General features: G+C 41.6%; 10 protein-coding genes across 14 annotated transcripts; 9 read left to right on the forward strand and 1 right to left on the reverse strand.

The window, feature by feature from the left end:
- Window positions 1-9,667: 9,667 nt before the first annotated feature.
- On the forward strand, window positions 9,668-56,502 carry smpd3 (sphingomyelin phosphodiesterase 3; the record flags this gene model as incomplete). Its single annotated transcript, XM_079163342.1, has 9 exons — window positions 9,668-9,969; window positions 11,771-12,022; window positions 12,152-13,097; window positions 38,467-38,542; window positions 46,629-46,790; window positions 50,259-50,348; window positions 52,730-52,793; window positions 54,513-54,681; window positions 56,401-56,502. 9 exons carry the CDS (start codon window positions 9,668-9,670, stop codon window positions 56,500-56,502), a joined length of 2,163 nt encoding a protein of 720 aa, XP_079019468.1.
- Window positions 56,503-67,919: 11,417 nt separating this feature from the next.
- Window positions 67,920-70,169, forward strand: LOC306698133 (monocyte chemotactic protein 1B-like). The gene is made up of 3 exons (XM_079162314.1): window positions 67,920-68,036; window positions 69,282-69,399; window positions 69,491-70,169. The coding sequence occupies exons 1-3, from the start codon at window positions 67,970-67,972 to the stop codon at window positions 69,603-69,605; spliced, it is 300 nt and encodes a 99-aa protein (XP_079018440.1). The 5' UTR covers window positions 67,920-67,969; the 3' UTR covers window positions 69,606-70,169.
- Window positions 70,170-73,601: 3,432 nt separating this feature from the next.
- LOC306699219 (septin-7-like) lies at window positions 73,602-145,735 on the forward strand. Its single transcript, XM_079163762.1, has 13 exons — window positions 73,602-73,819; window positions 86,819-86,918; window positions 108,963-109,069; window positions 120,016-120,116; window positions 120,224-120,358; window positions 125,714-125,831; window positions 126,397-126,489; window positions 128,318-128,414; window positions 135,854-135,905; window positions 136,743-136,868; window positions 137,009-137,144; window positions 139,892-140,037; window positions 142,934-145,735. Exons 1-13 carry the CDS (start codon window positions 73,781-73,783, stop codon window positions 142,971-142,973), a joined length of 1,290 nt encoding a protein of 429 aa, XP_079019888.1. The 5' UTR covers window positions 73,602-73,780; the 3' UTR covers window positions 142,974-145,735.
- An 8,597-nt stretch (window positions 145,736-154,332) lies between these two features.
- Window positions 154,333-172,465, forward strand: anln2 (anillin, actin binding protein 2). 3 transcript variants are annotated; one of them, XM_079162281.1, is made up of 24 exons: window positions 154,333-154,508; window positions 155,156-155,255; window positions 155,422-155,589; window positions 155,889-155,984; window positions 158,518-158,702; window positions 158,869-158,961; window positions 159,426-159,518; window positions 160,285-160,372; window positions 163,430-163,764; window positions 163,874-163,968; window positions 164,495-164,624; window positions 165,168-165,303; window positions 165,730-165,906; window positions 166,047-166,173; window positions 166,420-166,468; window positions 166,856-166,909; window positions 166,993-167,025; window positions 167,103-167,124; window positions 167,346-167,455; window positions 168,041-168,094; window positions 168,789-168,875; window positions 169,979-170,086; window positions 170,165-170,298; window positions 170,674-172,465. In XM_079162281.1, exons 2-24 carry the CDS (start codon window positions 155,162-155,164, stop codon window positions 170,837-170,839), a joined length of 2,634 nt encoding a protein of 877 aa, XP_079018407.1. In that variant the 5' UTR covers window positions 154,333-154,508; window positions 155,156-155,161; the 3' UTR covers window positions 170,840-172,465. The 3 variants fall into 3 exon arrangements, with proteins under 3 accessions (XP_079018407.1, XP_079018406.1, XP_079018408.1); XM_079162280.1 differs by having other exon boundaries at window positions 159,429-159,518; window positions 168,041-168,157; XM_079162282.1 differs by lacking the exon at window positions 168,041-168,094.
- Window positions 172,466-175,916: 3,451 nt separating this feature from the next.
- exoc3l1 (exocyst complex component 3-like 1) lies at window positions 175,917-197,167 on the forward strand (the record flags this gene model as incomplete). Its single annotated transcript, XM_079163388.1, has 15 exons — window positions 175,917-175,959; window positions 181,197-181,372; window positions 181,519-181,738; window positions 182,579-182,791; window positions 184,536-184,735; window positions 184,821-185,039; window positions 185,302-185,372; window positions 189,909-190,026; window positions 190,240-190,365; window positions 190,962-191,062; window positions 192,381-192,497; window positions 194,231-194,501; window positions 195,225-195,380; window positions 196,427-196,560; window positions 196,739-197,167. 15 exons carry the CDS (start codon window positions 175,917-175,919, stop codon window positions 196,923-196,925), a joined length of 2,352 nt encoding a protein of 783 aa, XP_079019514.1. The 3' UTR covers window positions 196,926-197,167.
- Window positions 197,168-212,610: 15,443 nt separating this feature from the next.
- prmt7 (protein arginine methyltransferase 7) lies at window positions 212,611-224,107 on the forward strand. 2 transcript variants are annotated; one of them, XM_079163068.1, is made up of 17 exons: window positions 212,611-212,876; window positions 213,874-213,910; window positions 215,244-215,393; window positions 216,680-216,788; window positions 218,443-218,555; window positions 218,987-219,216; window positions 219,308-219,488; window positions 220,246-220,373; window positions 220,507-220,645; window positions 220,726-220,809; window positions 220,900-220,947; window positions 221,046-221,135; window positions 221,457-221,618; window positions 221,745-221,819; window positions 222,665-222,825; window positions 223,732-223,828; window positions 223,946-224,107. In XM_079163068.1, exons 1-17 carry the CDS (start codon window positions 212,782-212,784, stop codon window positions 224,096-224,098), a joined length of 2,052 nt encoding a protein of 683 aa, XP_079019194.1. In that variant the 5' UTR covers window positions 212,611-212,781; the 3' UTR covers window positions 224,099-224,107. The 2 variants fall into 2 exon arrangements, with proteins under 2 accessions (XP_079019194.1, XP_079019195.1); XM_079163069.1 differs by lacking the exons at window positions 223,732-223,828; window positions 223,946-224,107 and having other exon boundaries at window positions 222,667-222,814.
- A 27-nt stretch (window positions 224,108-224,134) lies between these two features.
- On the reverse strand, window positions 224,135-228,790 carry ciapin1 (cytokine induced apoptosis inhibitor 1; the record flags this gene model as incomplete). 2 transcript variants are annotated; one of them, XM_079163072.1, is made up of 8 exons in its annotated part: window positions 224,135-224,963; window positions 225,068-225,146; window positions 225,440-225,558; window positions 226,700-226,773; window positions 227,644-227,803; window positions 227,975-228,054; window positions 228,358-228,501; window positions 228,634-228,790. In XM_079163072.1, the coding sequence occupies 8 exons, from the start codon at window positions 228,788-228,790 to the stop codon at window positions 224,853-224,855; spliced, it is 924 nt and encodes a 307-aa protein (XP_079019198.1). In that variant the 3' UTR covers window positions 224,135-224,852. The 2 variants fall into 2 exon arrangements, with proteins under 2 accessions (XP_079019198.1, XP_079019197.1); XM_079163071.1 differs by having other exon boundaries at window positions 226,700-226,776.
- On the forward strand, window positions 228,712-238,290 carry coq9 (coenzyme Q9 homolog). The gene is made up of 10 exons (XM_079163070.1): window positions 228,712-228,850; window positions 229,468-229,587; window positions 230,628-230,862; window positions 232,174-232,309; window positions 233,321-233,463; window positions 233,575-233,659; window positions 234,068-234,172; window positions 235,218-235,373; window positions 237,707-237,760; window positions 238,010-238,290. The coding sequence occupies exons 1-10, from the start codon at window positions 228,808-228,810 to the stop codon at window positions 238,043-238,045; spliced, it is 1,113 nt and encodes a 370-aa protein (XP_079019196.1). The 5' UTR covers window positions 228,712-228,807; the 3' UTR covers window positions 238,046-238,290.
- A 788-nt stretch (window positions 238,291-239,078) lies between these two features.
- Window positions 239,079-243,201, forward strand: polr2c (RNA polymerase II subunit C). The gene is made up of 9 exons (XM_079163400.1): window positions 239,079-239,236; window positions 239,697-239,746; window positions 239,980-240,048; window positions 240,166-240,218; window positions 241,446-241,574; window positions 241,661-241,712; window positions 242,210-242,378; window positions 242,482-242,556; window positions 242,680-243,201. Exons 1-9 carry the CDS (start codon window positions 239,151-239,153, stop codon window positions 242,822-242,824), a joined length of 828 nt encoding a protein of 275 aa, XP_079019526.1. The 5' UTR covers window positions 239,079-239,150; the 3' UTR covers window positions 242,825-243,201.
- A 1,294-nt stretch (window positions 243,202-244,495) lies between these two features.
- Window positions 244,496-255,898, forward strand: LOC306698369 (diacylglycerol O-acyltransferase 1-like; the record flags this gene model as incomplete). The annotated part of the gene is made up of 17 exons (XM_079162644.1): window positions 244,496-244,589; window positions 245,590-245,745; window positions 246,267-246,354; window positions 246,464-246,504; window positions 247,637-247,712; window positions 247,853-247,958; window positions 248,804-248,908; window positions 249,002-249,061; window positions 249,153-249,256; window positions 252,049-252,087; window positions 253,516-253,559; window positions 253,644-253,686; window positions 254,501-254,610; window positions 254,691-254,756; window positions 254,854-254,941; window positions 255,434-255,496; window positions 255,686-255,898. Exons 1-17 carry the CDS (start codon window positions 244,582-244,584, stop codon window positions 255,896-255,898), a joined length of 1,410 nt encoding a protein of 469 aa, XP_079018770.1. The 5' UTR covers window positions 244,496-244,581.
- Window positions 255,899-259,539: the final 3,641 nt, after the last annotated feature.

The following is a 259,539-nucleotide window of genomic DNA, read 5'->3' on the forward strand; positions in this document are numbered from 1 at the left end:
ACTTTTCTCCCCTAATGTTAATTTTATAGTTGTTTGAAATGCAAGAAGCTAAAGTTTTGGTCCAGCAGAGTCAAATAATTCCATTCTCTTTTTTCTCATTACTCATCACCAGTTTACCAAAACCCCAGTTAATTTGTTGCCATGAGAGCAGCAATGTTGCTCAAACGCAGGTGGCAGCAGGTCCTGATCAAATTATCGCACTGATTACATTGTGTCTCATAGTGATGGTATTGTATGCTCCCACTAACCATGTTACACAACCATAATTACACTGGTGAAGGAGACAGAGAGACGGAGACAGAGGATGACAGTGAGAACCCTTGATCAGCTCAAGATACTCATGGATATTTAAGGTGTAGGTGATACTGTGAATTAATTTCATAAACAGAGAGAGAGTTTGAATATTAAATCTCAGCCATTCAGATCCCGGCCGTGCATTTACTGAAAATTAGTGCAATTGGCTGCTCAAGGGTGTGACAAATTGATTTTTGCAATATTACTAACCAGAGGCACTCATGTAATCCTGACAAAGCACAGTGCAAACTAGAAAAGAAATGTATTATTAATGGTGGGAATAAAGTATGAGCAGGTGGAGTCCAGGCTTTGTCTCAAATCACAGGAGCTAACCTTATCCTCCTTAAACACAGCAAAAAGTTCAAATACAGTTCAAAACACATAGTTTCCAGGAGCTGATAAAGTCCACTATATTATTTAGTTATTTTAATGATATCTGTGCAATTACATTACATTCCTTAATGTGTTTCTACTGTCTCTTTTCTATATTTTTGGAAATGTCGGTTAGTCCAGCACTTTGGTTTCTCAACAGCTGTGACAATTTATACAGACATTCATGGTTCCCAGAGGATGAATCCAAGTGAATTTGGTGACCCCCTGGCCTTTTCCACAGAAGCAAGCAACGGGTTGATATTTGTGGTTCGTGGTTAAATATTTTGACAATTAATGACATGAAATATGACAAAGTAGTATTTTTTTTTGCCTAAACCTAACCCAGTACTTTTGTTGCCTCAATCAAACCAAGTACGTTTGTTGCCTCAATCTAACCAGGTAGTTGTGTTGCCTAAATGTAAGCTTGTAATTTTCTTGCCTAAACCTCACCAAGTAGTATTGTTGTCTAAACCTAACCCAGTACTTTTGTTTCCTAAACCTAACAGCGACATTTTGTTGCCTAAAACTAATCCGGTACTTGCTGAAACCTAACAAAGAAAGTTTGTTGTCTAACCCTAACCAAGTACTTGTGTTGCCTAAATCTAACCAAGTACTTTTGCTGCCTAAACATAACCAAATAGTTAATTAATAAAAGGGTGAATGATCAGCATAAGATTGTGTTGTGCCTGATGAAAATTATTGTATCTGCATTTTTGTGCAACTTTTCTGGCTGTGGAGTTGCATTGTGTGTGTATGCACAATGACTAATCAAGAAAAGAGGTGGACACAACCAGAAAACACACATACAGAACATACAGCAAGATGTAGCAACACGTGTAGCCTACACATACACACACACACAAACAGACTTTTACAACTGTAATCCATTGTATTTGCTGGGGGTTTCCAGTCCAACCACACATAAACAAATACTGTATAATAATACTGTATATGCATAGCACACAAACACACACATATAGAAAACCTCCTGAGACAAGCTCTAATATGACTGTGAAATATTGAGGGTAATTAGCTGCAGGCTCTCCTCCGGCTGATGATGAATAATTTGACAATTTAGCCAGTGCAGTTGAGAAGCCAGAGCGCTTATGGGAGTTGCTGTTCCGCCCCACTGTTCCCCTAGGTCTGATTTCAGCCCAAATGACTTTGTTGTTGATGGAAATGTGTAGTAGTAGACATAGCCACAATTCGTAATTGATTGGAAAATATCCATCCAGCGGAAAACATGTGACATATGGGTATAACTAAACGCCTGACATGCTTCATTGTAGCAGCATACATGCATTGCTTGTGAGTGTCGCAACACATTGTATAGATGCCCTGCAAACACATCAGTGTGTATATGAGAGCCATAGCTGTGTCTGTGTGTTCTCTGTACACTGACAGGCGGCCAGACTAGTACAGTTCCAGAGTGCATGTGACTAGGTCGCCATGACAACAGAACTCCCTGGAGCATGCTGAGAGCAGAGTGACGTCACTGATCTTTGCCTATTGTTTGTGTGGCCTGTTCAGACTTGATTTTAATGTTCGGGATAGAATTTGAATTGGGTTAGGGTCGGGTGTGTGTATGTGTGTTTGTGTCTGTTTGAGCATGTTGTGGGGACTGTTTACACTCGCCTTTGTTGCACGTCCCCATAACGTAAATCATTACATCTTATGGTGGAGACTTGTTTTAGGGTTAGGTTTAGATTTATGTTTAGGCTTAGGTTAAGGTTAGGGTAAGGGTTAGGATGAGGCAAGTAGCGGTTATGGTTAGGGTTTGGGTTTAGTCTCCAGAAAATGAATGTTTTTAATGTAATGTCCTCCAAAGTGATGAAAACATGGCTGTGTGTGTGTCGCTCAATGCTCTCTTCTCTCTCCTACATAACAAAATGAGGGCATCGGTTCCTGTTATGCGCCACTCAGCCACATTCAGTTGCTACAGTGTACTGCCAAACACACACACACAATGGTTTACGTGCACGCACACGGACGTCATATATACTCAAGGCTTACAGAGTAAACACACATGCTAGTGATGGGCTCGCACAAGAGCAGGTGAATACGACCCATCCGCCTTTCCACACACACACGTACTCACTCTAAGTTTTTTCTCCTGTTTAACCAGACAGACAGTATTGATGGGCGCTGAGGAGGAAACTATCTGAAGCAGATCTGTGGGGGAAACTTCAACAAACCACATTTCCCAAGCTGACATAGTCATTTATCACTCCCCCGTACAGTGAGGGGTGCATCCTATTAGGCGATGTGTCGAGGTGTCTGATTAGAGATGTGAAAGTGTTCTTGTTAGTCCATGTGCTTCAATGCTATGTTGCTGTTTGCCTCCCTATAGACTGTTATTGTGTCATAAAGTGCAAGCCCACATAATAGATACGTATTGATTGTGATCAATTTCAATAATAGAATTGAAGCAAAACAAAGCCACGAAGAAAATGTGGGCTCTGTTGTTTCTACAAGCAGCTTCTATCCCCCTTTGTGTCATTTTGTTTCATTCTAGTCACATTAGTCATTATGTATGTAAATGAGGGAAAGGTTATTTTGAAGTGTGATTGTTTTTGGCTAATGGGGAGACAAACTCCCACACTGCTCTTCGATTAAAGCACCACTCATCATATTGTATCCATATTGGACACTAGCTGCGAGTTTTCATCTCTCTGTAATGTAAAACAGGTCACTCTCTTGGGATTCATTAAAAGCAGTGCCCACATAGCTATCAAAATATGAACTGTTTTAAAAAGCCATTTTCGGAAAAAAAGTTCTCAGTGACTTAGTTTGTCCTGTGACAGCTCTGAGAACAGCTGTTGATTTATGACATTTTGATACATCAAATTAATATTTGGTAGTGTTTCTATTGGTCAAAAGTTACTAAGAATGGCAAAGTGTTCAGATTTTTTCAGCCTGAGGCCGATCAAGCATTATTAGCCATACCGGCACACAAATTAATTATTTTACCGCTCTCCATCCTTAAAGGTGCCGTAATCAATATTTCATATAAACTTTGGATTAAATGACTGTGGGTAACTTGAAAGTGTTTGCTCATAGTAACCATCTACAGAGAATTATCACCTAACTCTGCAGTTCCTCTCAGTTTTGCAGTTCTTTTTCAGCCTCTTTCAGCTTAGTGTTTTGGTTTTCCGACCCGCCAACTCAGCTCTGTCTCTCTCTTAGCAGCAGCATGCAGCTGTTTTTAGTGAAAAAATTCTGATAAACTGTTGCATACCTGCCCTGTACTGAATGGCAGACAAAATTGTGAGCAACTTCCTGTTGAAGGTCAAAAAGCATTTAGCAGCTAAAGAGATGTTTTCCTGATTGGTGGAGACTAGGGCTGCAACTAACGATTATTTTAATAATCGATTAATCTGTCGATTATTTCTTCGATTAATCGATGAATCGAAAAAAAAAACAAAGCATTAATTTCCAACCGAAAAACTTGCGTGACGCTGTGGCGCGATAGCCTATCAGCGTTGAGATGTTTCTCCTGTCATCACTAACGTCCTGCCGTCGTTGAATCAGGAAATTAATACTGTAGCCGTCTGTGTTCACCCAGAGCTCTACGATCCCTCATATCAATAGAGACCGGACCAAACTATGTGTATAAATGTGTGTGTGTGTGTAAACCATATAGTGCAAACAATGAATAGATGCTGCCGTATTTACGTCTAGATGACGTTATTGTGAGTGTTGATGGAGCTGCTACAATGTTAGCATAGCCTAGCACCGATCGATCCGAGCTCCATTGAGAAAACAAGTACAAATCGGCATCATTACGTAGTTATTACATTATTACATTATCATTAGTTATTTCGGAGTCCCTTTTTGTCGGTTTATTGCCGTTAAATCACAGCCAAATCAGTTTATTTTGTGTTCATACAGCTGTAGTAAACAGCCGACGTGTGGCTCGCTAGACAGTGAGCTCGATGAAATCCACGGAGCTCCTCTGGACTATGTTATGAACCAGACATGACGGCGTTTAGTTTCCCGTGATATCTGGGACTTCCACAACACGTACTAGGCAGAAATAGAGGTGATTTTTTCCACGGTTGATGGCGGACAGTTGACCGGCTTTCAGGCCCCCTCTCCGGCGCATCCACGAATGAACACAAATAGTTCCCGGCGAGACCGGCGGCGCGAATGAAGCGATTCGCGCCGTGTTCATCGTGTTTGGTGTGAACACGGCATTATTGAGTGGCGTAATAATCGCGCGACACAACGAATGGATAATGAAATTCGTTGCCAACTCTTTTAATAAGCGATTATCATCGATTTTATCGATTCGTTGTTGCAGCCCTAGTGGAGACCAAAACAGTCCTTCGTCTGGAGACTGGTAATCGATACAAACAGATTCTGCATATGGATGCAGCGTCCAAGTAGTATTGCCCTACCGCGTGTGGAAAGCAAAAGAGGCTAAAATGCAATCTGGGAACCAACCGGCTAGTGTACGATGATAATTTAGCTTTTAATTGGTTTCAAATTAGCTTGTGAAAAATCACGGTCATACATGTCGTCTCTCAACTTCCAACAGCAGTCTCACATCTCAAGTTGCTAATCGTTCTGCAAACCAATAATCACTGGCTACACCGGAATCCCAGAAATATAGCCACTTGCCCCCAGAGGTTTATCTGTTGTCAGAATGATAGACGATGAGTTCCAAGATTGGGTGACGAGAGACATGAGTGCAAACATCTGGTTCTGAGAAGTGAAGCCAATGTCTAAGTGCCTGAAACTTGTATTCTCTCTAATGTCCAACAAGGGGCAACTCCTCTTATTGTATAGAATTCTTTGAGGAAATGACCATACTTCTCACTTGATTTATTACTTAGTTTATGGTCTCAATCTCTAGTTTCAAGTCTTCTTCAATACAGCATGATGTTCATTTAGTAAATTATGGTCCCATTTAGAGTAAAATATACCACAAAGCAGGGTACGCTTTAGGGCGGGGCTACCTTGTGATTGACAGGTCGTTACCACAGGGTTGTCTGGCCTGGGAGTTGTCTGTGTTTTCATTTTTGTCTGGCTAATTAACAGACTACAGCTCAGCATAGTGCAGACCAACAAAGGATTTATCTGTGGCACAAAACTGACTCACTGTAAACATGTATATGACTAAGTCTGCATGTCTTTGGACTGTTACATGATTTGTGTGTCTGTGCCTGAATGTGTGTTTTTGCCACTAAAGTGTCTGCTGGCATTCTCTCTGATCTTTTTCCTCCACAGTGTATTTCTGTCTCTTCCTATAAGCCTGTGTGTTTGGGTATGAATTATGCACTGCTCCGTTTCCCCTGATAACACTAACTATGACAGTTTGTGCTCGCTGATGTATCAGCTGTGACTGATGGGTGTTTTTCTGGGTTTGGTTGTTGATGACGTCTGCAATTCCAAAGAGGAAATTCTTCACGGAGTCTGCCGTAAAACGGTCTTGTTGAAAGGTTGATGCCATTAGATATTGCAGGTCATGGGGTTTAACGCAGCACGATAAAAGAAGCATAGAATGAACAAAGCCTTTAGTGCAATGAAAGGTTCTCTCAGTTTGCTGCTTTCCACTTGTCAATCATCTCGTGAGCTGTCTGCCTCATAATGGCAACGAGGAAGACGGGGAAATGCCGCAGCGCTGATATTTTAATTAACTAAACTGTTTTCTCTTTCTCCATCGTGGTTCTTTCCACTGTCACGCTGTTTCTCCAAGATTTACTGTGATAGTTACAACCTGCTCACTGCTAGATATATGACACTAATAAATATATCTAGAGAAAATATCTTCAGTGTGAGAGTTAATTCATTGGAGATAATAGTTCTTAAAGGAATATAAGAATATATAATTAAAGGAATATAGCGTGACAAATTCAGATGTTTTGCTTTCTTGCCAATAGTTAGATGAGAAGATCTATTGGGTAAATGTAAACCTAGAGCCAGTAGTTAATTAGATTAGATTAGTCTATTTTAGCGTAACAACAGAAAGCAGAGGTAACAATAACAGTCTCTTAAAAGGAATGTTCCTATACAAGGAAACTTCTTTGTTAATTATGTTGTGAGTATAACGTATTTTGTTCTGCACTACATTTGTTTTTTACATATCACAAATACGTGTAAAACCAAGAGCCAACTTTGACTTATTTCAATTTAACTCCCGAAAGTGAAAACGTACTTATTTTAAGCCAAACCATGATGGTTTACTATATACCTAACCAACAGTTTTTGATGCGTTGTTTTGTTTCAATTTGCAACGTTGATCACGTTTTTAAAATGCATTTCCCGCTAAACCTAATTGCAGTTTGGTTGTATGGTAACATTATTTTGTAGTAGACAGGGCTGCCAAATCAACTTAGCAAGTAAGTCATTATTAAGTAACAATTGTTTTTTACAACTATAATAATTATACAAAAAACTAAATTTAAAAACCAAGAGTTGCGATTGAACAGGGAACTATTTTTGTAAACTGCAGTGACTTCCTTTTTCAACTGCTATATGTCTATATGTGAGCAAACGTCAGCTAATGAAGACCATGAGACGTAATCCTCAACTCTTGTTTTTCAGAAACAAAAAGAATGTATCTAGATTTTTTGTGATGATTTCGAATAAACAAACATTGGATAAAATGTATTTAACGCAAGCATGTACTTTTTTGAGAGACTGATCTGCAGTATAACTCAGAGTAACTCTTTCTGGTGTTTTCTCTGTTTCTTTTTTGCGCTGTAGCCTACTCGCCGTCTGATGACTTTTACTTCATACTGTGGTGGACATTGTAAGAAGAAAAAAGATTTCAACATTAAAAACTAAAATTACTAAAAATAAATGTAATTTAAATAGATCATTTGAAATGTTTTTTATTATCTATGTATTTTTGGTGAAAGCTAAAACAGTGAGCCATAAATAGCTCTTTTTAATGAGGGAAGGCTGCAAATGGCATCTTTAATTTCAGGCAGCAGTGCAAAAAGTGAATTTGTCTGGATTAGAATTAAGAGTGTCAGGAGGTTAGCCTTCTATTTGCTCGCTTTCATTGGGTCATGCTAAATAAACACTAGCGTTTAATTGATAAGTAGCTTGAACAGTGCTTTAACCAATTACCATCACAGTCATATTCACTATCTTAAATAAACAGCAACCATGGATTTATAACCTAAGCACTAAGTCCGAAGCACAGCGTCACAGACTGCCGGGTGGTTGAATTTGAAAGTGCTGTCTGTCGTCCTGCTAATCTGCCAGACAATCACACGTCAAGCCAGTAAGCCGCCCAGACAGTTAAACAGTCAGTCAGTCAGCTGGAAGCGCTGCGATCATGTCAGTTCGACCTACCGTTGAGTCAGCAGGACATTTCTTCAACTCAACTTTCTTCAGCCGCCCCGGTCAACCAGTAACCAGCATAAAGAGGAAGTCAATCAGTAACAGGCGGCAAGTCAGTCATCTTACAAAATGGGGAACACCGTTCACACAAGAACATGAATCAATGTTGTGCACAAAGGTTTTGACTGCGCAGAAGATTACTAGGATGGAGGTGACAGTGATTACTGTTGTGCTATTCAGAGGATGAGCCTGTCAAACAAAAGATTTTCATTTTGGAAGAAAATAGTAGGGTTGTTTTGACAAATGGCTCACAAAGTGGTGTTTTGTTGAGAAGTGTTCCAATTTGAAAAGATAATAAAAAGAACAGATGCGAAATGAATATAGGACAGACAATGTGGCATACTTTTTCAAGTTTGTTAAAATTAATTAAGTGGGACAGCAATACTTTCTTTTACGTTTTTGAAGATGTATTACAATAATGTTATTTGACAGGTGTAAAGTGAGTACAGTTGCTTGACGGTGTAATTGGTGACATCACCTTCACCCACTATGTGTTTTAATATGGGCTGTGCATGTAACGTGTGTGTACAGCATACGGTGAGTTTCAGTGTGGTTTGATAGATTCTGGAGTCATTTTGCTCGTGCTGTAGATGTGACACTGCCTTGTTGCTCCGGTGATCCCTGTCGGGTATATGAGGTTGCCCTGATGTCAACACTATCTTAGTGTTTTCCTAAATCCCTAGCTGTTGTCAGGAATTCATTAATCTATTCATTATCTATTCATGCTGGTGGAATTGATTCTTCCCATTGTTGCTTGTGTTGGAATTATAGTCGGTTTAAAAGCATTCGCTGACAGTCATTTCTGGTTAAATCCGCTGTGGGCAGAAAGATAATTTAAGCAGTAGTGGTTAATATCATATTGATTATCATTCTGGACCATTTATGACCTGTTCTTCTTGGACATATTAGCACAGCCCATTTCCTATTAAGAGAGGGACCTTCATTTTTTTAATGTGGCTGAAGCACATTTTCAGTTGCTGCTGTAGTGGACTTAAAAGCAGCTGTGGGAACTATGTCCATCACGCATGCAAAAACATTAGGAGATAAACAAGGTTCATTTTTCACAGCAAGTCCATCACTGATCTCCTGTTTCTTGTTCCTCCCCACCTTTCTCTCTCTCTCTCTCTCTCTCTCTCTCTCCCTCCCCCTCCCCCTCCCTATTTATTTGCTCTATTGTTCTATCGATCAGTTCACTTTTTCCAGGTCCTAAGGAAACGGTGATGTTTAACGGCCGGGTGACGTTTAATGGCCGCCCCATCTTGAGCTAGCTGGAGTCCTCGCAATCGTAGATCTTTCATCAACGGAAACACTCTTGTCATGGAAACCCCCTACCTTCAGACTGCGTTCCTCGACCCCCCTTGTACAAGGTGTAATTGCTGAGGGAGGGGAGGTAATGCTGAGACAAGCTTGTCTGTGAAGATCCCAAAAAATATCACCCTAAACCATGTAGTGTACCTCTCTCCAAGGAGGGGGGAGGGTCTACATTTGAGTCTGGTTTCTTTTTTTATTTATTCATGTTCATTTTATCTCTGGAATAGATTTGCGTTCGCTTGTTCAAAGAGTGCATGTGGGTGTGGACATAGAGTGCGAGGTGAGGAGAAAGCGACAGAGAAAGGAAGAAAGAGGGAGAAAGGAAAGAAAAGAGATGGTCCTCCACACCACCCCTTACTCCGGGGCCTGTCTGCACTTCCTGGATGGCTTGTCGTGGAGCCTGGTGTTCCCTTGTTATTGGCTCCTGGACCAGCTCCTGGCCTCCTGTGTGGCCACATCGCTGGAGAAGCGTCGACGCTCCCAAGACCCCTGCTCCTTCCTCACCGTGTGCTTGCTGATCTCTGCGCCACTTTACCTGCTCCTCCTCTTCGCCTCCCTGCCCTTCGCCCTGCTGGGCTTCGTCATCTGGGCTCCCCTGCAGGCCGTCCGCCAGCCATATTTGTACACCTACCGCAGGTTAGTGTCGCCTTTAGTGGCACGTTGTTTTTTTACTACCTCTTGTTTTCAAATCAAACCTCTTATCCCTTGCCTGTGGTGTTGCTAGTGCTAGTTTTCTCAAAATGTAAACCACAAAGCCATTATAGCCAAAGTGGACAGGAATAACATTGAAATAGTCAATTTTTTATCTGCTCCTTTCACGTCCTCTGAAGGTCCTCAGAAGGTCCTCTGAAAGTCCTGCTTTAGTTGCTGCACGCTCATATTGTAGGAAACAAACGAAGTGCATTGACAGTCAAAGTTTTTGCTGATAAGTTCTGTAGGTTGACTTAATCAATGGCAGGAGACTTTCCAGGCTTGAATGGGCGTGAAACTCTCAACTGTATCTTTAGTACAAAACATAAGCAACTATATTAGAAGAAATCTGCTCCTTTGATTAAAAAGATAAAAGAAACTTAAAGCTAAGTCAGTGTTCATAAAGACACAAGGACAGATCATTAACTGTATACTTTTTTGGTACAAAACATCCACTTACAAGTTCAACATTCTGCCGTGTGCACCAGTAAGTGTCTCCAGCACCACATTTTGACACACAAGCATTGTTGTCGTGTAAAGGCTGGGCGATAATTCAATATAATCATTTTTCGTCTTTCAATGGAATCATGTCATGATGAATTGATTTATAGACGTCGTCTGAATTGATAATAATGAGGCATCAGGTACGTACTAACTTCATTTACTCAAAAAATCTGATGTGAAATATTTTGAGTCATTTTGAAGATTTGTTTTTACATCTTTACGTTACCCCTCAGTTCAATATGTTTAACACGTGTGTATGTATGGATTTGTAGTTTTTGCTTTATAATTATATTTGAAGCTGTTATGCTCATTTTAGATTGAATAATTACCAACCCTAGCATAGCAGCTGATGTTATACCATCGCAAGATGATCTCTGAAAACAGACAGATCCTTGACGATTTTCTCCAAACCTATTCATCAAATGGGTTTCTGAATCTATCTGAGATAAAAAAAATAGGCCATTCACTTGCGAAATCATGCTTCATTTTATATCTACAGTGCCAGTTGTTGAGTTTGGAAATTTCAAGAGGCAGAAAATGGAGTCATTATCTACTGTAAAGAGTTTGCTCATTGGTCTGGCCTACAGCTGCCAGGCTCAATCAGTTCTCAGCAAGTGTTTGGTTATCCAAACACACAGCAAAGTGGCTACCCATCATAATCTCACAATGTTAGACATTCCCTTTGTTATCTGTATTTGTTTCCAGTAATTATACTGCTACCTCAAAATGAATGTGGTAATGGTTAAGTGAAGTGGTTCCAGGTTTTTCCATAATATAGGATCAAAGAGCAGCGATGGAGTAAGTAGAAAAGGATAGATTGATAGATTTGGGAAGAAAAACATAATGAAATGAAAATAAAATTGTGGTTGTATGGAAAGCATACAACAACAGAAAAGGATATAAAGATAAGAAAGAAACAAAGTGGAAAAATAATGACTTCTATCAAGGTAATTGCAGTAAGTTAATGCGGAAAATATCCCATGGTACAAGCTAGATATGCATAAAGTTTCTACAAATGAGGCTGCATTTTAGTTATGAAAATGTGTCTTCCCCTCGACATAACCATACAATGAGCCAGGTAGCGGTTTCTCCCTGCTTCCAGGCTTTATGCTAGGCTAGCTAATAAGATAACCGTATTTCCTAAACTCAGATTATTCTTTTCATACATTATGGAGGGTTATTTGTGTGCTCCACAGCCTCTGTTTGATTTGATTTAGTGTTTCCGTTGCTTACCCTTGTGCAGGCCAGACAAACACCAGGCCGAGCAGGGCCAGGCCGGGCCAGGGGGGGTTGGCCTTGGGGAATGGAGGCCACAGGGCAGAAGCTTCTGTTTCTGCAGTGCCAACGTGTGCCTGCTGCCCGACTCTCTGGCCAGGTTCAACAACCTGTCGGACACACACAGGAGAGCCCGGGAGGTGGGGAAGAGGATCCGCAATGGTGCCAGTCGGCCTCAGATTAAGATCTACATCGACTCACCTACCAACACTTCCATCAGGTGAGGCGAGCTTGCTCATGGGCTCCTTCTGCTTACGTCTTAGCAGCAGTGAAAGCATTCACTCTTGTCATACATATAAATGTAATAAATACATTTTGAATAGTTCTTTATTTCTGTTCGGTTCATCAGTGCGGCATCCTTCAGCAGCCTTGCCACAGGTTTCCGCCGCACCTCCTCTCTGGACCAGCGTCCAGACCAAACACACACCACCAACGGCCCAGCCGACACCGAAACCGAGTGCCCAATTCACCCCTCAGGTGCCGCCAACTGCCCCGTACACCCGTCTGCAGGAGACCAAGGTACCTCTGAATGCCCTCTTCACCCAGAGGGAGGAGACACGACAGAAGACTGTTCCCTCCACCCTGCAGGGACTAACAGCAGCTCAGAGTGTCCCGTTCACATCTCAGGGGAGGCTTCAGACTGCCCCTTGCATTCCACAGGGGCTCAAATTGGTCAAGGCCATCATGACTGTCCCGGGCATGGGGAAGGGATCCAGACAAAAGCGTCCTCAGACTGCCCTCTTCACGCATCAGCGGTTCAAATCAGCATCAGCGCCCCAGAGCCAGACCCACAGGAGGAGGAGGTTGAAACAGGGAACCATCGGACTGGGGATCAGGTGGCGGGAGACACGGGCAGTATGACTGCCTCCAGGGAATCCCTCGCTCGTTATCATGGTGGTGACGGTGGCGTTGGCATGTCCTCCAACAATACTCTTTCCCATGTCCCTCGCACGTCAATCTTCAAGCGCCCCGGTAGAAAACGCCGCCATGGAGATGAAACATTCGACCACGAGATCTCTGCCTTTTTCCCTGCCAACTTGGATTTTCTGGCTCTACAGGAAGTGTTTGACCACGGGTCGACGACCAGACTGCGGTGTCAGCTGCATCGTTACTTCCCTTACGTGCTGAGCGACGTTGGTCGGTACGGCTGGAAAGGATGCTGCTCAAGCTTCAAATTCCTGAACAGTGGGCTGATGCTGGCAAGCCGCTACCCAATCCTGGATGCAAGGTTTGAGTGCTACACCAACGGGAGAGGGGAGGACGCACTGGCAGCCAAGGGCGCGCTGTTTGCCAAGGTCAGAATTTTGCTTTATTTTTTCTTCCTCATATTCTTTTTTTTTCAGTCATACTTAATAGTTTGATATTTTAGGATATTGCTTGTTTGCTTTCTTGCAAAGAGTTGGTCGGAATATTGATTCCTATCTTATATTTCTCCCATCACTATGGAATTAGAGCAAGAATCTTAGCTTAGCATAAAAACTGGAAACGGACAAACAGCAACCCTGGATCTGTCCCGTACAACTTGTTGAGACCACTTCACGGTGACGACAAAACTCCAGGAAGTGACTATACCCAGCCAAGGAATAGACTGGCTCATAACACTTAGCACTAAAGGACTTGTCAATTTGTCAATATTTACCTTTTTTTGTACAGATTAAACAAACCAGATATGATGAGTTCATGAGTGATTCTTTTTTACCTTTGGACACAGCCAGGTTAGCAGTTTCCCCTTGCTTCCTGTGTCTGTCTTTATGCTAAGCTAAGCTAACCATCTCTGGATCCACTCTTGCAAGAAAGCGAATTGTACATTTCCCAAAAAGAATGACCACCACGCAATCAGGAAGCCAATATAATCCTTATTTTTCATAGAGCACTTTTCATAGTTCTCAAAGACACTTTACGAATGTTGAAATCATCATATAAAACAACACACTGAAAATATACAACACACAACATCACTACACACGTGTCCTAAAGCTCTGTAACATTTTTAGTCAAATTCTACCTCCATAAAAAACGTATTTTTACAGTTTTGAGACAGACAAGCCCTTTTGTCATTTTGCCATGGTTTCACAAAGTAGTTTCAGAGTCGCTGTCGCTGAAAGGTCAGCGCAGAGACCACTTTGAGAAATGTCATAAGTAATATCCCGGTCTATATTTAGACCGGGGCTGCTTTTTGTAGGCTTTGACAAGATCACAGAAGTAGTCAAAAGAATTAGACAACTTGGATTGTGTATGTTTAAGTGCTCATTATATTTCAAAATGAGCTGAATTAGAACTAAATGTCACAGTGGACCTAATTTTTAGCTTTCCCCGCAGCAGAAATGTGTCTGAGCTCTGATCGCTGCTTGGTGCTGTTTCAGCCAAAAGCTAATCTTGTCATCTCTGATGCCCGCTATCCGTACCGTTGGCGAGGCAGTAATTGAATCTGCCCATTAAGTCTATTTATACTAAATTAACTCATCGTACATTTGTGAAAGACAAAAAGTGAGTGTGAAAGACAGACGGAGAGTCAGCCTGCCAGCTGTCATTAGCTGCATTAATTACCGTAGATCTCCGTAGTATGGAAAAGACATTATCAGAGCCTGCTTCAAGAACTTTGGTGCACCGGTATCTATCTGCTCTACTTCCTATCCCGTTTGATGCCCTTGTGTAGATAATGTCACTCGGTACATGTTTGATGCACTATTGCCACAATGTTGCAGTGACGGAGAATCCGCCCATTGCAGACAGTACTCGGTAAATACACTTATTTACACCCACATCCATTCACACATTACCCGTCTGTCATTGTGGAGAGTAAATGCACCACAGTAATTAACAAACACTCAAAGCTTTCCACATCTCCCACTGCTACGTGGAGAGAAAAAAGCATAAAACAAAAAAATTTCGTCATTTTCAAGGTCTAATGCGTTTGTGAAGAAATTAGCACAATTCCACATCTGTGTTTATACATGTTATTGAAAACACATTGATGATAAACAATAAAATGGCTTGTAGGATAATATGCAAATCCTTAAGATTCCAGTCCTGACCAGATTTTGAATCTCAATATAAATGAAAACTAAGGGAGTGCTTTCCAAGTTTAGCAGTTTGGAGACTTTAGCTGCTACCAGAATTCAATACTGACATCAGAATTGTGTCAATAGACAATAACAGTGATACAGCATTTCTTTCAATTGCCATTGTGTTACCTCCTTCCGCAAAACATAGTGACTTAACAGACATATTTAAATACAAATCTTTTAGATTGCCCCTTTGACTGTTTATAATTATCGAAACATAATTAGGGCCCGAGCACTGACAACGTCGGGTCCGCGAGGTCCCTATTGTATCTGTAGGAATTATTAGGGCCCGAGCACCGACAACGTCGGGTCCGCGAGGTCCCTATTGTATCTGTAGGAATTATTAGGGCCCGAGCACCGACAACGTCGGGTCCGCGAGGTCCCTATTGTATCTGTAGGAATTATTATTAGGGCCCGAGCACCGACAACGTCGGGTCCGCGAGGTCCCTATTGTATCTGTAGGAATTCTTATTCTTATTCTTCCCTATGATGAAAATGCGTTTAAGGGTATCTGACATGTCCCCAACCTCCCCATATTTGGCGAGCATATCAGGACTGCGGGAAATTTTGATATTTTATGGGTCCAATGCTCGAGCATGACAAAATGACTCGCTAGCGCCCCCTAGAAGTTGGAAAGGCAAGCCCCGACAGCCCGTATGTCCAAATTACTTAAGATTTTACAGACATGAGCAACTGAATGAGTTCTACAAAAAATCCTCTTGGGACCCTAAGCTCCGCCTACCAAAATCTTCCGCCATTTTGAATTTTGTAAAAAAAAAAAAAAAATCACTTCTCCTAGACCCCGTGTCTGATTGGTACCAAACTTGCTGTGAATCATTATTGGATATCTATCATCAACAGTTATGAAAAGTTTGTTGATATCTTATTGCATTAAGAATATATGGACCAATGAATTTCATGAGGAATTGGCCTTCTACAGCAATATATATAACTTCAAAACCATGTGGCTTATCACCACGAAATCTGTAGCATATGTTCACATTGTGTCCTGTAACATACCCTCAAATTTTTATTCCATACAACCTCTAGGGGGCGATGCAGTAATACTCCCATTTTGAGGCATTTTGAGGCATTTTTCATTGTTTTCAGGCATTGTACTTTAACGAACTCCTCCCACAGAATTTATACAATCAACTTCAAATTTGGTCAAGATGATCTAAAGACATTCATGATGAAAAGTTACTGAAATGGTGTACTGACATTGAACGACCTTTGTTTTATGTGGCGCCCATGTCAGGCACATTTCGTGCCGTTCGCCATGAAAGAGGAAGTTGTTGTAACTACAAGGTACTTTATTCAATCTGCCCCAAACTTGTTTTGCATGATGCTGGTCCAAGCCTGAACACATTTCCATGCCAACATTTTTACAAAGTCATAGCGCCACCTACTGGCACAAGAAAATGACAAGTTTTATACTTTGATGTACTTCGACTAGGAAGTTGCCCAAACCGCTCTCAAATATGGTAAGGTAATTTGTAAGACAATGATGATGCTTCATCATGAATATTGTGTGTTGTCGTTAAACGCTGTTGCCGTGGCAACATGTCATTTGCCATGAAAAATGAAGCTTATTTTTCTGTGGCTTAGGATGCTCAACAAGCCTTGGAACTTTGCACAGGTGTCATAGGTGATGGAAATAAATATTTCATATGGCTTTTTGGCTTGACCCTTTCAAATTGCCTCGATAGCGCCCCCTACAAATATTCAAAAATGCAGCCCCAGCGCTACGTTTGACCTACATGTATGCAATTTGGTAGCCACGTGTATCATATGAAGACTTAAAAAAAAGTGTCTTGGGACCATGCTCTAAAATTAACGGAAAGTCGGCCATTTTGATTTTTGTGTGAATTTCCCCATGCTTTCTAGTCGCTATACTTTAACAAACTCCTCCTAGGGACTTTGTCAGATCCACTTCAAATTTGGTCAGTATAATCTAAAGACTGTTGCAATTAAAAGTTACTAAAATTTTTACGTTTGCTGGAATGGCGTAGCCGTGGCATGGCGGCCATTTTAAGTGATTCGCCGTTAAACAAGCTGATGTAACTCCACTGGAATTGCTCAAATCTGTCCCAAACTTGCCATACTTGATAATAGTCATGGCCTGAGGATGTCTATGAGCCAATTTCCACTTAAAGTCATAGTGCCACCTACTGACAACAGGAAGACAGCGTTATGTGACACTGAATTGGATATACATGATGTGGTCTATATTTGATATAGAGCAACATAATGCATGTTTGCGCATGTTCTCTAGCGCCACATAGTGGATACAGGAACTGGTGAAATATTTGCACTCCATAATTTCCAGTGTCACACAGTCCAATCATTAAAAATACGTCTAACTTGTGGGCTCGCTGTCTGATGGTCGCAGATGTTTATGGCCGCTTCTGCCGGCATTCTGCCAGTACCTCCGACGTGCGGGAGGATGCGAGGGCCCGTACATCGCTGCTTGCAGCTTTAATTAGGGCCCGAGCACCGACAACGTCGGGTCCGCGAGGTCCCTATTGTATCTGTAGGAATTATTATTATTATTCTTCCCTATGATGAAAATGCGTTTAAGGGTATCTGACATGTCCCCAACCTCCCCATATTTGGCGAGCATATCAGGACTGCGGGAAATTTTGATATTTTATGGGTCCAATGCTCGAGCATGACAAAATGACTCGCTAGCGCCCCCTAGAAGTTGGAAAGGCAAGCCCCGACAGCCCGTATGTCCAAATTACTTACGATTTTACAGACATGAGCAACTGAATGAGTTCTACAAAAAATCCTCTTGGGACCCTAAGCTCCGCCTACCAAAATCTTCCGCCATTTTGAATTTTGTAAAAAAAAAAAAAAAATCACTTCTCCTAGACCCCGTGTCTGATTGGTACCAAATTTGCTGTAAATCATTATTGGATATCTATCATCAACAGTTATGAAAAGTTTGTTGATATCTTATTGCATTAAGAATATATGGACCAATGAATTTCATGAGGAATTGGCCTTCTACAGCAATATATATAACTTCAAAACCATGTGGCTTTTCATCACGAAATCTTTAGCATATGTTCACATTGTGTCCTGTAACATACCCTCAAATTCTTATTCCATACAACCTCTAGGGGGCGATGCAGTAATACTCCCATTTCTTTGCATTTTGAGGCATTTTTCATTGTTTTCAGGCATTGTACTTTAACGAACTCCTCCCACAGAATTTATACAATCAACTTCAAATTTGGTCAAGATGATCTAAAGACATTCATGATGAAAAGTTACTGAAATGGTGTACTGACATTGAACGACCTTCGTTTTATGTGGCGCCCATGTCAGGCACATTTCGTGCCGTTCGCCATGAAAGAGGAAGTTGTTGTAACTACAAGGTGCTTTATTCAATCTGCCTCAAACTTGTTTTGCATGATGCTGGTCCAGGCCTGAACACATCTCCATGCCAACATTTTCACAAAGTCATAGCGCCACCTACTGGCACAAGGAAATGACAAGTTTTACACTTTGATGTACTTCGACTAGGAAGTTGCCCAGATCACTCTCAAATATGGTAAGGTAATTTGTAAGACAATGATGATGCTTCATCATGAATATTGTGAGTTGTCGTTAAACGCTGTTGCCGTGGCAACGCGTCATTCGCCATGAAAAATGAAGCTTATTTTTCTGTGGCTTAGGATGCTCAACAAGCCTTGGAACTTTGCAGAGGTGTCATAGGTGATGGAAATAAATATTTCATATGGCTTTTTGGCTTGACACTTTCAAATTGCCTCGATAGCGCCCCCTACAAATATTCAAAAACCCAGCCCCAGCGCTACGTTTGACCTACATGTATGCAATTTGGTAGCCACGTGTATCATATGAAGACTTAAAAAAAAGTGTCTTGGGACCATGCTCTAAAATTAACGGAAAGGCGGCCATTTTGATTTTTGTGTGAATTTTCCCATGCTTTCAAGTCGCTATACTTTAACAAACTCCTCCTAGGGACTTTGTCAGATCCACTTCAAATTTGGTCAGTATAATCTAAAGACTGTTGCAATTAAAAGTTACTAAAAGTTTTACGTTTAATGGAATGGCGTAGCCGTGGCATGGCGGCCATTTTAAGTGATTCGCCGTTAAACAAGCTGATGTAACTCCACTGGACTTGCTCAAATCTGTCCCAAACTTGCCATACTTGATAATAGTCATGGCCTGAGGATGTCTATGAGCCAATTTCCACTTAAAGTCATAGTGCCACCTACTGGCAACAGGGAGACAGCGTTATGTGACACACTGAATTGGATTTACACAATGTGGCCTATACTTGATATCGAGCAAAATAATGCATGTTTGCGCGTGTTCTCTAGCGCCACATAGTGGATACAGGAACTGGTGAAATATTTGCGTTACATAATTTCCAGTGTCACACAGTCAAAGCATTAAAAATACGTCTACCTTGTGGGCTCGCTGTCTGATGGTCGCAGATATTTATGGCCGCTTCTGCCGTCATCCCGCCAGTACCCCCGACGTGCGGGAGGATGCGAGGGCCCGTACATCGCTGCTTGCAGCTTTAATTATTCTTATTCCCTCCAATGAAAATGCGTTTAAGGGTATGTGTCATGTCCCCAACCTCCCCATATTTGGCGAGCATATCAAGACTGCGGAAATTTTTTATATTTTATGGGTCCAATGCTCGAGCATACAAAATTACTCGCTAGCGCCCCCTAGACTTTGGAAAGGTAAGACCCGACAGCCCGTATGTCCAAATTACTTAAGATTTTACAGACATGAGCAACTGAATGAGTTCTATAAAAAATCATGTTGGGACCCTAAGCTCCGCCTACCAAAATCTTCCGCCATTTTGAATTTTGTAAAAAAAAAAAAAAAAATTACTTCTCCTAAACCCTGGGTCTGATTGGTACCAAACTTGCTGTGAATCATTATTGGATATCTATCATCAACAGTTATGAAAAGTTTGTTGATATCTTATTGCATTAAGAATATATGGACCAATGAATTTCATGAGGAATTGGCCTTCTACAGCAATATATATAACTTCAAAACCATGTGGCTTATCATCATGAAATCTGTAGCATATGTTCACATTGTGTCCTGTAACATACCCTCAAATTATTATTCCATACAACCTCTAGGGGGCGATGCAGTAATACTCCCATTTCTTTGCATTTTGAGGCATTTTTCATTGTTTTCAGGCATTGTACTTTAACAAACTCCTCCCACAGAATTTATACAATCAACTTCAAATTTGGTCAAGATGATCTAAAGACATTAATGATGAAAAGTTACTGAAATGGTGTACTGACATTGAACGACCTTCGTTTTATGTGGCGCCCATGTCAGGCACATTTCGTGCCGTTCGCCATGAAAGAGGAAGTTGTTGTAACTACAAGGTACTTTATTCAATCTGCCCCAAACTTGTTTTGCATGATGCTGGTCCAGGCCTGAACACATCTCCATGCCAACATTTTCACAAAGTCATAGCGCCACCTACTGGCACAAGGAAATGACAAGTTTTATACTTTGATGTACTTCGACTAGGAAGTTTCCCAGATCAGTCTAAAATTTGGTAGGGTATGCCGTAAGACATGATGATGCGTCATCATGAATATTGTGAGTTGTCGTTAAACGCTGTTGCCGTGGCAACGCGTCATTCGCCATGAAAAATGAAGCTTATTTTTCTGTGGCTTAGGATGCTCAACGAGCCTTGGAACTTTGCACAGGTGTCATAGGTGATGGAAAGAAATATTTCATATGGCCTTTTGGCTTGACACTTTCAAATTGTCTCGATAGCGCCCCCTACAAATATTCAAAAACGCAGCCCCAGCGCTGTTTGACCTACATGTATGCAATTTGGTAGGCACGTGTATCATATGAAGACTTAAAAAAAATATCTTGCGACCATGCTCTAAAATTAACGGAAAGTCGGCCATTTTTATTTTTGTGTGAATTTTCCCATGTTTTCTAGTCGCTATACTTTAACGAACTACTCCTAGGGACTTTGTCAGATCCACTTCAAATTTTGTCCGTATTATCTAAATACTGTTGCAATTAAAACTTACTAAAAGTTTTACGTTTGCTGGAATGGCGTAGCCGTGGCATGGCGGCTATTTTAAGTGATTCGCCGTTAAATAAGCTGATGTAACTCCACTGGACTTGCTCAAATCTGTCCCAAACTTGCCATACTTAATAATAGTCATGGCCTGAGGATGTCTATGAGCCAATTTCCACTTAAAGTCATAGTGCCACCTACTGGCAACAGGAAGACAGCGTTATGTGACACACTGAATTGGATTTACACGATGTGGTCTATACTTGATATAGAGCAACATAATGCATGTTTGCGCGTGTTCTCTAGCGCCACATAGTGGATACAGGAACTGGTGAAATATTTGCGTTACATAATTTCCAGTGTCACACAGTCCAAGCATTAAAAATACGTCTACCTTGTGGGCTCGCTGTCTGATGGTCGCAGATATTTATGGCCGCTTCTGCCGGCATCCCGCCAATACCCCCGACATGCGGGAGGATGCGAGGGCCCGTACATCGCTGCTTGCAGCTTTAATTATATATATTTTTTAAACTGTGCCAGTTGGATACAGTACAGCTACCAACAGACTGTTGGGGATGGACAAGACTTGTACAAGTCTATATTCCCATTAACTGGCCCCAGATTCTCCATTCTCTTCATTAGGTATACCAACAAAAAGTAATGTGCCGTAAATTGTAGGTATTCCTGAAATCAATACATATGTTGTGCACGTAAGCATGAACAAGGTATAAGACCCCAAAAGCCCACATAGGGCCAGAGGAGATGGGTGAGTCCAACTGTTCCTTCCCTGTGTGAAAAGAGAAGTCAACCTTGTTGTAATTGTCACCCAACTTGGGTACTTCTGTTACGGCACCTCCATAGATATTTAACCAAATTACGATATTTTCCTAAACCTAACCAAGCAATTTGTATGCCGAAAGGCAACTGAGTTGTTTCCTGTGGAGAAGGGATTTTACTTTGAAAGGACCATGTGCAGGTATTGCAGGCTTTCGAAGGAAAACTCTTCGTAAGATACGTTGTATACCAGAGCCGTATACAGTGTCACTACATCACTCCTCCACATTCCAAATATGGTAACTTCCATTCATTGGTTGCGACGGCGAACTTGCCGAACTCGAGGCTTCAAAACAGCAGTCTACAAACCAATGGGTGTTTGATGTCATGATGACTAGCTCCACTTCTTATATTACAGTCAATGCTCCCAACAGTAACCGAGGGACATCCTGTTGTGTTCCCCATTGCCTACCACTGCATAACTTATACAGTATGGAGTCCATTAGGCACTTTCAGCAGGATGACAGATCCCATGTACTGTAAATATGCCAAGACGGGATGTAGTCTTAATGCATAATGGAGGTATGTCCATGCTGGTTATACTGTGTAAGCCTAAGAAGCAGGACGGGATTGTGACATGGTTACCAGTGCACTAATGTGGGCTATGCAGAGTGATGGGCTTTGTATTTCTTCTTTGATTCATCTTTCTTTTGAAAAAGTAGCCTTTTTTCATAATAAGATAACATGCATAATTTTCCTTGGAGAGAAAAAGCAGTAGTGCCCCGAGTAAAGCTCACAAACACAACGTGCGGTGAATCAGTGATGACGGGAGAAGCGTTTATGAGTGTGTATGTCCAGTTGTTTGTGTGTATGTGTGTGTGCCCCGTGGTGAGTGTGGACAGTCTGTGAGTTCATTAATCAGCAGTGTACCGTGGCTGTCGGAAATGCGAGTCTGGATTGTATCCAGTTCCCGCTGGGACGGATCCACTCTGCAATGACGTGCACCTGTATGTGTGTGTGCAAATCTATCTGTTTGTGTCCATACATGCCCTCGCGTTATACAGTACTAGATCTAATAAAAACACACTCCATCATCACAGTTTGCACGCTGACAGTCTCCCTGTCTGCCCTGCTGCCCACTGACTGTCACTGCAGATTACGAGCCGGCGTCACAACCCCGTTTCACCACACCCTTGTCTATGAGGTCATCCCGGGTCCCCCTGACAAGATGGCTGTCAGCCAGCTGGCAGGTACGCGTTTCAATGCAAGCTGCTGACACTGCCAATTGACAGAGAAGGGAAGCAAACAATGTTAAACAAAATGATTCTCCTTACTGCCAGGAAATGCTTATTGAGAGAACCACAAGTCTCCCAATCCGCCGTGATTGGCCATGGTGAATGCTACTTTTGTGATTAAATACGTTTGTCCGTATATCTGTCTTAACGCGTCCTGCCTGATCGGATGGTGATCGGATATTTCGTGGTCAAAGAAGCGGCTGTAGAGAAAATTCTCTATAAATCCCACGTTATTTTCGCTGTGATGATTAACACATTTTCCCTATATCCCCACTATTTTTTATGCTTACTCTTCCTCCCTTCAGTATTAATAGACCTGTCTTTTATTGAAGCTAATTAGCGTAATTTCGGGAGCAGGACCACACCTCTAACACGCCTCTTCCGGTGTTCCTACAAATACCTCCCTAACCCACTCTTCCTGTCCCGTTTACGCATTCCAAACCAGGACCGAAAGCAGGTAACACAAGCTCTAACAGTCAGAACGTAAGTACTCTAACGATCACTTTACCTACCTAGCTCCCACCATGGATGCCATCGCGCTTTCCCCTTCCGACGACGAGTACGATTTCTTCAGAAGTGACCAGCAGGAACCACTCCGAAGTCCCCAGGATTCCACAAGATCGGACAACTCCAACGGCGTCTCCATGATCCAAACACCGCCTTCCTCACCAGAGAAGCAACCGAGTCCGGGAAGCACTAACAAAGTTCCTTCCAAAGTCTTCATCCAGCCCGGTTCGTCCCTTCATAACCTGCAGAACTACCACAGTTCATCTGACAATTCGTCAAAGTATTCCAGTTCACTTCCCTCATCAGCAAAAAAAAAGGGGACGAGTCCTTTCAAAATCCGAAAAACGCCACCGCAGTTCCCCGACTCCATCACCCACGAGAAGGATGTCAGCCTCCCGACCTCGTCCTAACTATTCCGGGCTCGCCACACGCAGCCAGACGCTCCGTCACCTCGCTCCGGCGAATTCACCAGAAATCCAGCCTTCACCAATCTCCAACTGGACCGTGGTAACCCTACAAAAAGCATTAAAGGAAAACGGAATCCATTTCCACCGATCGGACAAAAAGCTAAACTCTTCGATTTACTTATGTTCCAACCGCCGTGCTAGCCGCCCGGTAAACACCGGTTCACTTCCGGATGACGTCATCGCGCAAAAACAAACACATCGAGACGCCACCAATCTGGTTAAAGATACAGTACACCCAACTAACGCAACACAAAGACAGAAGAAAGATCACCTGCAAAACAAACGACAACGTTCAGACAGAGCTACAATAATCCAAATTGCATATCCTCCCAACAGGTCTCCCAACACCGGCAACAGCAGCATGCGGCATCCAGGGAATTCGATACCGGGACATCAGCACACCATGCCGTCCACCACCAGCTGCCTCTCCAGATAGCCTCAGCAGGAGCACCTTGCACCTTTAGGGCCCCTCGCTGCCAATTCACAACCACCGCAGCAGCTAGTTCTAACCAGGTTTTACGGCACCGGGATGCCAGCAGCTCTAACCGGGGTTTACGGCACCGCGATGCCAGCAGCTCTAACCGGGGTTTACAGCACCGCGATGCCAGCAGCCCTAACTGGGGCTAACGGCACCGGGATGCCAGCAGCTCTAACCGGGGTTTATGGCACCGGGATGCCAGCACCCTCCACCACCCTCTCCCAGCCACCCCAACAGCACGTCGTTAGCAGCATGTAAACGCACTATTTTCAGATTTGCCTCAATCTGTCCTCGCTCGTTACACCAGTCCCATCATCGCATTACATTACGTAACACTACTGTAGGTGACTAACAGTAACTTTCAGATAGTCACCGAGAGGCTAAGTAGGGGAGATTTAAACTTGCGGACGCGCTGGCTGTAAATGATTTTCTGATCCAGTAGTTGAGCTTTGCGTGTTTATTGTAAACAACAAACGTTGACTCTGGGATACATTGATTTGGTTAAACAATGACAATAGTGCATAACATTTGTGAGGTAGCGGTCAACAAAAAATAAGGCTCCCTCTCTCACCCCCTCTCCTTCCAATCCTGCAACTAAACCCCTGAACAGCTGATATGGCTTCCCCAACACCACGTGACTTAATTACCGGAAGTGACCAAAAAAGGTATAAATGACGTGGGCCACACCTGGCTCCTACAACTACCAACACACTCTTCCTCGCAGCACGTCGTTAGCAGATTACAACTTTAATCTCATAATTTTACCGGAGTCAAAACGACACAAACGGGATCATCCGCAAAGCACGTAAATGTACTATTCACCTGCTATGCCATCTGCCTCGACTCAAGTTCATCTCAATCCTTCCTCGCTCATTAAATCGGTGCCATCGCCGCACTAGGTAACCCCATCGATGCACCATGCTAATGCTCCAAGCATAATATACGACACTTCCTCGTAGCACATTGTTAGTGGCTTGCAACTTTAATCTCATAAATTTCAAGAAGTCAAAAATGACTCGTCTCGACTCACGTTCGATTTAATTCGTCCTCGCTCGTTCATTAAGTGCCATCACAGTAAGTAATACCATCAAGCATAGTTGAAATTCTCCGCACAATGATATAAAACAGGTCGTCGCAGCCATTTCGACTCGAAGCTCATGAACTCGCCAAAGTCAAAACACCATCCAAACATCTCTCGAGTCGACTTCGATTCGATAGGTCCCCACTCGTGTAACTCATGCCGTGGCTGCACCATGTTGCACTATAAAGTGTCATAAACTCACCAAAAATCAAAACGACATCCAAACTGAAATGGAACCGTTAATCTACCGTGCCGTTGGTCTCGAATCAAATCATTCCTCGCTCATTCAATTCGTGCCGTTGCTGCTACATAACGTATACACGTATAAATACAACCGCAGTGTGGCTACATAAACCGACACAACGTTACAGAAACGTACGCCGTCCGCAGCAATTCGTGGTCATCCCCGGACAAATTGAGAACAGTCCATTCAGTCATGCTTAAAGAGCATAGCTAAAAAGCTGTCTACAACACTCGTCGTAGATTACAAGTTTTAAACTCTTAAACACTCATTTAAGAGAACTGTTCCTGCTCATTCGTCGGTCATACAGCTTCCCATGTTCCTAGCGACTGCTCCACGGTAGCAGCGAGTGGGACGGGAACCCGGCACCGGGATGCCCGTGACCCCAGTTCTCCATTCCAAGCAGTCACATCAGCCAGACCTGGCAGGAGAACCTTAACGTTGCTAGGCTTCTGGCACTGGAACGCCAGTGCCCCAAGCTATCCACCTCCAGCAATCACATCAACCAGCCTTAGCAGGAGAATCCGTGGTCGGGCACCCGGCACAGAGATGCCAGTGCCCCCTGGCACCGAGATGCCAGGGCATCCGGCACCGAGATGCCAGTGCCCCCCGCCACTTACTTCACGCGACTACAGCAAGTCGCCCTAGCCGAGGCACCTGGCACCGGGATGCCAGTGCCCCCGGCACCGAGATGCCAGTGCCCCCCCACCACTTACTTCAAACGACCACAGCAAGTGACCCTAGCCGAGGCACCAGGACGCCAGGGGCCCCCCGGCACCGAGATGCCAGTGCCCCCCGTCTCCGACTTCCAGCAACCACAACAAGTCGCCTTAGCCGGGACACCCAGCAGTGACGCCAGTACACCCCCCGCCGCCTTGGCCAACAATGGGACCATCCACGTCCATTGAATTTCTCGGAATCACTCTCAACACCAAGTCGTTCGAGGCTTCACTACCAATCGAAAAACTCAACCGCATTAGCCTTCTAATCTCAAACTTCCTCATTACCACACGCTGCTCCAAATGCCAACTTCTTTCCCTCTTGGGTCACCTTAACTTCGCCCTAAGCATCGTCCCCCAAGGGAGATCATTCGTTTTCCACCTCCTAGCAATAGCCGCATCCGTTCCATCTCTCTTGAACTCCATTTCACTGGACCGTTCAAGCCGTTCCAAACTCCGTCTCTGGCTGAACCTTCTCTCCAATTGGAACGGGATTACTTTTTTCTACAATGACAAAGTAACACACGCACACGAATTACATTTGTACACGGACGCCGCTCCTTATGTTGGTTTTGGGTGTTTCTACAACGGAAGGTGGTTCGCAGCAAAATGGCCCCCTGAGCTTGTGAGAGATTGCCTAGCAACTTCCTCCACACTCTTCGAGATCTACCCCATCATAGCTGCGGCCATTCTGTGGGGCCACGAGTGGTCTCGCAAGTCCATCCTCATTCACTCCGACAACCTCCCAGTAGTTGACACAATCAACAAAGGACACTCCAACACGCCTTCCGTCATGCCATTCATTCGGCGTCTAACCTGGCATTCATTCACGCACAATTACCTTCTCCGTGCCGCTCATATTCCCAGGCATTCTAACACTATCGCTGACTCCCTTTCTCGTTTTGCATTTCAGAGGTTCAGAAGCTTGGCCCCTCACGCAGACATGTCCGACGCCTGTTCCTCCATATTCGGCTCTGACATTGAACTTGTAAACCTCGCCCTTCTACCACTGATCACCAGCTCACGAAACTCCATACTCAATAGCCTATCAGCATCCACCCTCTCGTCTTACTGGACAGCTTGGAAGAGCTTCCACAACTTCCACAACCAATACAACGTAACCTTCCCGTCGTTCGATCTGGTCTCCTTGACATGTTACGTCACCTTCGCGCATTCCATGATGGCTATCAAAACGCTTACTATCAAAGTTTACCTTAGTGGCATAAACTTCTTCTGCAAACTCTTAACCGGAAACCCATGCTCGGCCTCAAATCATTCCCAATTAGCCTCGCTCCTCAAAGGTCTATCAAAGAAAGAGCCCACACAAAGTCCTCGTCGCCTCCCCCTCACCTTTGACCTACTGTCCGCATGCATCATCACCATCCGTTCCAGATACAGCAATCCGCACGTTGCCTTAACCTTGGGAGCCATGTTCCCTCTGGCCTTCTTTGGTTTCCTCAGATGCTCAGAGTTTACTGCTTCAAACCTCACTTTCGATCCACGCCGCCATGCTTGCATATCTGGCTTATCTTATCTTCAGAAGACACCATGACATTCTACTTAAAGCAAACGAAAACCAACCATTCAGGCCGACCTACGCCCGTCTTTTATTTCAAGATAGTCACCACTGAGTCCATTCGAGACCCTTTCCACATACTTGCAGTTTCGAAAATGCCAGAGCCTATCACCAACGGATCCACTCTTCATCTCAGAATCCGGCGAAGTAGCTACCAGATTCTGGTTCCACCAGCACTTCCGCCACATTCTCTCCTCGCCCGGCATTTCTCCCACCTTGTACTCCGGACACTCCTTTAGAATCGGAGCCGCTACCTCAGCCTTCATCCAAATCATGGGCCGCTGGTCCTCGCAAGCATACCACCGCTATATCCGGTCAGATCTCAAAGATCTTCAAGCTGCTCAATCACATCTCAAATAATCAGGGTTTTTGGGGGTTCGTCGTGCCCGGGCGCCACGGCGGATCCTCCGACGTAGCTCCCCACAACCCATCCGACCGACGGAATCAACAAAGATGCCTCTTTCTTTCATGTATCGCAAATAAAATCGTTAAATGCATTCAGTTGATGGTGTGGTCCTTGCTAGTGAATTGAAGGATAGCAGCTAATAAAGCTACAATAATTCAATGCAAAACACATTTTCCTTTAAATTCTTCTCAGTAAAAGTCCCCAATTATTTTTGATGCTTACTTTTCCTCCCTGTAGAATTTGTCGACTTGTTTATATTGAAGGATAGCAGTAAACAGAGCTAATTTCTTTGAAGCAGCAAACACAGTGTTTATTGGTTTTCATTTAGTGATGACAATGCTCAATTCTCATGGCACTGGTATGTAGCATATCCAAGTAAACATTACATAATGACAAGCATAATCACAAGTGCACTATGCATCCCTAAAATTAGATATATGTATATTTATTATATAAAAAAAAAACATTTTTCCCAGCCAGTTGCAGGCTTTGATGTTCACTGCTTGCCCCTGGCCATCCACCAGACGTCTTGGCAGCCTTCCAAGGCGGCATCTTGTTGTGAACCCTCTCTCCCCCTCCGCGACCCTTTGGTCATTCTCGCTCATTACTACTCAGCACTCCGGCTCGCTTCGCCGCCAGCTGGGACGCATCTCATTAGATGCACTTCATTTGATGTACCTGATGTTCACGCTGTGTTCCTCTTCACAGCCACCAGATACTGTGTGTGTTCTTTCACATCAAACATAAACAAGGATGCTCAGTCGGAAGTCTTTGTTAAAGTGATGATCCCTGAAATTCTCAAATTTTCAATTTATTTTGTTGTGTGCACTCATCACTGTGGTGCTTTTGAACTTTCCTAGACATCACCTGTCAGACACAATATTGTGGGTGGCATTGTAATCATCTTCCATGGATTTCCTGTTGTCTTTATTGTTCTATTTTTCTTTGTCTGTTCAGCAATTCTAGCTAACCATGTTTATGAGAACTACGGTACTCAGTTCTTCTGTTTACTACAAAGACACTAATTATAAAACTTCCTGTGGCACAGTAAAAGGCTAGTAGACACCAGGAGACAGATAACATGCAAACAGTTGATTAAGGTGTGTGTATATAACTAAGATCATACACAGAGATGGGCAAAAATACATCAAAATGTATTTTGATACAAAATACAAAATACCCCCAAATAAATGATTACAACAAAATACAAAATACTGGTGCCAGAAAATGTAACAAAATACATGTATTTTGTATTTAAAATATAGGAAATACTTTTTTCTGGATTTTCCGTTTTCTCACAATGTGGTATAGCAGAGCATTCAGGTTTATATAATGTACATAAAGCTCTGGTGAACCCCACAAACAGGAAGAACAGTCACAGAATGTCAGTGTAACTTAGCAAAGCTATTGAAAGACAACTTGATTATGTATATATATATTTGTATTAATGGGACTTAACAGCCCATAAACTTTGGCTTTGTATCAACAAGAACATATTCATCACATATGACATACAAGCTCCCAATCTCCCTCTTCCTATAGCTAGCTACTCGACTGATAAGCTAACTTGCTAAACACTGGCTATGCACTAGCCTAGACAGCATGCTAGCGTCATTAGCATGTTAGCATCGATGGCTAGCTTGATATTATAACCATCACCATGTTTATACAATAGGCTATGTAGCCAGACCCAGACATAAATTATACATCAAGCTAGTTGACATCTGTCACACTCAGATACAATATTTACCTTGGCAGACAATCCGTTGAACTTGAAGATCTGAAGACTGAACTCAGTGAACTGTTTTTTGATTCGTGGAGAAAGTATTTTGAGTATTTTAAATACAAAATTACTCCACTCTGAAGTATTTTGTTACAAATTACATTCGACTTTTAATCGGCCCTATCAAATACAAATTACAAAATACTCAAAAGTATTTGAAATACGTATTTCAAATACAAGTAATAGAAATACTGCCCATCTCTGATCATACACACGAGTACACTTTTAGAAATAATAGCATTTATGGAGCAGAACATTGCATGCACGGCTTTATAACATGTCTTGAACCTACACATTAGTTTTATACCTCTTGCTGCAATTGTAAAAATGTAACTAATATCAGTTTTAAGGCTCTTGTGGCTCAAAATTCACATTGTTACGTAGAAATCTCACCTGGATTACTAAATCAAGACTTTTAAATGGTTAAGAATTGTCTTGGAACCAAAGACTGTGTTGACTTGTCTAGGTGTTACAAAATGTCTGTTTCACTGAATGAAACATTTAGTCCAACTTAATTTTTCAATATAGATTGTCTTCTGATTCTGTCATACATGTAGTGTTAGGAAATGGAAATTATTTTGACCCAAGATATCAACCATTCATTATTATTAAAACATCGGTCTAAGCAGCCTAGTATCCCCAGGAACTACCTCCATATTGGGTCCGATGCCATCGTTCAGTGCCAACTGAATAATCATAATCATACAGTATATAAGAGGGCATTTATGTGGACATTAAAATGCTTTTCATTACATTATTGAACATTTTTCGGGGCTGTGCAAAATCAGTTAATGTTTATGTTTTAGTCTGGCAGTAGGGTTGAGTAGGGTAATGTTCTAATTTCTCTGGCAATGTACGACATTGTCAGGGTCACTTTATTTATCTTTATCACTTTATTTCAGTTTGGGTTACTTTGGGGTAAAGTATCTAGTAGCACCATGATGTAAGTTTATTACAATAATGAAATTAATTTAGTACATAATAAACCCATTTTGTCAAAATTTCCCCGCAACCATCATCTGCTAATTCTACCTGTCCGGTTTATTTAGATTATGAGAAATTCAAATGCTGTTTTTCTGAAGTCAGTCTTTAGTAAATCTAACTCGGGACACAAAGACACACACACACATTCTCATTATTTCCTCGTGGATGCATTTACCTGGAGAGCAGTAGCAGGTCAGCGACATAAATCTGATTTGTCTCTTGTGGGGAAGTGACGTACTCAAAAGAGAGAGATGGGGAGAGAGAGGCAGAGATAGAATATTAATTTAAAAATGTTTCCCTAAAGGGAGAGTAAGCGCTGTCTCTGTAATTAAAGCTTTTCAGTCTCAACATTTATCCCCTCTTATAATTATGTCAAACGTGCATGGTTAAAGAGTGTGTGTGTGTGTGTGTGTGTGTGTGTGTGTGTGTGTGTACAGTTTGAATGCATTACTACGGATTAGGCTTCAAAACAGGGACACACTCAAATGTAGATTGGATAGAATTGAAATCAAGGGGTCAATAACCAAAATCCACCCCTGGCCTTTAATTACCAAAAAAAACACTATTCACTTAATTTAATTTAATTTAATTTATTTATTTAAGAGGGACCATGTATAGTTAAAACATAAATGTCACCATTCGATGCACTGTACCAGATTGTAGCTTAAGCTAATTTGCATCTGCAGTCCCTTGGCAGACTTTTGGGGGTCAACTCAATTTATTGACAGAAATTGCCTTCCTATTCAGGGCCAAAGGGATTTCAGCCTGACTCCCAATGCAAAACTTAATCAAACACTGGGCAGTACAGTACTTACAGTACACAACACATGTATCATGTTCCCTTTTCGCATGTGGCTCACTTCTGTCAGACCATCTGTTCTTCTTTCATATATACTGTTTTGGATGATAAAGTCAACTCATATTTAGTGGTGCTCATAGTTTGTTTGTGGTTTTCATGCTAAAGGGTACGATTTCTGCTCACCTCTTTAACACAAATAACGAGATTCCAGAGCTATGGATTTACTGGTCACTGGAATTAAAAACAGCGATCAGGGACCTGAAAGGCTTGCAACTTGTAAGTCTTTCAGTTTAATTTGTTAGTCCCAATGGCTTTACCCTTGACTTGGACTTACTCTCAAGGACTTATGACTTGGCTTGGATTCCTGTTGATTGGCTCAAGAATTGAACTTTGACTTCTTTTAATTGGCTTGAGAGACTCCACTTGAACTTGTTCTTGAATTTAATTGACTTGAGACTTGATATGAATATGTCTCTGTTTACTCAAACCTTGACCTGGACTTGCCTCAACTGACTCAAGAGTTGACTTGAACTTCTCGCGATTGGCTCAGAACTCTCAAATAACTTAAGATTTGACTTGAGCCTGTCTTGATTGATTAAAGACATGAACTTGTATAAACTGGTCCAAGAAATTAAATGAACATATCTCGACTGACCTGGCTTGAGCCTGTCTCAAATCTGGTCTTGATTGACTTGAGACCTGACTTGGACTATTCTCAAGTGACTCAAAAGTTTAATGGAACTTGTCTCAATTGACTCAAGACCTGACTTGAACTTTCTTGTTTGACTTGACATGGATATCTCTCAATTTACTCAAGCTTTAACTTGGACTTGTCTCAACTGACTTAAGAGTTGACTTGGACTTTCTTGTTTGAGACTTGACGTGGATATATCTCATTTTTACTCAAGCCTTGACTTGGACTTCTATCAACTGATCCAAGACTTGTATTAAATCATCTTGATTGACCTGTAACTTGTCTTGAGCTGTGATTTGAGACATGACAAAAAGATGTCTTGATTGACTCAAGACTTGACTTCAACTTGTCTTGAATGACTGAAGTCTTGATTTAAACTTGTCTCAGTTGACTTCCGACATAAGATTTACAGCAGCAAATATTGAAAAGACTGGAAAACTGTCACCCTGCTGCTTTCTGCTACCCGTCTGTCATCACAACAATTTCATTGCTTGGTTTTCAAGTGAAGCGATCAAACCCATGCAAATAATGCGTGGTGAAATCTCAGCTCACTCCTCATCTGATGGTCAGGTTAAGGTAATTAGTTACAGCAGCCTTCGAGGTTTCATAATCAGGCTTTCATAACTCGGCCGGTTTGGTTGGCTTCCAGTGTGAAATCGCCTCGCAGCTCATTTCAGTTCCGCTCAGTTCTATCTCAATGCCCTGTAATCAGAGGAAGTCTTTGGAAGATTCAGCATCTCATATCCTGCATTCTGACTCATTTGCTGTTTTATTTCCAAAGAAATGCAATTCATTTCATTTCATATTATTTGTACTCATACAGGGCAGAAGAGTAAAAAAATCCTCAATCCTTAATTTCGGAATAAATAGTTTCAGGTCAAGCTCTCCTCCGTCACTACACAGAACTCCAGTTAGCGTTCATCTAAACTTCATCGTCTGCACAGACCACAGACAATGTAAACACATTGAAAGTCCACTCGTTTTTTGTATGCGTGAGTGCGTACACACACACATATACAGTATATACACACATAAGAATCCCCTCAGGTCTCTCTTGTCAGTTTCAGGGTGCACACATTTATTGAAGCATAGATAAGCCCCTGAAATATTAATAGAGAGAGTGGAACAGAGGAGAAGGAGGGAGAGAGGAAGCAACGGAAAGGGAAAGAATTAGGACAGAGGTAAAGAGACCGGGGGGAGATAAATATTATATATTTATATGTATATATAAAAATGTCAAATCATTCCATTAAATATGGATTACTAAAGCTGCAATCGCCATTATGTATGGAAATATGGAACATAATGTATACACTACAGGTTTTTGGTGTCTGCCTGGGTCAGCTGTTCTCTGCAAACCAACACAGCCTCACACATTTTCATTGACTCACATCATACGCAACATTATTAGAAACGGTAATGTACCATCTGATGAGTGCATTTAACCAAATGGGACGAGTCCTTTTCTACTATTTTAGCCCACCCATTGTCCCTAAACATTCATTCCATTAGGAGAAATTGAATTAGTGCCCCAATCTTTGCTTTAACGTGTATTTACTCTATTTCTGTCCACAATATGAGCATTGTGTTTTGTATCATAGTCAAGCTAATTAGGCGAATGCTTTATAGCAGCTTTTAGGATTTTCACAGACCCCAAGCCAAAACAGCCATCCCATTATTGGGCATCAGTCTCCATATGTCTAAATGAAAGTCCTCTCCTCGATGGGGTAGCTTGGCTAATTCACCAGAGAGATAAATGCTGACTTCTCTCTTCATTGCAGAAGACATTAACTGATCGTAAATTACTCAAATCGATTTGACTAAATGCGAGAGTCGCACAGCAAAGGTGTTTTCCAAGTCCCTGTGAAAGAAGTCAGTTGAGGTAACACATGGGTGGATTGTGAGACAATGGGCCCCTGGGCACATATATGCAAAGGCCCCACCACCAAAACACTTAAAACTTTTTCTGTTGTGGTTTTTTGTCTCTTTGCTGCTATTTTGCATCTGTTTGTAATTTGTTTGATCTCTTTGTAGTCCTTTTGTGTCTCTTTGTAGTCCTTTTGTGTCTCTTTGTAGTCCTTTTGTGTCTCTTTGCAGTCCTTTCATGTTTCTCTGTGTCCATTTTGAGTCTCTTCCTGGTTGGTACGTGTCTCTTTGAGTGACATTTTCCCGGTGAAGGCCAGGGGTCCCCTGACACAAGAAGGAATATCAACAGTGATCACAGTGGAGCAATTAGCTAATTTTGATAACTGGAGGTCCGCAGAGCCTTTTTTAGTCAACCTTAGTGTCTGTGATTCAGATCAGAAACTAATAAATAACGAATAACATCATTATGATCTCATAGGCATACCAACCAATCAAGTACACTAAGCTTTGTCTGAGAGGAGGCCCACAGTCTCAGACATTGAAAACCCCATTTTGCTACTTTGCAGTTCACTTTTTGACCTATTGAATCGTGCATACAATTACATACCATATTTAAAATAAAATATGTGAATACAATGGACATTTGGGGCTCTTTCGCTTTGCTTTCCCTTTAAATAGGTTGTTTGGGTCAGCAACTTGGTTAAGCTTTCATTAACTGGATAAACACCAAATTACTATTGTGCTGCAACTGGCTTAGTCTTTTTTATAGAAACTTTTTGCAGTGTGGATTGGTAATAAATCATGCTTATTCTATTCTATGAATTGTGAGAACAGTTTACCTCGTCCAACACTCCTGTCCAACAGGGTGTATTGTGTCTTGTTATAGATCTGCTCCACCCAAACGCCTTCAAACTAACAACCCCCACGATCACCGTCTCTCTTTCTTTGCCACCCTTTATTCCTCCTCCTCGTCCTCTGTCTGCGTCCACCCACCGGCCCTTCAGAGCTGCCAGCCTCCACCGTCCTCCATGCCTCGTTTCTGTGTAGCTGAGGGACCTCACTCAACACCGATGCGCTAAAGGTGTCTGATTAAAAGTCGAGTGGCGTTCAATTCATCGCAGCTTTGCTCACTCTCTGCAGCTGAGGGAACGGAGAAATTGAGGTTGTGAGGAAGTACTGAAAAATACATAAAGCTTACAAGGACATGGAGGGGTAAAATCTTCAGCTCTGTGTTTAGCTCACGCACATCATTTCAGAATGTACACTCCAAAATAAATGGCATGCATTTTTAGCTACTCTCGCTTCACTTTTGTTAACAGGACTACTTTTCCCTGCCAGTGTAAACTCATTTCAATACATCTTCATTTCTTTCTTTAAATGCAGCATCGTTTGAAAAAGCTGGCAATGATGGATGAATACCAGACGTTGTTGCAGATGGCTTGAGACTTGTATCTCCATTTTGCCTTTTGTTTACAGTGATCAATAGGTGACATTTTTTTCCTCCCTGGCGGAGCATTCATACTGCAGCATGAAATATCAACACTGCAAATGTCACAGGGGGACCTAACTATCTTTTCTGCTTTCAAATAGTAGTCAACATCATTTTATGTCGGAAATACAATAGAGATGTACCATTCTTTCCTTCCCAACACGGATTCTGAAACCTGAACTTGTGTATTGGCTGATACGGAGTACTGATCAGTGCATTAAAAACAAAAAAGTTTGAAAGGTCATAATTCTCATATCTATTTCAGTCGCTGTGACAACATATCCTTCAAACAACTTGATTTGTTTTATTATATAAGTTTCACGCCAACACTACATTTGACAAGTTTTCATGAGAACACATCATGATACGTCATGATTTACCTTTGTCCAATGCTACTTTTTACTCAATAGAACATAAACGCATCATAATGCAACTCAATACAACCTCCGTTAATGTTAGCTGTTAGGTCCGTTATTTAGTCAAGCAGGACTGATCTGCCATCGGCTGCTAACAGCTAATGCTAGCAAACTTTGTTGTTCACAATGTAGCGTCGGGTAGCGAGTGACACATGTTCCTTTGTAGAGTAAATGAGCAAATTATAATTATAATAATATAATTACAACACAACAATATAATTATAATGGTATGATAACGTGAAATCAGATCGGTGCATAGACTCGTGGACTCGCTGATACCTAATCATTTTTTGCTGTATCAGAGGTATTTCTGACTCTGGTGTCGAAACAACTCTAAAATACAATGCTACTTTTTTCTGAACTGCTGACAGGATGTTGGATGCTGATCAGTTGAGACAACAGGGCTTACTCAAGACAGTGGGTTTCCAGCAATGCTCGCCGTGTCTTGCCTTTTTTTAGATGTCAGTCAACTGCAGTGAAATACATGCTAATGTCCCAACTGCAGCCTGCAATCAGCGATCAGAGCACAATCAGTGCAGAGGAAAAGGAGAATTTCTTTTTTAAATTCCATACATTTTAAATATGTACACGGGGACACAAGATTTTTTTTCAAAAGGCTACATTCCAAAAAATTTAGATCAAATTTTTGTTCTTAGTCATGTTTACATATTGTTAAAATATTGTATGGTTTTGTTTTGTTTTCCTGGACTTTTTACATGATCCACTTGTTGTTTTCTCCGTATTCTCATATTCTATCTAATATGTTTTTTTCAGATATGATACTGTGTAGTCTTCGCGGAAGCACACTGGAGCCAGCAAAAAAAAGAACTAATTGGAGACAATATTTCAATGTCTCAATTATCACAAAAGCTCCCATAATTTCAAGATTCCTATCTCGGAATTTGTAGGAGATCTCATAATTCAAAGAAAAGGATCTGATATTTGGATCTCGTAATCCCAAGCAAACTATTTCATAGTTATGAAAAAAGAATCTTGTAATAATGGGACCCTTATCTCATAATTATTAAGTAACTATCACAGTATGTGTATCTTACCATTGAGTAATAGATCTTATAATTATGGGATATGACTTGCGCAATTCCAAAATTCTTGTCACGCAATCATGAAATTACCACTAAATTTCATAATTATGAGCTCTTTTTCATATGATATCTCATAATCTTTACAATTATCTAATAAATATGAGACACAAACGACACCCACATGTCACTCAAAGTGGCCACTCCCTCAATTATGCCTAACTTTAATTATAATCTAAAAGGGTTAATTATATACAAACCAGAGAACAGGAAACAGGATTACCAGGAGGGCAATCCAAATATTTGAACAAATAACAACGAAGAAGGAAATATTAAAACGCCTTTATTATAGTGGCTAAATAATAATAAAAAAGACAAAATAATACCACTCTATTTCTTCATCAAGGCATTTAACAAAAACAATTCAAATTAATTATTTGTTAAAATATAGAACTTGAGGAAACGTGCTTAGGTACTTTCCACCACTGTTTATGAGGTAACGTAATATTACATGATTATTACAGTGTAGAGATGCCATCATCGCGATGGACCTGGTTAATATTAGATAATTGTCTTGTAATAATAAGCTGTTATGATACAGACGTCATAATTGTATTACATAATTACTTCTCTGCATGCAATTTGTTTCTATGTATTCTCATATGCTGCATAATTTTCATTCATGTTCTTCCCCTACTGCAGCTGTTATGTAACGCACCCCAACAGCTGCAGTTTAACGACTGCTGTAATGACTGTAATCTCCCCAGGGGGATCAATAAAGTTCCACCTTGGTCTTGTGTTATCTAATTGGTGGCGTTGCTACCTGCCGGGCTTAACGCATGCAGACACTTGCTCAGAGGGCTTTTGATGTTGCCTGTTTGAACTCGGCGGAGTAACACGTGTCACGTTTGCCTCTGGTTTCCCTACAGGTTCACGTAGGCACCTCCCATCAGGAGCAGAGGGTTGTGGGATACCTCACTTGTACGCACCTCCATGCCATAGAAGGTACAGTTGCATGTTGTCCAAACTATCTCTCTTTCTGTCTCATTCTGTCTCATTCTGTCCCCCAGACACACACGCACATGAATATATTTATACACATGAATATATTTATATGATTTCCAGAGCATTGCCTTTCTCTTTTCAAGGCTGCTTTGCACTCGGAGAACATCTTAGCTCTGTGTGTGTCTTTGTGATTGTCTCTCTCTAGATAATACAACCATCCAACTTCACACACAGCCCTGTATATGTGTGTGTGTTCGTATGTCCAGATAGCTAGATAAATGGGTGCATCAAAACCTCTGCGTGTCTCCTCCTGCTGTTCCCATGGCGACCGACTCAAGCTGTTTACAGCGTCACAGTCCTTTTTAGAGCTTCCGGTCGATGCCTCCCTCATTTTTAACCAAAGACACATCCCCCCGCCCCCCCCCCCCCTTTGGCCTACTATTCTGGGCTCCTTCTACGCCTAGGCCTAAATATAGCAGCGCCAGGGCTGTTTCTAAAGATACATCAAACATAGAGCCTTGGGGGTTGGGGGGGTAAAGAGGGAAAACTGGGAGGAAAAAACGGGGGAGGAGAACAGAGACCTGATTCTTTTCTGAGAGGAAAGAGATGTGTATATTCGTAATCTTTCCAGCTTGAAGGCCAAGATGCACGATGCAGTGTGATCGACTAGATACACAGAACAAATACTGAGCTTAATACTACACTGACTGTGGTAAACCTCTTTTGTTTGATTTGCAATAGCAGTGTGTCAGACCTTTCTATATATATATATATATATATTTGTGTGCTGTTCTTCTCCCACGCGCCTGTTATGATGACAGCTTCTCAGTTGTGTAAAATCTCTCTACGCTGAGTACGCTAGTAGAGTCAGCATTTGCAGTAGTGAGGTTTTTCATCGACATGCGTTCTACTCTGGTTTTTCCTTTTTTCCTCACGTTAAAGGTTTTTTTGGGGGGGAGTTCTTCCTGTTCTGATGTGAGGGTCGTTGGACAGAGGATGTCGTATTCTGTACAGATTGTAAAGCACTCTGAGGCAAATTTGTGATTTAGAGCTATACAAATACATTTTATTTTTATACTATTAAAAATAAAAAAATGTCATTCAGGGTGTGTCTATGGATATGAATTGTATAGAAGCCTATGAGAAAATAACTCTACTTCTCTCTTGATTTATTACCTCAGTAAACATTGTAAACATGAGTTTATGGTCTCAATCTCTAGTTTCAAGTCTTCTTCAATACAGCATGATGTTCATTTAGTAAATGATGGTCCATTTAGAGTCAAACAGACCATAAACCAGAGTATGCTTTAGGCGTGGCTAACTTGTGATTGCCAGGAAACTAACGGCGTCACTCCTCCTCAGTCCAAATATGGTCACTTCCGCTCACTGGCAAAAAAAACAAGATGGCGATGGCCAAAATGCCAAATTCAAGGCTTCAAAACCACAATCCACAAACCAATGAGTGACATCACGGAAATTACTTCCACTTATATACTTATATAAAACCTATGGCTTAACAGGTTTTTTGTATTAGAATTTGTCTTGCACCCGAGAGCTCCCCAATTGGGGGGCTAGGGGTGGGGGCGAAGACAACACACATGTAGTACAAATCACTTCTGACAATGAATGAAATGATGTTTTAAAATATTTCAAAAACCTACATGACGAAGAAATTCTGATAAAATGGACCATGTAACCTATTTTAATCACTCAAAAACATATATATAGACAAAGTACTTCAAGATACTACAAGTACTACCACAATTTCACCTATTTTTTGCCAGGAGAAGGCGAGCAATGTTCACCGTTATCCAGTGGCGGGCCGTGCATTTCATACCTGGACCTTCACTGCTGAAATACCACCTTATAACCACATGATGGCGCCACAGCTCCGGTTATTATTCCTTTCTTGGGCTGTAACTATATAACGTTACGTATTTGTATTAAATCGTTCGGTACGAGGCTTACAAACCGAACAATACGTTTGAATAATACTAGTGCATTTGGAAAATGCAGAAGCTTAAATTGTAGGAAATGTAATGTTTCCTGCGCTCACTAGGAGACAGCGGTCTGTGTGACCTCTGAACCGGAAACAAAAAGAACCACAACAAAAAACAGCCGAGTCTCCGCAAGTGTTCCGGGAGCCTAGGCTAACTAGCTTAACGGAAAAACAACAGCAGCAACACGTATTCTGCTACACACTCAAGGGCCATTCAGATATTAGATGTAAAAAAACAACCAGTTACTTACCAAATGCTGATCACATCCTCTTTTTTTTTTTTGTCAAAGAGTTTAATCCCACGGTTAAATCCCAACTCACAAATCCGTTTCTCCACCTTCAGCCATTGAGTGTTAAAAAACAAAGCTAGGTAAAAAAAAATTAAAATCTACACCAAGCAAAATGCTAAAAATATCATAATTTCATCCATATCTTTCAATTTGAACTCTCACTACTCGACTAAGCCTCTGCTGTAAGTTTCGTTTCACAATAGTCACGTGCTCGCCCACTGACCAATCACAGCACAGAATCTCACTGCAGCGCTGCTGCTAATGCTGACGTAGCTGTACGCCTGCAGGCCGCTCTGGCTAAGAATGTCAAACTAAAGATCTGATTGGTTGAACACTATGCCAATCAACAATATCGTCCCCATTCACTTAACCTGCACTTGGAGGCACTGGTGAGTCTGCAGGCCTGGGGCCTCTCTTCTTACCTAGAGACTAGAGGTGAAATCTGATTTATAAAAAGCGGATAAAAGCTCTACTTAAAACAAGCTGCACTGAAGCAGAGCAACTGAGGAAGACAGTAGCTGTGCAATGAGAACATAAGATAATGGGGAAAATATTTTTATAAATTATGATACATGTAGTGTATTTAACAAAAATTATTAAATTATAAAATAGCTATAACTTTGTGATTCTGTTTAGGCCAGCAGAGAAGGCTTTGCAGGCCCTGAGGGCCCACCACTGCCGTTATCACCGTTACCGATCCCAGGCACGACCTACGGCACTTTCACACACACACCGCATATCCAAGAGCAAGAGGGCAAGACACTGAATCGAACCATATCTTCCGAATTCTTCTACTTCAAACCATTACAAAGTTATAATTATTCTTCCGCAGATCAACACAGAGCCCATCATCATGAAAATTGAAACGCTCCTTACCTTTTAGATGTTTTCTGGAAGAAAATCGCCCCCAAAAAAATGTAATCCTTTTCCTCATATGCAGCTGCTTTCTGTCCTCCGTTCTTTGAAAAAACTGAGTCTCTACGAGCTTCTATGACGAATGAGTAATAATTTCAGTTTTGGCCAATGGGTTTGACCCATGGGGGTGGACCACGGTTTTAGATTATTTTATTGGCTTAAAATTCTGTCAAACAACTCAAAGAACGTATCACTACATTCCCCAGACTCACAGGCTTTGGTAAGGTTCAATTGCATTCAGTAAAACTGAAATTCAGACGAAAATGAGCCATGTTTACATGGCCCAGGCTCTCAAAATGATGCCAAACTGCTGTATTAGATAGATTGAACACTATTAGTGATAAAAGAAGTGAAATATATAGTTATATAGTATATAAAAGTACAATAAAACAGTTATATGTGCGCCTTCCAAAATCAGAATTGACGTTGGCTGACCTCAGCTGACCTGTACACCGGCCTTGATTTCTCAGGCATAATTCATTTATCAAAGCCAATTTTTTTTTAAAAGGACTGCTGACGTGTTGTGATATGATTTTGGAGAGGCCATTTAGGCCTTCATTTGCATCATTTCAAATCAATAAAAGTGCTTCTTAGGCGGAAAAAAAAGGCGAACCTGAACATTTTCAATTTGAGCTGTGTGTAACATTCGTTTCAGCATTTACCAGTAACATATACAATGATATGTACACATCTTAACAAAGCTCACATTTATTTGTGTTATTATGCCATTTAAATTATTCAAATAGACCTTGTAGTTAGAGATTTACACTCTCTTGAGTATGGGTATGACATTTTCGAGCAGAGGTCTCAAAATAGGCCTAGGGTTTAAGAGGGATTTCACAAAAGCAAGCAAAATAAATAAACAATATAACATTTTAAAGACCAAACAGGGGCAGACTGAAAAATGTTGCACCTACCTTTTTACAATACATAGCAATACAATGTTCATGAACAATTTTATTTTTGTTCATTCAATTATTTTCAACATATTTTTGTATGTGTTTCACACAACTGAATTAAATTCTTTAGAGGCCTCAGACTGCATTGCCATTTCATTTCACCTCATTATTCATCTTTATTATTCAGGCACCACCAGAAGACAAACATGATTTGTTTCTATACTAGTTATGATCTTCATTTAGCTTGACAGGTGTTCCACATGGGTCTTAAAAGTGAGTCTGGTATCCAGCCAGAGTCCCAAGTATTTATAATATTCAATAGTGTCAATTTCACAATGCCAGATTAACAGAAGAGCCGGTGGCATATAAAACAGTATCATCTGCATAAAACTGTACATTGCAATTTGGAGTGGCAGAGATGATATTGTTCATACTGTGAATAAAAGAGGACCAAGAATTATGGAGTGAAATTGATCTCAAAGTGGTCACAAATGTGCATTGATGAACTACAAATGAAAAGTAAGATTCACAAATATGGACAATGGTTTGTGCATAGTTGGGGTTATCGCAAATAATAACACATGTAAAACAGTTATACAAATCACAACCTGAATAATTATTAGTATTTTACGAACAGATATTGAAATACATCTTCACAGATCTGATAATTGTTCGACTTCAAAAGAAGCTTCCAGTCTATACTAAATATATATGAAATATTCTTTTGTATTTATTAACAGTTGTATTTATTGTTAAAAGCATGCATACGGAACGCCTAATGCGCATGAATCAGGTTACATTTGTGTGCGGATCCCCAACTGCATGCTGTGTTTATTTGCTAGTGGAAAACTGGGACATCAGGGCTTTCGGTGAAACTGTGTGTAATTTCAAAGTGTGAAACATTTTTTCTAGATAGACAGCATAGCTCGTCATACCCTGATTAGAACACATACATTTACCAACTATATACTCAATTATATTATACAGTTCCAGCTAGTGTTGAAGTGAAACATCACAATTTGATTGAACTTGGCCAAGTTCCCCACCGGTATTTAACACTTTGTCCGCCACTTCCTGATTGTAAACCCAGAAAATCACTAAATGTATGACTTTAAAAAGATTGTATTGATGTAACATGTAACACGTTTTATAGTTCTGAGAGCAACGACAGGTAACATCCTCCAAAGTCCGACAAAAGAAGGCAACATTGCTTGTTTGAATTCGGAGAAGAAGACTGTTATGCCATATTTGATGGTTGGTGACTGAATAACAAATCATGCTTATCAATTTTGTTCTCTATTAGAATAGGATTTTTGTTGAGTTACAAATATATAATTTAATACATTATTCACCTCTAAATAAACCTCATGTGTGAGGAAAACTTGCCTGGTAAACTTGGATAAGTTTTCACTAAAACAAACACACACATACACAGGCGAATGTACAGCAAACATGCCCCCGCAACCCCCAGCTCCATCTATCTCTAAGTGATCCAGGAATACAAAAAAGAAAAAGACACATTTCATTTCACATGAACTCGAGCCGGAGCTGAGAGTAATCAAAGCCAGAGCCACCTACTCACCCAGCAATATCTTGACACCTCTTTGTTTCTTACACTCTCCTCTATTCAGCTGTTATTTCTCTCTCACACGCTCTCACCAACCTCCTCCCTTCTCTCTCCAACTCTCCAATTTATCAGATTTACTGGCAGGGCTGGACCGAAGAGGACACTGCCAAAGCAAAATAGCACCATGAGCAACTTGATATTATGCCACTAATATTAGTAACATAAAAGATGAGCCTAATGGCTTAGTAAAGAGCTGTCACTAAGTGAAGAAACAAAAATTGTCAGTAAAGTCAGGAACGATCTTGTGCAGTTTGTACTTATAGCATGTGACAGTACACCACTTATACATGCAAATTATGCGCAGTAAACAATGATAGCCAACATATTATGAAACTTAGCAATTAGTTCTTGGTGAAAAAGACATCATAAACCAATATATCTCAACTGATAAATTAACACCTCATCTTTATTTCACAGAATATCCCCATTCCTATAAGTGATGTCACTGTAATGCATAGTAAATCTACATTAATTGTTTGGTTTTTTTGCCACTTGAGGACAACACGCTGGAAACACGGCGTAAACATTATCTCTTTATAAAGTTGTTATTTACTCCTCAAGACTTAAGTCTTTGCGGAGATTGTGCGTTCGCTCGTGTGTGTATGTGTCTGTCCACGGCTAATCTTGCATACTGCTGGGCCCATCAGCCTCATGTTTTTTGTGTTCATTTATGACTGTACGCTTAAGGACCTCTTGTGGTTGAGGTTGTTCACACTTTTTAAAAAGCATATTTATGGCTTGTTTTTCACCATCATTGACTGCTGCCTCCTCATTCCGCTTAACTAGCCAGTACAGGCTGCAAGTGATCCACAACTGCAGCGCAAAAAGCATTTTTCAACAATCTGCCAGACTAAAAAGCAAGTCTTAACTAGTCTGTTATAGGACACATGTTGGCCTTTGTTGAAGCTCAAAAACTGGCATCCATTGACAAGGTTGGTCTAATTTTGAACCGGAGCATCTGCAGATCAATTCCAAACCCAATATGTTATTATCCACTAAAGTCAGGCTCAATTCGAGATGAATAAATCCCTGTTTTTGTTATCCTTGCCACCATCTTGACAATAATGGGACAGGGAGGGACAATTAGGTGAGAATCAACTATTTTTTGTTTGGGAGAGGAGCGGGGGGGGACACAAGGTGGATATCTGCACGCTACTGAGTGCACTTTTCTAGTTTATTATTATCAGCCCTCCCTCCTAAAAGTAAAATTCTCATACAACAAAACTGCGTTGTGAATTGGGTCTCGAGGGAAAGAAATGTTTTTGAGAATTACGTTTGCTTTTGACGTATCACAAATAAGTTTCAAATGAGTCCTAAGACGTTACCGAAGGGAGGAAGTTGGGGTGTTGGATGGGTTTAGAAATTCAGGTCTTTCACATTGGAGACTGCAGTTTGTGTCCATTGTGAACCAAGTAGTTAAGTTGCATTTTTGTTTTGTTTTGTTTCAGTTTCATAGTCACTTTAAGCCAAATCATGATGTTTTTATTAAACCTAACCAAGTAGTTTTCTTCTCCAAACCTAACAAAGTAGTTTTGTAGTTTGTTTTAATTTGTTTTGACTTTTCAACTTGAACCACGTGTTTGAAACTGTTAAAAGCTGCCAACATAATCCGGGATAAAATATGTTTCCCTTGAAACATAATTGAGAGTGCGGTTTTGTTGTATGGGAATGTAATTTTGTAGGGGACAGGGTTGTTTGTTATATTATGTTATATGTTAGCAAACTTTTCACATTCAGAACACACAAAGCAACATTAGAATTGATTTGGAGTCATGTTTCTAGCCATCTGGCGAATACAAGTCTGATATTCACTCTCATTTTAGCTCTTCTTTGGTCTCCACCAACTTCTAGGGGGGAATATCTTACTCCAAAGTTGCTAAAAGCTCCACTATGTTCACCATGAAAACTTTTTCACAGAACAAGACTGATGAGCGGCGTGTTAATGAACCAAAGCTGTAAAGTTGTGGGCCATAAATCCAGAGCAGCTCTGCAGTTAGTGATATTTGTCTGTGGGTTTGTTACAACTAGCGACCCCTCTCAAATTACATCTATGTATGACAGTTACTCAGAGTATCATCATCATCCATTGTATTAATATATCATATATCCTGACCCATTGTGTTGTTAGTTTTGCCTTATCCAGATCAGCGGTTCAGCGTTAAGGGATTGTGTATGTTGTACAAATTGTAAAGCTCTCAGAGACAAATCTTAGCTTCGTTGCTTTCTGTCCCCTCTCACTCCCTCAGACTTTCATTCTGACACCATTGGGTGACTTCGGGGAAACATTTTGATTTCATCCATTTGCTTCCTCCCTCCCTCTACTACACACACACATACACACTGCTCCGTCTACCAGGGGATGCATCCGTACGCTGTGAGCAGCTGGACCTGTTGCTCCAGTGGGGGGCCGAGTTTCGCCAATCCTCGTCCCAACCACCTGAAGGAGAGAAAGTGCTGGAAGACCTGGTGGCCTTTGATGTCGTCCTGGGAGACCTCAACTTCGATAACTGCTCTTCAGGTATGAATATCTCCAGGCTACTTCAATATATTCTGAACTTTGGAGTCCATAATGTAAGACCTCTTATAGCTCTGATACAGGATAGTTGCATGGTGCCAGGGCTTTAACAATAGAAACTAATACAATATTAATATCTGTACCATTAATGATAAAAGCTTGAAGGTGAACTACAATGTCGAAACTCATGACTCATCAGTAATACATTAAAGGGAAACTTCGGTATTTTTCACGCTGGACCATATTTTCCAATGTTTTGTTTGTCTAAATTACTTATTCTCAAAATGTTGTCCAGTATTGAAGAAGAAGTCTACAATACAAGCTGTGATGTAATCTTTTAGCGCCCATTAAAAATGCTTATTTTTGTCAGGTGGCAACCGGTTCTGAAAAGTGAATTCCAAACCAAAGTGTTTCAAAGTGTCTTAAAGCTGCATTCTCTCTACTGACCAGCAGGGGCCGACTCCTTTGATTGTATAGAAGTCTATGAGAAAATGACTCTACTTCTCTCTTGATTTATTACCTCAGTAAACATTGTAAACATGAGTTTATGGTCTCAATCTCTAGTTTCAAGTCTTCTTCAATACAGCATGATGTTCATTTAGTAAATGATGGTCCATTTAGAGTCAAAGAGAACCTATAGCAGAGTATACTTTAGGGCGTGGCTAACTTGTGATTGTCAGGAAACTAAGGCGTCACTCCGCCTCAGTCCAAATATGGTTACTTCGGCTCACTGGCAAAAAAACAAGATGGCGACGCCCAAAATGCCAAATTCAAGGCTTCAAAACCTCAATCCACAAACCAATAGGTGACATCACGAAAACTACTTCCACTTATAATTATGATTATGATGTTCATTTTGTAAATGTATGGTCCATTTAGAGTCAAATAAACCATAAAGCCTTGTAAGCTTTAGGGCGGGGCTACCTTGTGACTGCAAAGATCCAAAATGGCGAAGCCCGTAATCTAAGATGGCGACGGCAGAAACGCCGAACTCTGGGCTCGCGCTCTGTTTTTTATTGTGTCATGTGACTTCCTACCAGAAGATAACGGTGAAGAAATATCAGTGTTTTCAGAGTTTGTCATGTTGTAGAGCAGTGGTCACCAACCTTTTTAAGCCCAAGATCCCTGACCTCTGCCTTGGTGACCGGCAAGATCTACTTATTGAGGCGTTGAGAGAAAAAGACTGTCCAGACTGTACTTACAACTTGAGGCTTTTTATTTGGCCTAATTGTAATTGAATGAAATCAAACACTTTGGTCCAGCTTTCAAATTGATGTGACCAAGAACACACTAAATGACTTAATTTCAGTGCAACATAAAAAGGAAATTATTTGTTAACCGCACACAATATGAACAAGAAAAAACACATTTGCAATGAGCAGGCTGGATGAACGACCAATATTAACTGTTGTATTTATCAACTTACGTTACAACACAACACTGACACAATTCTCAGTCAGTGCAACTAATGTAAGTGCAGTTCAGCTCTGTGTCCCATCACAATGCCATCAGAAGTCATGTGACTCAAGTCAGTGTGATGCTGTGACTGAACACCGTCTGTGAGTGCCTTGTAGTTCAGCTCATAAGCACAGACAGCCAGTCTGAGGCAGTCTGTGAGGTGTCTGTCTCCTTACCTCCTTATCCCTCACTCCCTACCCTGGTGTTCTCATGTTTCCTTACCTCCTCGTCCCTCACTCCCTACATTGCTGTTCTCATGTTTCCTTACCTCCTCATCCCTCACTCACTAACTGTCCGTGCTGGATCTGTCCCCGTTGTTTTAAAAAGCTAAATAAGTTGTTAGCATGACATTCACAAACATATTGCTGGAGATCTAAAAGCCACATCTCATATATATTGTGGGGATTACGATTGTATAAGTGAGCACTACATCACAGCCACGTATAAAGAAATACATTGAAGAAAATATATTTATGGAAAGATCGCATCAACCTGGATTCGAACCTGTCGAGCAAAATAGTAATAGATTCAAAAACGGCCGCGCTACGCGATCCGCCACTTGCATCTTACATGGTGACGTGCATTTTCGTGTAAGTCATTGATCATTTGCAGACCTCCACCCTCAGTAAATTATCAATGGATAAATCCTAAAGAAGAAAAGTCACGGAGGAAAATAGAGTTTAATTCTGCGTGGACGTATTAATTTGCTTTCACTGCCAACGATGCTGGCTTACCTGAATGCTTGATATGTGGCGAGAAATTTGACATCAAACAGCTTTTGCGGCTCCAGACACATTTTATTTGGTGGAAAATAGGGCAAAATGGCTCTTTGGATAGTAAAGGTTGCCGACCCCTGAGCTAGCCAAACCTGTCTGGTGCAGCTAGTAGAGAAGCTTCATGTACTGCTTCCCTTTCCCGCTAGTCTGCTGTCTGATTGTGAGGTCAGGCTGATCTGGGATCAGCTCTTTAACTGCAGAATCTCCGCGAAACTTCTCCTCTCAAACGGGTCTTGGAGGAGCAGTGCTCGCCTGGCGCTCGCGCTCGTCTGTAGAGACTTCTCCTGACGAGAACGCGCAGCTTGGGGCCAGATCGTTTTGGCCCCACTCTGAATCTATTTGAGGACGCTGATTGGCTAAATTGTATGTCACTCATTTATATCTTTAATCAGCAATTGGCTAAACTGCTTCATAGACCCGCCTCGGTAGGGCCCACTCGCTGCGCGTTTTGAGACGTGCAAACAAGCGGAGATGATGAGCAGACAGGCTGCAGACAAAATCCCCTTCAAAATAAAAGCACAGGATTTTCTTTTTCTTCTTTTTTTATTTTTTATTTTGGAGATCGACAGGGAAAGTCTCCGAGATCGACCTGTCGATCGCGATCGACGGGTTGGCGACCACTGTTGTAGAGTATAGAGCTTTGCTTAGTGTAATCTAATAGATTTTCAATGTCACGGCTCAATATTTAGTTGCTTTTAACAATGTGGATGCGATGTAATATTTCAGAACGAGACTTCCCCTTGAACAAGACTTTTTACACAATAAATATTTACAATTCTATAATGTTGTCAAACACAATCTGAGCCTATCCTCATCAGTCCCTTAGACACAGAAACAGGCGGAAATAGGGTCCCGGTTGAAAAATACCCTTCAAGGTAATTATTGCTTTTCCCAAAATAAGATCAATTAATTTTTGTTTCAGTTACATATTGACATGACAGTTGTAGAGTGTATTTCCAATACAATCTAAAAGATAATTCTTAATAACGGATTGACATAAAATCCCACATTCAGGTCAAATAAGCATGAGCACATCATTGGGGGAAAAAATGTAGCAGTGGCTTTCTGTTGAGGACTGACTCGTTTTTGCTTGCTTACTTACTTATTACTCCCTGTTCCCAGGCAGTAATTGCTGAGAAAGAAGACTCGGGGATGTGTAACTCCTTTCTATTATTTAGCCTTAAACTGTGAATGTGAGTAAAAGTGTGTGCTCTTGTTTTGTTTTTTGTTTTTATAGAGGACAAGCTGGAGCAGCAGCATGCACTTTTTACTCAATACAAGGACCCATGTCGCCTGGGGCCAGGGGAGGACAAACCATGGGCTCTCGGTAATAGCACACACACACACACACACACACACACACACACACACAGTCACATGTTCCTCTATAGGGACACCATGGAACATCACATATACAGATATATACATCAACACCTTCAACTAATCCTCCAAGAAGTGATATCACAATACATTATGAAAGGCAGATGTTGCTATACACACATAACCTGAGTGGCTAAGGAAATCTGGTGATCCATCCATAATACAGAGCAGAGCAGACTCTAATCTGTCTCTGTCCGGCTGAATCAGGATGTGTGAATTAAAATGTGCCCAGTACAGCATGCTGACACATGGGCTTTAGTGACGTAAAGACTGGAGGGTTTTGGTCTGGAAGTGAAGCGTTATTTAGGCCAGCGGTATTTCAGGGACAGTGTGGGCAGGACAGAGTAAAAGGGCTCGTTTAGAGAAGGGCTTATTTATTTGGACAGGGAGGTTTGCGCGGCGAGGCCAGGGGAACAGATCTGTGCCTTCAGTTTCGGTCACTGTTAGACAGGAGGAAAGGAAATAGACAAGAAAAAGAAGAATGAATCGATAAATGGAGAGGGGAATAAGCTGATCCCGTTTCACAAAGCTCATCCTAAGAAGATTAGACCTGAATACAATGGGGAGCTAGGCTGCCAGCTGACGGTGTGGCCATAGATTTCATGAAATCTGCTGAACTCTTCTAATGCTGTCCCACCCAGTCAGCCAAACGCACAGACAACCTGCAGGGCTTGTGCTGCATTCAGATCACGTGAGAATTCTGGCCAGCCTGGGACCACTTGATAGTTAAAAAAGCAGCGACATGGAAGTAAAAATTCACACTGAAGCTGTGAAAATGAAAGGCTTTGACAAAAATCATCTTCACTCATAACTGACACAGCTCTTTTGGTGAGTTGATGTTTGATGGCTGATTAAACACGTCAAAAACAAACCAAAAACCCAACAAGTACAGCAACTGTGGCTTCCTATGTATTTTAGGAGTCAAAATATGTATTTTCTCACCACATTTGTACATGGATGGATTACTGAACAACCTGCTGGGTACAGGCCCAGGGAACCAAATTGTCAGGGGCCCCCCTGTCCTTCACTTGCAAAATGTCACTCAAAGAGACTTGACCAACCACGAAGGGATGCAAAATGACCACAAAGAAACACTGAACAACCACAAATAGACACAAAATGATTACAAAGCCACACAAAACACCTCAAAGACACAGACTAACCTCAGAGACACAAAACAACTACAAAGAGACAAGAATGACTACAAAGAGACACAAATGACCCCAAAGATACACAAACAACCCCAAAGAGACACAAATGAGTTCAAATAGATACATAATCCCCACAAAGAGACAAAGAGTCTACAAAGAGAAACAAAATGACGACAAAGAGAAACAAATAAACAAAAAGAGACACAAAATCACAAAAAGATGCGCGCCTACAAAGAGACGCAAAACACCAGAAAGGGTTAACAGCATCTGTTTGTCTTTTTCCCATGTAGTAGAGGTGTTGGAGCCTTTTGCACGTCTGTGCCCAGGGGCCCGTTGTCTCATAATCCGCCAATGCACGTATACTACAGCTTGTTGGTGATGCCGAATGTTATGGGGACAGAGAAACTGAGGTCACGTTGACCATCTGAAAGAGGGAACCTCGTGTATATCTAGACTTTCCCAGAGGAGCTGAAAGTAGCACAACAGCCAGCCTGTTGAGTCTGTCGTCAGACGCCTACTTTTCAACACATTGAAGTAACTCCGGTCAATTCACGAGTGCTGCTCTCCTCATATGGGGCATTTTAAACACATTATCCAGCCCCACATCCTCTTTGTCAAAAGGATCTCTGAGTGCTCCGTCTCCCTCTGGCTGTTATATTCCACCAGTTAAAGACAGCGGACTGTGGTCTGAGGGCAATAAAGACTGAGATGTTTAATGCTCTTAGAACAAAGTCTGCTGACGCCTCCGTTGCCACAATGCAAAAAAGCCAAGTTGTTCTTTTAGATCCTCTGTTCTCGAACGAAGAAACTGCTCGTTGTAGTGAGGGGTGAAGACTGCAAAGCATAAGCTAGATCAATACACATCAATGGTGGCCATATTTCCAGGTCTGCTGCTGCAAATGAAAAACGTAGCATATATGAATTGTCAGCTTATCTATCTGAATATTTCTTAGAAGTACAAAAATGTGGCGACCCAGACCCCCCCACCCACCACTTTCACACTGTCAAAACAGCACTTCTGTCTTCAGGGCGTCCTTTATTGGACTCAATGAATTCCTCACTAGACACTAATGGGATAGAAGTGCTACTTCGTCTACACTGAATTAGAAAAATAGTCAATAAAGATCAGAAACGTGAGTCTGCCTGCACAGTGATGCATTTTAATGTCTTTCTACAGGTACTTTGCTGGACCCCAGTGGCCTTTATGACGACGAGGTCAGTTCACCTGAAAGTTTACAGAAGTAAGTCACACACACTAACTGGTTTTCTTCACTTAAGATGACATTGCATTGACTTACCCAAACCTTTACCGCAACCACCACATGCTTCAGACCAACCTGTAAATTCATCAAACGTTGGTGTAGGTTCCATAGTCATTCCTTAACCCCCAAGCAATTTCATTTTTTTTTCTCCTGTTACATTTTTCTCTCTGTGGTCTTGCTTCTTACTGCAATATATAAATCCTGCACCACTATAGAAACAATACAACCATGGCTATAAGTAAACATACCTAAAACATGTTTGCAGTTAAGACAGTAAAAGACAGTTACAATGCCATAAACCACAACAATATGAAAATAATAGAATCTATATATCCAACATTATGTGTCAACAAGTGTTACCAATGTTGAAAAAGATGGAGGCTCCACGTGCTATATATATATTAAGCTTTTTACATTCATACAAGCTCTACTTCTCCTCTCTGCTTTGTGTTCAGCAGCCTGCAGTTCCATAGAAGAATCACTGAATTATTGTCACGTGACTGTTGGTGTCAGCCGAGTCAATCTTGGCTTCCTAGTTGCACTAAAAAGTGCTTTTGTAGTGCTTTTTGAAAAATGTTTTTTTCAGGATCTGTTTAACGCAAACGCTTAACTTCGGACGAGATTTTAAATGAGACGTGAAGAATAAAATGTATTTTGGCGAAATATTACAATTTGATGTTTCGTTTTGGCTGCTTATTCTAATGGAAGCGTTTGTCACACATTATGTGTTCAAGCACTGTCGGAAAAATGAAAATCTGACGATAATGATGTTTTTTACAGCTTCTGGCTAGGATATACTGTGTAGTTTTGGCAATTCTTTAAAAAAACATGCTTTTCAATCCCGCCAGCGTGTTAAGGGTTTCAGAGGCTTGCTGCAGTTGGTATTTTTAATAAAAATGATTTTTTGACATATTTGCTCAAAGTGTTATAGTACTATATCCTGACAGTAGTATATGAAACAGAAAATCTGTGAAAACGGTTTCTCTGCCTCCCTTTCGTACTAATGGCATTTCTGTAAAATTCCACCCGACTGAAAGAAAGCTACCAATCAGAACCGAGGAGTGTCTTAACTCAGCTGTCAATCACTGCACATGAAGCTTATGATCTTAGATCAAACCAAGAAAATAGCCAGTGTTGATTGAATATGAATCAAGATTCTGTTACTGCGTTGCCCATTTCTCATCTCTAATGTTTACAGAAATATATTTAATATGTATGCATATTTTCGTGAACCGTTTAGCTGTAAAATGAGGAAGATTTTGGAAAACAGTCGAGCCAAAACCAAGAATGTCCCAGCGGCTGGAGCAAATTTTCAAATTTTCCAGCTAAAATGCTTTGTGTCTGGTGTGAACACACAACAGTGCACCCTAACCGAGTAACAGGCAGTTGTAGAATCACTAGTTGCTTCATAGTAGACTTCATAGTCACAAACGGCACCAGAAAAACGTTTATTACACTGGTATTATCTTGGAACTCAAAAGCTGATCTTTGACCTAAGCACTACACTCAGTACTCCAGTGCACTCTTTCTTGATTTTACCAGAGATGGCAACATCATATCTATAATTCCCTTTTGAATTCATGCTGTTTTATAACTTTTTTTCTTCCTGTGTTTGGACTGCAATGCAACTCCAGGCCTGCATCCTTGGTCTAAACATCAGTCTTCTGATCCTTTCCCATCCCTGTGTGTCTCTGTCAGAGTGATGGAGAACGAGGAAGGGAGGAAAGAGTACCTGGTGTTTCCTCCCAGTAAGAGCCAGTGTCCCGCCAGCAGTCAGAAGGGGAGGAAGATCCCACTGAAGGGCAACGGACGGCGGATTGACTACATGCTCTACAGCGACGAAGGCCTGCAGCAGGACTGGAAACTGGTACGGTTTAGTAGGGGATTACAGTCTCCAATTAAGTGTTACCTTGAATTTGTGAAGAAAACTTTTTATCTGTGTAAACTGAGAATCCAAAAGAACACATGGCATCTTTGCAAAAACGTTACCATATAAAACACTTATATGGACGAGTCGCGCTCCTGCGGAATATCAACCTTTCGTCTGCCATTGTCTGTTCCTACCACATCTACATCAAAACAGTAAGTCAGCGGTAAAGTAGTGAAGCCCACCTATCGCTCGATTTGATTGGCTGCCTGTGCCAAGTGTGACATTGAGAATAAATGCCGATTGTAAACGCCGTAAACGCCAGATGTTTAGCATGTGTTCTTGTCCAGTGGCAAAGGGGTTAAACAGACTTTGCAAATGCGCCGCACAAAACACAGGCGGGGGGGGATTTCTATTTCACATGAGGCCCCCACGGTGATACTAGTCCCAATCAAATAGTGCATTTAAAAAACAATAAATCTGCTAATAGAGTGAAATTATTGTTTCCCTAGTACACAAGCTCTGTTGAAAATGTTTGCCATTTTCTTCAGGGAGGTGATGTGCCGTATTCTGCCCTCATTAAATCATTCAAAAATTAAACCAACAGGGCACCCGTCAATGCTCATTTTCCTGAGCCGTGTGAAACATAACTGGAGGCTGGTGATCTCATATCTCATAAGAGAAAGACTGACTGGTCAAAGGGATAAAAAAAAGAGGATAATGAAAACACGGCAGCACAAACTGGAAAGGAAAGGAATGAGGGCAACGCTGTCATGGCTGCCCGTCTGTGGGAGGGATTGGGGAGGATTGGGAAACCAAATCACATCATTCACATCTCTCTCCCTTAAACCACAGCTGCCTGATGCCACCTTGTGTCTGAATGTAGTAACTGTAACATCGTTTTACTTGACACTGACTGCAAAGTGAAGCTCATCCAATATGTAGTTGTTGTGCTTCCTCATAAACAAACCTCAAACCTGTTATTTCATCGTGGCTGGTCTGTTTATTGCCTTATGGAGAACAGCAACGGGCTAACTAACTGCTAGCTTGTTAGCATCCTCATATCTCTGCAACAAAACACAGTTTTTCACATTCAATGAATGGTTTCTAACACACTATAATGTAGTGATTAACAGTTATAAAGACATTTTAAGTGTTTATTTAAGTACAGTATTTGCCAAAAATTATAAAGGCTTCTATGAAGACATATTTTATATTATTACAACAGACATTAATGAACTGGTAGAAGAAAAGATGCCAGACATCTAATACATGTAAAAGTACCGTGGCTCAGAAAAGGTTGAAAAACACTGGAGTAGAGGTTTAGTTAAAGCCTCAGTACATTACCTGCCCAGCATCAAACAGCAGAACACAGTTAGCAACTAGCTGGTGAATAAAGTGGAGCATTTAGCAGCTAAAGAGCGTGGTATTTTCCCCAGGAGTTGGTGGAGACCAAAACCAGAGCAAGAAGAGCAACAATAGCATTGTTTTGAGTTTAATGTTCACTCTCCTGAGTCTGCTGGATGAGTTAATAGGTGACTGTTTTGCTAACACTTTTGCTAACGTTATATGGTGATATGCGAGATGTTTTCAGCTAGTTGCGCTGCCCCTCCAGTGCCCAAAGTAACCCTGCAATTAAGACACCTTTAAAGTCCCTCAGAATAAAAGGTGCGATCACAAAGACCTGATGACAGTTCTCTTCTTCTCCTCTTCCTGCAGGAAATCGAGGAGTTCAGCTTTGTCACCCAGTTGGCTGGCCTCACCGACCACCTATCTGTGGCCATGCGACTGGCTGTTTCCACCGGGGAAGAGGAGCCTTAGATTGACCACGAGAGTTTAAAAAATTAAATAAAAAATACTGCCATGGAGGAGTGACAGATGACCAGAAAGAGAAGAAGAGATGACAAGTTTACAGATCTGCTTGAGAGAGAGAGAGAGAGAGACAGACAGACAGACAAAATTCTGCGAGAGGATTGAAAGGAGAGCGAAATAGACGGATGAAACAGTGGGGGAGCGCTTAGCGGATGGATGGATATATAGAGGAGGGCGGCAGCAGAGGAGTCTGGAGGGGAGAGAAAAACAGGGGCATTCAGTTTAGAAAGCCAGAAAGATATTTATCTTCCTGGGTAAACCACCCACACAAACAAACACACTAACGACATTACCTAACACACAAACACAATCGATCGACATTTTGACTGTTGAATATCGCCTGGCTTCTCCACCCTTCTCCTCTGACACTCCCTGCTGAACTGAATCCACGGGGGGTTTATTTACAGCGATTCGTTTTTATGTAGCCAATTTACACACACTGCTTTTATTTTAGCCCAAATGTAAATATGATTATTTTTCTTTTTTTATTATTCTACCTTCAGGGACAGTTGTATAAAAGGCAAACACATCATTGAAGTGACAAAAGTGAGGCGTACGGCTACTGACTGGCTTTTACACTGACCGCTTGTGTCCTTGTGTTGTGCTCCTTCCTGAATGGCTATTGGTCGTTCACCTTACTACTCCCATGTCAGTCCCAGGAACCTCAACAAGTGTCTTTTTTTCTAAAAAAACAAAACAAAACGAATCTTTCTAAAAAAGAGAAAAATAATATGATACAATTTCTAATGTCGCCACATCACTTTTTATAGAAAGACTAAATGCCTGTTTAATACTATATGGTTTCTAAAAAAAAATGTTATTGTATAAAGGGACGTGAAATTTGAAAAGAAGTTGTTTGTTCGATGCATTGCGATGCTTATAGCATGTGTTTCAGCCATGACTGGTGGAAATCAGACATTTTGTTGTGTAATAACGGGAGCTGAGGCTTTGCGGATGCATGATGGGAAACGGTATCAGTTTACAACATTAATATAGCGTCTTGATACACTTGCTTGCTTGTGTCTGGCTGCCTGACGAGTCAAGAGGTGCACACTTACTGTATGCCGGTGTGACATTTGTGCATGTGAGACTCCACCCTGCTGGTGACACTGAACACACATAAAGGTGTGCACAGAAACATACTGAAGACTTGCGCAAAGCAGCCATACGCATCATGTGCGGGGGGATTTCAGGTGATGTTACACGCCCGCTGGCGGCCATATTGGAGTTCCTCAAATGACAACATGTGGCCATCTTTGAGGGAGTAGATGTTGTCAGCTTGTTAGCTAACAAACCAATGTAGCTATGTGTTTAGCAAGCCATCGTTGTCTTTGTCATGTGCACTAGCTAACACAGCCCAGTTTTTGGTTTGAGCTCAGCCAGTTGTCCAACGGATCAGCCTGATGACAGCCATATTATGAAGCAACTGCAAAACCTCATAATACAGAAACATTTTGACGACCGCACACACCCTGTACAATATGCCAAGTTTGCGCAAACATGTTTTATAATCATCTAATTGGTCCCAAAGAGGCAGCATGTGTTCGAAATGTCATGCTAACGTACTGCATACTAATGCATATGAATGAAAGTAACATAATACAAAAGTAATGTAATACAAAAGTAAAGTAATACACAAGTAACGTGATACGAAAGTAACGTGATACGAAAGTAACGTGATACGAAAGTAATGTGGGACGGAAGTAACGATTTGAAAGTAACGTGATACGAAAGTAACGTGGGACGGAAGAAACGATTTGAAAGTAACGTGATACGAAAGTAACGTGATACGAAAGTAACGTGATACGAAAGTAACGTGGGACGGAAGTAACGATTTGAAAGTAACGTGATATGAAAGTAACGTGATACGAAAGTAACGTGATACGAAAGTAACGTGATACGAAAGTAACGTGGGACGGAAGTAACGATTTGAAAGTAACGTGATATGAAAGTAACGCACCATACAAGTCTGATATGCCGAACTACATGAGCATGTGCAGTAGTCCTCACCAGGACCGTGAAAAATCACGTGGACGTCATACTGTCACAGTGGTTTACCCGGAAAGCTGTTTTGGATCACAAAAAGTAAATTTACTAAAGCAGCCATTTTTCTTTAATGACAAATTGTTTGTATATTGTTTAATGTGTCGTAGTCATGATCATTTGACAGATTATTTAGTACTTCAAGACATCCTGAAGTTTGCCATGTCAAAATGTTTCAGTATTTCAGAGAATAATAATCAAAGTATATACCGTTGTGTTATTTTTTACCCACTCTTGTTTTACTTTCATCCCGACAAACGAGTTCACAAGTAATGACTCTTAACATCCGTTCAAAGTGAAATTACACTGAAGCCTTTAACACAAAATAACACCTGATAGAACACACGTGCGTATCTGATTCTTTCGTACAAGCTCTCCCTTATTCAATGAACAATTAAGTATGATTTTACCAACAGACTGTTCACACTGAAGTATGCCTAAGCGTTGGCCGGGCCAGTGTCAAGGCGCCCCACCAGCATCTCCGTTAAATCTTCAAAAACATCACAGCATATTTACAAACAGGCATTGGGAATCTAAATGGTTACTTTCTTGCATGAAAACCGGTTCAAACATAATAGAGAAACATAGCTTTTAGCCTGGCTTAAAATCTCACATGATTGACGGTCGGTCTCAAGGCACCCAGACGCAATGCATTGTGGGCAGTTGAGTGTGTCCAGTAAGCTCAGGTCTCACACTCAAAATACATCCAGGCATTTCTCTCGTACACAAAATCCACACACTCTGAAGTGTGAACGCACTGCATACTCAATGTGACATCACACTCAGTAGGAATAGTAAGAATAGTGTGTTATTATGCGAACACAGCCCACCCACTAATATACAGAATTCAGTAGTGCAAACACTATTGAATAAGACATACAGCATAAAGTAGTGTAATACTACAATGCAACACAACTTAGTGTGTGTTCAGACTGAAAGCAAAACAAACTTTAAAGGCGTAAATGGAAAAATACTGGGGTTAAAGATTTGAGATAAGTAATTTCTTGTAGCTACGTATGTTGCTAGCTAAGCCAGCTACCGCAAACGTCTGTACAGCCAATAAACAAATTTAACTTGCTTTGCATTCAGTCTAAACACACCTTCAGAATTCTGTCCCCCCCCCACCTGTCTATATATTACATTATTGACTCACTGCTTCTGCTGCTGGTTGGACAACAATATGCTTTACACCAATGCTAATGTAGCATAGCATTCACAATGGCATTCAACTCCCTAATCTGTAACAGACCATGGTGTCAAACAGGAGCTGGAACTTTTGTAAAGAACCATGGTGCTGATAGAGATGGGCCAAGTTACCATTACATCAAACCTAAATCAGCATTCATCTTACGTAAGTAAAGTCCTTTAACAGCAAGACTTAAAGTGGCAGAGAGAATACTTTGATAAAAAATAACTTTATGTCATATTTAAGTTACTGTGAGGAACTTTTAACAGGTTATTAAACAGTCTTAAGACAGATGCCTCTATGTGACAAAGTAAACAAGACCAGATCAGACAAAAATCAGATGAAATCATGCAGGTTCACCAGAAACTCAAACTTCAGTGGGGCCTCCAGCAGGAACCAGCCCACTGCGGACATATCCAGATGTGGCTTCACTGCAGCCTTCGACCTGCAGTCAGAGCTGAGGCCAGAGGAGGAGAGCTGATCGCCCGGCAGCAGCGTCTCCTCCAGAGCTTCGCCTCTGCTCCACCGGTCCCCGCTGGGAGCCAACACAAACAATGCACTGCTGGAGGCCCAGGCCATATTGCTGGGCCCGCTAGATGAATGAATCGGAACCAGAACTGAGTGGATAGTTCTGGCAAACCCTGCTGCAGTAAAATGAGGTTTTCTAAAGGGACTCTGGTGCTCGGAAACACTACCACTTTCGTCCACAGGGACCAACCAAAATCAACTAAAATATGTTTCTTAAAACATTTGAGGCAAGAAATAGACAATTCTTTGACAGAATCTTGATTCCTATTTGAGCAGCGCAGTTCGGCCGGATTTCATGAGCTTCACAATCGGTGATTGACAGCTGAGTTAGAGATTTCTCCTCGGCTCTGATTGGTTGTTTTCCTTCGGGCATGGTGGAATATTGCAAATGCCACTACGAGCACTAAAAGCAGGCAGTGGAACCGGATTTCTTTTCAGAGATCATCTGTCTTGTGTACTCCTGTCAGGATATAGTGACAGTTTCAGCAAATATGATAAAAAGCTATTTCCATGAAAGTTACCAAACTGCAGCTTTAACGTAAGCTTGCTAACATTAGCCACAACAAGCTACTGGTCATACCAGACCAAAGAACGCTGCAAAAACCTCGAAGTGAATTGAATTGGGTTTGTTTGATTACTTAGGAATTCTGCTTATAATTTGTATTAGGAAGGATGTTTTATTTCTTCTTTCAAAATGTATACATTTTTGTTTTACAAGATTAATTTGTTTCAGTAGTAAAGGTGGCCTCCCTATCACTCAACACTATGTATGCTAACGTGCTAGCATGAACCTCCAGATGAATGATGTCCCACCCTGAGAACACATGGATCATGTTTGTGTCCCTTCAGTCAACATGGGACAACTTCAGACTCATGCTGTACATATTTCTTTTGGAGATGTGTGTGGAAAATCACTTATGTAGAAATGCCATGTTTCTCTGAATAAAACATGCATTAAAGTTACACTTTAGGTTTCCAGATACTGTTTGATTTCCATGGTCTGCACAGTGAACAATGTTTACAGCAGCACTGGAGAAGAGCTTCAATGGAAATGTGTATGTTCGGGCAGCTCATCATGTTATATGTTGTTTTTTTTCAATAAAAATGTTCTAATCTGTGTTGGTCTGAACACACTGTGCTGAATGGTAACACAGCATGGAGAGTACAGTGTGAGTTTACAGATGTGCTGTGTGTCAGAATCAGAACCGTTTATTTGCCTTGGTATGTTGCACATACAAGGAATTTGACATGGTGGATGGTGCATAACATTAAACAATCAACACAATGCAGTGTGTGTGTGTGTGTGTGTGTGGGTGGAAACATTGGTTCTGTTATGTATGTCCTACTGCCATTTTTACATGCAGTGTGAGTCAACAGATCACCTGGCTGCTGTGACTCGTCTTTATGACTCATTATAATTATTGTGGCTAATATATCCTTCATATTACAAAGATTTGTATCTGTGCTTTTTTTTTCAATCCAAGCTTCTGCTTTTTTTAGGTTGAGTCCTTATGATGAGATCAAATCCTGGTTATTGACTGGGTAAATAATCATGTAAATATACTATAGGTCAGGATTTTATAGTGAGAGACAAAAAGGTGCCATAGTTTCCTTGAGAATCTGCTCCTGAAGGCATTTACACACCAGGGGCATTTAGTGATTCGCACATCAATATATTTTTGTTATTTATGTTTTTTGTCATGAGCACTTTTCACACAAAATCATTAACTAATCACTATATTGCTCAACAACACGAAGGCTCTATAGCAGGAATGAAGATGGCAAACTTTATTACCTCTTTCAACCTCGACAAAGGCTGCACAGAACAGATCCACTCCTTCCATTCTTACCTTTCACAATTAAAGCACTATACAAATAATATTCACAGGTGAGTATTTTGTATCACGGCCACAGTGGGGCCGTTTCTTTGTTAATTAATTTGCACGTCAGTACTTTATTTTTTATTCTTGTTATTTTCATTCGTACTTTCACAAAGAACGGAAATATTACAAAGCTTAAAAGAAACAATGTTTTATTTGCAAACTATGTTGATTTTTCTGACCTTTCGCACTGCCAGTAAAGGCATCAGCCAATCACTTTGTACAGAACGGGCTGAGTTGTGCCTAGATTTATGAAATATCAACATGGAGGCTCAGCATCCTGAGCCAAAACGGACAACTTTATTCCTCATTTCAACTTGACAAAAGCAGCGCAGACCAGATCCACTTTGTGTTGTTTATTTGTCACGCCCCCGTTGCGTAAAGGCCTTTAGGGTAAATAAGTAAGGGTTGCGTTCGAGCAGTGGTAGCCGGTGTAAAGACCTGAACAAACAAACTCATTCATCATTAGGCGTGGAGAGATCCAAAGCATCCAAAGCAGTGTCACTACTGCTGTGCTACCGCTTCATGATAATACTACACTATTGTGTTGTTTTTAAAAGAGGTAATTCATTTTATGATTTGGAGTCTTTGGAGCTGATTGGTTAATTATAGGCGAAGGTGTAAAGGCAAAGTTGAGGTTTCTGTTGGTGTTGTGTGTTTATGGTGAACCCTTTAGCTAATACACAAAGGCTACGTGGTGGGACCCTGACATTTCAGTCACCTAGCCGCTCATTCAATGAGAGGAAATAGGAACGATTTCTAAGGTGAAACCAATATATGTTAGTGAGATTCTCCTATTACAGCTGCACTGGCCGGTCTAAGAAAAATATTGGACTTGAGCTGCTAAATGCTTCACTACGTTCACTAGCTAGTCGCTAACTTTGTCTACCTGTTGTCTGGTGCTGGGCAGGTAGTAAACAGTTGCTTTGTCAGAATCTTATTTTCACTGGAAACTGGATGAGTACAGTGAGACTAAACCAAAGCGGTACGTTTGTACAGAGCGGAGGGGGAATATTTTAACCAACGCCTGAGTGACTGAAATGTGCAGGTTCTATCTGTCTTGTAGCCGTTTTGGACCATGATGACGGTCCTGGATCAGGACTCTCCTAGGTTCATGGTAATTGGGGGGAGCATCGCAGTGTTTGCGGAAATCTTCTCTGCCTTGGGATACTGCTGCTAATGACAATGACTATTTCTGACACACTCACGCTGCACAGACGCTATGCACTACGATTGTCTGGTGGTCATCTGACCTGATGTGGACAGAGTTATTCTACAGTTGGCTGGAGCACAGCGAATCCCAGCTCGACGCTGATAGCTGATTATTCTGTAATGATGCGTCAGGCTTGTAGAAGCCTCACGTTGCTGTCCCTTTCCCATAATTTGTCTCAATTCATGTTTTTAATAGATTTCTGTCTTTGGATGGGGGTGTTTCTCTCTGTAATGTAGCTAGGGGATCGGTGGGTTGTCTCTTTCTCGTTTTTTTGGGGGGGGGGTGCTCTGAGAATTCGGGGGTCATCTAAAGCTTGAATGGACATAACTAAGGCTGTTAACATGCGGCGTTCGCAACCATACCTATGAAAAGTAATACACTGTCATTCGTATATCTCACCAAAATGAATCTATATTTAATCCTCGTAATCATGATCCAGGAAGTATAAAGACCGCAAAAAGCCTCATTGTGAAGATGGGAGGGGAGGTGGATGGGTCAAACAAAAAAAACTCTTTCAATGAGGAGACCGCTGCAGTCAATGTTGATTCATTTGTCACGTAACTTCCATACTAAATGTCACTTCAGTAGTTATTTTAACCCAAACCATGCTCTATTACAAAACGTAACCAAGTATTTCACAATCTTTTCCCTAAATTAACCAAATATTTCACAATCGTTTCCTAAACCTAACTAGGTTCGTTGCAAGACTTTTGAGGGAAAACGCACCAAAAAATGAGGGATAGCTTTATCATTGTATGAGGAAACACTGCATTACTAATCAATGTAACAGCCAATAGTGATGTTGATATTTGTACCACTGGCTTGTGTTCAGCGGAAGCACTGGTTGACCTCAAGCAAAAGGACACCATATCGGACTGATCAATCATATTCGGACTGATCAATCATATTCCCAATATGTACTAATATATGCATGTTTAAAAAAAGGACACATTTAAAAAAAGAAAAAAAGAAACCTGTTTGTCTCGCTTAAAGGACAAAGCATGAAGAAGTGAAAGAGGCTTTTAAGTACTCCTTCTGCTTTTCATGAACAGGGAGATATGTTGCACAAAAAATTTACATAGTGTACTCTGTCAAGTGTGGAAAACTCCCTTTACACTGAAACTAAAGTCAGATCAGACATATGACAAACACAAGGCAGTAAGACTGAACACATGTCAAAGGGCTTTGTTTGATGTCCAATTCATTCTCAGCTCTGAGGTATTTCTTGATTCTCTACCAGTGTGTTCAGTTAAAAAGCATTTAGCAGCTGAAGAGACAGATATTTTTCTCAAACGCTGGTAGTTACATCTGAAATGATATATAAATGTGCAAATGAGGCATTATCTTATTAAATATTCAAAATTCTTGTTTCATTTTGTTAACATATTGGAGTCAAACGTTTTTATAGAGGGAATGTTGGGTATCTCTTTGTATTACTTAATAAGTCAGAAAATAAAAAGATATCAACTTTTTTTTTTTTTAATCTCCACATTTCTAGTACTAAAATGTTCTATAAATCAGGCTATGAATGATGTATGAACAAACCCCTCTTCACAAACCTTCAGAATATAGATAGGAGTGAAACTGAAAATGTTGGTGTATGTAAGTACTGAATTGGAGATTTTAAAAAAAATCTCTAACTTAATCAGTGCATGAAAAATGAAGTTGTTGCCCGGTGTGTCTCACAGTGTATCTTCATTATTCGGATCTGCTTCAAAATTGAATGGTTTCTTCCTTGCCCTATGCTACATACTTGTTTTTCTGGCCCCATGTGGCCAGAAAAAAAGACAATTAAAGCTGCACTAATCAATACTTTGATATAAGCAATTGTTTAAAAGACCACTTGTGATGAACCAATAGAGAATCCTCATCCAACCCTGCAGTTGGCCCTTAGCTCTATAGAGCGTTTTTCCGCTCATTGTTTAGGTTTTACGACCTGCAACTCTACTGTTGTCATTTAGTTTCATTCAGGCGGCAACCTCCGGTTCTGAGAAGAAAAGCAAATGCGGAAGCACCTTCAACATGAATTCTCTCTAATGACATTAGACTCCTCTGGTTGTATAGAAGTCTATGAGAAAATGACTCTACTTCTCTCTTGATTTATTACCTCAGTAAACATTGTAAACATGAGTTTATGGTCTCAATCTCTAGTTTCAAGTCTTCGTCAATACAGCATGATGTTCATTTAGTAAATCAAATAGACCATAAAGCAGGGGATGCTTTAGGGCGGGGCTACACTGTGATTGACAGGTCTCTACCAGAGACGTATACGGCGTCTCTACGTGACTCCTCCACAGTCCAATTATGGTCACAGGTTGCAAAAAAACAAGATGGTGATGACGAAATCGCCAAACTGGAGGCTTCAAAACCGTAGTCCACAAGTCAATGGGTGACATCACAGTGACTACGTCCACTTCTTCTATACAGTCTTAAGTGACCCAAAAACCCATTGCTATGAATTGTACATTTTCTAAATCAAATCAAAATTCAAGAATGTTATTTATTTTCTTTACTAATTTTTAACACGTATTCATCCATCTCAACATGTCTTTTATTTTAGTGCCTTTACAGTCTTAAACCATAACAAGAACTGAAGTCAGATAATTGGTCTTGTCCCTGAACTCTAATGTAAATCATCATTACTGAATTGAGCATGAATATCTTGACCTTGGATAAGTATTTTGGACAAAATAATCCACCAACTGGCTTTTTTTTTTAGCTTTCAACCGCATGGTCTTCATCCATCTCCAGTGCTAGTAATGTAAACGATCTTCATATTCTTTTGTCATACAACTCTAATGGAGAATTACTGTACTCTGATAGAGTAAACGGCTTGAGATTCCTTTTAATACAAGGCACAACAAAATGTCTGTCTCTTTGTACATGAAACTCATCTCATCACATCCAGCTGCTGCGAGGTGTCTTCATATATGTCGGCTTCAGACTTGGTAAAAGGATTATTATGACTATTTATGATTATTATGAGTCAGACATACAGATCTCACACGAAGCTCACCTGTTATGATACAGAATCAGAATCAGAACCGTTTATTTTGCCAGAGTATGTTGCACATATAAGGAATTTTACTTGGTGGATGGTGCATAACATTAAACAGTCAACACAGTGCAAAAAGTACAATGTGTACTTGAATGATAGATACTCCTGCAGCTTCTTTTTGGAAGCCCACCTTGACCCTGCTAAAAGATTATTTAGTTTACATACAATTTGTGCCGGTACAAACCCGGTGTGATTGTGAATCTACTTCACAGGTTATTGCCTCAGTGTGGACATGAGCAGGTCGCCCCAAAATATATTTTTATGTTGAACATATCACGTGTTTTACAAGACAAAAAAGATTTGACAAAAGCTGTAAAAAAGAAAAGTATAATTTTGTCAAATGGAATTCTCCGGGTTTGGAACCACTCATTCAGTCCAAACCGTCAAAATGAAGTCTTCCTTCTCGTGTTGATGACATCATTGTTGTGCAGTGATCCTAGTGAAAACCCATGATCATCCCCAAACTGGGAAGTTTAACTTCCTTGTAATGAAAAGATGTATTGCATGCCACTCAATCACCCATTAATCTCTCTTGATAGAGTTGTTCCGATACAATCTAGTATCCATGGCATTTTGCGAAATACTCACGAATTAGTATTGTTGTGGTTCTGTTACCTAAACTTAAAGTTTGTGACGGTATTCATAAACCTAACTACATGGTTTTGTCGCCAAAACCTAACTGTACAAAGTTATTTCAAGCCCAACCATGATGTTTTTCCTCATCCTAACCTCAAGCCACGAAACAAATTTCCTATTCATGTCCCTGTACACGAAACCAATTGGTTGCACTTTGTGACTATTTCACAAACTGCCCTGAGACTGTGTTATCCGACAACAGTATCGAAAATGCCTCCAAATCTATGTTAAAATCGGCAGAAGGAGAGCTAATTAGCATTAGCTGTTAGCAGCCGGTGGGCAGCACAGTCCTCGGGAAAGGAAGAAATGGTATGGGAACATGTTGTTACAAGAATGTTGTCAGGCAAAATGTTCTGTATTGCAGATATATGGACATTTATGAGTCAAGCAAAATGGCTTTCTCATTCTGTGTGTAGGGGGAGACGGCTGGCTTCTGCCTCTTTGTATATTAATGATATTGGTTCTATGTAGCTGCTCTCAAAGAACTGTTGTAGCTGTGACGTGTAGGTGGCGAACAGAAAGTACAGTTGGTCACAATTAATGTGTAATTCACAGGGAAACCACGCTCGAAAACAAAAAAAGTACTTCTTTATTTAACACGTTGAGCGCAGGGTTCAGTGAATCAGTGAATGTCAGCGTGTTTAGGGAAGTGAAATGGACTTCCCACCAACACACGTGGCCCATATATGAAACTCCCGGTAATTCCCCACCGATCAAGGGGAGAGATACTGACACGTCATAGTGAAGTCCCAGTAAAGGAGCTTTGGGACCCCCCGGCTGCTCCTGAACTGTATAAAGGTGGGAGTTCAAGTTCACAGAGCAGAAGAGAAGAACAGGCTGATAACACTCACCTACTACACAGTGAAGGGAACATGGCTGCTGCTCGTCTTGCTCTGTCCGTGCTGGTGCTGATGCTGGCTGCCGTCACTCTGACTGAAGGTAGGAAGAGGCTGGTCAATAGCACATTCAATCAATCGTTTAAATCTTGATGGTGACACTAGTACATTTGATATAATGGATGTAATTCAATCTGATCAGCTCAAACAAACATAACATTTTAACAACTTTATAAGGTGGTAATATGTAGTATTATTCTACTAAATAAGATCTATCAATGCAGCTTTAAAGGTTGTGAAACCCTGATTTGATCCGGTGCCATGTACACTAGTTGTATGAAAGGACTTTGACATTGTTCTAGTCTTACTCTTAAAGAGAAATTCACCCTAAAATATCATTCAGATGTTTGTTTGCAGCTTACTTTCCATACAAGATTAAAAAAAAAATTATATTTATTTCTTAACATCCACAAGATACATTTAGGTGTTTATTTCAACACTTTGTCGATTTGTGTCTGTAGATTTATCCTAAATTCAACAAAAGTTAGCATTAGATAATGCCTAATTTGCATAATTAAACATAACATTTCAGAAAACTTCCAATACAAAAAATGATAGTCTTAATGTAAACTGGTGATATTTTATGTAGATATCTATTCGTTCATTGTTTTACCCTATTCACCTGTAGTATCTTCAAAATGTCTGTAATTGTACAAAACATTTATTTAAAATGAGTACTTTCTCAGACTTTGATCCAGAAATCTTCAGTAGCTCATACACCAAACGTTACACTTCCATTCCTCTCTATATTCTGAAGGTTGTTACAGAGGAGTTTGTTCATACATCAATCATAGCCTAATTTCATGAATAAAAACATGGGGAAAATTGAGTTTTTTTTAGTCATACATACCTAATATCCCTCTATAAAAACCTTTGACTCTAATATGTCAACAAAATGAAACAAGAATTTTGAACCTGACTTTAATGTTCAGATTTCTGTTCTGGAAATGTATGAAAAATAGCACATATTTAATAAGATAATGCAGTATTCACATATTTAAACATACATTTTCTGTAAACTTGTAATACAAAATATAATGTTCTCAAGTTTCATGGTGATACCCATTAGTTACATTTTTGTACCATGTACCTGTGACTCCCTTTTAATTGAATCGATGTATACAGTATCTTTAACAGTAACAAGCATCTATACGTTTTCTTTGTCAGTATGACAATGGAACAACCCATTCGACAACAGTATCAGATAGCGGCTTCAGAGGAAATCAAATGGAAACACAAAAGCGAGTGAGTGTGTGTAAGTTGTTCATTGGTGTGTGTTTGTTTTCAGGTTTGCGTGGCGCCGGCCCCAAGAGATGCTGCTTCCGTTTCAATGAGATCGAGGTGCCCAGCAACAGAGTGGTCGGCTACATCAGGACCAGCCAGCGGTGCTCCAAGCCCGCCGTCCTGTAAGTACCCGTCCTCGGACACACGCGTCCTCGCCGCCGTTGTCTCCGCGCGTGGACTCGCTGACATGTCCTGCTTGGTGTGTGTGTTCAGGTTGAAGACCGTGGCGGGGCGTCACCTGTGTGCCAGACCCTCAGCCGCTTGGGTGAAGGAGCTTATCGGCCACCTGGACGCCAAATCTGTCCCAGGAGAGACGTCCAACCTGTAACCATGGCGACGCCACGTCCCCCCCCCCTATCAGAGCCTCTGGTGGACAACATCTGGCCAGTTATTGTTTCTTGATGCTGCAAATTCAAACTGTCAAAGATGCGTTACCATAAGGTCTGCAGGAGGGCATGCTTCCATCTATATGCAAAATATTTACTAAAACACAAATTATTGTTTTGTTTTGTGACACTCATGGAGACACATTCCGTTTATACATTTCTGACTTTAAAAAAAGTTTAATTTGAGTATGGAACAATATGTATAGTTTTTGCTTCCACTCTGACCGTCAACACTGTGAAATACTGTTGCTTTGTGATTTGAATTGACTGAACAGGAAAAAAAAGAGCAATAAAAAGAGCAATGCCTCCCAACTTCACCTATCAGTAGAGTATAAGCTACGGGTCAATGCCACTATTTATACAACCAACCTCTGTGAGCTCTTCTTCTTGTTTTTTTGTATAAACTTAACATAAAGTGATGGTGGATTTCTTTTTTCGATAGTACTTGTCCAGAGAAGTACTAAATATATTTCTGTATGCTTGATTTTATGCTTGATTCTGTTGAATTAAAGCAAGATAATATTTCATTGTGGTCTCTGTTGTTCTCCCTCACACTTCCCGTGTGTTAATTCCCTTTTTGATATGACATAAACTAGTGTATGCTGAAGAGGTGGAGCCATACTAAGAAATACCAGGAGTCGCCTGCAAATTAGCTGGAATCACAAGTTTTATCTCAACTTTAATGTCAAATTCCATTTTTTTAAATCTTTTCATCTTCCCTTTCAAAGCCAGGGTTTTGTTATTTACTGTTGAGCAGCTTTCTCACAAAACTGTAAGCTTTAGATGTGCAGGACTCTGAATCCGACTGATAACAGTGGAGACCTCAGTGGGCTGAAGTAATGAGTTTTTGCCTTCTGGGCCAAAAACTCAATTTCTTGAAGCCAGTCACTTTCGGAAGAAGAAATACTAAAGATTTCCGCTTTAAACTCTTTAGCAACTAGAAAGAGTTTAATCCCAATTGTCCCTCCAGGCATCCTTACAGTCAAGATGGCATCAGATATATATTTTAAAAAAGGATTTACTATCTTGTATCGTGCCTAACTTGAGTGGATCATATCATATTGGGTATGAATTACTCTGCAGATGCTCTGTTTCAAAATGAGACCAAACTTTTCTATGGATGCCAGTTTTTGAGCCATGAAAAAAAAAGCCACAATGTGGTCTGCAACATTGGGGGGTTGATGCTTGGTGCCCCCTCTTTTGGCTTAGTAGCTACTTGGCTAAATCCAGGGAGCATTTTAAGAGCGGAGCCACCAGCGCCAAGTTTAACTGTGTTTCCATTTGTTTCAATAAATGGTTACAAATCTATGACGAGACTGTTCCTGACTGAATTGAACGTAAAGTAAAATAGGTTAATCACCGCAACTACGAGAGGTCCTTGAGCATAGTGTCACGGTTGGGCCTTGTTGTGTGTGTGTGTGTGTCTCTCTCTCTCTCCTGATCATACTCATCATCTCCACCTGTGCTCAATCACCAGTCCCTGGTTTTTCCCTCTGCCAACCCCACTCATTTCTACTCACCTGCCGGCAATCCGCTCATCCCCCCTCACCTACTTATACTCCCCTGCTTGCCCTGTTCCAGTTGCTGGATTATCATTTGTTCCTTTTTTCTCCCTGTGGACTCGTCTCGTCTCCAGTGGTTTTCTCTTGTGTTGACCCTCTGACTCCCACGGTTTGTGTCTTAGCCTTTTTGTGACCAAGCCTTTTTGTGACTTTGCCTTTTTATTTCCAGTTTGGATTTTTCACGCTCCCTGTTGGAGTTGTTTTTGGTTTCTGTTTTTGTCTGCTGAACGCCAGTAAAGAGCCTTGCATTCACCTCATCTTGTGTCCTGTGTTTAAGTCTGCACCTGTCTCTGCTCCACTCCTAAACTCACATGGTGAACTGTCACACAGTCATAAACAAGCTAAAATATTAGGCTGATTCGTAGGCTATAGAGATTAGCCCTGGACAGACAGACAGATACACACAACCGAATGCATGATCTCCCCACAGACTTAACACCAGGGCGAGATAATAAAACACATCCTTGATCAATGCAATACACTCCGAGGTTTTGTCCCTAAAGCGTTATTTGGTCCGCTGACCAGAAGCTTATGGAGGCCAATGTTGGCTGCTGTTTGCTAACTTTAGATACATATTGCTGTTGGCTCATTCTGTAATTCCCACTTATCCATAGTTCACAAAATGCTAGTCTTTAATGTTCACTTCAAAATAAGTTTTATATATAAAAGTTTAATTTGTTACATGTGAATATATTGAACTATATGTGTAGTGGACTACAGCATTAATAAGTTCAACTCTATAAATATTTGATAAGTATCTCCTCTAAAATATGTATTGTCCCAACAAAAATGCTCGGATGTTTGGACTCTGGTGGCAGTTGCTCTCTGAGCCACTAGAAGGCGCCAATGGACTTTATATCCAAGGCACATTCAAGCCCAGGGGTCTCATTTCTGAAACAGAGCGTAGGATCCACACTAAATGTTTGCGTACGTTCAAAGGAGGAAATGCACGTACGCCAAAAAATACTCAGATTTATAAAACCTTGCGTACCCCTGCCAGTGAGCCATCTCCTTTTATAAATCCCAAATCACCCTGTAAATGTGTGCAGCTGGTTCAGCCACACATCCAACCATAAACGGTCAATGCAAAGCCCTTATGAATAGAACTAGTTGCTGATCAGTGGGACTTTCGCAACAAAGCTACAAGCACACATAACACTGCGGGTTTGATGGTGTATGATAAAGATAATATATAAGTGCAAAGTAACGTGTGATATGAAGTGAAATTAAATGTGTGAGAGGCATCATTATACCTGTATTGATGCCTCTCACATTTCATTTCTACAGTCTGGCTTGAATTCACCACCTCACCTTCCCGTGACTCCAACATTTGTGTATGAGTTTCCGTACAGGTGCACCCATTCTGCCGCCAAATTAGTTTTTATAGATCACAATGCTGGTCCTAAATGCTCCCCGAATATATTTTTGCATAGGTTATACTTGCAATGATTGCCTACAGTTTAACTCCTATATTTAGCGGCTTTTAAAGCAATTACATCACATAGTCTCACTTGGCCAAATGAATGTCAAGCCGCATTTACCGCGTTGTTGGTAATTGTTCAGTGACGCTATTCACAACAGTCCTTGAAGGCAGCAATGTTTCGCCTCCAGCACACGAATGTCTCAGGCGCACACGATCAAAGGGCTATCACTATCGCGTTTGACCAATTGGAAGATGGATCCGGGTGAATCAAGCTGGCCAGGCACAGCTATAGACCGGAACATAAGCGAGTTTTCTTTTAAAATAAGAGCCCAAATCCCGCCCTCCGATTGTCGCGTCTGACTGTGCTTTGCTACGAGGTAGTTGCTCTTTCTGAAATAGGATACTGGAGTTTCTTGTTCACATTTGAAGCAGAACTGATATTACTGTGTAGCTGTTTTAGAAAACAACTATTATTGTAGCATTACAGCTCGAACTTCCATGAGTTTAGTCGTTAAATAATAGCAAAATAAACAATAACATTACATTTCGAATGTCCTGAGCGATATTACCAATTTAACTTGATGATATGGGCAGAACCCCCAATCAGATGCTCTAGGTTTTGAGAAATACAAAAATGGGAACAGTTGTCTGGTCAGTGCTAGTGGAAAAGCTAGCTTGAAAGGGGGGGGGGGAACTTCGACCCTTGAAATTAAAACAGTTGTTATATACCCAAAAAAACATTATACCAGAATTGTTATTTACTTCTTTATATATGCATTTGAAACTTTTTTTTCGACGTATGCATTTGTTGCGATACATTTCACAACTCTTATTCTGAAATTCCCCACCGGACGTATTATCCACCTACACACCTACAATTGGTCTGCCTCGTGAGGAAAGACAGTTGTTAGAGCATTTTCTTCAATGTGCTGCATCTGGTAGTAGTAGCCGTCAGCGGCCATATGTAATAGAACCTCATTCATTCGACTACAGACGCACTTTGCTTTTTTTATTGACACCAAACAACGGGTTTAGGGGTGCAAAGTAGCTCATTACCCTCCGCTCCGTCGTTCTTCTGGACGTTAATCAGTGTATGCCTCGGTGACAGGCTGGGTTGTGACAGCACGGTACAATGATCGAGCGACCAGAGACTGCTGTTCCCAGCATCGCCGTAAGTCTACTTGTCTTTCAAACAGACCAATGTGCAAGTGTTCTCATTACTGTTCTTTTCAATAGGCGGTGATTTAAACCCCCTTTGAACACCCTATTTAACCGACCCGTGTGTTTTGGTTCGACCTCTTTTATATGGAGAAACCCGAACATCTAGCTCCTTTAACAATCTGCTCGTTTTATGGTATTTCGCATACAGACATATACTTGAAAGAGACATCACACCTTGAGACAAATTAATATACTCTACTGATAACTCTCATAATGTGGTTGACCAAACGATATGCATTTCTGTAAATGCCATCCTTTTAAACAAGAATCACGTCTGTGTAGCCTTATTCTGGTGAAGCGAGCTTATGTGTGGCGCAACTACAACATCATTAGCATTTGTGTTGCAATAGATCATGTGTGGTGGATACAGTGTGTTTCAAATGAACCGTTTTGGACCCGGTTGACGAAGAGATGCCACTATAATGTTGTCTTTAAAATGGCAGTTATTTAAACGGAGGCTGGTTTGATGGTTGCACGTTTTTACTGACCAGCACGTACGTACGTACGTGGTCTTGTTTGGACGTGAATACTACAATATTACTAGTATGACTCTGAATACAATCCAGACGATAGTCCTAGCCAGCTACGGTGGTTCAGAGCCCAGATGAGATTGGCTCTTCTCTTCTCGTAGTTTATACTGGGAGCAATGTATATTAAAACAATTTGAATTTAATGAAGTAAAACATTGCTTTTCTGGACTGCATTGAATAGATAACAATAGTGGCCGAACCTCTCATTACTAGATATTAATAACCTGTTCCCCAAATTAATGTATGTACCATTTCCAGATAGCAAGTCTTTATTAAAATGTGTAATTGTTGAATGCAGTTTAGTGGGACTGTCCACCCACCCTGTTGGTTGACCACATCTAGTTTGCTTTGTTAAGGGCTTTGTGCACCGGCACTTACGTTTAGCAATGAGTGGTTATTCATACACTTAAAACACAGCACCCTTAGTGTTTGTACTGTACACGTTTGTGATACGCTCTGAGGGGGGGCTGGCAGTGACTTTCCTCAGCATGGCACCATGGGGGTGGGGGGGTGGGCACAATAGAGAGATAGTGAAGGATGGGTGCTAAAAATAACGAAAGCACAGAGGCTCCATTTTCAACCGATTGTCCGACTGATGTTATTATAGTATCGGGAGATATATTCCTTAGCACACTATTTAAATGTTCTCTGTGATGCTATATTTAATACATGATTCATATTCAATGTGTGTTAGCTGGAAGTTAAAACAGCTGATGGAAACAGTGAGAGGGCCTCATCATCAGCTGCCTTATACATGAGGTGGAGGGGATGATGTCAGTGAACCAGGCAGTTACTATCACCACGGGGTGGACGGGGGAGGGGTTAACAGTAATGGACTGACTAGCCTTCCTCTCTCTCTCAGCCACCATTACTTCCCCTATTTCAAGTCCCCTGCCTTTTTTTCTTTCTGGTCACTTTTCTTATTAAAGAACCACATTAGTCATAATACATTTCAGTGGCAAGTGCCATTGCAGCATTGTGAATATTGATGGCGACAATATGATGAAGACAGTCGTCATTAAGCTGGAAATGTGGGTTGTGTGTTTCTTTGTATAAACGTCATTGTGTGCTTTATGCACACATAACCATGTATACTGTATGTTGGTGCACACACAGTGCAGCTGGGGCGGGGGGGGGGTCTACAGACCACCAGAGGTGGCACCTTATGTAACACGGAACTTGTATATGTGGGTGGATCAAACAAGGAAATGGTGGAAAAGTGCTTTAGGCTTGCTCAGAGTAGTTCCGCCTACTGAGTATTGATGAGGTGAAAGGATTGTTTCCATCTCTTTTCCCACATTCAGTGTGTCCATAGCATCCGCTGGTGTTGTTGATGTGTAGCCTACAGTTTTGTGGATGTCACACTCAACAGTGGGAAATGAGGAATTACATTTATTACTACTAAAAAAAGTAGAGGGTCGAGTTAGGCTAGTAATGGCCATTATCCTGCTAATACCATGGTCACTTGCCAAAGAAAATTAAGTCCATTCATTGATATTGTCATGCGTGTTGCAACCAAAATCTTACATTTTGAACAAGCCATAACTCTGTTTCCAACACCTGAGGGTTTGCAAATACCTGGAACGATCATAACATCCCATAAGCTTCTTATGTTTGATATTTCTAGTCCACTCAGCTCACAGAACCCTTTGGCTTAGCTACGAGCCAGAAAGCTAACGTTGTGCTAGCAGGATTCAAAGTCAATAACATTGCGTACTGTTGACAAACAGTAAATAAAATGTGTATATAGTATGTTTAACAATAAGACTAGCTAGATATCAGCCATGTTAATGTCTCCTAATCAATATCTATATTTTTACAAAATGCTAACAGAAGGCTAACGAAAGAAAAAAAATATTTATATTTGTTAGTTGCTTACTATTTTCTACCTATGGTAGTTCCCCATTGATTGGAGCTACAGCAACAAAGTCCTAACATAAAATCTTATTGTCTTCCAAAACTTTTCTTTAATTGTCCAATGGCTGGCAAATATAATGTAGGCAGTCCTCCTACCACGACACAGATGTGGTGGCTCAACCTGGAGGCCACAGAATGCTGGTAACAATGTAGTACGCATACCCAAAACATTAGTGTCCACTGGGCCTTGAAAAACCTATAGGCCATTTCATTTTGTGTTGCTAGGAAACGGCGTCCAGGCTGTTTGGAGTTGTGAAAGACATTGGTCAAACCCTGGTTATGAATGAGTCAACGCTGATACAGACTTGCAAAAGACATACGGCATGGCCAAAAGAAGGCAGACACCTACATTTTACAGCCCAGCCACATGTGACTGTTGAATATCTCACAGCTCCCACTCTTGTGAGAAGATGTGGGAAAGTTATTGTGAGGTCCAATACTAATGTTGGGCGATACGGTTCCAGTTCATCCCAACGGTATTGGATGGGGTTGTGGTCAGGGCTTTATAGAGGCCAGTCAAGTTCTTCCACTTCAAAGCATTTCTTTATGGACCTGGCTTTTTATACATTAATTGGTATATGACTAATAACTGTCCATGTAAAACAGCCCTATAGACCAAAGGCTCACAGTGGTATTTAAACAACTGTTCTCATACTTTAGTGTGCTGTCTTCTGTCATCTATGTGCATGGTCTTAGTAAGTTCATGAACCACTGGAGAACAAGGCAGAGTGCTTCAATAATATCAAGAAAAGTAATTTTCTGATGAAATTTCTTAAGTGAAGTCAACTCACGTTTGAAGTTGTCAGTTCACCAGAAGCTCCACATGTTTCCACTTCTTTATAAGATAATCACGATTGAGGAGTTTAAGACTTTTAAGTGCTAAATTGGTGCCTGATGTTTTGTATGGATTGGGACTGGAGATGGGTCAAAGGCATGTTCCTGAGGATAAAAGTATGTTTGTTTATGCGAGTCTGGTTAAAGAGCCCCACTGTTGAAGCTGTTTTAGAGCCCTGCGGTTGTAAAGCTTTCAGAATATAACTTCCTCTTATTTAATGACTTCACATTCTAGTCAATACAAGGCGTCAAACTGTTATTGTCTGTATGTACATATTCTTTAGGGATGTCCCGATCAAGGTTTTTATTTGCCCCTGGTCCCTATTTGAGTCCTTAAAGATTGGGTATCTGCCGATACTAAGACCAATATTGTATTTGCTTGACTGTGTTGATTTTATATATATATATATATAGATATATATATATCTATATATATATATACACACACTACCGTTCAAAAGTTTGGGGTCACTTAGAAATGTCCTTATTTCTCAAAGAAAAGCACTGTTTCTTTCAATGAAGATAACATTAAATTAATCAGAAATACACTCTATACATTGTTAATGTGGTTAATGACTATTCTAGGTGGAAACGTCTGGTTTTTAATGAAATATCTACATCGGTGTATCTGGAGCATCACATTTGTGGGTTGGATTATACTCTCAACATGGCCAGAAAAAGAGAACTTTCATGTGAAACTCGCCAGTCTATTCTTGTTCTTAGAAATGAAGCTATTCCATGAGAGAAATTGCGAAGAAACTGAAAATTGACAGGAAATTGTCTGAGTGACCCCAAATTTTTAATTTTTGAACGGTTGTGTGTGTATACACACACACACACACACACACACACACACACACACACACACACACACACACACACACACACACACACACACACACACACACACACAGAGAGAGGTGCTGGTCATATAATTAGAATATCATCAAAAAGTTGATTTATTTCACTAATTCCATTCAAAAAGTGAAACTTGTCTATTATATTCATTCATTACACACAGACTGATATATTTCAAATGTTTATTTCTTTTAATTTTGATGATTATAACTGACAACTAAGGAAAATCCCAAATTCACTATCTCAGAAAATTAGAATATTACTTAAGACCAATACAAGGAAAGGATTTTTAGAAATCTTGGCCAACTGAAAAGTATGAACATGAAAAGTATGAGCATGTACAGCACTCAATACTTAGTTGGGGCTCCTTTTGCCTGAATTACTGCAGCAATGCGGCGTGGCATGGAGTCGATCAGTCTGTGGCACTGCTCAGGTGTTATGAGAGCCCAGGTTGCTCTGATAGTGGCCTTCAGCTCTTCTGCATTGTTGGGTCTGGCATTTCACATCATCCTCTTCACAATACCCCATAGATTTTCTATTGGGTTAAGGTCAGGCGAGTTTGCTGGCCAATTAAGAACAGGGATACCATGGTCCTTAAACCAGGTACTGGTTGCTTTGGCACTGTGTGCAGGTGCCAAGTCCTGTTGGAAAATGAAATCTGCATCTCCATAAAGTTGGTCAGCAGCAGGAAGCATGAAGTGCTCTAAAACGTCCTGGTATACGGCTGCGTTGACCTTGGACCTCAGAAAACACAGTGGACCAACACCAGCAGATGACATGGCTCCCAAACCATCACTGACTGTGGAAACTTTACATTGGACCTCAAGCAACGTGGATTGTGTGTCTCTCCTCTCTTCCTCCAGACTCTGGGACCCTGATTTCCAAAGGAAATGCAAAATGTACTTTCATCAGAGAACATAACTTTGGACCACTCAGCAGCAGTCTAGTCCTTTTTGTCTTTAGCCCAGACGAGACGCTTCTGACGCTGTTTGTTGTTCAAGAGTGGCTTGACACAAGGAATGAGACAGCTGAAACCCATGTCTTCATACGTCTGTGCGTAGTGGTTCTTGAAGCACTGACTCCAGCTGCAGTCCACTCTTTCTGAATCTCCCCCACATTTTTGAATCGGTTTTGTTTCACAATCCTCTCCAGGGTGCGGTTATACCTATTGCTTGTACACTTTTTCCTACCACATCTTTTCCTTCCCTTCGCCTCTCTATTAATGTGCTTGGACACAGAGCTCTGTGAACAGCCAGCCTCTTTTGTAATGACCTTTTGTGTCTTGCCCTCCTTGTGCAAAGTGTCAAACGAAAGTGTCGTCTTTTGGACAACTGTCAAGTCAGCAGTCTTCCCCATGATTGTGTAGCCTACAGAACTAGACTGAGAGACCATTTAAAGGCCTTTGCAGGTGTTTTGAGTTAATTAGCTGAATAGAGAGTGGCACCAGGAGTCTTCAATATTGAACCTTTTCACAATATTCTAATTTTCTGAGATACTGAATTTGGGATTTTCCTTAGTTGTCAGTTATAATCATCAAAATTAAAAGAAATAAACATTTGAAATATATCAGTCTGTGTGTAATGAATGAATATAATAGACAAGTTTCACTTTTTGAATGGAATTAGTGAAATAAATCGTGTGTGTGACAGACAGACAGACAGACAGACAGACCAGCAGAATACTGACCCAAATACCAAAGATCCCAGTTCAAAACTATTAAGTTGATCAGCTTCAATATTGATACGAATGAATGAAAGACTAACTTGGAAAATAAGACTCCTGAAACAAGTAGTGTAACGGATTGCGATATGAAATATAAGTATTTACATAACAGATACTAATCCCAGTCTTTTCAGGGGCTTGGCTTGGTGTTTTGGTTTGTTTTACTGAGAGTTGGATGGGAGGTTGATGTTGGAGAGGAGACGCTGGTCCAGGACCCGGTGTGTTCGTTTGGCACAGGGGCTGGCAGCCAAACCAAGAGCAATACATCTAACTAGGGATAGCTGCTAAGCTATCTGTTCATGGTAAGTAAATGCCTCCAAACAGTAATCTGGTTTGCTTGATAAACCTCAATGACTACATGCACCAAATATCCCGTTTTGCCCTTATTCTGAAAAAGACAATATTCCTACTAAGCTGTTAACATGGCTAATGGAAATGAATATTCCACTGACGCACACGAACACATCCTCCCTCTTTCATTCCTTGAACTACCTTCTTGAAAAGGCCGGTGCAGTGTAAGTGTTAGCTGGTTGGTTTGTGCATAATTACCGCACAACACACAGAGCTGAACGCAAACAGGGAAGAAAAAAACCTCTCCTTGAGACGCATATTCCCAATGCACTGTATCAGTGGCGGGCCGTGCATTTTATACCTGGGCCATCACTGCTGTCCTGCAGCTGAAACACAGCTACGGTTATTATTTGTTTTGTGTAAAAATGAAGCAAACGCCTATAAATACACTAACTGCAGAGAATACGCTGAGAGTGTGTCTCCTCTCTGCTCTGACTGAGCTGGGACTGCTGCGTGAGGCTGCTGTGAGAGTAGCCGCCTGTGAGTGTTTTGGGGCGCCTCACGGCAGCACCCGCTGCTCGTTCACGGCAGTAACTGTAGAACGGTACGTGCTTTCACGTCAGAGTCAAAACACCAGAAAAGTCTCCAACAACACCAGAAAAAGTCGCTAGATTTGTCGCTCATATCTTTTGACAAAAAAAGTCACCAAGAGGGTTCGGAAAGTTGCCAGATTTAGCGAGAAAGTTGGCAACACTGGCACCAACTAAATATGTCCCCAGCGCAACATTGGACGTAACGATAGCTCCTATCACATATAAAACCAAACAAAAATCCATCTTTTTCAGTACACATTTTCAGTACAATCAAATAATATACATTATTTTATGTTTTGGCACCTCAAACCCTGAAAATGTCAGGCGCTGCACCTGTCCTAGCAGATGAAAATACTATTAAAAAAGGTATTTAAATGATAATAAATTCAAAATAAAATACTATGGCATGCTTTCGATGTTGAAACGATTCAAATAAACCAAATTTGTACAAATACCAATAGTTGTAAGCTGTTGCAATCATTTAAAAACTTTTGTCCAGCAATTTGAATGTTCTCAAATGTCAGGGTGGCACAACTGTAAATATGAGACTTTTATTATGAAATTAAAGTGCTAAACAGGATATTGCATCATCAAGAGGACCTCAACTGACCTTTATAGCAGAGTGAAAATGTTTTTATATCTCTTTTGAATATTGATAAAAACACTACTTTCAACTTATAGGTAGAGCGGTTCACTTTCCACGTCAGGTGGTTCAACCAATGTAAAACTAGAAACATGTTATTATATCATAAATGTCTTTATTCTATTAAAAATGTATATGTATGAAGTTGTTAGCAAGAGCTAATGCTAGTGTTCTAGTAGATGCCTGTTTAATTTGAAATAAGTTGCAAACGTCAGGTGGAGCAACCAGTAAATCAGGTGGTGCAACTGCAAAGAATGTCACTTTATGATATATTTAAAGCTCTAACATTATATTCAAAAAAATTCAAAAGTTTAACAGTGTTAAGTTAACGATATTATACACTTTCAAACTATTTTCATGATATTAATGAATATTCTTTAACTATGGACGCCACTGTCAAGTAAAGCAGAATGATCAGGACCCAGGGAGCAGACAGCAGGTCCTGTGTGGAGCGTGTGTGTGTGGAGCGTGTGTGTGTGGAGCGTGTGTGTGTGGAGCGTGTGCAGAACGCTGCTACGATGAGGTAGAAGCTGCAACAGCCCGGGAGGAAGAGACTGTGACTCTATTCCAGTTATGTGCTAAACATGATTACTATGAAATATTTACTACTTTTACTTAAAAAGAGACTGTTGACTAAAAGTGTTGTTGTATTTGAAATAAAAATGCAAATTTTCTGATATTTCCTGTGATTACTGATATTGTCAGGTGGCACAACTGATACATGTCACGGTGGTGCGACCAGTTAAAATATTCATTTAAAGCAATAAATAATAGGTTAAAGTAAAATTTCTTTTGCTTAATATGATGTGAAGAACTATTGTATTGAATGTATTCATTTGTATTATTATGTTTAAATGTAAAATCAAATAATTAAATATACTAAATAGCTGGCCAAGAGAACGCAATTATGATAAATTATTGTATATATACACTACCATTCAAAAGTTTGGGGTCACTCAGACAATTTCGTGTCAATTTTCAGTTTCTTCGCAATTTCTCGCATGGAATAGCTTCATTTCTAAGAACAAGAATAGACGGAGAGTTTCACATGAAAGTTCTCTTTTTCTGGCCATGTTGAGAGTATAATCCAACCCACAAATGTGATGCTCCAGATACTCCTATGTAGATATTTCATTAAAAACCAGACGTTTCCACCTAGAATAGTCATTAACCACATTAACAATGTATAGAGTGTATTTCTGATTAATTTAATGTTATCTTCATTGAAAGAAACAGTGCTTTTCTTTGAGAAATAAGGACATTTCTAAGTGACTCCAAACTTTTGAACAGTAGTGTATGTGTGTATATATATATACAGGACTGTCTCAGAAAATTAGAATATTGTGATAATCCCCATACGTGTGATTTAGTTTACTGAACCAAGCTGAGTGTTTTTCAAGGCTCAGGAAACCCTTGCAGGTGTTTCGAGTTAATTAGACGATTCAAGTGATTAGTTGAATACCCTACTAGTATACTTTTTCATGATATTCTAATATTTAGAGATAGGATATTTGAGTTTTCTTAAGCTGTAAGCCATAATCAGCAATATTAAAAGAATAAAAGGCTTGCAATATTTCAGTTGATTTGTAATGAATCCAGAATGCATGACATTTTAGTTTTTTTAATTGCATTACACAAAATAAAGAACTTTATCACAATATTCTAATTTTCTGAGACAGTCCTGTGTGTGTGTGTGTGTGTGTATATATATATATATATATATATATATATGTATATATATATATATATATATATAAATAAAACACAACCACAAAATACGATATGTTAGACACAGTAGACACTTTAAGGGATACTTGTCAAAAATTTCAGTTTGAATAAATATTAGGAAAATATATATATTTTTTTATAAATATGTGGTTGCACCACCTGACATTTTTTAGCCTGTGAAGTTAAAAAAATACTTAAACTATTTAAAACACTATGAAAAGTTGGTTCACAACTTGTTCTGGACACAAAAATATGCATTACATCCATTTTGAAGATAATTTTTAAAATGAGCTTTTTAGAAGCCTTATTTGTCAGTGACCCATATTCAAACCCCGCAGACCCATATCAAATTCTAAATATTGTCATATTCAAGATCATAGTGGAATATGAGTGTGTATGTACAGTGGAGAAAAAAAGTATTTAGTCAGCCACCAATTGTGCAAGTTCTCCCACTTAAAAAGATGAGAGAGGCCTGTAATTTTCATCATAGGTATACCTCAACTATGAGAGACAGAATGAGAAAAAAAATCCAGAAAATCACATTGTCTGATTTTTAAAGAATTTATTTGCAAATTATGGTGGAAAATAAGTATTTGGTCAATGACAAAAGTTCATCTCAATACTTTGTTATATACCGTTTGTTGGCAATGACAGAGGTCAAACGTTTTCTGTAAGTCTTCACAAGGTTTTCACACACTGTTGCTGGTATTTTGGCCCATTCCTCCATGCAGATCTCCTCTAGAGCAGTGATGTTTTGGGGCTGTCGCTGGGCAATACGGACTTTCAACTCCCTCCAAAGATTTTCTATGGGGTTGAGATCTGGAGACTGGCTAGGCCACTCCAGGACCTTGAAATGCTTCTTACGAAGCCGCTCCTTCGTTGCCCGGGCGGTGTGTTTGGGATCATTGTCGTGCTGAAAGACCCAGCCACGTTTCATCTTCAATGCCCTTGCTGATGGAAGGAGGTTTTCACTCAAAATCTCACGATACATGGCCCCGTTCATTCTTTCCTTTACACGGATCAGTCGTCCTGGTCCCTTTGCAGAAAAACAGCCCCAAAGCATGATGTTTCCACCCCCATGCTTCACAGTAGGTATGGTGTTCTTTGGATGCAACTCAGCATTCTTTCTCCTACAAACACGACTAGTTGAGTTTCTACCAAAAAGTTCTATTTTGGTTTCATCTGACATTCTCCCAATCCTCTTCTGGATCATCCAAATGCTCTCTAGCAAACTTCAGACGGGCCTGGACCTGTACTGGCTTGAGCAGGGGGACACGTCTGGCACTGCAGGATTTGAGTCCCTGGCGGCGTAGTGTGTTACTGATGGTAGCCTTTGTTGCTTTGGTCCCAGCTCTCTGCAGGTCATTCACTAGGTCCCCCCGTGTGGTTCTGGGATTTTTGCTCACCGTTCTTGTGATCATTTTGACCCCACGGGGTGAGATCTTGCGTGGAGCCCCAGATCGAGGGACATTATCAGTGGTCTTGTATGTCTTCCATTTTCTAATAATTGCTCCCACAGTTGATTTCTTCACACCAAGCTGCTTACCTATTGCAGATTCAGTCTTCCCAGCCTGGTGCAGGTCTACAATTTTGTTTCTGGTGTCCTTTGACAGCTCTTTGGTCTTGGCCATAGTGGAGTTTGGAGTGTGACTGTTTGAGGTTGTGGACAGGTGTCTTTTATACTGATAACGAGTTCAAATAGGTGCCATTAATACAGGTAACGAGTGGAGGACAGAGGAGCCTCTTAAAGAAGAAGTTACAGGTCTGTGAAAGCCAGAAATCTTGTTTGTATATAGGTGACCAAATACTTATTTTCCACCATAATTTGCAAATAAATTCTTTAAAAATCAGACTGTGATTTTCTGGATTTTTTTTTCTCATTCTGTCTCTCATAGTTGAGGTATACCTATGATGAAAATTACAGGCCTCTCATCTTTTTAAGTGGGAGAACTTGCACAATTGGTGGCTGACTAAATACTTTTTTCCCCCACTGTAAATGTAGTCAATGTCTTATTTTCTATTTCTATTCGTGTTTAATACACAATATATAATGCGTCATTGTGGAGGCTTTGGAGTTGTTGGAAGCTTTTGATGGATTCATCGATTACATTTTTCCAGTAACTTGCCTCACTGATCTGTTCCTAGCAGGAAAGGCAATGATGGCGGTCTCATGGTTTTGTGTGGTTTTCTTCTGAAAAATGCTAATGTCGATTCTGATGTGGCAGATGGTCAATTCAAACTCAGCAGTTATGATTAAGAAGAGACACTACAGGCCAAAACGTTTTTCATGCACTGGTCGATATAGAGATTTTGGTCTTCTTTCAGACTAGTGGAAAGAATCTAAAAATACACATTTAGGTGTTTACTTTTTTACTTTGTTCATTTGGGTCTGTAGATTTCTCCTCAATTCATTCAAATTCAAGTTACCATTAGACCATTCCTCATTTGCATATTTAAACATTTCAGAAAACTTGTAATACAAAGAATAATTGTCTTAATGTAAGCAATCAACTGGTGAAGTTTCATGGTGATATCTACTAGTTATGTTTATGACCCTATTCACCTGTAGTGTCTTCAAAATGTCTATAATTTAACTAAACATCTCTTTAAAAGCGGTTTTCTCTAAATGAGTTTGTTCTCAGACTCTGATCCAGAAATCTCCACTTTAGCAGCTCTTACATACACCAAACTTTACACTTTCATTCCTCTCTATGTTCTGAAGGTTGTTACAGAGGGGTTTGTTCACATATCATTCAGAGCTTGATTTATAAAACATTTAATACTAAAAACATGGAGAAAATGGATTTTTTTTTATGACTGTTGACAGTATTTTCTGAATTATGGAATGATACAGCAAGATACCCAAAATTCCTTCTGTAAACACCTTTTACTCCAATATGTCGACAAAATAGAAGAATTTTGAACATGGCTTTATCCAATGTTCAGATTGGAAATGTATGCAAATTAGCACATTATTTTATAAGATAATGTCTCGTTTCAACATTATCAGAAAAGTTGTAATACAGAAAATAACCGTTTTAATGTCAGTAATCAGTTGGGGAAGTTGTATGGTGATATTTGTTAGTTTTTACCCTATTCACCTCTAGTTACTCCCCTAAATGCAACATAAGCAAGCAACGACACAGGATTCTCTGGCCTATCGGAGCAGAGCTGCCGGCTCAAGAGGCCCCTCACTGGCCAGCGATCGATTGTGTTTGCCTCACGTAGCATGCAGCACAGCGGGGCGGGGGGTGGAGGGTAGAGAGAGCCATGGGGAAGGGAGAAAAGGGATAAAGAGATGAGGCAATACCTCGGCGGTAGAAAAAGGGAGCAGCTGGAGATGTAGGTCCCCGTCCTACATGATTGAACTCTTGGTGAGACTGCAGTTGGTCGTTCCCCGTAGCTTTACGTTTCTGCTTTGAGGAACGGATTGGCTTCAGTTATTGCTTCATATTACTCTTCTGTTTTAGTTTACTTATTTGATGGACTTTGGCAGGGTTGACTCCACTTCCTCTGTCCTTCCTCTTCAGATCCCAGCTGCCCTTCACTTCAAAGGGGCTCTGTTGCTGCAGGACTCATAAATACTAATTACAGGTTTAAAAAAAAAAAAAAAAGGATTTTTTCATCACTCCGTGCTCAAATAATGACAGTGTGCAGCTCCGAATCTTTTACGTATTTGTCATCATAGTAACAGAGATTATGTGTGTGTTGTGTGCTGTTACTTTATTCTAGGTTAAAGATACAAATGTCATTGAGAGCATGGGTTTTTATTATTCATTTATTGTGTGATTCCTGCATTAACAGTGTGTGTGTGTGTGTGTTTCTCCCTTCAGCAGCGGAACCTGGAGGGCTATGTGGGCTTCGCGAATCTCCCCAACCAGGTGTATCGGAAGTCGGTCAAAAGAGGGTTTGAGTTTACGTTGATGGTTGTAGGTAAGTTGGAAACATCTGCCTCGTGACTGAGGATGTGAGAGTGTTTTTGTGCGCCCCTGCACGCACACCTGCCCATCTACCTAAGTGTGTTTTCATTTTTGTGCTAATGTGGGTCATCAGCGCACAGGTTGAAAGGAGGTAAAGCACGCTTGGCATGCGGCGCACTTGGCTGCTCGGAATGACAAGCTGACCGTTTAAAGAGCGGTTTCTGCAGAGCGCTGGTTCCCCTGTGTGGCCCGGCTGTTAGAGCGGCTACAGTGTCGCTCGGTAACGGAGAGAAAAGCTTTGATTCCCACAGTTTCCCAGGACGCACAATAACACATCTGTGTGCTCTGGATGATTTGATTTGGATCATGGGCTGCAGGATGTTGGCTCAAGTCTGAATGAATCTGGTTGCAAAATGTGGCTCACAGCAAGGAAGCAGACAGAGGAGCGGTGAAGCCATGCGTTTAGCTGTCTATATGGACACACACCAAAGCTATAAAGAAGCTCAAAAGATCAGGCCCAACCCCACATGAACCCACATATGCAAATCCGGAGAGCAAAGGTTTTTTTGACCGCAGTGAAAGTTTTTTTTTTCTTCTTTTTGAAAGGTTCAACAAAGCAGAATATTTCCTTAGATAAAACCAGGTTGTGAATTTTTTGTGTTGTGAATCTTTTGTCAATAAATTTGACTTTCTAGTTGAAACCTCTGCTGTATAAAAACGTCAACAGCGTTTGCTCCTCTCTGGCCTGCTATTATTAGACATGAAGAAACAAGCCGCAACGCCTCGACTCACCCATGGACTCGCCTCTGTTGTCGAACCGTGACATTTAGCCTGGGAAGATCTCGGGCTAATGGAAAATGGCGTTCATTAAATTCCCGCTAAAAAAGATACCACCACCCTTATCTAAACAAATGGAGGGCACCACTTGACGTGATGTTTAGAAACGCTCAGGTCCAGGGCTAGATTTTCAGTTCTTGGTTACAAGCGTCAATCAGAGATTTTGAATGAGCTCCTTTTCTGGAACAGAAACAGGAAGTTCCAGTTTCTCCAGTGCTCTGTTTGAACGAGGCTTGTGATGAGTAATGAACTGATATGGATTGTGTAAAGAAAGTGTGCATAGTGCAGCTGGCATTGGGGGGGCGGGGCACTCTGCCACAGACTGGCATATAGGGCTCCGGTAGCCTATACAGTAAGCCCGCCCTAAAGCATACTCTGCTTTATGGTCTGTTTGACTCTAAATGGACCATCATTTACTAAATGAACATCATGCTGTATTGAAGAAGACTTGAAACTAGAGATTGAGACCATAAACTCATGTTTACTGAGGGAATAAATCAGTCATTTTCTCATAGACTTCTATACAACAGAGGAGTCGCCCCCTGATGGGCATTAGAATGAATGCATGTTTATGACACTTTAGCACTGGCACTCGTCAGTACCGGAGCTTGCCGCCTGCGAATATCACCAGACGTGTGAAAATGACTGAAATCTGTGAGTGTGATTTAGGAGGAATCATTGCATTGTCACATTGTCCCTTGACAAACAGCAGTTTATCCATTAGCCGAGTGCTTCTGTTCCGTTGTCGTAATAATGCAGGCAACCAAGACGTTTTCAAGATGCTGATTGCCGATGTCGGCAGGAAATAGTTCTACTACATAATTCCCCACTAAAACCACAAATTGTTGTTTAACAGTTCTGTATTCCTACATATGGGTTAAATACACAAAGTACAATGTGTTAATGTTTAAAGGTGTTGGTCGGTGTATTTTTTTACTTTGTACTGAGAAAGTTTATGCTAAGCTAAGCCAGTAATGTAACCATCCCTAAACCCTAACTAAACCGAGTGCTTGTAAACTCAAAAAGAAAGAAATAATTCGCATCCTGTGAACTATACTCAGATGGACCGTTAAAAATTATATTTTCTTTTGTGCTTCTCTTTTATTTCTGCTCCTTCAGAAATATTCTGTATTTGGCTGTTGTTTGGCAGTTTTCTTTTTACATTTGCCTTAGACTCTGTTCCGGCTAGCATGCAAATATTTTAAAAGGTCATAAATCTAACTGAATGTATCTTGTGGTGACCCCGTCCAGTTCAGTGGAAGGAGAAAGACATTAACACAAAGAGGTGTCCAACCTTTTATTATTTCAGCCTGGGGCTTTGGCTTCCTGTTTAGTAAACAGCTACTGTGGACGAGTAGCAGGAGGGACACAAAGACAGCGGAGTGTCTGCTTGGGTGAGAACCAGAGAGGGATCCACCATCAATTAGTTGCTGTTTCAGGCCCTCTCACATACGGGCCCCTCTGTCTCTCTTCCCAGATATCTTGGCTCCTGGCCCCGCATACCCCAGCTGATCCAAATTTCACACATAATAAATGTAAGGAGCAGAGCAGTGTGCTCACCACCCAGCAGACATTTAAAGAGAAAGGAGGTTGGTCAGCTAGCGCTTGTTTGTCCCATTTCTAAATGTGTTCTGAAAGCTATGATGAAGGAAAGCTGTGACCAAATATATTGGTCACGGTCTATTTTTTCCATGACACAGACGAGATGAAACTAAAACTATGACTTAATCTCCACATAATACCGTTGACAAAGAAGAGTTTACTAAAGATTTTGGGATTAAAACCTTTTTACAAAAGTTGCTGTATAGTTTTGTGTTGATGACTATAGAGGAGACGAGTATTAAACAAATTTATTGATGTTTCTTGTAGTGACTAAGGGTTTTGTCCTCTAAAACAGGACTAAAATGTTCACGATTTTCATTGACGTAGCGGAAAACATGCTAGCCTGCAGGAAACAAGCTAGCGCTACTTAGCCACAAGCTTTTCAAACTTTTTGTTTTCAAGAGTTACTGAACTCCAACAGAGTGTGAACGCATTTCTATTCACACCGACAGTGTGAGAAAAATGTGTCATGAACAAGAAAGCATTTAAGAGTTACTGAACTCCAACAGAGGAGGCTTACATAAAAGAGTATGTTGCAACAAGAGATGGATGAGTGAGCTGCTTTCAGAAAGATTATGTTTGAAGAAAAAGCTGTATGAATGAAGTTCTAGTGTTTATATCCATAGTCTGTATAGAAGAAGTGGATGTAGTAATCGTGATATTGGTTTGTGGACTGATGTTATGAAGCCTTGAGTTCGGCGATTTCGCCATCTTGGATTATGGCTGTTGCCATGTTGTTGTTTTTTCGCAACCTATGAACAGAAGTTACCATATTTGGAATGCAGAGGAGTGACGCAGAGGCGCCGTATACGTCTCTGGTAGCACCAGCGACCACAGTAAGCCCGCCCTAAAGCATACTCTGCTTTATGGTCTATTTGACTCTAGGTGGACCATCATTTACTAAATGAACATCATGCTGTATTGTAGAAGACTTGAAACTAGAGATTGAGACCATAAACTCATGTTTACTGAGGGAATAAATCAGTCATTTTCTCATAGACTTCTATACAACAGAGGAGTCGCCCCCTGATGGGCATTAGAATGAATGCATGTTTATGACACTTTAGCACTGGCACTCGTCAGTACCGGAGCTTGCCGCCTGCGAATATCACCAGACGTGTCAAGAGATCAAGAGAGAAGTAGAGTCATTTTCTCATAGACTTCTATACAACGAGACTTTTTTTTGCAACCAGAGGAGTCGCTCCCTGCTGGTCAGTAGAGAAAATGCAAGTTTTAAGACACTTCCGCATCGACTTAACTTGGCAGAACCGGAGTTTGCCACCTGATCTATATGCACAACGGGAAATGACCAGTTATAACTTGAGCATAATCCAGCCTGTCCCTGAAGCAGCAGTATATGTGTTTGTCCAGCCAGAAAATTCAGTTTGAAGTTTAATAAGTCCAATAAAATATGTAAAGCAACTTGGGTTATTAGGCAATGTTAGGCATTTACCATATACTCCTACACTGTGTAACTTTGACAAATGGTGCAATAAACTCCTCATCATGAAATATAGAATCAACCAAAAATACATTCTAAAGAAATATTACCATAATTTCAAACCAAAGTAATTGAGACGTGACCGAAATTTTTTGGGAAAAACTAGTGTTAGACAGAAACAGAAGAGCTGATTTATTTATTTATTATTTTAAAAGAAGCCAGCTGGACCGACAGCATAAGCCCGGCTGTGAAAGCAAAGACTGAGGGCTGGCCTCAGCGCTGCTGTACTTGGCATTGTGGTGAAGTGTGAAAGCTCGGCTCCACTCGGAGGCTCAGCATTGTTTTCCGTCGTAGTTTGGGAACGGGCAGATGGTGGAGTATGAGATGACTGGGCCGCTGCCTGCCCTGCAGGTAACCGGATCAAATTCCGACAAGCAGGGGAGGGGGGCAATTCATTCGCATACAAACTGCTAAAAGAATGTGGCCCGAGCGATCGGATCGCAATGCGTCTCTGGGTGCATCCACACCTGCACTTAGAGCTGTCCAGAGCAAATAGTGCTGTCGTTACTCAGTCCTGTGTCCAACTGATTGTGATAAAGTACAACTGTCTTTGTGTAATGCAACAGCATTCCTGCCTTACGCACTACTCTGTGTGTGCGTGCGTGAGATAACAAAGGTCAGACTGGCTGGAATATGAGCTCTAATACGTCTCATGGCGACGTTTCCGTTTCACATTAACACATGGTAATGGCATCCAGCTGTACTGTGTTTTTCACTGCAGTAGGCTGTGTGTGAGTGACTGTTAATATAACCAAATTACTGCTAGATACGGATAACTATTTTTATAATCCAGTGCTCTGTGTGACCTACAAGCTAAACATAGGCATGCATTTGGGATTGGAATAATCAAAAGATGTTAGATGCAACACTGGTATTTTGGGTAATACTTGCTGCCATCTTACACAGTGGCAAACGGGAATCAGTGTAACCCTCTGAACCCTAAAACCTGCTGGCGGGATGGAAAAGCATGTTTTCTTTAAACAATGGCCAAAGCTGCACCGTTTATCCTAGCAAGAAGCTTTTTTCGTCTTTCCAACGATCCTTGAACACTTCATGTGTGATGCTTCCATCAGAAAACACAACCGAAACTAAGCTTAAAATTGTGATATTTCATCAAAAACATTTTATTCTAAATGTCTCATTTAAATAAACCGTTTTCTTTCACCAGATTCTGTAAAACAACATTACATTCTGACCTCAGTGCAACTAGGAAGTCACGATTGCCTCGGCTGAGACCAACAGTCGCGGGACAAATATTCAGTGAAACTTCGACTGACCTGTAGGCTGCTGAACACAGAGTGGAGAGGAGAGGCTGTAAGTGGAGGTTTAAGAAATGTGAACAGTTTAATATAAATAGCAGGTGGAGCCTCCCATTTTTCCCAACATTGGTAACAGTTCTGGCAACTTAGAAAAATGTTGGATCTATAGATTCCATTGTTTGCCAATTTTTGTAAAATAAATTATCAAAGAAATTCAACTTGTGTTTTTTTTTTTTTTTTATGATTTATGGCATGGGAACTGTGTCATACTGCATGAAAGACATGTTTGAGTCCTCTCTACTTTAGCCATGGTTGTTCCATAGAGGTACAGGACTTTTATATTGGAATGAAAATCAAGGCCACAGAGAGAAATTGAGACAGGAGCGAAGAACACCCCGAAACTGCTTGGGGTTCAGAGGGTTAAAGAAACATTCCATGATTTTTTTTTAAACTGGGTCTCATTGTCATTGTTGGGGCCGTTCAGACTTTTCCACCGTCATGCTTACTTTGTGTTCACCACCTCAGTTTTGGAGATAGCAAATGCTGAATCAGGGAAAATAGGGAGAGCCTCCTAAAGCTTTCTAATTATACTTCAACATAACATAAATCAAACTAAACGCTTATACGAGTCTGGCCAAAAGTTACCACAAAAATGTCTATAAGATAAGATCACCGATAAATTCCTGCTTCTTCTGATGAACAGACACTACACTACTGGCTGTGGTGGACCGAGTGGCTCTGTGACATTGCTTGTTCTGATACCAAACCAATTGTTGGTATAAGATAAGAGAGATATGGAAGTCAGAATGATGGTTTTGTGTGTTTGTATAGGTGCTTTTCATGCCCATGTAGAGCCGTGGGCTCACCAGGATGCAGCACTAGTTGTTCTGCTCTCAGTTGGTCATTATGAAGGAACGCCACCAGAAACCACTCTTCTGGTGGCTTTTGTTGTCTTCAGCCTCTATTTTCTTCCTCCCCTCTATCCAACTCCCTGTCTCTTCCCAATCCGCCTCGCCCTGAGTGGGAAATAGCAGCTTCCTGCCCCTTTTGTCCAGCTGGCAGATCGAAGAGAAACTCCTGGAAAGATCAACAAGCTCCAGCGCCAGCGTAGAGCGCTGAACAGAGCCGAGAGTCAGATCCCAACTGAAGGGAACCGGGAGAAGACGGGAAGCGATGCCGGCTTCGTGCTGCTTCTGATGCTTAACAAGGCCAATACTAACAGCCCCCAAAGCTACTCAGGAGGAGAGCAGATCAGAAGCTCACACTGCAAGCTGAGCTTTGAGTTGCATGCAGGACATTGCCTTAGAGTTGATGTTTTATGTTAGAAAAATTCACTCAAGGCCGATTGAAAATCATTAATCTGTTAACATTTATTCTTTGCAAAGAAGGAGACAGGGTCGAACACATACATCAACGTGCCAAGACTGCTCAGAGATCTGGCTCTGAGACACTGGTACATATACTTGTTTCACAGGAGGTGACACCTACACAATACACATACATGTGGCCTCAAAAGAACAAAGGGTCTGCAACTTCACTAGAGCATTTGGTCTTCAATGAAGGTCCACAGTTCCTTGCTATCCCCCTACCTCAGAATATGCTGCCGAGAGGTCTCTCTCAGCAGGCCCCGACACTTAAGAAGAATAGACAGTGTCTCCCCGTGTGACAAAAGGATGCTAAGTCTAGCAGGACGCCATATCAAGGGTCACTCATTAGATCAACTCCGTCTGCAACTTTATTTACCATTACAATCAGTGCTGAGTGTTCTTTCGGCTAGACCAAACAACTGTGGTGCTTAATGTCAGAGGAAGTCACACAACAAAGACACATAAGGACCCCAAGCTTTAGATTTCATTTAGATTTTCCCCAACAGTTGAACCATTCTTTTAAAGTTTCTCTGGCTTTTGAATCCCCAGGTTTCCCCAGGAATTCAATTCTTATCAGAGTGGCTTATCCACTACACAACACTTGGATCAACCACCACCCCGACCACCCCTGAAGTGACACGAACGCTGGTTCCCTGAGTGAAAGTCCTGTGTTTGTTTGTCGCATATAGAGACCACACAATAACAGATGGGTCTATTCACTTGGCAAAATATCAGCATGCAGATGCAACTCCCTCGTTTGTTACAAAAACACAGTTTGAGTCTCTGAAATGTACCGATCAACTACTAGCAACATTAGCATTGGAGTATCGGAGGGGTAAATACTGCTCTGATCAATGCAGAAAACACAGCGGAAGACCCTTGTTTTTGGAAATATGCCTTTAGTCGAAGCATGATAATCTTCACAAATGGACACCACTTTTATGATTTTTTAACTGTGAATGCATTCAGCAGAAGTAAAAGGCTCACGTGGTAAACTAGTGGTGTAACGGACCGTTGTCGATCTGTGATCCGTACTGATCCCCCCCCCACCCCCTGCGGTTCGGCACACATGTGAACCGCAGATTAATTACAGAGTTTAACTTTAACCATCACAGTGTAAAATACAATTTTACTGACGATCATTATCCGCCAATATTTAGTAAATTATGTGATTTATGCTTTTATAGTCGCTGATCTCTGATAATGTTACATTGTAAACAACCAATCCGTGTTTAAATTGACAGGAAAAGAGCTAGTAACTTTAGCAGCACCGCTAATGGCTAACAAACAGAGGTTCCTTTCAGTTACATTATGATGCGTTCAGGCTCTGTTCAGTAAACATGAGTACTGGGCACATGTAATCACATGTAATCTCGTAAAATGTAGTGTTGGGGAGAAACTGGAATAAATCCATCACACAACAAAGAGATCTGTATCTGTTCATATGGATCAATTGTTAATTAGTATCGGGCCAAAATAATGTGCTCAGGGATCTCTAAAAGTTATATTTGCTCTCTTTTTTCTTTTGTGCTGATCCAATCCGTGACTCTGATCCGTGATACGATCTGGATCGTGAGTTTAATGACCCAGTGCACCCCTGGTATTCACCACAGACATGCAAAAAAAACACGTTGACTTGAAGACGAGAAAACCGTGCAAAAAAAAAAATATACGGACTCATTTTTGTGTTAGGACTCATTCCTGCAGCACTCTATAGTTTTCTTTTGCATATTGCACTTAAACAGACTCACAACTCAATAATGTCAGAGTAGGTTTTTTGCAACAGCCTTCAAAGGCAGTGTGGCTTGTCCATTAGCACAACATGCTTAAAATCTCTAACTGTTATTGTTATTAGATCTCTTGTCTCGTTGGGGCTTATAAGCACAGCAGGGCCTTCATACACTAATTGAGGCCTGTGAATGGAGAAACCAGTAAAGTGATGACACTTCAGTCAGTCTAGTAGTAGTCAGTATCTGTTTATCTGCTTGCATGTCCGTCCTACTGTCTATACCGTCGTTATGGTTATACGTATCTAAGCTTTTGAGCCGTGTGTGTGTGTAAGACGGTCTGACAGGTTTAGGATTGACCGCCTTACCTACTGACCTTGCAGAAGGGAGTGAGTGAGTAAGTGAAGGAAGGCTTTGGTCCAGTTAATCTGCCGACTTCACCAGATGCGTTAATACGCACCGATTACACACACATTCACTCACGCTGACACACCTCTTCATATGTGTTGAGCCACGTATATGAAAAGTACCTCACTCCCTTTTACTTCCATCTACTTAATCACTCTTAAGTTCTGTACACACCTTGGCCGGTTTTCTCATGGTTTTCATTTGCACCTCAATATATTTTTTCCAACTCTTTGTGAAAAAGCAACATATTTTTGAAAATGGTGTTAATTCTTTATTATCTTTGGCATTGTGAATAAAGGCATCAAAAAATAATGTTGGGCATATATGTATGAAACAACAACGGAGGCTCTTTACCAGTGGTGTATAGTAACGAAGTAGAAATACTTCGTTACTGTACTTTTTTTTGGATATCTGTACTTTACTTTACTATTTATATTTCTGTTGACTTTTACTTTTACTTCACTACATTTTGCAAAGAAAACTGATACTTTGACTGCGATACATTTCCCCTGAAACCTTCGTTACTCGCTACAAAATAAAATCTATCTTTAGAAAAAAAATGAATCATGAGACCAACGTCGGGGACTGTGGTGGAACACAGACTGCAAGCAAGCAGGTTTGGTGAATCAGTGGACCTAGCTTGCAAGTTAAATCATTGGTTAATCACGTTATTACGCAACTGCAAACAAGTGCTCTCAAAGCCGCGGTTTTTTGATTCCCAGTGATGCCCAGGATGCTAGCTAGCGAGCGACTACATGAGTAGAATTCCACTCTACGATGACTGATTTCATGATGGAAGCAGAAATGGAAGCACCTGCTGCTCCCGCAACAAACGACGGTGGTGACGAAGACCAACACCGTCGCCATATTTGCGAGAAATGTTTTCTTATGTTTGAGTGAAAGATTCTTCGTACTGGATGAAGTGCCTCTTATGCTTACCCGAAGCTACTGAAATATTGGAATTCAAAAACTCCCCATCCAACCACAGGAAACACATTGGGGTAAATTAAGATGAATCCCATGAGCCGCAATGTTAATGTTTAGTTATCATAATGATCATAAACCTGTTCAGATATCTAGCAGTGTTCCCCACAGAGTATATCTTGGGGGGGGGGGGACAGGTGTCTGATCTTCTAATTTAGCTATACATGGTGTATGTTAAGCTAATGTTCGCTAGCTATCGTAAATCAAATGAGACAATTAGTGTAGTAGACAGATCGCTAGCGAGTTAGTGAGCTGAGGAAGTGTTGACAGTTGTGAGATGTTGTTGATTTGAGTCATCATAGCTATAATCACTGCAGCACTAGTTAGCTAACGAGAGCGCCGCATTACGTTTTGTAATACTTTAGTATTGATCATGTTTTGATATTTGAGTCATTTCGTGGATGATCAGATCGAGTTATGATGGTAGCAGTCGACCAATTGCAGGTTCAGCTTGAGCAAAACCTTTGCCTGTTGTGTTCAAATCAGGCACATAGTTCATAGTAGATGCAAAAGTATACTTATGTACAATATATGATGTTGAACATTGTTGCTCCTGGATGGATCACAGCCAACCCAATTATTTTCAATACAACTCCTTGTCCTTGGTCATGGTGGCCACAGCACTTAAAAGAATAAACTTCATAATCCTCAAAATTCTGACCCTTTGCTTTTTTATTAACAGCATGTACTTTTACTTTTACTTTCAATACTTAAGTACATTTAATATCAGAAAACTACTTTTGATACTTAAGTACAGTAAAAATCAGATACTTTAAGACTTTTACTCAAGTAGTATTTTAATAGGTGACTTTCACTTTTACTGGAGTCGTTTTCCAGTAAGGTATCTTTACTTTTACTCAAGTATGGCTTTTGGGTACTTTATACACCACTGCTCTTTACAACGAACCAAGACTGCTAACTTTATTACTCCTTTCAACCTTAATGAAGTCAGAGCGGACCGGATCCACTCCATCCTTTCTTACCTTTCACAATAAAAGCCCTACAAATAATAGTTGCAGGTGACACATTTTTGCAATTTATCTGCACGCCAGTTGTTGTTGTTTGTTTTTATTAACTATTGTTTTTCACATGGGTACTTTCACAGAGAACTGAAATATGCGGCGAAGAAAAGCAATGTCATTTTTTATTTTTTTCGGAATGAGGCAGATTTTTCTGACCTTTCGCGCCGCAAGTGAAGGCATCAACCAATCACGTTGTGCAGAATTTCTGAAATAACAACATGGAAGCTTCACAGACTGAACTTTATTCCTCCTTTCAACTTTGACAAAGCCAGCTCAAACCAGATCCACTTTTTCCATTCTTACCTTTCACACTAATACTTGACATATAATATTTTAGTTTTTAGCATTTTTGTGCTGTTTATTTGTCACGCCCCCGGCGTGTCCTTTATTCACAAGTCTCACTTAATCATAAAGGGTCAGAATGAAGGATTTCAACATCACCCAGCTACTGACACCATTTCACAATTCAGAGTGAGTTCTAACAGAGAAAAGAACAAACTGTGGTCGTTAACGTGACAGAGAAGCTGGGGGAAATCTCAAACACGCCACCCACAGTCGGAACTCATTGGCATGTTGTAAATTTCAGTTCTCTCAGCACCAGTTTCTGGCTCTGTTGCTAAACAGTGCCCCACTTGTGGACACTTGCCGTCCGATGGTTAAAGTTCAAGGATTGTGGTTTGCAAGTACATGCAGAAATATGTGATTTTGGGAAAGCAAGTTTTTTTTACTGTAACACCAGCTGTTCCTTAAAAAAGATGTCATAATCTTGCTCTCAAGACCCCGTAGAACAGGAGTAACTGCTTTAAAATTATGCAGCAGATTATGTAAATCACTTTTTCACACATTTTATCTCAGCAGTCCAGTTGCAGTCGGCACAGTCTTAAAGTGGTGCAGCTTTAAGAGATGATTACTGTCCTCAAATATTCTTGAGAGCTGGCCTCCTATTGGCTTTTCCCACAAAATTATCGTTCAAGTCAAATCAGTTCATGGTGTGTTAACATGTTTTAGTGTACTGACTGTAGAGTTGTTCCAATATCAGTATCATAAGCCAGCATTGTAGGCTCCGATACAGCCTACAATGCTGGATCGAGTATTATGCACCAATCAGATGTCACATTATCGTATCATTTATCAGCTCATTAAAACTACACAGGAGCAGCAACACGTGTTGCTCACTACCCGATCCGTACATCCTGCCTCATCACTACTGCACATGAACAAACTAGGACTACCAACCATGGTTGAACACTTTTGTGCACTCTATTTTTTAACCTGATAATGCTACATTGTGAGCAACAAATCGGCAGGTGGAGAGCTAGTTAGCATTAGCCGTTAGCAGCCGTTGGGCTGCACGGTGCTCCTTTGCTAAATATCGGATCTAACGGCTAACGTTAACGGAGGCTGCATTGAGTTACATTATGGTGCGTTCAAGCTCCATTCAGTAAAAATGATTATTGGGCAAAGGTACATGTTAACGCTGTCATGATGTGTTCAAATGTAATCTTGTAAACTGTAGGTTTTGGAGCGAAACTATCCAGTAGTTTGAAGGAGATGTTTTCACCGCAATATAAAATAGATATATAGAATTCTGACCTGTTTAACTTCACTAGCTCTAAGCAGCTCATAATACATAATTAAAAGTGCTAGGTTTTAATCACAGCAATTATTTAAATATAATACAATAATTTCCTATTCATTGTATTGTGTTTATACAAACAGCCCCTAAAGATGACAATAGGATAACTTTTAGAATTTCATATTTTATATACATACAAACTTTAAAATAAACTTCTTTCTCCATCGTCCTGGAACTGTCCTGAACAATCATTTCAACCGTATTCAATATCGGCAAATACGCAAGATTGGTAATTGGTTTTAGGAATGAAAAATCCGAACATCTCATCGTCAAGTGACAGCTAAAACAACGATCAGGGTTCTTCAGCTTTTACATTTTTTTAAACATTTGTATCTGCTGAGGTTATTTTAACATTCAAATGTAGCAAGTATGTAATATAAAATGATAATGCTATAAAGATAACCACAGTGAGGTAAAACGGTTCCAGACTTCTACACTCTGAAGGACCCTAAATGGGTTTTGGTCTGTTCACCTCCACCACACATGTCCAATCAAATCGGCCACCGTTTTACTCAATGAACTAAAAATGTTGTTATTCGATTTAAGTTGGCACATCATGAGACATGTGACACCCCTCCCTATGATCCTCTCCTCGCACATGCAATAGCTATTTTTTTGTCTCCCAAAGAACGCACTACGCTGTCTTACAGAGTTTATTCTTTATAACATTTGGAGAAGGACAACTTTCAAGGCCAATATTGGCTCTACATCTGGCACAGAGGAGCATTTTGAATTTGTCGTTGCAGGAAAGACACAGGTGCAATTGATGAGATTAATACTGGCTGTCGGTTCCAGTGCTGTGATATTGTGTAGCATGGTTTACTGGGACGGTTCAGTGAAATAGAGCCACCGTTAATGTTCCCCGTCCCTGGAGGTGTTCTGGCAAGTCCGATGGGGGGGTGCACCTGGGGCAAACCCAGATCCCGGTAGATGGAGTATATGTCCCCTCTGGCCTGTAAATGTCCCAGGATCTCCCTGGAGGAGTTGGAGGAAGTGGCTACAAAGAGGGACACATGGGCTACTTTGCTTTGTCACCACGACTTGGACCGGATACACAGTAGAAACTGGATGGATACATGGTCGGATGAATGGGCTATTATACTGTGTTCCACAGGTGATGCTTTTATTATGTCCACGCCCTAGGTAATGCATCATGGGCTACACACAGCTGTGCTTCATGGCCATAAAGTACATCATTGGTTTGTTATGCTTGCAGGCTGTGCACAGTTTTTCAACTGCCACACTCTAAGAAATTCAAATCCAAGAATGACAAGTTGGAACTTGTGTCCTTTTTGCAGAAAGATGTTGCCATGTTACCTTGAAAACAACAGAATTCTCAAACACTTACAACTTAATTCCATAATTTCAGACATACAGCTGCACAATTCTTCCCTTTTGCCCTTCTTGAACATGATAAAACATTGGGTATTGTATAAAAATAATCAATACCAGTACCCTTAAGGTAATGTTGATACCAATAGAGTACTACCCATTATGTTAACGGGAGCTGAGTGTGTGTCCCACTGGTTAGCACCATACCACTGATAACGCGAGCAAAACCATACGAGAGCAAAACCATACAAATAATGTTTCGGGCACAAAAGTGATGGATTGCAATATTGTTTGACTGGAAAAGTTTTGATACTACTCAGTACTTTGTTGTCTCGGTTGATGCCCTCAAGGTACCGATACTCATCCCTAACTTGGGGTCTTCTTTATAGTCCTTGATAAGCAAGAAACATATTTGATCATTGTCAGTTCTTCAGCAGTTCGATATTCATTATAGAGGACACAGGAACATTACCAAAAGAAGTCTTGAAGTTGAGTCCATGAATACATCATGCCACCCAGAAACCCCAAATTTCTCGTCGCTAAGCAGTAGAGATGCACCGATCGGTGGGCCACCGTTGGAAGCTGGCTGGTTTTTCAGCTGTGTTCTAATGCAACTAAACACCTTAGGTGACTATAACAAAAGGATGTCGTTTAGATTTTTTAAAGGTTTACTTCGAGATAGTTTGAATTGAAGAAAGAAAGAAATTGCAAACAGTGCACCTCTACTAAGCAGGCCAGGTGAAAGTTACAGAATGAGGTCGAAGTCTCTAGTTCAGAATTTTCCAGTCTGATCTCTGCCTTCGATCTGTGGTCAGTTTAGTATTAAACCGTCCATGTTGTAGCTGGACAGCAGCTTGCTTACAAGCCTGCTTCGTGATGACTCCTTGTTGGCTCTGGGCACAACACTCTAGTATGTGTTGATGGGGTCGTGCACATGTGCATGTTCATGCATGCTCAGTCAAATCACCACAGGCCAGTCTTTCCCTCTCCTTTCTACATTTTTTTTATTCTTTTCTCCGCTCTGCTCTGGTTCACGCTGTCTCTATTTTGAGATGCACATGTCTGCTGTGACCCAGCACGTGCCCATTCTGTCAGATTTAGTCTCAAGCTTGGTGGATCGCAGCGGAACGCTCACTCACACCTCCAAAAATGGAAATCGGGTCCCTCATATGCTCCTGTAACCAACGAGGGCGACCGCCGTCAGACGGAGTGCTGACACAGGTCAGGTCGGATTCTAACTCTGGCATAGACATTGCTGGACTTGCAGATCCTTATCTTTGCCAAAACACTGACCTTTGCCCTCCGTTCCAGCCAGTCCCATTTAGCCCTCAACAATGGAGAATTATCTTTTCCAACAGTCTGGCATTCGGCAAACACAACTCTTCTAACATCCACCTCCTTTATGCCTGTGGGTTCCCCAGATGTCTCACACTTCACACTTTCTGGCTCAGGCCTCACACGTGTGTGTGTGTGTGTGCGTGCGTGCGTGCGTGCGTGCGTGCGTGCGTGCGTGCGTGCGTGCGTGCGTTCGTTCGTGCGTGCGTTCGTGCGCGTGTGCTAGTTAGTAGGTCTGTCAGGATGTGAGGGGGCCAGCTGCTGCCTCGGAGCTGAGAGAGAGGAATGTCAAGAATCCCATGGGAAAGCCCTCTTATTTGTTTGTTTTTCTGTCTCTCACAGTCCGTCTTGCTTCTGCTCTTTCAACACTTCTATATTTAATATGCATTGGTTCTCAATATGTGCGGAAATGTGCACAACACTGAGTTAGCATCGATAAAGCTGTCGGTTTCCCGGTGCTCCAGCTGCGCTGTCCATTTGAGTTCATTTCTGCGTTCGCTGGTTGCTAATAACTTAAACACAATAGCATAACAAAGTATTGCACTAATAGTTGAGCTAGTTATCCAATCGGGAAGTCTCGTTTTAGGGTTTCGTTTATTGTTATTCTACAACAGTGTTTGCCCAACTTTTTTTGGGTGGGGGGGGAAACCATCACAATGCAATTCACAACTGGCCTTATGTAATATATTCTCTGATAGATAAACCAGCTATTTCAGTTGCTATGTTTGATAAATCACAATTGTGTTCGTGCATGTGTTATTGAAAACATATACACAAGTTAAATACTGACTAAATAAATGCATTTAGGAGTTAACAGGCTATATCATTTGCTCTCAGTAAAACAAAATGAATGTACACTAGCCTTTCATATCCGATACAATTATCAGAATACCAACATTCAGGCTCCCTCATTTGGCTCCGCAGATTTACATACTTCTCAAGAAAAGACTATGGAAGAAATTCTGCAAATGTATTTGTTGACCATTATTAAATCTCTTGTGACCCACTCTTTGGGAATTGTAGTCCCTGTATGCTACATAAGAAAAACAAAAGGAGAAGCTGCTCTGTAGTCTGGTGATACGGTAGCCAGGTGAACAAGCTGTTGCTGGGTGGGTATTGTCAACTCACCGATATCTCTGATTCTTGGTGTGTTCTGGGCAGTTACGATCACCCGCTGCCTGCCTGCTTGTAATGTTTCCTGTCAGTTCATTTGAGGTTGATAATAAGGATTGTCTATGCAGTGGACATAGACATATACATACAGGTACATAAATTAAATCTGACCTCTTGCATTTAACCCCTTCCTTTAAAGAGTGGGCTGCTGTGGTTCTACAGTCTGACAGTAGGTAGTAGAGAGAGAGAGAGATCCATCCATCCATCCATCCATCCATCGCTGACGTTCAGGTCATTAGTCTATGTATGGAGGGCTGGCACTGCGCTTCCTCTTGTCATGTGGAACCAATATTTAATTAAAGCTGAACTAAGGAGGCTAATTGGGACGGGCCTGCCCTCGGGGAGGGGAGGGGGGGGGGGGACTCACTGTCAGAGAAACCAACCTGTCATTTTTAGCTACAAATCCTCCTCTTAAGCTGTACAGCCAATAACAACCAATCATTCAATGTTTACCTGTTATTGTCACAGATCAAAATGCTGCGTAGTTTCTAGATTACAGTGTAGTACAGCCAACATGATGTTTGTTTCTCGGTGTTTGGACAGGGGGAGTGTTGAGGTGAGGTATTGGATCAGGACCCAGGACCTGTGGCTGAGGAAGGGCTGCACCACTATGGCTACAATCACAACTATTTTGATGAATTTTAACATTACTGGGGCTGTCCTTTGACTAGAATTGACTGACACAAAAGAGCACACAAAAGCACCACTTTAAATCTTGTGTTAACCAGGGATGTTCCTTTGGAATAAGTCACCCAGAATGAAAACAGCATGAAAAAACAACAACTAACAACTAATCGACAAAAGAAATCATTACAATACATTATTGCTAATGTGCCACTCTTTGCCTTCAAATAAGACGGGACCTTAGTCACAGAGCATCTCCTAGAAGCAAAATAAAATTGCACCAAAACATTTTACCCCAAATTTTATAAACGGAGCACTACTTTCACATTATGCTACGTTACCAAATCTTTTCATCCAAATAAGACTTTCAATAAGGTTCTTCTTCACCGCAATTCAGTTCATTTTTGTTTTGCCCTTACACATATATTGACGAATAAAAACACAAACTTCTAGGATCTAATGATTTAAATAAGGGTTTTTCAAGCGTTCGTACAGGGAAGTTGATTCAGCTAAAAAAAAAGATCCGCTTTCCAATGTATGTCCATGGGGAAAAGTCTTTTTGAGCCCATGGCATCACTTGACGGACCAGGAAATTGTAATTCCACCGTTTTGGCCACTATGTGAAATTTGCTTCACAGCACGGTGCTCATGGGGGATTGGACAGCTCCCCAAAAGTGAAGCCAAAACATCTGGATCGCCCCCTGATGGCGGGCTGTTAGATAATGCTCATTTAATTGTGGGAAGACAAAATCGGGATTAATATTTGATTAATTGTGCAGCCCGAGGCTGAGGGTGTCCAGGTGGTTGTAGGCGTCCATCTGGACGTTTGGGACGACAGATCTCGGTAGCTCTACAGACGAGGCTGGTTCATCAAGACCACAGATGGTAAATGGACTGTACTTGTATAGACTTTTCTAGTCTTCCGACCACTCAAAGCTCTTTAACGCTACATGATGACGGGCTACCACGCAAGGTGCCACCTGCCCATCAGGACTCTAACTAACATTCATACAACATTAATAAACCCTGGGGGAGCAATTTGTAGTTAAGTGTCTTGCTCAAGGACACATCGACATGTACTAGAGGAGCCGGGGATCGAACCACCAATCCTCTGATTGAAGGATGACCCTGCTCTGCTACTGAGCCACAGTCGCCCAGATAGAGCCTGTGAGGAACAAAAAATGAAACCTTTGACCTGAGATGGCTCTGGGACCCTTCATTCCCACAGGTTTATTAATCTGGTGACCTTTTAATACTGTTTTAACTTCTGTAGTGTTTTCATATACACTCGTCTCTCTAAAGTAGAATAGCTCATGATGCATCTGCGTCCCATCTGTGACAGTGGCAGCCATTACTGCCACTGTCACAGATGTCTCTGTCAGTATTGGCTACACTTATAAGTAGAAGGTCATACAACTCGAATGAAAGACAAATAGCTTTAAAAGATTTTTAAATAAATTAATGAGTAATAATGTGTTTCTCTACTCCAAAATGCTCTAAAAAGCATAATTATTTTCATATTAACAATCGATCAAATTCGGTGTCCGGTGTGAGAGGTGTCGCTTGAGTGACAAACCCACAGACCTTCTGATAACTCTCTGGCCAATCAGAGAGAGCCCTTTAATTGCGGATCCCGATAAAAACACTCTCAATAAGTTGATGGTGGTGAATATCCATTATCGTGATAATCGCGAACATCTTCACACAAAAAGAATTGAAAAGTCGAGTCTGATTTTAAAAATAGAGTAATTATCATGTAAGAATGAACAGACTCGCACCATTTTTTTGTTTCTATTTCTCCTTTATTTATGCAAAGATACCTTATAATTTATGATTATCTTTATTACAACACAGGGATGCACAACGAAATGCAGTTGTAATCCATTTACAACTCAAGAAAAACATGTCAAACAAAAGAAAAATAGTCGTACATTCCTGTAGTGCTTTCTTTTTCAAATTGCATCATAAGGAATGTAAACAGTAACAACAAAAACAATTCTATATAACATGGCTGACATCCATTATGAACTCAACTTTGACTGTGTTTGAGCACCAAGTATCATGATGTAAGCACAGAGGTCACCTCCTTCAATAAGCATATTTTTATGATTATCAGGAAAATATTGTGAATCGCAATTATTTTAGGAATAATAGTGACATGAAAGATTGATATCGTCGCATGCCTACACCTAGAAAATAGTGGAGCATTTAGCAGCTAAAGAGACGGATCATTGTCTCATCGATGGTGGAGAGCCAAACCAAGCCAACAGGAGAGTGAATATTGGACTTATATTTATTGGCTGGACAGAAACACGACTACAAATCATCTGTGAAATATTAGTTTAAGTGGCCGACCCGGCTGCAGCCTCCGTGTGATTTTGGCTATTGTTAGCTTCGACTTCTCACTTCATTTCCTGTTGTTTTCCTCGTTGGTGACACCTACCTAACAGAGCAATGCTAACAGGAGATCAGTATTGAAGGACACACTCTCACTTCACCTCCTTCCCCTCCACGTTTAGTTATCTTCCCCTCCTTTGCAAGGCATGAAGCAATTTACGCAGCACATCTGTGCTATCTGGTCATGAAATGGCCTTTGTGTGCACATGTGCGCGTGCGTGACCTCCAACTCCAAACAGTCCGTCAAGCGGGTGAGTCGGCCGTCGTATGCTCGTAGAGGCCATAGGCGACACTGAGACAAAGTGTGTTCATAAGTCTCACTGGGACAGAATAGCATCCAATACTGAGAAGAAACACACACACACACACATAGGGTAGGCTGATGGAATACACAGGTGTCCTAAGGAAAGTATGAATGAAATGGGTGTTCCCCAGGAGGTGGCTCATTTGAGGAACACAAAAAAAGAATCAGTATTTGTCTCCATAGAATGAAAAACGAAGCAGTTTCACTGGTGGTTGACTTTGTTCTGGGCTGGCAGAATGTGCCAACGAATGTGTTCCCTGTCCTTCCTCATGAGTAAAGATCAGCCCACAAAACTTTCAGGATCAGCTTTCCATTTTTAACCCGCCTTCCCCGGTTATAATGAAAAACATCCGCCCCCAAAAAATGTGATCAGGACTTCCCTAGCTTTCAGGAAAGTATATAGAAAAACCGAGCTGACTGGCCAGTACTCATAGGGGCTGTGAAATTCATTCAATTTCAATTACAATTTTGTCTTCCAACTATTATGAAGAACAAGATAATCAACATAAAATGATTAACATGCATCATTCTGTTTTGCACTGACGCTCTAGTTTTGCCTTGTGTCTTAAATCCAGTATACCTCCTTAAGTTTAAAGCACAGTGCTTTCGGTGGGTCAGGTTCGGCCACTTGGTGTGGGAACCCCGGTGCTGGCTGGACCATGGTGGTGCGCCGCAACCAGCTCTAGGTTTGGCTTTAAATGGTCTGGGTTGAAGGTGACGCTTAACGGCACCTCTTCACAGATGTAGCCTCTTCCTTTTGCTCTCAAAGTGCACCAGATTAATGCATTTACCTTTTGAAAGTGAAGGCTACAAAATCTTCATTCTAAATGAATGATGTTTCCAAAGTCGATGAGTAATCGTGACTTCAATATTGACTGAAAAAGTACTCTCACTGCATTTAGTGTTCTAACATCTGCTTAATAATGTTGTAGCCTTGCCGCACGTGTTTTTTTTAATTATTTTACTTCATGCTAACATCACAGCCTGTCAGCTGTTGGATCTCTAATACCAATTACATTAACATCTGGTCATCATTTTGAGATTTGACATTTTTCTTTGAGTCCAGCAATTGTCTCCGGTGGATTGCATATATTAATTAAAAGTCAAAAAATATATTCTTCTTCTTACCATATTAACCGTCACTTCAAAGCCAACGTCTGTTTTTGTAAAAGAGAGAGCAGAAGAGATGTGTGTTCCATACCCTGGTAATATCAAAAGTCTGAGCCAAAGCGATCTGTTCATCTATTTTGATAATCAAGTTATTGTTTTCATCATTTATGAAGCGGAAATGCAAAACATTCCAGCGTGTCAAACGTGAGGGTTCAAAACGTGTGTAGGTGTTGGACTGTGGATTTGGATTGTCCTTGCAGAATGGTCGGCTTTCATTGTTGTGCGAGTGGAGGATTTGTAGTTTAAAAAAGCCCCTGGTTTGATGGTTGCTTCTCTCCATCACTGCAGTGGTCTAAAACCCCCCTGAGGGCAGGTCCATACCAATCAGCCTCCCTCGTTCAGTGTTAATTATTTGGATTGGATTGAACTCTTGATTAATGTGGCTTTTTACTACAAAATAGTTTGATGAATCCCCCAAAAAAAGAATCAATCAGGATAAATCAATAAAGGCGTGGTGGGTCAAAAAATCCACAGTTCATTATGTACCGAGATTTTGGGATCCCACTTCGGTACGTTTTCAATACGGCAAGGGAAACGAAGGACAACATTTTTCTTTTATTTAGAAAAATTAAAGCATTAAATGGGAGCTCATTGGCCATAATTCCTACTATTAAAATGAAGCAATGAACCCTGGTTGGTGTTTTTGGTCACACATTTTCTGAGTAATGGTGGCTGAAAAGCAGGGTGACGGTGTACTGGAAGTCAGTCAGAGGTCTTGCTAGGACAAGCATGCCGTCCTCCCCTCCAACCAAACACCCCCTCCGATGCCTTGTCATGAGACACGAGTCAGATGCTCAGCCATCCATCACGGCGTTGTGTGTGTGTGTGTGTGTGAGAGGGCGTATGCAGTGTGTACGTTCTGGAGTGGCTGCGCTCTTCGTCAAGTAAACGTCCACTCTGTTTGTGCGACTTCTGCGTCCCTGACGGAGAACGGAAAGTTGGCCCAGAAAGAAGAGAAGTAGGGAGATTTATACGTAAGGGAAGCTCAGTGAAAGGGACGGAGGAGGAGGGGTGAGGGAGGGAGGGAGTAAACAGGAGGTTGGGAGGAAATGTTTTATTCCCTCTTTGAAAGCTTTTCTTGCTGGCAGACGAGCTCCTGACCTTTTTCCCCTCACAGACAATGAATCTACTTTATTGTCTCTGCAGCTCTGTCCCTCCCGGCCCTGTGTGTGCATGCGTGTGTTTGTGTGCAGGCTATGCACATGCTTTTGTGCATTGCTTTTAATGCACATGCTTGTAGTTAAGCATGCATGCATGTGAATAACATGTGGCAAGCAGGCCGCATTTTTATCACTGTGCCGTAAAATGGAGACAGCGTTAAATTCATCATGTTTGTTTATATATTTAAAAGTATTACATTTTTTAATGTCCGTCCTCAGGTGAATCTGGTCTGGGGAAGTCGACTCTCATCAACTCTCTGTTCCTGACTGACCTGTACTCCAAGGACTACCCCGGGCCCTCCCAGCGCATCAAGAAGACAGTGCAGGTGAGGTTACTCGAAGACAGACTCATTCAGCATCACACCTGAGATTCAACTTTAGTTCACGTGTCACGATAAAGGTCAGGCTGTAAGTAAGTCATATACATTCATTATTTTTTTTTTTTATCATTTAATCTTTTATTTAGCCAGAATAATCCCTTTGAGATTTTTTTCATCTCATTTACAAAGGGTGCCTGGCCTAGATAGCAGCGTAGGAGTTTCACACAAGCACCACATGAAAACACCAACTTTAACACTTAAAACATGCAAATTGCATCAACCAAAGAAATATACATATACATTTATATACATAAATATACCAGACAAATTATTCAATAACAAAAATAGAGCCACAAATGAGACCTTGCCTTTATGTGTTACTTCATCTATAGACAGCCTGTATTGAAACTGCTAGAACACAGGAGCCTTTATGTTAAAAATACATTCAAATGTAAACCTTGAATAAACAAGAAACCAAATATAGGAATATACGAATATACATATAACACAATTTGATGACACATAATTTACAATTTTTTAATTTTTAATTTGCTATGCTATCAGGCTGAAAAACATTCTTTAAAGGTGCTATATACAAGATTGGGAGCATTTCTATTGCGTCCAAACGGCTCTCAACATGGCAACAGCTGAGCCGACAGCTTGCAACTAACAGCAGTAAAAGTGCAAACAACGGCAACAGTGCTGAGCTAACGGCGTTAACCTGAAGGGCGCGATCAGCTGTAGCTGCCGAATGCGCACACGTAGACATTACTGCACTATATCTTTACACAGCTAATAGTTGTTTGCTGCTTTATTAATACTCAAAATATTGTATGTTGCACCTTTTATTAAATTATGAAAACTGCACACACACACACTTAAAACATATTTTTCTAATTACTTTGCAGCAGGATTTGGCTCCCTCCCACTTACTCTATATACTCTTGCACATTAACACAAACAAGCATCACCCACACATTAAAAGCACACACAACTGCCTTCTCCCAGAAGCCGTATTCCCTAAGAAAGTGTATTCAGTAAGGTCCATAGATTATGCAGGGTTACCCAGACACCGTTTCTTGAAAGAGATGTTACTGTAGATTTATTTTAATGCAATTCTTTTTTTTTAGCTGTGAGCACAGGGGCTGGGTTTCTTTCCAAAAAAAAAATGAAGATGCCAGTACCAATACTAGCACCCTTAAAGTGCTACCGATACCAATAGGGTACTTCATTTGATACCCATTGTGTGAATGGAAGCTGCTAGTGTGTTCCACTAGCGCTCATACAGCGTTTACTGCCGATAACGCCGTCCCCAACCCACTGTGGTTACTACTGATAGCTCTGTTAGCGCTGTTGCAGCTGTTTGCACCGTTAGCTTCTAGCCACCGGCTCGGACATCCCCCATGTTCAGAGCTAGCTGTATAGGTTGTAGCTGCTGCGGTAGTCGTCCAATCGCACGTCACATTAAATTGAAAATGTTGTAGATCTGGGCACAAAAATGATGGATAACAGGTATCATTTGACTGGAGAAGTTTTGATACTACTGGGTACTGGGTTATTTTAGTCGATACCTTAAGGGCATTGAGTACCAATACCCAGCCCTATGAGCCCACCACAAACTAAATTCCATTAATCTCCAGTGTATTGAGGCTGAGGCAGCAATCTCAACCCTGGATATTATAAACTATCAACATGGTTAATAAATACCAGTAGAAATATTTTTCGATACTAAAGGTACAACATCATTTTAAAAGGCAGAACTGTGTAATTGGTTCATTTCAAGGGAATCACCACAACCAATGGAACTTTTAAGAACTTTGGCAAATTAGCACCGTTGACCAATAGCAAGCTGTCTAAACAGTGTTGACCAGTGGAGGGTCCAAGATAGTGGAATCTCTTATAGCTTAATTGCTGTTTGTCACAATCCACTTTGATTTAAAGATCCTTTTGTCGTAGTACAAACTGTTCCACAAATCGGGAATGGTTTGCTGAAGGGTGGTTTAAGATAGTTTGAGATTTATTATATGGTGTGAACTTCTTTTTCCTACTCCAATAACTCTACTGAATAAAAAGATTCCTAAAATACCATCCCAGCAAGAACATTCAAGGATGGCTCGCGTGTTAGCATGCTAGCACATCTGAATGCTAGTTGTCATCACCTGACCGAAATATGGAATGCCTGTAAACTGAACCAACTCCATGAGCAATGAAATGAGCCAAATGTATTTGTTTATGAACGGCATGAGATGCGGAAAAACAGTCCAGAGAAAGTTTGTGGATCTGGAGTTGTTTATTTTGTCAAACTACCATTCCCGGGGTCAGGAATATACTTTAATGCTTAGTTACTGATTTAAAAAAAAGTTCACATTTGACAACTTTGTCTTCTGTTGTTGGATAAAAAAAAAACAGTTTTGTGGAAACAAATTCAAAGTAACAAATCCAAAAAATTGTTTTGGTATCCGTCCTGAAGTCATAACCAGCTCTACAGCCTTTCCCGGTACAGGAAATCTTGTAATAATTCAATAAAGAATTCCCCAAAGTAGTTTGTCACGAAAATCCCTCAAAAGACTTTTACTAATTTAATTAATTTGGTCATTGACCGCACCAACTCATAAATGCTTGTGTTGCGCTAAATAATGGAGTGTAGAGACAAATCAAGTGATGTCGCCATATCTTTTGCATCACATGACAACCACTCTGTTTGGTTTCAGTCTCAGCTCGGTGCTAAATTTACTCCGTTTTGGCAAGACTGAAAATATTTTTTGCTCGCTCCCAACTCCCTCTTTGGGTCCGTCACTCACACCGAACCTCGCGTGAACCCCGCCAGCATGGCATGGGTGCGCATGCTCTCCTGCAAGTAGCAGTTAGTATGTTTGCCATTGGGTGCTGTGGTCTGAGGCTGAGGGGGAGAGACTGGGTCAGAGTATTTCTATTCCAGAACAATCTCTCATGCTTTGTCGCTCTCTCGCTTCCCCCCCACCAGATCAGATTTCTTTTTAAATGATGGTGTTGCAACTAACGGCATTTTTGAGGTTTTCTCCCGATGTGTTTGTCTTCGGTGGAAATAGCAGATTTTCGTTTCGAGACGGCTAACATGTCATGCACAACACCCGCTGGATTTATAATTAAGCCAAGATATGTCAAATGACTGCGGTGCGGGATGTATATGTGCTCGGCCGTAAAGTCAGGACAGATTATCTGAAGGTTGGTGGAAGCTGAAGAATGTTTGTGTTTGAGCGAGAGGGCTGTAGTTTGAGTTAAAGGGGCGATCCTAAAATAACTAGATGGCCTTGTGAAAGTATGCGGCGGCGATGTGAGGGAACAGCAGACGAGCTGCAGGAAATGATGGATGTGTGGGACTGACTGTGAGCACATGTGACCCAGGTGTGAGATGGAGTGGTTCTATTTGTCCGCTTTTTCTGTTTTGCATTAAAGCCACTCACAGAGATCGACAGTTCTTGGATATTGAATTACTTTAGCACTCTGTGCCTTATTTGGCATACTGAGGCACTACAGAGCAGTTTAACGTTTTTATATTACGTCAAAATACTGTGTAGGTTTCAGTAACATTTGCATTTTAGGTTAGCCGTAGTCTGTCATGACTATTTAGAGTTCCTCTCCTTTTATGTGGGCAGATTCTTGTCCAATGACCTTCTTTTCCACATATGTAGCATGTATCTTTACTTGCGGGTCTTTCACACCCCCCTTGCTGAAGTCCTCTTCCACTGTACTGTGGAGGTGGTCGGTTGTACACCACTGTAGGGGGCGGGACTGCTGGATATGGGGTCGGGGGTGCTGCTAGATGTTGAGGCCGTTGAGAGGCCTGAGCCTTTCTTTGCCTGTTTCCTTTGATTTGCTTCTCTATCGGCCTCCGCTATTTTAATTTTCAGCCGCCGCTGCATGAGTTTAGTCAGATCTTCCTCTCCGTTACTCCATCTTTTCCCCTCTTCTTTACTCTCTCTATGTCTTTCCTCTATCTGCAGTCGTAGATTTTTTCTGGCGCGTTCTTGTTTTCTTAATTCTTCTCCCTCTTTCTGTCTATTCCTTTCATACTCTCTCTCTTCCTACTCCACTATACTCAGCACGTCCGATAATGTCATTGTTTGTCTGTAGACACCATTGTTGTGCCTTGTGGTCTCTCTTTCTTCTTTTCTCTCTTTGCTCTGTCTATACACCTCCTTTTTCTCTCTCAGCACTTCCTGTCTTTGTCTTTCCAACACCCCTGCGGCCGAAGTTGATGTAAACATTATGCAGCCTAGGAGCGTTCCCTTACCTCTCAACTATCTCTATCCTATGGATCTCCTATTCTGACTGTAGCCCTGACTGAGTGAAAAATCAAGTTTTTTCTAAAAATTAAAAAATTATGAAAATTAAAATTCTGAATTAAAATATAAAATAAAAAATTACAACTGCTGGAATCAAAGTCTAAATCAACTATGCAAGTTGAAATATTGAATCAAAGTTAACAATTGTAGGATAAAATTTAATTAAAACTGAAAGTTAAACTATTGGTTTAAAACTAAACGTACCATCTGAAGTTAAATTATTGAATTGAAACTAATTACCAATCGTACAAGTACATGTAAAATTATCTACGGTAGTCTAAAATGCTGTGTTGATACTAAGCAACAATTGAAGTCACTATGCAAGTTAAAAGATTATAGAGTCAAAAACAATGAATATTATAAGTTTGTCATCAAAAACTTACTTTTGTAATTGATCTACCAATCTACTGGGTGGTGTATTTTATTTAACTATTTTGCAGTTCTAAACAGATTTCATCTCTAGGTTTTCTGGGTAATGGAGTTTTCTGTAACCATCATGCAATTACTCATCCAAACCGCTAGTTGTGCAGAGTTCTCTTCTTCTATGGTTTTTCAACCGGATGTTACCGGAAACAGCTTGTAGCTAATGCTAGCAGCTACCTCGCTTCGTCTTCTAACGAAACAAGCTAAGCTAACTGGCGAAAACGTTACACAAAGCACCATAGTTTGAACTCAATAACGTGCCGAATTCACACACATATTTCTGCTAGACCGTGCTTTGACTTCTCCATATGCACCAGTTATTTTATAATCTCCTCGTTTATCTAAATATCTATAGTAAGCACCGGAGCAGGCCTTTAGCTCCCGGCTTCAAACAATTCATTCACACCGTACGTTACCCTTTCTTACAACACAACTTTCAACAACACTACAACATTTATCACAAAATACAGCCGTTACAAAACAATATTATGTACAATTCGCCCCATTCATTACCTATTACCAACCCCAAGATCAGATTCCCCAGAACTCAGTCATTATAGCGCTTTCAAGCGGCTAGCCTCCGTCCAGAGTGCTAGCCCTCTGGCGAACTGTTCGTTTCGGCTTCTTAAGCTCGTATTCAATTTGTACCCTCCGGTTAGAGTCGTCGTTTCACCGAAGTTCACTCGACACTCAGAGCCGCTTAAGCCACTCTATTAGCCCGTAGCTATATTAGCTTCTTCAAAGCTTGCGTTCTCTTGACGCTCCGTTCTCTTGACGGACCGTACTCTTGACGGACCTCACCGGTAGGATTTCGCAACAATATTTAGAGCCCGAAGCTCATAGCGTTAACAACACTAGTTAAATAAGTATTTCAGATTGCAAATGCACCTCATACAGTATTACAGTCACTCTAAATTTCTACTTTACCGGCTTGCGTTCCTCCTCGTGTCCAGCATTCAGGAGACATCAATCGCGGGACACTTTCGCCTAAGTTTCCTAGTCTACCTATGCAGATTTTTATTAAAACGGCTCTGCGTACCTTTAGTTCGTGCGCACTTCGAAAGTGTCCACCGATCCACGTCTCTTCAGCCTTCTCAGAGTCCTAAATATCACGTCGGGGTCACCAAATTGTTGAGGCTGAAGCTTCTGGAGGAATCGCAAGGCCGTTGCTGAGTTTACTTCTTTCTGCGCAGGCGCATCATAAAGTAACTCGATCCGGTCCAAATTCAAAACAGTATTTAATTAAACAATGACGACTGTAAACTGATGATGACAATTACAATCTATAATACACTATCGATAGTATGCATCTCGAGAGCAGAGACCACGTGCAACTCCCCTCACAGGCCCGACCAAGTCGGGTCCTGCAAAGCGAACTACCATGGCCTGGCGCACGTCCTCGCAAACAGTCCTTTTATGTCCTTCGATGGTCGGAAAGTGTCCGAAATCTGTCGTAAAACACAAAGGCCGTCTTCTGGGGTCAGTGATTGGCTTCCAATCGCTCTGACGCCTCCTTCATCGATCCACTGCTCATCTCAATGGCTGGACCCCTTGTGACATCACCTCTGACATCACCTCTGACCTGCCCTCTGTCCTGCGGCCGCATGGTGTTACCCAGGAGTCCTCTCTGTTGTTTTATGGCCGTCTGCTTCCCTTCAGTTGTCTCCGGTTCTCCTCCTCCTTTGTTGGTCATTTGTCCAGCACCTCTGTGTCCCCTTTGATGTCCCCTTTGATGTCTCTGGTCCTCGACCTATTCCCTTATATGGTCGTGAAGAGCCTGTCCTCTGCATTCCTCACTGACCCTATCTCCCCTGATCTCTCTGCCTCATGGCTCAGAACCCCCTAACCTATGTGACTGTACTTTGGTTCAATACTTCCACTGATTATGATTAAGACTCCTACAAGTAAACTTATTGCAAACATATAATATCTTCTATAAGTAAACATCCTATAAACCTATATTACATTCCATAAGTAAATATATTGTGACTCTTACCATAATTTACATTCTCTTCATTGTGACAATTTTATTCACCACTAGGGGTGCTATAAATTCTACTAAATAATGCTTCTTAATACTGTAATTCTCCACAACACCAAGCAATGAGGAAGATCTTGGTTGGATAGTATTGAGAATAAATATGAAACAAAATTTAAATCATACCTTCGAAACTACAAACAAATCTGGTTTGAATTTCAATCAGGCACTGTTACTAAGTTTTGAAGAACACATTTGCACCAATGACCAATAGCAAGCTATCTTACAATGTTGACTATTTTCTATGTTTTTTGAGAATATTTCAGGCATTTTTCTTGGCAGACATTTCTTGTCATAACTTTCAGTAAAGTATACAAATCAACCATATTTCAGCTCGAATACACCCGTCTCACACAGACACACAACCCCAGTCTGCCCTGTAAAACAGTACCAGTTCTCTTAAAAGGATACCGACACCATTATACCTCACCGATCATGTGAATGGAAGCTGTGTGTGTGTGTGTCCCACTGGCTAGCTAATCGCCACTCATTCATATAGAAAGAAACAGAGCATATGGAGACAAACATTACACGGTAAAGTGACAGTAGTGTGGTTATTAGCAGCAGAGTTAGCAAGTCTATGTGGCCTACAGTCTGGTTCATGGGAGAAACACCAGGGGCGGACTGCCTGGGGAGCCCCAACTAAAATGGCCCCAAATAGCTATAGATTTGTTATGATGTTTAGATATGAAAAATATTGAATTATGTTACTATTTTAACTCACTGTACTTTGAAATAACTTACAAAAGACCCCAAGGCACTTAACAAATATGTTACTTAACCTCTTGAACCCTAGGCCTATTTTTAGCCCTCTGCTTGAAAATTTCATACCCACACTCAAAGGGGCTTATCTTGCGAACTACAAGGTCTATTTGAATAATTTCAATGGAATTATAACACAAACACTTGTGATAGTTTAATATGTGTACATATCAGTGTATATGTTACTGGTAAATGCTGGATGAATGTTACATACAGCTCAAATTGAAAATCTTCAGGTTCACCTGAAAAAAAAAGCACTTTTATTGATTTGAAATGATGCACACGAAGGCCTATACTCTCCCAAATCATATCACAACACGTCAGCAGTCCTTTTAAAAAAAGATATTGGCTTTGATAGAGTGAAGTATGCCTGAGAAATCAATGCCGGTGTACAGGTCAGCTGAGGTCAGCCAACGTCAATTCTGATTTTGGAGGGAGCACATATAGCTGTCTTATTGTCTTTTAAATACTATATATCTATATATTTCACTTCTTTTATCACTAATAGTGTTCAATCTATCTAATACAGCAGTTTGGCATCATTTTGAGAGCCTGGGCCATATAAAAACCTGTAAAACATGGCTCATTTTCATCTGACTTTCAGTTTTACGGGATGCAATTGAACCTCACACAACCTGTGATTGGCCGATTTGCGCATTTCTCACAGATCTGAACCCGGAAGCGTATGGGCAGTGTAGTGATACGTTCTTTGAGTTGTTTGACAGAATTTTAAGCCAATAAAATAATTGAAAACTGTGATCCGCCCCCATGGGTCAAACCCATTGGCCAAAACTGAAATTATTACTCATTCGTCATAGAAGCTCGTAGAGACTCCGTTTTTTTCACAGAACGAGGAGAGAGACTGCTGCGAAATGGCGGCACGGATTAATTATTATTTTTTTGCCGATTTTCATCCAGGATACGTCTAAAAGGTACGAAGCGTTTCAATTTTTATGATGATGGGCTGAGTTGATATCTGTGGCAGATCAATAGTAACTTTCTAATGGTCTAAAATAGAAGAATTCGGAAGCTATGTTTCGATTCAGTGTGTTGTGCTAGTGCTCCTGGATATGCAGTGTGTGAGTGAAAGAGCCGTAGATCGCGGCTGGGATCGATAACGGTGAACATTGCTCGCCTTCTCCTGGCGAGAAATAGGTGAAATTGTGGTAGTACTTGTAGTACCTTGAAGTACTTTGTCTAAATATATGTTTTTGAGTGATTTAAAATAGGTTACATGGTCCATTTTATCAGAATTTCTTCGTCATGTACACTACCGTTCAAAAGTTTGGGGTCACTTAGAAATGTCCTTATTTCTCAAAGAAAAGCACTGTTTCTTTCAATGAAGATAACATTAAATTAATCAGAAATACACTCTATACATTGTTAATGTGGTTAATGACTATTCTAGGTGGAAACATCTGGTTTTTAATGAAATATCTACATAGGTGTATAGAGGCCCATTTCCAGCAACTATCACTCCAGTGTTCTAATCGCCTTAGAAGACTAATTGATGATTAGAAAACCCTTGTGCAAATATGTTAGCACAGCTGAAAACAGTTCTGCTGGTGAGAGAAGCTATAAAACTGGCCTTCCTTTGAGCTAGTTGAGTATCTGGAGCATCACATTTGTGGGTTGGATTATACTCTCAACATGGCTAGAAAAAGAGAACTTTCATGTGAAACTCGCCAGTCTATTCTTGTTCTTAGAAATGAAGCTATTCCATGCGAGAAATTGCGAAGAAACTGAAAATTGACACGAAATTGTCTGGATGACCCCAAACTTTTGAACGGTAGTGTGTGTTTTTTAAATATTTTAAAATATCATTTCATTCATTCTCAGAAGTGATTTGTACTACATGTGTGTACTCTTCGCCCCCTCCTAAGGGGGCTCTCGTAGGTAGGAGGTTACTGGATATTAATTACTGTGTACTTCTACTTCAGAGAAATTATTAGTTTTACTATTAATAGTTTTATTATTAATGGTAAACAGTTTTACTTCATAAAAAGAAGTTTTGAGTAGCCTTCTTCTTCTACCTATACCAATATCAACATTCCCAGTAAGAGAAAGGGTGAAAAGTAAAGCAAGATGGCATTCGTCTGGAGCCGACCAATCACAAAATCTAGTTTTGGATCAGAAACAACAGTGAAATACACTTCATAAGGGTATTAATTCCCAAATAAGCATATAAGTCACTTGGTTTGACATAACCAGCGTGGTTATAAAGTAGACTGTGGATTTAATGAGTGGTGGTGCTTTGCAGGAAGGAAAGGTCATAAGTTGATATGGTAAAAACACAATTTCAATTGCGATGGCAGAGTGGCGCGCTGTTCCTGTAGGTTATCCACCCGTGCTCGTCGACTCCAGCAAAGTGAAGAAACGTTGGGTTCTATCGTATTAGTGTAGTGTTAGCAGGCTACATCCAGCATCCAGCAGCAAAAGGGAACTGCGGTCAATGAGCCGCTGCGGAGCGCTGAAGCCCCACCCCCGCTGCTGCAAAGTGCGCCTGCAGCTTGTTTAGTCAGAGTTAATTAATAGTGAACGTGACTACATTGGACCAAATTCGAAACGGCACTCCATTGGGACCCCAGCAAAACACCCACTAAACATGAAGTCGATGGGATGAGCGGTTCTTGAGTTATGTGAAGGACACACAGATGTATAGTTGGATATGGAATATGATGCAAAAATCTGACCATGTAGCATAATCTTGTTAAATATGATGTATGGAATATGAGTGAAGTACAAGGTGAAAGATAATAATATAAAGTAACATAATATAAAGTATACTACAGCAATATAACGGTATCAAATACTATATAATAGAATAGTATGATAGTATGGGTATAATATAGATCAAATTTGTAGAAAAGACACAAAATTGGTTCATACAAATTCAAATGAAGTGTCTGATGGTCAAAATGCCCCCCCTCCCACACACACACACACACTTAATACGTTAAGCGTCCTTACCCATGCAAGCAGCAGATATTGGTATCTCTGAATCTCCCAGCAGGCTGTGTGGGTGCACTTAACAGCGCCACGATGTATCCTCAGTGCCCTGAGTGGGAGAGGATAGTGTCTCTTAATGAAACATGGAGGCCAGCGTGTGTGGGCACGTCGCCATTATTGTTAATTCAATAACTCCAGTGACAACTGTACATGTTTAAGACTTTACTTAAAACAACAATGGCTATACGTCTTCCGTTCCTCTAGAACTAAAAGTGTTACACACATGCGCACTGGTTAACTCAGTACTTAACAGTTATTGCACTGTATTCTGAGTTGTATTCACAAAAATGTTGAATCCGCAAAAATGCAGAAAGAAACTCAGATTCCAATGTAAGGAATAGGTTGTGATTCAGATCGGTAGTGTACCAAACGGTGTGAATGTTGGTTTGTTTCAGGTGGAGCAGTCCAAAGTGCTGGTAAAGGAAGGAGGAGTCCAGCTGACACTCACCATCGTCGATACTCCGGGTTTTGGAGATGCAGTGGATAACAGTAACTGGTAAGCCGCGCTGGCATATTGAGGGTGTTTTCCAAATTACCAATAGATCATACGTTCTTTGATTTTTTTTGTTTCTCAGCCTGATATCTTTTTCTCCATCTTTCCAGTTGGCAGCCAGTCATAAACTACATTGACAGCAAGTGCGAGGACTTCCTGAACGCCGAGTCAAGAGTGAACCGCAGGTCCATGCCGGACAACCGAGTCCATTGCTGCCTGTACTTCATAGCGCCCTCTGGACACGGGTAGGTCTGCATGAGACGAAGGTGTGATAACATGAGATGGATTTCACATAAAGTAAGATCAGACAGCATAAGGCAATGAGATAAGATACTGTAAACAGGACACAGTGTTCATATCATTGCGTTACCCTCCATGCCACATGTTTGAAAAATAGAAGCCATGTTGGGGCTATAAGAAATATATTGACCATATTTGGACCATTTCAGACGTAAAGTTTTCAGTTTGTCTGTGTAAAATATTTAGCTTATAATATTGGCTATAATTTACTCTGTGAATAGTAGGTTTTAACGGTTTAAAAAAATAGCCTTTTGGCTAACACATTTACAGTGAACATTTTAAATAATGCATCCGGCAAACAGAGCAATATTAGCATTTGTTTAAAGTCATGTTTCTGACCACCTGATGAATCTCAGTCCGATATTCACTCTCCTTTTTGCTCTGTTTTGGCCTCCTCCAACTCCCGAGAATCAGCAAGTCGTTCACTTTGACTTGGAAACTATACTGATAAGAAGCAGTGAGCGTGAATCAAAACGGTAACGTAAGGGGCAGTAAAATAACCAAAACGATGGTGATTCGACAGACGCCTAATCGCTGAGGTCAACAATAGAGTCGGGTGATAATTCTCTGCGGTGGACCAAGTTATGACGTCAACCGTTGCTTTGCTGACTGCGGTTTTTGAAGCCTTGAGTTCGGCATTTTGGCCGTCGCCATCTTTGTTTTTGTCCAACCAATGAACGGACGTGACCATATTTGGACTGAGTGATGTAGAGACGCCGTATACGGCTCTGATAGCGACCTGTCAATCACAAGGTAGCCCCACCCTCTATTTGACTCTAAATGAACATCATGCTGTATTGAAGAAGACTTGAAACTAGAGATTGAGACCATAAACTCATGTTTACAATGTTTACTGAGGTAATAAATCAAGAGAGAAGTAGTCATTTTCTCATAGACTTCTATACAAACAGAGGAGTCGCCCCCTGATGGACGTTAGAGAGAATGCAGATTTAATGCACTTCAGCACTCGATTCACTTACCAGAAATGGAGAATGCTGCCTGGTCACTACAAGCCCTTTCACAGTTAAAACAGTTGATCCCTTGTTAAAGTGAATTATTGATTGAAGCACCTTGAAGTGTCATAGGTGTGTCCGTGAGGTGCAGTGTTAAAATGTGATGAAAACCTTCACACCCTTTGTCTTGGAGACCCCTAAGTTGAGGGAAAGTCTACCTTTTAAATCCAGTTTCCAATCCTCTGCCAGCAACGCAAGCTGAGGCTGAAGCAAACGTGTGTGTGTGTGTGTGTGTGTGTGTGTGTGTGTGTGTGTGTGTGTGTGTGTGTGTGTGTGTGTGTGTGTGTGTGTGTGTGTGTGTGTGTGTGTGTGTGTGTGTGTGTGTGCGTGCGTGCGTGCGTGCGTGCGTGCGTGCGTGCGTGCGTGCGTGCGTGCGTGCGTGTGTGCGCGCGCGCGCGTGTGTGTGTGCGCGCGCATGTGTGCATGCCATAGACGAGGAGGCTGCCAGCCAGCGTATGTGACCCACAAAGGTTATATAACGCCCCGCTCTCATCACTGAAATCACCCAATCAGAGCAGAGGCTCGGAGCGGCTCACAGAGGCAGCCCTCTCATCTCAGACAAACACACTCTGTCTTCTCTCATCTCAGTGTGTGTGTTCACTTGGCATCTCTAAAACATTCCCTGTTTGTCAGTATAGCTGCAGCACCAGCTAAGTTTGATCTACATAGATTCAAATGTTCCCTGGATCATTTATAAATCAGTAATGAGTCGCATGCGAGATGTCTGAAACTACATTCATTTAATAGCAGCAGCTGGATCATGTGTGAATGTGTTGCTTTTAGTTACTGTGAGGAACGTTTAACTGGTTATGAAACAGTCTCAATGTAGTACTGATGTCTCTATATGACCTACATAGGTTAGTCTTAGTGCTCATTAGTGGTGCCACCAGGACACATGCAGGTTCACCAGAACCGCTGTTAGCATGCTGATGTTAGCATTTAGCTCAAAGCAGCCTCTAAGAATCAGAAACGGTTTATTGCCAATTGATTGGCGCATAACAATAAACAGAGTGCAATAGTATGAGATAATAAATGATGATAAATAGAAAATATGAAAATGTACAATGAAATACGATAAACAAATAAGAGTGTGTTAAAACAAGTATTTTATTAAAGCGTCAAGTGTATGTTAGAGGCTAGCTGACATGGCTTTAGATGCAGCGAAAGGGGAGAAATTATTTTTATGGCCTTAATATAACATGACATACGAGTATGATCTAACGACTTAGAGTCGTCTGATTCACAGTGTCCATCCATCCATTATCTTTAATCACTTATCAGGGTCGTGGGGGGGCTGGATCTGATCCCAACTCCAGGTTCACCCTGGACAGGTCGCCAGACTATCACAGGGCTGACACAAAGAGACAGACAACCATTCACACCTAAGGGCAATTTAGAGTCATCAGTTAACCTAAGCTGCATGTCTTTGGACTGTGTGGGGAAGCCAGAGAACCCGGAGAGAACCCACGCTGACACAGGGAGAACATGCAAACTCCACACAGATGGGCTGTGTAGCCTGGGAATCTAACCCGGGACCCTCTTGCTGTGAAGTGACAGTGCTAGCCACTAGAAGACAAAACTATAAGGTACGACATGCCTTGAATTTCTCTGCTAAACCATGCGCTGCTCCAGCCTTTACTCGACCTGGTCACGTTGCTGTTGTGACTTTTCCATAAAAGTATTTTTTTTGCGTGTTCCAAAAGTCACCCGACATGTGGCTGTAAAACTTGAAATCCCATAAATTCCAGCGTTAGAATTAAAATGCATGCTTGTATTTCCAGGCTTAGCCCGTCTGTGATATGTTATACCCCGAGATGACACAGGAAAAAAGTTCCAACCAGCAGTGAGTGTTGCCAGTTTGACACATCGCTGTCGGTGTGTAGAGACGACTTCTGGTTGAACACCCTTTGTCGGTATATCTCCTGCAGTCTTTAAGTCTCCCTAGACCAGACGGTCTGACTCCTGTTTCTATCTGGGACCGCATTCACTCCAGGACTCATCTGATGCAGGATCATACTCCAACCTGACCCCGTTCTCAGCAGCTCGTTCATTCACACACACTCTCTCTGTTTCGCTCTGTGTACTAGTGCACCAGTGAACAGCTGTTCTGTTGCCCTCTTTGTATTTCTGCATTCCTGGGATGAGTACCTCAACATCCCCTTGACCCACAGACACTCACACATACACGACTATGTCCAGGCATGCATCACTTGAGTGTACAGGAATGAAGATTATTGCATTCATATAGGCAAGAGTGGATGCAAGTATTTAACAATGTACAGTTATAATTTTGTCATTCAGACAGAGATGTATTACAAAGACAATCCCTCATCAGCCCCTCAAGACAAAACCATCAGTTCTCACCACAGAAGAAGAACACATCAAAAATGCCAGTCTTTCTCAGCTGGCATCATGGTGTCTTTGCAGTGGACTCCATGTTTAGTCAGCCCTCTGCTGGAGACCCGCTGAACCGCATTCACTTTGGAAAGTCATGCACTTTCCCTTAGATTCATTCTCATGAATAAACTCTCCTTTCATAGAAAGTGTCCCACTGCCCGACATGGCTGCCGATCCACGAAGCGGTTCCACTGTTATCCACCACAAGCCCATTTTTAGATTTTCAGTCGTCATCGTTTTTCTATGAGAGCTTGTCCTGTTCAGAGATGAGGAGGGCAGAGATTAACCTGGTCCTCCTCGGCCCAATCCCAATGTCCCCCCTAAAACCTTAAACCCTGAACCCTCAGTGACTTAACTAACGTTACCTGTTAAATGCATGAGTGTGAGAGGCTGCCAGGGCTTGAAATAATACGAATGGCACAGCAATTTGCTGCAACATATCACGTTTTTCTCCCTGATTTGAACATCTTCCAGGCTTTTGCCTCACGAGATGAGCTTCAATAACAAAATTAAATGTTTGATGAATACATCTGTGTAATATAATCTCTGCTTGCATTCCTCTGATTTCATGTGTTTTAATGTTCCATCTTTAACCCTTAATGTTTCTGAGTAACTTTAACATCGCAGGCTGAACACCCATGTGCCATCTTCATTGCTTACCTTTTTTTTTTTATGTCTCCGGCTTCCACTGGCAACCCGTGTTTAACGTCACATTGCTATGAATTGTGGGTAATTCTCTCAGACGAAGCCTGCAGAAATGTGGACTTTCGGAAAGTGTTCATAAAATGTCTGATAGAGAGCCCTTTGACAGTGGGACAGCCTTAAACCCTCATGAGTCTGTGAGGGAGGAGATTGGGATTGGGCCAGTGACTGCTCTGGTTGATGTATTTCTGTAGGCCAACCAGGAAGTTAGCATTATGCCGGTTCCCTCAACAAAAAGCCAACGGGATTTCTCCATTATTGCAGAAAATAAGCTCTGTGGCAAACAAACGTTTATGATACTTACACAATTTATTCAACAAGATAATCTAAAATACAATTGCTAGAAGTAAAAAGCTAATGGAACTACACCGCGGTCACATAAGCGCTAGTATAAACATAACGAGGCTGTTAAGGCGGACTAGTCGGCTTGATGACTTTTTGTAGTCTCTTTAAGGCAATTGTTAGTAACTGCTTTTTTAAAGACACATAAAAGCTTCAAAATTCATGAGTGGTGTATTCTGTGACGTGTTTTATACTGGGGGAGTCAGATTACTAGGCTTTGGGTATTGGCAGAAACCGAGTACTGCGCCGATCCGATACCAGTGTTTGATTAATAAGTAGCATGCCTCACTGTGTGGAAGAGACTGGGATCACTATTTTATGTGTGAGGCAACTTAGTAAAACATGGATGTGCATTTATTAACGTATTTACTATTCAAATAATAAATCGTTTACCAGAAACTAGGTAAAAGAATTCTTCTAATTTCCAGTATATATACATATGTATATATATATACGTGTGTGTGTGTTTGTGTATATATATATACAGTATATATGTATGTATGTATGTGTATATATATATATATATATATATATACATACATACATACATACATACATACATATACAGTATATGCTATTTGAGTCAGCATCGGCCTAGATTGAAGATATTTCAGGCATCTAACCAAAAACCTACTCAAGTGGAAACGTTGGCTTAAAGACAAGGACTCCAGAAGTGCAAAAATGGGACAGGTCACCAGCTGCCAAATACATTCACATTTATTAGCAAAAATGAAATTATCAGTGGAAAACGGTTGCTGAGCATACCACACTTGCCAGGTGTATTACATATGAATGGCCTGTTGACTTCAGTCGCTTGTTAAGTTTTTCTTTCTGTCTGTCCTTCAGTCTGAAGCCGCTGGACATCGAGTTCATGAAGAGACTCCATGACAAAGTCAACGTCATCCCTCTTATTGCAAAAGCTGACACTCTGACCCCAGAGGAGTGCCAGCTTTTTAAAAAACAGGTATTTGTGTGTGTGCATGTGTCACATTAGTAGGATTAGAACTGCTGCTGCTACAGGCCAACTAATGTACACAGATACATAACAATGTTGCATATTTGTATCTTATTTAGTTACTGCAAGCAGCATACAAGTAAAGCACCAGTAGACATTTTGGGAAATGCGCTTACTCCTGAGAGTAAGATGAGAAATCTAGGAGGCAATTAGCCTAGCCCTAGCTTAAACATTTCCATTTCCATCTCATAACTCCTTCTCAATCACAATGGGTTGATTTATTGTTTCTGTTTGAGTACAGATTAAACAAGTGCGATAGAACATGTTAATTAGAGTTTTTTGCAGGCATATTTTTTAACTTTGGACAGAGCTAGGCTTATGCTAAGCTAGGCTAATCACCTCCTGGCTGTATGCATCATTCTTCATGCATAGACATGACAATGCTATGAATCTAACTCCCAGAAAAACATTAAAGATTGTAAAACTTCAGGAAAAATTCAAATCCCTTCTGATCTGTATGCAGGCCTGTATTCTGTACGTGTTGCCTTTATTCTGATTTCTCTCCTTTCGTCAGATAATGAAAGAGATACAGGAGCACAAAATCAAAATTTATGAATTCCCAGACACAGAGGACGACGAGGACAACAAGCTCATCCGAAAAATTAAGGTAATGGACACAATTTTGTTCATACATCCTTTGTAGAGGAGCTCATTGAGAACTTTTACTAGTGATTGTCCTCCATGTAACTCTGCCCCAGCAACAGCTGCCTCTAGTAAGAGCAAGCATAGTGCTACATGTTGGAACATTCTTTAGCTGCATCATGTCTGTCAACATGATTGAAGGTCCTGTCACAGCAGCATTTAAAGGACCAGTGTTCAGGATTAAGTTGAATCTATTAGCAGAAATATAATATAATATGAACAACTATGTTTTCATTAGTGTATAAGAATTGTTTTGGTTTTGTTAGCATAGGAGGTCCTCTTCACGGAGTCCGCCATGTTGCACCACCTTGTTTCTACAGTAGCTCAGAACGGTCAAACCAAACACCAGCTCTGGAGAGAACCTTTAGCAATTTTTCATTACCTGACGGCCACCTGTCTGTCTATACGCGCTTAGAAAGGGAGGGGTGAGCAGTGGGGTATTTAGTTAGTTGCAATCTGCAACTTGCCACTAGATGGCACTATTGTCTACACACTGCTCCTTTTAAAACAGGGAGACAATACATCAGTGGTCCCCAAACTACGGCCCGCGGGCCGGATGCGGCCCGCCTCCACATTTGGTCCGGCCCCCTGAACAATACCAGAGACGCATTATGATTTTTTTTCAGTCTGCACAATTTATCGAATTTTAATCGCGATCACGATTTTGGCTGCCACGAGTAAATGAGCATGATCGTCTGCGATATTAACGTTTAAAATACGTGCTCTGCTACATATCAAATCAAACGCTTCCTGAATCAGCCAACCACCAGGGGGCGAACGAGATGAGAGCTGTCATGCGCGCACCCTGTAGAAGAGTAGAAGAAGTAGAAGAGCCGAGAGACGAGAGCTTGAAGGACGAGTACTTGTGCTTAATTTATTTACACGCCGGCATGTCATGTCTGTCACTACATGGTCGCGCGTTTTCAATTCCCCTGCTCTCTGTATCGCGCACGGCGGTGTTCCGCCCCGATCCGCGCGCACGATGCAACAGTCCCCCCCCCCCCCCCATAATCGGGCCCTAGGTCAAACGATATGTTCAGTGATGTGGCCCTCACAGGAAAAAGTTTGGGGACCCCTGCGATACATTGTAGTCAGTAATCAGTTTTGACGGAACAAAACGAAGTCCAAAATTCAACGCTGTTGACGCAAAACTACATTGCACCATCCCGTTCTTTTAAAACCGTGCTCTATAGGAGTACAAACCGCTCCTCAATTTTTCATTAGCAACAGAGCGAAGAGCGAACTATCGTGCTAACTTTTTTTTGTGCTAACAGTTAACAAGCTAGCTAGCTTCGAGTACTTTTTTCCCCACGTCAATGACTATTGAATGAAGTGATAAACAACCCTGAGAACAAATTGCTAATTGCTAGCATGTTTCTGGCTTGCTCGTGTGTTAGCGGTTAGCATGCCAGCTAAAGTAATTAATTTATAACTTTGTATGTAATCCCTACATTACCAAGCATCTAGCACCAACTTTTACGACAGGACACATGGATACACTTTGCTCTGCCACTTTTTGGCATGTTAAAAATATTAAAATCTCTTTAAATCAGTTCTCTCACCCTAAATACTGTCAGTCCACTGCACTTGGACTAGATGGGAATTTGAATGTATGATTACTAATAAACATGTCAGCAGACATAAGTATCCCAACCTAAAGATTTGTGAAATCAACCCAAACTAAGTCAGTGGTCAGTTGCCACAGAAGGGGACCAATCAAACAAAGAACAAAGGAGTCTCTCAAACAGCTGGTTTGTCACAGTAAAATAAAGTTGTTCATCTCTCCACTCCAGGAGAAGATGCCACTGGCAGTGGTCGGCAGCAATGTGGTGATCGAGGTGAATGGCAAGAAGGTCAGGGGTCGCCAGTACCCGTGGGGCGTGGCGGAAGGTAGGTTCACTCGGGTCCACTGCCAGAAAAGAAGGACACAGCTTCCAATTTGTAGCCGAAACCAGAAAAGAAGTAGGCACACTTTGAAAGTTCACATGTGTTTTTTGGCAGTTTTCAAGAAAGACGTTTGATTCACAGTTTTTCATTGCAGACAATGACAGATTGTGAGAGACGGGCTGATGCATATAGGCGTTTGAAGGTTGACATGTTTGAAAATGTCCAGCAGTCATAGTGTCCTCTCTATCATGATGAATGACGCATGGTATTCCTGAGAGTATGGGATACAAGGCATGTTTTCCACAGTGACCCCCTCGTATACACTGAATGTATTAACTACCAGGTAATACGACTACTTGTCAAAATGTACTCTTGACTGGAAATGAGTCCATGAACAAATACAACCTCCTGAAGTAGAAAATAAGTTCCACATAGCACATTGTAAAACACCCGCTGGAGCTTTATCGGATTAGTCTAGAAATAGATATTGATTTTTGTATGATTTTTGTAATTTCATTATTGTTGGATTTGAAAGTAAAAACAAAAGTTGATAGACACATTTAAACCATCACATTAATAAGGTAACGCCAGGCCAGTTAAGTCTCAGTTAGGGCACATTTTATCCCTCGCAAAATGAATAGGAACGCAATATGAGAGAACTTAATGTCTGTCCCACTCTTGTGTCATCTCGGTAACGCCTTGGGAAAATGTCTTCAAATTTGGCTCAAATGTCTATTTGAACTCAGGGATGTGAACTCATGTCTGACTAATTATCGTGGATGTGATATGTCAGGAACACCTTGACGGAATTTCTTCAAATTCAAAATTGTCAGGCTTTTGAGTCTCAGTGGGCGGCACCAGAATGTGTTTTTGAGGATCCTGGTGGCTTGTCATTTCCCAAGTTCTTGAGTCGGTATGGGTGAATAGAGGGTTAGCAGTGACGGCGACTCTTGGACATTGGGATTAGCTAAATAATTGAATTTTGCATTTAGAATATTTGATTACATAGAGTAGACCAGGTCAAGAAAGAACTTCCACATTTAATGAGAGGGTTTACTACTTTTTCAGTGTCGATTGGGAAATACATGAGCGCAACATGTTCCTAAAGAAATTGTTACATTCTGACAAGTTAGAAATTACCTGGCAGGATGCTGATAAATTGTTACCTTATACACCCACCCCTCAACACAAACAAACTCATGTGCACACAGTCCTTTTGGTAGCGTTGCTGTTGACTCTGATAGGGACTCTGGGGAAAAAAAGGAGGATAGGCATAGTGTATTATGGGATATGTTATTTCACTATGGCAGTAAGCACTGACCAGTATCACCACAAGTCACATTGAACTGCTGTTGCTCCTACTGGTGTGTTAGTTTTCCTTTGTTGTAAAGTCCTCTGAAAGATGATTATACTGTACATATCTTTGTAAAGTATTATTTATTTTGTTTATTATGTGGTTGACCGTTTATCGTCTTTCACTTTTTTCATTCCTTCTTTTCTCTCTTTTTTTCTTTTTTCTTTTTTCTTTGTCTGTTCTTTTCCATGACTGACAGAGGGCATTTTTGGTAAACCAAACCATCTTTCACTTTAGTTCATCCTCATTTTCTCCCCTCCTCCTCCTCTTCCTCAAGAGTGTCCCCCAAACTCTCCATCCTTCCTTTCCCTCCACTTTTCTGTTGCTGTGCTGTCTCATCATTAGGCTGATGGTCAAACCAATGCTCTGATCAGACTTGGGCTGAATACTTCTCGGAAGTGCTGAAATACGCCATATTTTGGCAAACATTTGAAAACAAAGAAGAAAATGGACATGTTAAAATGTGAACATATTATATCTTGAAAATACAAAAGAACATAGACACAGAAATCATTCATGTGTTCTCAGTAAAATGTTTCTCATTGCTCTTTGCTGACACTTTACACCATGCTAAATGAGCCTCTACAGAGACTTCCCTTTTATAAAAAGGCTATAGGGGCAATTATTAATATGGTATATCATTTAGATATTTTGAATATTGAATTTGGTAACTCTGTAGCTGATTTTATGGGGTTTATTCTGGAATAGGATACCACATGTGAGTCTGGTTTGGTATCGTCCCAATGGCCTGGGACACTACCATACCACACCAACAAATATTTTAACAAATATTTCAAGGAAGCAAACAGAAGTCCATTCACACAACAGCAGTGCACATCTCTTATGCTACAGCCTACGTTATCAAAAATGTTGCATATTTCGTGTTGGCAACGGAAATGCCATTTTCCCCCAGCCATCCAGACGAGTTAGCGAGCTTTAAACATTGAGTTTCAAACTGTTACCATCATCAGAAGGTTTTCGGTTGTCAGAATCAATATTCCAACAGCAAACTCAAGTTCTACAGCATCGCGACGTTTCAGAACAACAGGTGTATCAGTTTAACAGAGTGACCGTCTCAACTGGTGACGCTCGTAGTAACTCAAGTAAATGGTTGGTAGGTAATAAACATATATTTCAAATTGATTGAAGTCTTTTACAAGGACAGTCTTTGTCCTGGTGTTTGACGTTCTGTACATGAACACAGATAACAGAGTTGGATCATCTAGACTTGTAGCTCCTAATGTCTCTCTGGTGTAACGTTACATGCTAGCTTTCTCCACCAAATACATGTTTAAACCTTTCCACTAAATACTGGGCTATAGCTAATGTATTCACTTTGTTTGGGTTGCATTCACCATCTTTGCTGGTTAATGTTCGTGCAAAGATTGACAAGCTATCGCACTCCACCATACTTCCGTTGCCAAACTGCGTGTGCACACCTACGTACGTCATCATTGTTTCTAAACGGGTTTATAGCTTGGCGGTTCAATGCACTCTTTCATCCTTATACCATTTAGTGTTCATTTTAGAGCCTTACCAACATTTGAGTGTGGTTGGTATTGGTAACAGTTACATTGGTAATGGTATGGTAGCAGATAAGTAATAGAAATGTGTACATTGTGGAATGATAAAATATCTCTCAATACACATCTTGGTTGTTTATGGGATCTGTCTCAAAAATGTTGTTAATGTTAAAAGGTAAGATATATGTGGTGATTGATTGGTTGATCAGTGGCAACCTCCAAAAAATGTAATATTGCAACTCAACTGTAAGACACTGTCCCCCCACCACCACCAAAGACGAACCAGGCTACACCAGAGCAACACACACTACATAAACCAACTCGCATCGTCTCATTCCACAGGTGATTTCTTAATGTATTCCTCATGCCGAAGGAATATTTAAACAGTCTGCTCTTCCTATTGTCAGTTACTGAATTCTACATATTGCTTCGGGGACACATGAATGATTCTGTTTCTTGTCTTTGTTTTTGAGCACTTAATTCGATAGTCAACCCAAAAGACAACCTCACTCTATGTTTTAAAGGATAATTCCAGTCTATGACAACTATGGTCTTGTGTTGATAGCTTTGTCTATTATCTATCAGTTACTCACCACATGTGATTACCGAGATGTTTGAACAGAGTGGCATCACTACAACAAAATCCGGCATGGCGAGAAACACAAGCAGTCAGACTATCCGACAGATTATCTAAACCAGTGTTTTGCAAACTTTAAAAAAATGACAAACCATCACGACCCAATTCACAAAAGGCTGTATCTATATATCACAAGAAGAGCATATTCGTGCATAAATGAATGTTCCTGACCATTTTAGTCATTTCCACGTCACCTTATAGTATCTTGAGCAGGTAAACCAGCCGTTTAGAAGAAACTTACATTTAATAAATCACAACTTTGTTTTTAGTGTTATTTGAAATATATACACATGTTAAATGCTTTATATATGAGACCAAATAAATACAACAGTTAACAGGCTTAACGGTGTATTGCAGATAAATGAATGAAATACTTATTTTGGTAAGCCTAATAAAATCTCCTGCGACCCACCCAACCCAGTCTTTGGGAATGAGTGATCTAAACCAATTCATTTATGGGTAAAACTGCAAGTGAGCGCACCCAAAACGTTGCAAATAAACCCTCATTGTACAGGAAAACTACAGCAAGTACAGAGGGTCACACAGTTTGGTTAACAATTTTACCATTTGTCTTTATTTTCTCTTTAAAAGATGTTAGTCGAACCCGGTCTGACTGCTCGTGTTCCTTGCTCCATCAGATCTCTTTTTAATGTGGTCCCAGATCTATGCTATTAACTTAAGGAGTATATTGTTTTTATTGTAAGGATAATGCCCCAAATCACAAAGAACAAGACCAAGGTTGTAGTAGACAGGAATTATCCTGCAAGGTGCATTTAAAGAGGCGTACTTGACACATATTTCAAAATCCATCTGGTGTTCTCAGCAGGTTTAAAAGCCTCCACATTCTCACCTGTCCTCCCAGGTCTGATGCTGTGAATAGTCATGGAGAAAACTAGAGGCTGATTTTTGTGCTGAAGCTGCAATAGAAACATCGCTCTAACGCTTTGGTTCCCTTCTTTGCTCCTGTGGTCTCATTTCAGTCCCAATTCACCACACGCTTCAACTCGCCGTGTTGTGCCAGAGTCTAATTGGTTGTGTTGGTGCAGGGGTCAGAACGGTGTACAGGCCTTACTGTATCACTGGACCAAAGACCGGGATCCGCCATCTTAACGCATCGCTTATAGATTCATTACAGATTCATGAGCAGTTAATGCTGAGTTAGGGTTTTCCAAAAGGGCATGTAGCAGCTAATTTATGGTTGAAACAGTTGTGTGCTCTTGATTCATTTATTTAACCAATACAGTTCATCATCATGGCCTAAATACACACTGCTAGTAGGTAAAGCACCCAGGCTCAAAACACCTGATGGACTCCGATAATTTTCCAATAAAGTTCATGATTGACGAATAAAAAGCTGAAATGTTTTGACTTGGAGAATGCATCAGGTGTTTTCTGCTATTCATCAACAATTAAGGTCTGTATGCTAGTTACAACTTTTTTTTCCTATGACCCTTGACCTTCACTTATTCCCTCATTGAGACTTGCACCCCCAGCTGTTCATGCCTAGATCCCCCATATAACACCTCCTCTCCAACCACCACACTCCCTCTAAAAGCCCCGCGCTCTTTAGTCAGTCAGCTTGGACACATGCAGGGTATGGTGTTGATCCGGGCCAAATCTGTTGCTGAATCTGGGCCAAACACGGGCCGATTCTGGGCTCAAACTGGGCCAGGTCTGAGCCACGATAAACCCAGCTGCTCCAGACCCAGATTTATCCCCCCCCCCCCCCCCCCCCCCCCCCCCCCCCCCCCACACACAGCTGGGCGCAAAAAGTAACTGAAAACCCATACCCCTCCCCCTCCGTCAGAGCTCCCTCCTCTAGAAGAGACTGAAGGTCAATGGCTGGCTTGGGAGGCCAAGGGGCGGGACTGCTTAAGTTTCATCAATGGTAAGGTGTGCTCCTTATTCGCTCCCCTGATGATGATTGACTGCCAGCGGGGCGGAGGCTAACCAATAAGGAGCAGCGTATTTGACGAAGAGGAGGTGGGAGATCCACCATGTACATCCTCAGCAGCAGTTTATTAGTGGTACTTTTCCAGAATGCCATCTGACCGTGTACCCATATCTTTGTTGTTAACATGAAAACTCACAATCACCTAAACGTACCGGAGTCCTTTTCTGTTGTCTGACCAAGAACTCTTGTTCGTTCTAACTTTGTGGCGTCCGACAGTGAAAGGCTGTGATCAGATAGGGGGCTTTATGTTTCGGGCTTGTCCTTCCGGTTCATTCTTATGAACTTGATATCACAGGAACACCTGAAGTGAATTTCTTCAAATTTGGCACAAACGTCCACTTGGACTCAAGGATGGACTGATCATAACTGTGGCAGTCAAAGATCACTGTGACCTCACCAGAGGAAACTTTTGGCCATAACTCAAGCATCCGAATGCAAATTATGGGAATTTCAAATAAGTGTCTGATATGATAAAATGATGAAGTGAGGACATTTTGGACAGACATAGACGTTAACTGTAACATGACTGGTTGGCGGAAGTATACAGCCTCGTTTTTCTTGTGCTGAAACTCAAAGCTCCGCTACAACTATGTGTAATGTGAAAGGTATCATTCTTAGTGATGAACCCTCAAAATTGTCACCAAAGTTTGCTATTCCCCTCAGCTCTATGAAGCGTTTTAGCGTCTTTCAGCAGGACACTCTATGGCTGCAAATTTTACTGATCAGAAACCAATCTCATCGATGTTTTTTCCAGCAGAATCCGACAACAAAATAGCTCTGATAAATCGACTGTACAGTACCTGCTCAGCACCAAAGAGCAAAGAGACCCAGTTAGCAAGTAGCTGGTAAACATAGTGGAGCATTTAGCAGCTATGTAAAAAAACAGATATTTTCTCAGGAGTTGGTGGAGACCAAAACGGAACTTGAGTGAATGAAAATTAAACCGGCAAACATGAAGTAAACAGAAACACGACTCCAAATTAATGCTAACGTTGCTCTGTGTCTGCTGCAACTGATTGCGTCTGTCGCAACGTGTTTCGATTCACATATTTGATGCGCATTTAGAAGTTTCACATTAGAAAAGATGTATGGAAACGGCAAAATTCAATAAAACTTCCGCAAATGCTCAAATAAGTTTTTACACGTTTCTTTCAAGGTTCTTTTCTGCCTTAGTCTAAAAAGGGTTGATGCAATACATGGGATATGGAAACCAAATAGGTACTGATGTAGTGAACATTTAACTGCTGTCTTCTCGGACATACGTATTTATATATTGTCTTTGTAGACGGAGCATGAAACATGGCCTATAGTAGCTGACATGAAAGAATTCAAACTTGCCCAATTGAAACAAATTCCTGAAGACCTTTCTACATTTTCCTCTCATAGATCGACCAAGGCGACTTGTTTTGTTTTTGGTTTGCAACCTCTACTTCTTCTTCTACTCTGTTTCCTGGTGGAGGCATAGCGTAGCCCATACTGCCAACTTTGGATGAAACTATTCAGCCTAGAGTAGTTTATTAGCTCCGAACCAGTTAATGGAAACCTTTTTTTTGCAACATTTCAAAAGTTTGCATTGAATGGAACACGGCTAGTGTTGGGCTTAAGAGCTACAAGCTGTAAACACAAGTGGCCAAAGCACTTTTAATTCAGATCAAACATGCTTCTTGTACAGTAGTAGAGCATGAGCCTCTGCAGATGTTTGCACACCAACAGCCACCACAGAGGGATACTTAGCTGGTGCACTGTGGCCTTTTTAAAGTTTTGTTTTAGGCAAAAAGCCGATTAAAAACAGAATGTAAGGCATATGCCGATATGGAAAAACCATCCTATGTGATCATGGCCTGATGTCCCTCTGCCCTTACTGCAGTTATTTAGCTGCTTATTCAGTTTCCCTTGAGACCAGACAATGATTTTTCATATTGTTCGTGTATTGTTATTCTGATCTCTGTGTGTCTCTCTCCCTGTGTGTTTCAGTGGAGAACGGGGAACACTGCGACTTCACGGTGCTGCGCAACATGCTAATCAGGTAAAACAGCTGTGCATTTCTTCTCCAAACTTAATCTCATGAATGCAACTTGATGTCTTACCCAGAGAGCCCACTAGAGGCTGACCTAGTTCTTCTCATGTCCACATTAGTTCACTGTTGTCTCAGATGCTAATGTAGCAATTGTCAAAGTTGAATGTATGTGCTAATTATTTGCAGCACTAGCTTGTTCTCTTATAGAGTGCTGCAGAGATGATGCAAAAGCCAACGGGATTCTTTCATTGGATTCTGGATTATTGCAGGAAATACGCTCTGTGGCAAACAAACGTTTATGATACTGAAGTTTTGTTCAGCAAGATAATCTTCACAAGTGAACACCCCTTTTAGGATTTTTGAAGTGTAAATAAAATTGTGAAAAGCTAACATTAGGCTACAAACAAACTCCACCACGGTCACATGACCTCACGTCACCACCACTAAGCTAAAGCAGGACTAGAGTTCTAGTGAGGACGTTTAGTCGTCTCATTTAGACACCTTTTTAAGACGTAAAAGCTTCTAAATTCACCGGAGGGGTGTTTGCTGACGTATTTTATATTATAAAAACAAAACGGTAAAATCTCTTCACCTTGTGTTAAACACAGACCTTATTTCAGGCATCTAACCAAAAACACATTAAAAAAAAACACTGACTTTGAGACAAGGAAATGGGAAGTGCAAAATGCTGACTGATTTCCTTGTTTTAGGACTCATTCCTGCAGCACTATACATGAGCTGTACCTTCCTTCTGGGGTTCTCTCTCCTATTCTGCTCCTCTTCCTTCCTCCTCATCCTCCTTCAGGCACCTGATTAGTTTTTCTTCTTGTTCTTCCCCTTCCATAGGACCCATATGCAGGATCTGAAGGACGTCACCAACAATGTCCACTATGAGAATTACCGCAGTAAGAAACTTGCCGCCGTCACCTGTAACGGAGTAGACACCTCCAAGACCAAGGGACAGCTCACCAAGTACGCCTCAGTCACTAAACTACTGCTCCACTCATTCTAACTTTAGATGTGGAACAAACTGCTTTCCTTTAGCTTTTAAGTTCGATGAAAAGTGACTATAACAAATTACAACTAACCTCCGCCTTCACTGTGGTCCACAGGAGTCCCCTGGCCCAGATGGAGGAGGAGCGCAGGGAGCATGTGATGAAAATGAAGAAGATGGAGGCAGAAATGGAACAGGTCTTTGAGATGAAGGTCAAAGAGAAGAAGCAGAAACTGAAGGACTCAGAGGCCGAGGTGGGTTTGAGGATCTCTGTGTGTTTGAGCGAGAGAAAGATGAAGAGTGTTGGAAATAAATTGCATTTATGTTTTTTCATGGTGTTGGTCCAACATGATGCCATTAATTAACCTCTAAAAGTCGACTCAACTGTGGTTTTTCACAAGACTTCATGTTGATTTATGTTCCAATCAAAGGTAGAGATGAACTGATTGTCTGATCTCTCTTTTTTTTTTTGAACATTTACAAACATGTCTGTTTTACGTTGTGCGGTATAGACGGTTACGTCACAGCCACACACACACACACACACACACGCACACACACACACGTACACACGTGTCGTTGTTGTGGAAGTTCTTCCGCGTGAGTGACGAAGAGCTCACAATTTGTAACATCTGCAAGTCCAAAATAAGCTGTGGAGAAAAACCTTTAAAGAATTTGGGACAACTTTGAGATCCGTTTGAGTGAGAGAAGCTCCTGTAACTTGTTTTGTTGTGAACATACAAAGAAAAATACAAAAACTGATTGTATATGCTGTCAATTATCATTTTTTGGCAGATGAGACTTTGGAATTGGCCAAGAAAATTGTATTTCTATAAAAATCTTATAATCATAAGGAATTTCTAGTTTTACTAATGTACTCTATAAATTCTTTATACCTTGGCCACTGACTCATTTTTTATTCTGAATGGCTGTAGAGTCATTTTTAGTTACCTCGCAATATAACCAGACATCTACGATGCAGGTGTTTGTTTGCCATTCTAAATGAATGAACCAGTATTAAACTGTAGGTAAAGACTAAATCCAGTTAAGCTTGGAGCAATGGTTAGTTAGGTCACCAATAGAAATGTGTGAAATGAGAATCTTTACCTTGAAAAAACGATTTAACAAAATAACCATCTTAACAGTAGCAGTTATAGTAGTTTGTTCTGTTGTTATGGCAAATAACCATGACAACTGGACAATATCCATCCGCAGATGAAGACAATGTGGTTGAAAACATCACAATAGGCCAGTACTGTACGTAGACCTAGAGTTGAGTTCTATTTTGTCAGATTTCAGAAAACAAAAACATGATTTCACACTTTTATTTACATGAATCTGGATATATAAATCATAAGATCAGAATTGTTCTCATACTGATCGCAATATCAGAAATGCCTGTGATGCAGTCTAAAATCCTGAATCAGGTGTCGGGGAGCACGGGATTCTATTCACCGATCTGTTATGTTATCATATCATTTATCAGCTCATTTATGCTACAAAGCAACTTTAATCACGCGTGTCTCTTGGAGAGACAGCGAGATCCTCCTTGTGGCACTGGCACCCCAGTGGCAGGTCTGTGGCAGGTGTCGGAACTGTGGCAGGCGAGCGGCACTGTTCGGCACCTGAGCGGCACTGTTCGGCAGTTGCCGAGCTGAGCGGGCGGAGTGGGCGGAGCCACATTTCCTGAGAAAACCCATTGTTGTTACGAGAGGTCAGCTGCCATAAATCAGTTTTATGATTTTAGTTGAGTCACCGGAGCCACCCGTTCTCTGTATACATCCTGAGAGTAACCACGTTGTACTTCTTGTTTCTCATTCATTTTATTTAAGTATGATTTTGCTGGTTTTGCAACAAAAGGGAACATAATACACTCTTTCCAAATTATTACTTTATAGTCATTTACAACAATCGGCTAAAATAATGAAAATAAATCATCCGTTTTATTATCATTTAAAAGTATATATATAAAAACGTTTTAAAATTAAAACCCATAACATCTCCAATCCAAAAATACATGTCTGAAAATATCTTCACTCTTCCTCTGCTTATATGTAGGTGTCAGTAGGTAGCAAGCTGCCAGTGCCAATAGTTGTCACAGGAGTGCCGCCAGCAGTCAGAGGGGTGTCGGAGGGTTAGGGTTTTTATTTTGACATATTCTTACTTCCGGACTACCTGTCTTACTTTGCATCGCTCTTCAAAAGAAAAACAAATAAACCATAAAACAGACTATCAAAACATACACGGACAGGGGGGGCACACTCCTCTGACTGCTGGCGGCACTCCTGTGACAACTATTGGCACTGGCAGCTTGTGGCTACTACTGACACCTACATATACAGTTGTATGTACTGTATGACACAGTTCCGACACCTGCCACAGACTTGCCACTGGGGTGCCAGTGCCACAAGGAGGATCTCGCCCCTACACGTCTCTTTATCCGTACATCATGCCCGATCGCTACTGCATTTGTGCCAACTAATAGTACACATCTGTCATTATCTTGTGCACTCTATTTTTTCCCTGATAACGCTACATTGTGAACAACAAATCAGTGTTGAAATCAGCAGGAGAGCTGGTTAGCGCAAGCTGTTAGCAGCCGCGGGCTGCACAGGCCTGCTCGGCTAAATAACGGAGCTGCATGGAGTTACATTATGATGCGTTCAAGCTTTATTTAGTAAAAAGGAGTACTGAGCAAAGATACATTTTATCATGATATGTTCTGATGTAATCTTGTAAAATTGAATATATATTGTGGAATATGTATTAGAGAAATAATTATGACCTATTTCACTTTTTTGTTTATAGCACACTGCTGTCGGATTGAAATCATTATCAGGAAGGAAAAAAGTGTTGATTGTAAAAAAATATGAGACACGGATAAAAGAGCGTGTGTTTTTCCTGCGACAAGCTAACGAGATCCAAAACCAGTTGCATGAGTAAATGAACGAATAATGGTGAAAACATACAACCTGAGTCCGTCTGACATTTTGCCCCTCAGCTGGAGCGACGCCACGAGCAGATGAAGAGGAACTTGGAGGCGCAGTACAAAGAGCTGGAGGAGAAGAGACGAGTGTATGAGGACGAGAAGTCCAACTGGGAGGCTCAGCAGAGAATCCTGGAGCAGCAGAAACTGGACGCCTCCAAGTCAGTAACACTCCTACCTGTGAACAGCTGACTAATTAGCTGTTTTACTGGCAAAATAGTTCATTTTTTAGTCTGCAGCATATCTTCTGATTGACACGTGACAAAATGTCCTTTGACAATATTGTTGACATTATTTTTCTAAAATAAGACATTAACTCTGTTTCATTTTCAAAACTTTTTCTTAACTGTGTGCGACATGGAATCACATAATGTGCTATCTTCACCTCATTTGGCAGAATTGTACAGCCCCCGATGGGACGTCAATGGGAAATTAGGAATAAAACGTAAATAAGTGTACATCATGCACGTTCATAAATGTGTGCGAGCACTGCAATGTGTTGGAGAACTGAGCTTACGGGAGATGTGAGTTAGTTGTTAACCCCTTAAAAAAAGAAAGATTGATACAGAGTGTTGAGTTTTTAACAAAACATGGACTTCTTAGTATTTATTTACTGAAGTCATTACATTACATTACATTACAGTCATTTAGCAGACGCTTTTATCCAAAGCGACTTACAATAAGTGTATTCAACATCGGTATTCAAGAGAACTACTAGTCACCAGAAGTCATAAGTGCATCTACTTTGTTAAACAAGTATCTAAGAGCATAAACCAGGGCAAACGTACAGTGCAGAAACAAACACACAATAAGTGCAACGAGCAAACCCGCAATACAATAAGTGCAACGAAATAATACGATTACAATAAGTGCAATAAGCTAATACGAATAAAATAAGTGCTAAGTGGAAGGCTCAGGGTAGCACTTCTTGAAGAGGTGAGTTTTCAGCCTGATGAAAGATGGGCAGTGACTCTGCTGTCCTGATGTCAGTGGGAAGTTCATTCCACTACTGTGGGGCCAGGACAGAGAACAGCCGTGACCGGGTAGATTGGCCGCCAACGGTAAAGCCATCTGCTTAGTTTGTGGAGAACAGATCGCAATGTTTAATGATAACAATTTGAATCTCCATTACGAGGCGAAACACGCGGAGAAATAGAAAAACTTGACTGATGCAGAGCGGCACGGACATCTGAGGCTTTGCTAGCTAAGCTGCTAAAGCAACACGCTCAGAAGATGTTGGTTCTCTTTGGATCGACCTACTTATGTGAACAAACATCCTCGTGATGAAGTTTAACAGATCCAGATCCTCTCTCACTGCCGATCACCTGTCCTTCACATATCCCCCTCAGACATTCAACCTGACTTCAGTGCACTTGTTCAAGCCCCAACACAGACTACATTTGAACTAAAAAAACTGAAAATTAGGTAATTGGACTATAAACTATAGTAATAAAAGTACTAATTTTGCAGAAACATGATCCCTGTCAGTGTTTTACTATTATATATGGATATTACATACAGTATGTATATTTTTGGGGTCATTTTTCCTGCTGCAGATGTTTAAGGTGGAGCTCATTTTAACTGTAGTGGAATAAAAAGTACAATATTTCCCTCAGATGTAGTGGAGTGGAAGTACAAAGTTGAATAAAATGGAAACACTCAAGTAAAGTACCTTGAATTTACATACGTACAGTACTTAAGCAAATATACTAGTTATATTCCACCACTGATCATAGTATTTACTCTTACCACACAGCTTATCAAAACCAAACAATTTACTGCTTTTTATAAAGAGGTGGAATATTATGGAGCAGGATTCAGTCTATTGGTCCGTCCCTCCACAGCAGTCCCTGTTTCTCATGTGGCCCCTTGGGAAAAATAATTGCTCACCCCTGGTCTAGTAGTATAACGGTTAATACATCCAGGCTAACACACACACACACACACACACACACACACACTGTGGATGTGAAGTAATTCTGTCTCAGATATTTATTGACCAAAAAAAAGGTAAAAAAGTTACTGTGATGTATGATGGAGGTAAATGCAATTTGCTGTGTGCTTTTCAAAATGTTGAACATAAATGTTCAATTTAACAGTTCGAGAGTCCGGACTGTAAGCTAGTGTCATATGCACATATGTTTTTAGTAGAAAGTAGTTCCATTGAAGATTGACAGTTTGCCTTTTAGTTCAGATCCAGTTCATGTTCACACTGATTTCTTTTTTTACAAACCGACCATGAATAAGTCTATAATTGTTCATAGATTACGTTGTAATCTAACCAACCTATAACTCTTCAAACATGTTTATTACATGTTTTGTATCATTTTAATACATATCTCGTGTTCTTCCACAAAGCTAAGGACCCCTGTCCACACAGCGTATTTTTCTGGCTCTTTTTTTATGTTTCTACGACGACAATGTCTCGACAACATATCACCGCTCTAACCACGGTTGTATGATAGACTAGCATCGCCCCTTTGCTTTGTATCATCCATCTGGTCTACAATATATTTGATTGGCATTGTTTTTCATCATAAGCACCAACCGGAGGATGCCATACCTGATATTTTGTATGAACCAGCTCGTCACCGCTCAATGCGTTGGAGACGATGTGTCCGCCCAGCTGACGGGCGTTTTGGTCTTTAGACAGACACGGCCAAAACAAGCTTCTTCTCCGTTTACTACAGTGACGTCACCAGCGCTTTTTTCTCAAAAGTTCACAGATCTTCAACTTGAAGCACTCAGAGCGTCGGCACAAAAAAAGAATGAGTGCTCAGGAAAAAGATGCTGGGTGCAGCGATGGGCTACATCTAATTATTCCAAGGGACATACATGTTCCGTTTTCGATCTTGTAAGAAGTCCTTGGGTGAAACTACTCGCTAATAAGATCGCACAAAAATTGTATAAATCTGCATGTAAAATGACAAAAGGCTGCTTTTTATTTTTTGGGTGATTTTGGATCTTTTCCCCAAGGTGCCTGTGAAGCCTGATAATACATTTTCCATGTTATTGTACACAATTGTAAAATTCTCACTTCTCTCGTTTGTCACACAGGACGATGGAGAAGAACAAGAAGAAGGGGAAAATCTTTTGAAGAGCTGATCCTTCAGTTTTACACAAACTCAATATTTTTCTTCATCCCCCTCTGAAGTTCACATGTACTGTGGCCCTTCCGAAACATACACGCAAACATATAGAACATTCGCATTCCTCCATGTTACATCTAACAAGCACCACGTTGTGACACAGACGCCATTTCCACACATACACACACGCATGCAAATGCCCACAAACAGCCCACGTGCTTGTCTCTCAGCAGGGTCGTACCGTATCCGTACCGTATCCGTTGAAACCTTTTTCATTTCCAAGGGGAACGCATGTTTTAGTGAAATTCTATTTTCCTATATTTCTGACAAAGAGGAGAAGCTGGAGTTCCTCTGAGCTACTGTACGGAGGTAACACGTGGCAGGGACCATGCATAGCCATTTGTACACATGTAGTCGTGTGTTCTCTAGATATATTCCATAGATCTGCAGGTAGGCGTACCATCCTCTCTCCTCCACGCTCTTTCTTTTAATGTTTTCAAAAGGTGTGTACACGGTAAAACACTCATAAAATCATAAAGACCTCATAGAGAAGGGAGAGTGTATGTGAATTTAGGTAACTGAATCAGGTGGCAGCAGAGGAGGGAGAAGTCAAGTGGGATTAAGGCCCGGGCACGGCAAGATCACTGTAAAGCTAACCGCTAACCGGTAGCTAACCGCCAACATGCTAGCGCTATTTAGTACTTCTATTTTTTCAGCACTGGGCCATTTACTCCCCAGAACTTATTGTTCTATTGTTTTTTTAAATGTATATGTACTTTTAATTCCTCTCTCATAACTGTCTACAAACCATTCCTCTTTTGTGGAACAGTCTGACAGAGGAGGTTAATTAAAAACAGACAGTGTAACACAACTAATAATAATCCTCTATTTTGGACTTCTCTTTTCCCTCAAAGGTCAGCTTGTTAATGGTCAACAGTACAAATTCACTCTTTTAAAGTTCACCAAACTTGATGTAAAAAATATTCCCATGTAAGCCTTTACCTTGTCGAAATGTTGCCATTTTAGATTATTGCGTTTGAAATGTTGCCGTGACCGGGCCTTTAGGCAGGATTTACGGTGGTGCGTGTACGAGCAGGTGTGCTTTCTTAAAGGGCCAGTGTGTAGCAGTCAGGTGGATCTATCAGCAGAAACCTGAAACTAAGAGTCGTTTTTTGTTAGCTCAGAATGAGCCCTTCATATCTACATAGGGAGCAGATCCTCTTTACGGAGTCCGCCATGTTGCTCCGCCATGTTTCTACAGTAGCCCAGAACGGACGAACCAAACACTGGCTCGAGAGAGAGCCTTTTATGTTTTTACGGTAAAAGCCACCATAGTTCTGTGATACGCTTGAAACTGAGGTAAAGTGAGCCGCAGAATCAAAACCGAGGTGCGACCTGTTGCCGTCTGACTTACATTGCTCCTGAAGTCACCTCCGAGCGAGGCAAACGGTGTTCACTCAGCGGCTCAAGTACTATCTTGGAAAGGGAGGGGTGAGAGGAGGGGTATTCAGTTGGTTGCAATCTGCAACCACACCCCTAGATATCACCAAATCCTACACACTGTCCCTTTAAATGCTGTGTTTGAGGTCAGAGAGGCTGACTGATCTGAGGGAGATTTGTGTGTGTGTGTGTGTGTGTATTTCCTATTTAAATAGAAGACATTATGCAAAAGCTTCATCGGTGTCTACCACGTTACAGGTCACAGTGATTACAAAGATGTTTTATATTGTGATTTAAGTGATGGATGTCGTCATCGATCTGAACCCTGATGTCCAGCTTTTTTGTGATCAATTTCCCTCAGTGTGAAAGGGACAATTCATCAAAAAGCTGAAATATTCCTGTGACCCTTCCTCTCTCCCTGGACTCCACAGGAAGACAACAATTTGGAGAAGTTTGCCAATTCTGCCATAGCTTCGTCTCCGACTTCACTTAGATAGAATATTCGATAGAACCGCTTCCTCAAGCACCCAATCATTACCACTCTCTTACAGAAGTCAATTCAGAATCAGAAGGCAGTGTGCTGCGACACATTGGAAAGTTTAATATACCTTTCCAAGAGCTCCCATGTTTTATATTCATATGATAATGATGATATTAATAATACTATATGTAAGGTTGAAGAACAGCTCCTTAAATCCCTTATAGTTTTCTCAAGCGACTTTTAGAGTAATTTGTTATTTTAGTATAGTTTTTCAGATCGCCTGCAAAATTCATGATGCATTTAAAGCGAAATGCTAAAGGGAGGAACGTCACACCTGCAGCATTTCAGATATTACCTGTATGGTTTTGTTCATGATGGAAATGCTTACGTTGTGTACATACTGAGGGCTGCTCAGTGGCCTTTTTCTTTCTTTCTTTCTTTGTTTTTTTCACAATATTATAAACCAGGAATAACAACAGAACTTGTACTCAGAACTATTATGTAAAACTTGTCTTAAGAAATACACCAATACATTTCCAATACATTTATACACGCACACATATACCGTATACATCTATGCCAATGAGTACACTTTCTCAGGGCCGCTCTGTTATTATATATTTTCTCTTTTAAGTCCGGAGAAAAGCAAGTTCAAAATAAGTGAATTTTTCTTTGAAATGCTTGTGATCCACTTCCAATAACGCCAAGTTAAGATAGACATAAGTCTAGGTGGACTTTTTCTTTTTTTTTATATTTTCTTTTTTTTTTATGTGGACACTGTTTACTGCTTCTCTTCTTTGTTCTCTCTCTAACTGTACATTATTAATATTAAAGTTGACATGGTTATGCTTTAAGTCCCAACGTGTTTCTTTTTAACACTCTCATGAAATGAATCGTTTAATATGGAGTCAAACATTTAGAATCTTCCTGGATGGGGATTTATCAAAACACACATTTGTAAATATGTATCGGTACTGATACGCGATTATCAAAAAGAAAAAATGACACTGTAAATCTGAATTATGCTTTATGTTGCAGGTTGTATTCTATGTATTTTGTTTATGTAATCTTTGCCCTGTTGACAGCCATGGCCTGAGAGACATTATGTATTTTGCTGTCTCTCCATCTCAAGATCACCATGAGGGAATTTCTTTAAATTTGGCAAAAAAGCTGAACTGATTATAAGTTGGTGATCTCACACAAACCCAGTTTTGGCCATAACTCAAGAATCCCTTTGCTAATTATAACAATTTCACAAAAATGTCTTAGAGGATAAGATTTTGGACAGACATGGCTGACTGGTTGGCGGATGCATACAACCGTGTATTTCACTACAGACGTGTATTTTACTCTCACATCCAAACCAACAGATGTGCTCTTATTTCAATTTTGTCTGCACATGCTCTGTGCAAGTGCACAGCTCCACTGCGTCTCACGGGCGTGACACCACTTGAAGAGTTTTCGTATTTTTCAACAATACGCGTGTTAACGTGAGGGTTGATAAAATGCACAGGATATCTGTGTCTCTGGCTGCAGAGCAGTGGCTGAACGTATAGTTCCGTTAGCTCCAAACACACCGTCCAAAGTGATAAGAGTGAGCAAACTGTGTGGGGGCGGCTAAAGAGTAGCGAATGAGGAGTCAATAAAAGTTGTTTTGAGAACGTATGAGTGACCGCAAACACGAGAGGTTCATTGAGCATGCAGCCATAACTGGCCACCCATAATATTATAAAAACAATATGCAGTCTGCTGTAGCAGAATACGATATTAGCCGAGGACAGTTGTTTCAGGCAATGTTAACAGAAGTGAAAAATACATTGTGTATCTCCCAGTTGAATGAATTCCTCCGTGGCACATGTTACGCCTTTCCACAAAGTTTCGTGATAATCGGGCCGCACAGGGTACCCATTCCTGCTATCCTGCTGACAAACTACCAAACCAAAAGTATAACCTCCTTTGTGGAGGTAATGAGAATGTGGAGACTGAACCCTGCGGTCAAAGTGCAGAAAACCGTGATGAAACGGTAAAGTCTTTCGAGCGGAGATACCAGTTTGCTGAAACATTTGTCACAGCAGTGCGAACACTGAGCTCTCCTTGAAATACATTTGGTCACTCACTCGGATGAGTCAATGATATTCATACACCTAATAAGGAAATGTAATGTACAAAAGACCGTTTTGACAGTTCCCCTATTTAACCTTGGAAACAGTATGTCAAAATAATCTTGAATCAGAACTCTAGAGATAAGTGGTGTGTGATACATGATCAGTGAGGAACATCACATTGGTAAAACAGCAATGACCCTCGTCGAGAGCGTGAATGAACACTGAACTAAATGAGCTGTGTGTGAACACCAGACCAGTCTTTAGAGAAAAAAACTAGTAGAAAAGCTTGCTAAACAGGTGCTAATTTCGAAATTCAGAGCATCAACATAAAAAGATGCCCTCTACGGTGCCTTCCAGGCAGTGACGTGTGGTGAGGTTCGTGGCTGGTGGCACTGACTCTCAGTGCCACAAATATCTGAACCCAATAGAGTAGCTTAAATCACCATTCAATTGGACACACACACACGTTTTATTTTGAAATGTTAACGGATGCTCTATCCCTTTTCGGTGTCTGACTTCCTGTCTGGGCCTCCCCTAACCGCATGTCACTGCTTCCAGTGGAGAAAACATGATACTCAGAAAACACACATAGCCAGCAATATAGTTAGGACATTTATTAAAATACAAAATTATGTATTTATAGGCCTGCAAAACCAGGCATTAATATATCACAGTATTATACGATAATACATCTTCAGTGCTGCTGATTGCTGCCGTCAATGTGCAGCTGATTGTAGACATCCAGAGCCCACTGGAAAGTTCCACTGTAGCAGATCCGTCTTCCTTTGATAGTCTGGACTCTGCAAAACATAAAGAGAAAACTCAGTTTGTCCACCTTCTGTAGTTTGTGTTATAAGAGTAATTGCTGTGGCTTTGTGATGACGCCTGTCTGGAGGTCATACTGTAGGTTCTCCATCTTTCTATTCATCATCTCATCAGTTACAGGACAAAAACAGTGGAAGAAACAGTCACAAACTTACATGAATGCCTGCTTCAGACAGGAGCTGTGAGTCTTGGCTATGCTGGAGACCCGCTTCAATGGTAAACTGCGCGTGTAGACGTTGAAACAGCAGTTTCCAGGCGCTGTGTTGAACTGCAGAGCTTTAGCTGTGAGGAAGGTGAAACGGATAAAGTCAACACAGTCAGCAAACTCTGATGATTAGGCACGATCACTGATCACTCACGCATGGCGTTGCAGCAGCAGGCGGTGAGCAGCAGCAGCCCCAGAGTGAAGCAGAGAGTCTTCATGATGCTGTCAGAGATGATGATGACAATGATGTTCTTCTTCTCCTTTTGCTGTGATTGACTCTTGGCACTGCGTCTGATATAAATCCTGTCCATTGTGGAACCAAAATGTATGATGTCAGCCTTTCAGGGCAAGAATTCCCCAACACCTCCTCAGAACTTCCACTGCGAAGAGATACTCAAATGACTGCTGTTGTCTAGTTTGGGGAGGGAAGTGACAGCAAAGGTACAGGCCACAGATTTGTTGTAAAGATTAAAATCATCCCCCGCCCCCCCTTTAGAGAACAGAAACCCGGTGTTTCTTTACTTCTTGGTGTATATTTAGTTGGTGGAAAGATTGTCGTGGCATTCAATTTCGTCATTACAGAAACTTTTTATTTAGATCGTACTCAAGTTTAATTGACAGTGATAGTTTAGTGGTTCCTGACCTGGAGAATTTGTAAACATATTTTCATAGAATTCTTTTTTTTGTCCTCTCTCAAAAAATAGTAGGCTATTTGTTGGCAACCACTCTTAGTTTACTCATAAGATGAGCTTAACATTTCATCCTTTACATTTCCAAAAGCAGATGGCAACCAGGCATAAAAACCAACCCAAATGCACACAGAATGAACAGGCATGCACAATATTTGCTGGTCAAAATGTTTTATGGATTCCATGAAATGCTCTATAACTTTGTATATTTCATCTTTTTTACTGAAACTTAGTCATTTACGGTAGAAAAATGCATGTAATTTGTAGCCGATACTGATTTATATGACTTAAAAGGTTTTTGACATTGATAAATTGTATATTCCACCAAAGGCTGGATCAGAGTTGCAAATCAGAGTGGTAGCAAGGGCTCTGGAGGCCGGACATCAGACGGGGAACAGGGCTCTGGAGGCCGGACATCAGACGGGGAACAGGGCTCTGGAGGCCGGACATCAGACGGGGAACACTGGGGCTCCGGAGAGCCGGACTGGGACGACTGGGGCTCGTCAGCGGGCTCCGGGACGACTGGGGCTCGTCAGCGGGCTCCGGGACGACTGGGGCTCGTCAGCGTGCTCCGGGACTGGAGGTCGCTGCTGCTCCTCGGAGACGGCGTCAGGAGCCGAAGGTCGCTGCTGCTCCTCGGAGGCGGCGGCGGCAGGAGCTGAAGGTCGCTGCTCCTCGGAGACGGCGGCAGGAGCTGAAGGTCGCTGCTCCTCGGAGACGGCGGCAGGAGCTGAAGGTCGCTGCTCCTCGGAGACGGCGGCAGGAGCTGGTGATCGCTGCTCCTCGGAGGCGCGGCAGGGGCTGAAGGTCGCAGCTGCACGGCGGCGGCAGCGGCAGGCACTGGAGGTCGCTGCGGCATGGAGGCGGCAGCGGCAGGCACTGGAGGTCGCTGCGGCACGGAGGCGGCAGCGGCAGGCACTGGAGGTCGCTGCGGCACGGAGGCGGCAGCGGCAGGCACTGGAGGTCGCTGCTGCACGGAGGCGGCAGCGGCAGGCACAGGAGGTCGCTGCTGCACGGAGGCGGCAGCGGCAGGAGGTCGCTGCGGCTCTGAGGCGGCGAGGCTCAACCAAATGGCAAAGCCCGCTAGGAATAGGCTCACCTCATCGGCTGAGTGCGGGAGCGACTGCGTCGCTGAGGCGACTGCGGCCGGGTTCGGGATAGGCTGCGGTGCCGAGGTGGCGGCGGTCGGGTCCGGGAGAGGCTGCGGCGCTGAGGTGGCGGCGGTTGGGTCCGGGAGAGGCTGCGGCGACGAGGCGGCGGCGGCCGGGTCCGGGAGGGGCTGCGGCGACGAGGCGGCGGCGGCCGGGTCCGGGAGAGGCTGCGGCGCCGAGGCGGCGGCGGCGGCCGGGTCCGGGAGAGGCTGCGGCGCCGAGGCGGCGGCGGCCGGGTCCGGGAGAGGCTGCGGCGCCGAGGCGGCGGCGGCCGGGTCCGGGAGAGGCTGCGCCGCCGAGGCGACGGCGGCCGGGTCCGGGAGAGGCTGCGCCGCCGAGGCGACGGCTGGAGTCGGTCGGACCGTCGACAATACACGGGGAGCTGGAGTCGGTCGGACCGTCGACAGGACACGGGGAGCTGGAGTCGGTCGGATCGCCGACTGTACAGGGGGAGCTGGAGTTAGCTGCGGCCCAGCGGGAACGGGGGATCGCTGCGGCCCAGCGGGAACGGGGGATCGCTGCGGCTTCCTCTGCCTCCTACGAGGGTTGACAGGACAGTCCATCAGATCACGGTTTGCCTTCTGGAAACTTCGAGGCCCTCCATAGGCCAAGCGGGTACCCTCAAACTGTTCACAGGGGATAAGGGCTTCAAACCTAGGTCACGGTTTGCCTTCTGGACGCTCCGAGGCCCTCCAAAAGCCTGGCAGGTTCCCGAAAACTGTTCGTACCACCCCGCGGAGAAGCGCTCAAAGCGTTGGTCCGCTGCGGCCAACATGTCCAGGTCTGCCTTCTGGATAAGGCGGTAACCCATGAATTGTTCATACCACTCAAACTGGTGGTCTGCTGAGTCCTTTCTTGGCCAGATCCTTCTGTCACGGGGCATGGTGGAGGACTCAACCGCAGACCAGGCAGAGTAGTGTGAAGAAAGTAATTTTAATGAACAAAACAATCCAAGCAGACTTACAGGACACGGCAGGGGATCCACGGAATAGACAAGAGACGAGGGAGGAAATTCCAGCAGGACAGGGACTGGGAAGACAGACGGGAAAACCGGGAACAGGACAAGCCGAACGGGCGGGTAGATAATACAAGGATCTGGCAAGGAGTGACTGAGGGGCAGGAGTTTATGTAGGGGGAAGAACAGGTGAGAAGAGTTGTGCTGATGAGGGGGAGGTGCTTGATTAGTGATCAGAGGCAGGTGAAGGGAATTAGGCTGAGGGAGTGACTGACAGGTAGAGTGAGGAGGGTAGAGAACACAGAGGCAAAGCCTAATCGTGACAGTGGCAGATAAGCACTGGGAATTCCAACTCCAGAAACAGTACCCTTACTACTCTGCATTATCCACAGTCCACACCTTTTCATCAGAAGGATTTTCTATGTATTAAATCGGCTTGTAGGTTGAAAAGCCACTTTAAACCAAAAATGTCTCATTTTCTCTATAATTCATATGTACACTATTTGGGCATTAAAAGTCAAAGTTCAACATTTTGGCTGTAAAAAAATAAATGTTCAGAGGGTTGTGGGGTTATAAATACAAACACAAAATACCAACCACTAAATTATACTGGTTTCTGCCTCCTCCAGGGTGAATTACATCATGAGTCAGTTTCCCCCTTTATGCAAATCTGTGCGGTGCAGACAGAAGTGATGGAGACAGCACGATGCTCACAAGATCTTATCGCAGCTGGTTTCAGATGTGTGCACAAACTCAGGTTTAGCAGTGCATCTGTGACCCATTTAGATCACCTCTATGCATGCAATTGCAACCAAATCAATTTCCTCTTGATCATCATCTGTAACTGATTTGCATCTCTCTTTTAATGGGCTGTCATTGCAATGCACTGAGCTTTATATATAACATAATTACTCCCTATGAAAAGATACATTTGAGAAGCATGTGTTGATTGTGTTTCAGTTACTGTGAGCTACTGATGTGTCAGAACTTACTTAGGTAAAACTAATAGTTGAACAGAACTTTATTAATAAAATATATTAACATTTGTGTAACTTGGAACTGATTTAAACATAATAACAGTAATAAAACCTTAGTTTAAATACAAAACAGTATTCTGCTCCAAATAAATAATAATGATAATAAATAACTAAATAAATGAATAAAAAACGTTCTGCTAAAATGCCAATATACAGTAACAGTATATTCTATATCCAAAATATATATAAAAAACTTTTCAGTTGTACAGGTAAAAAAGACAAAAAAAAAAAATCTATTCTGCAGCACTTAATAGGTTATAAATGAAGTGCTTTCCTCCTTTATGTAATTATTAGTAGTGCTGGGCAACGATTAACATTTTTAATCTCGATTAATCGCATGGATTTTTTGCGATTAATCGCATTGTTATGGCAAAGTTCAATAATGAATTCAAAAGTAGTGTATTACGCACTTTTATTTTAAAGTACTGCTATATGAACAATAACATTTGGTTTGCAAACACTTTAAACAAATAAGGTGCTTTTTAACAGCAGTGTTCCCTTTACACAGTAGCAGTTATATTTCTTGCACTGTCTGTGCTCAGTGTGCTGACTGTATGTGAAACGTGTTCCACTGCTGTGCAACAGGAATAAAATGTTTCAATGTCAGAGCATGTGAATGCAGCTTTACTGTTGATCAATATAATTCTGTAACTCCGAGGTGATGATGGTTACCCAGCGATCAAAGAATAAAGACACTTTACGCACAATTTAGGTGTATTTTCCCTTTAACTCACGAGATGCAGGTAGCATGTTTTATACTTAATGTGAATATAATTCATACTTTGTTGGCATCTTATTCTGAAAACCGGATGTTAGTCTCACGTTAATCTTTCCGCTAACTTTCAAAGTCCTTCGCTCGCTCCCGATCTGTACCGTTTGAATGCGTTTACCGTGAATTTCAGCATATAGGTGCACTAACATGTAAGTGTCTGCTGAGTTGAGCACGGAGACCTGAGTGTCTGCTGACTTTACCGCAGCGATGTCCAGTAGTCTCCATTCCTCCACCGCTGCCAGCGAGCAACGGACTTTCAAAATTAATTAATGAATGCGTTGACGCGATAAAGCACTAATAATAATACGAATGAGTTTGCAAATATATTGTGCAAAATATTTTTTTCTAACAGGCAATTCAAATTAACAAAATATTGGTGGGGACAATTCTTTCCCAAACTTTGGTCGTGACTAGTCCCTATGGACCATATGCAAACCTACGCCCTTGGTTCTGAGTCATTTGACCATTGCAGCTTCCATCTATCAATTATCAAGGGAGATCTGTAGGCTTAATGTAGGATCTTAATGTTTAGCTAATTCTCACAATTAGTCATTTTCAGGAAAGGTTAAGTATAAATTTAGGTTTACAAAAATCCACCTCTTCAACAGCCTATTTACTGTGTTTATGATCTATGGTTTTGACTCATAACACAAATAGTGTAATTAGTACCATTCATGTACCCAGATTTTATTCAACATATACCATCGTATTGTTAGTTATTACTTATGTTAAAGCTTTATGTCACACTCCACACCAGTAGATTCCACTACATCATCGCATTGGTATTGTTGTGCAATCTTGTTTTGCGTGTTTAGTTTAGTGAGTGCGGTAAAACGCCCTCTCTCTCACTCTGAGCTTTTCAGCAGGAAAAGGCGTGGATACCGATTTCTTCGAGCCTTTATCCTCTCTCCGCCTCCTCGAGTGTATTTACGGTACTCCAGTTGTATGCACGTAAAGGTGCGTTTACACCAAACGCGATGAATGCGGCGAGATTACATACAAAGTCTATGCACAGACGCGATGAACGCGAATTTGCGCTGGCGCGGCGCGATTGACGCGAATTCGCGTCAAACGCCGAATCGCCCCAAACGGAGAAGTTGAAATATTAATATCAGCGTTGAGATGTTTCTCCTGTCATCACTGACTTCCTGCCGTTGTTGAATCAGGAAACAAATACCGTAGCCGTCTGTGTTCACCCAGAGCTCTACGATCCCTCATATCAGTAGAGACCGAACTATGTGTAGACATGTGTGTGTGTAAACCATATAGTGCAAACAATGAATAGACGCTGCCGTATTTACGTCTAGATGACGTTATGTTGAGTGTTGATGGACCTGCTATAATGTTAGCATAGCCTAACACCGATTGTTTCGAGCTCCATTGAGAAAACAAGTACAAATCGGCATCATTACGTAGTTATTTCGTTGTCCCTTTTTGTCGGTTTATTGCCGTTAAATCACAGCCAAATCTGTTTATTTCGTGTTCATACAGCTGTAGTAAACAGCCGACGTGTGGCTTGCTAGACACAGTGCGCTCGATAAAATCCACGGAGCTCCTCTGGATAATGTTATGAACGAGACATGACGGCGTTTAGTTTCCCGTGAAATCTGGGACTTCCACAACACGTACTAGGCAGAAATACAGGTTATTTTTTCCACGGTTGATGGCGGAACGTTGAATGGCTTTCAGGGTAATAAGCCGCGCCCCCTCTCCGCGTTTGGTGTGAACGCACCGAAGCGTCAGCAGCGTCAGAAGACCCGCTGAAATTCAAAGTTGAAGGAGGAGACTCACTGAAAGCATAAAACAACAATAAGGTTGTTTTTTGTTTTCTGTCAGTTGACCTGTTTCTCACAGACTGTAGTTTCATACAGACTTCTTTTCAGGTAAGACAAAATGCAACCTGTTCAGCATTTATTATGTATGAAACAGCGGCTAAAGTTAGCTTGTCATTCTAAGCTAGGCTAACGTTACGCTGACAATTTTAGATAGCTACATTAGCTTGAAATGAGTTTGCCCGAGTTGACTCGTAGGACAATGTTGCTAATGCTAGCAAGCTAACGTTAGCTCCTTTAGCTAGTTTTCAAGTTACAGGTTTTCACTGTTTGTAGATAGAAACGTTGCAGGCTTACAATTAAACTTAACTAACGCATGTTTTTTTTAGTGTTGGCAGTTATGTGACATTATTTAACGTCAGCTGACTAGTTAACACAACTTGCTACGAATGTGTTTAATTTAGAAAATGAGCTGAGCTGAAAGTAAAACGCAGGGCGTTGGCACGTTTACTTTTATTTGTGATAATCCTGCGGCGTTTTTATCCCACATTAGTGTTCTCCCTGTCTGTGTATAAGCGTCTAAAAGCTAGCTTTAATGTTAGCCCCTTTTTCCTGCCAAAGACAACGTTAGTTTAATAGTAAGAAGGTGTTTTGAGAGGGGAGTAAATGCTAAATAAACAACCATATCTTATTGCTGTTGTGCTTAAAGGTTTGACATCTGAAAATACATATACAGTCATTAGCATCACTGTTTGCAGCTCAGCATGGAAGATGGCGAGGAAAACGGTGCCAACATCAACTTGAAAAGACAGAGAGCACCTTTGTCAGATTCAGAAGACAATGTCCTCTCTCCATCAGGTTTGATTCTGACTGTATTACAAATTATTGATAGGCTAATAGCAGCGAATGAAATTAGCACCTGACAAATACAGATTCATAGACATATCTTAATCATCAACACAGCAGTCTTTGCAGGTATATTTGTGACTTTTGTTCTTGTGCGTCTGTCTATCTGATGTCTCAGAGATGAATGATGGCCAGAAACGGCGGCGTCTGGAGGCAGCTGGTCAGGAGAACCGCAGTCCTAAAGCATCCTCCTCTGGACGCCTAGCTGAGCTAGACACAAAGCCGGACACGCCGATGGTTCCTTCAGTCCGGTCCAGAGTCCAGCAACTCACCCAGAGACGAGAGGGTAATCCAACCTTCACCGTTGAAGCAGGCATGCTAATAATTGACAGGCTTTATCAATTAGGGTAGACGTAACATTAGAAACACCGTCAGTATAACGCAATGCAATTCAACAGACTACTGATCACAAACTACAGCCCTAGAAATAACCTTAAAGTTTCATCAACACAAAACGGATTCAACAAAAAGATTTATAAAGATATGATTTATTGCATGGCTGTTGTAATAGGCTGCATTCGCTTTAACTTGGTGGAACTCCGGTGTGTCAGTGTGTTAGATAAATATTGTAGTTTGTTATTTTAGGGGGAGCTCCTCTGGCCCAGCGGTGCCTCTCGGATCCTGGGGCTGACAGCCCATCAGTCATCTTCCATGAAAAGGGCTTCAGAGAGCATCTCCTTGGTGAGGATGTATTTGATCACACACATTCAAAAACCTCTGAGGTTGAAAATCCGACTTATCACAGAATACAATGTTCCTTTCCTGTTTTGTTTTTTTAACAGACGTTGAAATAACGATAGATGAAAGACAATATGATAAACTATCAAAGGCAAAGACTCAAATTATACGGTTTCCAGGCTCGTTGTGGAATTTTTTTTTTATATTAGATTTCCGGGCTCCTTTGACGGGTCGGCTGAGAGATCTCAGACCGGACAGTGGCTAGAGGGCCAAGTCGGGGGGTTCACAGTCAAAGGATTTGCCACATTTAGCTGCAAAGTCGTTAATAAAAAGTTCAGAAAGGCAAACGTGATTGTGACTAAGCTCAGGCATTAAGGCATTTTTGCATTCACATAAAAAGCAACACTAGGTCTTAAGGCATGTATTGGTTAAAAGTATGCCCATTGAATTCTAACCCTCCACTGCACTCAGAAGACGTTGGTAAATGATCCGTCATTACATGTACAGATCATTTACCAGAATCCCAGGAAAATGACAACCTTCTGCGTGCACAGTGCATCCTCCCATCACACGTGCAGCCCACACTACTGCACTGTCTAGTGCAAAGGAAAGTTTTGTTAAATATTCATTTCTGCTACATATTCTACACATACAGACATAGAAACAGTTGTAATGTTGCTGCTATGATGTCAATATACTTTGATGATATTTACGTTAAAACAGCAAGCCAAGTACACGGTTTATAACTTGACACCGTCTCCTAGATTTTGCTAGCAAGCTGTTATCATGGGGATGTAGCCTGATTGAGCATGCTAATGATAATTGGGTAGTTTTCATTAATCTATTTCCAACCATTCTTTATTGTAACTTATCTATTTTATAATTAGTTTTTATTTTTATCTTTGTTTGCTGCTGCTACAAACAGATTTTCCCCTGGGGATGAATAAAGTATACATCTATCTATCTATCTATATTTGTATAATACAAACTATTTCAATCTAAGAATCTACATACATTAATATTAATATGTATGTAGATTCTTTATTTTATTGATCGTTCTGCCAGAAATAGTTTGTATTAGACAAATTGTTTAACAAAACAGTAGTAATATTCCACAAGAGCATTGGCATTGTGCTACAAAAAAATCACAAATGAACTCTACAGTGAGGACATTAACTAATTTCTAAAGAGAATCAATGTGACGTAGAACAATGCCTGGCTAAAGATTAGTATTGGAGCCATGCTAGGAGTTGGGTTAAGGCTAACGTCCACTGCATGCGGAAATGTGTCGACTGTTAACGTTCGTCAGTATCGCGATTTAGGAGGAAAAAACATAACCTGATGAAACATGCAGCCCCCCTGCCCCCTCTAGCTTTCATGACCATGAGCATGAGGCCCAGATACTGATGAGATGATGAGGTCAAAGAGCTTAAGGAAGAGGAGGCTGTTTGTGTAGCGCAGCTTGATGCAGGGCTGAGATGTGAAGGAGCTGGGCCTGGATAAAGGTGGAGCTGGGCCTGGATAAAGGTGGAGCTGGATAAAAGTGGAGGTCTAAACAGACGTGAAGGAAGAGCAGTACAGCTTCACGCTGTCACAGTGTTTTAAATACATTGATAAGGCAGGGTATGCTAAATGCAGCCTCTGCTCCAAGGAGATGAAGTACAGCAACAAGGGCTCACGTGTCCTCTCATCACACTGCAGACACTGTTCACTGTGATGACCACAGACAGTGTACCAACAGTCCCAAGTGCAGTGGCTCCCAAGGGCCCTGAAGTAATGAGAGAGAGAGAGAGAGGGTGTTAAGGAGCCTGTATCTTCATTTCAGCGGGTTGCTAATGCAGAGTTGTGTATAGATTGCAGCTATTATTTTACTCTTGATAAGCTACCTTAGCCAGAGTAGATTATAATTTTAATTTAAATAATTGAACTGGATTGAATGCATATTAATTGCAAATAGAAGATTGGCCACAATCCTAACAGCTGTACAGTAACAGTGGAAGTCCATTAATATTAGTTATTACACTAGTCGCATGTCAATATGTCCTTGAGCAAGACACTTAACCCCAAAATGCCGTAGCTGTGCCTACGGTGTATAGATAGATACTGAATTGTAAGTTGCTTTGGATAAAAGCGTCTGCTAAATGACTGTAATGTAATTAAGCCATACAGTAACAGTAGAAGTTAATATAACAGGGTTCAATGAAAACTAATCACTTTATTTTGTACAGGCGATGGTTCTCGCTACTCTTGCTAACTTTGGTTTTATATGACTAAAACTTTTAAAAATGAGACCTTGGGTTCAATGGTTTTTGTCTAAATAAAGGTTAAGAATAATAATATTCATTGAAAAAAAAAGCTAACTAGCCAGCTGTTCAACTAGAACTGATTAATAACTGAATAATAAATTAGTTTTTTGCTTAAAGTAAATGTTTTATCACTTAATTTTCTTCTCAGACTACACCAGAATGCTACATTTTAAAGCTCATATTTAAAATAAAATAATTTGTTTGAATCTCTATAAATGTTTTCCTTCCAGGTCAGGGAGAATTTAATCAGCGAATGGAGCGTTTTAAAGTGCCGGTCTTCCAGGCTGGTCCCACTCCAACACCAAGCCCTGCCAGCGCCACCCCGAGGACCTGCTCCAACTTTGTGTCTACCATTCAGCAGAAACTCCACGGCACCCCAGCACCCAGCTCCAAGCAGGCTTCTCGCATTCGCCAGGTTGGTTTAGAGCCCTTCTTTTACTTGGATCAACACCATTGTAGCTCTCATGTTGTTGTACTATGGTGAGCAAATATATTCTAAAGCCTGATGATACAAATCATTTACACACAGAGATTATTTGTAATAAGAGCTTGAGAATATCTGTCATGGTTACACTGATCAGGAACGGGAAGAGGAGTTGAGCGGGTTGCCTTTCCAACCCATCAGTGAGAACGCCTGGATGAAAAGGAGCAGCTCCGATCCCTCGTTATCTCAGGTGGGTTTGTGATGTGATCTTGTGGGGGGGGCTGCTGCTACTGTGTATGAACCGGATACTGGACCGTAGCGAGGGGGGGGGGGCTGCTACCAACTGTCGCCATGCTGTGTACAGTCTCGGCGGGGCCCAGCGCGCGTTCGTGTGTGCGCGCACACACACACACACACTCAATTCTTGACTGTTTTCAGCGTTTCTCTGATGATAGATGAGAAGTGTCTATAGTGTTTCAATACCAGACAGTTTAGTAGATTGCCATTAAGTGATACACAATGGTTATTGCATTTACAAATAGGTTGTCCCCTTTGAATGGCATGTCGTATATTCAGTACAGTAACGGCAACATACTCTACAGACCAATGGCAGCTCAAAAATAGGTTTTTGTGGATGTGATTTTTATATATGTATGTTTAGTGAGCCAGTTTGTTTGAGTTTTTGTTTTACACACCGGTTAATGTAAACATTAGCAGGGATGGACCCCCTCTGGCCCCTCAGCTTCCTCCGCCTGGGTTCCTAGATCCAGAGGGAGAGTCCACTGGCCTCCTTTGCAGCCCTGGGATGTGAGTCCGTGACCAAATAACCCTTCTCTTTCTGGTCACTTTTGAGCTTTAACGAATGGCCAATACTTGGTGCCAACGGAATGGGCAATAGGGATTTGGGCAATGATGAGAATTAAATTGGATAACAGAACAAGGCAAATATATCAGCAACAACTTTTGCTTGAAGAATTACCCATTTACGTGGTTCCAGGTGTTTGTCTCTTTAGAGGAGGGGAGTTCACCTTTTTAATAGTGCGCCTATTTAAGTCTGGTGTTTTTTGGGGGAAATGGGCTGTTCACACAAAGGGTTATCGTTTCACCGACGTGTCATGAACTGCAGTGGACCGTAACTGTCTCATTTGAGATGTCATAATGGAACCACCATGACATGGTAACCGACTGCTTCACAGAGATGAACGTCACAAATTCACGTTATGTTTCATATATTTTTCATAAACTTTATGTATTACATACAGTCACCCTGGAGGGGTATGTATTTTGACTATTCAGCATAACTCCACCTTGATATTACTTGCTCTACTCCACTGGTTACAATGGCTGTTTGGTGTTTGTTGGCATTCAGAGTTCGATATTTACTTTGAGTTTCAATACTTTGCTTCATGCCCTCGCACCCCTTTTTATTCTACACTGTCAATATAATAACTGCAAGATGCAGTGTTGTATTCCTTATCTTTTAGCTTGTACATCTACTTTGATTATGTTACATTGATAAACATCAAATAAATCTCTTATTTTTGTTTCCTGGTGCTGATATCGTTACTTCTAGCACATGGATGGTGACGCTGAGATGATAGATGGCAGCTTCACTGACGCTACTACATCATGTGAAGAGAAGCAATCTTCAGGTGGGACAGGTAAGACTTTTGACTTCAAATTGACTGTCCCTTATACGGTCCTCATTCATGAAATAAACACATTTTGTTTTTATAGTGTTGAGAATTCGGTTGATACAAACAATGTCTTAAACTGATCTGCACGACCAGCATTGTGGCCCCATCAATACTTTTTTCCAGTCCTATGTAGCCCATTGCGCTCAGAGTAAGACAAATGTTAAAATAATAACTCAATACTCTGTTAAAATATTCCTAAACAGTGACGCTCATGATCCTCATTATACACAGTCACTCAAATTGGAGCACCATCATTTTATAAACCCGCTAGAACGATATAATATAAATTTAGTAGTATAACTCTTAAAAAATTCTGGTCTATGACCATCTACTTTTAAGAAATAATGTGTAGTTACCATCTGATGTCACTTTGCAAGAAGTGTAATGATCCCAAACAGTTCCACAAATCAATAGTCCACCAATACCCAAGAAATGTTTTAGGGTCAGCGTTCTGTCTGAACTGCCTGTGCTGAGATCTGCAGGCCAGCTCACAGCGTCTATCTGATCTATTTTTTCTGCAAGCCTAGTATTACTGCTGTTTGTGATTGTGTCGTTGAAGTTCCGTATATTATTATTATTCCATATATTTGACAGTTTTGTCTAAACCAGGCAGAAGCAACCTAGCGCATGGTTGCTTAACCAACAGCTCACTAGCAATAAGTGTGCAAGAGAGTTTTTGGGAAATGTTGAGGTTCCCTCTCATCCGCATAGCAAATGGTCTCTTTCACAGCCATTAGCCATTGTGCAGCCTGTTATTTATGGTAGCTTTATTGATTTAGATTTTTCCCACCTGTATTTCGTGGCTAGTACTGTGGCCTCCTTCGCAGTATTTGTTAGGTTTATTGGTGAGATTGTTGGAATGTTGGTTGCTGAATGATTTCAACTCAGATCTGGATGTTTTCATAAGGATGGCAGCCTTTTGTTTTTGTGCTTTTGTCATTTGAAAGTGACACTTCGTATCAAAAAGGTTGCCGACCCCTGATCTAAACAGAGTGATGAGCACGCACACACACACACACACACACACACACACACACACACACACACACACACACACACACACACACACACACACACACACACACACACACACACACACACACACACACACACAAATGAAGAGCAGAGAAGCAGAATCGTTTGCAGAGAAATACTTCTGTTGATCGGACCCCAAAATCCAGTTGGGCCTCCCATAAAAACAAATGGATATAAATCTTGGTACCTGCTATGATATATATTAAGTATGAAGCTTAGGTATCCTAGTGTTAAGATATGAGACTACTTTTTCAACAGGTGAAAAGGCACCCAGTGACTCTGAAGCTCCCGTAGGACTTGACGGCTCCAATAAGGAGCAGCTGCACACGGGATGGAAGGAGCAAAATCCTCATCGAGGTGATGAAGTCCACGAGGAGGAAGGAATTGAAGACAGGCAGCAAGGAACCCAACAACCACAGACTGTCTTGAAGTTGTCTTTTAGCGAGGATCAGAGTTTTTCCAAAGCACCTTTCAGTGAGGCCCAGAATGTGTCAGAGTTGCCTACAGTTGATGAGCAAAGTTCGCTAGAATCAGCTCATGCAGAGGGGTCAGACAAGATGGAAACTGTTGAGGTTTCCATAGTAACTGAACAGGGCGTATCTGAAGTGTTTTCACATGAAGAAAGAGATGGTTCTTCATACAGTGAAGAGGGGATTGATCCTTCAACAGATGAGGAGTTACGTTTGTGGAGATATCCTCAAGACGAGGAAGAGTCTATCGTAGCTGGAGAACAGGAGGAATATGTGTGTGTGAAAGAGGAGGAAAGGGAGTTGGAGTCATCCAGAGTGGAAAAAGTGAAACACGGCTGTGTTGCAGATCACAGTGAACCCTGTGACATCCAGGAAGGTGAATGTTATTTGGGGGATGTCTCTGCTGAGATGGGCGGCTCCTCTGAAATGCAGGAAGATGAGAAACCTAGACCTGAGTTACAGAGATGTTTAGATGAATCTATAAAACACCCATCTAGTTCAAGCAGAGACATAGAGAACATGGATTCCTGTGGAGGACTTCATGAGGATACAGAAGATGTTGATATTTGTATAATAACACCAAATCAGAAAGACACAGGAGGATGTAGTCAAAGGGATGATGTGTGTCAACAGTCAAATGAGATCCAGACAGTTTGCATAAAAGGAGACAACATGGATCAAGAGTCAAACAGAAGTGGCAGGGAGAAACTAACTGAGGCGTCGCCTTCTGGTCTGACAGAAACACAGATGCGGTACACAGAACTAGAAAGAAATATTAAACATGTAGCAAAACGTCAGGCCGAATCATCAGACACTGATGGAAAAGATAGAACCCAGAGTTTGACAGAGGTCCAGGTGTCAGATCACCTTTTGGAGACCGAGCAAATGGAGCAAGATACAGTAGATGGGAGGCAGGGTGTTGTAGAAACTTTGTGTTCAAAGAAAGTCACGTTCATCCTGGAGCCTGAGCTCATCAATGACTCAACCCTGTCTGAGGCCAATACCTCCACGGAGTCCAGGGCAGACACGAGTATGTCAGGTGAGAACAGTAAGAAGATGCAGGTGTGAACTCCTGAGGACAACTTGCAAACTCCTTCGAAGCACATGGGTGAAATAGTTTGTTGGTAAGACGGAAATCCCTGACCACTGGAAGTACTGGGCGTTTCTAAATATAATCACGGGGTGACTAAATGTTTGAACATGCACAGGTGTTATTTAGAGAAGTGTGTATCTTTGCAAATCTAAAATGTTTCATCTTGAGTGTGTTGGGAAATATTCATCTTCAAGTAGAGAGACCAATACAGGGACACAAGCTGGTTGGTGTTGCACAGGTGCACTCGAGGGAATAAATATGACCGGGCATAAAACTGAAACAAGATGAATTTTGCTCATCTGTTGTGAGTTTTCTTAAATTGTAACACCTAATTGTGTGGGACCTCAGCAACCATATACCTGTCGTCAAAATTGCAGTCCTTTTTTGTTTTAGAAAGTGCCCTCACACAGTTCTTTCCCACAGATGCTGAGCTGAGCTCTCATAATGAGACCAACACGGCTGAAATAATCGACCAGATGTTCGAGGAGGTGCTGGAATATGCTGGAAGGATGGAGGAGGGTAGGGGGGGCGATGAAGACATCGAGAACCACGACAGTGGCATTGGCGTTTGCCCTGGAGACCAAGACAAGATAGACACAGAGTCAGAGAAGGAGAAGAGTGAAGAAGAGGGGGAGTCCAAAGAAGAAGAGTGCGATGAGAGCAATAGGCTTGAAAGCAACAGAGATGAGCTGACCTTTCCTCCCAGCGGCATCCTCTCTCCTCTCAGCAAGTCTGTAGAGGCTGCGGTCACCCCTCTGGTAAGATGAATTTAAAACTTGATCTGTCCATACTTGGGTTCCATTAGGGGAGCTCTCTGATAAATTCAGAACCTGGAAAAATATTTAATGTTCCATATTTCACCAACAGCGACTGGCAGCAAACCAGGAGTCCAATCCTTCCTCTCTGCTCTTGACTCCAGAAGAGATGACCACCCCTCCTGCTGAATCTGCTCCTCTATACAGGTAATAACAGCATAGCCCTTTGTACTAGCTCTGTTTGGAGTTCTCCGTCCTCAATCGTCAGTTGTCTTCTCAATATCTTATATAGAACCTTTTAACCATTAATATCCTCACACTGGTGACTTGGTCAGAAAGCACAAGAGCTAAATTATTTAAAATACAATGATAATCACTGTATAACTTTGAGGTGCTTTAAAAGATGGAAATCAAATGTTGGGCCAGCCGGCCCATAAGCCTCACTAAAGCTATGATATTACATCATTATATTGGACTAGATGGGATAACTAGGAATTTGGTTGCCATAATGTTTAAATATATTTCTGTAACAGAAAGGCGGCATTGTATTTCAATTGTCATATATTGCCATTATTTTCACTTATCTTTAATCACTGTTTCTTAAGCTTTTCTTTTGAAGGAGCAGTAATGATAATCCATTTGTGGGTATATTGTTAAATTTGCCTGGGTAGTTTTGATGATTGGTACTGTCATGTGTCTGTGATTTGATTTTGGTTTGTTCTGTGATTCTCAGTATTGATGCCTACCGCACACAAAGACAGAGTAAGCTGCCCACCGTTCAGAGTGTCACTCCTGGGGTTCAGAGACGAGCTCCAGAAAAGTTCCAACCTCAACCATCCGTCAACACCAAGGAGAAAATCACGGTGTGAAGCGCTGTTTTCAGCATTATAAACCCATTAACTGTTGTTGTTAATCAACCCATTTCACACGTCAATGAGTATTTCATTTATTAGTTTATTTGTCAGGGAAAATGCAAAAATATAAAGGTTATAATAACATGAGATGTGTTGCCTATATGATTTCTAGTCACGGTTTATTTGCAACCTGTGTCACTTGTTAGGCTTTTCTGCTTAAAGGATTTCGCAAAAATGGAATATAGTAATCCAGTAGTAGTATAAATATCTTAAGTTTATAATCGCTTGAAACTAACAATTGCCGTGTTTGCGTTAGCTTAGAATGAGCCCTTCGTATCTACATAGGGAGTGGTTTCTACAGTATATCTATGTGTATCTGTATTCAGGATGAGATCAAAGTTTGTACATACCTTTTATGTATTATAAAATACTATTAATTCAGTCAATTGTAAATGGAAACTGCACTGCAGCTGCTGACATGTTTTTTTTATTGACTTCAGTCCAGTACAGGCGAATAACCCACAGTCTTTCTGTTGCCCTGTGTTTGTCCAGGCCCTTAGTGAAGAAGCAGGGAAGCTGCAGACTGTGATCAACCAGACCCTGCAGGCTCTGAGCTGCTGTACTGATGAGGAGCATGGACGGGGCTCGCTGGAGGAGGCTGAAGCTGAAAAACTACTCTTGGTCTCCTGTAAGATGTTTTGTTTGTTTTTGATGTCTCATATTTGTGTGCAACAGAGAAGAAGATATGTTCACACTATTGGGTTCTTTTAGAAGTGATTGCCTCAACAGCAATTGCATTCTTTTAAAATGTACTTACATCTTAAATACAGTTGATAAAATAATACGAACAGCAGAATAACTATATTGATAACAAAAGACACATGCATACATTTGTCTGGTAATTTAAAGTTGGGGAAAGCAAGAGAAACCAGCAAAGGTAAGTTAGAATTTGAAAGTATCCAATCAAGAAAATCTCAGCCCCTCCCTTCAGGCCTCCCTCCAAAGCCACTTTCCGAACTACATCTGGGGGACAAATCCATGAGAGACACGAAGCATTCTAGTTGTATTATCTTTCTGTTACTTATAATTCTTGTTATTTACTTGTCTCTCTCAGGTGAGAAACGCTCGGCCCTGCTGGCAGAGGTTGCAAGAGTGAGAGAGGAGAGGAACTCAGAGGCAGGAGAGGACAGCGAGTATGTTTCCCAGCAGGCCTGCAGAGGGACCGTCAGCATCACACAGATCCAGCTGCCTCTCAAGGTGGAATTTGTCTGCTCCTCCCACAAACGCACAGGTAGCACACTGCCTCATATTTAACATTATTTTGATGCATTTGCACGATAGAAAATAACTTTCAAAATGCAGAGCTTATTTAATAATATAGGGGTTGACATCTACATTGAAATTATTTTATTTTTTTATGTAACAATGTAGGTCGGCCAAGTCACTACTTTTTCGTGCTGATCCGCTATGGGCCCTGCAACATCGTCGCCACCCCGCTGGCCACGGCTGCTGATGCTCAGAATGGAGACACCATCTCCTTCCCGACTTCTGTCACTCTGTAAGCTGCTTTGTGGTTACTTCATTTGACACACCTCATACACTGCTCCTGGCACCAATTTTCTGCATTGAAGTCGAGTCAATTTACTTTACTTACTTTCTTTTTCTGAATTGACAAATGGTCACATTCAGAAAACTTCAACTCTTGAACTTTTTGGACAATCTCATGTTGAAGTTCTAAAATATATATATTATATGAATTTATAGATGACTGCATATAATATAGTTTGTCTTCTTGGTATTTCAGGAAAGATATCCGCTCATCCTTTGAGATTGATGTGGAGGTCTACAGCCTGGTGAGACAAAACATTTGACATTTTGATGGGCAGCCCTGTTACATATTCCTAAAATATTAGCTGAAATAATACAATAGCGGTTCCAGAAGTGTGTTCCCCTTTGTAGATTCACATTTACAAGTTTCCTATTTTATTTATAAAACAGTTCCATAACACTGACGTGGGACTATGCCAGTCATAACAGCATGTTAAACAGCCTAATATATTGTCAGTTGGCAAGTTGATGACTAACTGTTAGACAGAGATGTCTGCATCGTTGGTTGCTACGGTTATGTTGCTAAGACAATTGTTTGTTTTGGCGTACTGTTAGCGTGCTAGTTATCTTAGCATGCTAGTTGTCTTAACAAGTTGTTTGGTTTTTAATGTGCTGGTCTTTGTGCCTCCTAGTCCCACACATCAGGTAGTACCTGCAGCGTGGACCGGACCGCCACCAAGTCACGGGTGAGTCAGTGGGCCCAACAATGAGCCAGGTGTGCAATTATCAATGACGATCTAAGTCCGTTATGTTTTCCTCACACATTCAGGTCACACCAAGAAAGCTTCTGAACACTATCGCAGTGAGTATGCCCAGATATTATAGTACGTGTTGCTGATTTTCACATTTCACCCAAACCTTTTCTTTTGTTTTCAACAGAGATCCAGTAACAGTCTGACATGTAAGTTGAGTTTATTTTGGACAGTATTTATTATAGTACAAGGAGACTTCCTTTTTTCAATCTCTTGAATGGTAGCTAGTAAATGTTTAGAAGTCTTTCGGTATACGAAAAATATAATGTGAATTTGATATGGGGGCAATTCTACTGCAAGTCATGCATATTACTGACTGACCATTTTATGTTTGTTATGAGTCTTCATTCTGAGCTTCTCTGTCCTCCAGCTGCTGCTCTTCCTGCTCTCAACACTCGTCGCTCCAGCAACTTTTTTCTGGTGGGCTCCCACAAGATCACCTTGTCCTCGCTGGGACACAGCAAGTTCCCTCTGGATAAGGTACATACTGCCAACATATGTTTGAGAAGGGATGCACTCTCTGTTTTTATTAAAGGTTAATACATGTTACTCTGCCCCAGGAGACAGTGTCTGCTGCTGAACTGTGTCTCTGAGTGTTGGTCAGTTGGATCATTTTAATAGTTAAAAATGAACTAACCAATAGATTGATACCGATAGATTCTGCTCGAGACTTTTCAGTTCTATGAAACAAGCCCTAGCTACATCAACTTGGATATCTTAGTTTGGCAAGTAAACAATAATATTTCATGTAGTTCGATGGATTGTTTTGTAATTGCAGACTAACTATTTTCTTCTGGTAATTGTCAATTGAATTGAAGCATTCAGAGGGTAAAAGCATGGCCCATTTCACACACCCACAGTCACCAGGTTTAGCACCTCTCTGTGTTTAATTTCTGACCTCCAGCATTGACCAACCAGAGAAGAAGCACAGTGCTACAGGCACCACTATACACCCATTGGGTGCTTTTATTATTCTGTTAGACGTTTCCACACATGGGTGAGCTCACTGGTGATGTAACATGTCTGCCTCCCTCCTCCCTTCTCTGTCTTTCTTCCTCCCCTCAGATGAAACTTGAGAGCAAAATCAGGAGGCTGCTGGGAGATGAATTTCAGGAAAAGGTTTTCACAACGCTGCCAGCCCTTCACCGTTTCCTTTTGCAAAAACTAACCTCGTCTCTGACCGTACTAATTAACCGCCGCCTCAGTCTTCATAGTATTTGTTTGTGCATGATTTTCCGTTTGATTAGGTCAAGCGCTTTTCCCATTTGATCTGAAAAGTCAAAGGCAATATCTATTATATTGACTCTAAAAGTCAGTACATGTGAAAAAACATAGTGTGTCAGTGCTTCAAGGGATATTTACTTCCTGGTGCACAAACCCTTGATGTGTATTCATAGTGAAATGTATTTGTAGACACATTTCTCTGCTAAAGGCTTGCATCATTTCATTTTGATATCCAGGAGGAAAGAAGCAGCATAGAAACTACACTTCTAATCAATCATCATTAATCACTGGGTCATTTCACCAGTTTTCTTTTTGTGTAGCAGTGTGTGTGTTCACCGTCTAAATGTACGATAAGAAGAATTTGGTGATTATGGTGATGCCTACTTATAGTGACGCTCAATGTGTCTAACAGTTATGAATGAAATGTCTTGAAAGTCAGAGTTTAATTTCAGGTTGCTTTTCTTAACAAAACTAGATGAGGAGCATGTTGGAATGAAATTCTTCAAGACATAGTTTCTTGCTTCTCTTCATGTCTTCCATATCGTACCAGTTTAACAGAGTGTCTCCCCATCTCTTCCCCGGACCACAGGTGCCTTTCCTCTCACCTCTAGAGGGCAACATCTACCTGCGACTGGACAGCGAAAGTCACTGTGATGTCCAGCACCAAGGTTTCCTGGTTAGTAATGTGATGTTGCTTATTTTCCTCAACTGTCTGACCACATTACAATCACATCTTTACATCACATTACATTTGTTGAGCAAACGCTTTTATCCAAAGCTACTTAAAATAAGTGCATTCAAATATGTGGGTGCAACCCCAAGAAGAGTCAAATACGCATGTCTACATTAAGTGTTCCATTGAACGACGATAGATAATATCCTATGGCCCATGGTGCAGACTGAACAGAGTTTTCAGTCTGCGATGGAAGATGTGTGGAGTTTCTGATGTAGATGTGGAGTTTGTTCCACCATTTGGGAGCCAAGGCAGCAAACATTTTGTAGAGCAGTAGTTTGGTAACGGTTAAGTTGTTTGACATTAGCAGAACGTAGTGGATGGGCTGGGATGTATGGTTTGACCACCTTCTGGAAGTAGGATGAGCCTGAGGCATTGGCAGCAAGATAGGCAATAATCCGTGTTGAGTCTGAGCCAGTGCAGGCTGTGGAAGAGCGGGGTGATGTGGGAGAACTAGGGGTTGGTTGAAGACCAGCCAGACTGCTGCATTCTGGATGATGTGCAGAGGCCAGGAGCGAGTGGAGTTTGCTTCTGCAGGAGCTGGTTGTTGAAGGAGGCAGCAAAAGACAGCTGGTCATTTCGTGTCACACACTTGAAGTCCGAGTCGAGGACACCTCAGTGTTCTCAGTGATGATGGAGAGGTCACTGACTGGACGGGAGTATAGTCTCTCCTGGAAGGAAGAGCAGCTCATTCTTGTCAAGGTTTAGCTTCAGGTGGTGTGCAGACATGAGAGATGTCAAACCACAATGTGACTCTGCTCGTCTCGTCTGGCTAACAAGCAATTTAGTGTCATACTGACTTCAAAAGTTCAAGATACACAAAGTAAACGGGGCCAGATAGTTGTCATAGAAGTTTAAAAACAAGTGTCAGTATCTGAAAACGGACATTAGAAGCAGATTTGCACTACATTCCAATGAGAATGTAACTCCTGAACAGTTATACACCGCTCAAACCGAACAAGATAGATGTTTTCCTTAAATGTTGGAAAACTGTTTGAAACTGCATTAAACACTCCTTTTTTTTTTTTTTTTTGATCTGTTCCCAGACAATGTTTGAGTTGATCAGTGGATTCGGGATGTGGCATCGCCGATATTTTGTTCTGGTGGGTTGCAACATGTACTACTGGAACCACCCCAACGACAAAGAAACTAAGGTACAGAAGACAGACATGCAGACTAAGTCGGCAAGTCACCTTTCAATTAATTCTTGTTTTCTGTTTTTAACGTCCCAGGATGCAGAGGGCAGCATTTCTCTGTCCAGCTCCCACAGTCGGTGCGTCAGGCCTGTAAAGAGAGACTCGTGTGCTCGACCTTTCACCTTTGAGCTGGTCAGCAACGTCCCACAGCAGCAGGACGCCAGCGCCAAGTAAGACAGAGTAAAAAGCAAACACCATATATATATATATATATATATATATATATATATATATAAATTGCCACTTTTGTGGACAGGAAGCATGTTGGTTTTCTTTTCTGGATGTCAGTCAGAGGGTGTTTTACTGTTGTTGGTTGATGGGGAAACGCCTTCTGTGACATCGGTGATTGGGTTGTTTCTAGAAATGTCTTTTGACAGTATGACTTCATTTGGAGGAAAAAGACAGTTGTCTGTGATTTTACAGTGAGTTTACCAAAATAGGACAATGTATTTTACCCTGCTATACAGGCTCACTAGCATCTATAACAGGCAGCTCTGGCTTCTCTGACGGTTCTCACAATGCTGATGGTTGTTGTTCTTGTTCAGGTGTTGGTTTTCTGCCGACACCAAACAGGAGAGACTGGACTGGATGGAGAAACTCAATCAAGCGCTGTTGGACTTTAACGCGTGGAACCAAACATCAGCAGCCCAAACCGAGAGTCAGCAGTCGAACCCGTCCAGCAGTGGGAACCTGAGGGAGAGCATACTGTAACTACATCACTAAGCCAGCAAACCCACTCACATGTGCGTTCTTATAGTTTCAGCTGCCTGGTGTTCATGAAAAACACAGTGGAAGCAGCTTTTATGTGGCAGGTAGACGAGCAGCCATCAGGGATTAGATTCTTTATCTCAGAGGTGAGCTTCTTCTTTAACGGCTCTGTTTCACAGTTGAAATATAAATTTTTCTTTTTTGGGAGGTATCTATTTGATTTTCACACTATTGTTTATTTCTTTATAATCTGAATCCAATCTGTAACTTTGCAAATAAAAGTAAAAAAAAAAAACTGTAGTTTTATTTTGACTTGATCAGCTGCTTTAGCCTTTGTTGGCACTTTATTTGGATCACTTTCAGAAGCTAAAATGAAACTTCTTGTGGCTTATATAGTTTTGAGATAATTTACACATGTATTTAGAATCGTATTGTGTTTTTGTATCATTTAAACCTGAAGGATTAACAAATGTATATAGATGCATGAATATATATCGAAGGAGAAGGATATCTGTAACTCTGCTAAACTAATGTAGGATGAGAATATATTTGAAATAGTAGGAAACACTACGAGTTATTAGAATATAGATGGAATGCTTGCTCGTGGAGCCTTTCGTATTCATTCAGACATACAGTATCTGCTTCTGTTGGGTGAAATAATAAGGTTTGGATCATGGGCCCAGTCTAGGTGGCAGCAGGCTGATATTTGGCCTCTGTTTCTATATAATGTGATTGAACTACACTTGGTGTCTTTTTTTTACTGAAGAAGTAACCAGTTAAAATGCCAGTACAACACATCATTTGGGGGTTCTACCTCCCAGTGCCTCGTGGTGTTTGTGAGGAATTTAAGTTTTAGAGCATTCCTAGTGCTGGATATTATACGTTAGTGTGTTTACTTAACGTAAGAGTTTAAACCAAGAAGTGTGGTCATTTCATCATCAGAGGTAATTTCATGCTGTAAGAGGAGGGGGTGAGGAGTGTACTGGAAGCGGGGGTTTGGAGAACCAAACAAAGAAACTGGCCCCAAGAATGTAAGGAGGTGTCTGCCAGCGGGGGTTGGAACGAAGCTGGCTGGCCTTGGTGTGAAGAACAGAACCAAAGGCATGGCCCAGGAGGGGCTTATTGGATGAGCCAATCGTGGGAGCTGATCGATAGGCTCAAGGATGTAACTTTGGGGGGACAAAGGGTGTGGGTCGATGGAGAGTGTCAGACTTCGTTGGGGCCATTCAGTGAACACACTAGTTTGCGGAGTGGCCTGAACGGGGTCTCACATTTCATGGAATATTATGTTTGTTTTGTCATTCATGTTGTACTTCAGTTTGCTGTTGTTTTGGCTTCTGTAGTTATTAAATATCTTGTGATTTTGATCTGGACCTGCTGATTCCTGCCCTGTTAAGAATGGGAGCAAAGGGAGGGGGGGGGGGCTTCTTCTCCTCCTCTATGGGCTACTTTTCAACATGCGGCCTTCATGTTCCCTCACATTCCCAGGTACATGATTTGTATTACTGCACATACATAAGCCCATATGATTACATATTTAAACCCACATTGTGTGTAATATGTCTGTTCTGTCTGATGTATTTCCACCTGTCAGTCTGTCACAAATGTTATTCATGTGAACTCTCATTCTATGCACTTGGAGCTTTCTATACAATAAATGGATTGAAATGGCTACAAAATATGTTTATGAACTTGACCAATCTAGGCAGGAGTTTTTCATACATAAACTGGTAATTCTAATTTATTGTGACTATATATAAATATTAGATTATATCACTTTAATATTTCCATTTTCTTCCCAATAGAAAACATGCTGAAATCAGTGTACAGTGTTATTTCAAACCAATGTCCCCCATGCCATTACATTATACCACAGAGACCTTTACATGCACATATACAGGAATGTAAAGGTGAACCATAGATGTGCTATACGTACGGAAAGTCTGGCAGGAAGGCAGCTCATGTCAGGAATGTCATACAGGAAGTAGTCTAGAATTAGATTTCCTGTTGGTCCCATTGCTCCTCTGGGTGAAGGCGCTGCTGGGTGTTACGGAGCTCATGGTGTTTACGACGACAGGGATCGGTGCAGCACACACTGTTGTGTTGAATCGCCCAACACCGGTTGTTAGAGCCTTAGTGTACCCCGGGTGCTGCAGTGGTTCTATACAATAAAGCTCTGGGTTTGTCAGCAATTAGTTTCATTGCTGATTTAAGTTTAAATGATTGAGATCTATCCATATAAAACCTTTTTAAAACTCAGATTTTACTCAATCTGACCAGCTTCTTCTTTTGATTTTTGTTACGTCTTCGTATGCACTTTTGTCTCTTATGGTGGCACTAGAGCAAAGGTCAGCAGGTCACCATCATCTGGGGATCAAGAACGTCTGCGGTAAATTTCACATCAATGGGACGAAAGCTCTGGATGTTAGACTTCATCTTTAACTCTTGATTTCTTCCTGCAGGACGGCTGTAAATGCCCGTCAGATTGTTAGACACAGCAGAGGGAGGAGCGTCAGTGTGACGGGACTGGCAGGTCAGCTGGCTTGTTGTCCTTAGCGATGAGGGTCTTGCCCTGACGGGAACACATTCTGCACATCCTGGTGCGTCAGCCTCGGCTCTACTCCTGACACGGCTCTGAAGGAACGTGTTCCTGTGTGGCAGAGATGTAAGAGATGATACTGAGGTGGGTGGACTTGTTATTGTGACTAAAAAAAGGCAGCCACCTTGACAGGGGGAAGGTTAAAGAATTGTTACAGAATCTTACAGTCTAATGCTCTTACACAATGACGTATCCCATCCCATATTCATGTTTTGTTTTAGCCTTCCCATTTGACATTCATTATATAAACCTTGCATTTCACGTTTAAAGCAGCTACAATGTATATTTTATGATAGTGAAATATGTTAAAAACATCAGTTCTATGGAGCGTTTTTAGTGTCTTTGAGGTCATTGTTTCGGTTCCATGGCACGAAACCTTACCGTTTGGATCCGCTCTCACAGCGTCGTTACCAGCATCAGCTTCACATCGTGGAGCGTTTAGCAGCTAAAGAGCCAGAGTCGATGGAGACCAAAACAAAGATGAACATAGGGTGACTTTTGGACTGATAATGAGGTGGCCAGAAACACAACTTCAAATAGATGCTAATGTTTGCTCGCTATCTGCTGGATGTTTTTTGTGTAAATTCAGCGTTTCAACTTTGCACTGACCCCAGGTGGCCAACATATCAGTCATTCCATATTTAAATTGGTGTACATCTGCTTAATGTCTTAATGTTTCGTCATTGTTCTAGAGATACTGGGACTAAGTCATGGGGAGGGTCCAAAGAAAATAATAAATGTGGGAGGGTCTAAGTAAAACATTCAGTCCCTTCCCCACCAAAATATCTTCTGAATAAGGGACACAATAGTGAAAGAACAATTTTGTTTTTCAAATGTAGCTCCGATACACACATTTTAGACTTGCATGAGAGAAATTTGAAGTGCAGCACTGAAAGCTGATGTTCCCTTGGGAAAGTGTGTTTGTGCTGGCTCCAGCTTCGGGCTCACTTGGCACAATCCTCGCTGCCTTCTGAAGAGGTCCGGGAAGCTTGGAGGCGTAAACAGGGCAGCCGGTTCAGAGGACTTAATAACACAAACTTCCTACCATTGGTAGTAGCAGAGGATCAGAGAGGGTCAGTGACACAAGTCTTTCTGTTTCAGTGAACACATCAGTTCAGCATCAACTATGGAGCTGACCTACCTGGTGTTAAGGTTAAGGTTAAGGACTCACTAATGAAGTTATGAGAACGAAGTGTGGCTTGAATCCTCTTCTGACACCTCTAAAGTACCTTATGATGAAAGAACAATAGCCATGGACTCCATTAGTTCTTGGCTCCTTTCCATCTTTTACGCTGGGTTGTAGGCTAATGACTTATGCATTATGCATTGTTTCTTCCTGTGACACTGTGTTTAATTGGTTTACCTTTACGAGTCAAGACTTTTATGGAACACCATGTCCACCTAACCGCTATCCAGCCCCTTCTGCCACCCTCTCTATTGTTTTCCTGGTCCCCTCCCCTCAAAATCACTTTCTCTCATGCTGCTTCTAATGAAAAATCCAAATTACTATTTTTAATTTAATTCTCATGTGATCGTGTTCTTTTTGAGGCTATCAAGATAAAATGACCCAAGTTTGACCACAGTTGTACCAATTATACAAAGAAGATACAACATGTTAATTAGTGAGCTGAAGAGCTGATGGAGTCAGGCTGGTTGTTTCCCCTCGTTCACTTCTTTGTACTAAGCAAACCAACTTCTTGCAGTAACTTGATATTTATCGTACGGTATCGATCTTCTCGTCTAACGTTTAGCAATAAAAGTAAATTTAAGTGTTTCCCAAAATGTCGCACTATTCCTTTAAAACTCAAAAATGTACATATATGAGCATGAGATTCATTCTTGAGCTTGAAAATTCAAAAGTTTGACAGAACCCAACCCCTAGGTCTCTCCAGAGCTTTCAACCGCATCACATGGCATTCATGAGAGGGCGGGGTTTTGTTGACCTGCAACCTCAGTGGCTGGCATTTCATCCGTAATATATTTCAATTTTTTTCGCCTGATGATGATAGCGTGGCTGAAAGCTGTGAAATCTCAAAGCTGAGGTAAATATTCTGCTCTATTAGTATTTACCATCTTCTCAACTGGCCCCTGAATATAGCACACATCTCCCTGTCCCTGCCCCTTTCTTCCCTTGTCCTCCCCCTCCCCTCCAGCATTATTCTCTTCCCTCTGCTCCCTCCCTTTCCTGCCGGCCTCTCAGCAAAGGATGTGTGTCTGGGAGGGAGCGCGAGAGAGAGAGAGAGAGAGTGTGTGTTTGTGTGTGTGTGTGTGTGTGAGAGAGTGTGTGTGTGAGTGGGAAGAGGAAAGCAGTCAGTAGAATGGATTTGTGCCCGCTCTCCATGCGTCCTCCTTCTTCATCTCTGTCTCATTTGTGTCCCTCTTCATCCTCCTCTGCAAGCATTGCAACCTGGGACCCTCAGTGCCAGCCCTCGGGGAAAAGGAGAGTCGTCAGGCGGACAGGCAGCTGAAAACCCAACTCCAATGTCTGCCAGGGATCTGAAGAATGGAGGGGACGAACTAGAAGGTAACTGGAGGCTGACACACACACTGTTTGCCAGCTGACAACATTGCTAAAAGGCCGACGCCCACTTCTTCTAAAGTCTCTCAATAGCTAGAGACAAAACAAAGCGGTGAATGGCTACAGTGTGGCCTGTCTTTGAGAAAAATGAATGAACTGTTTCAAATACCAAAATCATTCAAGTATTAAGTTAAGAGTGAAGCATCAATTTGTGGGCGGGCCCTTTAACATTTGCCAGTCAGTGTCAACCACCCTTAGTGTGATGAAGGTTCCTCCCTGATCACAGGAGCTGTGATCTGGCTGTCAAATCTCAAGTATGTTTATGAAAAACAAGGACTTTTTCTTTTAAGAGCTACACTACATCAGAGTCAGTTTGGTGTCCTCTGATGGCCCGAATGTTTATATGTAATTGTTATGGCGCTGGCAATCACATCACATGACAACTTTGCCTAGTTTCTACTGTGGATGGTCCGATTTCCATTCTTTTATGTACACTTTAAGGACTTGCTTAGAAAAAAATAGAATTCCATGACCACTGGGAATGAAGATCATGCCATATGATCAAAAGCTCCACAACAGCTACTATTTGAAGGCCAAGAATGAACCTTGAATGCTCAAGCTATTTTTAGTGCTTTTCTAGAAATTAAGAAAAATGTGAGTACATGTTTTTTATTTCATTTGTAAAAAAAAAATGTAATTGCAAAATGTAAAGGGACACTGTAGAATTTTGTAGAGACAGATTAATAAAAGAATGGTCAAAATTGGTGCAGCAGAAGTCAAAATAACCTGGTATCGGTCAAACTGTCGAAAACATGGATCCTAAACTTTCCATATTTAATCTTCGTAGCATCTTTTGTGGTCCTGTGACTAGTAAATTGAGATTAACGTGTAAAATCGGTGGAATGTCCCTTTAAAGATACAGAATATCTGCATTAAAAAGAGCCTTTGAAGCATAGGCCTATCAGAAGTAGGTCTGCCGTCAAACCAGCTGTAATTCTACACCATGTGCCTTGATGACCTGAGGGTTTGTTAGTTTCTATATTTCTACGATTAGTCGACTAATCCGTAATTTTGAGGGCTAACCTCGACCATAGAAATTCTCAGTCGACTAACACAAAAGCACCACTTTTACGTTGTGTTTACCAGAGATGTGCTCATAAATTCCTTGTAAATTAGTCATTCAGCATAGAAAATGCGTAAACAATGACCAATCGATTCAAAATTCTTTGTCATCTAAGGCCAAAACGACCAATTAGTCGACTGGGAAGAGATTTCTTCCGTCTATTAGATGTTTTTTTAGATGCTTTTTTCATGCTGAATGACTTATTTCTAGAAAAAGTAGAAGGCACATCTCTGGTAAACACAAAAGTGGTGCTTTTGTGTGATTCTTTGTGGAGAAAATCAGTTTTACAGATCTGTCAATTTATCAACTAATTGAATGAGTGTTAGTCGACTAAGAATTCAATTTGGTCGAGGACAGACCCTGCTGGTTTCCATAGCAAACTGCCTTTATCACAGCACTATAGTGCGGTAATCAGTGAGTAACTGCTGTATTTTCCTCTGTGCAGTTGTGTTTTTGACCGTGCATCAGCCCCGGCTTACATAACTCATCACTTTCCTGAAAGTGAGCTCTGCGGTTTATTGTTGTGCAGAGATGCTGATGATGCTGTTTCAGCTCTCAGACTTTAGTGTTGGGGAGGGACAGCAGGGTGTCCCATGACCTTGTCTGAGACAGAGACGGTCCTGTTTGTGGGAATTGAGACGTCCAAACATCTACACACAAACTCATTGAGTGGCTGTGCTTACCATGCACTGTGATGCATGCTTAATCTATCAATTGTATCTTATCAACAAAGCTTTCAACCTTAAAGTGACAGAGCAACTGCTCAATGTTGGTGACCTAGCGCAGCGCATAACTCACTGATCAGTCAATTATTCAACTAAAACCAATGAGGATGTGTCATTCAAATGACAGCACTGTCACGTTACTCTTGATTGTGTCTGAGAAACGATATCTTGCTACCAGACCAGCCGGCTGACAACAGAGACTCAGCTTTTTCTGCCATAAAAAGGTCCTCTCCATTACGGTTAGTGGTGCACCGGTTCATAAAACGGTTCGGATCGTATCACGGATCAGTCACGGATCGGCTCAAAAATCACAAAAGAAAAAAGGGAAAAGTATAACTTTTAGAGATTCCTGATCATGTTGTTTTGCCGCTGATACTAATTGCAGATCATTGATGATCCATATTGGCAGATACAGATCCCTTTGTTTAATTATAGCAGCTGGTCTACAAGGCTTCAGGCTTTTTTGCCACCATCCCAAACATCATTTCAACCTCTCTGAAATCAGTGTAAACCATCACAAATTCTTATGTTATTCTTTTCATTTGTTATAGTCATTTATATATTTTTTTCATAAAAATTCAAATGATTTGGAAATAAAAGATTGCTTGAGATTAAAACACATCCTGTCATGAATAGTTTTATTGATGTATTATAAGCTGTTAAGAGCTAGTGTTAACAGGTTATAGTTCTCTCTAAGAGGGAATTTGTTTATGTTATTGTGAAAACATCTTCAAACAACTGGATTTATTCAAGTTTATCACCAACACTACATATTATTAGACCACTTTACTAGCTCTCCTGTCAATTTCAACACGGATTGGTTATTTACAATGTAACATTATCATAAATAATCATAAATACCGATGTCCTGATCGCATATTTTACTGAACATTGGTGGATAACGATGTCATTAGAACTTTATTTCACACTGTGATGGTCAAGGTAATCTGTGTAATTATTCCGCAGTTCACATGTGTGCTGATTGAGGGGTGATCCGCATGGATCCACTTTACGTTGCAGAGAAATGTTTGACTCAGACGATATCCCCTAAACATCAACACTGCTGCTGCTGCAGCATTCGGGAGCTTTAACAAAACCAGGGTGCACTTTTCCTGAGCTGGTAAATGGGAAACACATGTAAAAAAAACATTCAATAATGCATTGCATAATCGATGTTGACAGAGAACTGCCCAGCTGGGAGCAAACCTCAGCTCACCACACTGGATTTGATGTCTCTTCTTGGAGGCAGAGCTGCTGTGGAGACAGAAATAATGATATTCAATATTCAATCCAATTCAAGCTTTTCTTTCATGGTGAAGGATGCAAAAGTCTCATTTTCCTTTTCCTCTCGACAATTTAGATCCAACATGTTTTGCCTCAGAAAATAGTTTGGCTGACACAGATCCTGAAGTATCTGGTCTCCACAATCAATTTAGATAATAGATGACATCATAACCTTCAGTCACACGTGAAATATCCCCTCTGCTCTCTTTCCCACTGACGTAATCTTTAATTTCATAATAGTGCATGCATCTTTTATGATATTAGCCAGATGGGCTTTGTTTCAGGTGCAGTTGCAGACCTCCGCAGTAAAGCACAGCAGGAAACCATCAGTGGCTTGTGTATCGCAGTGAAGGGGTTCTCAGTATTAAGAGCAAACCAGCTACTATGTGGTGCTGCTGCAGTACTTTTCTCAAATGTGTCTTCTGTGTGCTTTTTAACAAACCGAAAAGGGCAAATTTAGTGAACGCTGTGATGATGCAACAGGCCAGTAACCATACTGAATCAGAAACCCTAGATAGCTCGAGCTAACTGGCAGACATCACCTAAACATCAAGGAAGGAAGTCAAAATACAACTAAGATTTTACGATTTATATTACAGTAACTTCTGTAGGAGCCATTAGTTAGGTCTGGGTATTATATCAGTTTATATTGGGAGCCAATCTCAGGTTGACCACGGATGGCAATGTGTATTAGTTTGGCACGTAATTGATATATGGGGCACAGATGCAACAGACAGGTGATGATGCACGGTTTTTAGCGCAAACCAGACACACCAGAGGGAGACTAGGAAGCTAAGTGCTATCAAATTGTATTATCATCTGTGAACTCTAATTAAACGGGAACCTCACCCAAGAATGTGAGAAGCCTGGAATCTCTTTATGTCGAAGCGAGTAAGAAAACACGATCTTCTCCCGCTCCCAGCCGAGTGGCTAGTTGCTGGAATCAGTCACTACGACTTCTCTTTCACATTTTTCCATGAACACTATATTCATGATCTTAGAAAGTACATGGTAGTGCAATGAATGTGAATGTAAAAGGATTGTATGCTAACTAACTGAAACCAACTAAATATAGCTGCTGATTCTTTTTTTTGTTTAGTAGTTTAATAGTTTCAGCTTCTTTTCCCTAATCCCTTGATTTTGTTGCCAGTGGGCTTTATTGTAATTTTACATTTCCTGGAAAAATGTGATTCTCCACTGAACTTTAACGCCCCTTTTGTAGAATCTGAACAATTCTGACATTTGCGACTTCCAGTGGTAGGATCAAAAAAGATATCGGCAAACAAAAAACATATGCAATCAGAAAATGTTATATTTACATGAAATAAAATCTACACGTTGGGTCGTTAAAAGAGTACTCCACCGATGTAGCATTGCACTCCCACACAACTGTCTAATGAGACTAATGTTTGTAAAAGTGCTAAATTCTACATTCAGAGCATGTCTATGATTGAGGTATTGCCTCCACATGGCTCTCAACATGGTGACGGCTAAGCCGGGGGCTAGCAGCTAACAGGGCACACGTAAACAACGGCAACAGCACTGACAGAGCTAACACAGAGCTAACAGTGTTAAGCAACTTCACAGCCAACAGTTGACTTACAGATTTAGGTGTGTTATGATGGTAGCGGCTAATGTAGCCTCGGGCCGCCAGCCCCAAGCAGACTTTGAGGAGAGGGCTATGGAGGTCTGGTATGCTCACATGTTTCCAACTCCAGCGCCATTCAACAATCACTCAAGTGACATCACGTGAGGACATTTATCAAATTTTGCATAGCTTCCCCTGGAGCCACAAACGGCTTTATACAACTTTTTTCCCCATTTGTAGGAGTACAGCCCAAGACCTTTCAACAGACTTTGATGTGTAGAATGGAGTTTCCTTTTAACACAATAAATTGCAGTTATGTCTTCAGAGGTGCTCTATCTCCAAGAAATGCGTCTAAAATGAACTATACAATCTATTTTATTATTTAGGGTTGTCTCCAGACCAAACATGTATCTTTTGCCGTCTGTTACATGGAAATATTTGAGAACCCCTGGGTGGTGCAGTTACATATATTTTTGAAAAATAACGTAATTCTTCCCCTGTGCTCTGTCTATCTTTCTGTCAGACACGGTGCCGGTGGCTAAGGTGTGGCCGGAGGTGGAGAGGGCCGAGTGTTTGGCCCGCGGCGCAGCCCTGAAGTGGGCGTCTTGTGTTTTCTGCCGGCCTGAGCACCTGGAGCGACTGAGCCAATACAGGAAGAGAGAAAGTCAAAGGACTTCCTCCATACACACCAGACTCAAGGTGACATCACAGGCACATGAACACATACTCATTATGAAACAATGTGACCTCAGTTTATTAAATGATCTCGTAAATTGTTGCAGCTGTGCACGTTAGATGAAATTGTTGTAGTTATAGTGACTACTGTGCTTCTGCTTTCCTTCCAGTCCATGGTTCAGTCGTACCTGGAGGGGGTGGACTGGGGTCTGGAGCAGCTCCGGGAGGCCAGGTTCGAGCTGAGGGAGGTGTCGCACACTTTGAAGAAAGCAGGGCTGGAGTCCAGTCGGAACGCAGAGGGGGTGAAGTCCCTGGAGAGGCTGAGAGAAGTGTCTGTCAGCCACCGTCAGCTCCTCGCTGCTGTCAGCAACCTGCCACGCCTTTACTCTGGTGAGATGCTGCACAGTCATTCATTCATCATGAATTCAGTGAATGCTTTCAACATAGAACCATAGACTGTATGTAAGAAGTGGACGTAGTCACTGTGACGTCACATACTGGTTTGCAGACTGCATATTTTGAAGGCTTGAGTTCAGCATTTTGGCCGTCACCAGAAGTATGTAACAATTAACTTTCATGAAGTGAAAAGACACTGAAAGACAAAAACACAGACAATTCCCAGACTAGACAACGGTGTGGTATCAACCTGTCAATCACAAGGAGCCCCGCCCTAAAGCATACTCCCCTTTATTGTCTGTTTGACTCTAAATGGACCATCATTTACTAAATGAACATCATGCTGTATTGAAGAAGACTTGAAACTAGAGATTGAGACCATAAACTCATGTTTACAATGTTTACTGAGGTAATAAATCAAGAGAGAAGTAGAGTCATTTTCTCATAGACTTCTATACAACCAGAGGAGTCGCCCCCTGGTGGCCATTAGAGAGAATGCAAGAGTAGGCACTTCAGCATTGTTTTCACTTGTCAGACCCAGAGGTTGCCGCCTGCATAGAACATTCTACTGTGATCCATATTGTACATGGAGTAGATAGAATAGTGGTACTATATTAAAAATCAGTCCTACAATAAATGCCACTTTTGTGAATCTTGTGTTTATGTTGTTTAATGGTGAAATATTGAATACACATGAAATTATTCTTGCTGGAAAGTTAAACAACTTCAGTCTTTAACGTTCCAAAGTAGCAGCAAGAGGTTATTGCATAAGTTGTTGACAGTTTGAGAAATGTAAGTGCTCCCTCCTTCCTCCCCTTCCTTGCCCTTCTGCAGTGCGTAGCATGGTGTCGGAGACGGAGCGTCTGGTGGAGTCCCGACGGCTCCTGGAGGCCCACGCCCGTCTGATGGATCTGGAGCGCTGGCAGGACGACATCCTCTGGCAGCTCCACGGGGCTGCTGGGACGGCAGGAAGCGCACTCAGCGCAGAGGACCAGGAGCTAGTGGCCAAATACTTCTCTGGTGTCGGGCAGCTGGTGGACGCCCTGGGTAAGGCCACAGTTTACACGTGATATCAGTTTCATTAATCTGACTTATTCAAAAGCAAACATACTGTATATGGCAACTATGTTTTTTGTAGTTTAGTAGCCTATATTTCTGTATAGATATAGAAATGTATATGTATCCTAATCTTTCTACAGAATGTAGTAGGACTAAGGCTCTGTTTATTCTTTGGTTTAGACTTTCCCTTTTTCAAATCTGAATTTTGCTCATTTTAGACTATCATTTATTACAGCCTAGTTCATATACGGCCGTTTGTGATAAGATGCTATTCAATGTATAGGACAAGTTTGTCTACTTTGGATAAATATATACAAAGTATTCTTTTATTTCTTTAAATTAAGGTATCGAAAAAAGTATCTGGTTCTCCGATATAGGATTAATACTGGTACTAGAATACTGTACCTGGTCCTACTGAGGACAAAACAGAGAATATACACTGAAAAGATGTTGTTGCTTAGTCATTGTGAAGATTTGCTAATGTACATTGCATGTAAGAGTTCATTGGTTTCTCAGCTTTGAGAGAACTTTAAACTTCATGCAAGAACATTTTGGTATTTGTATTTGAACTTACGGTGGTTCGTATGAGTGAGCCACGTCAAACACTCCCCACTTAAGATAAGATGTGTAAATGACCAGCCTAAACATGCAAACTAAAACGTCTCGCCACCGCAAGGCCATCGATTACTGCAACAAGAGGGGCTCAAATCATTTAAGATGTTCATAATGATATTGTATACAATTCAAATGAATGGTGATATTGTTAGGCTATAGGAATCATTTATAATTATATTGGCCTATAATTTGATTCCCAGAATGAAACAGAATAATATAAACCTAACTATGAAGTTTAATTGATATAGGGTTATCAAACACAAAATAGCTTACAAGTTATGAAATATACAACCCATTAGTGAAAGAGTTTGGCTTGGATCAAAGCAGACTGATTGTTCGTGACTCCTACGACAGGTCTGGACCAATCATAAATTGTGTCGTACTCATACAAGCCACTTAAGAACCTATCAGTTCGTAGGAGTGCTTCTTGCACGAGGCCCATTGTTCCTTGATGCTTCTCTGATGTTGCTTTTATCTAAATATGGCAACATAATATATTATAATATAATAATGTCTTGTCATTCTTTAGATTTGAATTACAAGACATTATTATATTTATTATTATTATTAAATCATGACACCAAATTCAGACATATTTTTGTCTTTCTTTCTTTTTGGCCACTTGCCAAAAAGCGGAACAAGCTCATAACACACCACTGACATAGTTTCACCTTTATTAAGTTGTTAGCAAACATGTTGGCAAAAAGGTTTGCTGTTTGCACACCCAGTGGACTCGTAGTGACATTAGCATGAGTCACCTTGCCGGCCGTTCACCAGCCCCAGCTACAGTAGTTGCTCACATCGTCCGTCTGCTGATTAGTTCTGGGCAGCTAACCTAAAGTCAGAACTTTTTGTGAGAAAAAAAACATTATTTTGCTAAAAAGCGAACCTCAATTGCAGCTGCAGTTAGCAGCTGTTTGGGGGGCATGGAATCCAAAACAATGAGCTAAAAATCAACCTCATTTGGGTGATAATTATCTGTGGGTTTGTAAATTGTAACAAGCAATTGGTCGCAGCACTCGGTCGTGCACCTCTGAATTCACAAATAGCACTGTTAACACTATTACATTCTCCGTGCCAGGCTGCGTTGTTTCAGTCATGCCCCCTGTCACTACAGGTAAGGAGCTGTGGGCGGTGGTGAGCAGCGCTCTGGCTCTGGCCCGACAGAACCCCACGCCGTTCGTATCAGCAGTGAGGATCGTGGAGCGGGAGGAGGCCCTGGACCGAGCTCTACTGGAGGAGCGAGGGGGGACCAGAGGCACCAGCAGGCCCCTGCCCCCGGGACGACCTCGCTGCTGGAGAGCATGCTTCTTCCAGGTCGTGCACCAGCTGATCCAAACTTTTTTTTACCAAGTTCTCTTTTTTTAATATGTCTAATTGTATGTTACCTTTCTTTTGTCAGGTACTAGAGGAGGCGGTCTCAGCGCGGTTTCGCAGCGTTTCCTACCTGCACACGCGCGGCCCGGGTCTAGCGGGCCACCTCTCTGCTCTCCAGCACGGCATCATGGCTGACCTGGCCACCGTGCGTCACCTGCTGGAGCACTGCGTCCCGCCGCACTACCGGCTGACGGGGGCCTACCTGAGGGCCAGCCACCGCTGTTTACACGCTCACCTGGCACAGGTCAGTGATGAGAGAGTCTCAGAACAGTAACAAGGACTATTTTTGTTGTTACCCACGATCATAGTTTACATGTATTATAATAATAGGAACCATGAGACTTAAACATGGTCTTTAATGGATTGTCCAAAATCAATTTTTTATTAATATATTAGTTTTCTCTATGGAAATCACCAACTGGAGTTTTTCAGTTTATCCTCATTTTCATCAACTGTTTTTAAAACTGGTGACCACCTCATGATACACATTGATACTTGTGGCCTAGGTTAGCAGCTGGGACCTGGAGAGTGGTGAAATCTTTGCTGTGCTCAACTGGGTGCTACACATCTACAACAGGTGAGATTCATGACCTGCACAGACTCTATTTAATTATGTGTTTTTCCCTCTGTGTGTGGGTTTGTTGCGGTTTGTGTAATGTTTTGCTAAATTTAAATCAGAATCAGCTTTATTGGCCATTTATGCGTACGCATACAAGGAATTTGCCTCAGATTTTCACGTTGCTCTCAACCTACAAACATAGAATATACAAATAAACAAGAAAAATATAAAAACAAGGACATTAAAGACAACAAAGTAGAACAGAGGTAAGCATAAACATTTAAACATTGAACTACTATGTACAATATAAATATATATAGAAAGTTATATACATGAACATAAAGAACATAAAGTGCAGAATGGTGGTAATAGTGCAGTATGGCTGATTAATTGTTCATGAGCGTGACGGCCAGCAGAAAGAAGCTGTTCCTGTGTCTGGTGGTTTTGGCGTACAGTGCTCTGTAGCACCTACCAGAGGAGAGGAGTTGGAACAGGTTGTGTCCAGGGTGTGAAGGGTCTGCAGTGATCTTTCCTGCTTGTTTCCTGACTCTGGAGGTGTTCAAGTCCAGGATGGAGGGCAGGCTGGAACCAATGATTCGCTCTGCAGACCTGATAATCCGTTATAGTCTGTTTCTGTCCTGTTTGGTGGCCGATCCAAACCACACAGTTATGGAAGAACAGAGAACAGACTGGATGATGGTGGAGTAAAAAATAATCAGCAGCTCCTGAGGCAGGTTGAACTTCCTGAGCTGGCGTAAGAAGTACAACCTCTGCTGGGCCTTTTTCCTGATGGTGTCGATGTTGGAGGCCCACTTCAGGTCCTGGGAGATTGTGGATCCCAGAAACCTGAAGGTCTCCACCGCAGACACAGTGCTGTTGAGTATGGTGAGGGGGGGCAGTGTTGGGGGGCTCCTCCTGAAGTCCACTGTCATCTCCACTGTTTTGAGCTTGTTTAGCTCCAGGTTGTTCTGACCACACCAGAGGACCAGCTGTTCATCCTCCCGTCTGTACGCAGACTTGTCACCGTCTCTGATGAGGCCGATGACCGCTGTGTCGTCTGCGAACTTCAGGAGTTTAACGGTTGGGTCCTCTGAGGTGCAGTCGTTGGTGTAGAGCAGTGGTCCCCAAACTATGGCCTGCGGGCCGGATACGGCCCACCTCCACATTTGGCCCGGCCCCCTGAACAATACCAGAGACGCATTATGATTTTTTTTCAGTCTGGCCACACAAATCCTAGACTAGCCCCTTCCAAATAGAATGGAATAATGGCGAAAAGGTTAGGTAAGAGAAAAATCGATTCAGAATGCAGGGTATTTAACCTGCAGTGGTCAAACCATTATTTTTTTGTTCAATGCAAAGAAAAGGCTGTTTGTCTCATCTGTCAAGAGGCGGTGGCGGTATTCAAAGAATACAATCTGCGCCGACACTATGAATCCCGTCACAAAGACAAGTATGATAACTTGCAAGGCCAAATGCGAGCAGACAAACTCTCAAAGCTAAAAAGTGGACTGTTAGCTCAGCAGAATACATTTGTACGCCAAGCTCAGCTGATCCAGTCATCCGTTCGGGCCAGCTTTCGGGTTGCTCAACTGATAGCAAGCAGCGGTAAACCGTTCACTGATGGAGAGTTTGTCAAGAAATGTTTGAATGCTGTCGCGGAAGAGGTGTGTCCCGAGAAGAAAGATGTCTTTAATGCCGTGAGTCTGAGTACAATCACCAGAGAGGGGTGTTTGGTTATTATTTATTTCATAAATAGTGTTATTTATTTCCTGACTTTTTTTTCTGTGAAGATCCCGGAAAGGGTTATTAATATTTGGTTGTGTGGCTTTCTGGAAAACAATAAATGTTTACATTTAGGCACCCCTGCGATCGTCACACTTTTTCTGTTACAAACTGACCCCGGCCCCCATCAGAGAAGGGAAAAGTTATGTGGCCCACACAGGAAAAAGTTTGGGGACCCCTGGTGTAGTGGGAGAAGAGCAGTGGGGAGAGCACACATCCCTGGTAGGAGCCACTGCTGATAGTCCGGGTGCTGGATGTGATTTTTCCCAGCCTCACCTGCTGCGTCCTGTCTGTCAGGAAGTTTGGAGGCTGGCAGTGAGCTGAGTTTGGGTTTGAGTATTTCGGGGATGATGGTGTTGAACGCTGAGCTGAATACAGCTGAATCATGTATTATGTAAATTTGGTTTGAGGTGACTTGAAAAAGGGAGGTCATTGAACACATCTAAGCAAATGAACAACTCCTAATTTGATTGGATATCCTGTTACAAGAGAGTTGCTTTTCTCTTGATCCAGCGGTTCAACATTACATTACATTACAGTCATTTAGCAGACGCTTTTATCCAAAACGACTTACAAGAAGTGTATTCAACATCGGTATTCAAGAGAACTACTAGTCACCAGAAGTCATAAGTGCATCTCCTTTTTTAAACAAGCATCTAAGAGCATAAACCAGAGCAGACGTACAGTGCAGAAACAAAGGAATACAATAAGTGCAACAAACTAATATGAATACAATAAGTGCTCAGTGGAAGGCTCAGGGTAGTATTTCTTGACATGAACATGAACCTGAACATCCCTTTGGCTCATAGAATAAGACTCTTACTGAACATTTCATTTCAAATCTTGATTACCTTTTAAAATACACTTTCTTGATTCCTATCTCTTTCCCTAAATTACTGTCTTACCAACGAAAAAACGAAAAATCAAATAATGTTAAATATCACATTACACACATTTGACGTGAAATGATCTGAAATGTAGTTTCCAAAAGTGTTCAAAGCTACATTAAGCAATAGTTTTGGGATAGTTTGGTAGTAAAAATCAGTGAACCCCTAACGTGTTTTTACTTCTCTCAAATCTTTCCTTTGTTCTTGTGAAATTCTGTACATTTTCACCTCTTCAGACCTCTGAGAAGGGAACATCATTCTTTGTTTGAGCTGCTCATAGGTCAAACTCTTACACAACCTACGACCAAGTGTAACAATAATTATAAGTAGCTATAAAGAGTCACCTTGTGCTACACAAATATAAAGTTCACTAATCCAGCAAATTGACTTTTTAATTCAAAACTCATATAGGTAAAATGCTTGTTTTGGTTGCCAGTGAACCTGTTGGACATTATTCACCATTAAAGGCTCAGATTCTTTAAATGCGAGACAAAATAATGTAAAAGTTTATTTGGGCTATCAGGAACCCAAGAGCACGTAGACCAGTGCTGCCTTGAACTGCCAAACCGTTTATTTTATTCCTGGGCCGCCATTTAAAAAAAACAAACCTGCCTGGTGGAACTCTTCAGAACTCTCATTAGCTGATGTATAATGGGGGACAGTCCTTGCCCACCATCGTCTCTGGCTGCTCTGGTCTGTGTCCCTCTGACTTCTTGTTGTCCCAAATACATTGAAACCCAGTGGTACTTCTTTTGGAAACAACTTGGGAAACATTTCAAATTTCTGCCCCACGCCTTACAGCCCTTTTTTAATAATCACTTGTGTCTTTCTCAGATTTATACTTTGAGGGCTCATTTGCCATTTTTAATAATATTCGAGTTCAGTACATTTTTTTGTTTAATTTCTTTGGGTATTTTAAAGCTCGTTATTATGCTCGCACATTCCAACGGGCCCTTGTGGATGATGTGCCTCTCTAAAGCACGCGACATGATCTCAAATTGATCTGATCTTATGTCGTACTCGGGCTTGGCCTCTCTTTTGCCGGGGTTAGGAGTTATTGGGAAAAGGAGCCTGAGCCTGATGTGACAGATGAAGTTTAAGTTTAATTCAGTTTGTGGTTCATTTTTACTAAAGCTGGGCTTAGTGGGTCGTCACTGGTGCATCATTCTTGTGTGTGTTTTTTTATTGTCCAAAATTAGCAGAATTCTGGGCTTTTTTACTTTAATACCTCATACTTGGTAGTTCACTGCCACTTGATAGCCATCTTTGGCGTTCCCCTTATACCAGCCAGTCTCACTGAGAAAGATTGTGATGCTGTTGCCTTTGCCTCGCTCATAGACCGTAGACATATTCTGTTACAATGGAAAAGCCCAAATCCACCTTCTACTACCTTCCGGCTAAATGATTTAATGTATTTTCTGTCGTTAGAAAAGGTGAAATATTCCTCAAGAGGTTCATCTGCCAATTTCAAAAAAATATGTTAGCCTATTATCTCATATCTCGTAAATATTCTTACTTCTCTGGCCCACCAGTTATTGTCAATGCATCTGTTCTTAGCAGCTTGAGCATTCTTCTTTTTGCACTCCCTATTTTATTTTATTTCATTTTATGTACTTTGTGTGTGTCTGGGTTTTATTCATTATATTAAGTAGTTTTTTTTGTATTTGTTTCTTTTTTGTCTCGTTTGTGAGAGTGTAGGTTGGGTGGGGGGGGGTTTAAGAAAGGTGTTGTTTTATTTCACACAGCAAAAAAAGGGAGGAAAGGGATTGTGGAGCACACATTTGTATTTTGTATTTGTCGTTTGTGCATTACTGGTTTCGATTAAAAAAATATATATGGAGAAAACAATTTTAAAGCTCAGATTGTGATTATGTTGTTTTGGCAGCCCAGACATGATGGGTCATCCAGAGCTGGTGACCGAGATGGAGAAAGTAGAACTAGGGCGTCTCATCTCCACCGAGGGACTGGAGCAGCTGCAGAACAAATACGTGCAGAGTGTTCGGGTGAGTCCACCGTCTGGAAGTACGTACAACTACACATTTTGTGTTGGACCGCCATCATATCACATTTTCCAACAATTTGATGGATATTATCTATTTAGAAAAATGGTGATATTGCAATTGAAAGTTGTTAGGAACCATGTTAAAGTGCTAGGACATGTAGTGGAACTACCTGTGTTATACTGATTCAGTGTGTTCATGTTGTTGCTGGTCTAGAAGAGTGTATCAGAGTGGATGCACAAAGCCCTACAAGTGGAGTTGCAAGACTGGCAGAGAGACCAGGAACCAGATACAGACCATGAAGGTTTCTACCAGACCAGCTTGCCCACTATCATCACACAGGTAAACACACACACACACACACACACACACACACACACACACACAGATGATATTGTCACGGTTCCAACACCTCCTGGAAACAACCTGGAAACCTGTTTATCCAGGATTAATGTTGTCCTGGCATTTTGAAATAAAATAAATGTCATAATTTCTAATCATGTAAGAGATGATTTCATGGAGAAGTTATAGCCACAGACTGGACGTCGTTTAAATCAGACTTCCACAGAGAAGAACATATTATCCTTGTCTCTCATACCAGCTAGATCATCACTGGAAATGTCCTGGAAAGGATCTCTAGAAAAGAGTGGGAACCCCTATTGACCTTTTGGCTGTATTAGAACATGACCTCCAGTTTGCACTTAAAATGCTTTGTAGACGTCTTTGGTCTCTAGCTCTGGGTCGTGACCAAAAGAGTGAACTTTGTCTTCTTCTGTTTTTAAACCTTGTTACGTGTCTTGTAACGTAACAAACCTACTCTAAGCAATTTACCTACCCTTCAGCATCATATTACCTGCAGCAGCAGCATCAGTAGTAGTGTGTCATATTATATCATGTGTTTGGTGGATCTGCTTTATTTGTTTGTGGAATCATGGTAGATGCTGGAGGAGAACGCCCGGGTGGCTCGGATGATCGGAGAGTCCCTGCAAGATCAGATGATACAGATGGGCCTGTATGAGATGGAGAACCTCCTAAACAGGTGTGCATTGATGCAGGTTGCGCTTGAGGCTGCCTGTCAGCCTTTTTTTCCCAGTATATAACAGCAAGGGGAAAGGCCTTTACTTTCACTTGTAGTGGTTGATTACATTACATTACAGTCATTTAGCAGACGCTTTTATCCAAAGCGACTTACAATTCAGATTCTATCATTCATATACCGTAGGCACAGCTACGGGAGCAATTTTGGGTTTAAGTGTCTTGCTCAACATGCGACTAGCGGAGCCGAAGCCGGGGATCGAACAGCCGATCCTCTGATTGAAGGACGGCCCTGCTTTCCACTTAGCCACAGTCACCCTGATCAGCTTCTTTGACTTTATGAATTTTAGTTAAAACTCAATTCCTAAAGGCTGGCTCAGTAACTGTTATCTATCTGACTCGTGGTGAGACACCACAGGATCTCACTATTAGGAACTCCGTAACGAACACTCACAGAACACAAGAAAGATTGGATTTTAGTTCAGTCCACACAGGTTTATTTGCATCACACAGAGTACAAGTAAACAGAGTTGTCCCGGAATCAACTAACTTCCCAACACCAATGTACATCACTTCATACTGCTCTGGGTTTGGGTAACTTTGATTAATCACAGTCTATTTCCCCACTCGTCTTCCTCTGGTTTAGCGTCAGTGGCAGCAGGTCACCGTGACCGGCTCCTGTTTCCCATCCGTTAGAAAACCTGCATTACTTGAACATCTGCTTCACCCCCCCTCTATCTTCACCCAGGCTCCTAGGCCTCTATGCTTACCCACCTAGTCTCAAGGAAACAACGAAGTGTCTGGGACAGAGAGTCAGTCAACAAGCACATCCACCTGAGATGAGCTTGGTTGAGTTGTGCATGTTTACGTGCGGCAAAACCTAGGCTCCCTGGCCCTTCTTAATCCCTTGGCCGTCATAAATTACTGCCCTCTGCGTGCTTTTTTTTTCTGATTTCCCCTATACTCGTCAGTGGACACTTCACTAATTGTAGTCCGACAGTCCCCTTTCTTTCATCCCCTGACAGAGCATCCTGTTTCCCATACACACAATTGTGAAGTAGTTTTTTCAAAGATTGAACTTTGCTTTACCTGGGTATCAAAAGGTTACAAGGTTGAGGCGGCCAAAAGAGCACAGACAGTGATGTGAATATCATATGACAATGATACAGGCCAATATCACAGTATGAATGTGAATATACATGAATACATTTCAAATTATGGATATGATTTTACACAAATATATATATATATATATATATATATATAACATACATTTTTCTCCCACACACCCTTTCATTCACCTCCATTCCTTCACATCACAGGTTTCGAGAAGCTCTGGTGGAATTTGGGAAAGAGCATCGCAGGGATCTGAGCAACAACAAAAACAAGTTCTACTTCCACTATCTGCTAGCATCCATCAGCAACTGCATCATCCTCAAGTGAGACAATGGCAGCTTTCAAAGCTTTAATACACAAATGTTTGGACTCATTTTCGACACACATAATAGATTACTAGATTAACTTTGTTTCCATGCTCTGGAAGAGGTACGTCATACTGTAAATAAGGATCAGTTTATTGAGGTCAGCAAAAAAGATCACGGTCATGTCCATATATCGTATGCTAAATTAATAACGTAAAAATGATCGAGGTCATGTCCATTTACCATACGATAAGTCGATAACATATCAATTATCGAGGTCATGTCCATATATCGTACAATAAGTCGCTAACATAAAAATCATCACGGTCATGTCCATATATCGTACAATAAGTCGATAACTATCAATGATCGAGGTCATGTCCATATATCGTACAATAAGTCGATAACTATCAATGATCGAGGTCATGTCCATATATCGTACAATAAGTCGATAACTATCAATGATCGAGGTCATGTCCATATATCGTACAATAAGTCGCTAACATAAAAATTATCACGGTCATGTCCATATATCGTACAATAAGTTGATAACTATCAATGATCGAGGTCATGTCCATATATCGTACAATAAGTCGCTAACATAAAAATCATCACGGTCATGTCCATATATCGTACAATAAGTCGATAACATATCAATGATCGAGGTCATGTCCATATATCGTATAATAAGTCGATAACTATCAATGATCGAGGTCATGTCCATATATCGTACAATAAGTCGCTAACGTAAAAATTATCACGGTCATGTCCATATATCGTACAATAAGTTGATAACATATCAATGATCGAGGTCATGTCCATATATCGTACAATAAGTCGATAACTATCAATGATCGAGGTCATGTCCATATATCGTACAATAAGTCGATAACATATCAATGATCGAGGTCATGTCCATATATCGTACAATAAGTCGATAACTATCAATGATCGAGGTCATGTCCATATATCGTACAATAAGTCGATAACATATCAATGATCGAGGTCATGTCCATATATCGTACAATAAGTTGATAACTATCAATGATCGAGGTCATGTCCATATATCGTACAATAAGTCGATAACATATCAATGATCGAGGTCATGTCCATATGTCGTACAATAAGTCGATAACTATCAATGATCGAGGTCATGTCCATATATCATACAATAAGTCGATAACTATCAATGATCGAGGTCATGTCCATATATCGTACAATAAGTCGATAACATATCAATGATCGAGGTCATGTCCATATGTCGTACAATAAGTCGATAACTATCAATGATCGAGGTCATGTCCATATATCATACAATAAGTCGATAACTATCAATGATCGAGGTCATGTCCATATATCGTACAATAAGTCGATAACATATCAATGATCGAGGTCATATCCATATATTGTACAATAAGTCGATAACTATCAATGATCGAGGTCATGTCCATATATCGTACAATAAGTCGATAACATATCAATGATCGAGGTCATGTCCATATATCGTACGATAAGTCGCTAACATAAAAATGATCACGGTCATGTCCATATATCGTACAATAAGTCGATAACTATCAATGATTGAGGTCATATCCACATATCGTACAATAAGTCGATAACATATCAATGATCGAGGTCATGTCCATATATCGTACAATAAGTCGATAACATATCAATGATCGAGGTCATGTCCAAAATATAACAAATACAGGCCTGAATCAAAACCACATTGTCCTTTGTTTTCAATACAGAAAGTCCACAGAGAGTCTGCAGAAGCAGCAGTCTTCCCGCTCGGCGGGACAGTTCTCTCGGACTCCTCCAAACCCCCTGGCAGCACTGGACCGGGCGGTGAGACGGGCGTGTTGCCTGGTGATGGATCAGCTCCTGCTGGACCTCCAGCCCCTCCTCCCGGGCCTGCTGACCCGATCCTGGCTGGTCCAGGGAGGCCCCACCCCCAAACTCTGCCGCGTCCTTGAGCACCACCTGGAGATGCACGGCCGCGTTCGACCACCCTGCAGACAGGTCACCGCTTGGCTCTGAATCTGTCTGCACTGTGTAGATGTTATTTCAGTTGCACAGATGTTTCTCAGTAGTAGAGATGTTTTTGACAATATATTGTCCAAAGGTTCCTTTGTGGTTGCAGCTGAAGAACCTTCTTGTTACCCCAAATATTTTCTCCATGTGTGTTAGTGTACATTATGTGGTATACGGTTTTTATTTCTTGAATACCTCAAAAAAACAAATATGCCCACTGCAGTCCAAATGTATGAATATTTATCAAACCAGGAATTCATCGTATGACTACGTAAATCATAAACTCAAAACTTTTGCCCATTTATGCTTTTGGCCCAGTGTCAGCTGAAATCATTTTAGAAGGCAAACCAATAGCTCTTGAATTTTCTACCTTGTGATTGACAGGTCGTTGCCAGAGCCGTATACGGTGTTTCTACCACGGTGCCACTCCTTTGAGTCCAAATATGACCACTTCCGTTCACTGGTTGCAAAAATCCAAGATGGCGACGAGCAAAATTACAAACTAGAGGCTTCAAAACCGAAGTGCACAAACCAATGCGTGAAAGTCACGACGACTATGTCGACCTCTTATCTATGATCCAAGGATATTTCCAAAATACTTATTGCAGCATAATGTTTTGTAGCCCGACATATGAGCTGCTTCACTCTGCTTACAGGAGACATGTCCTTGTCATTGCTCTGAACCTTGTGCCACATGTGCTCAACATACAGCGTCTGCAGGAGGAGGCCCAGTGGCTGACGGTGGTGGAGTACGTCAGGGCTCTGATGCAGAAGAGGCTGGTGTGTCGCAGCGCCGAGGAGAGGAGGCAGCTCGCCCAGCAGATGGTTCAGGATGACCAGCAGTTCAGAGAAGTCCTCCACGGCCTGGTGAGGAGGAGCCGACTCTTTCTGTCACGATTCAAAAACAGTTTGCATTATCACGGTGTTAGAAGTAATGAATACTACAGTGGTTGTTTGTGAGGGAAGCCTAACTGAAAACTGGAAAAATGCTGACTAGATTACACTTTAACATGTGCTACTGTAGAATCGGTGTTAAAGAAGTCGACATAAAAAAAGTCTATAAAAACTATAGAGACTATAGTTTTAAAGCCTTAAGTTCAGCATGTTGGCCGTCGCCCATCTTGTTTTTTTTTTAAAAGCAGAAGTGGTTGTAGAGGGAGCGGAGCTAAGTACAACTGAACACTGACATTTTAGACGACCAAAGGCTGATGAATGTAATAAATAAGGCCATTCATACAAAGTTTACGCAACACAACAACGACGCCCTGCAAAAGAATTCACACAGAATACTTTGCTTCTTCTCATTACTGTGCTGGTACCCAAGAAGAGGCGACACGGTGTCCTGCTTTAATCTAGGTTCCTACTAAAGGCACTGGATTGAATTTGAAGCTTCGCGCAACCTCTGACTGACTTTGTCATTCACGGTGGAAAATGGCTCTGTTCATATTTGTGAAGAAATGTTTAGCAATTTGAATAATGAATACTTCTGGACATTATTACGCTTTTAAAAGACAATTTTATTGACAATTGCAAGAGACAAATATTTGTTTTATGATTTTAGATACTCCCTGACATGTTCCTGCTGAGGCTTTCTCCCCGAGCCCCCCCCCCCCCCCCCCGTATTGTACACACTGCATCCCCTGCTTTATGGTCTATTTGACTCTAAATGGACCATCATTTACTAAATGAACATCACGCTGTATTGAAGAAGACTTGAAACTAGAGATTGAGACCATATAGTCATGTTTACTAGGTTTACTGAGGTAATAAATCAAGAGAGAAGTAGAGTCATTTTCTCATAGACTTCTATACAATCAGGAGTCACTCCCTGATGGACAGTAGAGAGAATACAGTTTTAAGACAGGTTGCTGCTTGGGCATCCAAATCCAACTCATATATGTACCTGTCTGCAGGAGGGTGAAGGCTCAGTACCTGAAGTGAATCCTTTGTCCTTACTACCCGTCCTCGCTGAATTCATCCGACTGAAAGACCCCGGCATGCTCACTCTGGAAGTTTCTGGACTCGCAGCCAAGTACCCCGACATCAGGTAATCTGACCTCACCTGCTTTTCAGTCCTCCATGCTAATAGTAAAAATTATTTAATATTAATGGTGTTCAGTCAAAAGGGTTATTTTGAAAAGCCAACATATTATCTACCATTTAAAAACATGAAACATTTTGTAATATTGTGCTCTTTATGACCATGTTTTTTTCTTTCCCCTCAGCGAAGAGCATGTGTCTGTCCTGCTGGATATCCGTGGGGATGTCTCCAGGGACATCAGAGGGGCTGTGCTGGACTTGCTGGAGCAGAGCGCCCCCCCTCTGCCTGCGGGATACCGGCCCATCTTCACTGACATCCTGGTCCCCCCCCCAACCATGGCCTTCTGTCTGCCCACCGCAAAGTGTGCGTGACGGCGACTGAAACTGCAGCTTACACGCATCAATTATAATGGGAGCTGCCCAGTGTCACTGTCTTCTTTTGTGTCCCAGTGAAGTAGATTAAGGGTTCGTGGCCTTTGCTTGTGTAACTTGGCCCATCAGGGTAAGCAGTCATCGGAAACCGTTTAGAAAAGGGACGGCACTTTGAGAAAATACTTGCCAGGTGATTGGTCGAACCGTCAGTCAATCAAACACTTGCCGAAGCCGATCAGGATAAGAACGAAACATGTTTTCAATGGAGAAAACAGCTTCAGTGCCGTTCTCTGCTCTTCTTTCAATGAGGAGACACTCAAGTTCCGAACTTATCCAGGAGCCGCCATCGTCGTTTAGAACGAACAGTGGCATCTGCGTGTCGTCACATACACCTAACCCACACCCCCTAGCTGCAGTAGCCCCTCGCGCAAGGCCAATTGCTTCAGTCACTGGCTTACCGGACACAAACGCATTTCTTGAAGCCTGACGGGAGGGATTTGTCTTGTGGTACGTGATCCCACCAGTTGTTGCGTGACATCGCGATAATCCAGCTGCCGTGCAAGGTTAGCATCCATGAACCACTATAGCTCGATTAGGTTGCAAGGTAAAACGATATCTTTCACGCTGTCACAACTTGTTCTCATGTGTCTCAGCGACCATTGACAGTACTTTCCACTGAGCAAATGCTTTGAAAATTCCCTTTTCACCTTCGCTGTGTTTGGGCGACAGCAGACATTTTAGAGGCCGATACTTTAAAACTTCGGCTCATAAAACCCAATGGTAATTGGACTGTACTTGTATAGCGCTTTTCTAGTCTTTCCGACCACTCAAAGCACTTTCACACTATTTGTCATCATTCACCCATTCATACACTGATGGCAGGGGCTAAGTGATACCTGCCTATCAGATTCTATCACATTCATACACCATAGGCACAGCTATGGGAGCAATTTTTGAAAATCCATCTGCATGGCTATATGTTACTGCTGAAACGTTTTTCTGACTCGGGTCCACCGACATCCATCATAACACAATAGCACCTATTGGAGATATTTAATCAGGAACTTGTGACACCTTTCTGACTCCTGACCAATAAAAAAAAAACACTGACAGCCATAGAAGAGCGAAATCCTCCTGCAGCCTGTGAGATATTCAAGGTCTACTTTTAGATCTTCTCTCTGAATGTATTCAACTGTGAAGCCTGGCGGCTCCAGCAGAAGTAGGCTGGTTTTCAGTGAGGGCTCCTGGACTGTACACCATCCCACCTGAAAAACTTAGGCTGCTAATTCATTACTTTAATTACCTTTAAAATCTATTATTCATGAACTTGTTTTTATTTTGTCCAATTTTAACTTTTATTACTGTTCATATTGGGTATTTTTAATCAGATTTTTGTAAGTATTTATTGTATTTTTCTGCTGTTATCTTTTTTTAAATTTTGTTCTGGTTCAATGCCAGCCTCTAAAGCACATTGTAAACATGTGTTTAAATAAATGCTTTGTCAAGCAAACTTAATTGTTCAACTATTAGTTAACTTTTACTAATAGTACCCAGTACATATCAAAGTATATATTTATTATTAAACGAGAGCCAATAGGCTTGAATACAAAGTTGTCATGGGTAGAAATCTCACCCATCAGATACCTTTTTAAACAACTTACTTAATGTAATATATCAATGTGATGCCTGAACTTGTTTGATGGTATATGTATTATCAATGTGATGCCTGAACTTATTTGATGGTGTATTTATATCAGTGGTGGGCCGTCATTGCTGGCCTAAACAGAATCACAAAATTATAGCTATTTTATAATTTTTCTTAAATACACGACATGTATTATAATTTATATAAATATTTTTCCCATTATCTTATTTTCTCATTGCACAGCTACTGTCTTCCTCAGTTGCTCTGCTTCCAGTGCAGCTTGTTTTAATTAGAGGTTTTATCCAATCAGATTTCACCTCTGTGTCTCTAGGTAAGAAGAGAGGCCCGAGGCCTGCAGACTCACCAGTGCATCCATGTCCAGTTTAAGTGAATGGGGACGATATTGTTGATTGTCATAGTCTTCAACCAATCAGATCTTTAGTTTGACATGTTGGGCGTATTCTTTGACGTGCCAGAGCCTTCTAGCTGGCCTACAACTATGTCAGCATTACGTGCAGTTCTGTTTTCAGGTGCAGCTCTGCAGTGAGGTGCAGCGTGCGCTGTGATTGGTCAGTGGGCAAGCACGTGACTATCGTGAAACAAAACTTAAAGTAGCCAGCAAAGCTTAGTCGGAGTAGTAAGAGCTCAAATTGAAAGAAATTATGAAATTTTTGGCATTTTGCCAGAGAGATTACACAGTGATACCACACATGATGGGGAAGCAAGGTTTCTTTGGATGGGCCAGTTCATGCAATGAGCTGCATGAACGAGTGGTGAACTCCCAGAACTGGAACCTTCATAGTTACCAGCTAACAACGCACCGAACTATCATAAGCGTTAAGCTGTAGTAGCCTAAAGATTCCTCTGACAGACGTGCAAAGAGGCAACCCAACTACAACTCAGCTCACCCAATCAAGACATGAGCTGTAGCGCCTATGTTCCCGAAAAGTAACAGGCCAGGTTACCAACTTGCTGGTCACCGCACAAACACAATATACAGTTCACCACATCCCTCCTTTATTTACCCATTGCTTACCCCATGAAAACTTACTGCACACTGTGCAGAAGCAGTCTTCAGGTTCCACCTGCAAGGAACTGGGTCCAATACCCAGACACCCAACGGGCTGTGCAATGCTCTTATTACAGAGTCCAGAATTAACCACAACAACCAGAATACAAAACATGCAGTGAGCAGGAAACTAGTTTCCCTCAGTAAGCCAGGAACAGCAACCGCATCAAGCTTAGGACCAACAGAATCCAACTCAAACCTGACACCAACGAACAGCGCTCCAATAACTCCAAAGAATTCCTCCACTGAAGCCATAACAGAGGAAACAACTTTTGACTGCCTGAACACTGTAATGGTAAAAAATATATATCAGTATCAGGAAATGGTTTAGAAACATTTGACGGCTTAGAAGAACAGATACGTTTTATGTAAACATGGGTTTACGACCAGACCATATACTGGGTGTTACTGTCTTACTTTCGAGGGTCGTAAAGACAGACACAGGAAGGTGAGCAAAAGTTCACACTGGGGTTTTGTTCCTGTCCTGGGGGGTATATGTAAATGTATCTGACAATGAGATCAAGGGAAAATGGGAGATCAGATAAACCAGATTGAGACATCCTTGACCTATCTAAAGGAGGAGACTGTTTCTGCTGTAGTATATAGTATGTGAAGGTTTGAACTGATGTTGAAGAATGCTTCCAGCAGACTCTGTGTGAAGAGCTGTGTTGGAGATTCTCCCTCTTGCAAGAGAATAAATGGAACAGGACAACTTTGAATGATTTGGAGACTTGGATTATTTTGATTTGCGAATATCACTCTTCTCCCGATTAACATAGAAATATTCTACGACAACACAAAACAAACTCCATACAGAATTGAACTAACCCACTAACAGTAAGAACAGCCCATACACAGCTTACATCACTGCAGCTCCGTCCCTCTGACTACCTAACCAGAGACTAAGTAAGCTCCCCCCTAGTCTTCAGGTGCTACTTGTGGTGGGTATTTATGCACTAAATCCCGCAGGCCCGGTAAAGCAACCAACTGGCCACCCACCAGCAGCCTCGGACGTGCCCCCGAGACAACTGCTCTAACCACACTACAGAAACCCCCCCCAACGAACTCCAAAGGGAATCCACTCTTCAACCTACAGGGACAGAACAGCAATTTACTCACCGTGTATACAGGGCCACCTAAGCTCTGTTCTACAAAAATCACCAGCACAACACATACTCAGGGACACAAACACTCCTCAGGAACACTGATCACTACAGCTGCTCACAATAACCAAACACAGGAAAATAGCCGACTCACCACACTCGTCCATGTCTCCCAAACAAACAGATTGCACAACTCACTCACTTAAACGAGGTGCACCTGCCTACCAGGCTACAGCTGCTACTGATTTTAGGTCAATGCAGACCCCGGGTCAACCAGAAATGGACGAGCCCCCATATGTCACGACCCTGCTCAAAGGGCCGCTACATAACGGAGACAGGACGAGTACAAAGTAATAAATAGACATTTATTTAAAGAACCAATAATGGAACTAAAACAATCAATCAATCAATCAATCAATCAATCAAAAGCTAGTAGCAGCAGGTCCTCAAACAGGCGGCAGGGAGGAGAGGAGCCATAGCCAAAGAAGAGGGGCAGCCTTTATATCTGGGACCAACCCAAAGCTCGGGTGTCGCCCATCAGTGGCCGATTAACATCCTGGAAGACAACTGAGGAGAAAACAGGACACAGACCCCTGGTGGAAGGGAGGGGTCGTCACAGTGTAAAACTGATCGGGAAGACATCAAACCCCTCACCTATACCACACGGAACTCTTATACTTCACAAATCCTAACAAACATGGAAAAGACATGACTAATTCAACAAGGACTTACTTTTACCTGATAATTATTATATAATTATTAGTGCTGGGCAACGATTACAATTTTTAATCGCGATTAATCGCATGATTTATTTGCGATTAATCGCATTATAATGCGCAAAATTCAATAATGAATTCAAAAGTAGTATATTGCGCACTTTTATTTTAAAAGTACTGCTCTATGAACAAAAGTGCAATAACATTTGGTTTTCAAACACTTTAAACAAATAAGGTTCTTTTTAACAGCAGTATTCCTTTTACACAGTAGCAGTTAAAATACAGTTATGTATCTGATAATAGATATTCAGCCGGTGTTCACAACTTTATCTTCATGTGTGTAATAGATGCAATTTGAAATATACACCTTGAAAACTGCAAACCTATCTACGTCATGTTTGTTAAATTCTCAGTAGTATAGCAATAACTAAATGATATGCTTATTATACATATTCCAAACAAAAACACTTTAAAAACTCTAAAAAATAATTTAAATGAATAATTTCTTTTTTGCTTTTTTGGTGTTTTGGTCAGACACATAATGCCGTAATATGTGTGGTATTTGTTATGAATGTACGTTGGTACATAGAGGGTGATAAGGCGCTGTACATGGAGGGACTTAGGACCCAGGGGAATGTAGGTGAAGGTGAAGGAAACCAGAAGAGCTCTTCCTGTCTCTTCACCACACAAACAGCTGTTCACCGCTCGCTGCTGGCCGTTCGGCTGCCCGGTTCTTGTGTTAAAAATAACCGCTTAATAACAAAATCAAACTGCGTTCACGCGTGATAAAATAATTGTCGGCGTTAATTAATTAATGCGTTAACGCGATAATAACGCGTTAACTTGCCCAGCACTAATAATTATTATATCATATCATAATCATACCTTCAAACTCTTTTTTTGGTGCGCAACCAAATTAATAATAATAAACCTAATTTTTAAATGTTAGAGGTAATTAAAAATCATGTAAATGTATACGAATATTACCATCTTCCTCACCTTGAACTCTACAGCCACCATGTGGCAGGGCAGGATGGTGGCGTTGGGCCAGAGGAGGCCTGCTGGGCCGGTCCGACAGTAGTTCATTTTTACAGTTGCTGCTCTTATTTGGTGCGCCCTGCCATCAGATGTAACTTGTCTCTGAAGCTGTAGTCAGCAAAAAGTATTATTTTCCAATGCTTTCTATTCTTATGTCTCCAAGGCTGGGATAGTGCTTTGTCTGCGCTTCTGTTGCTGTTGCATCTTCTGCCCCCTACATGAATGAGGCCATAAAAGAACAGCCAAGATGAGCTCTGCATGAGCTCAGTTGCATGTAAGAAGTGTGAGTTACAGATCGATACAGGACTACAGGAATAAATCTCACTGGTTATTATGCTAAGTATATTAATATGTGTCATTCAAACTAAAGGAAGGAGCCAGCCTCACTACATTCCTAGAGGAAGTTGATGCTAGACAGCCCTTCCTCCTCTGCATCAGTGAGCAAAAGAAAAAAATCCAAAGATTCTTCATTGTTGTGGACCAGAAAGCACTGTTACTCCACCAGGTCACAAAAGTCAGAGCACCGTTACTCCGCCAGGTTACAAAGGTCAGAGCACCGTTACTCCACCAGCTCAAAGAGGTCAGAGCACCGTTACTCCGCCAGGTCACAAAGGTCAGAGCACCGTTACTCCACCAGGTTACAAAGGTCAGAGCATCGTTACTCCACCAGCTCAAAGAGGTCAGAGCACCGTTACTCCACCAGCTCAAAGAGGTCAGAGCACCGTTACTCCACCAGCTCAAAGAGGTCAGAGCACCGTTACTCCACCAGCTCAAAGAGGTCAGAGCACCGTTACTCCGCCAGGTCACAAAGGTCAGAGCACCGTTACTCCACCAGGTTACAAAGGTCAGAGCATCGTTACTCCACCAGCTCAAAGAGGTCAGAGCACCGTTACTCCGCCAGGTCACAAAGGTCAGAGCACCGTTACTCCACCAGGTTACAAAGGTCAGAGCATCGTTACTCCACCAGCTCAAAGAGGTCAGAGCACCGTTACTCCGCCAGGTCACAAAGGTCAGAGCACCGTTACTCCACCAGGTTACAAAGGTCAGAGCATCGTTACTCCACCAGCTCAAAGAGGTCAGAGCACCGTTACTCCGCCAGGTCACAAAGGTCAGAGCACCGTTACTCCAACAGGTTACAAAGGTCAGAGCATCGTTACTCCACCAGCTCAAAGAGGTCAGAGCACCATTACTCCGCCAGGTCACAAAGGTCAGAGCACCGTTACTCCACCAGCTCAAAGAGGTCAGAGCACCGTTACTCCGCCAGGTTACAAAGGTCAGAGCATCGTTACTCCACCAGCTCAAAGAGGTCAGAGCACCGTTACTCCACCAGGTCACAAAGGTCAGAGCACCGTTACTCCACCAGCTCAAAGAGGTCAGAGCACCGTTACTCCACCAGGTCACAAAGGTCAGAGCACCGTTACTCCACCAGCTCAAAGAGGTCAGAGCACCGTTACTCCGCCAGGTCACAAAGGTCAGAGCACCGTTACTCCACCAGCTCAAAGAGGTCAGAGCACCGTTACTCCGCCAGGTCACAAAGGTCAGAGCACCGTTACTCCACCAGCTCAAAGAGGTCAGAGCACCGTTACTCCGACAGGTCACAAAGGTCAGAGCACCGTTACTCCACCAGCTCAAAAAGGTCAGAGCACCGCTACTCCGCCAGGTTACAATGGTCAGAGCATCGTTACTCCACCAGCTCAAAGAGGTCAGAGCACCGTTACTCCACCAGCTCAAAGAGGTCAGAGCACCGTTACTCCACCAGGTCACAAAGGTCAGAGCACCATTACTCCGCCAGGTTACAAAGGTCAGAGCACCGTTACTCCACCAGGTCACAAAGGTCAGAGCACCGTTACTCCACCAGCTCAAAGAGGTCAGAGCACCGTTACTCCACCAGGTCACAAAGGTCAGAGCACCGTTACTCCGCCAGGTCACAAAGGTCAGAGCACCGTTACTCCACCAGGTTACAAAGGTCAGAGCATCGTTACTCCACCAGCTCAAAGAGGTCAGAGCACCGTTACTCCGCCAGGTCACAAAGGTCAGAGCACCGTTACTCCACCAGGTTACAAAGGTCAGAGCATGGTTACTCCACCAGCTCAAAGAGGTCAGAGCACCGTTACTCCACCAGCTCAAAGAGGTCAGAGCACCGCTACTCCACCAGCTCAAAGAGGTCAGAGCACCGTTACTCCGCCAGGTCACAAAGGTCAGAGCACCGTTACTCCACCAGGTTACAAAGGTCAGAGCATCGTTACTCCACCAGCTCAAAGAGGTCAGAGCACCGTTACTCCGCCAGGTCACAAAGGTCAGAGCACCGTTACTCCACCAGGTTACAAAGGTCAGAGCATCGTTACTCCACCAGCTCAAAGAGGTCAGAGCACCATTACTCCGCCAGGTCACAAAGGTCAGAGCACCGTTACTCCACCAGCTCAAAGAGGTCAGAGCACCGTTACTCCGCCAGGTTACAAAGGTCAGAGCATCGTTACTCCACCAGCTCAAAGAGGTCAGAGCACCGTTACTCCACCAGGTCACAAAGGTCAGAGCACCGTTACTCCACCAGCTCAAAGAGGTCAGAGCACCGTTACTCCACCAGGTCACAAAGGTCAGAGCACCGTTACTCCACCAGCTCAAAGAGGTCAGAGCACCGTTACTCCGCCAGGTCACAAAGGTCAGAGCACCGTTACTCCACCAGCTCAAAGAGGTCAGAGCACCGTTACTCCGCCAGGTCACAAAGGTCAGAGCACCGTTACTCCACCAGCTCAAAGAGGTCAGAGCACCGTTACTCCGCCAGGTCACAAAGGTCAGAGCACCGTTACTCCACCAGCTCAAAGAGGTCAGAGCACCGTTACTCCGCCAGGTTACAAAGGTCAGAGCATCGTTACTCCACCAGCTCAAAGAGGTCAGAGCACCGTTACTCCACCAGCTCAAAGAGGTCAGAGCACCGTTACTCCACCAGGTCACAAAGGTCAGAGCACCATTACTCCGCCAGGTTACAAAGGTCAGAGCACCGTTACTCCACCAGGTCACAAAGGTCAGAGCACCGTTACTCCACCAGCTCAAAGAGGTCAGAGCACCGTTACTCCACCAGGTCACAAAGGTCAGAGCACCGTTACTCCGCCAGGTTACAAAGGTCAGAGCACCGTTACTCCGCCAGGTTACAAAGGTCAGAGCACCGTTACTCCGCCAGGTCACAAAGGTCAGAGCACCGTTACTCCACCAGGTTACAAAGGTCAGAGCATCGTTACTCCACCAGCTCAAAGAGGTCAGAGCACCGTTACTCCGCCAGGTCACAAAGGTCAGAGCACCGTTACTCCACCAGGTTACAAAGGTCAGAGCATCGTTACTCCACCAGCTCAAAGAGGTCAGAGCACCGTTACTCCACCAACTCAAAGAGGTCAGAGCACCGTTACTCCACCAGCTGAAAGAGGTCAGAGCACCGTTACTCCACCAGCTCAAAGAGGTCAGAGCACCGTTACTCCGCCAGGTCACAAAGGTCAGAGCACCGTTACTCCACCAGGTTACAAAGGTCAGAGCATCGTTACTCCACCAGCTCAAAGAGGTCAGAGCACCGGTACTCCGCCAGGTCACAAAGGTCAGAGCACCGTTACTCCACCAGGTTACAAAGGTCAGAGCATCGTTACTCCACCAGCTCAAAGAGGTCAGAGCACCGTTACTCCGCCAGGTCACAAAGGTCAGAGCACCGTTACTCCACCAGCTCAAAGAGGTCAGAGCACCGTTACTCCACCAGCTCAAAGAGGTCAGAGCACCGTTACTCCACCAGCTCAAAGAGGTCAGAGCACCGTTACTCCGCCAGGTCACAAAGGTCAGAGCACCGTTACTCCACCAGGTTACAAAGGTCAGAGCATCGTTACTCCACCAGCTCAAAGACGTCAGAGCACCATTACTCCGCCAGGTCACAAAGGTCAGAGCACCGTTACTCCACCAGCTCAAAGAGGTCAGAGCACCGTTACTCCACCAGGTCACAAAGGTCAGAGCACCGTTACTCCGCCAGGTCACAAAGGTCAGAGCACCGTTACTCCACCAGGTCACAAAGGTCAGAGCACCGTTACTCCACCAGCTCAAAGAGGTCAGAGCACCGTTACTCCGCCAGGTCACAAAGGTCAGAGCACCGTTACTCCACCAGGTTACAAAGGTCAGAGCATCGTTACTCCACCAACTCAAAGAGGTCAGAGCACCGTTACTCCACCAGCTGAAAGAGGTCAGAGCACCGTTACTCCACCAGCTCAAAGAGGTCAGAGCACCGTTACTCCGCCAGGTCACAAAGGTCAGAGCACCGTTACTCCACCAGTTTACAAAGGTCAGAGCATCGTTACTCCACCAGCTCAAAGAGGTCAGAGCACCGTTACTCCGCCAGGTCACAAAGGTCAGAGCACCGTTACTCCACCAGGTTACAAAGGTCAGAGCATCGTTACTCCACCAGCTCAAAGAGGTCAGAGCACCGTTACTCCGCCAGGTCACAAAGGTCAGAGCACCGTTACTCCACCAGGTTACAAAGGTCAGAGCACCGTTACTCCACCAGCTCAAAGAGGTCAGAGCACCGTTACTCCGCCAGGTCACAAAGGTCAGAGCACCGTTACTCCACCAGCTCAAAGAGGTCAGAGCACCGTTACTCCACCAGCTCAAAGAGGTCAGAGCACCGTTACTCCACCAGCTCAAAGAGGTCAGAGCACCGTTACTCCGCCAGGTCACAAAGGTCAGAGCACCGTTACTCCACCAGGTTACAAAGGTCAGAGCATCGTTACTCCACCAGCTCAAAGACGTCAGAGCACCATTACTCCGCCAGGTCACAAAGGTCAGAGCACCGTTACTCCACCAGCTCAAAGAGGTCAGAGCACCGTTACTCCACCAGGTCACAAAGGTCAGAGCACCGTTACTCCGCCAGGTCACAAAGGTCAGAGCATCGTTACTCCGCCAGGTCACAAAGGTCAGAGCACCGTTACTCCGCCAGGTCACAAAGGTCAGAGCACCGTTACTCCACCAGCTCAAAGAGGTCAGAGCACCGTTACTCCGCCAGGTCACAAAGGTCAGAGCACCGTTACTCCACCAGGTTACAAAGGTCAGAGCATCGTTACTCCACCAGCTCAAAGAGGTCAGAGCACCGTTACTCCACCAACTCAAAGAGGTCAGAGCACCGTTACTCCACCAGCTGAAAGAGGTCAGAGCACCGTTACTCCACCAGCTCAAAGAGGTCAGAGCACCGTTACTCCGCCAGGTCACAAAGGTCAGAGCACCGTTACTCCACCAGGTTACAAAGGTCAGAGCATCGTTACTCCACCAGCTCAAAGAGGTCAGAGCACCGTTACTCCGCCAGGTCACAAAGGTCAGAGCACCGTTACTCCACCAGGTTACAAAGGTCAGAGCATCGTTACTCCACCAGCTCAAAGAGGTCAGAGCACCGTTACTCCGCCAGGTCACAAAGGTCAGAGCACCGTTACTCCGCCAGGTCACAAAGGTCAGAGCACCGTTACTCCACCAGGTTACAAAGGTCAGAGCATCGTTACTCCACCAGCTCAAAGAGGTCAGAGCACCGTTACTCCGCCAGGTCACAAAGGTCAGAGCACCGTTACTCCACCAGCTCAAAGAGGTCAGAGCACCGTTACTCCACCAGCTCAAAGAGGTCAGAGCACCGTTACTCCACCAGCTCAAAGAGGTCAGAGCACCGTTACTCCGCCAGGTCACAAAGGTCAGAGCACCGTTACTCCACCAGGTTACAAAGGTCAGAGCATCGTTACTCCACCAGCTCAAAGACGTCAGAGCACCATTACTCCGCCAGGTCACAAAGGTCAGAGCACCGTTACTCCACCAGCTCAAAGAGGTCAGAGCACCGTTACTCCACCAGCTCAAAGACGTCAGAGCACCATTACTCCACCAGGTTACAAAGGTCAGAGCATCGTTACTCCACCAGCTCAAAGAGGTCAGAGCACCGTTACTCCTTCAGGTCACAAAGGTCAGAGCACCGTTACTCCACCAGCTCAAAGAGGTCAGAGCATCGTTACTCCACCAGCTCAAAGACGTCAGAGCACCATTACTCCACCAGGTTACAAAGGTCAGAGCATCGTTACTCCACCAGCTCAAAGAGGTCAGAGCACCGTTACTCCGCCAGGTCACAAAGGTCAGAGCACCGTTACTCCACCAGGTTACAAAGGTCAGAGCATCGTTACTCCACCAGCTCAAAGAGGTCAGAGCACCGTTACTCCGCCAGGTCACAAAGGTCAGAGCACCGTTACTCCACCAGGTTACAAAGGTCAGAGCATCGTTACTCCACCAGCTCAAAGAGGTCAGAGCACCGTTACTCCACCAGCTCAAAGAGGTCAGAGCACCGTTACTCCACCAGCTCAAAGAGGTCAGAGCACCGTTACTCCGCCAGGTCACAAAGGTCAGAGCACCGTTACTCCACCAGGTTACAAAGGTCAGAGCATCGTTACTCCACCAGCTCAAAGACGTCAGAGCACCATTACTCCGCCAGGTCACAAAGGTCAGAGCACCGTTACTCCACCAGCTCAAAGAGGTCAGAGCACCGTTACTCCACCAGGTCACAAAGGTCAGAGCACCGTTACTCCGCCAGGTCACAAAGGTCAGAGCACCGTTACTCTACCAGGTCACAAAGGTCAGAGCACCGTTACTCCACCAGCTCAAAGAGGTCAGAGCACCGTTACTCCACCAGGTCACAAAGGTCTGAGCACCGTTACTCCACCAGCTCAAAGAGGTCAGAGCACCGTTACTCCGCCAGGTCAAAGACGTCAGAGCACCATTACTCCACCAGGTTACAAAGGTCAGAGCATCGTTACTCCACCAGCTCAAAGAGGTCAGAGCACCGTTACTCCGCCAGGTCACAAAGGTCAGAGCACCGTTACTCCACCAGGTTACAAAGGTCAGAGCATCGTTACTCCACCAGCTCAAAGAGGTCAGAGCACCGTTACTCCGCCAGGTCACAAAGGTCAGAGCACCGTTACTCCACCAGGTTACAAAGGTCAGAGCATCGTTACTCCACCAGCTCAAAGAGGTCAGAGCACCGTTACTCCGCCAGGTCACAAAGGTCAGAGCACCGTTACTCCACCAGCTCAAAGAGGTCAGAGCACCGTTACTACACCAGCTCAAAGAGGTCAGAGCACCGTTACTCCACCAGCTCAAAGAGGTCAGAGCACCGTTACTCCGCCAGGTCACAAAGGTCAGAGCACCGTTACTCCACCAGGTTACAAAGGTCAGAGCATCGTTACTCCACCAGCTCAAAGACGTCAGAGCACCATTACTCCGCCAGGTCACAAAGGTCAGAGCACCGTTACTCCACCAGCTCAAAGAGGTCAGAGCACCGTTACTCCACCAGGTCACAAAGGTCAGAGCACCGTTACTCCGCCAGGTCACAAAGGTCAGAGCACCGTTACTCTACCAGGTCACAAAGGTCAGAGCACCGTTACTCCACCAGCTCAAAGAGGTCAGAGCACCGTTACTCCACCAGGTCACAAAGGTCTGAGCACCGTTACTCCACCAGCTCAAAGAGGTCAGAGCACCGTTACTCCGCCAGGTCACAAAGGTCAGAGCACCGTTACTCCACCAGCTCAAAGAGGTCAGAGCACCGTTACTCCACCAGGTCACAAAGGTCAGAGCACCGTTACTCCGCCAGGTTACAAAGGTCAGAGCACCGTTACTCCGCCAGGTCACAAAGGTCAGAGCACCGTTACTCCACCAGGTTACAAAGGTCAGAGCACCGTTACTCCACCAGGTCACAAAGGTCAGAGCACCGTTACTCCGCCAGGTTACAAAGGTCAGAGCACCGTTACTCCACCAGGTTACAAAGGTCAGAGCACCGTTACTCCACCAGGTCACAAAGGTGATATTTAATACCTAACATGTATTCTTAATCAGGGCAGAGCTGTGTGTTGACAGCTGCATCTGGACTCACCTCTCCCAGCGGAATGTTGCACACTGACACAGAGATTTTATATGTTGTAACTGCTGAGGGAAACTCTAAAATGTATTATGAATTCTGATTGGATGTTTCTCTCAGAGTGACTCTCTAACAATGAAGAAGGTTCATCCAGAAGTTCATTTGGTAATGTAAAAATGAACTGGGTGTAGCAAATGAGTCCTGCAAACACATGTCAGCTTACCACCCATAACCCTAACATATCTACTTAGTTACTATTTTACTTTCTCATACTTTATTTGTACTTTATACGAATGCAAAATTCACTGAATCAGCAGAATTATAGCAAATGAAAAGTGAGATAAGCAGAATATGTTTTTTTAAACCCATTTCAGAGAGCTTAAGTTCTGCCCCACATGTACGTAACTTCCTGCTCCAGTCAGTCCCTCTATTATGAATGGACGGTACTGGATGTAAGGTGGGACTGGAACTCTTTGTTGCATTCATTTTAATGAATACAGCATTTAAGAGTTTTTTTTTCTTCATGTGGTAACTGTGGGAGAAACCCGGAGTAAAACTCCATTGCATTTCACCTACTTATCAAAATACAAGTTCGCACACACATGATAAGAACCTAAAGACGGCATATCTCTTTTTCTCTGGCATCAGGTGATCTATGAGAGTGGAGATAATGCGCTTTTAAAGTGCTGGTTCCCAGACGTTCATGGAGAGCAGAAGTACTTCTGCACAGCCCCACTCCCTGCACAGTTTCCGGAAAATGACTGTGTTGAGATTTTGTACGATTTTCGGGGTGACCTCTAAATCGAGATCCTTGACATTGGCCCATATCCTGTCAAACATGTGCCTCATGATGGCCTCCGAGCTCAGGTGGGTCCAGGTCACTTTTGCTTTTTTGAATACCTGTGAAACTAGCACCTCCACGAAAATCTCAATGGCTACTCTTTTCTTTTCTTCTTGTGTTGTTGCTTCTTGCAAAGGTTCCGCACGTGCTGGCGAGGGTACGCTCTTCTTGATGACGCTGATTGGTGACTTTGGTAGTGCCAGTGACTCGGCTTCCGTTTTAGCGTCTCTCAGTCTTTTAGTGTGGCGAGTAGTACACTCAACCTCCAGTTTGGCTTCTGTCTGTGGTGTTTGTGATGTATTCATGGGGCTTGTTGCTGTGTCTTTATGGTGGATTTTTTTTCTGCTTGTGAGAACTCCTTGTTTTCACGTTAGATTAAACTGAACGACTTTTGCCTTGTTGAATACTTCAGTAATAACTCAGGAGAGGTCCAGTTGTGATTAAATCCATGGGGGCATCGAGACTATATAATGTATAAGCCTACATCATTCAAAGAACCTGCAGTCAGACATCAGAGACTGTGACGTCACAAATCAGAGTGAGGACTTCAACGTAAGCCCCGTCCAACCAAAACAACGAGCGCCCCTTGGCAGCACTAGATGGCGGCCTCCGTCGGTGCAACACGGCTTCAGTAGTGCAACTTACTTTTAGACTTGTGTGCAGTATTATGGTTGTGGCACAAATGATGACTTTTCTGTGGAAGAGCCAATCATCAAACATGTCTTTTTTTCTCACAACATTCTTAAAAAGAACCGATAAAAGTATCAATAAGGAACTGAACCGATAAGCACAATGAATAAGAGTACTCGTATGGATAAAATCCTAACGATACCCGTCACTAGATGGGTGGGGTTACAGGTGCAACAGAGCACACCTCTGACCCAAACAGGCCTGAACCTTTCAACCAGAAAAATCATCACAGAACCTGCAGTCAGAGATCAGAGCATCGTTAGGCTCGTTCGACATAAGCCAGTCCTGCGCAGAATCGATCACCAGCGATCGGCGCACAACGTGCTCTGTGACCTGCTCTGACGTCATGGACGTGGTCAAAAACATTTGTGGCACCTAAAAACATATATTGTCTGATTGATAATAATAAAGCTTATTTATACAACACATATCAAACCGAGCAGCTTTCCACATACATGTATTGACAAACATGAATAAATCCGAACGAGGTCTGTAAACTAAACTACAAGTAGCCTACAGATCGGATCTAACAGGAAGTAACTGTTTCTGTGACTTCCTGTTTATTCTTTGAAGGCGGCTGAAAACTGTCCGTATTGCCCGCAATTCTTTTTTTCAACGCCCCCTGCTTCTACCGCCTGCTCTCGTCTACTTTCCAGGCGAGAAGCAGCCCATCTCGAACGCTCGAACGAGTCTAACGTGAGATTCGTCGCATGTGACCTAAAGTGTGTGACGTTGCTGGGAAAGATGGCGGCCTCCATTGGTCCCACGCTGCATCACTAGTGCAACTTACTTTTAGACCTTTGTACAATATTCTGTTGAAAAACAACAGCCGGAGTGTTGTAACAGTTTTGGCAGAAATGAAGACCTTCTGTGGAAGAGCCAACCCGAGCACTGGAGCTTTAGACTGGGTGGAGGAGAGTGAGGAGTACGACTACCACCAGGAGATAGCCAGGTAACGCTAACGTTAGCCCCGAGCCTAGCATCACAGCACACGTTTGAATGGTGTGTTGTTTGCGGTTTCCTGAGAGTTGCTGAGCTTAGAATCTCGAGGATGAGCGCGTGCCTTTGTCAACAAGGAAGTCAACTTAACGTTGACATTTGTTCACATCTAGTTCTTACAAATATTCACCTCATAGGTTCATGTTTGTTTAATATGCATGTGTTCTTCGTGTAATTGCGTTAATATCTGCACTATGCACTTGTGACCAAGACACTGTAACGACTGAGCAGGACATTTTACAGTTATGAAATAAGCTTGAGCATTTCTGTACTGTGCTATTACTATTGTATTACACCTACGACTATACTGTACTGGACTATATCAGACTATAATATGTTGATATGTCTTTCCTTATCAGATACTATTATTGTATTTCTATTTTATATCAACACAGACAACACTAAGTATCACTACTTAATTATAATACATATTATACTGATGTGCACTGTTGACGTATAAACTATGTTTTATTGTCACTGCTATTAATCACGCCCTATCACTCACATCGCAACATTGTCTTTGTATAGCTCTTTTATTGTTGCTAGATTTATACGTCTAATTTTTTTTTGTGCTTATTTTTCAAGCAGGCTTTTCTCATCTTACTGACATTTCCTGTTAGTTATCGGCCGACATGATTGTGACCGATTGTGATGCATCAGTTACAAGTTATTAAATCCCAATATAGAGATTTGTTTTGAAACCTCATGCTGAATTCTTCCACAGTCCACAAGGACTCTGAAGACGTTTAATTCCAATTCACCCATTGTTAAAAAAGCCAAGCGTCAACAACCTATCAGAGTTTATGTGTTTCGTATTTGTCTAACAGTGCCTTGGGCTAATATTGATGTTAATAATAATAAATAGAAAGTCAGCTGCAAGTTATTTGAAAAAAAGCATCAATAATCCCAACACTGGTCGATGTGACTCTGTTGTCCTGTTTATCTTTTAGGTCCTGTTACGCTGATATGCTACATGACCATGACAGGGTGAGTCATCCATAAATATGTCTCACATGACCACGTTTGTTTGCTGTGGTAATGACGTTATTTCCAAATATGTGTTTTATATGTTAAATGAGACTGATAGGAGGCCTTCTTTATATACTTGCATGTTCTTGTCTGTGTGTGTTTCACAAAGTACCAGATCGACACATACTAAACACAGATGTACTTTCCTTTAGTTTGAGGCAATAAACCAGAATCTTTCTCGGTCAAAACAAAAGACTATAAACCTCTGATGACAATAATAAAAACACATTGTGAAACTGGGGAGTGTACATTGGGGCTGTCCTCGAACACAGACATTTTTAATTGACAAAATGCTTGAAAACCGACTTTCAAAAAATCTTTGTTGATACTCTTCATAGTGAAGCTGCACAAGGCACACGCGCCAGAAAATGACGTAATCACGGTCGGCGCGTGGTGCGCATAGGCCCTGCAAGTGGTCGCAGCGCTTGGATGTGCGCTTCTGGATTTTTGTAATTTGGCATGTGGTTACGTGACTGTCTCCAATATTTCACTGATAAAAACACTATTTACATGTGTAGGATTATACAGAATAGGCCAATTTGTTTTGAGATTCTTTAGAAACAGGAGGTCTTAAAAATCTATGGTGACAAGCGCGAGGATAAACAACGCTTAATCTGTAATTTTGGTTTTAGTAGACTAAAGCTCTGTTTATGCTCGTACTTGGCAGCGTAGTGCGAGCCTCTGCAGATGGCGCGTGGGCTCCGAGCATGAACGGAAACGGTTATGCTCAACGCGCTGTTCTTTGCATTATTCTCTGAAACGCCAGAGGGACAACAAACCAAATGTACTGTGAAGAATCAAAAGGCGAGTAACTCATCGACTGCAGGTATAACTGGCAAAAAGCCATAAACCAAGCTCCACAGTGCTGTAAACTCATACTCATGGACTACTTTATTGCCTTTGTATAGTCACTTAAATAAGTCAGATATTGCATGCATTATAAAGAATCCTGGAAACTATTTGATTTAGCTGCAAAATATTTTCTCAAATGAAGATTTTTAAGACCTCCTGCTCACGACGCGCAGGCTGTGATTAGGTCATTTTCGTGCCGGCTTCACTACGGCGAGTATCAACTATGCTTTAGTCGACTTCTAGACTAAGAGGGGGCAACCCTAGTGAACATACTTTCGATATACTCTGTTTATGCTCCAGTGAGTCGTGTCTTTTCTAGAACAAAAGAAAGAAAACAAACGGGATGAGGCACCACACACACTGACTTTATTAGATCCCTCTGCATAGTGTTCTCGCTCTTCTCCTGCATTGACACAGCTGATGTCCTTTCCGCCTCCAGAATAAGAAGTACTACCAGGGCATCCGGGCTGCTGTAGCCAGAGTAAAGGCTCGCGGTGAGAGGGTCATTGTCCTGGACATCGGGACGGGAACAGGCCTACTGTCCATGATGGCCGTCACTGCTGGAGCGGACTTCTGCTACGCTGTGGAGGTAGAGATGCTCTACCCCCCCATTTATACTGTGTAGTATCTACTCATAAAAGATATGTGTAATCTTTAAAAAGTTCTTTTAAAAAGTAACCACCGGGCTGAAAAGCAGTATTTTACTGCGCTTTCTGGTTGAAAGGTTCAGGCCTGTTTGGGTCAGAGGTGTGCTCTGTTGCACCTGTAACTCCACCCATCTAGTGACGGGTATCGTTAGGATTTTATCCATATGAGTACTCTTATTCATTGTGCTTATCGGTTCTTTATTGATACTTTTAGCGGTTCTTTTTTAGAATTTTGTGGGCAAAAAAGACAATTAATTAGGAAAATATTTAATGTTGCTTTATTATTCTCGTATATAAACTTGAGCATCAATACAAGAAGTTCCACAATCTTTAGTTTACATTTGCAGCCAAACAATAAGTTAAGTCATTAGCTTTCATTGATTAGCCTGTTCTTACGATCAAACTCTGTATGGCATCGCTAACGTTAGGCGGCGGCTCGACAAGCGGTAGAAAGCTGAGCATTTCTGTTCTGCTTCTTGGTCACATGTTGTGGTAAACTGCTGGTGTTACCTCCATTACTTGTGAGGGTTTTATTGCATTTGATACAACAAGAGTTCTCAGTATCTACTGGACTAAAATGTAGCCACACAGATCTTTTTCTGCTCTCTGCCATGATGTGTGTCTCACGCTGTACTGATCCGGAGTCTGTGTGTGTGTCAAGCTAAAGCACGACTCCGCCTCTCGTGCAAAGACACAGCGACAGAGAGAGGAGGTTAGAGACGACGAGAACTCGCTCTGTGACTTTTTAAAGTATCGATAATAGAACCGTTAACTCCGAACCTTGTCAATACTCCGGGTTTTTACAAATTTGTAACCGGATCCCGTTTAGAGCCGGGGTCCGGGAGGCGTCCCTACAGCCATCGGTGATGTCATGGAGTCCTAAAGTACACCTGTACATCACTGTAGTAAGGAGAGAAGGTGAACCACTGGAGGTCAGCAAAAACTCTTTAGTTTATAAGATGACACTATTTGCATGTACCGAAAAACACCATGATGGCTTTAAAACACAGAACAAGCTGTTGGAGAATTCCTTGATGCTCTGTGCTATGGGTGTTTTTTATGAACTGAAAGTATTTATTTTTAAGTCTGTAGCATGTTCACACTGACTAAAGCTCTCAGAAATTCTAGCAGGCATGGTTAATTACCCTGCTTCCTTGTTACCTTCACATGATTTGCAGCGTTTCCCAGACTGCCGCAGGAGTCACCTGTGTCTCCTTTGTGTCGGCAGGTTTTCAAGCCTATGGCTGAGGCAGCGCAGTGCATTGTGGAGAAGAACGGCTTCTCGGAAAAGATCAAGATCATCAACAGACACTCCACCGATGTCACCGTGGGGCCAGGTCACACACTGCTTCTGCACTATATGAATACTGGGGTCACTTGAAGTCGCATGTATCTGTGATTTTATACAATTCAGAAATTTGTGTTGTTTGTGTTGTGTCTGTAATTGTAATTTTTCCAGAGGTCCCTAGATTCTCACACTATACCAACACGATGGAAAAAGGCAATTATCATACCTGTCCCTAAGAAACCCTGTCCACAGGAGAATAATGACTTTTGACCTATTGCTCTAACCTCTGTTGTGATGAAGTGTACGGAGAAGCTCATGGTGAGCAAACTACAGCTGGATGTAGGCCCACAGCTAGATCCCTACCAGTTCGCATACACACAGCAGAGAGGCACTGATGATGCAACCAACAGTATAGTGCATCTAGTGACCAAACACCTTGAGAATCCGAGGGCTTATGCTAGACTGTTGTTTGTAGACTTCAGTTCAGCATTTAACACCCTACAGCCCCATGTTCTCCTTAATAAACTGCAGCTGATGAATGTCAACCCCTTCACTATTAAGTGGTACCACTCATTCCTCACCAACCGTACCCAGCAGGTCAGGGTGAACAGGACGTTGTCTGAACACTTGACCATCAACACCAGCGCCCCCCAGGGGTGCGTCAGTTCACCAGTCCTGTTCACCCTGTACACTAATGAATGCACATGCAGCACTGCTAACAATCACATGATCAAGTTTTCTGATGATACAGCCATCCTGGGTCTCATGTCTGCACATCGGATGCGGCTGTATACAAACACGAGATTCAGAACTTTGTCCAGTGGTGCGACAAACACTTCCTCATCCTCAATGTTAGGAAAACAGAGGAGATGGTATTCGACCCCAAATACATTGGAGACCACTCACCAGTGGTTATCCATGACCAGAACATAGCACAGGTTGACTCCTACAGATACCTGGGCATACATATTGACAATAAACTGACATGGAGTGTTCAGGTAGTAAATGTCTGCACTCGGGTCCAACAGCGGCTACACTTACTTCGTAGGCTGAGGGTCTTTGGTGTCAACCAGAAGGTCTTGCTTCTCTTCTACCACGCCATAGTTGAGAGCGTCCTGCGGTTTGGCCTCTCAGCCTGGTTTGGCAACCTCAGTGTAAAGCTGAAAGCCCAGATCACCCAGCTAACACAAAGAGCCATGAAAATCATGGGAGTCAGACAGCATCCCACACTACAGGCTGTCTTTGATAAAACTATCATCAGACAGGCCCGGAAGATCATCTCAGACCCCACTCATGTCCTCCACCCTGAATATCAGCTTCTTCCCTCAGGCAGACACTTCAGAGTCCCCCAGTGCAGGCTCAACCGCTTTAAGAACTCCTTTGTCCCCTTGTCCATCAAAGCCCTAATTGGCAAGCTAACCAGAGCTTAACCCCTGTAACAGATTTCTTTCCTTAAATTCATTTTTGTTTTTTATTTATTTTAACTATACACTACAGGTGTGAAATGTATTTTTTTGGCGGGTGGCAGTCTTTTTGCATGTACAGTAGGTACTGTGTGTGCGGGTATGTGGACTGCCGACAGTCTGTGTACGTAATGTATGTATGCAATATGTTACTTGTATTGTCTTAACAGCAGACACTGTATGTATGTCTCCAAGACAAATTTCCTTCGGGACAATAAAGTCTATCTTAATTGAACGCAGATGGAGATATGCAAATGAAGGCCAACGTTCTGATCACAGAGCTGTTCGATACAGAGCTGATAGGTGAAGGAGCGCTGCCCAGCTATGAACATGCTCACCAAAATCTTGTCCAGGTGTGTGTAGGTGTAGGTGTGTGTGTAAATGTATATGTCAATGTGTTTGCATAATCTGTAGGTTTTACACTGGTCATGAACTTTAAGAATTAGTTTAACGACCAATATTGTAATAAGTCTTTTTATTATAAAGCAGGTGTAGATGCTGTATAAATACTGTGAAGGTATCGAAACATCAATCCATGTAGAAACACACACAGCCCGTATTCAGAAACTGTGCCTTTAAACGAGGTGTCAGGAATATATGTCCTGTAGTCCAGTAGGAGTCAGAGGTCGATTCATCCAGTCAGTATTTCTTTTTTAAATCAACAACTAGGTAATCCTGTGGGGAACTAGTTATGAAAATGTAATATGTCATATACAAAGATAGACCATGGAGACAGTGGAGGGGAAATGTCTGATCCGTCTCCTCGTGTCCCTCCACCCTACAGGAGGCTTGTGAGGCGGTCCCTCACCGGGCCACCGTCTACTCCCAGCTGGTGGAGTCGGAGCTGCTGTGGAGCTGGGTTCAGATGCAGCCGGTGGAGGTGGAGGGGGCCCGCCTGGTCCCGCCGCCCGCCGTGGGCCACTGCGCCGGAGCTCATTCGGTGTGTGATATCCAGCTGAGTCAGGTGTCTCCTCGCAGCTTCACCCCGCTTGGTCCCCTCTGCACCATGTTCAGGTACGCGAGTGACACACGTCCTCTCCTAGATCCTTTTCTCTCAGCATCATTTTTTCACTCTCTCCCTCTACACTGTCCTCCCACCTCTCAGTGTGGATTTTAGTAAGCCAGTGAGCAGCGCATTCCAGTCTCACACCTCCCAGTTTGTGGCTCGGTCCAGCGGTCGGGCCCAGGTCGTCTTATCTTGGTGGGACCTCGACATGGATCCCAGTGGAAGCGTCGTGTGCTCCATGGCTCCTAGCTGGACATACCCACAGCCAAAGATGGCTCCGGTGAGTTATAGGACACTATGGGTGTTTCTCAAAGTCAAGGATGTTGGTAAGACGGGTCCTTCCAAGTCGGGTCCTACATTGAGAAAGCACACATTGAAACAGTGTAGTGCGTGTGGCGGTGTGTGAAAGAAAAGAAACTTCATTCAAACAACAGAAACCAAATAAAACGCTTTCCACTTCCAACAATCCCCAACTCTTGTTTGGTCGAAATAAAGTTTTAATTCCCAGAGTTAGAAGTGAAAATATGCTGACTTTATAACTTTATAGCCTCCGTGCTATTAATTGCTCGCTGAACGAGGCTGTTCCTGAGCAATGCAAGTCACATCAAACTTTTAAATATGGCTTTGTTGATCTACTATGAGGGAAGATTGGCAAATGTCTCACCTCAAATTTGTTCAGAAACCGATTGCCAAAATCTGTCTCTGAACAAGTTTGAGGTGAAATAACTGAAAGTCTACCAGCATATTTCCTGTTTCCAAATCAGGGGCCAGGAAATGCATCATGGGCACACAGTAGCCATGTGAGTGCCTTTAGGAGCGCGGAGGAGACTTGCATGCATCATGGAAAAAGGACTCTTCCCTTGTTAGAGTTGGAATGATCCTAGACATCGACACAACACTCCTTCAGCGGGATTCAGTGACAAAGCATCCTTCTAAATTCAGCCGTTGAACTTATTTGACTTTGAGAAACACACTCTGTTCTGATGTTCTATGTCAGACTCGTATCACACTCTGCTGATCATTGCGATGTGTTTTAGTGGCGGGACCACTGGATGCAGAGTCTTTACTTTCTGCCTACGGAGAGCAGAGTGACAGAAGGGGAGGAGCTGAGTCTGACTGTGTGCCATGACGACTATAGCCTGTGGTACGGCCTGCAGTCCTCCAGGTAACAGCTCAGAGGCTTCACTTTAGAAACACTGTTTAAATCTCCTACAGCTCTGAATAGTGCAACAAAAAACAGCAGCACTTGTTTTGCAAACCTCATTCCTTCTTTGTTTTATTCTGGTTGCCGTCCTCAGCCAGCAGGACTCGCAGGCCGAGGCTCCTCCCACTCGGCCCTGTTGTACCTGCCAGGCCCACCTGGTTTGGACTCGACCGCGTTTCGGCGAACTCAACGACGGGCGGCGCACAGAGAGCTACGTCAGCGCGCTGCGCAGCGTAAGTGAAGGGCCGCCGAGAGTCCGCGCTGTCGGATACGGTTGTTGATGGTGTCTGATCGCCTGCTGTGTTCACTCCAGGTCATGAGGGAGGACAGTGTCTGTCTTGGCGTCAGCGATGGAAGTCTGCTTCCTGTGTTCGCTCACATGATCGGAGCCAAGAAGGTAATCTGCTTTGACCGTGCCGCGCCTTTCTAAACCAAATACCATACTGTGTTACTGATGTGTCTTTTTATTCTCGGGGCCTCTACCCAGGTCTACGGTCTGGAAAACTCCAGAATGTCTAAACAGGTTATTAAGCAGGTAAATAACTCACGACTGTACTACCTCATCTTTGAGAGGTTTATGGTTTATACCAACACAAAAACTCTGATGCGATGTGACACATGTTCCCTCTGCAGGTGTTGGAAGCCAACTCGATGGAAGGAGGTGTTGAGCTGCTGGAGATCCGGCCGGAGCAGCTGACCAGTGATGATCTCGGAGGGGAGCAGGTACCTTTCCAACAAGCTTATAGTGGTGTTACAGTCAAAATGTTTATAATCCATCAAATACAAATGAAAGTAGAGTATTATGTATAGACAAATATTGTCGCTCGTAGTGACAAACCCACATAGAATTATCACCAACTCTGCTGTTCCCGTCAGCTCCGTGGAGTGTTTTAGCATCTTTTAGCTCATTATTTTGGTTTTCAAACCATCTGATAGCTTTTAAAGCCAAAAATCTCACTGAAATGTATTTTGTAGGATTCAGAAATGTAAGAAAACGTGAGAAATGTGTATCCCAGTGGATTGAGTGCAAAGCGTCCTCTCCAGATCTCCGTCCTGATGGGTGAACCGTACTTCAGCACCAGCCTCCTGCCCTGGCACTCCCTGTACTTCTGGTACTGTCGGACCGCCCTGGCAGGCCTCCTCCGGCCCAACGCCACCATCCTGCCCTGCTCTGCCACACTTCACATGGTGGCTGTAGAGTTCCAGGTGAGAGAGATGGGAATATATTTGTACATATAAATGTTTTGCTTTATTACGGCCACGATTTTAAAAAACAAGCATAAAGGAATATGCATAGTTTTTTTAATTAGTTGTCTTTTCTGTGTTTCTTAGGATTTGTGGAGGATAAGAGCTCCGTGTGGAACATGTGAGGGCTTTGATGTCTCACCCATGGATGAAATGGTCCAGGTAAAAGTTTTATTCCTGAATTTGTCATTTTTTTTTACATCTAGTAAAATCTTCAGGTACAGACGGTGTATGTTTTCATCATGGAGAAGAGATGTCTTAATCAGGAAACTATAAAATAGAATTCATGACGGAGCTTTATAGTTTTTGTTTGTGTCTTTACGTTCAAAATATACGCCTGCACAAGATGCCTGTGGTTTTAAGTAGGAGCATGATTCAAACGGATACTAACATAATTAGTGTTGTACTATTTGTAGAATAGCAGTCAAATTCTATTGAAAAAAGTTTCAAAAGTCAGAACTTGTTTTTATCTGATGAAATATTTCAGCTTCAACCCACATTTGTTGGCATTTAGCTATTCAAAAACATTTACTGCGGTCAAAAAGCCTCCCTTCAGGGTGATGGCGTCATGAAATATGCAACAGAAGTTCAAAGCTTCATATTGTTTAATATATTTTTAATAACAATTGCTGAGGATAAAAAGGCTTTAAATTAAGTGAATGAATGGTTTTAAATATTGTTGTCCATTAAAGACTTTTAAAATGAATCAGTTTTATTATAAGATGCCATCAATTGAAATATTAACATTCATACGCGCTGTTTATGTGCAGATTTGTGAGTAAACCCTCTTTTTGAATGAGGCCCAATGTCCCCAACACAAATGAGGACACAGAAGGTGACGCATCCTATTCTGTTATTTATGGTTTGAACACTGGTGAGACATTTTATATCCGTGATGTGTAGCTGAAGTTTAAAGGGCCTGTTATGAGTTTCTGTGTTTTTTAAATCATGTATGCTTTTGAAAATAATTCTTTAAAAAAATAACTCTCCACATCTGTCCCCCACAGAGATCTCTGGATTTCCGTGAGTCCCGTGAGGCGGAGCCCCACCATCTCTGGGAGTACCCGTGTCGCGCTCTGACTCGGTCCACAGCGGTCATGACCTTCGACTTCACCCAGTGTGTCCCTCAACAGCCAATCAGCAGTCAGGGCTCACTGCCGTTCATAAGGTACTGAGTTTTCCCAGGAGCCACAACAGCTGGCTCATTCTAAGGCAGGGGTATTCAATTCAAATTCAAGGAGGTCCAGTTAGAGAGAATTTCCTCATGCAAAGGTCTGGAACATCACAATAATGTCTAACTCCATTTAGTGCCATAATTATTTAGACAACAACTGACATTTCAAAATAAAGAAAGTTCAATTGAATAATACCTCAACAGTATTTATTGTCAGTTTTCAATTTTAACTGGCTGAATTATAAATAATAAATACTATAGTACTTCATTTTAGAAAAATGAATATAACTGAATTGTCCTGCAGCTTCAGTTCATTCAGTGTGAATATTATATTATCCTCATCTTCTTAAAAGAATCTGTGCTTATTAAACCACTTGTTTCAGCTCTATTCTCCTCTCTGTTAACATCATTGTTGGACAGTGAATTCATGTGTTAGGATTCTGGTCATATTGAGCTCTTAGATTGTTTATTTTCTGTGACTTTATTTCGGATTTGAGTGGGTACGTTTACTAAAAAGATTTGTGCTTTGTCTCGTAGTGCTGCTTTTAGTAATCGCCACGTCTGAATATATGAGACGTACTGGTTTTGAATAAACATATGAGTCTGTCCATTGTTGTTAAAGACTCTGGTCTCAGTCTACTTTCCTCTTTTTGGAGAAGTCGGTGTGTTTCCTGGACCGCTGGATAAGGGCGGTAAAGGCTGGAAAAGCTGCGCCAGTTAAAATAGAAGCGCTCCGTCAAAATTAAATAATTCTCAATTATCCATCGGTTATAGTGGTATCTGGTCCAGGGTCCAGATACCACGGCGTCCGGGTGCGGATCCGGACCCCGGTCCGCCTATTAGTGACCCCTGGTCTAAGGGTTCCAGTAAAGTTAAACAGCCTGTTTAAATGTGTTTCAGGAATGGTCGTTGCCATGGTGTTGCGTTGTGGATGGAATATCACCTCACCGCTGACATCACCGTCACTGCAGGTCTGATTGGACCAATCAGTGAGCAGGTATCACAGCCTACAGCCTCTCCTTAACATCCTTAGTAGTCTTCGTCTTTAACCGTCAAACGAATTGCGTCATCAATTGGTTTTTTGAAAGATGTTTGTTCTGTGCCTTCCTCGCAGGGCGAGTGTGAGTGGAGTCGACACAGGAAACAGGCAGTGTATTTTCTCAGGTCGCCGTGTGAGAGCTCAGATGACGGCAGAGCCGCAGTGTCTTACAGCTTCACCTTTGAACCCGGTCTGGGAGACATTAAGATGGACTTCAGCGTGGAGTAACAGTGATGTGGACACTGAAGAGAACGGACTCTCGAGTAATGTGCTTACCTCATGTCGCCGGTTTTATTTTTTTTTATATCGGATGCACATTTAACATCTGTGGTTCGGCCAATATGGTGTTATTGTTCTGACTGAAGCTCATCATGACTCACTATCTGAAACATGATATTTGGGGCTTCCCAAAAGCAGGTAGCAATTGTACAATAAACGATTCAACAAATTCAAAAGGTGTGTCACTAACTGGCTGATAGATGTTCTGTGGGTCAGTTTGCAATTAGGGAAAAAATAAAAAGAACCGGTCACCTGCGTCGCAAAGCCAAATGTGTTACTGAAATGTTGATATGAGAATGTAACATCTGGGGACTATTGGCCATGTTCAGTTAAATAAATGGGTTGCCTATGAACTGAAGTCTGACTTTAGTTTATTGTATTAAAATGAAACTCAAAAATATCATTCATAATTTACAACAGCAGGAGTCAAACTGCGATGACAGTCCCCCCCCCCCCATTTCATTCAAATCTCACTCTTGCTCATTTTCAACCAAACTTTCAAAGTAAGAAACTCTCAGTTAACGTGGCTAACATGGAATCACAATCTGCACTGGTGAATCCCAGAGGAGACCAGTTGTAATTTCAAAGCAGAAGTGTCTCACTGAGCGGACAAACGGGCAGAAATCCCGTCTCCGGGGCGGATGGGGAAAAGGAATGTAAAATGTTGAAGCATGAGCGGGTAGCATGTGTGAAGTCCAGTGTTTCAAGCGTCTGTCAGCGTCTTCTTGTCCAGCACGATCTTCTCCCCCGGTTTATACGCTGGCATCCCCATGTACGGGCAGCTGGCACATCGGAACGCATCGCCGAGGTAACACTGCCACAAGTAGAAATCATTGAAATCATTATTTCTTCTGTTACCAGGTAAGCAAGGAGAGGAGATATGGAGTGAACATGGAAAATATAACTAAATATACTCACACTTCCACAGGCTGATTTTGGTAGATTAGTCTTCTGGTTTCCTTTACTCTCATCCAGCTCCTCAGCAAGACCACACGTGCTGCACACAGGTGCAACATTTTTATATTAAATGCTTTCCTAAGCGCAGATAAATGTGCTAAATATAACTTTTTTTTAAAGCCCGGCTCCCTCTGTTGTAGCTGTTATTTATTCGTTGTAATGTGCTTTCTGTCTGTTGTACACTGTGGAAACTCTGTATGCATTGATTTGGTGGCAAATGAGTTTCCCTACTGGGGATTAATAAAGCTTTCTAATGTTGTCGAGCTGTGCCCCAACAGACCCACGACGTGCTTTGGTCTAAAGGTTTAAATAACAGTTGTTGGGTGAACTCACCAGTTCTTGCAGGCTTTCTTCTTGGTGGCTCCTTCTCCACACGTGGGTGCTTTAAGAGAAGCTGGGTCTGGCTTCTTCAAGTCATCCTCATCCAGCAGAGCATCGGAGTCCACCAGGTCCTAGAGAGAAGGGGAACCAAAGGGAAGAGTACGATTCAGTAATTATAGGAAGTACAGTGTACAGAAAGACGTGTGCTTGATAGTCCCAATAACAAATATATATGCAAGTATATATGTAAGTATGTGTGTGTGTGTATGTATGTATATATATATATATATATATATATATATATATATATATATACACACATATATATATATATATATATATATATATATATACACATATATACATACATATATATATACATACATATATATATACATACATATACAGGACTGTCTCAGAAAATTTGAATATTGTGATAATCCCCATACGTGTGATTTAGTTTACTGAACCAAGCTGAGTGTTTTTCAAGGCTCAGGAAACCCTTGCAGGTGTTTCGAGTTAATTAGACGATTCAAGTGATTAGTTGAATACCCTACTAGTATACTTTTTCATGATATTCTAATATTTAGAGATAGGATATTTGAGTTTTCTTAAGCTGTAAGCCATAATCAGCAATATTAAAAGAATAAAAGGCTTGCAATATTTCAGTTGATTTGTAATGAATCCAGAATGCATGACATTTTTGTTTTTTTAATTGCATTACACAAAATAAAGAACTTTATCACAATATTCTAATTTTCTGAGACAGTCCTGTATATATACATACATATACATACATATATATATACATATATATATACACCCATATACATATACACATACATGTATATATATACATACATATACATACACACATATATATATGTACATATATATATATATATACATATATACACATATATATATATATATATATACACACATATACACACATATACACACATATATATATATATATACATACTGCGGTAACATGCGGCAGAGTGCAAAACCACGATACAGTCAGCTGACTTCTGATGCTCTTAAAGCAGTGATATTATGATATGGATGACCTCAGAGGGATGAGAACCACAGTTCTACACTCATAGTCTTGGAAAAGGAGGAGTACTCAGCTGATTGCAATCTGCAACTTGGCCACTAAATCCCACACACTGTCCGTGACATGTACGACTGTGGAATGTCAGGTGGTGCGCTGCGGTCCACTTCCGAGCTGGCCGCACTGTATTTAATGACACAGAATCCACAACTCACCACATCATCATCATCCATGTCGTTGGCTGACAGTGTCCACATTTTCACAGCTTTGGGATCCAGAGCTGGTTTCTCTGCTGGAACCACAGAAGTTTGTGTAAATTGAGTGATTGCCTCACATACCACCATAAAAAACACACATACTGATGTTGACAATAGACAAGAAACTGAGAACAAAAAGTATTTTTGAAGAAATCTGAATATTTGTTCACAAATCTTACTCTGTGGTATGACCTCTCAAATCAATAATCTTTAATAATTTTTAATACATTTAAAAAGCTCACCGCTGATTGAACTATCAAACGACTCATTTTGCAATTCACTGATTAACGTTCTACAATAGATAAGGGATAACACCCGCTATCAGTTTTCGCATCTCGTGCTTGTGAAGCTGTGGACCAAGTTTAAGGCCTGTTGATTGAAATGATCTACTATAAACCCCAGAGAGCAGAAATGATAATACTGCTTCACAAAGACGCATATATGTGTAAAAAATAACTATCTGTACAGAGCTTCATGTCCAAACGGCAAAATAACCATTTCACTTTCAGCTATATCTCCACAAGCAGCTACACATAGTTGAATTGGAGCCGATATATATTTGAGGTATGTTGAACAACAATTTAAGTACAATCTCAACTTTACCTGGAAACTAAAACTGGTGTATTCACATTTGTAGAGCCAGGTTTGTCTTACCTTCATCCAACAGTGTGCGATTCGAGAGGTCATCATGCTTTTTCTTAACCTTGTGTGGTCTAATGGAGTGTTCTTGACCATTATGAGACATTATAGTTTGGACAGAATCTGACTGGTGGTTTCAGAGGCATCACATGTGACAGACCAGAGGTAAACGTCCCAACAGACTCCGAGTGGTCTCCTTCAATTTAACACGTGTGCACAAAACAAACGCTCAGAAGAAACAGGAAAACTGCTCATACAGCTACCTGGCTTTTTCCCGAATGAAAGTTTAATCTGGCTGGATGATCCCACCTCGAAGGTAGGTTTGGAGGCAGATATGCGGACTCTAGACAGAGTGTTTGCTTGGTAACCAGTCGCCGTCCTGAGGGAGCTCAACGCCTCGGGACTCAGTTCTGCTTTACTGACCTGGATGGGGAATGAAGCAAGAGGGTCACTGGTGCTGATGTTTACGTTTTATGTCTTTACGCTCTTTGTGTGTGTGTGTGTGTGTGTGTGTGTGTGTGTGTGTGTGTGTGTGTGTGTGTGTGTGTGTGTGTGTGTGTGTGTGTGTGTGTGTGTGTGTGTCCACTCACGCACCTCCGTCACCGACATGAAGCCTGACAACTTCAGAGCTGACAGCAGCTTCTCTGCAGTCCTCACACTCTGCGCCTCAGCTCCTGGCACACCGAAAGAAACAAGTCAAACACACTGTGACACAATCAGAGCCACAACCGTATCAGTGCTGCACAGTGACCTGGTGGATAAAGACACCTGTCCTAGGTTTAATTGTTTTACTTTGATATGTTAAGGGGATTATATCTGTGTTGCATTTCTAGTGTACTTTGCCACTATAGTGGCATCAGGGGACTCCATCTTTGCTTTTCTGACTTCAAATTCCAACATAATACGGTGCATGCCATTCTATTTACCCTTCTGATTTTCCACCTATAAACATGTATGTAAAAGAAGTTTGCATTCACCTGTAACTGCTTCATCCAGAACTAGCTTCCCACCAGGTTTGAGCACTCGAGCCATTTCAGCCAGAGTCTCTGAGCTGTGGATGGAGGAGTTGTCAGCCAGGAGGCAAGAAAGCACCCAGTCAAAGGTGGACGCTGAGTGGGAGGCTGCGGAGGGGAGGGGATCGTTTCACTACTGACATTCTGTTCATGCAACCAGGATACATCACAGCATGTGCTGTAACGCTGTGGTGAGAACACATTATGTGATTCATAAAGCAAGCGTGTTGGGTCACTCACAAAGCAATAATCTCTCCATGTTCTCCACTGACACTTGGCAGCCAGCACCAACAATGGCTCCCAGTTCCTCTGCGTACTGCTTCAGGGCTGCTGGTGCTGAGGGCTGGGTCCAAACCAGCAGCACCTTGTCGCCTGTTCTGATGCCGAGTTCTGCCATGACTTTCTGGAGAGGGAATGTCTCTGTCTGTCACTGGATTATCTAAAAGCGAAAAAACGTGTACGTTAACTGGAAATGATCCAACCACCACAATGAACCAACCCGATAGCACAGTAACGTATCATAGATTATAAGAATAGCTTGTTAGCTTGTTAGCTTGTTTGTTGACACAGGTGAACTGAAAAGCATAGGTCATGCCGAGCAAATAGCGTGACGCAGAAAACGCCGGTGCTTATTAAGTTCATAAGGCATGCTTTTAAGTCCAGTACACGGCTACCCGCTAAAGAAATATACTCACACTTTTGTATGATTGTTCTATCAAGTATTTGGTGGTTAAATTACTGAAATACATGAAAATGTCAATCATATGTACTCTGTAACTTACCTAACCGATAGCTTGATGGAAGCTTCAGTATGCGTTTCCGGTTTATTTTTTCAAGATAAAATCATTGTTAATGTGTTGTAACGTTTGCCCATTCAAAGTAACGTTAACAGGTGAAACGTAGTAGGCTATATACTGTAAGAATCACATTAATTCATTCAATCACAACATGTTTGCATTGTTATTGTCGTTGCTCTTCATTTATACGTATAGAAAGTATTTTTCACGTGTTTTAGTTTGAAGGCGACATCTCTGTTTTTTTGGTCTCTTGCCAGCTTGATGTTATGTATTTCAGTGAGTCGCACTATAGTGACGCAGCCGTTCCAAAAAGAAACTTACAACGCAGTGCAGCTGAACATGGCAGCGCTGCTGAGAGGTCTACGTGCTGGAAGGGCACTGCGGGGGCTGGTCAGAGGTGAGACGAGACTGCTGTGTTGTTGTTGTTCTTTCGTGTTAATAAAAGACTGCCTGGGAAATTATTCATGTAGCCAATGTCCATTTTTTCGGTTATGTGTTGCATGAAGGGGAAACGAGCCAGTGTTTGACGTTAGCTTTCCGTGCCAAAGTCACTTGTCACTGGCGGTGATAATGAAGGACAGACATGGGGCAGCATTAGTTTGGCTGTGGCTTTTGAAACTAAATTATTAGCAGTATAATTGTTAGTTGGCATGGTGCTACGTTTTTTTCAGCCCTGAGTCTTCTATCTGGTTATGCAACCTGTCAAAGTCTGCTTCACCTAAACTGGCTATATTTAGCTAATATTGGATGTTATTTTCTGAAAGTACAACAAGTACTTGTTGCTGGCGCTGAGATACACTGTGAAGTAATACACTAGTAAATACATACGTGGCCTGCCAGATTTGGCATTGTTGCACTTGTTCCTATAATGCGATAATTACGGTAATTATTTTTTACCATACACTGGTAATAGATTTATTTATTTGATAAGCAATAATTGAACGATTTAAGTGCCCACCGATTACCTGACTGTAATGTCATGATGTGCTCTGGGGACCAAATCTTGTGGTAAAAACAGAACTTCCGCATACGAGAATCTGCAAACTCTATACAGTTACATTCAAGTTTTCTATACAGTGCAAATGCTTTGTCTTGTATGTGTGAAGAAGGTCTATGACCCAAAACCTGCAATAGTCCGTGCATGTAGTGTGCTGGTGTTCTTTCTTGCACCAGTTGTTTTCTGCAAGAGAAAAGCTGATAAAAGATTACAGTGAAGGATTATGATATAGGTGGTGGAGAAAGCGCCTGAAGCAACAGTCACACAGATTGACACAGGTGCAACAGTTTAAGTCCCAGTGTTACTTGAAACAGAGTGCAAAGTCCTAATATTTTTGGCCATGAATGTACGATATAAATGTGACATTTCATCATGGGTTTTGGTCACATTTCTCTCCAAACCGAATCCTTAGACGCTCATGACTATATGTCTCTTCACAGTGGTTACTGCACCAACAGCAACGAACCTCCAGAGCGGCGGCCTGAGACGAGGCTTCCACCGTGCCACGCTGAGGCTTCAGGATGAATCCAAATCTGACAAACACCCTTCCTCCTCATCCCCAACCTACCACGAGCACTACCAGGCCCACCACGCCGAACCGGACCTAGCGGAGGGCCCCCAGGATGACTTGACCTCTGACCCAGCAGCTGAGGAGGCGTCCAGGCCAAACACCAGGTCGGTCCATTAAAATAATCTTCACATCTTGAGATTAATGAGTCATCGGAGTAAATTGGAGATCAAAATGTGTTGTTACGTCAGTAAACATAAGATTGTGGTGTGCAGGTTTTGATAAATGTTATCATCCCAAAAGGGAACTTGTTTTAAGTGTGGGTAAAAAAATAGTCGTGAATATTGTCACATGAGTAACTTGAAAATCTCTCTAGCCTGATTTAAGAAAGAACAGACTCACACAACGCTTTTTTTATTTTTATGTCTGCTTTGCGTACACTTTAAAGATGAGAAAGCTCATGTAAAACAAGTAACATATATCAAGTAAAAGTGTCATTTTTCTTACTTTCATTGTTATTTTTTCATTTATTAATGTATTTGTATGTTAGTTACTATTATCATTATTTTATATATATATATTTTTTATTATTATTCGGGAGCCATGAATACAAGGTGTTTTGGCTTGTAATAATATATATTTTTTAAATCTATGGATGGAACGAACAAATTGGCTTGGGGAGATGGAAATATTTCGGCCTTTCCATACAGAAAGAGATCTTGAAATTAGCTGGGAAAACTAATTTTACTAGTATTATAAACGTGTTGTCATAATTAGCCTGTAATTAAATTAGTATTATTTTAACTCAAAAAGATATTCAGGATGCATTGTCAAAAAAAGAAGTCCCTGTATCTCAGTAAGAAGTTACTTGTTAGCTGTCTTATTTGAAGTGTTATGAAATAGACATAAATACTTGAAAGATTTTGCGTTTTTGCAATATTTGTTTTTCACTAAAAAGGATGTTTATTAAAAAAGTGTGTCCTATTTGGTGCAATAAAAAAAAGAAGATTCTCAAAAAATGTTAGGTGAAGTGATTTCAGTATGTTTTTGAGTAATTTTAAGCACAATTTGATGATAATGGGAATAATATCGTGAAATTACAATTATTTTGGCCATTCCCAGTAAATCTGGTTCTTTGCACGTATGAATCAATTTGCACATTCGTTTGTGATGTTGGTGGGTTTGTGTAACTTTTCACCTCACAGTCAAACACCTTCATTTGCTTCACCGTTGTCTCTAAAATCAGATGACTGTGTGCATGCAAGTAAATGCACTAACGCAGGTGAAGCGTTGTCTGGTTCTGTTTTTTGAAATATTACTGATATAAATACAAATATTAAAAATGTATTTATTTTTGGGTTGGGTGCACGTTTTGTTGTTGGCAACCCAAGGCCAAGAATGGGTTTCCAATTTCTCAAAACTTCCTGTCGAGCCGAGGACTGTCGCTTACTGACACTTACTAGTGTGTCTGTGTAAAGTTACCAGGACCAGGGCGGAGAGCAGGGTGAGGAATACGAAACAGAGGAGCAGCTTCAGGCCCGAGTCCTGACTGCCGCTCTGGAGTTCGTCCCACTGCACGGCTGGTCCATGGAAGCCATCGCTGCTGCTGCTGAGGTGAGCTGCTGTTAAAGAGGGAAAGTACAGCTTCATGGCGCTTCTGATGGCTGCATGGTAAACAGACTTAACTCGTAAGTGGCTAATACATGGTGAACTCGGATTGATTTGATCAGACCCGAAGACGAGACGTTACAACTTGAATATTACCAGTTATCTTTTGTTGTACGTGGTTCTGTTTGGTACCAGCAACTGGTGCCTGCAATATATGGCATGTGAAGGAACCCAGTCTATTTTTATCTGGAAGTTTTGTTATGTTTTTAATTGTATGTATGACTTTAAAGGTTAGGTAAAACAAGTAACATATAACAAGTAAAAGTTACATTTTCATTTATTAACAATTTTATTTTGTTAGTTAAAATTATTTTTTATATATATATATATATATACATATATATATATATATATATATACATATATATATATATATAGCTGCAAGTCTATAAGTGTGTGTATATATATATATATATATATATAGCAGCACCGTGGTGTAGTGGCTAGCACTGTCACCTCACAGCAAGAGGGGCCCGGGTTCGGTTCCCGATCCTTCTGTGTGAAAGTTGCACGTTCTCCCCATGGAAAAAGCGTGGGTTCCCTCCAGGTTCTCTGGCTTCCTCCCACAGTCCAAAGACTTGCAGCTTAGGTTATTTGGAGACTCGAAACTGCCAGTAGGTGCAAGTGTGAATATTTGTCTGTCTCTAGATGTGCCCTGCGATAAACTGGCGACATGTGTCCCAATGTCAGCTGGGATCGGCTCCAACGCCCCGCGACCCTGAATAGGATAGATCAGATATATTATACATTTTTAATTTGTGATCCAATCAATCAAAAGGAAGGAAAAGTAAAGTAAAAGATTCCTTCTGATAATACAGATGGATGTCTTGATGATAATGAAAACAGATGTTTTTTTGCTTGCTTGTTTCTTTTTTTACTACAACTATTGATTATGCTGTGATGTAAAAATTTAAAAAATATCTTTTAATTTTTGTGTTTATACTGTATGTACACCAGACACTGGGCCTGTCCTCTGCCTCCACTGGTATGTTCTATAACGGAGCTGGAGACTTGGTCCTACACTTCATCGCCCAGTGCAACTCCCAGCTGACAGAGATCCTGGTTGAACAACACAACCAGGTCCAGCTTGGCCAGGCCGAGTATGTACACACACACAAACACACACATATATGCTGTAAAATATTTTAGAGTTAGGGTTCCAAATGCAAAATTGCAGAATTAAGCCTTTGACTATGACTACTGTATTACAGACCAAAGAAGACTGCCGACTTTCTAAGAGATGCTGTAGAGACCAGACTGAGGATGCACATCCCATACATGGAATCTTGGCCACAGGTATGGTTTACAGTGCCATGGGAACTTATTCACCCTCCTTGGTGTTTTTCCTATTATGTTGCACTAAAACCTGGAATTGTATTTTTTTGGGGGGGGGGGGGGGTATAATAGACCTACACAAATTAGTCAAAATTGGTGAAGTGAAATAATAATAATAAAATCTTATTTTTCAAATTTCTAAAAAAAGTAAGAAAACGAAATGTTCAGGTTTGTCCACTCTTTATGTCCACTCTTTAAAACAAGTTTGTTGTTTTTTTTTCATTTGACTTCACCGATATTGACTATTTTGTGTAGGTCCGTTACATAAAATCCAAATAATAATGCAACACGATAGGACAAACGTCACGGGTTTAATTCGATTGTGATCACATCCTGTTTGATCTTTTGACTTTGCGTTTGTGTGCTCAGGCGATGAGCATCCTGCTGCTTCCTCACAACATCCCCGACAGCCTGAAGCACCTCTCCACCCTGGTGGATGACATGTGGTACTATGCTGGTGACCGCTCCACAGACGTGAGTGGATCCCATCGCCCTCGATCCTCTTCTTCTTCTTCCGCTCACACCTTCCTGTCCCCCTTTCATCACCACCCACATAATATCAGGCCGGCCACCTCCCAGGTTACTCCCCCCACCAACACCTGACTCCGTGTTGACACTGTGACCAGAGACGTGACTTGTTACTGATTATTTGGCAGATGCTTCCTTAAAATGTTTATCTGTATGTCTTATGATAACTCCAGTCAGAAGTTAGATAATTGTTCCAAACCAATGCTCGGCTCTCATTAGCTTATCCTTTTGTAAGTTGCCATGGTCTAAGCATGATATTGTCTTAATACTGGGAGATAATGGACTTTCAAAGTGTTCTTCACCTCAGCCCCATTCATTTTGATCTTACACTGGGACACTTATATTAATATTATTTATATATATACTATTCCTGTCATCTGCCATATTTTAAAGGAAGAGTGTGTAAGTTTTAGTGGTTTGCGGCAGGTTGCAACCAACTAAATACCCCTCTGCTCCCCCTCCCTTTCCAAGCGTGTTGGAGAACTATGGTGGCCTACAGGTAGAGAGAGGTATCTTTAGAATTTAGTACAACTAGGAGCTACTCTTAGCAATACTCGGTTCTTCTCCCTGACTAAATAATTGTCTTTAAAAAGATATATGGAATTTTAAAAACAAATTAATTCAGAACTGAATTTATTTATGATTTAGATATAACTAAATTCAAGCAACAAGTATGTTTACAACAGCAAATCCACTAAATCAAGTTTATAAATGATAATGATCAACAATGAAGAACACATGTATTTAGCACCGGGGCCTGTTTAATACCAGGTTTCAGAACGCATCACTTCCTTCAGATAACTAACCACGAAAGGCTCTCGGTAGAGCCAGTGTTCGTTCTGGGCTGCTGTAGAAACATGGCGATGCAAGATGGCGGACTCCGTTGAAGACGACCTGCTCCGTATGTAGATTGTGTAATGTAAGGCCCTATTGACGCCTCTTTCAAAAGTGTACCACGTGAACTTTTCTGCACCACGCCTTTCTGTTGTAGATGAACTGGTACACCAAGCGGGCGGCGCTGACGGGCATCTATAACACCACGGAGCTGGTGATGCTGCAGGACTCCTCTCCAGACTTCCAGGACACCTGGAACTTCCTTGACAACCGGATTCAGGATGTCGTCAACATGGCCGCCGCCGCCAAGCAGGTAAAGTGCCTATATAGCGCGAAGCAGGGTCCAGGGACCATTTGGCAGGGGAGAAAATCTCCCAAGGACCCCTCGTAATCGTGATGCCATCGGAACTATTTGTGTTTTAAAACTTTTCAACCTAAATACTTCAGACATTTAATTTGAATCATGTTTGTTTTACCCTGATATTCCGGGTACTTTGTACTCAGATGTTGCTTTAGCTCGGCTAGCTTCATGGCTTCGTTCGCTAGCACCTAAAGAGACTAAACACTTTGGTCTCCCAACTGTGTTCTCAATATAACCAAACTCGGACTGTCGTCATCATTTTCTCAGTTTAGCGTCACTTAAAGGTAGACTGATGCTCATATTTCTCCATGCTGGCCAGCTAATAATCCAAGCTAAGCAGCAGCCGGGACTGAGTGAAGTGACTGAGTCATGACAGATTGACGTGATGTGTCACAATCATATCAGGTTCTATTGGCAAATGGTCCCCATTTGTAGATGTGTACTTTTTAATGATCAGCATAATGTTTTTATTTCGTGGACTCCCTGGTTGAGAGCCACAGACCCCACTTTGAGAATCACTGGCATACAGCATTAAAGAGTTGAACGAATGAGTGAACAGAGTGTGATCACTGAGGAGTTGTTTTAAAGGTCCCATGTTGTAAAAAGTGAGATTTTCATTTCTCTTTTTTGTTATTATAAAGCAGGTCTAGGTGCTACATAAGCAGTGGGAAAGTATCGAGACACTCAATCCATGCAGAAACACACGCAGCCCGTATTCAGAAACTGCCTTTAAACAAGCAGTCAGGATTTCTGTATGGTTGAGATGTCACAACTATACAATATAAAGACCAATTCACAGTTTTAAGCGTTGTAAATGTGTCCCATTTTATTTTGGTTTTCAGTGTATGTGAATGACATCAGCTGACAGGAAGTAAACATGGACCCGAGCTGTTGCCTAGCAACACAATTATGTTGAAACAACAAGGCAAACTCCGGTTCTGCCAAGTGAAGCCGATGCGAAACTTGCATTCTCTCTACTGACCAGCAGGTGGCGACTCCTCTGGTTGCAAAAAGAAGTCTGATTGTATAGAAGTCTATGAGAAAATGACTCTCTCTTGATTTATTACCTCAGTAAACATTGTAAACATGAGTTTATGGTCTCAATCTCTAGTTTCAAGTCTTTTTCAATACAGCATTACGTTCATTTAGTAAATGATGGTCCGTTTAGAGTCAAATAGACGATAAAGCCGGGGATGCTTTAGGGGCGAGGCTACTGCTGCACGATTATGGACAAAATCATAATCACGATTATTTTGATCAATATTGAGATCACGATTATTTATCACGAGAGCGACTGTTGCATCGTGCGCGCGGATTGGGGCGGAACACCGCCGTGCGCGATACAGAGAGCAGGGGAATTGTAAACGCGCGACCATGTAGTGGCAGATGTGACATGCCGGCGTGTAAATAAATTAAGCACAAGTACTCGTCCTTCAAGCTCCCGTCTCTCTACTCTTCTACTTCTACAGGGTGCGTGCATGACACCTCCCATCTCGTTCTCCCCCTGGTGGTTGGCTGACTGTTGAGGAAGCGCTTGATTTGATATGTAGCAGAGCATTTTAAACGTCAATATCGCTGACGATCATGCTCATTTAATTGTGGCAGCCAAAATCGTGATCGCGATTAAAATTCGATTAATTGTGCAGCCGATACCAGAGCCGTATACAGCGTCTCCTCTGCATTCCAAATATGGTAACTTCCTTTCATTGGTTGCAAAAAAGCGAAGATGGCAACAGCAGTTGAAGAAGCCGAACTTGAGGCTTCATAACGGCAGTCCTCAAACCCATGTCCATTTCTTATATACAGTCTATGGTTGAAACTCGCTAAAACAGAGTGTTTCAGACAGAGGGTGAATACAGGTATATTCAGACAGACAGCATGAGAAAGATAAGAGTTTAATGAATATTAAATCATGTAAACATGTTCTAATAGAATCCCAAAATACAAGAATGAACCTGAAAATGACCGTCATATGTGCCCTTTAAGACTTCTTTGATACTTACTGTATGTAGGAATACCCACCTCTCTGTGTTTGCAACTTTACCTATCAGGAGAATAATTACATAACCGACCACAGATTGAGTGTCTAAGAAAATCATTTTTCTGAAAGATTAAACTGGAAGATGAAGATGCTTTATTACATAGTACAAGTTCAACACAATGAGTTAAGAATGAAGGGAGTAAGACATAGACTCATGTTGGCCTGAATCTGTTGAGATGACATTTGACTTAGCTCCTCAATCATATGTTCCTCAACCATCGGTGTGTTTCACTTTATTCTGTAGGCACAGGCAACTGGTGAAACAGTGGTGCAGGGGCTTATGGGAGCTGCTGTTACAGTAAGTGTTTGCTTCATGTTCATCATTTATATGCACTCGTCTTTTCAAAACCCCCGCACCTACATTAAAAAGTATATATGCAGTCCAGTCTACGCTCTCAATTTGAAATTTTCCTTTCATGCATTAAGAGTTATACATTTGATTTGTTTTTACGAGGCAGCACTGAAGGTTTGGATTGTTAGAACAGTATATAAAGACATTTAAATATATGGATATAAACGTGGTGGATGTTTTTCTTGTGTTTTACAGCTGAAGAACCTCACGGGACTGAACCAGAGGCGATGATGGAAAACATCTCTCACTCAAAAGTGTCAAAAGCTGAAGATCAATTTTCTTTTTGCTCTCATTTCTGATTAACTGTAAGAGCCTAAAAGTATCGGGTTATGGATTGTGTTACTATTTGTCACGAGCCATAGTCATAAGCCTCTTTCTGTTCACCTGTAAGACCAGTGGCTTGACTTGTTTCATAATGATCTGTACATTTTTTGGGATGGATCGAAACTTCAATAAAGTTATAGTTATATATTGTGTATTTAACCTATGTTTGTTTTTTAATTGTCTGGTTAATATGAATTCAGTCATCCATTATACAGGACTGTCTCAGAAAATTAGAATATTGTGATAATCCCCATACGTGTGATTTAGTTTACTGAACCAAGCTGAGTGTTTTTCAAGGCTCAGGAAACCCTTGCAGGTGTTTCGAGTTAATTAGACGATTCAAGTGATTAGTTGAATACCCTACTAGTATACTTTTTCATGATATTCTAATATTTAGAGATAGGATATTTGAGTTTTCTTAAGCTGTAAGCCATAATCAGCAATATTAAAAGAATAAAAGGCTTGCAATATTTCAGTTGATTTGTAATGAATCCAGAATGCATGACATTTTTGTTTTTTTAATTGCATTACACAAAATAAAGAACTTTATCACAATATTCTAATTTTCTGAGACAGTCCTGTATAGTTTGATTTCAACGCAGTTCGAGTCACTATTATTTTTGACTCTGTCAAAAATGATACTGTGACCAAAAACAAATATTGCACCAAACTGCTGCATTGTTACTGGGATTTTCTTTTTTCCTAAAAACAAAAAATAATAAAAAATGTACTACAATTAAATTGTACGCCTCGGTAAGGCATACTTCATTTTACAGAAAAAGAATTGAGCGCTTTTATTTTGAAAAAGACCTTTCAGGCACGGTGTGACCCGGATATTAAATAAGGACCCGCCTAATATATCATCGTGACCAATCAGCATTCGTATTTACATCTCCTGGCCAATCAGCGGGTAGTTAATAGTTCCGTGAAGGCCTTCAATTCGAACCAGCGGTAGTTGAGTGTGTGTGGACGATATATTAACGTCAATTTTAAGGCCAATTTTACTTCAATAATGCCGTATGCTAACCAACCGACCGTGAAAATCACAGAATTGACGGACGAGAATGTCAAATTCGTTATTGAAAACACGGACTTGGCGTGAGTATTCACTTATTTGTCCACTCGAGAGCGTGTGTGCAACAGAGCAGCCATTATTCCTCTCATTCTCTGAGACATTAACGTTACATTAACAATACATGTTAAATAACTGCGCTAAGGTGCTAACGTTACGCACTTAGCTTACATTGTATTGCTGTCTGTAACTGAGATTTGTTATGAAGATAACTAGTTAACGTAAGAGGTGTACACAGGTGCTTAATAATAATGTTCCGTTTTAATATCAAGGACATTGTGCCGATTCAAGGGGGAGTTGATATTCTCTTGCTATTCTGGGTTACACTGGGGTTTAGGAAAGATTCAAAGTAAATTTTCTTAGAGGGTCGTTTTGTTATTCAGCAGTCGTATGCTTCCCAGTCAACCTAAATGATGAATTCGGTGTAATTTATGTTACTTATTATAACATTTAACCTATGAAAACATCCGTCTTTCTCCTTTCCAGGGTTGCAAACTCTATCCGCCGTGTCTTCATGTCAGAAGTTGCCACTATAGGTACAGTGACCTTTTGTTAGCATCCATTCTGAATTAGGACTTTCACTGTGTGAAAAGTTGTTTCAGGTACCCGGATATAAATAGTTATCTGTGACAAAATAAATGAAGTTGAAGAGAGTTGAGATGGTGTGACTGCAACAGTGGAACATTGGGAAATGTAGTCTGTCAGACAGTAATATGCCACAGAAAACATTCTAAATGTCTAACTGGAACTCGTGTTACTTTATTTGTAGCGATCGACTGGATCCAGATCGATGCCAATTCATCAGTCCTGCACGATGAGTTCATTGCACACAGGGTCGGTATGTATCACAGCGTTTTAGGATGCACTTCCAATGCAACTTGATGGCAGTAATTGCACATGCATTGTTGCAGTATAACCAGAGAGGTCAACGTTGATGTTTTCCCTTCGTTGTCAGGTCTCATACCGCTCACAAGTGATGACATCGTGGACAAAATGCAGTATTCTAGGGTATGTGTACTGTCGTGTTAGTGATCAGTGACCCTTAAATGCTTATTAAGTGACCACTGCTGGTGTTTTTCCGCTTTAAACTCCAGACTAAAAATAATTGGGATTTTGCAAAGAGGTCTTCCAGACTGAGGACAGACGATCCTCAGTTAGGGGCGCAACGGATGACCGAACTCAAAGTTCCGATCAGATAAGCAGAAAAAAGGGGAGCAAATATAGCTTTTTAGAGGTACTTCAATCACTTCTTTTGGCCGCCGATATCGATTGCCGATACAGATAGTTTTATTATTGTTTTGTTATGGTAGCAGATCTACATGGCTCCAGAATATCTTTCACCAACGTCCCAAAAAATATTTTCCACTGCCCCAAAGATATTATCCTTTTGCTTTATTGTAGTCGTATATAGTGGTTATTTGCATAAAAACACACAATTCAAATGATTAGAAAATAAAAGATTGTATTTTTATTGATTAAAAAAAGAACTAGTATTTTGTGAATACAGCGCATAATTCCCTCTAGTATCTATTTTATGTCGTTGTGAAAACTCCTTCAAACAACTGTATTTATTCAACTTTCTCGCCAAAACTAAATGTGACGAGATTTCACTTGAACACATCATGATAACGTGATCATTTTCCTTCACCCAATACTCATTTTTATTGATACCTCTGTACATTGGCTGTTAACTCATGTGCTGCTAACGTCAACACAGATTTTCACAATGTAGCATTATCAGTGATTGGCAACTACAAAGCATTAATGCTGATCTCCAGATTTTTTACTGGATATCAGCTGAAAACCTCTGTTGTCTACCGTGTATCTGTCTATAATTTATCTTGTGAATAATTCCTGTTTTGCCACCTCCTGGTATATTACACATTTTTGTTCAAAAGTGTCTGTACACTTGGTGGTATTGTTTTTTTTTGTATACCAATGTCATCATTTCATGGCATCCTTTACACCCTGAATCTCAATGCAGCTTTGTCTGAACGCTACAAAGTAACTAGTACATTGATGGACATCAGCGTGACTGCTTTGCATGGGACTTTCTATATCTGAACAGATATTGAATATTTCTATATTTTTTTTAAACGTATCGCAGAACTCACGTTTGAAATGGAATATTGTGTATGATAATGGGATATTGTACCACTGTCTTGGTAGCGTTTGTTCCCAGTTGTAACTTAGTTTACTAGAGGACAGACAATATTTTCTCTGCTCCTCCTGCAGGACTGTACCTGTGATGATTTTTGTCCAGAGTGTTCTGTTGAATTGACGCTGGACGTTCGATGTACCGAGGACCAGACGCGTCATGTCACCTCACGTGACCTTTTGTCCAACAACCCCAGAGTCATCCCGGTGAGTCCTCGGCCCTTTTTATTGAAGTCATTAGAGGGGAGCGGAAGCAGAAGAAGAAGCTGACGTGTTATCATTTGGCTTTTCAGGTGACTTCCAGAAGTCGAGACAATGACCCCAACGACTACGTTGAACAAGATGGTAAGCTTCAAGCTGTCCTGAGGGTAAACACTGGCTGTTAAAGGAGACGTATCGTGCTAATTTACAGGTTCATAATTGTATTTTGGGTTTCTTTTAGAACATGTTTACATGCTTTAACGTTCAAAAATCACTTCATTTTTCTTATACGGTCTGTCTGAATATACCTGGGGGGCGTACTTCCATGTAGACAACCAACAACGTTTCATCAAACATGGCTAAAACAACCTCTATTGCTACTCTGTACATGTTGTGGAGATACGTCCTGTCTGGGTTCATAACATCAGTGGATTTCATGTTGGCTTGTTTACCACAGCGATGTTGAAATAACTACATAATGAAGCTAATTTGTGAAAATTCTAAATTCATGCTTTGTCAGGTCTGTCCGCTAGACCAAAAGCAACCTTTAAAAATGCTTGTTTCTGAATCAACAACATTTGAAACATTTACCTTTTCCTGACCCTCTCCACGTCCTCTTGTCATTCACTGAAACAACGTAGACATTATACTGGTGAAGCTTCGTAAGGGTCAGGAGCTGCGGCTCAGGGCATACGCCAAGAAGGGCTTCGGCAAGGAGCACGCCAAATGGAACCCAACAGCGGGGGTCTCCTTCGAGTACGACCCAGACAACGCACTGAGGCACACGGTCTTCCCACGACCCGAGGAGTGGTACGTTTTCATTTCAGTACGGCTCTTTGTGACGGCATTAATGTTTAATATTGCACTGTGGCCGAATGATGAATTGACGTCTTCGTGTCACTCTGGTTCCCAGGCCAAAGAGTGAATATTCCGAGATTGAGGAGGATGAGGTTCAGGCTCCCTACGACCCCAATGGAAAGCCCGAAAGGTGATATTTTATATTATCATTATTATTATTATTATTATTTATATATTGTTTCTTTTTTTGTAAGACAAATATGTCTCTGCTTCAAACAGTCCAACAGCTCATCTGTGACATTTCCCCGCGCAGGTTCTTTTACAACGTGGAGTCGTGCGGCTCGCTGCGACCGGAGACCATCGTCATGTCGGCGCTGGCCGTCCTCAAGAAGAAGCTCAGTGACCTGCAGACTCAGCTGAGCCACGAGATCCAGAGCGACGTGCTCACCATCAACTAAGGGCCACGCCCTAACAGAACCGGACCTGCATTTGTTCTGATTCAGCACTGCTCGGGTCACACACATTGTTTCTGGAATTAGATGGATCCTCCCCTGGATACAGGCCTAGGATCTGTATGTGTTTGTGAGCAAAAGATAGTGTTTCATTATTTGAAATGGACGCTCATTATTTCAATATACATCAATGTACAAAATATCAGATTTCAGCACCAGCATTAATTGCAACTCAGGCTGTGTGTTAACGCATCCAATGCAAGGTCAGTGTGTCTCACAATGAAACAGGATTGGTTTAGTTGGTGGTGGTGTACTTACACTATTAGACTATTATTTTGTTAAATGTTACGTTTTAAATAAATCTGTCCTGGGGAACTTTGTAATATGTTATTTAGTGTTTCTTTATTGTAATTTGTCAGTGGGTTTTGTTTTTGGTACAAATGTTCAACCATCTGGAAAATCTGAAAAACACAAAAGAAAATGAGGACAAGAGAAACCAATTAGTGTAATGTTTTAATTGATTTGCAAAAGAGAAAACTACATGTATTTATTGGTCAGGAATCTTAATTGTATCTGTATAGTATAACTACAGCAAAATAGCCAGCACTGTGAACTTTGTTTCCTTATGCTAATTACCATATATATATTATGTTCCACCATATCTACAGTTCCTTCTGGCGTGATGGAAGTGAGAACTGCACTTTGTAAAGAACCTCCAAGGTTTATGAATCTCATGGTCAGAGAAACAGCCACAGTAATACCAGAAGGAGGGTAATGTATTTCAAAGTAAAAGCACTCCTTAGCTGTTGTCTGCTGATGTCCTACACCTAAAGGAACCACTGCTTCATTATATCATTCACCTCCGAGACCTCTGAGAATGAATGACTTACAAGATCATTTTTTCATTAAGATAAATTATTAGAGTAACAAGCAGGCAGTTTTTACTTTTATCCTCGCACTTCTTAAAGGGACAGTTCACCCCACAGTCAAAAATACATATTTTCCCTCTTACCTGCAGAGCTATTAATCATTCTAATTTTTTTGGGTGAGTTGGCTAGTTTTGGAGATATGGGTTACTCAAGATTATCTGCAGACCTTGTTGTGAGCTGCTCACTATTTTTTCTTTTGGCGCTTTGAGAGCCACATTCAGAGTGCGACATATCCCCATTATATCGGAGAGAAGGCAGATATCTCCAAAACTAGGCAGCTCACATCAAATCAATCGAGACTGTTTAATAGCACTACAGGAAAGAAGGAACTTAGTTTTGGTTCTGGGGTGAACTGTCCCTTTAATAAACCACATGAAACACAAATTCCATTAACTTGGACCATAATAGAGCTAATATCATGTTTTAGGATTAGCAGATTTGTCTAGTTTACATTTTAACATGATTCGACTAAAATGAGCTAACACAAATATGAGATTAATGTTAAGCCATTATTTGCATGCATTTGCTACGATCTCATATAACACCGACCAAAATAGGATTCAAATGAAAGGTGCAGTCTACAATGCACAAAAATGATTTTCACAAAGGGGAATTTTCTTAGAGGCTTTTATTTTGAATGTTATGATGAGAGGAGGCGATATTTTGGTTCTAATGGGCTTCACGTGTGATACTGACCGTATCACTTTTCCAGGTGGAATCAGAGGTCGAATTAGCTCCGAGTGTAAACTACAAGTCTATCCGGACAGAAAGCTGCTGCGCTGCGGATGTTGCGGGATGTAGACCGGCCGGCAGGGTGCTGTGTTTTTTGCGGGGATGACGAGGTTAGCCGTTTCCTTTCGTTAGCGAAGGTCACGCCGAGTTGCATTTATATTTCTGTCAATTTAAAGTTGAACTTATTAGCAGCAACCGTAACATGGAACATTTCAATCACGCAATGTAAATTCTAAAAAAGTCGAAACAGTTATTTAATTCGGCACAAATGTATCCTACCAAGCATCTACAAAAAATCAATAATCACTCTAACTTTTATTTTTGTGATGTTAAAAGACAACACCCGCCATGGTGTGTTCGCGGGAAGAGGATCTGGCATAACTGACCCACCGAAACTAAAGGGGGGACTTTAAATTCAACTGATGGCATATTATTGGATAGCTTGCATGCCGAATTTACCCGATAAAACTTCACGCTCAGATAATGTCTAAAAATGTGTCTTTTGAGATGTGTACCACTGTAGATAAGCTAGACAACGTTAAACTGCTACTTTTCTCAAACCATTTGGCTAGAATTCCTCCGTGTGTGAGGACAGAACCTAGCGATATGTGGGTTTGTGAAGACGCAGCTTGCATGTTAATGGTCCCCTGCTCTGCTCCCAGTCCTCGACACCTCATAGGACACCGTTCCAAGAAGCATAATGTATCACATCACATACAAAATGAAAAATTACAGGAAATGTTATAACAAATATTATTCCCAGTTCTCTGTGGTCTAAGTAAATGCATATTGTTTGGTTGAGACAACATTATGACAAAAGATAATGATGGGAATAGGCTGTAATGTAAAATGTAAATATTTTTCTACTATATCCTGCTATGGCACAAGGTATTTGGGAACAGAACATGTGCATGAAGTAGAGGGAAAGAAACCAAACATTGATTAAAATGTTGTGATATCTGTTTTCTCTCAAATAAACAGCTTTAGTCTTTCCCTTAATATTTCATGTACACAATTTAGTGAGACGATGATAAGGATATGGTATCTCACAGCAAAGCATATGATAAACAAATGTCTACTTTTCCTAAAGTAAATTCACGCACTGTGTAGAGGAGCACCTCAGACGACTGCGATGAGGAAGAGGTTCTCCTCCGTCTGCTCTTCTTCCTCGGCTGAAGAAGACGGTGCAGGCCTCTATGACAGTCTTCCCCTTTCTGCTACTGATCCACCCAGTGAACAAGAGCATCCCTGTGCAGCTCTGCTCTGGTAAGCTTCTCTGCTGGTGGCAGATACAACTCTTAGTGGAGAAGGTATTCAGATATTTTACTGAAGTAAAAGTAGCAATACTACACTGTACAAATACTCCTGCATTAAAAATGTTATGGAAAAAAAGAAACTATGTATTTTTAGCTAAATGTACTAATAGAATAAAAAGTAATCCATGCCAAAAAATGACCTCTATGAATGTAATACTATTATAAGTACATATTCATACTTGTTAGTGATTTTAGCGTAACCACTTTGACAAATTATTAAACATACTATCATTTATGGATTATTGAACAGGCCAACTGGGCACTACTATGCCTTCCATCCACAAAGAGACACAAAACAGGTCTCAGTATCGTCACTGACAATGTATCTGCTGCAGGTATAAACATGCATCTACAAGTGGAAATATCTGATTAAAGGTGCAGTCACACCGTAATTGGCGAGGGGAAAGTTACTCAAAAACTGGTGAAAACTGAGCCTAACCCATGATGACAAAAATAAGTCTCTTTGTCCAGTTGTCATCGTGTCCAAGACTCGTTGCTGAGCTCCAACAGCAGCTTCACTGGATACAGAGGCATCCTCAACTGGATCATCATTCTCCTGGTCAGTTTTCTCTCCTTTACTTTTGATTATTACCAAACAAAACCCTCACTTATGACTTATTAACCCACTGGTGTTTTACTGTCTGTATTTGTGTCATTCTGTTTTTCAGGTCCTGACCCATGCTCACTTGTTCTTGGAGAATTTCATACAGTGAGTGTATATATATGTATGCACCGTGCATATACACATTCTATAGGCAAAAAACAATATAATCTACTGTAGATTTTCTAATTGAAGTAAGATTTTTGATAACATTTTCACACCCTTGTTTACAAATGCGCACCTAAAACGGCCCATAGAATTTGTGTTGTTTTTAGTATTCATTTGTTATTGTACTCTAATTCAATTAAAAAACTCTGGGGTGGCAATGTGAGTTAATCTGGCAGGTCACCACTTAAATCCAGACTGAAATATATCAACAACCATTAGATTGCCTTGAAAATTTGTTCTGGCAAAATCATTGTCCCCAGAGGATGATTCCTAATGACTTTTCGTCTAGCCAGCTCAGGATTTCAATTTGACCAAAAAATGTACGTACAGCTTTGGCTCTACTTTGTGTTTAGCGCTAATTTGCTAATGTTAGCATGCTAGCAAACATTACACCTGCTTAGCATCAGCATGTTAGCTTTGTATTTTTGATTATATCAGTTGTTAGCATTTCGCTCACATCAGCTAAATGCCACTAGCATTGCTGTAGACCCTTGTTTCCTCATATATAAGGGGAGACTGGGGACAGTTGCAGCACTTTTTGCATATCTCTCAGAGGCTATAGAGGGCTGCAGGGGTGACGCAGTTTTGTAAGTTATCCCGGAAGTTAGCATCGTCCTGGTTCCCTCAAGGATTTTTCCATCGGATTTTGGATTACTGCAAAAAAATAAGCTCTGAGGCAAACAAACATTTATGATACACACACGTTACTTATACAGACTTCTTACTGGACTTCTCTGGAACTTTCAACCACATTTCACATTACCAGCAAATGGAACTGCGTAATTGGAGTTTTATAGTCAAATTCAGAGGGATAAATTCTTCTGCATATGAGGACTGTAAGATACTCTAAAAACTCTTCTTTTTTGGTTGAACCATATAAAAGCTTCCATGTACACTGTGTATGATTATTATTATTAACCACCACTGACTCAAGTGACCTAACCAGATTCACCAAGGCTTTTTAAAGCTCCATGCCATGTATGAAACAAACATAGTAAGTTAATGTGAGCTCTTGGATGGGATTTGGTCCCTGCGACAGTACAGTTTAAACACAGCACACTTGTGAATTAAGAAAATATCTGTATTTCTTTTTAGCTGCCAACATGTTTGCCATTACAGCTTTGCTCGTTGAGAGGTCTCAGGAAAAGGTGAGACTGGTATATTGTTTTTGTCTTTTTCTTTTTGATCAAGGTGATTCTGATTTTAAAAATGCACCACGAGCGATTTGTCATGTCAAAATAATTGCCACGTAAAGGTCAGCACTTCTATTCCTTTGTTTTTCTGTCAGGGTATGCTGTCCCCCACCAACGGTCATCGTCTACATCTCACAAATCTGGGCGTGCTCCTGCTGTTTCCTGCTGCGGTCATTGTACATGAGCATACATTATCAACAGGTGACAACTATATATACAGTATGTATGTACTTCATCATCATTTCATATGTTCTGTACATATACATGATGCAGCGACAAAATAAATTAATAATATGAACAGCACTAATGGATATCAGTTTAGTCTTTTTTTCTACTTGTTTCAGCAAATTCATAACCTATATGACAGCATATCATCATGAATACACTTGGTTAGTATACAAAAAAGTTTGCTTGAAATGAGCTCTTATTGAACTGGCCTACCTGGCACAGGCCCAGCGGCCCGAAATGTCAGGCAGCCCCCCTGGCCTTCACCTACAGAATGTCACTGAAAGGTTATAGTCTTCCTTGCATCCTTCCCACCAGGGATGCACGGAGAGATGCAAGGAAAAGAAACAAGTGAGGGAAAGGTGGATGCAATTTAAGAGACTTGGGATGCATCCAAAGAGACATGTACCAAACAGGAAGAGACTCAAAATGACCACAAAGAAACAAAAAAAGAAAGACACAGAAAGTGACCAAAACAATTACAATGAGACTGAAATGGATTACAAAGAAACTCAAAACAACTACAAATAGACTCAGAATTACTACAAAAAGAGGCAGAACAGCTATAAAGGCTGTGTGTCTTGGTCCTATGGAGGAGAGGTGGTGGGGCCTTTTACCAGTCTGTGACCTATAGTCTCATAATCTGCCCATGCTGAATAGTTTAAAAAAAGACAACTATAGCCTACAGGCACTGTTGTTTCAAAGCCATTACACAAATGGAGTTTAGGTTGAAGCCCTAAGTTCTTTCGCAGTGTTTCACTCATTGTGCTCTTCATGATGTTTCATCATTGCTGGGGTGTTTCTGTTTTATTGTCCACCAGGTGGAGCGTTCTTCTCCATCTGGTTCTCCACTGCTCTGGGGATGAAGCTGTATTCATACCAGGAAACTAATCGCTGGTACCGACAGGCTCATTTAACTGATGCAGGTACGTGTTTTCATCACCAGAAGTTGTACTGACTTTATTTCACAACAAAAACAGAAAGTAAACCAACATCTTTTCATATCTGTGCGTTTTCAGAGAGGGACAAGAATGTTTCTGTTGCTCAAAAAGCCCCCAATGAGCAGCTCACATTCCAAGGTTAAAACACTCATCATTCATAAGATGATACTTGATTTCTGTACATTAATTTCTTCTTAACTTCGTCCTCTGTGACTCTTTGTTTTCTCAGATCTGTATTATTTCCTATTTGCCCCCACTTTGTGCTACCAGAGAGACTTCCCATGTACTCCTAAGGTCTGCATCAATAAGTTACTGCACAGCCTGCTGGAAATGGTGAGCTGAACAGTGGCACCATTTAAAAAAAAAATGTATTTAATAATGAACCTTTTATTTAGCCAGCGTAATCCCATTGAGATTTGGAATCTCTTTTACAATGTGGTCCTAGCCAAGATGGCGGCGTAAAAGTTTCACCACATGAAACACAAACAAAGACAATATAAAAACATGAAACAAAAGAGACGACATACTTGACATAAACCAGCAAATTGCATCTGTTAGGATGGCCACGTAGAAACTGGACTTTGGAAGCAGGAGGACTGACACAGAGATGTGCAAACCAACCAGGTGTATATTTCACCAACAATGACCACAAATACATGACACTCAGCTCATTACATGGTGGACCACGGGCAGCATGTGGACCTGACTGCGACAGCACTAGATTGAATATGGCAGCCTTATATAGGCTGCCACTGACGAGGACCTCAACCCCACCACAATATAGGTAACTCTGCCCCTCACCTGACAACACAATTACCTAAACCATAACAAATCCATTAAAATGGATTCCTAACACCCTAATACCAATCATCTGTATGATCTCTTACACATCACAATAGAGGTCATATAATGCCTGAACAGGGAATTCAATTTTACTAACACCCCTTTACTAATTAATAAATGGGACCTCCCGGAATCATAAACTGGTGCTCATGTACCCTGGGGACTCTTTAAGGCCGAACACCCTGGAGAGGAGACACAGCAGAAGTAAGTGATTTGAACATACATGTTATTTGACAGCACCAACAAACAGCTGATAGCCTCACTCATTTTGGCAAAGATAGCAAAACTAATAATATGTTTGTCTCTACAGGCCCGGCCTTCTATAATTATACCTGAGGCCACAACATCCACCAGAAACCAATCAACAGTACCATAAAACTTTCAACCCTGAGTGTGTGTCTCTTATTCCTTGAAGCAGTCCACAAATGCTTGTAATGGAGAGGGCCTCCATTGCAGCATCAATCAATGAATTGTCATTCAGTGTCAGGACAAGAACATTCACTGCTCAAATTATGCTTAATCCTGTTTTTAAAATCATACATGCTTATAAAATAATCTAGTTTAAAATGACCAAACGAGGGTCCAAAAACCTTCACCATAAACGGTGCAGGTTATAGTGATTATTATATATTATAATTACAGCAGTCACAAATAACTATACTTTGGGTATTCACTGTGGAAGACTTAACCTTTTGGACCCTAAGCCTTTTTTTAGGCCTCTTCTCGAAAATTGTAACCCATACAAAAGAGACTACAATTCTGTAACTACAAGGTCTATTTTAAAAGTGTTGATGCTTGAATAACACTAGGGATTGTGAGATTTGATGAGATGAGTAAATATTGTGTATATGTTACTGGTTAATAGTAGCTGAAGACTGAACACAGCAAACAGGGGAAATTCCCAGGTTCGCCGGAAGAAAAAGCACTGTAATTTATTAAATGAGGCCCTGGCTAGCCTAAACACATTCCCAATTCATAGCACAAAGGGTGCAGGTGACTCACAAAAATATTTGGTGTAAATAAAGTTAAGTAAACCCCAGTTATAGGTGTTTATCTAAAAAAAACATGCCAAATTCTCATTTTCGAACCAGAATTTGCAGAATTTGTTCCATTGTACTTTTATATACTATTTAATTATATATTTCACTATATTTCACTTTGTTTATCACTCATATTGTAAAATCTATCCTAACAGAGCTGTTTGGCATCATGTTGACCTCTCATATCTCTCCTTGATGCATTTTCCTCGTCTCTGTCTGTTTGTCTGGAGCCCTTGCTCAGGCTCTGCCGGGCGGATCTTGTCATGTGACCACTCGTTAGATCCAGGTGCTTATTTGGAAGACACTCGTGTGTTCCATGGAGTGATTGACAGAATTATTTAAACAAAAAAGTGTTTCATTTCCTTTATATACATGTATTTACTGTCATCATTAAATGAAATACATATGTTAAAGCTAGGGTTGGTAATCTTGATAAAAACACATTTTTATTTTAATTATCTTACCGAAAAACCCAGCCCAATGTTGCGAACTATTTTCAAATAAAAGTAGCTACAAAATGTACTGGTTACTGTTGGGATTGAAAGAGAATTTCAACAAATACAGCAAAAAAATGTTTCTGAAGAAGATTACCAAGTCTATCTTTAAAAGGACAATCATTTAGCCTGGGGTTCCGCGGCTAAGCTCTAGATGGACAGTTGATTGTGTTTACATTTTGGCACACTGTCTCCACCTACTAATGACCTGTGATTTTTGTGTTTAGTGTTGACAGGTCTATGCTGCCCTCATACAGTTATTAACGACAAAAAGTTAAATAATTTATCTTTACACAAATGTTTTTCATTCAATTATGACTCTAAATCCATACATTTATTCAAGTAAAAGTAATTTAGAATAACAATTATTTGGTCATTTTAATCTTCCATGATTTACAAATGCTTTATATTTCTCAAATAATGTAACTCCAACAATGACATTGGTTGGGGAACATTGCTTTTATACAGCTAGAAAAATGGTTTTGTCACTTTGACTAAATTAATTGTGTTAGATGAATTCATTTGCTCAGTATTTCCATATTACTGTCTGTATGCTAAATGGTCCATAGTTCATATGGATAATTAACAAGTTTTAAAAATTCCTAGTTTTTTGGTATGGGGAAGGATAGAAGCAAGCTAACACCTGATTGTAATGGGTCTTCCCAGATGTAGTTGATGTCCAGATATAATGAAGGTCTCATGGATGAAAACACTACAGCTTGTTAATTGTTGTATTTCCTAACTTTAGGTGATCGTCATCCAAATCATGGTTGGAATTGTGCAGCAGGTATAGCAGCTGGTACAGTATTTTACTGTGTACTTATCTGGGAACTTAGTACAGTATCATAGTTTAGTATCAATGTTATCAATGTAATACACAATGTAGTGTATCATAATATACTGTAGTATGTCATGAAGGTGTGATTTGTTATTGTGTAGTTTACTGTACAAGATGTGTGAGTTGTAAGTGCATATATCATGTTCTGATGGGCCCATTGTGACGACCCTCTGCATTAGCACCGTTAGCTGCTACCGGTACAGTAGCAGATCTGTACCGGCTATGAGAAAATACGGGCACATCGTGCAACAGAGGCTAGTGGAAGAGAAGCTAACGTTAAGGAGGAAGTAGTCACTGTATTTATGCCAAAGTACAATCCTTACAGAGCCGCCCGCTAGCATGGCTGTGGAGTCTATGTAGATCAGTTGGTCCCTGTCGCTCTCCAAAATAAAATAAAAATAAATCATGTGCTTTTATTTTGAAGGGGATTTTGTCTGCAGCCTGTCTGCTCATCATCTCCGCTTGTGTGCACGTCTCAGAACGCGCACCTGGTGGCCCCACCGAGGCGGGTCTATGAAGCAGTTTAGCCAATTGCTTATTAAAGATATAAATGAGTGACATACAATTTAGCCAATCAGTGTCTTCAAATAGATTCAGCTTGGGGCCAAAACGATTTGGCCCCAAGCTGCGCGTTCTCGTCAGGAGAAGTCTCTACAGGCGAGCATGAGCGCCGGCGCGAGCACTACTCCTCCAAGACCCGTTTGAGAGCAGAAGTTTGGCGGAGATTCTGCAGTTAAAGAGCTGATCAGTGGCGGCTGGTGGAAAATGTTCTAGGTAGGGCCATCCAATCAATTTCAGCAAACACCCCAGTATGATTCAATGTAAAAAAATTAAGGTATCAAACACGCCTTACAGTTAAATATTCAACATTTATTCCAACACAAAAAAAAGCAGTAAATAACACTTTGATAAACACGTCAGGACATCTTATTTTAGTCACCCTCACAGGGAATTCAGTATAATATATATCATATAATAATATTCAGTATACTATAAAACACACGCTTATAGATATAAGCTATGATGAGTTTTCACTGTTAATTTACCATCTCAATTAAATGTTGATGCCTCCATGACCAAGTTGTCATGAAACTATGTAGAAGAGAAGATGTTCACTTTGCTTAATATGTAGCTTGACAGAGTTCTCATGTGTGCCCTGGTGTTCTCATGTTTCCTTACCTCCTCCTCCCTCACTCCCTAACTGTCCGTGCTGGATCTGTCCCCGTTGTTTTAAAAAGCTAAATAAGTTATTAGCATGACTGCATCCAGCTAGCCAAACCTGTCTGGTACAGCTAGTAGAGAAGCTTCATGTAATGCTTCCCTTTCCCGCTAGTCTGCTGTCTGATTGTGAGGTCAGGCCGATCTTTTCCCTCTCAGTGGATTGAGCCAATCTTCCAGAGATCACAAAACTCCTTCTCTGAGTGAAACGTAATCCCTCTTACTTGTGAATATTCAAACAAACACACACCTGTGGAATCCGTTACTTCAAATTCATTTCCACAGAGTATGGACATCACTATGAGAGTGGAGCTCCTGGTAGGACTGGTGGTGAGTGTATTTTTTATTTCTTTTCACATTACATTCTCAAGACTTTTAATATGTCTGTTTTGATTTACCAGAACTATAAAGCACTGAGCTAATAGAGTGCTGCCAGGATGTTGTGTTTTTGTAGGCCAATCAGGAAGTTAGCATCACACTGGTTCCCTCTACAAAAAGCCGATGGGCTTTTTTCATTGAATTTTGGATTACTGCAGAAAATAAACAAACGTTTATGATATTTACACGTTTTGTTCGTAAAGATTATCTTCAAAAATGAACACCACTCTTTAAGATTTTTAAAGTGTGAATACACTTTTATGATTATTGAAGCTTAAATAAAATCGGCAGAAGTAAAAAGCTAACGTTAAACGCACCACACCACGGTCACATAAGCGCAAATAAACACAACGGGGCTGTGAAGGCCGTGATGACGTTTGGTCGTCTCATTTAGCCACTTGTTAGCAACCACCTTTTTAAAGACACATAAAAGCATTTAAATTAACTGGAGGGATATTTATTTACGTATTTTATATTGTAGAACAATACTTTCAGGTTTAACCACAGACCTTATTTCAGGCATGTAACCAAAAACCCATTAAAAAAACCCAACGACTTCAAGACGAGGGAACCAGAAGTGTAAAAATGCTGACTCATTTCCTGGTTTTAGGTTTTCTCTGTGAGGAAAGTGGTCCCAGATACTGAAGAGCGTGTTTGGGCATGATAATTAGAGATCAAAGTGTGTACACTGTTGTACATGACAATAACAGGGACACACATAGCTGTTAAATGGTATAATGGTATGTCCAACACATTTTCTTGTCAGGCGCCAACCCATTTCCTCTGGCTCCTCCTCTTCTTCTTGAGTCACTCCTACCTGAACTTCTGGGCAGAACTGATGCGCTTTGGTGATCGCCATTTTTATGGAGACTGGTGGTCAGTTGCACAAAAAATTCTGCACAATGTGTTGTTGCACATTCAGCACTGCCTCATTGCGTTTTATCATTCATTTACAGGAACGCTACGACTCTGGTCACTTTCTGGAAGAACTGGAATATTCCCTTTCAGAAATGGTGTCACAGGTATTATTATAGTCTGACGTGAATTACACAAATACCAAATTGTTTGCCTTAACTTTTTCTCTCCTCTCTTTGTCTTTGCTGCGTGTCGTATATGAAGACATGTATACACTCGGCTGGTGGAAAAGAATGTGCCCCCATCACGAGCAGAGTTACTGGTCTTCCTGATGTCAGCTGCTCTGTTTGAGGTACAGTCTGATATCACATGAAGCTCCTTTTACTGTACACGTGAATCACTATTTTGTTTTGTGTGTTTGGTAGCAGAGGACGTAAGACATTGAAAATCTGGAATGAATTGGGATTTCAAGCTGAATAAAGTGTTGCGGAAGCATAGTACCCACCCTCCGGTCCCCCCCCCAAGTAAACAACGTTAGCGCTGTAAGCCCTGTTGTTGTTTGCACTGTTAGTGCTGTTGTCACTGCTAGAAGCCAGCTTGTTACTTACATGTAACAAAAAAAATTGCCTCTTTATGTGAGAGCATTCATTTATTTCTATTACATTTTTAGTTTGCTCGTAAACAAGCATCATTAAAAACAGATGGCAGCAGTGATAGAGGGTCAGAGGCTACAAGCTATTTTTACAGTACCTGAATCTTACTGTGTGGAGATTATAGGGCTATTGGCCCAAACAAACAATGCAATAATAACCTGTTGTATTGTGTTGTTCTCTCTTGTGCACAGTATATGATTGCTCTGCCCCTGCATAGCTGTCGTCTGTGGATCTTCCTCGTAATGCTGTTTGAGGTGAGGATATCACACCAGTGGCAGGTGGTAATTTACCTGGATGGGGCAATGTTGTCATCTAGCTTTGACCGCAACTTGACTGTTTCATTTACTCAACAGTTGAGAGGTAGTTAGCACTTTTATTTCTAAGAGTATAGGCTGGGAAAGAGGACGTCCATCTTTAAATCACACTGTGTCTTTTCCTTCTAGCTTGTGGTTGCGGTATTCCTAGCAAACTATTTCCAGGGAAACTATGGCAACAGCTTAGTGTGTCTGTGCCTTCTGCTGGGCCCTCTTCTGGCTGTGATCACCTACTTTCACGACCACTACATCAGCTTCCGTCATCATAGTCATCAGTCATCGTCCTCACCACTGACATCGGACCACAGGCTTCCCAGTGCAGTTTTCGTTCAGCCTCAGTGATCAAGTGTTTGAAAGAAATTCTGACCTATTGCACTGTATTTACAAGTAGACCATGAGGATACCGCTGTGATCCAAAGTTCAGTGAACACTGCCTATGTCTGTCCAAGGATACATTTTGATGTCCGAAAAGCCTTTTGGAGTTACAATCCACAACCTCTACCCAGCTCAGCAATATATTGTAGATATGATCTGTAGACTCATAAATGGACATATTGCAAACTGGAAAAGAGCACTGATTTGTAACTTGTGCTGTTACTGTATACTTCCACATCTGACAAATGTTAATGCAATAAACAACAGATTCAGTATTTCTTTGCCTACATTTTGTACGTCTGGGGCTTGTTGAATGTAACTGAAAAATGAACTGCAGCAATAAAGGTCTGTGTGATCATTCCTGTTCAAATGATGTGAGTCAGCAGCACAGAAGATAAGGTTGCTGCTTACACTGGTGTGTCAACAAGTGGTTAAGGGGCCCTAGTCCATCTGAAGTTACGGTAAGTTTCATGGACACAATCCAACCAGGAAATACAAGGAATAATTGTACCTCAATGAGTCCAAGGCTGGATTGATTTAAAGCACGGCTACCAGCCAAGTAAAGTTTGTATAATCCTTAATGATAATTTGTCATAGTTCCTCTGGCATATAGTGTACACTGAGATCAGGGCTAGACCAAGAACTGAACCAAGAGTTGTCTAACCTCATGGTCGGAATGAAAAGTTTCACTTGTGTCCTGGATCCCATCCCACCCAATCTTGGATTGTCTCCCAGCTATCTCCTCACTCATCACATAAATCATGAACTCTTCCTTCAACTCTGGTTCAGTCCCCCAAACACTCAAACTGGCTGCTGTCACCCCACCCTCAAAATACCTGGACCCAACCCTGATACCATAAGTAGTTACCAGCCCATCTCAAATCTCCAGTTTCTGTAAAAAAAAAAAGGAACTCAAATCCCACCACATCGCCGACGGCCTAATTTAACTATTTCAGTGGTTTCTGTTTGCAGCAAAGCACAGAAATAGCCCTCCTCAAAGTCACCATCGACCTCCTCCTCTCCTCAGATTCTGGTCACCTCAGCGTTTCGACACCATCAACCACACCATTCTTCTCTCCCGCCCTGAATCCTCCCCCAACATCACCGATACTGCCCTCTCCTTGCTAAGCTCATCTCTCACAACAACAGTTCATCAACAAGGCGGCCCCCAGGGTTTGGTGCTTGGTGCTTGGTCCTCTTCCATTAATCCTCTACTTGCTCCTCCTTGCTAACATCATACACCGTCATGGCCCCCACATCCATTCCTTTGCAGATGACATCCCGCTCTACATTTGTACGACATCCAGAGCTACTGTAACTCACGCTACTGACCAATGCCTTATAATTATGGATGTGAGCCAACTTCCTCAAACTCAACTGTGATAAATCAGACACGATCTCTCCCCAAAACCACAACCAAAACCATTGCCTCAACACTGATAACTCCACTGCTTCTCCCTCCCAACACATCCACAATCTCTGAGTTATTTTTGACAGCAACCTCTCTTTTGAATGCCACGTCAATCAAAACAATCGCACTGCCAATTTCCAGCTTAGAAACACAGCTATTCTCCACTCATCACTCTCCTTCTCTGCTCATAGATCTCTGATCAATGCCTTCATCACAGCCAGAATTGACTACTACCACATCATTCTTCATGGCACATCATCCAAAGTATTAAACAAACTCAGTACATCCAGAACTCTTCTTGTCTGCTCACCCATTCCTGTTCCAGTGATGACATCAACCCTGTCCTCCAGAACCTCCACTGGCTCTCTGTCCCAAAAATGGATCCAATTCAAAGTCCTTCTTCTCACTTATAAAGCCCTCGATACCATGCCCCCTTCTACCTCACCAACCTGCTTCACCACCACACTCCTTCCCACAGCCTCCACTTCTCTGAAGCCAACCTCCTGTCTCCACCACTCAGGACCAAGCATCGCACCTGGGGTGGCAGACCCGATCTCCATAGCTGGCCCCATCCCTCTGGAACTCTCTAGCCAAACGAATCAGAGACTGCACCATATGCTCCAATCAAAACCTTTTCAGAACTGCTTCTAATGTGTGAATAATGTTGTGTAAAAGTTTCTTTGAGTACTCTGAAAAGTGCTCTATAATTACAGCATTTTTTTTACTATTATTATAATAATTATTATAAGATTATTATGAAGAAGATAGAACATATATATATATATTTTAGCTCAAGTGGATTCTGAGCTTAAGTTATATTCTGTGAAATCACCCTTAAATCTCTATTCAAATGTTTGGTATAGCGACAAGATAGACAATCAAAGGTCAAGAATTGGTTGCCAATTGCTCAAAATGGCAACCCCATTCACGCCATGCACAAAGCATTATTCATGAGACACAAACGTTATTATGATAATGCAAATTGGAGTACATAAAGACAGTTATGATAGTGGTGGCTATTACTCCTCCCTCCAACACACATCATCAGTACTTTTATCCATTGAGACTTCCGCTCACCCAGGCATGTCCATAATAAATACTAGTGTAATGCAATAAGAAAATCAACCAAAACCTTTATTCAGAAACTAGTTGCACTTTGATGCTATTTCCTCATTGAGAAAAAACGTAAGCGATACTGGTCCACGGTGAGGCACTTTATGTTTATAACACTAAAATGAGATAGTCCAAACGGTGTAAAGAAAACACATACACAAATGTGTGAAGAAGGTCAGAGCTGTCCATGCCATAAAGAGGGTTATTCCATATCAGTAACCCTTAGGTATACCGCTTCAATGTGCTACCTGCTCATTTGCACTATTGTATATTTTAAATGGTGTGTTCTGTTATGTGTATCGCATGTACATTTGCAGTACTTGGGAGAAGTGAAAAGACAATTTGCCAATGTGCCCCCCCTGTCCGTGTATGTTTTGCTAGTCTGTTTTATGGTTTATTTGTTTTTCTTTTGAAGAGCGATGCAAAGTAAGACAGGTAGTCCGGAAGTAAGAATATGTCAAAATAAAAACCCTAACCCTCCGACACCCCTCTGACTGCTGGCGGCACTCCTGTGACAACTATTGGCACTGGCAGCTTGCTACCTACTGACACCTACATATAAGCAGAGGAAGAGTGAAGATATTTTCAGACATGTATTTTTGGATTGGAGATGTTATGGGTTTTAATTTTAAAACGTTTTTATATATATACTTTTAAATGATAATAAAACGGATGATTTATTTTCATTATTTTAGCCGATTGTTGTAAATGACTATAAAGTAATAATTTGGAAAGAGTGTATTATGTTCCCTTTTGTTGCAAAACCAGCAAAATCATACTTAAATAAAATGAATGAGAAACAAGAAGTACAACGTGGTTACTCTCAGGATGTATACAGAGAACGGGTGGCTCCGGTGACTCAACTAAAATCATAAAACTGATTTATGGCAGCTGACCTCTCGTAACAACAATGGGTTTTCTCAGGAAATGTGGCTCCGCCCACTCCGCCCGCTCAGCTCGGCAACTGCCGAACAGTGCCGCTCAGGTGCCGAACAGTGCCGCTCGCCTGCCACAGTTCCGACACCTGCCACAGACCTGCCACTGGGGTGCCAGTGCCACAAGGAGGATCTCGCTGTCTCTCTAT

This window comes from Pholis gunnellus (genome assembly GCF_910591455.1).
Source record: "Pholis gunnellus genome assembly, chromosome: 7".
NCBI lineage: Eukaryota > Metazoa > Chordata > Actinopteri > Perciformes > Pholidae > Pholis > Pholis gunnellus.

Coding starts and splice junctions, on each gene's coding strand:
- LOC306698133 (XM_079162314.1), top strand. CDS start 67,970: ATGGCTGCTGCTCGTCTTGCTCTGTCCGTGCTGGTGCTGATGCTGGCT. Junction 68,037..69,281: donor TGCCGTCACTCTGACTGAAG/GTAGGAAGAGGC, acceptor GTTTGTTTTCAG/GTTTGCGTGGCGCCGGCCCC. Junction 69,400..69,490: donor TGCTCCAAGCCCGCCGTCCT/GTAAGTACCCGT, acceptor GTGTGTGTTCAG/GTTGAAGACCGTGGCGGGGC.
- LOC306699219 (XM_079163762.1), top strand. CDS start 73,781: ATGATCGAGCGACCAGAGACTGCTGTTCCCAGCATCGCC. Junction 120,117..120,223: donor GCAGTGGATAACAGTAACTG/GTAAGCCGCGCT, acceptor CCATCTTTCCAG/TTGGCAGCCAGTCATAAACT. Junction 137,145..139,891: donor TGAAGGACTCAGAGGCCGAG/GTGGGTTTGAGG, acceptor TTTGCCCCTCAG/CTGGAGCGACGCCACGAGCA.
- anln2 (XM_079162280.1), top strand. CDS start 155,162: ATGGAAGATGGCGAGGAAAACGGTGCCAACATCAACTTGAAAAGACAG. Junction 166,910..166,992: donor GGACCGCCACCAAGTCACGG/GTGAGTCAGTGG, acceptor TCACACATTCAG/GTCACACCAAGAAAGCTTCT. Junction 170,087..170,164: donor CCAACGACAAAGAAACTAAG/GTACAGAAGACA, acceptor TTAACGTCCCAG/GATGCAGAGGGCAGCATTTC.
- prmt7 (XM_079163068.1), top strand. CDS start 212,782: ATGAAGACCTTCTGTGGAAGAGCCAACCCGAGCACTGGAGCTTTAGAC. Junction 218,556..218,986: donor CTCACCAAAATCTTGTCCAG/GTGTGTGTAGGT, acceptor TCCACCCTACAG/GAGGCTTGTGAGGCGGTCCC. Junction 219,489..220,245: donor CACAGCCAAAGATGGCTCCG/GTGAGTTATAGG, acceptor GATGTGTTTTAG/TGGCGGGACCACTGGATGCA.
- coq9 (XM_079163070.1), top strand. CDS start 228,808: ATGTCTCTGTCTGTCACTGGATTATCTAAAAGCGAAAAAACGT. Junction 229,588..230,627: donor ACTGCGGGGGCTGGTCAGAG/GTGAGACGAGAC, acceptor GTCTCTTCACAG/TGGTTACTGCACCAACAGCA. Junction 230,863..232,173: donor GCGTCCAGGCCAAACACCAG/GTCGGTCCATTA, acceptor GTCTGTGTAAAG/TTACCAGGACCAGGGCGGAG.
- polr2c (XM_079163400.1), top strand. CDS start 239,151: ATGCCGTATGCTAACCAACCGACCGTGAAAATCACAGAATTGACGGAC. Junction 239,747..239,979: donor GTCAGAAGTTGCCACTATAG/GTACAGTGACCT, acceptor CTTTATTTGTAG/CGATCGACTGGATCCAGATC. Junction 242,557..242,679: donor CCCAATGGAAAGCCCGAAAG/GTGATATTTTAT, acceptor TTCCCCGCGCAG/GTTCTTTTACAACGTGGAGT.